At 40.0% G+C, this 288,358-nt stretch overlaps 3 protein-coding genes across 5 annotated transcripts; 2 read left to right on the forward strand and 1 right to left on the reverse strand.

Moving 5' to 3' along the window:
- The first annotated feature begins 697 nt into the window (after positions 1-697).
- Positions 698-154,219, forward strand: CPED1 (cadherin like and PC-esterase domain containing 1). 3 transcript variants are annotated; one of them, XM_057412195.1, is made up of 24 exons: positions 699-1,085; positions 1,560-2,020; positions 13,605-13,791; positions 37,191-37,297; positions 39,194-39,269; positions 50,167-50,290; positions 51,740-51,908; positions 65,374-65,516; positions 66,895-66,967; positions 68,503-68,670; positions 69,689-69,793; positions 70,646-70,815; positions 72,294-72,353; positions 76,996-77,063; positions 77,402-77,446; positions 79,346-79,532; positions 81,415-81,583; positions 124,443-124,560; positions 133,001-133,137; positions 142,260-142,480; positions 142,743-142,844; positions 143,047-143,134; positions 145,476-145,622; positions 151,439-154,219. In XM_057412195.1, the coding sequence occupies exons 2-24, from the start codon at positions 1,769-1,771 to the stop codon at positions 151,664-151,666; spliced, it is 3,144 nt and encodes a 1,047-aa protein (XP_057268178.1). In that variant the 5' UTR covers positions 699-1,085; positions 1,560-1,768; the 3' UTR covers positions 151,667-154,219. The 3 variants fall into 3 exon arrangements, with proteins under 3 accessions (XP_057268181.1, XP_057268178.1, XP_057268180.1); XM_057412197.1 differs by lacking the exon at positions 699-1,085 and adding an exon at positions 1,104-1,453 and having other exon boundaries at positions 39,194-39,271; positions 50,169-50,290; XM_057412198.1 differs by lacking the exon at positions 72,294-72,353 and having other exon boundaries at positions 698-1,085.
- A 16,365-nt stretch (positions 154,220-170,584) lies between these two features.
- On the forward strand, positions 170,585-183,661 carry WNT16 (Wnt family member 16). Its single transcript, XM_057412199.1, has 4 exons — positions 170,585-170,977; positions 171,066-171,316; positions 173,184-173,464; positions 180,335-183,661. Exons 1-4 carry the CDS (start codon positions 170,889-170,891, stop codon positions 180,797-180,799), a joined length of 1,086 nt encoding a protein of 361 aa, XP_057268182.1. The 5' UTR covers positions 170,585-170,888; the 3' UTR covers positions 180,800-183,661.
- An 8,458-nt stretch (positions 183,662-192,119) lies between these two features.
- FAM3C (FAM3 metabolism regulating signaling molecule C) lies at positions 192,120-220,944 on the reverse strand. The gene is made up of 10 exons (XM_057412200.1): positions 220,902-220,944; positions 207,046-207,106; positions 204,297-204,401; positions 203,159-203,188; positions 202,619-202,742; positions 198,379-198,437; positions 196,950-197,000; positions 196,396-196,480; positions 193,780-193,906; positions 192,120-192,711 (listed from the first exon to the last, which is right to left on the reverse strand). The coding sequence occupies exons 2-10, from the start codon at positions 207,056-207,058 to the stop codon at positions 192,622-192,624; spliced, it is 684 nt and encodes a 227-aa protein (XP_057268183.1). The 5' UTR covers positions 207,059-207,106; positions 220,902-220,944; the 3' UTR covers positions 192,120-192,621.
- Between the last annotated feature and the right edge of the window lie 67,414 nt (positions 220,945-288,358).

Below are 288,358 nucleotides of genomic sequence, written 5' to 3' on the forward strand. Positions count from 1 at the left end.
ACTAAAATGCAGTGCGTGAGACAGCTGAGGTTCTGTGCAAGGTGTTGGATCACTTCTGTGGCATTTTTCTGTATGTGTACAAATTAATGGGTTTAGATGGGGGAAAAAAAACCCAAAGGATCTGAATACTGAATAAACACTAACACTTCAAACAAATCTATAATTTTCATTGCTGTATATATGCCTCTAACTTGCTAATGCGGCTGCTGCTGTCAAATTTTGTAAATTGCCTCAAAGTTATCATAACAACACTCATTTCTTTCATATAAGGCAATGTAACAAGGACTCTTTCTTTACAAAAATAACTAAGGATGGAGGATAAAATAGACAACTTGTATACAGATATTTCTGGCTAAAGGAACTGGATTATATGAGAAATTTTGGTCTATAAAAATAACAGAGTTTGTCAACTGTTCCCATCCATCTCGTCCCTGTCCTGTGTCAGTAGGGGGAAGTAGTAACTAAGACCTTCTGTGGCTTAGATACTAAGTGCGTACGCTGGAGTATTTTTGCCTGCTCTCCTTTCTTTCCCTCTTTGACATCAGTAAGAAGTTTTATTTATACACTGCTACAAGATATTACATCTACTGTGGAAAATTACTGACAACTGCTTTGTCAGTGGCGCTTATGTCCAAGTAAATCTGCTTCCTTTTACAACATTTCTGATCATCTGGATAATAATATTGCAGGTGCTGCTCAGATTTCTGCTGGCTGCAAGATATTAATATTGTTTCAATTAGTCTGGTTGCTGTAACAGCAGATTTCTAAAAATTGCAGTGATGGTGGCTTGGAGGCATGCAGTGTGAGCAAGGACACCTCTTGTTCCCCATCCAGATCCCAGGCTGTGACTCCAAACCCTGTGCCTGCTTGGAGCAGAGCTAGTTTAGCCCCACCCTCTGAGCAGTCCAGCCTTTATTTATATGAAATCTGTGGTCCAACTGGCTTCAGATGGCGTGTGTATGTGCGTGTGCCTGCCTTCTGAGTGTGTGAGACGAGCTGGGATCATGAGCCAGGGTTGTTCCAAGTGGTTTTAATCAGCAGCCCATTAGAGGAGAACGGAAAACTTCCAACAGGATAAGAACCGAGTAAGTAAACGTAACTGTGAACTTGCAATCTGGACAGAGCAAATGCAAACTAAAATCTTCATAGTCTGTCAGTTTTCAGATAAATGATCACTTTTAGAGAGAAAGCGGTGTATGCTGACAGGAAGGAGGCAATTTAAAAGGACTGGAATGAAGGAAACTGTAAAAACAAAGTGGGAATTGAGAATGCAAGAGAGAAAAAAAAACAGCAAACGATTGTTCACAAAGTTGGTACACTCTCATACTCTTTTCAGCTGCGGACAGGATGTGTTTAGCTTTAACCTCTTGCTTTCTTGGATGCTATCGTGTGGCTGTGTAGTTCCTCCTGCAACGTGGGTGAAGATTCCTGCTCCTCACCTGTCTGCCAACAGGTCTGTTCTCCCGACAGCGTGGTGTGGAAGAGCTGGCTGTGGCTCCTTGCAGAACACCCCATGGCACGCTGCTCTTCGCTGCTGCTGACTTCTTGTTTTTTCACAGGTTGTTCCTGTACCCCCATGGGACAAAATTTCCTGAGCCTCTGCTCCTCTGGAACCTGTAACTTCATGCCAGGCACCACGAAAGCGCTCAGCAGCAGAAATGGGCAAGACTCTTGCTAGTTTTGGGTAAAGTCTGCCTTTGATAAGTCGCAGCTACTTGGATTGCATCTGCAATGTGGCAAAGGGCGAAGTGAGGACAGCGAAGAGGCCATGGTTTGCGGGCAAGTCCCCAGGTGCCGCAGGCTTTGTCGCCCTCGTCCCTTCCTTCTGGCCTTAGTGGTGGCCATCTGTCTGTTCTGCCAGACCCTGTCTCCTCTCATGACCAGCAGCATCCTTTCGACAGTTGTTAATGGGATCACACCCAACAAACTGACCAAATCCAAGCAGGGGAGATACAAGGAGGTCTCCCCAAGCAACATTTACTGCTTCCTCCCTAGCACTAACTCACAGACAGTGAAAAAGGTAAGTCAGCTGGAGCATAGCGCTGAGCAATAATTAGCAAAGCGATGGATAGCGAGTCTGGCAGGATCATCTGAGTCCATCATCTAAAATTAGCCTAAGCTTGGAAGTCTGAGATCTGTATACAAACAAATGGGTGATATAATGACAGCAGCATATGCGCAAGCACATCGCTATTACCAGCTCCTTGGTCTGGTGTCATTAACACAGGAATCTTGAAATCTTCTACTGAAATATGGCATTGCTCTGTGACTCCCAGGGGATTGCAGTTTGCTGCACAGACCATATTTTATTTTGGCTTTAGGTATTGGTTTAGAGGCTTTACAGTACAGGCATGTAAATCAGGAGTCAGTGGGGTTTCATGAGAGTGACTGGGGCTGTTAGCTAGCACCAGGACTGCAGCTGCCCTGTGTTAAAGTTATCTCCTGGTCTGTTTTGAACTTCACTGGGATTCTGCTGAGAAGCTGCACTTGAGAAGTAGAAAAGACACTTTTCACATTTTCAAATCTCACTATTTACTTTGGAATCTTTGTCCCACAAATTTAACTTCGTCCTTAGGTTACCTGACCTCATGTTTATTTTATACAGGGTTCCTAGAATGAGTGTTAAAAGCCAACAAATGCAGACACTGTTATTTTAGTTGGAAAATGTGGTTTGTTAAATGGTCCAGACTGAGGTAGTTATTTTTACTCTGGAATCTGTGATCAGCACTAGCACAAATGTTTCGGGTTTTCTTCAATCCTGTAAGGAGCTGCTAATAGTGCAGGAGATAGCACACTGTGAAATTATCATTATACTGTCATTTTATATACAACTGTATGAGGACTGTAAACATTAATCTGATAACTTCACAGGTTATGGACAGCATCCACACGAAGCAGTTAAAAATATATTAGAAGACTGCTTCTTTGATAAGACAGGGTTCACAGCCTGGAAAGTCAGTAATATTGATTTTAGGAGACCGGTTGTAAAGTGCATCTTCTGCAAAGTCAAAAAGAGATATGTGAAATAACTATGGCATGAACTTTTTAAGCTTAAATCTTAAAAAATGGATATTTTTTTCTAGCAAAGGTCAGAGAGATTTATCTTAGAGTTGCAGAAATCTACTCAATGCTGCATTTGTCATAATTTTACATTTTAATGACCTTTTAGTACACTAGGTACCAAGATTTGGATTTGTTCAACAATGTGACACGAAGAATTACAATTTAAAGGGCAGTAAGCACAGCTGACAGATGCAGGTCCTATTGTGTTACAGCTTTTGACACTTAGAGCCCATTTCTTTTTACTTGTTGCTATTGTAACAGCAAAGAACATTTCACATCTTTCCTTGGGCTACCTAAAGACTGTAAGAACTTGTGAAATAATAGCAAGTGTGCTGTTTGGCTGAAAGTATTTGTAATTTCTTCTTTCCCAATTTTCATGAGAAAAAATATGGATTAACACAGAACTTGGCATGCTCTCTATTTGAAATGAGAAGGAAACTCCTGTTTTTACAACATGCAGTACTTTCTGCCCTCCAGCATACATGGTTGGATGTGACTATCACACGCACATGCTGAACCTATATTACAGATGTCAATGCATATGTTAACCCTTTATAGGTGTGTTTTCCAGGGCTGTGCTGCTCTAACACATTCCTCTTCAAGTTCTGAAGACCACCCATAGCCGGCTCCTTGTTTGTCTTGAAAGTTTCCCCTAGAGCATGATGTACAAAATGTCTTGCACATGTTGGGATGTTACTCTAAGTTTCCAGAGGATACTCTGCTGGTTGTGTGGGCTGAATAGTAGTCTCAGGGGACAGAAAAGACAAGTATCGCCGACAATCTCCACCACTTTGCTTTGAAAGTGTGCTCTTGAGCTGTGTGTTTTCGCCCACTGCTCATTCAAATAGCTGAACTGTTGTTACCTTGCTTGATTGTATTCGGTACCTGATAACATCTAAGACAGATGTCATGGTCGAAACTTTACACTGTTTTATTTTACTGTCACGTGCCCAGCCACAGTAGCTAGTTTGGAAAACAAGTTTTCATTAAAGCTCTGGTTTAAATCTTTGTGTATGAACCTGGAAAAATACTTTTAAATATGGTCCAAATTATTCACATTTTTAAATAACTACTTACTCTGTAAATAGTCCAGCAAGCAAACTTGTTCTAACAGAAAAAAATCATTTGTGCAGTTAAACAGTGACTTAAAGCAAGCACGGCAGTGGGTCTTCTGAAATCAAAGTTCATGAATAATTTTAAGGAAAAGAAGACCCTGCTGGAGATAATATTCTTTAGATAACACTTAGTGTTTCTGGGTTCTGAGCCACAGTATCTGTCACACTGCAGAATGTCTTCTGACTGCGTAGGGGCAGGTTTAACTCTTACTTCCTTCAGAGAAACAGGCAGTATTGTGTTGAGCATGCTGCGAGGCTTTGGTTATGATATTGTTATTGCATGAGCAAAATCCCCTTCCAAAGTCTGATATTTTCTCTATAGCAGCTTTTATGAGCCATTGGGGAAGCAGAGAGAGAGATCTGAGGAAAAGTACAGCTTTGCCATTGCATCTCTGATCTCAAAATTCGTCTCATTTCGGTAAGGAAAGTTCCAGACAAATGTGGAAAAAGTATGGGGCTGGAAATTACCAGTTTGGTCTGTAAGTGTGTCTTTACATCCAAGATGCCCTGGGATGGAGCCATTGCAAGCTGTCTTTTTGAAATTGCAAAAATTGCAGATTTCATTCATAGCCTGGAAAACCTGACAGCTCATAGTACTTCTCTCAGGTACCACACATTACAGGAGTTTTAAAAGCTGCTGGAAAGCCAGTTTTGTAGCCTTGTTTTCATGTGAACAGAGGTCAACATTTTCTAGTATAAAATGAAATATTAACACCTGTAGCATGAAAAATGGAAGGCTTATTTTTGAATCTCCGACATTAATGGCATTAGAGGGTGATATCACATCCAGCAACAGGCTGTCTTCAGGTTCAGCCAGGCACGCTCACCTCCTGTATGATGAAATATTTGCAGACACATATAGTGAGCAGAAGAGCTGGTGCATCAAATTGAAATAGGTGTCAACAAAAAAGCTCCTTGAAAACCTTGTGTGTAGATTTGCCTAGCAGGGTATTGTGCCAAAAATACTTTTGGTACCAGCCAGATGTAAAAACATTCCATTCAAGTAATCTAGCTCTGCTTCTCAGCCAGCTCTGAGGAGTAAATTAGCTGGTTACACTGTGTTTCCACTCTCTGAATTAATTCAACCAGAGCCAGCTTAGCTGTCTCTTCCCAGCAGTGCATTTTGCCCAGGTAGAAGTAGGACCTCTGCTATGGGGAGAAAGAAGTAAGACAGTATTGCTCATGTGGTAGGCACTGTTTCAGCATACTAGCTTTCTAACCATAGGCAATGTATAAAAAAAAAATCAGATTTTTAAATTTTAAGATGGGTCCTGAGAGAGATTATGCCATGGATACTCACAAGGGCCTTGCTTCACATCCCCTGACTAAGGCCACTGAGAAAAGGAAAATAAACAGGACATGCAGCTGATTATATGAGAATTCAATGGGTGGGTGAGGCTGGCATCTTCATACATAAAATGTCACACGTATGGTGAAAGAAAGCAATCTTCACTTTCAAGACCCTCAAGCTGCCACTTATGTTTGGTATAAAAGATGTATCTCAAGAGGAGCTATAATGAGGTGAGCACACAGGAAAAATGAGAAAAGGTTTTTTATGGCTTCCTTCTGAACAAATAGGATAGGATACCATTTACTGGGAGTGGACAGTATGGAAGATGCAAGATAATGACAGCTTGATGTGGCCATATCTCAGATATACTATGTAGAAAAACGAAAAGAAGAAAAAGAGGGAGAAACATCATGCTTTAGTCCTAAACAAGACTTGGAGGAAGATGCAGCTGAACATCTTGCACAGGTTACAGGTCCAGGTACCTATATTTTGTAAATTGGGAGGGAAATTACTAAAAAGATGAGAAATTGTTACTAGGCAATTAGAACGCTGACCAGCCAGAGTGGAATTATCCTCTCTTTACTTGAGTGCTCCACTGTATCTTGTCAGACCCAGAAAGTTGGACTTCATAGTCAGTAGAAATAACCGCCTCTAATGCTAAATTCATCATGACTTGTATGCAGACATTTAAACCAAATGTGATTAACTTCACCCTCTAAACATATATGTCTGGAGTTTTTTTCTTTGATTTTTTTTTTTTTTTGATAAAATATGACTGTTTCAGTCAGTATAAGCAGGGAATGAAGGGGGCAAGAGAAGGCTGTCATGGAAGAAGGCACGGGGAAAGGAGGTGGTGTGGGAGGCAGAGTAGGGAACTATGACTGCAAGTAATCATAGAATCATAGAATAGTATCCTCAGAAGGCACAGAAGAGATTGTGCACAGAGGGGTCTGGACTTGTGCAGGGGAAGAGAAAGGGAGATGGGAATGGAAGTGGAAAGAAAAGAAGACAAAGCTAATGGGAACTTTTGAAATGTAAATATGTGAAAAAGGAGAAATGAAGCTGGATGATAGAATGACAAAGGGTGATTTTTGCTATTATGCAGAAATGCAGTGTGGTGAGAGTTCTGAATAGAAAAGAGTACTTCATGCATAATAAGGGCTGATACATTTTTGAAGTAAATTAAATCTTTAAAGATTATTTATTTTATAGAATACAGTAGGGGAATGAGAACTCTTTTCTTACAAGACAAAGAATTTTGATAGTATGAAACCTTTGCTAATAGAAAGCAATTGTCAGATGGTATATGGTATCAGCAACTAGTTTCCTTGGAATGAAACCCTACAAAAGCAAGAAATTTTTTTTCTTACTTTTCAATGTAAAATGCAAAAGGCTCTGAGGAAACAGCTATTTTTATGAAGCAGCTAAAGATGTTTTGGTGATAAAGGGCAGGGTTATTGTGATAGCAGTCAGGAAAGAGGGACAGGGTGGAGACTTTCTGCAGGAAGGGAACTTTGAGAAGGATGCTTCGGCAGCAAATGGGAAATGAAGGCAGAATCTCACTCATGCACTTCATTGGAGCCCTTTCCTCAGAAGTGCCTGTTTTGATAAGATGGTAGGATTGGCTCATTGTCTGTTCTCAAGGCAGTCGGTACCATCAACTGCATGCAGTCATAAAGCAAAGGCATTTTGATAAAATAGCTCTGTACTTCCAGCTCAGAGTGCTGGTGATGACTATGCAAATAGTCTAGTTTTGCTCTTGGATTTATGAAGACGTCAGAAACCAGCCATCAGAGTAGTGCCAATAATCTAGTTGCTTGCTCTGTATTTATTCAGCAAACAATTGGAAGCAAAATTACATTCCAACCATTTAATTCTACAACCCGGTTCTTTCTGATTAGGAAATCTAACAGAACATAAAGCCAACATACTTAAATATCCTCCTGAAAGTGAAACGGGAAATAAACTTCTCTGTTACTTCTTGATACATGAGCTATGTGCACTTCAAATATAACGGTAGTATGAACAACTTACTATTTCTATGAACTTTTATGCAAACATGAAAAAGAATTTAAAAGTCACATCTGGAATTAATAAAGGCCTGCACAGTCCTGCAGATGAATGACTTCAGGCATTAGAACCACATGCTAAGGTTTTATTTTTGATTTTATTAATGCTGTTTAATATCAGTGCAGTAGTTTCTAGGAGTCCCACTCATGGGTTTTCTGTAATGTTATGCTAGGTGGTATTTAGCAGTGAAGGTAGGTCCACACTTCCTCTGCTGGCTTAAATGGGAATTAGACGGTTCGCTGCCTGTGAACATTGCTGGTAGTGCCAAAGTTGTTTATATAAGGCTGGTTCTCTTTCATGGAATTGTTGTTTCACCCCCATTTCATGCAAAGGCCTTTTGGTTTGCACAGTGTCTCCTCCACCTGTTTTGCAGCAGCCCAGTACCTGCAGAAACCAGTGGGGTTAAAATAAACTGCAGTCAAGTTATTTGAAGCAGTTGGACAGACTCTGACAGTCTTGGATAGCTTGGAGTAAAAGAGTGGCTGCCTGTAATCAACACAGGGACTAATGCCACCAGAACTGGGTGGCTGAAAAGATGATTCATAGTTTTTGAGTTCTTTCCTGAGAGGAGCTTAGGCAGACAGGAGTTGGGCCATTATGTTAGGAAGAAGCATTTTGTTTCTGCAGTTGAAGTGATGGTCAATGAAATTCTATGGCAACAATTCAAATTGTATATTTGTTTCCTTGCCAGGCAGAGACAATGCATCAATATTTATGGAATTACGCAGTCTTCTTGGAATCTGAAAAAAAAAAAAAATTAAAAAAATCCAAGGAACTGTTTTTCTCTCCTCAACTTGAAATATCTTTGCTATTTTCTTCTTGGCCAAACCAGCAACAGTAATAATATATTATCAGATTCAGTTACTGACAAAATTTTGGATTTTTAACAACCCAGAAATTCTGTACAACAGAGGAAAGCTTCAAGACTAAAACAATCTATTAGGTCTTTATACATTCATGACTTCAATAAAATAAAATGAAGTTTCAAGGAAAATGTCAAAACATTTTCTCTTTAACAGGGAACTTTGCAGCTATGTGGAACTTGCAGGCAGACAGAACTAAGAATTGCAACTCAGATAACAGAAGTCTATTTTCAGTCAGACAAAGATGGTTACGTAATTCTTGAGCATTCATATTATGTAAACTGGACTGTTTATCTCATTTGTTAAGATCTCAGAGGAATAGAAGTTTAATACTTTTTTAATTCATAATAAATTTTATGGAGCTAAATTTGTTTTCTTTTGCGTTTTTCATGTTCTTTCATAAACTGAAAGCAAAATCATAGAATTCATTTTAATGCATTTTTAGCACTTTTCTGCCCACTGTGGTTTGTTTAGACCAGTTGTTAAGGCTGTGGGTCATCTGTAACAGCCTACTGCACTAAAATGAGGTCAGTGACTCAGAAACCTCAGCTAAGTGCAGTGGTTTTCAAGCTGTAAAAGCAGGTATGTCATGTCAAAACTGACACAGGCCTCATCCTAAATCACATGGTAAATCTTAGCTTTGCTGTAAAGCCTCATTAATGTCTGTGTAGACAGCCATACTATTGTCTAGGTAAGACATGGGCCACAGATGCTCTTTACTGATCCCTTTCACATAAGATGTATTGAATCTGTAATAAACTGACCTCCTAACAAATAGCCTGGAAAAACTGGGGAAGAGCTAAAAAATGGTTGGGATATGAAAACATTGGACCATTCAACAATTATTCTCTAATATCCAAAATTTTATGGAGTCAGTTTTTTGGTCTAAGCCTGCTGCCCATTAAAGTTGCAGGAATGCCAAAAAAGTCAGAACCATAAAACATGGAAATATGCGACCAGCTTATTTTCATCTACTGCACTCTGCTTCTTTTATACCAGCTCTCTGCCCAGACTGCATTTTTATGATTGAGAAACATTTTATAAAAACCAGAAGACTCTTTTTAAGTGTATAAACATGACTGCCATTGCTATAACATTGGAAATTCTGAAAAACATCCAGTAGTAACTAGATCAGCATGGCCAGTGATGTAAGGCATTTTATAGAGAGCTTTGGAAAAATATATGGAATCACTTGCTATAAGCATGCAGTTGGGCAGAATTATTTTAACTTCTATGTAGCTAATGGGTAGTTTAGAAGAAAAGAAGAAAATGTGAGGTGTTACAGTGCACTGGTTTGGCAAGAAAACAGAGGACACATTGCATCTTGTAACCTGGACTGCAAATAGCTCTGAAAGGGCAGAGGAAATAAATTTGGCAACACTACGCATGGATCTCAAGCAAACACCGTAAAAGGTGTTGAGCTACTTCATATTATTTAATAGTACCGGATTAGACATCAGGTCAAGCTGTTAAATTTAGGACCACAGTGTCCTAGAGATCTCTTCGTGGCTTTTGGGGAAGCTGTGGATAAAAGCATCTCAGGTCCAGCGCCTGGGTGGCGGGAGGGGAGGCTGGGGATGCAGGCCAGCATGTTCCCAGCCAGGCCTGCCCAGTCCCTCCCAGCCTTGAATCGGGATGCTTTGGGCACCAGCAGCCTGGGGGATTTTATGTGTCTCTGGACTGTGTGTTCTAAGCAGCTAGTCTGTGCTTGTCCTGCAAGGGCCACTGCAATCACCCATGAAAGGTGCCCGGAAGGAGCCAGCTGCTGTGTGGGCCACATGGAGCCGCCCGGGGCCTTTTGTGTTTTGTGGAAGTGACCCAGGTTACTGCTGCTGCTTGAACTGCTGTGGTTTTTATGCTGCTATCAATGCTCTCTTGAATATTTGCTATGACCAAACTCGAGTGCTGTAAACATCTCTGCTGGTCCCCGGGGAGCTGGTGGAAATGCATCAGTGCTCACATGGAGGCGGGAGGGAGCACTCTGCTCCCTGGCAGATCCTGCTGCAGACAGGCTGACCCCAGGGGTCCTTGGGATGCCCCAAGGCCGCCTGGCTTCTGTCCCCTGTGCCTTAGCAGCCAGGCAGAAGGAGCGACATGGGTGCTGCTCAGCGCCAAGCCTGGCCAGCACCCTGGGTCTTGGTGGCCAGGCTGGGGTGAGCCCTGCGAGAGCCGTCTTTGGAGTATTGCCCACACTGGAAAATAGTCATTCCTGGGTGCTTGAGACAGAAGCTCTTAACGTCAGTTGAAGCAAAGCACTTAAGGTGTAACACTGCAGGAGGCTTTGCTTTCACAAAGAAAGCTGTATTTTTGTAGCACGATACAAGTGTGATATCTGTTAGTGAGGAGGGGTGGAGGCAAAGCATTACCAAATCCAAGGCTGGACCCTCACAGCAGGCAGCAAAGCACCCCCAGCCACACCAGGAGGGATGGGAGCAGGATGAGCCACAACTGCATGTTAAAACCAAACAGCAATGTGTCCTGGGCTGCAGCCCCTCTGTGCTCCTCGCATGTCCTCAGTTCACCCCACAACGCTGCCCCTTGCAGCACGTGGGATGCAAAACTGGATATGCATGCAAAATAAAGTGAGAGGTGTCCCGATCCTCTGAGCTTCTTCCGCAAGGCAAGTGAATAGAAAGTGGGAAGTGGCTGGCCGGGCTGCCTGGAGGAGGAGCAAGAGGGAGCACAGGAGCGGGGCTGGGGCAAGGGCTGGATTTGGGAACAGGGACCGAGGACAGGAAATAGAGAGGAAAGGCTGCCAGCGGCTGCTGGCACTGCAGGAGAGCAGGAAAGAGAGAAGTTAAGAGGAGAGGAGGGAGGTGCAAAGGCAGAAGTGGAAAGAATGACAGGTGTTGTGGTCGAGAAGGGTGATCTGAGACACTTGCTGCCCAATTAATGTGTTTTAAAAACGCTGGTATGCCAGTGAGGACATCTGACAGAGTAACTAATGCAGTTCCTGTGACTTCACCCTGTGCTATTTGTGCTGCTTCCAGCCAGCATGTGATCAGCCTTGAATATCCCAGTGTCTAAAGTAGCTTGGGTTGCACATTTAGCAAATACTCGTGGAAGGCTCTGACAGTGTCATACTGAGATATTTTTCAGGGTCCCCTCAATGATGCTGACCCTTTCCAAAGGGCATATCAGCTCTGGAGCAACAGCAAATGTGGCGTCAGAGGCTCAGGGCTCTGAAATACTTCGTGCTCCTCACTGCCACAGAGGAGCTCACACATCAGCCAAACGTAACTTAAAACTGCATCTTGTACTTGGGGAACAGACTGCTGAGAGGAGTGAACTTATCACGAGATAAAATGTATTTATTTTACAGGCCTGGTCCTGTAAACAGCTGGACGCATCTTGAATGACATACATTCATATCAAAACATCTGTCTTGTCAGTGGGGTGTACTGGGCACAAACTAGTGGTGTGTTGTTTGTGTAGCACTTTGTATGTCCTGTGATAAGCTTACTAAAATTGGAAGTTATGGAATATCATAGTTTTTAAAGGACATATTGCTAACTACTGGTAGGTTGAAATTCATGAACTTGCCAAGAACTAATTTCATGTCCTGAAGTTAATCGCTTAAATGCTACTATGTTTCAATGCTAAATCAAAAAAAAAAAAAATTCACCGAAGGAAAATCTTGTCTGTTAATGGTGTTTTTATTGCAAAATAACAACTAGACTATTCCAGATATTAGTAACCTGGCTCCACATGGCACATCCTATTTTTATGCCTTATTTTGTTGGGTTTGCAAGGATTTGGTAGCAGGGAGGGGCTACAGTGGTGGCTTGTGCAAGAAGCTGCTAGAGGCTTCCCCTGCGTCCAACAGAGCCAGTGCTAGCTGGTTTCAGGATGGACCTGCTGGGCCAAGGCTGAGCCCATCAGTGATGGTGGTAGCGCCTCTGGGATAACACAGATAAGAAGGGGGGAAAAAACTCATGAGACTTCAGCTGGAGAGAGGAGTAAGAATATGTGAGGGAAACATTAGAAAATTTAGGAGGAAAGTTGAACCCGAGAAGAAGGGAGGGGTTAGGGGGAAAGTGTTTTAAGATTTGGAGATTTTTTTGTCATTACCCTACTCTGACTTGACTTGGAATAAATTAATCTCCCCAAGTTGAGTCTGTGTTGCCCATGACAGTAACTGATGAGTGATCTGTCCTTATCTTGACCCAAGAGCCTTTTGTTGTATTTTCTCTCCCCTGTCCACCTGAGGAGGAGAGTGATAGCGCAGCTTTGGTGGGCACCTGGTGTCCAGCCAGGGTCAACCTACCACATTTATGTAAGACACAAGTTATTCCCCTTTCCTAGGGACCTGATGACAGTGGCCCACTAATTTGCTCTTTTCAGAACTTAGTATCAAGCTCACACTATCTCTGTGTGTTTGGGGTGGCTCTTTTTCCACTTTTTCTTGTAAGAAGCTCATATTCCAGGCTATTATACAGAGTAAGGGTTTCCTCTAGATGCCATTGTTCTTAGGCACTATGTGGAAAGACAGTGAATGTGAGACAACCCAAGAGTTATTTGGGATTCATTTGAGACCTCTCCATTTGCACCTATATACCAGTCTCTCTGCCAGTCCTCCTGGAGGATGTATTGTTTTGGACTAATAAGGCAATAAGTTACTGACAAGGTTACTTTTATTTTTCCATAGGCACAGCAATCTACAGTACTGTTTAGGATTATCCTCTGCATGCTTTTACCTCAGTACTCATCTTAATCATGCTGCACAGCAGAACTCAGAACCATGCATTTAGCATCTGCATAGGACCCATGTTCCTTGGAACACTTTACATGGGACCCACCAAGTCTTCTTTGCTAGGTGACCCACAGATCAGCCTGAGGCCACAGTCAAAGTTGGCTGGCAAGTACTGTTACTAGCTTACCAGAGCCACCCAGATTTCAGCCAAAGGTTTTTCTGTGAAGGGAAGATTAGGGTTTGAAGATCTTCTGTTGTTACCCTGAGCTTTCAAGCCCTTGAAATATTGGTCTAAAATGAGGTAGAAAAAAAATGGAGAGGCATACAAAATGGAATTTGTGGTCAGAAGTCCCTGATATAAAGAGAATTCTTTATTACAGTAGAAATAGTTCCTGGATTGTCACAGTAAATTACTAGTTTCTTTTTGTGAAAAGTATAACAACTATGTATTATACTGCTGAGGAGTGTCCTGTCTTACAGCCACTGTCTTTGCATTGTATTTGCTGTAGATCGACACTGCCATTCTCCAGTACTTTGGAAGCCGTAGGAGAAGAGCAGTTCTGTATGCACCTCCTGCCCACCGTGAAACCGACCGTCAGCTCTGTCAGCGCATCCTGGCAAAACATGGATACACAGTCACAGTCCTTGAAAACAGGAGGCTGATGAGAGAACCCAGGCATGAGGGCCCTTATCACAGTAAGAATAATTTGACTTAGTTAATTCGTTAGTTACTAAATGTTGGCTATTGATCCAGCATTCTTCCATAGAAACTCTCAATGTGAGTCAACATAGAAGCCAAATTCTAGCCCTTCTCAGTTGTGCAGCTAATTTTCCACAATTAGATGGTTCTTCCATTAGATACATCCTTCTGAAAAAAAAAAAAAAAAAGAAATGCAGCAGAGTGATTCATCATAGTCTTGACAAACAAATCAGATCCGTTTGGTTCCTGATGACTTCTCACATCAACTTCATCAATGTAACTGAGAGATTTTCAATAGAGCATTTAATAACAAAACAAATACCTGCTACATTTGGTTCCTTCTCATTTTCTCTCTTAAAGAAAAGCTGTATGCATTGAAGTATGCTTTTTCCATTGGTATTGTTTTGATTGTTCTGTAAGCTTGTTAAAGAGCATGATACAGAAGAACATTTTGCACTTGCTGCAGAAGCTGGGTTAAATTACAGTTGGTTCTTTGTTCCTTTTAAAATCTGAACCACAGTTAAAGCAGGCTACTGAAGAAGTTTGATCTCTTGCACAGGGAACTGCAGCTTTGTTGTGTAGAGTTCCACTGTGATTGGTAGAGGAGCCTTGAGCATCAGTTGTATGTACACTGACCATGTTTAAATGCTCTTGATCACCTTAGGAGGTATGAAGTGAAACTCTGATCTCAGTTTGGTCTTCTATTGGAAGTCAATTTTGTAACTGGAAGGCTTTGAAAAAAATACGCAGGTCACCATTCTGTCAGTAGAAAAATGGTGTGGTTGATTATTTCTCAAGCTAAAGGGAGTGCTGTTTACATCATTCAGGCTTGTAATACATTCCTGAGGTTACTAGAGAGATCAGTTTTGCTTTGTGCTTTAACCAACCAGAGTAGTTTGACAGATAAAACCATAATTACTTAGCATGCTTGAGGCTGCTGAAAATTCCACCACTAATTTTAAGTTCCTTTAAGAAACTTTCTTGAAAATGAGGTTCATGTAGTTTTCTTGGCAGGCTGTACCAGGACATAGTAGATTATCTTCACCTCACTCTTTTATTTTAATCTGGTTTCACAGGCACCTTTCAGCCATTCCTTTCCATCTCAGTGACAAATACATCATGTCTGCAGGCTTTGCTAATGTCAGGTGGGCTGCAGAGGAAAGATGGCATCTCTGGGGACCATGTGCAACATGTCTGTGAAATACTTCTGTTTTCAATGGCCAAGGAAGTGGGTATGGCAAACTCAGCTGTGACCTGGAAAAAAATATAAATGACTGTGCTGGATATTGCTACAGTGATCTGTTCAGGATGAAGTTCTCCAGTACAGGTTTTTACACTCCAAATATTGCCTCTGCAGAAATCCACTTATCTGTGGGCATTTATATTTTGCAGGCTAGCACCAGTATTTCCTGTAGTACTTTTCCAGTAAAGGAAAAAAATAATATAAAGGTTTTTAAGTATTTTTCAGGAACATCCTGCAGCTTCCAGCAGATGCTGAAATACGTAAAAAAGACAAATGCTTGCCAATTGAATTTAAAGAGCAAGACTCTACTAATTCCGCTTCATGGCAACGTAAATCTGCCTTTAATTGTGCCATGTGTTATGTAACTGCCTTGCTTTAAACTTCTGTTTTAAAAACAAGTAAGTAAAAGAGCATGACTGCATACCAAACCAATGATCTTTTCTTAGAACTAAATGCTAGGCTCAAAGTAATTTTTCTTTGCCAGTAGATGATGGGGTTTACTGTTCTGGATGGGACAGTACTCTTTATTTTGGAGAAGGGTATTTTGAGCTATTCTGTGTCATAATATTTTTCTAATAGGATTATTAAAGAATATGTTCCTTGAAGCCTCTATTAAAAAGATATACATAATTGACTGAGAAGCATAGATCATGAGTGATATGAAAAACCTAAAACCAGTGTCATTCCTTCTTACTTGGTGTTATTTAGGAGCTCTATCCCGTGCTTTTATTTTTCTGCAGTCTGTCTTACTCACGTATCTTTCAAAGTTCACTCTAATTTTGAAAGGATTTTTTGTTTAGAATGGCTGAGAGCCAAGAGTCTAGCTGAAGTCATATATGGAAAAAAATTCACCACAAAACATTCCTAACTTTTTTGTTCTGGTCCGCAATCAATTCTGGGGCCAGTTCTGTCCCCATTTGAAATCCAAATGTGACAGCTCTGGACACCCACATTCCAAAGAGATCCTCCACACCTGGGCTGCAGCACTGTTTTTTTTTGCTGTCAGGGAGAAACATCAAGAGAATAGTTTTCTTCAGTGGAAATTTTTCAGCTCTTGCAGACCAGCCACAACAGTTTGGGTTTTGGTAAATGGAAAATAGTTGTCTAAAAAGGAAGGGCATACATTATATTTCTTTTTCATGGTGAAGAGACTGTGGTTTATGGGTTTCCTATGAAAAATCCATACAGATACATTCTGCAGTAAAACATAAATTATACAATCCCCTAAATTTTCACTGAAAAATAGCTTTGTCAGTAAATTCTTCAGCAGCTTTGCTTGAACAAAAAGTAGCTATGCTTTCACCATTCCTTAGCAATTAAACCCACATGGAGGTAAAAGCCCATGAACTGATGATATCTCTGCCTGCTCTGCTCTGAGCTCTTTAGTCTTCCTTCTAGTGGCAGCCCAGTATGAGCCAGGTTTGCTGTAAGGTTTAACACATCTCTTAGTCTGCTGCTGGGATGGAGGTAGAGTGGTGGAACTGTGTTAGTAGCAGAGGATGGCATAGTCATATTTTGCAGAGAGATGCCTCTTTGGACATGCAGCTGCTGCTGGTGTAGATCTGTTTCAGCATGGTCAGTATCTCCAGTATCTGTGATAAGTCCATCATGAAGCAAGCAGTTCAACTGAAGTTGTGTAACAGCTGATGAGAAAGATATCTAGTTGTACTGGCTAGCACATCTGTAACTGGTACACTTGTTTGTTTCCCAGCTAGGCAGAAGGTGTGCTTGGTGTGCTGTTCCTTCCTCCCTCTTCCTTTTTAAAAGTGTGAGACTCCATTCACAGAGGCATAGCCTCTGCGACAAGTTCTGCCTTTACTGCAGCTTTGGAGGGTGTTGAAAATGGTATCATAGCCCCATGGACAGTAAAAAAAAGCATCAGAAGAAGGAGTGAGAAAGCCCCACATCGCTAAGCTTTCTCCTGGAAGGTTTGCCATGCTGAGCCACACAAGTGTGCTTCCCTACCTCAGCCTGGCACAAAGCTGTGCTGCTCTGTCAGAGGTCAGTGGGATGAGCTGCCTGGCTTCAGAGCACCCTATGTCCTCCCAGAGTTGCAAACACCAGTGAAGGACTTGCCAAATATTTTCCAGAGTCTCCTGCTGCCTTCTCTGTCCTTCCAGTTGAGAAGCTCTTGTATGTGGGGCTACAGTAAAGTTTAACAGGATCTGTGGGTACCTATGGCTCTGTGACACCCTGCCAACATCTTTATAACATTTTTTAACAGGAATGTTTTATATCAGAAATTTGTTGCACTCAATGCACTTCTGCCCTCCAAAAATAATATTCTGTAGTTACTGTCTGCTTCCCGAACCTGTCATGAATTCCATACTTTTCCCAAGATGACATCTACTAAGACAGGGCCTTCCAGTACCTAAAGGATCTACAAGAAAGCTGGAGAGGGATTTTTTACAAGGGCATGCAGGGACAGGACAAGGAGGAATGGCTTTAAACTAAAAGAGGGTAGATTCAGATTAAACATTAATAGAAGTCCTTTACTGTGAGGGTGCTGAGGCCCTGGCACAGGTTGCCAGAGAAGCTGTGGCTGCCCCATCCCTGGCAGTGTTCAAGGCCAGGTTGGCTGGGGCTTTGAGCAACCTGGTCTAATTGAAGGTGTCCCTGCCTGTGGCAGGGGGTTGGAATTAGATGATCCTTAAGATCCCTTCCAACCCAAACATTTCTATGATAAATAAAACTACTTATTAAACGACTTATTTCTGGAGCTATCAGTTTTCCTGTCCTTTGCTCAATGTTCGTGTCTCATTAGCCAATGGTGACCCTCCCTTAGTAGGCATTTCCTTCATTTCTCAATTCTTCACCTTTACTAATAGTTACACAAATCTCAGAAAAATGCAGGCTATGAAAAACATATGCAGTTATATGCTACAAATCTGACCATTCTGCAATAGCATGCAAAATTCTGTTGTTACCACTAGCTTTTAGTATGGAAAATATTCTGCATAAGCTTAACGATAGCCAGTCATTTTAGCCATGGGAAAAAGCACATCAATTCAGGCTGCTGCCAAACTGTGTGCAGCATAACATTATATGCTCCCTGCTGCCTTAATTTTTGATAATTTGGTGGAAGTTCTTTGCAATTGCAGTGAGTGACTTAAAAAAAAAAAAAGGAATCATAAACCATTTTCATAATATTGATTTTACATGATCATTCCCTATTCTTAGAATACTACAGTTAGATACTTAAACTTTCCTATGGCTTCTGTTTGTGGTTTGAGTGACATCCACTGAAGGTGAAATTTTAGTCATGCCTTTAGAAAGATTGTTACAGCACATATATTGATTCGAGGTTGTTTTTTTTTGTGTGTGTGATTTATTGTTCCATAAGTACTGAACCCATCTTAGCTTTGGTTGATATTTACCTTTTGGCAATAAGTCTTTATATTTATTTCCCCTGAAATCCATGCTAGCTTCATGTCCTGTTCTCACCTGAGATTGTTAAGTGGAGATCATACACTATATATCTCCTTAAATTTACATATATTGAAAAGAATATTAGATCTGAGGTTATTTTCTCTTTGCTGACTTCATCCATATGCACGGAATTCTGTTCTCTTTTCTGCCATTTTAAGAGCATGCTGTGTTAAAGTACTTGGCTGTGTAAATTAAGCCCTGGTTCCAGCAACTGACTGTGTGGATGATACGGCCTTTTGCAGATGTGGGAGTGGTGCTTGGGTGGAGCTGCTCCAAGAACAGGAAGGGATGTGTAAGACAACAGACTGTGGGAGCAAATCCAGGCTAATCTTTGCCCTTCTTGTTACATGATGGCGTCGAGAGATCTGTATGGCATTTAAGATGGCATCTCATGGCATTACTTAGGCATTACAGCAAGGAGTGAATAAGCCCTCATTGCTAAAGCAACCTAAACAATATTCAGACAACTCCTTTTGTTGTAAAATGCTGATTTGAGAATTATTGTATTAATAGATATAGCCTCTGCTGCCTCCCTCCTTGGGTCTCTATCAAGTGCTCTATTGCTTCCTTGCACCCAGCAGTTCTACCTTATAAGAGCTGCTGCTTGGATAATGTCAGTGTGAACCTGTAGGAGCCAGCAGAAGTGTTCACAGATGTGGAGTGATGCTAGCTGCAGGTTTCTGTCTCTGGATGGTGCATGACTGAAGAAGCAGTTGGGGACAGATGAAAGGAAATTCTGCTGTGATTCTCCCAAAAAGCAATTTTCCAAATCAGTCATTGTCAGTTTTGCATTTTGGTTTGTTGGAGATCTTTTGGAAAACTTGCTTTTAAAAGAAAATCTACATTTTCCAATGGAAAAAAAATGTGTCTCTTCACTTTCATTCACAGTAGTAGTAGGGGCAGAGGAGTGTTGCCACACCAGAGTCTGAGATGGAGAAATTAGGATAAAAATTATATGAGTTACTGTCAGAACTAGGATGAAATGCATGCTTCTTGCTGAATCTCTTTATATTATTCTTTCAGTATATTTAGTATGTTGTATCACCTCTAGTATTCATCACTATTCGTGCTTTTGACCAGAGGCTAAATCAGCAAAGCAATCAGTTTAATTGCTGACATCTGAGCAGCAAGGTGGGAACTTGCAGAAGTGCTACTTCACAAGTGCAACCAGTAGTAGTTTCCCTGGGCCTGCTAATTAGTCTAGAGAATAAGCTACAACCATGGGTTTTGGAGGCCCCCCGGGCCATGTCTGGTGACTATCATTCGCTTTTCATTTTCCAAGACATACTATAGCAGCAAAAGTAGTGAGAATGAGAGTAAGTGGTAGAGACAGGAGGACACAGTGATGCTCATTCTTCAGTGAATGTGAATGGGGGAACAGAGGTACTTGTTAATGTCAATTATTAAAAAAGTCTGCTGCCAAGGAAAAAAAGAACAACTGTAGGCATGTTTTTCATGCCTACAGTGAGTAGCACATGAAGCACTCAACAACAACGTTCTGTTAGATATCAGGAAAGCTGTTTTAGGAGAAAGACTGTTGAAGTAATGGAATGGATACCCTGGAGCAGTGGAGCATTCAGTCTTAGATGTCCTGAAATACTAGGTAAAGGGATTTTGTTGGGTGTAGTGTGTCCCCTTGTGCAGTAACAAGATAGACTCACTGACTTCTTGAAGTATATGACTAGCCTTGAGAGAATAAGGCAGACAAACTGAAGAGGGAAAACAGTGATTTCTAAAGCAGATGGAGAGATTTCAGGTATGAATCAGCTGTGGTGTCTCAGGGTTCTAACTGAAGAAGGAGCAATATATAGTTTACAGCATCTTCTTAAAATGCAAAATATTCTCAAAAGCCAAATCTCTGAGAATATTTTCCTCACAGGAAAGGAACACAAAATCAGTGGTGCTTAGACTACAGCCAGCTGAAGTCTGAGGTGGTAGAAAGCAAATAACATACTTAGAAATAGGGATGGTTTTCATGGTATGGCATGCAACAATCAGTACTAAAAGAACCAAATCTCCTCCCTTTGTTAGATGTTTTCTATGGAGTTTGAAATACATTAACAGGAGTAGACTGCATTAGTTCTAACTTTTATTTCATTTTTTTAATTATTTTTAATTGTTCAGAGTACAGTTAGAAAACCCTGCTTGCTATTTGTTACAGCCTCAGACAAGTTTCCATGAAATCCAACTAACTTTAGCAAATAATTATGAAGACTAAAGCCCTCAAGGAAAATTGCTGGTGTGTTCTGTAAACATCTGGTTGCCATTTTCAATTACAAGGACCAACCCACTGAAGGAAGCAGTTTAGTTTTTTTGGAACAGAAATGGGACACTGGGGTTTTTGTTCTTTTTCATAGTGGAGAGTAAAGGAAATGTCAGGAATAGAGAGGTCACTAGATGCTCAGCTTTTATAAATACAAAAGTCTCTGAGAAAATTAAAGTAAATTGAAATCAGGTTCTGAAAGTGTAAACAACCCTGTGGAGATAAGGTTAAATAAGCAGGACTGGAGATCCTAGCATGCCAGCAAAAGCACAAGATCATTCTATCATAAGTAAGTCATTTAAAATATTGTGCAAAATAATAATAGTGAGGCTAGCCACAGAAATATCTTGTGGGTTGCCATACAAATACATGTATATCTTCAAACCCAGCAGATGTAACTTCTCTTCCAAAAGAAGTGGCACAAATGTATAGCTGCAGTATACAAAGCTGGTTGGTTTCCTAATACAAAATATGTGGTACGTGACTCCTGGGCACAATTTTGACAAGTAAAAAATGCGTTTCAGAAGCATTCTTTTTGTATGTTGTTAAGCAAGGAGCTTCCTAAACAAGCTAAATAGTTAGAAATGCAATCCTCAGAAGGTACTGATTTACAAGCATACTTAATGTTTAAGTTTGTTTTGCTTCCTCAAAATGGAAGTTCATATAGTTTCAGGAAGAAAATGCATACCAGAAATATATACACTATCTTGATCACTTTCTAAATTTGCTTTTAGCAATTAAGCCTGGCTGTTTGCCATCTAGCTGAAAGTGAATGCCTAATCTTGTGCCACAGACATCATCGGTTTCAGTACAAGACAGTTCAGTTTCAGACACAGCCAAATAAATACTGCTCTCTAATGTGATGATGTGGTTTCTTGTTAGAAAATCTAAATGCACCATATATTTTCCTGAACAATATGTATTCTCCCTCCTAATTATTAGCAGAACATATTCATGTTTTCTAGCTGAAGAGCACACATATTATCTCTTTTTATCACTAAAATAAACCCTCTGTAGAACTGTACTAAAACCCCTGTTTCAAATATACTCTTTTCCTTGAGAAAGGGAAATTTTTCCCTTTTTCATAAGAATCCTTATAGGGCATTTAACTGTGTCAAATTAAAACCAAAATATAGCATTTAGTCATAAAGTTACCAAACATGACTTTCTTTGAATGTTTTCAGTCATATGAACAGAACATAGAGTCAGTGGAGAATGTTATTTATTAGGCTCATTTAGAACTTACAATAATTAAAATATTACACACTTGATTGCACAGTGAGCTAAAATTAAATCTTTGCTGGAGTAAATTATGTCATTTTAATAGAATCTGAAAAACACCAGTGTTCAGGCAGATACACACATCAGCCTAAGGAATGCAACAATGTATGAGTCCTCTGAAATCAGATAAATACAAGGGATTAAGGTGTAAGTATACAAGCTTTATAATACATTAGTAACATGCAAATCCTGTAAAAGAGTTTGAGGCAATGTTTTGTAACTGTGGCCTATGGATAAGAATGTAACAGTGCATAAACTGTTTATTCAAGTATTTTTAAAATGCTCCCCTTTAAGAAATAAATCCCAGCTCTGACAGGGTTCAGAGACTCTGGTTTATAAGTAGGTATGTATGTTCCTAAGTGTCAGATGATTGTCTACTCATATAGGTACTGAGAGAATGACAGTAAGCCTAGCCAGAAGCCTGCAGCAGTCCTGCCAGAACACTCTCTCTAAGGGATTGTTGCATTACTGCTGCCCAGCATTCTGGCTGCTGGAAGCTGTGTACCCTTTTTGATGCACTCACTGGCCCTGAGCCCTGGTCAGCTGTGAGGAGTGTGTTGTCTTTCATCACTGTGCTCCCATTTTAGGTAGAGGCACTATATACCACTGAAACAAAAACTTATTTTCTTTTTGACTTTAGCTACCATGCCTTCTATTGGTTCTGATAGCAAAAAGCTTATACACTGTGTTGGGCATTCATTGTAATTTGCAGCCAGCCCACTCCATTCCTAGGTTCAGATTCCAACTTTCTCCAGCTGCAGCCACTTTCAGCTGACAGCTCTTTTGAATGGTACATCCCAAAAATGCCCCAGACATCAAAACTGCAGTAGCCACCCACGGGTTAGAATGTGTTGTTACACTGGCTGGTTTACACCAAATAGGAAACTTTCTTTCATGAGACGAATGGTTATTTTACCCTTCTGATGTTCATTGTTCTACCTCAAAGTTGACTTTTCAATGTAATATTGAATATTCTTTTATTTGTCTCCTGAGGTCTTCCATTTGGAGGTAATCCGAGTTTGCACAGATGCTGAAGAGAAAGGAAGCTTCTCTGACATACTCAGAAATCAAAACTATTCCTCAGTTTCAAGTTGGTCATGAGAGCTTTCAGATTTCTAAAAAAACCCCATATTTCTTACAGATAACTGTACTGAAAGTGACACCTACTCTTTGATTAGAAAAAAAAAACACCCCACATATAATCAATTTCTATCATTTTTTGGAAGATGTGTTTCCTTACAAAACAATGTCCATTTTTCACAACACAAGGGCAAAATACAGCAAGGATTTGTATTAAAAAGTAACAAAGGAATAGGATTTGAGCAACCTTAACTGGTAGCAAGATTAAAAAATACAGTTTTAACATATTTCCTCACTGGTGCCTCACGTAACTAAAATATATTCAGACTTCGATAGAGGGAAGGACAAAAGAGCTGAGTGGTATGCATTTTGGAAAGTTCGAAACAAATGATTCAAGGCGTAAAGTGTTCCTATAACAAGCTCATTGTTGCAATGACTTTGTTTGACATGTGGGGTAATGCTTTCCAAAATAAATATTTAGCTATAAAAAGGAGTTTAATTTTTAATTTGTAGCAACTGTTAAAAGTATGTATGTTCATAGAATGTACTGAGTTTTCTACACTGTGTAGATGGAAGATGAATCTGGCAGAACCACAGTTAATTTAGATCTGTCAGAATACAGCTCAGTTGATCAGTTTTGAAAAAGGACTTTTAGTGTGAAATGGTACATTGCTGTTTGCTGCAAGTTTGCTACAAGTTTGGGGTTTTTTTAAGAGATAAAATAGAAAACCTATCAGCATACCAGGCTGATAATCAAAATAAGAACAAGACCTAGCTAGTTTTGACCAAATCAAGAGATATTTATCTGTCCAAAAGTGAATTGGGTATTAAGTTTTTTTTCCCCATCTTGCTTCAGCAACTCTGTCAAAGTCCTCACTCCAGCTTTCACAGCCATCGTGAGGCTCAGTTTCACTGGAGTCTGCCTAGAAGTCAACCTTCAACAAAAAATAATTGAGGTAATGCTCTGTAAAGAGTAAGCTGAAGACAAGGACATTAAGTACAAAAAAATTCGCACATGCTCACCCTATATTCATTTTGAAATGAAGTGCTCTGGCTTTAGGAAAATGGTTAGAGGACCTTTGGAGAAAGCTCTAAGGATGGAAAGAAAGAAGTATTCCAGAAAGTATAAGCTCAGAAGGTACCTGTAGACTAGTTAGTTTGCCTTCTTAGTGACAGGATGATATGTTAGGTAGGAGAAAACAGCAGGTTTCTTTTCTGCCCATCTCCATGACACATCTCATTTGCATCCCAGATGTGGTACACACATTTTGCAAATCTAACCATATGGGTTGTCTGTTGACCTTCAAAAGTGAGAGGTCTGTCCCTGTGTTTCTTTAAAACATTTGAAGAGATAATTTTAACATATACTTCAGAGTCCATGTTCCATGGACTACTATACTATACATAGTAGTCATGATGTATCACCTGCTCTCACTATCCCATGGCATTACCAGGTGAGTAGAATTGAAAGGCAGCATAGGGTGATACACAGAAAACAGTATGTGGGGTACAGCTGGATATCTCCCTTACATTAGCCATGACTTAATTACTGCATCACTGTCTTCTGTGGGTTTTGTCTAACTCATAAATAAAATGGGTCAATTCCCTAGTCCTGAGGACAAGTGATGCAGTATGGCTCAAGTCCATGTATCTAAACTGACTGAGGGTGGCCTGCTCTTTGCTGAGTTTTAGGAACCGTCACTGGCTTGAGCTGACTCCTGGGGCATTGCATGGCCACCCACGGAGAAGAAAACAAACACAGTGGATGATTCCAGGCTAGTGGTTGAGCCTGTTTAGTTTAGCTATTGCCTCTATTCCCAAGCTTCTGTCTTTCAGTGTCCTGATTGTTTCCTGCCTCCTCAGTATTAAGGAATCTGACACATTAATTAGGGTTGGTGTGGGATAACCAAGTGCTGTAACTGCAGTGATCAAGGACTGCCATTTGGACTTAAAAAGATCTGTCTTTATTTCTTGAGGAGGTGATCAAACTCCATAATTTTAACATTTTAATTATTATCCTTATTCACTGTAATTAGAATGAGACAGGACATTAAGATAAACCCATCTGCTCTGTAGCTGCTCATCCTGAAGCTCCTATATCCATAGAAGGGAAGAAGCTGTTTTCTCAGCTCTAGCACAGTTTCTACCTTTAAAGTCAATGATGAATCCTCATTAGTGCCATCATTCAGAGGACTTCTCAGCTCATGTGCCTCATGTGCTGCTGCAGAGAGTGGGAGTGTTAGAAAGTCTGGGGTGAAGTGCAGGATGAAAAATATATTCAAGCTGTCAGTCTGGTTTCCTTGGCAGAACTCTTCCTCTACAGGTGCCACTTTCCCACTGAATCTTCTTTCCAGCCTCCAGCTCATTCCATTTGTTGCATATGCCTTTCTATAAACACCTAGACTCTTCCTTGTAAGAGTAGCAGGATCAGCAGGCTTTTTTATAGTCTGGTGGGGAAGATGCCTCAGTTCTTCTTGGTTTTATTGTAGCCCCTATGAACACCCTCATCCAAGTTAGAAATTGTCAAATCTGGCAGCCTCACAGAGGTGAGGCTGGTGCAGCTCTGTGCCCTGCCTTCCAGCCAGCAGTGAGGCTGGGTGTGGGCTCACAGCCAGCGCACACACCCCCCTGCTACAGCACATACACACATACACAAGGGTGGCTGCACAGATCAACACACTCAGCATTCACACAAACAGCACCCATGGTCTCATCCACTCACCATGTGCGTTTGTACACCTGCTTCAGCTGCTGCCCCATCATGGATGCACAGGTCTCTAAGCCCTGGTCCCCTTCCAGGGGCTGCACTTTGGGTCCCAGAAACACACATACACATCTACATGTGCAAGAGAGCCCTGCTGCCTGGAATGAGTTGGCAATGGAGTTTGATGAGAAGACAGGACAGACTGCCCTAACAGGACATGGCCACCCAAGAGTAGCAGCCAGCCCACTGCTTAGAGATAGCAAGCCCTTATTATGCCTTTATTCCTTCTTTTCCTATGCTTGTTCCTCTTCAAACCATCCTGATAACCTTCTTTTTCCCACTATTGGTTCCTCTGCAAAACAACCTATGTAAGTAAATTGGGAAATTCTTCAACTGTGCCCCATGTAATGGGTCCTAAACCCTTAGGCAATGGTCTTCCCCTCCTTCCCATGTCCACAGGGTGCTTTGGGGCCCTGGTTCACTCATCATGGTGGGCACTGGGGCTGAGTTTCCCCTGATCCAGCTCAGAGGGACCAGGGCAGGGGGTTTTGTCTTTCTGACAGGGTTACTGGACTTCCACCACCCAGTATCTTGCCTTTGTGCTCCTTTGTGTGTCTGTGTACACATGTGTAAGAGAAGAGTGTTTTGAGGGCAGATCCCTGTCCTTCTGTGTCCCTGGGACAAGCTGGAGGAGGGTGCTGTTTGGGTTCCTCCATCTGCTGCAATTCCTCTGGGCTCCCCTGGACATGTCTGTAGATGAGCTTTTTATCAGAGAACAAGTGATCACAGCATTCCTACTCTGCTTATTCAGTGACAAAGACATGGGTCTGAAAACTGTAACCCATGTTCTGTTTGGATTCTCACAGCAAAATACCAGAGCTTTAGGCCTAAATTCCTTTCCTTTTCTTTATCTTCCTCCTCCACACTCACTCCCCCTATTAAGAATAATTGGAATGTTAGTAAAAGTTTCTGTTATAGAATTTTTGAATTCTGGTGATTTTACATCAATTGACTATTGGGTTTTCATTTTACATCTGTGTCCAGCCAAGAGCAATTTTTCCTGTTCCCAGTGTGTTCTTCATTGTTGTGTGTGTTTCCCTTCCTTTACCATTGTGCTCTGTCAGTGACAGAGGAACCTACCTCACACGTTTAAACTGCTGCTTTTCTTTATGTTACCTGAAGTTTAAATAAAATAACTTTATAACAAGCAGTAGGAGATATTGAAGAACACTGTGAATATCAGACCAGAGCAGGCATATATGCACACAGGCAGCTCACGGTTAGGTACTCAGCTGTGACATGCATTCTTTTCAACTTTGATTTGGCTCACTCGCTGATGATAGAATCACAGAATAGTTAGGGTTAGAAAGGACCGTAAGGTCATCTAGTTCCAACCCCCCTGCCATGGGCAGGGATGCCTCACATTAGACCATACCATCCAATGCTCTGTCCAGCCTGGCCTTGAACACTGCCAGGGATGGAGCATTTGCCATTTCTTCGTGAAAACCATTCCAATGCCTCACCACCCTCAAATAATTTCTTCCTTATATCCAATCTAAACTTCCCCTGTTTAAGTTTGAACCCATTACCCCTTGTTCTATCACTGCAGTCCCTAATGAAGAGTCCTTACCCAGCATCCTTATAGGCCCCTTTCAGATACTGGAAGGCTGCTATGAGGTCTCCATGCAGCCTTCTCTTCTCCAGGCTGAACAGCCCCAACTTCCTCAGCCTAGCTTCATACGGGAGGTGCTCCAGTCCCCTGATCATCTTCGTGGCCCTCCTCTGGACTTGTTCCAACAGTTCCATGTCCTTTTTATGTTGAGGACACCGGAACTGCACACAATACTCCAGGTGAGGTCTCATGAGAGCAGAGTAGAGGGGCAGGATCACCTGCTTGGACCTGCTGGTCACACTCCTTTTGGTGCAGCCCAGGATATGGTTGGCTTTCTGGGCTGCAAGCACACACTGAAGCTGGCTCATGTTCATTTTCTCATTGGCCAACACCTCCAAGTCTTTCTCCACAGGGCTGCTCTGAATCTCTTCTGTACCCAATAGGTAGCTGTGCCTGGGATTGCCCCAATACATCCTTCTACTTCGTGACTGCACACTGCTTTTTCATGTGATTTTCCTCAGGGTTTACAGAACAGGGATGTAGTGTTTCTTCCTGTGTATATTCTCAAGTGAGGATTGTCCAAAGGCAATTGTGTCACAGAGTCTTCTTCCTTGGCACAGAGCAGGACAGAGCTATTCTTCTCATAATGTATTATCTACCTGAAAGGAGGATGGAGCGAGTGAGAAACATATCTAGCAGCTTTGATTATGGTGGCCTACCTTGTGTATAAAATGCAAATAAAGTAAAAATTCTGGCATTTCTTAGCAACTAGGGATGTAAACCTTTTGAGCTTGCATACAAGTAGAGCATACCTGTATTGGATTACTAGATGCTTTTGGTTTCACTGAGGTTAGCTATGCAGAAAGTGCCCCTGTGTGGAGAGCATACCAGTTTAATCTGAATATTCATCTGAAGCACAGTGTGTAAGCACAGAAATGGAATAACAGGCTTGAGTGTTTTAATTGCCCTGATGTGTTTGCCATTGAGTCAGAACTACATATTTTCATTTTGTTTGCTGTTGAACTCTACTGTAGCTCAGAATGTATTTTGACAACATATTTTCATAGCTTGAGTTGACAGATTATGCCATGATAAAAACTGTAGATTGTTAGAGTTGCAATCTATAATAAAATTCTGTGGAGAGCTATTCTTAGCCTGACACAGACTCTACCCAATAAAGTAAGAAACGTCTAACACACCTGTCTGTACTCTTTTCCCCATGTCAGACTAATATAGTTTTTGAATGTACTTTATTTACTTTTGTTTCCACTTTTCTGCTCATTCTTTGGTTGCACAGAAAAAACACATGGATATATTTAATAATACTGCAAATTTTGTGCACTGCCTTTGTTGCCTTACCAACAGTTATCTGCACATTGAAAAACACCACTTTAAACCATTTGCTGCAGGTCTGCAAATTCTTTTGTGGTTGCCTTTTATAGTACCGTAGTTTACTGATAGAAGAAAGGATTGTTAATCTATTGCATGACTCAATGTAATATATAAGGTGAAAGGATTGTCTCCTTCTTGTATTTAAGCCTGCAATAGATTTCTTTTGGGTTTTTTAGAGAAAGTAATCTGCCTTGAATTGTCAGTTACTCCATCAAGAAAGGTGGTAACTGGTTGACTTGGTAGGTAGTTCCAAGGCAGTTCTGGAGTCTAAGAACAGGTGGAAAAAGGAAAACATCTTGCCAAATTTTAGAAGAGCTCTGGGAGAAGCAGGTAGCTCTTGGCTTGTGACCCTCATTTATTTTTGTACACTTAAAATCCTGCTTTGGATTGACAAGAAAAGCAGGCTTGCAGCCTGGACCTTCCTAGTATAAAGAAATGGTAATAAAAGAGCCGTTTTTTTTCAGACAACAGTGGAAGCATAATGCCTCCTCATATGGAGTTAGACCTAACATCTCCCCACAGTATTTGCAGAATGGATGCAGAGCAGTCAAGCATTAGGTGAGGCACTGTGATAGGACTTCAAAAGGCTGCTTCAGTCCCCAAATCCCGAACTCAGATGTGACTTGGCATTAATTCTTGAGCACAGGGCAGTGTTTTGTGTTACGCTGTAGAGACAGATGAGCTGTTCTTGGAATTAGACTGGTTCCACTTGGTTCACACCAGCTTCTCCTCCACAGAGAATGCTTCTCTTGGCACTTCAGATCCTCTTAGTTAGGAGTTAGCTAAGCCAAATAAAATTCTGATCCTCCTCGAGGAGCATGAATAGTGACTGTCCTCAAGATTTCTGCAGCCTTTCCCTGGCAGCCATACAGCAACTGTACAAAGTATTTTATGAATGAATTGACTGCGTCCAGCAATGTCAGCCTCATACATAGGGTGGGGTTGGGTTTTTTTACACTTATAATGCTACACTGCAGTTAATGTGCCAAAAGATTTCAGTCTAATTTGTCTAGTTAAACAGGTGTGATTGGAGTGGACTGTGAATACAGTCAGTTTCAAGAAGTAGCATGGAGTTGTGTTAAACAGTGAAAGAGTTGAACGTGGGCAGATGAACAGTGGCTTTCCAGAGTAGTTCAGAAAATATCAGAAACCTTCCCATCTTTTCCTACACTATCTTCACTCAGTAGGGTGATCATTTCTTTGCTGTTGTCACGGTGAGTTCAAACTGGTGATAGCTCATGACTATCAAGAGCCATGCCAAATGAAAAATTTAAATCCTTCCAATTACTTCTTTAGGGGAAAATTCCTGCATACCAAGTTATGAGACATACCTTTAGGGAAAGCTCTACAAATGAAACAGTGATATCAAAAACTTGTAAAAGGCCGTATCATTAGCAAAGAGAAAGCATTCAGTCCAACAAGTGGCGTTCTGATCTCTGCACAAGTGAGACAACCGAGCTGCTGTAACCAGAAATAGTCTTCAAAGGATATTTTTCCCTGGGGTGTTATCAGTGAAGCTCAGATCTTCAGAGGTGTAGAATTCCCACATCCCCAGACCCCTTCACACAGCCTGCCTGATGCTGCAGCGCTCTGAGATGCTGAGGGACATAAAATCCAACCCAGAGTCCAGAGCCAGGCAGTGAGGAAGTAGTTCTGTCTTTCAGATATCTGGTAGTTCTTCCACTGTAAACTACTGACTTACAAACCATTGGCTCCTATAAACTGGCTACATTGCAGGAATGGAGCCTGCTCTGTAAAACATATTAATCTGTGTTGTTTAAAGTTGGATTTACTACTGGAAGGCTACTTCCATAACTACATGCCTCCTTATCAAACTTGGTTCAGTCTGTGCTCACTTCACTACCCTGCAGGAGCAGAGGATTTGGGTGTTTTTGTCCCTGTAGGCTATGATTCATGAAGCTAAAACTTATGTTCATTGTATTTATGTTTTTTTTACACATTGGGTTTACAACATGCTAAAAGTGTATTTGAATACAGTTTAATGTGTCAGTATCTAAATAATACCTTATTCTGAAAATCTCTTCACATCCATGCAGCTCAGAGGTGCCTGGAAATATATTTCAAACAGAGCTGAGGGGAATTTCTTTTAAAAAAGGTCATGTACAAATCTCAGGATCTCCTCTGCAGGAGTTCTATAGCTTCCTGAAAGTGATGTATTCCAGTAAGTCATCCTTATGATCAGAAAGTTTGTATAATCTTTGCTGTTTACTTCATATCCTGCCTCCGGTAATTAAAAAGGACAAATGATTTGGGATGGGTAAAAATTTGTTCTATGGTGTTGTGGTTTAACCCCAGGCAGTAGCTAAGTACCTCACTTGCTCACTTCCCCCAATGGGATGGGGGAGAGAATCAGAAGGATAAAAGTGAGAAAAGTTGTGGGTTGAGATAAAGACAGTTTAATAGGTAAACCAAAAGCTGCATGTGCAAGCAAAGCAAAACAAGGAATTCATTCACCACTTCTCATGGTTAGGCAGGTTTTCAGCTGTCTCCAAGGCAGTAGGGCTCCATCCCTGTTACTTGGGAAGAGAAATGCCATCACTCTGAACCTCTCCTCCTTTCTTCTTCTTCCCCAAGGTTTATATGCTGTGCATGACACCGTATGGTGTGGGATATCCTTTGAGTCAGTTGGGGTCAGCTGTCCTGGCTGTGTCCCCTCCCATACTATTGCCTACCCCAGCCTGCTCACTGCAGGCCACAGTGAGCCACAGAGGAGGTGTTGATGCTGTGGAAGCACTGCTCAGCAATAGCTAAAACATTATAAACACAGGTTAGGAAGAGGATTAACTCCATCCCAGTAAGACCCACCACAAGGCCTTCCAAAATCCACCTTCTTCTTGCAACCCTCTGTTGAAACTGTGTTTTCCAGAACTGGGAAATGGTGTTACTGATGCCGTATGACCAACACCAACTGCACCAGAAGGATTATCCCTGTTCTTTGTATGCAATGCTCACAAACAGGTTGGTTACAATTCTTAATGTCCACAGGTTGATGATTATAGTGAAATAGTCCCTGTTACTTAGAATTGTGCAGGGAATTGACATAGAATAATGTCAAACTGCAATTCTAAAGGGGAAGATTCCACTCTTTCAGCACAAATAAATCTTTGCCAACAACTCAAAAGTAATATAGATTTGTGTGTGTGTGTGTTTGTGTGTGTTAAGAGTATTATAATGTTATTTTTATGAATCTAGTCCTTTTCTGTAGTAGTGCTCTCTGGACAATTGTCATCTGATTTCTCCTGAATTATGGCACTTTTAACTTGTTCTGAATTTCCTCAGGTTGAATTTGGACCATTTATCAAAATTATTTTGAATTCTGCTTAGATCTTCTGAAGTGCTTATACTCCCCATCAACTTGGTATCATTTGCTATTTAGAAGTGCATTTAACTGTTCCATCATTAAATTTGTTACTGAAAATTTTGATTAAAACTCAGTATACAGTGGGGTATCCTCTGAGGTTCTGCTCCAAAAAACATCCACTTTGATCTTGTAGACTTCATTTTTTCAAATAGTTGTACACTCATCTTGTAAGTATGTTACGTGGAAAGTGTACAAAGACTTACCAAAGTAAAACTCTTTCATTGCTACTATTTCCTTTGTTCACTAAATCAGTTACTCTGTCAGAAGAAATTAGACTAGGTTTACAGATATGTTCTTGACAAATAAATGTTGGCTGTTTCTTGTCATCTTCTTATCCTCCAGTGCTTATAAATTAATTAATTCTAGTGTGATGGTGCAAGAAAGTGCAAAATTTCAAATCAATTGGAAATTAAAAAAAAATAAAGCTGACCAGCCTTTTTATTTCACAGAATGAATGAAGTACACAAAATGAGCATAAAAGATGAACACTGTATTTTATTTTCAAAGTTCTTTCAGGTCAAAATTCAGATTGGAAACCTTAACACTGTAAAATGAAATTTCAAGCTGTGTGTTCGAGATGAAGCTTACTCATTTGGTTAAATGAAATACTATTATTCTGTGTATACATGTAAGAACTTGAAACCTCCATGGGGTTGTACACATATAACAGTTTTCCTGCAAAATCCAACCTCCAATGCTCATGGGGAGGCCATAATAATTTCATAGGTTGGAATAAGATCACTTCATTTAAGAAAGCACCTTCAGGAATTCTTGAAGTTCATCTCTAAAATGTATGTGCTGCAAGCTTAAACCCCCACTAAATCCTACAGTTCTCATTTTGTTTCTGTTCACTTTGATCTATTATATCAGAATACAAAAACTCTCTGCAGAATATTTTTATTGAAAGAGTTAAATGTTTTTATTGGTCTCTGCTTTGCTATTTCCACTGCTGCTAAAAACATGTTTGTTTTTCTCCATCATTTATTATCTTCTAAGTGATTTTTCCACATCAACTGTTCTAATTATTCCAAGTGACAAGTCAGAGTCAAAGCAAATGAAAACAGTGGTATCTTGTTGAAAATTGAAAGTTGTATATTCTATCAGTTGTCTGTTAAAACATATTGCCCTCTGAATTGAACAGCATGTACTTTGACGCATTGAGAATAAGACTTATTAAAGGTAGTCACAACTGATTGGAATCGAAGTATGCTGAACTACTGATTCTTAGATTAGCAACTCAGGTTGATGTTCTTAGGTAAATCTAAGATATACATCTCCGGTACAGGAGTACTTTTTAAGATGGGACTGCAAAATGGATGAGAGGTGGGGGGAAAGAGCTGGCAAAAAATATAGATTAGTAAAAGCATCATGCTCCCAGCATAAGCTGTATTCATATTAAACTCACTTCACGTGCATAAAATATAATTTTACAGATGAATATTCCTTGTGTAGGCAAGGCCATAATTAACAGGCTGAGCTAAAAAATCTTGTTTTGAAAAGATGCTCAGAAGGGGGATGCGCATACAGTTGTAATTCTCATCTTAAGTTACCGCTCTTGTGCTTGTACAAATGCAAAGTAATACAAAGCAGTAGAGACTATCTCCATGAGGTGGGATTTCACATGACTTAAGTGGTTGTCTGCTCCCACATGCTGAGCTCCACTGGTTTGGTGAATAAAGCAAACAAGATTTCCTTAACTGTAAATAAAGCCCTTTACATGGAAAAAGCTTCATGTAAATTGCTAGTAGTTAAATTTTTCAGGTGTGAAATATCCATTTTAACCTTCCACTTCAAAAGTCCTGTTAAAGCCTGCTTCTGGTTTGAAGTCTGCAGTAAACAACAGTGTGTACACTGATGACAGACTAACATGGACATTCTTCTTTGAACATTCATCATTAAACACAGAATCACAGAATTGTTAGGGTTGGAAAGGACCTTAAGATCATCAAGTTCCACCCCCCCTGCCATGAGCAGGGACTCCTCACACTAAACCATCTCACCCAAGGCTCTGTCCACCCTGGCCTTGAACACCACCAGGGATGGAGCATTCACAACTTCCCTGGGCAGCCCATTCCAGTGCATCACCACTCTTACAGTAAAGAACTTCTTCCTCATATCCAATCTAAACTTCCCCTGTTTGAGTTTTAACCCATTACCCCTTGTCCTATTGCTACAGTCCCTAATGAATAGTCCATCCCCAGCATCCCTATAGCCCCCGTTCAGATGCTGGAACATCTCTAAAAACATTTTGAAACATGAGTTTTTCCATGCAGATGACTTGTGTTATTACTGTCAATTTTGTTCTTTTCTCTTTTATTCTGGAGTGTTTTAGCTCACATGTTGTATCTTGCTTTACTTTAGAAATAATTTCTGTAAAGGAGATCTTCTATGTTAAAATACAGCGCCCAAAAGCTTGGGATCCTTTTCCTGGGCCATTTGGTGTTACTGGAATACTGATAGCACCAGCACTTTTTCCGCTGAAATACAGTTTTGTAATCATTACATTTGCAGAAGCGGGACAGACTCATGGTCTCATGGTCATAGATGTTTATTTTCCACAAAAAGTTAAACTGTGAGAAGAATGAAACAGGCAGTTTCTAGGCTGTACCTATTCAAAGAGAAGTCTGTTCCAGAACTAAGTAACTGTTGTAACACATGCTTCTTCCATTTTTGTTTTCCAAGAACATTTTTTTTTTCAGGTGTAGTTGCTAAGGAATGTATTGAAACATTTAAACAAGTCATTCTGCTCTGACAGCCTGAATAGAAAAGACAGCACTAGGTGTACACTGGTTTTCTAATAGGAAGTTTCCTGTTTTCTATAAATAGGCATGTTTCAGTTCTGATTGTTCTGTTCTGAAATAATTGGCTAGATGTCTAATTACTCTAAATAGAAAACATAACTAATGGCAGGCATTCAACCCCTCCTGAAAATTATTGCTCCCAGCAGTTAACTGTTCTACTTCATTGGCACTGGCTGAGAAACATGCTGGGTCTGAGGGCCCTTTTTCCTTTTCTTCTCTTTGGTGCATACGTATCGATCACTCTGCTGTGTCCTAAAGGCAAATATATGATACACAGTGCAGCAGATATTTTGGAGTCAGAGATCAAATTCATCCCTGGCCAGGATGTTTAACAATAAACAGGGGAAGGAAATGAACTGCTTCTGAGAAATGGAGTTCCCTCCAATTTCCTTTTGGTTTGCTCACAGCTAGGTTTTGTGCTTTATATGTAATTATAATGATTTATTCAAATGTGCTTACTAGTCAAAGGCCCATCTTGCTTATCTGATAATTACATAGCTGGTGAGGCCATTGAGTAGGTAACACTGCCAGTCTTTTGCACTGAAAAGAAGTCTTTGCTTGTATGTTTCTTTAATGTTTCATTTATTTTCTATCTATCTGTGCCTTTTTTATCTACCTGCAGTTTGCTTGTTTGTTTTTTTTTTTCTTTTTCTTTCACAAAGGAACATGTAGTGAATCTATCTTGCTTAAATTTCACATGACTTAATTCTTTTTGTACTATAATACTGGTTCTCATAATGTAAAATGGAAGAATTCTTTATGGCAATGGATACAGCATAACTGAAAATTCATCTTTTCAGCTTTATCACACTGCTTATAAACTTGAAGGTGATAGTTTCATAGTCCTGGACCCATTCTGCACAATCAATTCATTACTGTACTTAAGGTAATTTGAGTGTGTTAAATCTCCTTAGGTGAAATCTTCATCCTGCTTGGCATTTGTGATTGTGATTGGATAGCAAAAAATTTTGGACAGGGAAATCAGCCAAAATAAATATCTCTGTGGGCCACCAGTGGGACCAAATTTAGAGGGTAATCTAATAGAATTAGGAAGCTATCACAGATGGATAGCACAAAATGGAATAAAATGCATGTAATCCTTCCAGCCCTGGGAAAAAGAAGCAACCAACCAGTCACTGAAACAGATGTCGTGCAGAGACCTTTGACCAAATGCTATACCCCACCTTGGATGCTGTACAGCTTCTCTCACTGCCCTTTCTGTTTGGAAGTTCTATATTTCTGTCATCTTGTCACTGAAATGGTTTACCCTTTACTGAACACATTCATGGTGTCCTCAACAGATAGAGTGATTCTGTTAATCTTTTGAGAGATGACACTACCTCTAACTAGTTCAGATTACGAAGGCCATATATACAGAAGAAAAAATTTAATCACTTGAGAGAGCTGACCAAGCTCCTTTGAAGCTACACTGGCATTTCTACACATCACATGCTGTGATATGGGCAGACTCCAAGGCCTATTTTTATCTTGTAATCCATAATGATAACTTAATTGGTGAAATTTAGTTTTGACTCTTTGTCAGCCAGCTGTCTCTGACTCCAGTGTTGCTTGTTTCCTGCTAATAGAACTCCATGGTCTCACAGGCTAGTTTTGCTCCAGAAAGGAAGCACCAAAACTAGCTCAGAAGCTAGCTGCTTGCTAAGTGTGACTTAATCCCCACTTGTACACCAGTTCCATATGTTGGAAAACTGTTGTCTAATATTTAAGAAGCCACTACAGAAAAATTCAGGCTAGAAAATCCTGCTGTTTGCAATAGCATGACTAGTATTGCTTCCTGTAAAATTTACTTCCCAATAACAAAAGACCTCAGAAGATCACACTGCAGTTAGTGGATGTGTGTTACAAGTATGCATGTTGAGGAGTTCATTAAAAAAAAAAAAAGAACAAATTAAAGCAGTGCCATGCTATTGAACTTTTTCATTTCTGAATGCTAAACAGGTCAAACACCAGGGAACTGGACATCAGTAGGCAGGTATAACAGGAGCTGCCGACTTTCAAATACCTAACACTGTTCCAAAAGCTTAAACTGTGGTAGTATGTCTTTTTTCCTTCTGCCACCTGTAGGTGTTCATGTACTCAGCATTGCAACGGTTGGCTGTTTCTCAGGATTTGGATCTAAGTATTTTTTGTTCAAATGGGAATTGATGATATTTACTTTCTCAATATGCTTCTTTTCTTTCCTGGTAGGTGGCATCAGCCCTTGGGATCTTTTGATTTGCTTATCTTCCAGAAAAAATGATGGTACTGACTGCTTTCAAATAGAAGACTTGCATCATCTAGAGCTATTCCAGAAGGTATGTGATTATCATGTTATTTTTTGTAGAAATGAGAGGCCAGGGCTAGCTCAGATTTTCAGCACTCACAAAAAGAGAAGCATCTAGTACTTGTTTTATATTGCAGCAGCATGACTTAACACCAATAGAAAAATTTTTTCAAGCTTTTTGTCTACTGAGGAATAGTTGTTAGATACCAACATTTCATTCTTCTTTATATCACACCCAGTGATCACAAACAACTTCTCACTCGGACATGGTATGTTACTTTGATTGTAAATGTTTCAGTGTAATACTGAAAATTGTTACAACGGAGCATCAAGTTTTTCTTTTCTTTGGCTTGAACCCTTTTTGTTGTTGGCCACTCTCAAGCAGCATGTCAGACAGAAAAAGCTTCTACAGAAGTCATGGGAAATTTAAGCAATTTACCCCACTGGAAAAGAGAATTTAGAAATGGGAAGAAACAGCTAGCAAATGCATGAAATATTTCAGAATAATGGCATAGGCAGAAGATAAAGCTAAATTAATTTAGGCTTCGCATCCTGTATCACTACTGAGTTTCAGCTAATGTAATTGCTCCTTTCTAAACATCATTTAGGCATTTCTCCAAATAATGACAGTGCTTCTAAGATTGATAATGTGTGAGCTGGACCACTGCCCTCCTCCAGGGCCTTCATGGCAGTTCCTTGCTCTGCCCTGCAATCTGCTTATTCACAGTCCAAAGCATCAGTGCCAATATTTCTTGCTATTTTCAGGATTGGTTTGTTGGTTTGTTTTGTTTTTGTTTTTTTATTTTTTACTTGAGCACGTTGTGGGCACAGTTTAGGTTACTTAGACATGCAGATGTCTAATTAAGTACCTGACTTGTTCGTAAAAAATATGAGATTTGAACTGAGGTCTTTGTTTGAAAAAATGTGACCAGACTATGGGTACAGTTTGGCTTATATTTCACATGCATACACAGATAATGGCAAGACCCAAAAGTATAAACTCTGTCTTGAGGGACTGAAGAGATAGAACTGCTTTTATAAGGTATCATCTAGTTCATGTATGAAGCTCATAAGGATATAAAAAAACACTTGTGTCCGCAGCAGACCTAGAATCATATACACTGGGGTTCCCTGGGACAGGATGCCTTATCTAAGTGCATCCAAAGGGAAATTTTCATCACGGTTCCAGTTTGCTAGGAATGTACATGTGTTAGATTCACATCCCAGATCATAAAACACCCCAGGCTTCTGAACACTGCTTCTTGCTCATTATACCTATAATAGCACATCTGAGCCTCTAATACTGTGCACTACAATAATCCTTACAGCACTCTCAAATGTCCAGAAGTTTCACACATGGATAACTGAGGCACAAGGTGATCAAAGGAATTATCCAAGTTCTCTCAGAAGTGTGCAGCACAGCAGGGACTTAATCCAGATGGCCCATATCACTGAATAACTTTAAATATTGGGCTTACTTGCTGCTGGCATGTCCATACCACAGTGCAACACAGTCCTTTGTTTCAGAGCCTGGATGTGGTTTAGCTGTGTTAGCTTACCACCATTTCCAAGCACAGCAATTCAAGTGGCATAGGCTATTTCCCTGCAGGGAGAGACAGTGATTGATAACTGGCAGAGAACAGAGAAGCTGCAGAAAGTGAAAAGGGGCCAGGAAGGGGTGAAAACTCAGCAGCCAGGAGGAGAGCCATACGTCTAAAATTTTGTTTTGTTATAGCCATGGAGGAAGAGCCCATCCTTGACTCCATTATCCTGTGTTGCATGGATGGCACTGTAATTCCCTTTTCACACTGACAGAAGTTTTGCGCATGAGGTGTCTCTGATAAATTAAATGCAAACCCATTGAAGGCTCCAGGCAAAAGAACACTTTTCTGAAAGGGATCATCAAAGCTTTTCTTTGTACTTATAGGTAAACCTGCTTCCAGAAATCCAGCATTTCCTTTGCAGAAAAGAGGGATTATGCCAGATAACAAAAGCCTTTTCAGGTAACCTTATTTCTTCAAATCTGCATATCTGATGATGCTCTTTTAATAGTTGTTACAGAAGTATCTGAAATAAAATTGTCAGGTTTACAATTCTTTTTATTTTTAGGCATAGGGAACTAAACGCATAGGGGGAAAAATGAAACAAGAATGATAATACATTTCAGATACCACTTAAATACAGATTACAGTTACTCAGTATTTTTTTTCAGGTGAAGGTATTGCATTATTTGGCTATTGCATGCTGCAGAAATAATTTGGCTATAAATGTGTTATTTTTGGACTGTTTTGTGTTACTGTAGCATATTGATGTTTACAATTCAAAGACCCAGGTTCAGTGTAACATATTTATTCAGCTTTACAAAAATGTTGTGGCATGGAGAAAGAGTAGGAGTCAGAGTTTGGTTCCAATCCAGACACAATTTACTGATAAAAAGCCTTTTTGTATTAAAATCATTAACTAGAAAAGTTTAAAGGTTATGGGCGAGTTGCCAGAGAATTCTAATTTACTGTGGGTGAAATTCAGCTTTGAATAGAAACTGGAAAAAAACGTTGTGCATCATATTTGGTCTATTTAAACTACAGAGGGACAAGTTATGACCTCAGTTATACTACTAAATATCCAGCATCAATGCTATTTTGGATTTATGATCTAACTTCACTACATAAATATTGCTGATAAGAAATTTAATCCTTTTTCTTTCTTAATCCGGTAACAATGAAGCCCACACCATTAGTATTTAGCCTTGTTTGCAGACAAATATACAAGATAGATCTGTCTTATCCTCCTTTCACCTTTTATATATAATTTATATTTAGCACTTAAGGAAAGGATTAATTACACCTCATTTAATCATTTAGAAGTTAAGTATCTTCTGCAGCAGTGTTCTAGTCTTCCCCTTAAATCAGTAGAGAGGGGCACCTACAAACACTACTTCATTTTGTCCTAAATTATGTGTTTATAACAGGTGTGTTGAGTTACCCCTGCAGGTACTTACTACCCACTTACCTCTCAGCACTGACTGTAAATGGAATCTATGCAAGTAGCTTAGATTAAATATTTGACATTAGGATGCTTGACTAAAGTCAGCTTAGGTGGTTCCTATCCTAAGCATACTATAGTTTCCATTTTAACTTTTGTACAGTTTCATTTAAAGGTTGATCAATACTTAAAACCTATGTGAAATGTTTCCCTTAACTGTATCTTAAGGGTCAGTTTAAATGAGCATTTCCATTTTCCAAGTGCAGTACATTGTCAAAACCTATCATAAGGAACATGCAGTATAACAAACATCTATCCAGGTCACAGAGTCACAGAATCAACAGAATGGTTTGGGTTGGAAAGGACCTTAAAGATCATTTAGTTCCAACTCCCTCCCATGGAACAACCTTCCAATAGATCAGGTTGCTCAAAGTCCTTTATCCTGAAGTCATATTACACCAGGTAAGTGATATATTTTGTTTTGGCTGAGTTTTAAGTATGTATTTAGTGATGCCTAGTGTGTTGGTTCCCTTGCACTGGAAAGTGGATTAGAAAGTATTCTGGTATAATGCCAGTTTAAGAAAAAAGGCTGAACAGGTTTCTGAAACTTTAAAGGGCTTCAGTAATTGGTACATCCTACTCATGTTGTAACAGGCTGCCTCTAAAAAACATTGGTTTGCCCCTCCTAATCTAATTTACTATGGATGAAATTCACCCACAGAAGCTGAAATTAGAATCAGAAGGGTAAATCATTTGAGTTCACGTTACGAGGACAAAAAGTTAAAGCAAGTTTCTAGAGCCAAGGTTTCAGACACTTTCCTCTCCTTTCGTTCATCTTATAAAAGCCAGCTTTTTCCACTTCTTTCTTTTGCTTGCACCCTCTGACAAACCTTTCCTTCCAACAACAGCAAAACTGACAATTGTTAGGATTTTTTGATCCTCCATTTCAAAATTATTCATGAACATTTTTCATCAGTATTTCCTTCACAGAAGAGTTTGTTTCCTTTCAAACTGATCATTTACTTTCACTCTGGTGTGTTTGATTCAACGGTGCTTCTCTGCAATTCCTGTTGAAGTGAATCAGTTGTTTTGTTATTACTGTGTTTGTCATTTCGTCAGACCCCTGAGCAATTTCCTGTAAAAGTGAAAACACAAAGTTGCTGCTTTAAGAATTATGTGATCTCATTAAAGACACACCAAGTCACAGAAAGAAGTATCAGGCAGCAAGGCTGAGAGGATGGGATTACTGGATTTAGTGTGGGTATGACAATACTGGTATTGATAAGAGGTGGGTAAGGGTAAAGGATATTAAAAAAAAAAAAAGTTATCATGATTCCTGTTGTGGAATTCTTAAGCTGCTAGGTTTTGTATTTAAGAGAGTGTGTCCCTTCCCATACCCCTTTTGTATCAATAGAGGAAAGAAAATGAGGTGTAGAAAATATCAGGTCAGTGCTTGTTTCTTTGCTTTGTCTTTTTAATGGAAAATCTTTCTGTCAGTCTGAACATTCATGTTGGTGTTACCTGTTTTGGGGGCTGGGAAATTATGCATATACCAGTGATGACTGCTTTTTAGGAGACAGGAGAGAAGCTGGAAAGAGAAAAAAGTTAGGAAAATAGGACTGGAAGAAGAGTTTAGAGCAGCAAAAACGTGAAAAATGTGTGATATGTGTGAATAAACTGGATTGAGTAAGAGGAGTTGCCAGAGGATGGCACATGTGGAAGTGGGTTTGTGAGGAATACTAATGGTAATGGATCTTAAATTTCAACATGGAAGACACTGGTAAGTGCTTACTGCTCAGTCTTAGAAGTTGGGTTTCACACCTGCTTTTGCAGGGCAGTTGGCCCAGTTTTTAATCAGATGTCTGATATCTGCTCACTATATGGGATTTGGGCCATGAGGAGGTTCTGGTATGACTATTGAAAGACTAAGGCAGGCTCCTGGCATTTATTGCTCAGTTCAGCAAAGGCTGCAGCTGTTGCAGTGACATGTAAATGAAATCCTGCAAACAACCCAGACATAGAAAGCTCTCTGAGACTGAAGAATGACTGTCAAAGGGATTTCAGGTGTTCATACTTGGTATGCCACTGCAGGTGAGGTGAGAACTGGGCTTGCCTGACTCCTAGGACTACTCTCAGCTGAGAGATGGAGAGGACTTAGGTCCATAATGTGATCAGAAATACCCAGTATCACTTCAGGGCACAGGAAAGGCATCCTGGTGTATGCAAAACAAATACTGCCTATGACAGGTTTTGTCTGGGAAAGTAGTGGAAATGCTTATAGCATTGCTTCCTTGATTTTCTTGTTGCGTGGGCAATCCCGATTAGTCTGTCTTTCCACATAAGTGTTTGTCTTGTTTCACCACTTCCAGGGCCCAGCCTGTGCCATGCATAGCTGTTTATCATACGGATCACCAATTTTTTTTAAAGTAATACTTCTGTTGTACACCTTCCTTTTGTGTTTCTTTTTATTAGTCACTAGTCCAAAGACTTTAAGAGTGTCTACCAGCCTTGCATGCTCACTGCAGGGCTGGCAAACATCACTAATCACACAGAAGGTCTTGGATAGGCATGACCCTAATAAATCTAGGTGGAAGAACCAAGATAGTCCACCTGTGGCTGTGCTCTCACTATGTGATATCTTTACTGTCTGGTACTAGCCCTGTGCCAGCTTTTCTCTCCCCAGCCTAACAATTTTGCTCTGTCTGTTCCCAGCATCCTTGCTTACTCTGCAGTCAGTGGGAAGGGTGATGAAGCAAAGGGAGGAAGCAAGGTCCAATGGAGCTACCTATGTAAGAAAGAAATTATAGTTTAAATTTATTTTCTGTTGTAATAACTCAACATCTCTGTGACAGGAATGTAGTTCTTTATAGAGGGATGCATTTCTTTTGCCATCTGGCTGTTACAAATGTCTGTGCACCACTGTGATCAGTTCTGAGCCTATTACCTTTTTAAGTTACTGACAGCCTCAAGGATGGCCAATAAAATCAGCATCTGATTCTTTTGAGTTATTTTGATTATAAACTATGTGGAGATTGACCTTTATTTTACCACAAGGTGAGATATTGGCTAGGACAAAACCGTACTTCTGTAATAGCAACAAATATGAGGAGGCTGAAAAGAGTTATAGCAGATTAAATTAATTACTGGGCCTATACTAGTCTATATTCTACCCTGTTACTAGTACAGAATTGTAGCTGTGGCTCTAATCATTTAACAGCCAACATTTTCACTGAGTTGCTTTATCCAGAGCTCCATAGCTTATCTGTAAATTTAAGTTCTAGTATGAACCTCTGTCTTTTGACTGTGAGGATGCTTTAGGAATGAAGAAGGAAACACTATATTTAATAAATACTTTTCCCATGTACCTGCTAAAATAGAGAAGCAAAAAAACATGCTAAGTGATTAATCTAAACTGAAGCTGTATTTGCTAATGTTTTTAAAGGGGAAAATAAACAACACATACGTTTTAAAATTACATGCTGTCATTTTGTCTTTTTAACTCTGAAACTACACAGGTGTTTTTTAGCATGATTTCACCCCACAGTATAAATTCCTTTCCCTCTAGATCCACTTTACTGTAATGTTTTAGTTTTTTTAATACTAAATATATTTTAAATAGTTTAAATTTCCAGAAATTACTAACAATTTGAAATTTCTCCATTCTAAATATGCAGAGTGGGTTGCTTTGAGATTAACTGTACTACAGAGGGAGGGGCTGCTGCATTTTTTGAATATGGAAACCTTTTAAGGACAGCTAGATCAATAGTCAGTAGTGGGTGGTGTAGTAAACCTGCAGCAATGTGCATGTTGCAAATGCAACTTATAACACATTAAAACCATCACAGGAATGTTAAGTATCAAGCAAGTACTCATATTCCTGTGAAATCAATGGAAATTTTTCAAGGACTTCACTGGGGGCCGGGATTGCCCTTGTCTTCCTAGCTTCCTTCAAATACACAGCATCTGCTTTGAGTTTCACAGCCACCCCTTTCTAAATGCATGGGCTATAAAACTGAGTGTTAAAGGTTCTCTCTCTTTCTTTAGCAACCTCAAGGCATAATGTGAAAGCCAGAGGAGAGTACTAGTCTTTGTTTCAGAGTCTTTTCTTCCAATAGGTCAAAGGATTACAGGAAGCAATTAATGGAATAGGTCTGCTTTCTGTGACAAGCCTCAAGGCATGTATGGCAATAGTTCATCTGAAATTATCCATCCTCTAAAATCAACACTGAAAAATGAAAACCATGCACTTTTAATGCAGCTGACAGAAGGTGGCTATAAATGACTGAGCAAAAGGTACTGGATAGTATGCTTTATTTTGATCAAAATTCCATAGGCCTGGAGACGCCTAAGAGCCTATGAAGGATTTTTAAGCATCTCCTGATGTAAAGCAATCTTTGCAGCTGCTTAACACACCTTTCCAACCTACAAATGCTGGAAAATTGCCCAGTTGTAAATACTAGAAAAGGACCAGGTTGTAGCAATGCAGCTTGCCAGGTCTGTATCAGAAATCAGCTCTTTGTGCTCCAGCAGCCCACACCGGTCAGGCAGATGGATGGTCTCAGCACAGGGCGCAATATGAAGTTCTTCAAACTCGCTGAGATGGCTTGTCAGAGAGCAAACTTGTAAGGCTGACACAGAGGACCTGTTTCAGTCCTTCTTGAACACTGTGCTGCAGAAACTGCTAAGAAATGACATGAAGTGATTATTATTCTCCTTCTTTCCTCTGTGGGAGAATTCAAGCTACTGCTAGAGAAAGACTACCACTATGAGAACCCAGGAAGAGGTTCAGATGGCTTCTGTGCAGATGAAAAGTCTCCTGTTTTTCAGGAGATTAATGTGCTAATTTCAGGGTTAATATACTTTCATGTTCTAAAGTAACGTTTTTCCCACTAAAAAGACAAGCGATTTGATGAAGACTGCAAGAACAAGTGTGCTAAGCTTACACTGTCCTATATAAAAGTAATGAACAATGTGCTGGGCTCAGAACAAAGCACAGCACCTTGGTTGCGTTTGATCCTGTCTCAAGCTTTGGGCTTCATTAAGTAACCAGGAGCTCCCAAGGTAATTCAATCACTCTTGAAACATTCCAACAGATCTGACAGTTGATGGGCAGTCTAGAAGCAAAATGACCTTTTTCTGGTAGACAATAGTTTTAACTGTTTCTTGCTCCATGTTTGAAGTCCGTAAAATATAGCCTATTTGATCTTGAACACAGTAAAATAAAATTAACAAATAAAATGTTATCATAACCCTCCTTGTAACATCAAAGGATACTATAAAGGGAAGAATAAAGAAGAGGACGCATTCTCATTCATATTCTGTTTCCTTTTCTTTCAGTTGAGTGTTACTAACTTAGTTTAACCAGTAGGGTCTTCTGCTGAATTCTTTACCTTTGCAATCACCAGATGTTCATGTTAACATAAGTGTTCCATTTACCAGCAGTCCACATGGCTGCAGCAGTGTCAACACTGACCTGGCTCTCCTCCAGGAAGTCTTAATTTGCCCAAATGTACTTCTAGCTGTTGGTAAGCCTTTTGCTCAGCCACATGTTGTAACTCTTAAATCGGCTATTCTTTATTGTGTATGTGTTTATTCTCATGTTACACTTCAGAACTCTGAGCCAAAGTCAAGTAAATAACTTGGGAGCTGGAGATGGGGGGAGAGGGAGCAAGAAGTCATAGCTGTGTAAAATACTTGAAAGGCCTCATTAGATGCCAGTGTAGCTGCTGCATTAGATATCAGTTTTCACTGTCAACTGATTGTTTGACTCTGTGGTACTTTGAGAGATCGCAGTTGACAGAACAATATCTACCACCAGTTCATGTGACAAAGACGTGCTTATTTTGTTTTTTGAACTAGAGGTGTTGACTTGCTTTGGTGGACCTTATACCTCCTTTTTTACACATGGCCCCCAGATGTTCCTATGTCTAAGATCTGTGTTTTACCCATTGCTGTGGTTAGAGGGCTAATGTGTGAATTCAGCTGAGAGCTTGTAGCGGCTTCCTTACCCATCAAAATGGTGTCATAGAGAACACCCTATGCAGAGGGAAAGTGGTGGTGTTTGTCGGTGTTTTCAATGGTATCATTTCAGATGTCAGCATAAGAAACCTTCAAGCCAGAATTCTGAGGAAGTGAAGCTTTTCTTCTTTTTTTTTACCTTAAGTGAAAGCAGGTATCCAGCCTTAGGTCTTTTGCTTTACTCTGGATTACCTCAAGTGACTGCAGCAGAATGTACTTGTGGCAAAGCCTGTAGCTTGTCCTCATAAAAAAACCAGCATTTCAATTACTGCACAGCCACTTTGAAAGAAAAATATTCTTTTCTAATTTATGTCTTCTTTCTCTTTTGATCTTTAGAGTCTGCAACAAAAATTACTGATGTTAGGATTTGGATTTTTGAAAGAGAGGATGTAATCTGGACATGCCAGTGGGATGCTGGGACTCTTTCTAACTTGATTTCCCAAGCTGCCTGACACATATCAACTGCTGAGCCTGCCTCACCTCTTCTGTTATAAAATGCTGATGTTATTTGTGTACTTCAAAAGGCTGGTTAATTAACAACAGCTTGTAGAGTGATTTCAAGATGGAAATACATGGCAATTACTGCAAACAGTGAAGGCAGTGCAGGCCTGTTTTTATTGATGATAACGTTGATTAACAAATTTACAGCTCTAATAAACACTGTTACTGCTTTTGAGTACAAGAGCAGGTGAAGAGTTGCCATGAGAACTGATGCAGCTGAGTGTGCTGCAGCTCAGCACTACTAACTTCTCTATTATAATGATAATTGCATTCATTGATTACTGGGTGTAGATTTACCAAAGTGAAGGACTGGCACTCCCTGTTAACTCTGTCTGATGGTGTACATGCTGTGTGTCATTTCAAAGGAGCAAGCACCTCATGACAGTCTCACTCACCCTCCACCTCCTTCCAGCCACCTTGCAATTCGCTCTCTCCAAAGTGGATGCTAATGCCAAATCAACAGAGCCGTGTAAGGCACCATGCAAACATGATGCTCTATATAGCATGAGGAATAATTTACCAGCATCGCCCCAATTTTAATTCTTCATGCTAATCACCAACACACTGAATTTGTTTAACCTTCTCTTCTTTAAGAGATTGCAGGTTCCCTTTTTTTCTTTAATATTGAGGCATTTTACAGTGACTTAGGCCAGTACTGAGGATCTTCTACCGAGTAGTTTCTGAATTTTATTACACTTCTGTTTTCATCTGCCCCTACCCATTTTTTTTTTAATTTGTTATATCCAGCTCCAGTAAATGGTCCACTTGGTAGTGACAAATGAATTAATGTCTAAGTAATCTTTCCTATTTCTCTAGAACAGCTAAACCTCTCATTTAAGAGGGATAAATATAGGTACAAATCTCACCTCATTCTTTTCAAATTCTGTCTTGTGACTTAATGCCATATTGGTTACTTGTTGCCTTAGCAACACCATTAAAACGATATTTTAAAAAGGAAAAGACAGTCTATTTTCTCTTAAGTAATGAGCTGAACAGCCCTTCTCTGCTGCCCTGTTCTTATTTTCAGTGAAACATTTGCTTTCTTTCAAATAAGAAAATTATGTTTTGCGCATTTCCCTTTTCTCAACAAAGCAACTGCTGAAGAATGTGCACCTTTGATGTAATTTGGCTTTCAGATGATCAGCTGAGAAGAACTGTCATTCTTGTCCTTTGCATGGTTCTGTTAATGTCATCATGTAGGTGTGGCCTGATGTAAAAGGTGCATATGTTACAGGGAGCGTGGTCTGGAAGCACAGTTCTACCTCCTCTCAGTTGTGTGCTGTGTGGTACAACCTGCCTCTCTCTCTCGTCTGCCCTCATAAGCAGCATTGGCAGGGCATAACTTGGAGTGCTTTCTTGGGCTTCACTGCGTTTTATGTGACTTTGATCCTACTCATGGTCAACAGATCAATATCTTGTGACTGAAGATCTAAGCCATGAAATTTGAAATCCAGAGTCTTGCAGTGCTGGGCTTTTCCCAGGATGTGCTGGGCACTGCAGGATATGCTACAGTACCAAGATACAGGGGAACAGGGCTTGGCTCCATAACATCATAGAGCTGAGCACTGTGTCTTGCCTTTTTACCAATGTGAGGATAAATCAGAAAAAGAGCTCTGAAGTCACCTTTGCACTGTGGAAGGCCTTTATGCGTTTAATAATTCCCTTTTTTTCTGAACACGAAAGCTGTGCGATTAAAATTTACACTCTGGAAATTATTTGCAGCTGCAACTAACTAACTTAGTTTTCTGGCACAGACAGTATAAAAACACCCTTTCAGAGAACAGTTCAGTTCAGTATTTCTCTTAGTGCTCCAAGAACTGGTCTCTCTCTCCATTGCCTAAACACAAAGCCTACGAATACTATTTTGCTAATATCAGCACTTCAGTTAGGAAACTGAAATGATGCTGTGGGATCATTGCAGATTGGTGTGGTGAAATGCTGTTGTCTCTTTACAGAGTGAAAATTGCCATAGTGGAAGGCTGTTGTGTGTCTTCATAAAGCAGATATGGGGAAAAAAAGCACTTGATTTATCAGATCTGCTCCCTGTGCATATTCAGAAGCAAGTCTGTTAAATAAAAGACTTAATGGGATTTTTGCTGGTTTATTCCTGTGATCACTGCACAGCCAAGTAGGCAGAAAGTAGCCTGTTCTGTCTCTGTACTAGCAACAAACAGCTAGTCACTTAAAGTCCGGATTGGCTATAATGCATAACTCAACACAAAGATGCCAGTGAGAGTATAATCTGAACATGAGGTGTTATATTAATGAGTGCCTGGTCTTTATTAGTAAAGCATTTAATCCTGCTAAATGGTGCATGTAAGGCAGAGGACCAGATTAATTTTAGATCCCAGTTGAGCTTGGAAGGCTGAACTGAGCTGGTCTGATGAACAGCTGATAAACATGGACAATCACAATGTCGTTTTAACAGGATCAGTATGAAAATGAATAGTTATTTTCCTTGAATGGCTGCTCACAGCTTATCATCAACAATACAACTTCAGTTTTATTTTTTGTTTTATGTACCACAGTCTAGAGTGCACGCTTTGAAAGAGAAGCTATACGAATAAATTCGTAACATTAGCACGATGCAGTATGTCATTAAAAAGATAAATAACAAGGTTTGGGAATAATGTGAACAGCTTGACTCTTCCCTGACTATTACTTAAGAACTTGAAATGTGAGGTGTGTTAGAGTTAATGAAAACCATGCTACCTGAAATAATGACATAAGGGCTCTTTTTATCAGCACAGTAAAAGCAGAAAATACATACCACCCATTGCCTGATCTCACATCACAATATTTTGATTACTATTACTAGTAACATGCCTTAGTAATCTTGAGGAATCTGGTACTTCATTCCTGCTCCCACTGCATTTGGTGGCAGAACTAAACCTTCCATAGATTTCAGCAGCTACAAAATGCAGCCTTTAAACAGTGAACTTGGAAACAAGGATGTGGTTATTTACTGAGCTGTCTGTGTGATCACAGTGGTAAAGCCCCTTGGTCCTTAGTCAAATTTCTTATCCCCATTATTGTAATTAGACCTACTTGAGAAACAAAGTTTTGGTATTTATATTCAGAAATTAAGAATTTCTGTGTGGAAGAAGGGGGAAGGGAACAGTTTTTGTATGCAGCACTCATGCACTCACATATAATGTGGGAGTTTCAGCTAAGCCTCTGGGCTAGCAGCTGGAAGGGTGTACTTGGTAGGTGTAAAGCTCTCTTCTAGCAGATCTAAAGGGATTATATTCTCAACATTTCTTATATTACAGTTTTGGCTGATGCTGGTACCTCCTCTCTACCTATTGTGTTCACACATTTTATCCTTCACAGTAGGAGTTGACTGCTGCTTTCAATGCTCTGCTGACTTTCTTTCTCGTCTCCTCCATGCTTTTTCAGACCTGCAGCTCCCAGTTGTCACCCCAGAGTGTTTCGGCCAGCCTGGGATGTCATGGGCCAGCACCGCAAGCAACGTGTCCCAGGGGAGCAAAAGCACTGACAAGATACATGGTTCTCATCCAAGGTACTAATAGAAGCAGAGCAGGGGGGCACAGCTATAAGCTAATGATACCCCACCTGCAGAAGCCATGAGTGCTGTGTCCTGCAGTTGTCTGGGAGTCAGGGAGTCAGGGACGCAGAATGTAGCAATAGAGGAGACCACAGCAGGTGGAGCACTTGGATGTATTGCATAGCCTATCCTTGCATAATGTTTGTTTCTGTACTAGCCAAGCTTGCACGTTTTGTGTGTGAACAGCTAAGTGTGAAGGGCATTGAAACACCTAGGCAGATAAATACAGACTCAGAGACACCCCTGAATGTTTAGGTCTCATGGTGGCTGAGCTGTTTCCCGCTCCCATTCTTGCCTTGCCCCCATGACAGACATACAAATGTAGTCCTTTGCACAGAGACCCTTCCAATGAAGTACCAAGATGTTACTGGTTGGAGAACTGGCTGTCCATGTGCGGTTTCCTATGTTACAGTATCTCTCAAATTTTATGCTCTGAGAACCTACCATTCTGCCGAGGGGAGAGAAAGGTCTCTTTAAGATGATTATTATTAAACTTCCTTAACAGGAGATTACACAGAAATGGGAAAGGAGACCTGTCTTTTACCAGGAATCAGTCTCAGAGATCCATAATTTCTATAGTCATCTCCTCATTGCATTTGCTTTGCATAGACTAATACTTGAAGATTTTAACAGTCAGAATAATAACCACATTTGTGAATAGGCCTAAATATAGCTCAGATTTCCTCCAGTAACAAGCATAGCTGATTCCTTTTGTGTGGACTATGGGAGCTTGTAGACCAGTATCTGGAGAGCCACGTCACTTCCAAGGCACAGTTAGCTTTCACAATTCTTTTATGATTAGCTGATTTATTATGGGGTTATTCCTTGGTGTCATAGTCTTTCATAATATTTGGAATCATAGTTTGTGGCTTTCATTAGGGAAAACATGTAGTACTGCATATTTCTGTCTCTTTGTTACATTGAAGATAGTGCTAACAATAGTGCAATCTTTCTGTAGTTTTCTTTCTTTTTCTTTTTTCTTTTTTTTTCTGAATTTGCTGTAAATCAGTTTTAAACCTGTTTTAAATGCACTTCTGTTGTTTAAGCTGCTTGGATTTCTTTAATGTTTTTACCTTCACTCTGAATGTCCCAGGTTGTCTTGCAACAATTCCAATACGCCCGCAATGCATTTATCCCTATATACTCTCAAATGTAACTCCCTCCTAACATAGTTATTTTCTATGTATGGAAAATAGGATTTAAAAATACTAAAACCACTAAAAAGACTTGATGTAATGATTTGTTTCAGCCTGCTTGGTTTTATCTGCTGTATTGCTTAACTTGGAGGAAAAAAGGTTAATTTCCTATTTCTGATAATTTCACTATTTCATCGAATTCTTATAGTTCATTTTCCTCATTTGCAAAAGCACTTCATTAATGCTGTGTATTTTTATTACTTTCCAGGAATCATGTGTCAGGTTCACCCTACCACAAGGACATCCTTAAAGCTCAAGACCTTTCTGTCATCATCAAAGCATATGTACTTGTGACATCTTTAACACCTCTGAGAGCATTCATTCATTCAACCACCACTGTCTGGCATCCACCCAAGAAGAAGCATTTTTCTGTAAAGGTAAAACATTTCATTTCCCATTTTTTCCATCTTTCAGGCAAATTACTGAGACAGAAAACCAGATAATACCTTTATTTTCTTTTACTCCCTCTTTATTTGCAGTCCACAGCTGATAGTGAATATTCTACTTGTATGCAGCTTTCATTTCTCAGAGTGAGCAGGGTTTGCTTCATGAAGAGCTGGGAAGGGCAGGGAAGAGTTTACTGGGCAGTGGGGGCATGGGATTTGTTTGCCTCAGACCCCATTTTTATTGGTGACATTTGACAGCAGTTGCAAGGCTGGAGTTTTCTCTAAAGCACAGCAGTGGGGGTCCTGTCATGCAGTAACATTTTTTTCCCGGATATTGACAGTGTTGTAAAAAAGGAAAATAAATATTTTAAGTAGTTTGTTTGGATTTTCTTTTTTAGGTGTAGTAAAACAGAATGAAGGAAGGTCAGGGTACTTCTAAATAAGGGGAAGGAAGTATTCAATGGAGAGGGTAGGCCTCCTGTGGTCTCAGTTTTATGAAGAAGGATGTTTCACATGGATTAACTCTGGACATCTTCACGTTCCTGGAGAGACACCCTCTCTCTCCACATCTAGTTTGCTCAGCAGTTCTATGGATTTCCAAGCATGCCTTCCCATTTCTTTGGTCCTTTAGCAAGAACTGTGCTTGCAACACAGCAATTCTTGAAGGAGCTATGGTTATGCAGCTGCTCCTTTCCTTTTGAAGGAATAAGGTCACAAAGCGGCAGTGATTTCCTGATGTTGCATAGATCAGCTCCTTCAGCAGCCACCTGAGGATGGGTGCACCTTGCCTGTGTAGCCCTCTTTGGGGTAGGAGCAGGTCTAGGCTTTGGATCAGTAGGAGTGTTGAGGTGTCACAGTCAGGACTCTCAATGGTGCCAGCCATTTGGTATGTTCTACAATTTTAGCTCTCTCAAAGTTAAGTGCCTAGTGTAAGCTCATTATCTACTGCTAGTTATTGGAGAAGAAGACATTCCTAGTGAGCAAATCATCCCACCCCATTTAGACACTAATTTTGGAATGAGATGAGTTTCCTGCTAAGAGTGACTGCTTCCTTTTGTGGGTTATGACATTCTTAGAGAACATACCAAATTCTAGATTGCCAAAATGAGGTGAGATGAACCTACTTCTTTTTCTTCCCCCCCTCAGAATCTATGGAAGCCCATGGAGATAGTAATTTATTTTCTTAAGATTAATGGTCACTCGCTTTCAAAACTTGGAGTTCAATTTTGTTTTATGTTTTATTAAAATGGCACAATGTCCAGCAGCTTCACCATTGCTGCTGAAGAAGGGACTACTTTAAAGGCTAGTAGTCATTAGTAACTGTGATATGACTCTGTGAAATAATCCCCACTGAGTGAAGTCTGCTGAATGGGGCACCAGCCACCATTTATAGAGCACTTTGGCAGCTGAAGCAGCAATAAAAGTGATAGATAGAAAGAGCAGCACATCTGCAGGAGTTCCAATCTGGTTACTGCTGCTGTGGTGCTATATCTTCCACAGCTTTACGCAGACTTGTCAAAATGGCAAGAAATAAACAAAAAGTAGGCACCACAGAAAGCACATTTGGAGTGATGTATAGATTGAAATGAAGATTAACAAAATGATGGAAAGTGGGGTGCATAAGGCTGTCTCTCAGCATGAACAGTGTGCCCTGTAAAGAACATGGGAGGAGTCAGTGAATCTTCTGGAGAAGTGGGACACTGAGAATTCATGGAGTGGCCAGGAAGCACTACTGGGGAAATCATAAAGAAGCCTCTGTGCTTGGTGCAGAGGCATCAGGCAGACCATCAGTCAGCAAACAGTACTTGAAAGAAGGCTTGATTTCAACCACTGATGTCCTTTGGGATGAGATTACATCAAGTTTCTCATCAACTTCATGTAGCTGTCACTTGTTGCCAGTGGCATTTACAGTGCCAGCAGAGTGATCTCCTCTCCCACAGTAGCCAGTGGAGATACGTACTTTTGTACCAGCTGAGGAACCTGGTCCTAAAAAACTGAAACTACTAAGAGCTTTCAGTTTCTGCCAGCTCTATTTTGCAGGAAGGAAAACTGTTTGTTATGTTGTCAAGCTCCAACCTGTCAATAGTCAGTAAAGACAGAAAGTGTCTCTAAAGACCTGTTCTTCCACCGACTGACAGAATACCCATTGATGTCACTGGGGACTGAACACGCCTATAAAGGAGACTTTGGTCTGGAAAGATTTGCTAGTGTTCAACATGTTTTTCCCCAAAAGCAGCTGACTGTATTCTTCTTTTTAAATGAACATATGAGAATAATTTTAATCTGCTGCATTGCAGTCATGGATGTGCTGCTTTCAGTAATGTTGCACAATAATTTGGGACCTCCTCAGTGTATATAGGTTTCTAGTCAGCAAATTTTCTTACCGGTATAATTAAACTATAAGAAACTCATCCCCAGTTGTGGTTAACTTGGTTATAACATGACTATCCCAAACTTATTATATTAAGTTTAAGTTTAATTTGATCCCATATGTACAACAATCCTTTAGAGTTGCTAGAAGTAACCAGAATGTGGTATATATGAAAGAGAAACTTTTAAGAAGACTGGAGATGGGGTACCAGATGATTTCAAATTATTAAGAGAAGCTGTGTAAAGAAAAAACAGGAGTTTAATGAATTAAATAACATTGCCTTCTCCGCTGCTTCCTTGTTAGTAAATTATTGTAAATGGTTTTTACAACTCGTATTTACTTGTCCTAATCATAGTGGCAAGGCTTCAGAATGACGCCTTCAACAAGCATTGGCCAAATGGCAGTTCAGGAAGAGTTCAAGTGTGTTTTGCTCACCAGCTGCCAGGTTTTCTCTGGATTATACATATTTTAGTATCTCAGTTCAGAAAGCAAAAAAAAAGGAATATTCTGAGCTGGCATGAGGATTTTGTGTGTAGTCAAGGGGTAGCAAAAATGCATCTCTAGATTTATGCCCTGGATGAAAAGATGCAGGAGGTACAGGGGAGAGAATGGATTTCTGCCACATGAATGTTTTGAAGTGAGACTTGCGTAATAGCCTTATTTCCTTGAGGAAATTTGGAAACCCTTTATTTAGACCATCTGTGCGTTGAGAAATTAATAATGAAATGGAAGCTTTCTATTTTGCATAAGGTACCATTAAAGGGTGGGTCTCTGTCAACATATGCAATAATTCCATTTGAATTAATCGGCATTATGCATGTCTATTGAGCAGAAGACTGACCCTGCAATAATTTTCTGTTTTATAGAAGCTGGTGTGCAAAACAGTCATTTATGATTAAGTATCTCAAGGTTTAACACACTGTGAAGTGCTCCTTTTGCCCTGCTATTAACCTTTCACAACCTGGTCCCAGTTCTTAATGAAGAGATGCACTTTTGTCACCTCGGAAGGTTCTGTGCTGTGGGCCACTACCCACAGCCCCTGCTCTGTTTCACTGTCCCCTTGCTCATCCAAAATAGTCAGGTACCTCCTGGATTTGAATTCTTTGACTGCTGCTCTTGCACGATCCTCGATATGCTCAGCTGAAACTGTGCTTTTAAGTGATTTTCCAGCTGTGCAGTGAAGTAAACTTAATTTATTAAAGCAGTTTGCTGTTAAGCTTGCTGTGATATAAGTCACTATAACTACCGCTGAAATTCTCTCTCTGTGTATTAAGCATTTGGAAACTTGAGTAAAGAGAAATATATTTTTTTACTTAACATATATGCAAATAAAACGGACCCTCACCTCTCCAGGCAATACGTCTTTTACTATGTTGTGCAGTTCTGGCTGAGAGCCGAACACTGTGACAATTCAGTTACAGTATTGCCCTCAAGTGGCCAGTTTTGATACTACTTCAAGTAATAACCACGGACATCAGGATGCAAACGTAGAATCATAGAATCAGCTAGGTTGAAAAAGACACGCCGATAAAGAGCAAAATGCTTAGAAACAGCAGAAAGGCTCAGGATTTTTTCCCTTTATTTTCTCTTTGAATTGCATATGCTTGCCCTGCTACTTAGCAGGAGCAAATAAAGAAAATTGGCATCAACTCTTAATCCATTAAATTACAAGGTTATTTAGGAATAAAATTAAATTTGTTCTTTAAATTCTGTAAGAACTTAGCATACACATTTCACTGTTGTTGCAAGTAGCAAGAATCAATACTACAATGCTCGTCTCCTGAGCATAACGAAAATACTATCTCTGCTTTCTGCCTTTACAGTGTCTAGAGCTCTATCATTTCTCGTTTCACTGACATAAGAACAAAAGTCTGTCTGGACTGGGGGAGATCAAAGACATGCTTAGTCTAGCATTCTGTTTCTGGCAAAAGCTGGGCAAGAAAGCATCATGAATCTGTGTAACAGGACAAGCATAAAGTGTGAGTCCCTAGGCAGACTAGAGATATTTCTGGTAACCCACAAGGTTAGGAAGACAAAACTGGAAGTAGAATATATATATTTATGTTTAATAAGCCACAGTGGACTTTTATGCCATGCAATTCTTTAGTAGAATTTTTAACCCGTTAATGCTTTTGTTATTCCCAATATCTTGCAGCAATGAGATGCCACAGACCATGTGTTGCTCAAGAAAGAATATTTGTTTTAAAATTTGACCTGATTACTTAATTTCATACCCTTAAATCTTTTCTTAAGAGAAAATAATGAATAATCCTTACTTCTTGACGTTTCCCATGTCCATGCCAATCTGTCATGCAGTGCCTAAATAAAGGTGAAATTCTTCCTATCATTCTTTTCTGGTCTTGTCACTACGAACATCCGAGTTTAGATAGTAAGAGCCCTAGGCTGATTATTTTTTTATAATGTGGATATGTCATAAGGAAGTCTTTACACTATTACTACCTAGGCCCTTAGCTCTCTGCTTTTCTCCTGGTCCATATATCCTCTTGCTCTGGCTGTACAATCCAGCCAGCTCTGTAAACACACCCATCTGTGGATCCCAGCTTTCTCAGACCCACCTCCCATTATCCTGATTCTTCTCATCTTTCCCTTTTTGCTTTCCAGCTTCCCTTAATGAAGCTAATACACTTTTGCTTCTCACAGAGAGCTGTGAAGTGCTGTTAGTAAATCACCTTTACTTTCCCACTAAGTCAATTCTGGGTTGGGAAACCATTCTTCAGCTGTAGTCAAAGGACCTAATTTAGTGGTTGCTGAAGCTTATTAGGTGACTTTTTGTCTTTAGGCTTAGTCTTACTAGCAAGGATCTTTAGAGAAAATCTTTCTCAGATGGCCTTTTTTCCTCCATGTAAGTTATAAGTGTTGAGGGATGAAGTTGTATTTTTTTTTTGTTCTGAACTATTAAATGACATATCTGTAAAAAATCTTTTGTAAAGGAAAAAAACATACATAAGTGGGAAAATTACTGTGTGAAATAGCTGAATAATACTGTGGTTTGTCCTTTCATCAAGTGCCATGATAGAGCTGCAGAGAAATGGCACATCGTAACAATAAGTCAGGGGTGGAATAAACAATTACCTAAAGCTAACACTATAAACTTGTGATAAAGTACTGCACTGTTTTCTCTGTAATGTATTCTAGAGTCATTGTTTTGATTATGGGTATGTTTTTCTCTCATTATATGACTTACAATTTTTTCTATATACTGTAATTGGTGGAGAGTTCTGCCTGTGCTAGCAGGCAATACGGGAAATGGCTTCATTGCAAAGTATGCTTTTTCCAACCTTCTATGTGGAATCATTCAGTATTCTTGCAGACATCCTTGTTATTTAGATAACTCTGTATGTAAAGTTAAAGAGATTCTTATTTGTGTGTTAAAGAGTATTTTTGCATCCATGGATCACTATTTATAACCAAAAGTATTTGGACTTCATGAAGAAAATTCATCAAATATAGATCCAGTAAGAAGAATTAATGTACAAAAATGAACTGAGAGTACAGAACCTATATTGAAAGTTAGCACAGATTGATTAAATTGATTCAAGTGAAAACATCCTCAGCTATTTTCAAGGAGAGGCAATTACCTTAGGTCTTTTGAGGCTCTGCTGACCCAGATTAAGAGAGCAACACCTCTGATGCATAGAGGAGAATCTGTAGAGGACATTCTTTGTTCCTTCAAAAAGCGTAATTTCTTTAAAGCAAAGGTTATGCTTTGGCTCCTCAGACATAAACCTTGCTTTCAGATATGATCCTGGTAACTTCATGTTCCTTGTAGTTTTGAAGGCTACAACTGGAAACCAGCAAAGTCCTTTGAAAATCTAGTCATACAAATCCTGTAAAGTCTGATGTATCAAAGCCCAAAATGTAAGCCTCAAAATTACACTGAATTACTTGTTAGCCCCAATTGTCTCTTATCTTCTGTCTCCTTGCCCCTTTGGTAAGTTCAAATCTCACCTACACCTCCAAAGGTGAGATACAGTTGCAGGTAAAATTGATGGATTTACAGTATTTAAGCAAAACCAGCATAGAAGTGGCTAATTAATGATATGCAATTAGCTGGCAATGAGAAATAATGATACACTTACTATCAATTTCAGTAGCAGAACAGGTAAACCACTATACCAGACACTTAAAAAGTGTTAATAAACATTCCAAATTTCTAAACATCTTTTATAAATACCCTCTGAAACACCCACCCGCTTACCTACATTTACCCAGACCCTCTCTCACAGGCAGCACAGGTTACAAACATCCCCAACTCTCCTGGATGCAGTTTCCATTCTTGCGTGTACCTCTCCTTGGATAAGCGGGAGTTCCAACTCTGTGTGTGCCATTTCATGTGTACCCACATAGGACCTGTGCCCATCCCTTACACTAGTATTCCCTGCAGCGTAGGCAGAAGCTGTGATACTACTGGGCTGACTTCTGGCAGTGCCTGATCAGGTTTTCACTGCTATTGTTTCCACTCCAAAGTCCCCCCTGCAAGTTTTCATGCTGCTTTTATATAATTTCTGAAGCTGACTCCTCTCTTGTTTCAAAAGTCACTTTATAAATTCCTGGTTACTGTTTAACCTTGCTGATGATCACCTTCCTCTTTGTCATGATAAGATTGGGTCAAACATCCTCCCTGTCATGGTTTAAACCCAGCCAGACAGCTCGTTCACTCACTTCCCCTCCTTCTTGCCCTCCCCCTACTCCCAGAGGGATGGAGAGGAGAATCTGAAAGAATGCAGCTCCCACGGGTTGAGATAAGAACAGTTTAGTAACTAAGGTATAACACAAATCACTACTGCTGCCACCAATAAGAATAATGATAAAGGAAATAACAAGGGAAGAGAATACAACACCTCACCACCAGCCAACCGATAACTCGCCCCCCCCCCCCCCCCCCCCCCCCCAGCCTGACCAAGCACCGACCAATACCTCCTCCAACCCTGCAGTCCTCCCCTTCTGGGTAACTCTCAGTTACATCCTGGGCATGACGTGCTGTGGTATGGAATACCTCTTTGGTCAGTTTGGGTCAGGTGTCCTGGCTTTGTTTCCTCCCAGCCTCCTCTTCTCCCTGACAGAGCAGGAAGCTCACAAAGTCCTTGGCCAAACCAAAACATCAGTGTTATCAGCTCTGTTCCCAGGCCGAAAGTCAAAACACAACGCTGCACCAGCTACCAAGAAGGAGAAAAATGACTGCTACTGCTGAACCCAGGATGCTCCCAGGCACACAGGTTTTGTTGTCCATGGGGAGGCTGTGTGAACACTCCTGCGGCATATTTCCTACCTGTCGTCAGTGTCTCATTTAGATTCCCTGTACAACCACTGGAGGAACAGAGCAGTTTTAAATTGCAATTAATGTCACCTTTTTGAGGTGTCTGCCTTAGGATGGCATAAATCATGCTCTTCAAGTGTCTGTGTTCTGCACAGAGGTATATAAAGAACCTAGACATTTAGCTCTCTGTCATGGTTTAAGCCCAGGCCGTAAATCAGAACCATGCAGCCCTCTTGCTCACTCCCCCCCTTTCTTCCCTTGCCCCCGCTCCCGGAGGGACGGGAAGGAGAAGGGAAAGAATGTAACTCCCACAGGTTGAAGTAAGAACAGCCCAGTAACTAAGGTATAACACAGACCACTGCTGCTACCACCAATAATAATGATAAGGGAAATAACAACGGAAGGGAATACAATACCACCTGTCGATACCCAGCCCGACCAAGCAGGGAACCAGCCCTTCTGGGTAACTCCCAGTTACATCCTGGGCATGAAGTGCTGTGGTATGGAATACCTCTTTGGCTAGTTTGGGTCAGGTGTCCTGTCTCTGCTTCCTCCCGGCTTCCCTTCCTCCATGGCAGACCATGAGACTCAGAAAGTCCTTGGTCAGAGCAAACATTACTGAGCAGTAACTAAAAACATTGGTGTTATCAGTGCTGTTCCCAGGCTGAAAGTCAAAAACACAGCGCTGCACCAGCTACTAAGAAGGAGAAAAATGACTGCTACAGCTGAACCCAGGGCATTCTCATATACGTATAAGCAATGTAGTCTTATGTGGTGGGATTCCTCCACGGATTTTGACACCTGGGTGAATTGTCTTCATGTGAGTTGTGCCTGCAACAGTGAACAGAAAGCTAATCAATGCAGTCAGTGAAGGTAGTTTTTTTTTAAAGTGCCTTTCCTAACGTTAGTTGAAGAAAATATTTCTTGTCTCATCAGGAGGCAAGAATATGCTAGGACTGAGATAGAAGGTAATCTCAGAAAGATCCCTACAGTTTGGTTTTATACTATTTCTCAGGGCAATCCCCAGTTTGCTGCTCCAGCATCTCTCCTAAGAAATTCATTTGCAGAAAAATTGCCAGAGGAAAATTCTCTCAAGGGAGTTACTACAGTCACTACAGCATTCAGCCCTGCAGGTGCCATGCTCTTCCACTCTTCTTGAGTCTTCATGACTCTGTGCATGAAGCTTTCAAATCAGAATTCTTTTTTCAATTAAATTGCATTTTTTTTCAGTGTGTCAGGCCTTACACTGGTGGTTCAGTGTATTTTTGAGGAGCCAAAGAGATCCATGTTTCTGAGATCATAAACCTTACTTTAATGACTGCAGACTGTAGAAGGTGGATGCCAAAGCAGGTAGAGAAAAAGCACTGTAAAATTAACATTGATTAGTGGCTTATCCTAAAGCAGAAGTAGTTATCAGTGAGCAAAAGGTCAGTGAGTTAAAATTAATCTCAAGAATATTCCTAGTTCAGTCTGCCTTTACAGAAAATGTGTGCTCGACCTATGTAACTTGGCTGCATTTACACGCTTCTTTCAGGAATTACATAAATACGTGGAATGTACCTCCAACTATATGCATTCAGCATGTGGATGAACATCTTTCAGCTCCTGAGAAGTCTTGCAATTCTGTATACAATGGTGTCATTGTACATAATATATGTGCATATCAACATTAAGTTTTACGGCCTACTAAAATTTAATCCCTCTGTTTAAAAATTTGCCAACCAGAGGTCAGCTTTCTCCCAGACTGAGAACAAAAAAACTGCCAACAGTTTTTCCAATTCTGTCTTCTTTCTACCATTCAATGCTGCTTTTAATCATGATCGATCAATGAGATTTATCCCATGAGATTGCATCTTGCTGGATAGGTAGTCTGTTTCTTCTGAAGGTGAGAGAACTAGTGTCAATAGTGATAATCTGAAGAAATCTTCAGTTCAGTGACTTTTGTATACTGCAGTTGAACATAGATATTTATATAACTTTGTTGGGCACACTCAGAAGAACCGGAGGTTGTTGCAGGCTTTCAGACTTTGTCACCCCTAATCCATATAGTTTACATTTTCCTCACCAGTTGCTGAGAATCCTGTTGGATCTGTAGCAGTCAAAACTAACTTGAACTTGTTTAAATAGCATTTTTTTTCATGAATTGGAATTTAACTTGAAGTATTCATCTCTTGTCTCCACTGGTCCTGAACCAGCCTGACTAAATATTTATTTTCAGTCATTAGCTTAGAATAAACATTGTCCTAAAACCTGATATCCCCTAATGAGAACCTGTTGAGCAATGTTTCTTTTCTAGTCTGGCTAAGGAGGGCTGTAGCTAAAAGACAGTTCCTTGGTGAAGCCAGTTTTATTTTAATGCCTGTTGTGTTGGAAACAGTTGGCTATTATGGCCAACAGCTCACTAGGGGTGCAAACAGGGCAAATCAGCTTGTCTAGTTCTTGCTAGAAAATATATGCATTGCCTATCCTTTTTGTTCAGGGGCTTAAGAATTTATTTACAGTGAGGAGAAAATGAATAATGGGGCTTTTTCTGTCCCTCTTGCCCTTCCTTCCAATAATCCCCATTTCTCCTTATAAAATTCTGTAACTTTTTGTGTTCCACATTTTTTCACTTAGCCCCTCAATGCCTACTGCACATCTAGGAAAACAGAGAAAAGGTGCAAGCCAGTTTAACAGGAATATGTATGGTATACAGGATCTGGCAGAGATGCTGAAAATAGTTGTTAAAGTCAGCTGAAGAACCACCATGTAGTTCCCCCTTGGTGAAATGAGTCTTCATTTTATTTTTTTAATGTCAAATGAGCAGTTTAATTAACTGGTTTTTGCCTGAAACAGGAACTGAAATGAGACAGTTTAACTTGGAGATTAATCTAAATCAGAAGTGATTTGGAAAGCATGTAGCTTTTTGTTCTTAATTGTTATACTGCTCTATGGGAGAAACACAGCTTTGATGATCTTAGACTTTGAGAAACACAGACCCCCTTTCAGCCTGTTGTGCCAGGCAAATGAAGCATGACCTGAGGATTTGGATAATCTCTTTATAAATAGCAGTTCCGGGGCACTTTTGCCCTAGAGACTCATGGAATAGCAGTACATGTGGAAAACTTTCTATGGTATAAAAATACAGTGTGATGTCATTCAAGATTTCCACATCATGTGAATATCCAAAGGGCAGAGTTGGGGCTACATGTGCAACCTTCACTTTGCATCTTCCTGGCAGTCCGAGGTTTAATTTTATGACTTTAGTCATGTATACTGTTGTAAATTTTTTCCTATTAGCATTTCAAATAGTTTTATCAGAAAGAGGGGAAAAAGTCCCAGGCACTGCAAACCTTCAGTCCAGGTATGTGCATGGGGGACTTTAATTCAGTAAAGCTTGGAAAGGGAACCACTTGTTAGGATGAAAACAGAGGTGATAAGAACAGGAAAACAGGCAGACCAACTTCCTACCGTCCAGTTATTTACCAGTACAACAGTATGAAGTTACTGGAACTGAAGAGAGCAGAAAGCAAAGGAGGATCACTGTTAGTGCATATTTGAGCATTTCCTGTGGCTGGCTGTAGGCAATAATACAGGATTTTTTGAAAAGGAAAAAGTACTTATTACATTTAACTGCAATACGCTGCTTGAAGAAACTGAAAACTGTTTATCCATGCCAGTGCAGACCAGTGTGCTTGGCAGTATTCGTGTTCACAAGGGGAGGCTCCAGCACTGTCTAGAAAATTCTGTGGACTAGACTGCACAGAAGTATAGTGTAAGATCTGGTATCAGCATAGCAAATACATCATAACACATCACCAGTAACTAGCTGTGTATCCCTGAGATCTCTACTGGGTCCATTCATGTTCAATCTATTTGTTAAATATTTGGATGATGGGGCAGAGTGTACCCTCTAATGACACAAAGCTAGGAGGAGTGGCTGGTACATCAGAGAGTCATGCTGCCATCCAGAGCGACCTCACCAGGCTGGAGAAATGGTCCAACAGGAACCTCATGAAGTTTAACAAGCGGGAGCGTAAAGTTCAGTACCTGAGAAGGAACAGCCCCAGGCACCGGTACCTGCTGGAGACCAATATTCTGGAGAGCAGCTATGTGGAAAAGGGCTTAGGGGTCCTGGTGGACACCAGGTTGACCAGCAGTCTGCCCCTGTGGCATACCTGGAGTACTGTGTCCAGTTCTGGACTCTCCAGTGCAAAAGCGATGTGCAGAGAGCCCAGAGGAGAGCCACTAAGATGATTAAGGTACTGGAACATTTCTTACATGAGGAAAGGTTGGAGAAGTTTCACAGGTGCTCAAGGAGGTCTCGCCAATATTTATGAAGGGAGGCCGTAAAGAAGGGCACAAACTAAAACAGATGAGATGCCTTCTGAACATCAGGAAATGCTTTTTCACTCTGAGAGTAACTGAGCACTGGCACAGGTTGCCCAGAGAGGTTGTGGAGTCTTCATCCTTGGACATATTCAAAAGATGTCTGGATGCAGTCCTGGGCAAAGTGCTGTAGATGACCCAGCTTAATCAGGGGGAAGGTCAAAATGACCTCCAGAGGGCCCTTCTGACCTCAATCCTTCGGCCCTTCTGACCTCAATCCTTCTGTGGTTCTGTAATTCTGTCATCATGCTTTAGAGCCAAAATACCACATTAAACCTTGTGGACTTGCTAAAGGCAAGGCTTGGTTAACTCATCTGCTGTGGCTTCTTGTTCATGACTGTAGTAGTCAAAGGCAGCTGGAGAGATGACAACTATATCAGACTCCAGTGGGGCGTCTACTGAAGCTGCATGCTTCCACCATGTTATCCCAGTGGAACATGTGTAAGTACGTGATAGAAAATATACAATGACATTTCTAAGTCCATTAAGTAGGGAAATTATTGGAAATAATCAGATATTTTTCTTTTCTGAATGTCAATACAGAACATATTCAATGTGTATTTTTTTGTGCTTTATCTTTGGAGATAGTACTTTTTACTATAAAAATGTATCTTTTTCATAATATAGTACCAACCAAATTATCTAATAGTTTTACATACTTGATACACTAATTGTGTTATGTGCTATGTAATAACTATAATGGAAATATGATTTAAAGGCAGCCCCTTTTTTAGCACAAAGGGCTCTGATGCAACAAAACCTGGCAGTGTCCCACTCTTCACTGGAGCTCTGTGTTGCTCCTGTCATTTTCTTAAGTCTTATCTGAAGTGGCGAGGTGGGTGAATTCACATAAGTGATGAAAACAGCTGAGGACAGTGTTGTGCAGGCCAGTGATTATGCCACTGGGAAGATTCACAAGTCCAGAAACCTCAGGATGTGCAAGAGTTCAGTCAAAACACAGGCTGCAGTGACTGGTTTTGTTCAACATCTTTCTTCTGTATTCTATTTAAAGCTTGTTAACCTGGAGTAAGGGTTTGTTGTCAAGGTCAAGTGGGATAGCCCTTGGCATGGTATGTTAACAGGAAAAAATGCTTTTGCTTTGAGTGTGCTATTACCTGCTGCTGAAGAAATGTCTGTGGTTTCCGTTGCCTAGAACCAGTGAGAGCAAAAGGTTTTATCAAAGTCAGCTTAGTCTGTGAGCAAAGTCTGAGTCTGTGAGTATTTTTTAAATCCATTAATACAGAGTTTCTTTGTGATCTGCTTATTTTTATACAAGGAGTCATTCTGTATTAGTATGCAGTGTGGAGCTTTTCATGCCACTCTACTCTTCAAATGAATAAGATCTGAAGCTGACATTCTGAAGCAATTTTTACTTCTACTAGCCTTTCAATGCATGATTTACTGTAAATGTTCAAAAATACATGTAATCTTTTTTATAGCTGCAAAAGTTTTTCGAGATATTCTTCAGAAGCAGTTCTCCCCAACAAGCCTTCAACAACATGAAGGAAGCTATAAGCAAACTTCTACTTATGACTGAGGTCTTCAGTGAATCGTCTGCCTCAGGACCAAATTCTTTCAATCAGTAAGTGACTTGCAGTGGTCATTGGTATGCTATTGTCAAAATATCTCCTTAGAACAGAATAAAAATTGTAAAGGACTCTTAAAATGAGATACTCACCTCTATTTCATACTTCCTTTTAAAGTGACAACATGCTGCATATAGGAGTAAAACTCTTCAACATCCACAGTGCTTATACTTTGTGAAAGGTTATGATGGATACTTAGGACCAGATACTGTGTCCTGATTAAGTGTTTCAGGCAGCACAAATGAACAGAAATCTCTCACAATTGGGCTAGTTCTAACAGATATAAAGCTGTATTTCCCTTCAATGAGCTTTTTGTCTTCTGTCAAATATTTAATGTTAGAGTAGTCCAGACGGTTCAGAGCTGGCTGTGGGCTGGCAAGCTGAACAAGAGACACTGTAGGATCTTTTATGAAATATACAGCTGTAAATATACCTAGTCAGCAACAGTCACATTTGTGTGAGTTTTAAATCATTGTAATAATTTCTATTAGAGTGTTAAAGTTCTTACACATAAATCAACTTTATGTAATATTTGTATTAAAATTAGTATTTGTTATATACATATATGTTATGTCACATTCCTGACATTTTAGCGATAAATGTGAAATAAGTCACTATTAATTAAATTTATATAGTTTATAAAGCTGTTTGAGAACCCAGGTGTTTTAGTAGCAATAATATAAAGCTCATTATTTGACTTATGCAAGTTGGAAATAAAGCTTACATTGTGAGTGGAGAGGGCAGCAAGGAGGGAAGCAGTGTAACAGGGATGGAGCTAGTTTGACAGTGGCCCAGTATTTTTTGACAATGGGATGGATATCTCTGGTTTGTGTAGACCAAGACTTGCTTAGAGCTCCTGTCCCATGCCTTCAAACAACCCCGTAGCTGCTGCCAGTTCTTTGGCTTCAGTGAGTCAGAGAGTTTCACCAGCTATTGCCCTCCAGATGTCTTCAGAACTTTTGCAGGAGCTGATTCTCATCAAAAGGCATTTTCTCCTCCCATGTATTTCACCTCCCTCACTGCTTTAAAAGTCAACCGCATGTAAATACACTTTAATATAGCACTGTTTTCATTGGCTCACAGTCTGACTCCATCTATCTTTAATACTGCTGTCTTTTCTTAGAAATTTTATTTAGTCTGTATTACATGCTGTCTCTTGACCTGTGTGTGTATGTTCTTGTGTGTGCTGTCTGGACCTGTGTGTGTTTGTCGTAGCATATATAGGGCCATGGTTTAGTGGTGGACTTGGCAGTGTTAAGTTACCATTTGAACTTGATGATCTGAAAGGTTTATTCCAGCTTAAATGATTATATGAGTCTCAATTTTATGAGTACCTATTTCAGTGAATCTGATTCCCATTATATTGTATTTCAGATGCAGCCAATGTTTTCAAATGCTAACCTTTGACATTGGATTTGGCACCTCCATATACCCAGTTGTTCTCAAGGTGAGAAAATTACACAAGTTATTTCTTGACCCAAAAAACTTACATCAAAAAGAACCAGCAGGGAACCCTCTTTGATAGGTACCCTCAAATTTCTGAGAAATGTACAAATACATCAATATTAATTTTGCCTAAAAGTGGGGTTCCTGTGATGAAGTTTGGCACACCACTAAAGCTTCCACTTTAGCTTTAAAAGACTATCACCCCAACTATCAGTGAAACAAAATCCACAGGAAGCATTGCATGAAGGTAGAGTCAAGTATAAACTGTGCCAGAACAGACACGAAGGGAGAAAGTTAAAATACCACAACTGGCTTTTAATAAAAATTGAAGTTCTCCATGAATTGAACTGTACTTCTCCAGCTCATGACCTGCTTTGACCTCCACCATGCTGCCTTCTTTCTGCATGGTCCTCAGGGCCCTCAAAACCAGAGAAATATGACCTGGGCACAAACTCCCTGTGCCCGTTTTGTACCACTCCTACCTCAGAACAGCTGGAGTGGAAACAATAGTTGTACTGCTTTCCAGCTGCTTCTCATTGCCCCTGTATATACACACAAATATGTATAGACCTAGGTGCATAAAATCTTTGTTCATATTTATGATACACAAAGAAAAAAAAACAGTCAATATCCTAGGAAATTACAAGAGAATATTTTAAAAATGTATCCTCAGTAAAAATCTGTTGAGGTTTCTAGTAACAAGAGTGCAGTCAGTCTCTCCATCCTTCACAAAAACAAAGATCCTTGAAACACAATGAAAAGATGCATATATGAAAGAAAATTTGCACAAGTTAAAAAAAAATCCATGAAGACAATATCCTTAATTAGTCTGACAAGACCTGTTTAGCTAGTATAAGAAACGTGACGTGTTATTAACTGTTTAACAGGCTGTAAAAAAAATTCTGCCAGGAGTTGCTTAAAAAACTAAACATAGCACATAATGTTTACCTGCCTGTATAGCAGTCTCAACCATCAATCAGTTGAACAGTTTCTTATGAAAACACAAATTACTCTAAAAAATCCCAGCTGATAATTACTATGATTTTTGACTTTGAATAATATCTTTTGGAAGCCATATTATGCACACAGCCCATGCAGCTTGAAGTTACATGGTTTTATGTTTTTATGTTAAAATACTAATTTATTTGTATTTTATGAACATGAGTTTATTCATTGTGTTTATGTATTGTTGTAAAACTTATACTTTCATCTTTCACAAGTCCTAAATACCAGAGTTGTGCAAGAGTTGTCAGTATAAACTGACATTTTTATTTTTAATTAAATTTCAAATCAAGCACATGAAAAAAACCTTTCACGTGAGTATGCAATATTACACTCTATCCACTGGAGGTCAGCAAACATTGTGGTGTTTAGTTCTGATGGAAAATGTGGTACAGAATTTTAGATTATAATCCTGTCTGTTTTATTAATATTATGACCTGCTTTTTAAATAAATAATTACAGTTTGGTATATGTGGTTATGAGAAGACTGGACTTGATGTTCAGACTGTAAATTCTTACCTTGTTTTCCAACAGGTGCATGAAAACTTTGACTTTCAAGATGAGGATGAATCAAAAATTCAGGACCAAACTTTGAAAGAATTGCTTTTTGAAGATACTTTTAATTTTCTCCTGTCTAACGAATCCTCGACAACCAGTTTCATAGAAGCTTTACAAAAAATATATGCATCAGCTGTGAGTAAGGTAGTTCATTCCACCTTTTGCTTATTATTAACTGTTTGAAAATATTTAATTCTAGATTGTATGCCTGTCTGAAATTTTGGTGCAAACTTATAGAATGAAGGATTTATTTAATCAAATGCAGGTTTTATTTAATCAAAACCTGTTACTGAATTTTGGGGAATAAAACAGTAATTATATTGAACAATCACATTTTGTTTTAATAAAAAATTGTCTCTCAAATTATATCATTCCCCAACGTACAGTATTTTAAGGATAGATTTTAACCTTTAACAAAGTAATTTCTCCACCATTTTTAGATGATCTTTTTAAATACACGTGTTTGTGTCGTTTCATAATCTGAGAAATAACTAACTCAGACAAGGAGATTCATGATCATCAGAATTCACTTATTTTCTACAACTCTGTGTCTTCCTCTGAATGAAAGTTCCAGTTACTTTTTTTTTTTTGCGTTTATAAGATCTGCATAAAGTTTACATTACGATTTCTAACAGGTGGGGATCTCCTGTAGTAGCATTTATTTCAGTCTGGTCACTTTTAAGGATGCATTTCTGAGGAACCACCTGCTTGCAAGACTTACAAGGACGAAATTAGCCATGCAACTTCTGCCTCTCAGACAGGTGTGGCTAAAACAGGATCATGGGTGCTAAATTAACGGCAGGATAAAGTAGGAAGCTGCAGACACGGGCACATATATGATATGATAACCTAAATCTACATTCCATAGGAGACCAGACCACATTTCAGTGTCTACTTCATTGTCTATACTTTATGCAGTCTCTTCTCATGGTAGTTTCTAAGGGTACTTTTCTACACAAAGCTAATGCACAGTCTGCTTTACTCCATACAAAGAAATGGGAAGAGCTATCAAAGAGCTGCCTTGACATGACTTTGGATGAGGTTAGGGCAAGTTGAGAGCTGCTATAGCCTGTTCCTTTGATCACCAAAAAGATTGGGGTCTAAAGAAAGCATGTTGCTTTCCATGTGATTTGACCAGAATATGCTGCCCTTTCCTTCATAGGATGGAACTTACCACAGAGAAGATGAGCAATGTTTGTCTTTAGAAGAGATAAATTCAATGATAACTTTCATAAAGGAGCTGAAGAGTCTTGGACAATTTGAGCTGGTAAAATGTCAGGGTTTTGTTGTATTGGATATGTATTTTTTTTGTAAATCTCTTAATATTTCTCTTTCATTGCCATTCTTTGCTGTCTCTGGCACATATATTAGGCTGGATGGATAGGAAAGGATATAGAAGTTATACTGATTTTATTTTGGAGGATTTTTGGAATTTAAATTAAAATAAATAAAACTGATAATTTGACTTCAGGATTCCTTGGAAAGGACAGCTAAAGCAGAAACAGAGACCAGAAAATAGAATGAAAGGAAAAGGATGAGCATTATGTAAATTACTAATGAGCTGGTAAGAAAATAGAATGGTAATGCAGCAAAGTGGTTGTGAGTGGAAGAACTGGAGACAATACAGCACTGAGATCGTGACCAGATAATAGATATAGATGAAAGAGTGACAAAAAAAAAAGTGTAATATATCATCTTCTTCACACTTCAAGAGAGTTTCATTTTGGTGAAGAATAGAGGTAGAGGAGTAACTGTCAGTGTCTCTGAATAGGTATGGCAGTTAATGGGGGAAATGAGTATTAGGGAAATAATAACCTGCAACTGGATCTATTGTTCAGAAAGTCTGCATAATATCAGGATTTCTTCTAGACCTCCTGGATGAGTATCAGGGTTGGAGACAGGTTGGACAGGCAAAGGAGTAAGACCTCCGTGTCAGTACTAGTAATCCTGATTTGCAAGGCTGAGCAAGACAATTACTTTCTACACATGTGGAGAGAGCATTAATGTATAATATATTAATATCTGCATACTCTATACACTGTCATCTGATGATTTCTCTCTTCTTTGCATTTTACAAATATTATAATATGTAGTCTCTAATCAGTGTCTCTCTTCTCAGCTTTTCCCTTCTGCTGCACCCCAGATTCAAACTTTACTGCGTGACCTCTATCACATGGTGGACCCAATGAGACAACTTGGTTCAGTCCTGACTGTGCATTGGTTGCTTTCCAGTTTACTTGAACAATTCCAGTCCATGACTAAAGAGGCACAAATGAATCCTTCAGAATGGTAAGATAGCTATAATATGAAATGTTGAGGGTAGTTTCTCAAATTATATTAACTGCAACAGATCCAGTGAGCATCATAAAACTTAATACTTCAGTAGATGTAGTGGATTTACAACACTTGAGATGAAGGTCCATCATCCCATTGTGGAGCAATGCCAGCCATTCTGGCATTAGAGATGTAGTTAGGTTTTTACATAGGACAGGTTTTTTTTCTTTGGTTCTGTTTCTAGTACATGTATGTCATACTTCTTTACTAACTACAATTGTATCTGATTTTGCAAACAACGGCTTGGGAGCAGAGGCTCATTAGACAATGTGTATGCTTCATTCCAGTAAGTCTAAAGTTAAATGTGTAAATGACATTATTTTGTATGTTTTGCTTGGAGAACACCATAGTGACTACATAAGGCATCTGTAAGATTTCTTAAATTTTGATTTTGTTCCTCATTAAATTGGGTGTGGCTTTTGGCAAGTCAGTAGTCAGCTGCATCTTTGTTTGCTTAGCTATAAAGTGGAGCTTATACATTACCACCATGCTGGGTAACTGTTTATTGGTGTTTTGAACATACATAGTTCCATGAATGTGCTAAGTATTATTGTTGCTACTGCCAACCACTCCATGAAAACTAACTCAAAGATGCAGCTGTTTGCATTCATGTGTAAGCCCTTGCCCTTTTGCCAAAATATTTAGGTTTGCATATCAAAGCATACCAGCCTTTAGCAGCTTTCTGTTCTAATCTAAGCAGTGCCACTCTCTCACTTTGAGCAAGGCCCTGGGCCTCTTTTGTTTTTCTTCAAGCTGAACATTATGGTGTATGTATAAATATGTAGAAGTACCATGACCTTTCCCCAGGGCATAGGCCAATCTGCTTCTTTGCACTGTATTTTTCTGCAATGGCTAAGCTAATAATGCCATTCTGTCCATTCAGTGTGTAAAAGAACATTTGTTTTGACATTGCAAAATCATAATCTTCCACTCCTATAGCTACATGCATGTGGTGGTGAAGCATATGTCAGATGTGCATGTAATTATACTTAATTACAAGAAAGAGCTTAGTAGAGTTTACTCCCCAAATAGTTCAGGTAAGCATTCTCTCCAAGCTTTGATGAATCTTTTTTTTGAGATTCCCAGATTTGATGAGTTTTTATATCAGAACAATTTTCCTGAATTTCTTCGGTTAGGGTCAGGTTGTTTTGTTGATGCATTTAACAGTTCCTATTTCTCTGATTATGCAAACTTGTTATTTCCATTTACAAAATTCAGTGATTTTTCACAGCTGACTGTCCAACCAGACAAGACACTTATGGGAAAAATAATGACTTCTGACTTTGGTCTTGTGCAGTTATTCTGTTCACTGATCATGAGTACACAGGGTGAAGAAAGAATTTAAAGGTCTAGTTTTCTTAACCCGTTTCATCTACATGACTAGTATTGAAACCTTAAATGGTATTAGCGATCTCTCTGAATTCCTTTCACAGGAGAAGCAAGAAGAACTCTAGAAACTCATCTCAAACTATAATGAAATGGTTACATCCTAGGTGAGAATGACCATCTCAGATGTATTGGTATAACATAAAAAGTTCTTTAAATATGAGGGAGTGGTACTACCCAAGGTGCACTATGATCAGTTTTCTGCATTGTTTGTGGACTGTTTTTCAACTCTGCACAGTTTCAACTTGTGATATGACTAAGATCATTACTGTCTTTTAGAATAGGGCCTATGAAGTATTGCAGCAAGTATGTTTGGACAGCAGGGTAGCATGGTAGGATCAGATTACTGAGAAAAGCTAACCCCTCTGTATTTGCAGAAGACAGAAGCCTAAGCACATCAATAAAGTTGCAAATGCTTCAATGAAATCAACTGATATATTTGGGAAAGTGCTACTAGCCTCTTGTGTGTGGGGCCAAAATAGAAGCAGCAGCCTGGAAATTGAATTTGGGTTGGAAATACTTTCTTGGAGTTTAACGACGTCATCACCTGGGCAGTTTGAGGAACAAACATGGTTTGGCCTGTGGGGCAGAGGAAAACAACAGCAAGGAAGTCTGGATAAGATCTGCAATGGGAGAAATGAGAGACAGAGAAGGAGGAAAGTTGGGATTAAGTGCAAGGAAATCAATCCCATTCTTCAGTCTGCTCTTTTGTATTTCTTTGGAAGATCAGCACAAGATACTTCATTTGGTGAACTGTATGCCTAATGGAAACTCTGTAACTGAGGCCATGCAAACACTACAAAACAGAGAGCTCACATTGCTGGTTAATCAAATTGAAAAAAATTGCTAGTGATCATGTCTCACAAAATTACCTCCTGTGGCTTCTCATTTTCAAGAGACCTAGAAAACATTATCTAAAGAAATAAAATTCATAACTCTGCTGAATACTGAAATATCAATTTTTTTCTTTATGACCTATTAAGAATTGCACCATCCACAAGTAACACATGCACTGGAGACCACAAAAGTGACTACATTTTTTCCTTTTTTATCTACCTTTTGAAAAATCCCTGTGTAGATTCACACGCATGTTGTCACCTAGGGTACCGAACATACAGTCATTAGTTTCATTAGCTCTAATAGGCAATGTGTATCTCTCTGCTTGATAGCTCCTCCAAGATAATAAATAAGAGGCCACTCATAAAGGTGAAGGTTCTTTCTCGGGTAACAGTGTATGAAGAAAAGGACTCTGCAGAGTCCAGGATCTCAGCCACTGCTTGCCTGAAGAAGAGCTTTTGTAACGGCATCGTCCCTCAGTCTGCTGACTACAAGGAGGTTGGACAAAGGAGTACTTGATGGTGATGATGATTAAAAAGCCCAGTTTTCAGCAGAGATAAATCATAGAACCATTTAGATTGGAAAAGACCTTTAAGATACTGAGTCCAGCAGTTAACCTAGCACTGCCAAGTCCACCACAAAACCATGGCCATAAGTGCCACATCTACTAATCTTTTAAATATCTCCAGGGATGGTGACTCAACCACTTCCCTGAGCAGCCTGTTCCAGTGCTTGACAACCCTTTTGGTGAATATTTTTTTCTTAATACCCAATCTAAACTTCCCCTGGTGCAACTTGAGACTGTTTCCTCTTGTACTATCACTTGTTACCTGGGAGAAGAGACCAGTACCCACCTTGATACAACTTCCCCTCAGATATCTGTAGAGAGTGATGTCTCCTCTGAGCCTCCTTTTCTCCAGGTTAAAAAACCCCAGTTCCCTCAGCTGCTTCTCATAAAACTTGCTCTCCAGACCCTTCACCAGCTTCACTGCTCTTCTTTGAACATGCTTCAGGGCCTCAATGTCTTTCTTGTAGTGAGAGTCACTGAGCACAGGGTTTGAGGTGTGGCCTTACCTGCAGGGGGACAAGTTTCCTAGTCTTGCTGGCCACACTGTAATGTAAGTGTCTTTCTGTAAATATAGAATTCTGAGTATCTAGCTGTAATAACACTTCTAAATATTACAGTTCAATACCCTGCTGTAATTAGATAGAGCAGTTATATGGCTCTTAATGTTGCCTGATAATAATTGCAATCTCCTTACAAGTTGATATGTACAGGTCATGCGATTTTCCCAATGACTGGAAAAAGCCTAATATAACCCCCATTTTCAAGAAGGTGAAAATGGATGACCCAGGGAATTACAGACCAGTTAGTCTGGCAAAATCTTGGAGCAGATTGTCCTGGAAGGCATGTTAAGGCACATGAAAATCAACAAGGTGCTTGGTGACAGCCAGCATGGCTTCACTAAGGGGAAATCCTGCCTGACCAATTTGGTGGCCTTCTATGATGGGGCTACAGAACTGATGGACAGGTGTAGAGCAGTTGATGTCATCTACCTGGACTTGTGCAAAGTGTTCAACACTGTCCCACACGACATCCTTGTCTCTAAATTGGAGAGACATCAATTTGATGGATGGACCACTCGGTGGATAAAGAACTGGCTGGATGGCCGCACACAAAGAGTTGTGGTCAATGGCTCAATGTCCAGCTGGAGACCAGTAATGAGTGGTGTCACTCAGGGATTGGTGTTGGGACCGGTCTTGTTTAACATCTTTGTTGGTGACATGGACAGTGGGATTGAGTGTGCCCTCAGCAAGTTTGCCAGTGACACCAAGCTGTGTGGTTCGGTTGATATGCCGGAGGGAAGGAATGCCATCCAGTGGGACCTTGACACGCTTGTGAGGTGGGCTGATGCCAACGTCATGAAGTTTAACCATGCCAAGTGCAAGGTCCTCCACCTGGGTTGGAGCAATCCCAGGCACAGCTACAGGTTGGGCAGAGAAGAGATTCAGAGCAGCCCTGCAGAGAAGGACTTGGGGGTGTTGGTTGATGGGAAAATGAACATGAGCCAGCTTCAGTGTATCCTGGGCTGCATCAAAAGAAGCGTGACCAGCAGGTCAAAGGAGGTGATCCTGCCCCTCTATTCTGCTCTCGTGAGACCTCACCTGGAGTACTGTGTGCAGTTCTGGTGTCCTTGACATAAAAAGGACATGGAACTGTTGGAACAAGTCCAGAAGAGGGCCACGAGGATGATCAGGGGACTGGAGCACCTCCCGTATGAAGACAGGCTGAGAAAGTTGGGGCTGTTCAGCTTGGAGAAGAGAAGGCTGCATGGAGACCTCATAGCAGCCTTCCAGTATCTGAAGGGAGCCTGTAGGGATGCTGGGGAGGGACTCTTTATTAGGGACTGTAGTGATAGGACAAGGGGTAATGCGTTAAAACTCAAAGAGGGGAAGTTTAGATTGGATATAAGGAAGAAGTTCTTTACTGTGAGTGGTGAGGCACTGGAACAGGTTGCCCAAACAGGTGTTAAACGCTCCACCCCTGGTGGTGTTCAAGGCCAGGTTGGACAGAGCCTTGGGTAGCATGGTTTAGTGTGAGGAGTCCCTGCCCATGGCAGGGGGGTTGGAACTAGATGGTCTTAAGGTCCTTTCTAACCCTAACTATTCTATGTTTCTATGATTGCTTTGGGATGCAGGACCTTCCAATGTGGTACGCACTGCTGCACTCCTGAGATGTCCTCTGCCTAAACCAAAGTCTGGCATTTCATAGAATTAAGACATCTTGTTTTCACCTTAAAAGAGGGTTTGGGACTGGGCAAGCAAAAAGGAACAGCAAGGAGAAAACATATTTGACAGGTTTTAGCCATTACCCCCTTGGCAAGCACAAAGAGGGGTGTAAAATGGCTTGTAACTTGGAAAAATACCCTCTTTAATAGCTTGTTAATTTTCTCCTTTGAAGTAGGTCATGAATGTGCATGAAATTAGGGTGGTGTCTAGATACTGTAAGTTCAAAATTACATTTTCATGCACACACAGAGACACAGAGACACAGCTGCTTCTTTCCTTATTGAGATAATGCAGAAATCTCTGTTTTATTATTGGACAGTTTACCTTTTACCATGGTTGACCTCACTGTTGCTTTCAGCAGCTCCTGTTGAAACATTAGTGATGGCTGATTACAGAACAATATTGCCATCTCATTCCTTGGCACAGTGACTTTCAAAATGCAAAATGTATGGGCAGTGGTATCCAGGAAGAAGCCGCTTTATGAGAACTTCTACACACTGAGAGGAAAACATGTGGAATCTTGAAGAAATACTAATGAACCTCTGAAAAGGTCTTATCAGCCAGAGGTCCAGTAGATGGATTGGAAAGAAGCCATTTTTTTTTCACTGAGGAATTATATTTATACACTGGATGCTGATCATGTGATTTGTTTTGAATTAGTAAACAAATTAAAACACATAGATGTTCAATTATATGAATTCATGCTAACATCACCTTGACACAGGCCTTCCCTTCTGTTTAGTTCTTTTTGAACAAAGTTGAACTTTAAACTCAGATATATAAAAACCACCCCCATTCCAAACATTATACAAACAGTTAAGAGATATGGCTTGAGTTATTTTATTCTTGGCTATGTCCACTCTTTCTTCCCCTAGAAATTTGTGTTTTGTAATTTATTTCTGGTTTTCTTTTTCATGTGATATGCTACCATTTATTACGGAATGTGTGTTTTCTATCATTTGGGTAATATAGCTAATGCTGAGAAATGACTCCAGGAGGTTCAACTTTCCATTGAGAATGTTAAAATATTATGGGACCTGGGATGCCATATAGAAATTTTTGAAAAATGTTCTATGGTTTATGTTAATTGCATTCATATAGAAGTATGTTTGCTATTGGCAGGAATTCTTCTCAAGAAAATGCAAGTCCTAAGCAGAATGTTCCTTCTGATTTCAGGAAGAATCATGATGGTAAGGGATCAGAGTAAGGTCTGTTATATATGGTATGTTCTTCCTATTTGTGCTACTTCTGATAATGTATTTGATTTAGATTACATTGTGTTGCATTTTAGATGAAAGTTCTTGGCTTACTACATATAGAAGACCAGTTTCTTCCTTACTGGTGTAAATTACTCTGCTGAGCCTATGAGCAATGTTCAAGTCTAAAATGGAGAAAAGAATAAAAGAAATAAAAAGCGTGAAAGTACACTGTATTTTTTGTTATTAACACAATGAGAGTGCCTTCTCCAATAGGATTTTGAATCAGGCTCAGAGCAGAAAATTATTAATTGTTTCTGCTTCTATTTCAGCATTGCATTATTCCAGTAAGACTAAAGAAAGACAATGCAGTTATGGTAAGTCAGGGTCTTTCTAGACCACTAAGGGGGAAGAAGAGTGATTACTTGAACAAACTTCTTGGGGGAGGGGTTTCTGCATGAAAGGGGTGAATGCAATGCCTGTGGGCTGTTATATATATATATATATATAAAAGAAAAAAAAGGATTCTTAAGTAGCAAGAATGTTTATGAAACACTCAATAATTGTACTATTATGTTAAATAAGCCTCAAGCATAAAATTAAACATTGCTATGTGTGCATGTTAATGTGAGTATTCCATCATTCATTGATCCCTTGCCTCACTTCAATAGACTTTTGCCCCCTTATTTCCAAGAATTTTAGCATACATTTTTTTGTTGTGGAATGATCTTTAAACTTGTATGGAGTTTAATATCAGCCTTGTATAAGGTCAGTTTTCAGCTCAGTGGTGGAGTTTTAAAGAGCTGCTTAAGAGATGAAGACTTTTTCTAAAATACCTGCTTGTAGGAATATTTAAAGGGTATTTAAGGATGCTTAAAGCTTAGAAGTGTATTTGTCTTTGGTGGGAGCAATGTGTTCTTCTGCCTTCCTCACTGACACATGATCTGAGCGGTTGCTTTATAAATGCAAAACAACTGCAGAAAGACTTTTCTACCCATTGAGCCCTATTTCACCTCTGTTGCTCATCTCATGGTGCCTCCAGGAATTCCTCAGTGTCAGTCAGAGGCCAGAAATGCTCCTGGACAGGCTGACTGTCCTCACCATTCCAATTCCATGATATTTTATTTTGAAAATGCCACAATTAGTTGTATTTAGAAAATTCCTCCTATTTTTTAAGCTAGTAGTGAGACAACCTTTCTAGGAAAGGCATAGAGGATCTGGAGAACTCTTTATACTCACCTATAGAATTTTTTAAAATACCTTTTGTGTCAATTTATGAACCTCCATTCCCCTACAAGTCTAACCTCAATTCTGCTTTTCCACTGGAATAGCTTCCTTTACATTTTAATCCCTGCAAGAGAGTGCTGAAATTGCCCTGTTGCACTTCTCAAGGCAGATATTTCAAGGTAGAAAAGGCCCTCATAGAACTGCTTGCACCATTTATGCCCCTTCTAAGCTGTATTTTAAACCACAAGATTTTTTGGATGTTAAAGAGTTTCTTGGCTGGAAAGTACTGGCTGAAGTACTCAGCTTTAAACCTGTACTAGAGAATATATGTGAAAAGCAACTTTTGAATGTGTAATTATGCTGTAAATTGGAATCCAATAGGTTGGATTAAAATATTTGTCATAAGTCGGTAGCTAGCAAATAATTATTCTCATGAGTCATTTGGCAAAGACTACAAAATAAAGGATACATTTGAGCAAATAGGATTTGATTGTGGAGGTTTCATACACAGGGAAGGAGCTGGAATTTGTTGATTTAGGAATTTTAATAAAACTTTCTTCCAGCTGTACTGCAAATGACCCCATGGGTCTAGATATCTCCATGTGACTTGTTCTCATGAGCATTAGGAATATGTCTAAGTTATTTTGATTATTATTGGCAATTGAACATGTACATAAACCCTGTACACAGGCTGGTACCTAAGTAGGTTATGAATTTTGGCCTGACTCTTCAAGTTTCAGTTAACCAACTGGAGCCAAGATCTCCCAGACTTAATCCTTGCATTTTCAAAGCTTACTAAGACTTTGAGTTTTGTGACTTTGGCTGGAGTCATTGGGCACTGAATGATTAAAATCCCTCCAAGCTCTAAAAGCTTCTATGAAATGCCAATAGAAAATCCATTAAGAACTTGCAGCAGGATTATCAGTATCAGAATGACCAGGCATTAAAAATCTTGTCACTGTATATGTTATCAATCTGCCAGAAGCTGCGTGTTACTTAAAAATGTTCATACATTTCACAGTTTTTTCTTTGATGCCTTCTTGGAACAGATAAAGATACCCTATCTCATATCAGGCAGATCTTCACCAGTCCACAGCTGGACCTGAATCCTCAATTTAACCCAAAGATCAAAGAATACTATGCAGAAGTCCCATTTGACATGGTGACGGTGAAGATAGGAGCAGAACCTTCTAACTGTCAATGCAAAGTACATCTTGACGAGAAGAAAGGGCCAAGGTATGAGTGACAAAATATGAGTGTAAATGATAAAAGTGTCCTTAACCTTGGAAATACATCAAAATATTACAGAATTGTTTTATGTTTCCTTCATGAGCTTCATTGCCCTTCTCTAGACACACTCCGGCACCTCAGTGTCTTTCTTGTAGTGAGTGGCCCAGAACTTAACACGCTATTCAAGACACAGCCTCACCAGTACTGAGTGCAGGGGGCAGTCACTTCCCTAGTCCTGTTGGCTACACTACTTCTGGTACAAGACAGGATGCTATTGGCCTTTTTGGCCAACTGGGCACAAGCTGGCTCACATTCAGCTGGCTATTGACCAACACCCCCTGTCTTTTTCCAGCAGGCAGCTTTCTAACCACTCTTCCCTAAGCCTATATCATTGCATGGGGTTGTTGTGACCCAAGTGCAGGTTCTGGAACTGAGCCTTTTTGAAATTCATACAGTTGGCCTTGTCCCGTTGATCCATCCTGTCCAGATCCCTCTCTAGGGCCTTTCTACCCTTAAGCAGATCAACACACCTGCCCAACTTGATGTCATCTACAAACTTACTGAGGGTGCACTCGACCCACTCATCCAAATCATTGGTAAAGATATTAAACAGAGCTGGCCCCAGTACTGAGCCCTGGGGAACACCACTTATGACTGGCATCAAGTGGATTTAACTCCATTCACCACCAGTTTTGGAGCCTGGCCATCCAGCCAGATTTTTACCCAACAAAGAGTACACCCATCTAATCCATGCACAGACAGTTTCTCCAGGAGAATGCTCTAGGAAAGAATCAAAGGCTTTACTAAAGTCCAGATAAACAACTTCAATAGCCTTTCCCTCTTCTACTAAGTGGGTCAGCTTGTCATCAGCAATAGTGCCAATTTATCTGATCTTTTAGAACAGTATAAAGCTAGAAGACAGGGTAGAGAGCAAAGTCATCACTAAACATCAGATTTGAGCACTGAAACACAATCATCCATGATGTTTAATTGCTACTCTGATCCCTGGCACAGTTTTGTCTTTCCCAACCATCTCTCTCACAGACAGCATGTGCCAAGGACAATCCCAATAGGTATTTTGGGCATGACTTGGTTTTGGATGTTGGGAGGGACAAAGAGGGTTTATTTATCTGGGTCAGGTAACTCAGAACTAGACAACTGTCCTATTTACATGCTAGCCATTAGTGAGTGGATGAAAGGGAGAGAAGGGACAATAATGCACTTGGGAGGAAGAATCCTTAACCATTACAGAGCTAGCTTTGCTTCATGGCATGAAGGGCTTATGCAATGCACTGTGTTTTGACTGACTATGAAGCAGATGCTTTGACCTAGAATGTCTGCTATTAACCAGACTGGATGGTTGTTACTGATCTAATGCCTAATATGCTTTCTGTATTTTCTAAAGGAAATGAGTCTTGATTTATCAATTCAAAAGAAGCTCCCATAAAATTCTTCCACCCAGCTTTAGTGTTTTAATGTTAACTGCCTTGGCAGTCAACATGGATACATGTGAAAAAAAACTTACTTCCTTGTAGAAGGAAAATAGAATAGCAATATGTCATTTACATTGAAAAGTAAATATGCAGGTTCTGTGTCTTTCAGCATTTCTTATTTTCCTTCATTCACAGATTCCATGTCAGAATTGTTGAAATTGACATTGTTACCACTAAGTTTCACTACTGGTGTTCAGTTTTCCTGAAAGAAATGTAAATTGTGACAAATCTTATTTTACACTGTTTTTTATTAAAAATCATATGTATTTTGAAAGAAAAAGAAAATGTTAGAAATAGAAACCTCAAGGAGCAAGTAAATTTTCTCTGCCATATAAAAAGCAGTGTAAATCTTTTGTATCTTTAGTGTTCCACTCCTTTCCTGTTTTGCCTTCCAGCATTGCTAACTACCCCCTTGGCCTTGGATTGAACAAAGTCATTGTTCTTGTAACAGATGATTCGCAGCCCAGCCCTCAGGTTGTGAGCAGCTACAAAATCACAATATATCGAGAGGACCGCCCTAGTCTGCCTTTGTTTGATGACTACATGATGTGTGGGTTTGTGCAGGTATTGTCTCTATATTTTTTTGCTGTGCAAATTAATAGTGAATTTAACTGGTTTCTGTTCATCCAGTGGGATACATTAACGTACATGGGCCAAAGTTGGTGTAGAGTAAGTTTCGGTGACATTAAAATCTGACTTCTAAATGCTATAAATTTATGAAATACAGCATTTACATAACATTCTGTATATAAAAAGTAAATCTGGCGTAAATACCTTTAACAGTTACTATGTATTTGAGAGCTCCAGATTAATTAATCCTTACTTTGGTCAGCAAACCTTACTCATCAGAGAGCTGTTGTTTGCTTGTGAGAAAACAGTCCCCCTGTACCGTGCAGTGGGCAGAGTGCAGTTTTCCTAACTATCTATCTATGGCATTGGAGCCATCGAAATCCTTTTACCAGGAAAGTTATTTATTATGACAGTGTATTTATCAGTGTTCAAGACAAATGCTGCTAGATAATTTATGAATGAAATGTGTTTATTCTAGAAGACCAAAAAACAGTGGAAAAAAAACATTGATGATTCCTTAGGAAGGGATGATTGTTGCTTACATCACATTTATCCAAATATAAGTTCGGGAATGCAAATAAATGACTCCTAACAAATAACAGTCCTTAGGAAACAGTGGGACTCTTGGATGAAAAAATGGGAGCCGAATCTGAATTAGACACAGAATTGGAAGAAAGATAATGACAGAAAGGAACAGTGAAGCTTTCTGTTCATGAAACTATGGTGTCATTTTTTGCAAGACAGAAAACCTGGGACACACTGAAGCAGTGCTGTTTAGATTACAGAGTTTGAGCACTAAACTTTGGTACTTGATATGGTGGGCAAAGATAAGCCAGTTGACTCAAAGAGGGAAGTGACATGGTAAATCATAATCAAAGGCTTTTGTCTATGGAATTTTAGGCAGATTAAAAGGTTTGGTGAATTAAAAGGCAGATTAAATGTGCTCCTATTATTAGAGCATCAGGATGAATATATTTCATCACAATTAATTCTGCAACCAGGAAGTGGATTTTTAAAACCATAGTGTTGAAACTGTCATTCATGTTCATGTCAAATGTCTAATTTACCTTCTTTGTGAGGATCTTTGTGTATCAATACATCCTTCTTGTAAACTTTATGTCCCTACTCTGTTTTCTTTCTGTATACTACAAAAGAGGTTGGGAGACCAGGGCGGGAGAAGGCAGAGCATTTTATGTGTTGGGACAGATCAAGAGGCATTTTTTTTCTTTAGGAGAAATAAGAACTGGGGCTTTAAAACAGGAGCCAAAGAGATTATAAATGTTGATAGGAAATTGTATGTTGACAATAATTATCTCAACCTGCAAATCAGAACTGTCAGATAAAATGCATGTAGTAGTCATGGCCTACTGACTGCTGATCCGCATATCTGATTATGGTGCTGTCTAGCTATTCTCTTATACTAATCTTACAAAAGGTCAAGGACTGTCTTCTTGCTCTTTGTACTGGTTCAGCACCAGATGTAGTAGTTGCTACAGTAAAACAAAAATAAACAAATTAATACCTAAGATTTCATTTCAGGTATTTCAATTAGTATGAAAAGGAGAGCAACAATAGGTTGAGCTGGAGCTACATTACTAGGAGAACACAGTGCCTGGAAAGATGTGAGGAAAGTTCCTCTTGTTGCCTCATTTGGAGCATGTGTCTGGGCGTAGGAACAGGAATTCAACCTCATACATATCCTCCCACACTAGAGTTTACACTGTTGTTAATGTTTTATGATAGTATTTATGAGACTGAGTATGAATCTTTTGAAGCACTGCAAAGGCAAGGAGATCTAGAATGATAAAAATGAAAAGTGTTTTAGAAGTTTCTTTTGGTTGAGCTTAGTTTTCTGCCCATATGTGAATAACTGCTCCCTACTTAATATAATTGTTCAGAGCAAGGGAGGACTTCGGGAGTTTAGAGTAAAAATGAGATGAAAAGCATTCTTGTGGTATCTAATGAGGGCTGTGAAGATACAGTATGAGATTCTAAAACTTTTTTTTTAGATATATAAAGGCAAACTTATCAGAGTGCATTTAAAAAACAAACAAAGGCTGGAGCTAGAGATAGCAATGGCATTCTAGCATATTCAAAAGCCTGCGTCCCCCCCCCCCCCCCCCCCCCCCCTTTTCCCTACTTGCTAGAACAGAATTTTGCTCATTATGATGTTTTTTATCAATACAAAACTCATGTCTTAAATACTTAAATAGCATCATTACATTCTGGTTTTCATACCAAAGAACATTATGGACTTTTGCAGGGTCAGTTAATACACCCTGATCAATAGCATGAAAGCTTATTCTCTTAACAACAAGACACCTGTTTTAGGAGCTAAAGGATAAATACAGCATGAACTGATTGAGTCTGCTTTGGGCACTTGACTAGGCACAACTGGGATCACACATGGGGAGAGAAAGGTCACTGACAGTGGTGTGGTCTTTCTCACAGAAGGCTTCAGTGAAAATTCTAATCGAGTGACTTTTTTCCTGACTTTCTTTCATGTTTAATCCCATTAGGATATTCAGGTTTCACTGCAAGATGATATTATAAGGAAGGTTACAATAAAAAGACAGAGTGTGGGATGTTGTTTCCAGTCTTCTAACAATTCTCATGCAGTTGAATAATCCTGGATTAATTTCAAGGCTATGGAGTTAAGTAGTGTGTCATTCCAAACCTTGCAGCTTCTAAAAGGGGAAAAAATATTGTCTTCTCAGCTTTTTGATATCAGTTATAATATCCTCGTTACAATCAAATTAGTAGGCATCACCTGTGTAGGCATCAAAAATTAGTAGGCATCAACTGTGGTGTAACCTTAGCACCTTCAGCAGCTTTGGCTGCTTTTTATTGTGTGTTCTGTATTTTGACAGTATTGCTTGGGCTGCAAATGGAGAGGTTGTTGGTTTGTGCTTTAACTTGATTTTGCACAGTTGTTGACAATATTCAAATTAAATGTCCTTGAAAGAAGTGCATTTCATTATCACCTGTGAAGCTGTGATACCAAGATAGGCAGAACACAAAGCAAGCAGAAAAAACAATGGGCTCTTAAGACTGGGGTATCAGGATTGCCATCACGTGAAAGATCCCAGACTATGTACACACTGTCATAAAGGAAAAAATATTTTATTCATTCTTGCACTGCCCATTATCTTAAAAATGCAAACATTTATCTATGTCTCACTTGAAATGTGTGGATGCTACCTCTTTGATTGTTAATCTTTGCAATCATGGAAAGCAACTGTGCTTAGAGAACCTTGTTTGGCACTATGAACTTTTGTACCCATACTGTCCTTGCTGCCACATGTTTTATGGTGTTTTTTTGTTGGAGTTTTGGTGTATTTTTTGTTGTTTTTTTTGTTTCTTTTTTGCTTTAGTAATACAGTCATTTATTTGCTTTTGCACTTGCAATATGAGTGATGAGCTAGTATGAGCTAATATTATACTTTATAGCCATATCATTATCTTTGTGCATTTGCACAAAATGTGAAAAGGCTCTTTCCAGAATAGTGCAGTGCAGTGGGCTGATGCTTTGGCTGTTCTACAGGTTTCTCGGCTCTGAGAGAACAGACTTACAGGAGAACAGCTTTAAAAACTTCCTTAAATTTTATAGGACACCTTATTCTTAAGTCCTATTCTTCCTTATGTTTTTATTAACTGTTTCATCGTATTCATTTCCTAGATAACATAAGAAGTCCAACAGAGCTGATAATGAGATATGATAATGAGATACTGGTATAGCATTGCTGACTGTGTAATGCAGCTGGCAACAAGATATCAGCAACAAGATGTTGATTTCTCTTTCTGTCTACTAAACTTCCATGGATGAAAAAACAAGATCTAGGCCTAATATCATAACTATATTTAACTTTATCTTAGTCTTTGAAAGGTAAAGATAAAAAGCCCTTTAGAAAGGAAGAATTTAAAAAAAAAAAAGTAATTTCTTTTGTTATGTAAGATATGAGAATACTTTTTTTTCAGCTCAAGTTATGAGTTTCCCAAGGAAAATAAAATGTTCTTACTTAATTTTAAACTGTTTACTGTTACAGTTACACCTTTCAGACCAGACAGTACAAGTAAAACTTCTGAATTAAAGAAACATGAATTCATACTTTGCCTAGTGCTTTCATGCAGAGATTGCGAAGAACCTTGCAATTATTAAATAATGTCCATAAAATAAAAGGAAATGAGAAAAGCTTAGGAGAGAAACAAAGAATTTTTCCTGTAGTAGGACAGGCTGGAAGCACATTAGTCTCTTCTGTATTTCCCACCCATCTCTTCTATCCTTAGGGCACTGCAGATGCCATGTACAGACTCTCAGGCTTTGCAGGGCTTGTTGTAGCAGCAGCTAATATTTTTGCTAGTTCTGGGTTTGACTTGCTTGAAAACACAGAGAAAGTGCATCTCTGGAACTGAATATACAGCCTAATTATATCAGCAACCAGACTGTATCTTATTTGCAAAGTTAGCTCATATCCCTGTCAAGGAATAAAAGAATATCCGTGTAGGAGCAATCATGCATTCTTTAGCCTTCTCAGATCTAGAATTGGCAAGAATTTTATTCAGTTGTTTTGAATTTTTCAGAAAGCAACAGAAAATGCCACAAACTCAAAGAAAAAAAATAAAAAGTAGGTTGAGTCAAATTGTTTGAGTTTTTATTTTTATTTTTTTAAGCTTTCTGATTATGGAAAAAAAAAGATAAGCATATGCTTTCTTCAAAAGAAGATGTTTTGACTCAAAGAGTGTTACTTGATGAACGAGATTAAAATTCTAAATTTATATTGGCACAGCTGTTAAGCTAAAGATTTTAGCTATTGTGCAGTGCAGAATACTAACTGTTTTCAAGGAGGGAGTGGCTGGGACAGGCAAAAAGCCCACTCATTGTTAGATCTGAAATACTCAACCCTCTACTCTAAATTTTCTTCAGAAATACTGGTGACAGCATAATATGACAGTCATGTTTTCCAGGACCAATGCCAACTTAAGCGTCCCTTTCCCTGCCCTCAGCTATGCATGAATTAGATGGAAAAACATTTTTTTTAAAGGGACTAGTTTCTAGGATAAAGTTCCTAGCTTCTCTGTGTGAGCACGAATGAAGGGGTAGGTGCAGGGGCAGGAGTGAGCAGCTGGGCACAGAATAGTGGCTGTGGGTGCTGCTTAAGGCAACTTTTGCTTTCTTCATAAAATAAATTCACATTGAGATTTAAAGCTCCTGAAAGTGAATATATATAGCTGTGCAGGAAGAAACAAGAGACCTGGTTTCAAATGAGGAGGAGCTTCATGCAGAAATTGTAGAAGTGAAAACACACAGAAGGTTAGAAGTACACTTGTACTAGAAGTACATGCATATTATTTAACAGATTAAATATTAAATAGATTAAATAAATTATTAAATAAAGTGTTAACTATTTGGGTTTGCAACCCACTCCCCAGGACAGAAAAAACAATGTTCACCTAACCTCGAGGAGCAATTACATAGCAAACTGAATACATTGTTAAATTGGAGGAATTTCAGATGAAAGCCACAAAACTATTAGAGAGCTAGTACAGCAAGACTGCCATTAAAAGGAAGGTGAGGGCTTATATATTCAATTGCTGTATGTCAGCACAGTTCAACTTATTTCAGGTGAGCAATTTCAAATTACACTGGTGGAGTACCTGTCCTGACAGAAACTTACAGCTAAATTCTCTTCCATTATATATGCTAGACAAAGGTAGTGAGTGAATTCACTTGCGTAAAACTTTTGGTATTGTTCATATTTTTCCTAAATATTCTTAGTCAAACAACAGCTCAGGAAAATCTAAAAACTATTTGAAAGGGTTTTAGAGTATTTAAAGATCAAGGGACCATGGGATAGTCCTAATTCACTGTGAGGATAAAATTAATGAGCACCTAAATGACAGTAAAACTTGGTGCTTCTAAAAAGTATAGGTATATGAAGATACAGAAATTAAAGGTGTAAATAATAAATGCATTGAGCTACTTTGCAAGTAGAAAGTCATGTTCTGTTTATATCTCAGAACAAAATATTTTGTAGAATCAGCATATTCTGTTTTGTCAACATCTATACCACTGGAGGAAAAAGGCTTGCCATGTTTTAATTATAACAAGACTTTCATGATGATTTAAAGCATTGCTTTGTAGATGAATCAGAGGAACAATTAATCATTGTGATGGATCTTCTTTACGTGTATGCTGTTCTGTGCTGAACTTCTTTTGGATCTCAGCATCAGAAATGTGGCTGTTAGGATGGATAATCATGATCAGCAGCCAGTATCTGCTACTTTAAGGAAAGGTCTCAAAAACTCAACAGAGCATAGATCTTTCCTTTGGGGTAATTGATGTAACACTGTTGGTTTTTTTCCTAGAAATCAAACACTGACTTCTTTCACCTACACTGTTGACCTCATACATAGTCTGCACTATGATCTGATAAACATGGATTCCCGTAATCACTGTTCAGTCAGATATCTGCCAAGCTCTACCAGGCAATGGAGACAAAATAGGCACAAGGTGGGAAGAACCAACAGAAGAATGAGTTTGGCTCTGCTTCTGCTTAGGTATCTCTTTCTCTAAGCATGGAATGCAAATTTGCTTTATAGTTTTGTCCTATATCTCCAGTAGGCTGTGCCTGATTAAGACTATCATCATACTCCAGCATTTTGGGGATGCCACATTCCAGAGCTCAAACTTTGAGTCTCAACTCCACATTGGGTCCAGCTGCTTGGACAAAAGCATGTAGTCTTCTGGCTTACTGCATTTTGCTTACACTCCTGATTTTATATCAATTGTGCTTAGTCTTCTTTATATAGCTAGGTTTCCTGTTTAACATGTGATGGAAGATTAATACCAGATACCCTCCAGGAAATGCCTCCAGTAGTATTAGGCAGAAACTGAAGAGAGAGGATGTTTCCATGCAGTGGCTACATTTGTCATTATTATGATGCTTTGTACACGGGAAATGGGGTGTGTTACAAAGATCACTGACAGATAACTTGCCACCAGTGCTTTGAGACAATCCATGTGCTGCTGATTCAGCAATTCAACAATTTTAAGCCAATAATGATTGAGGTTACACAAAAAAAAAACCAGTTTTGTTCATGATCTTTAGCCAGAGGAGGTATTAGTTTGCTATAATAATTAGACCCTGAAGAAAGAGAGAATGCTTTAGGCAGCTTTCTGGCTTAGCTTTTCCTCTGCTCCCTTTCCTTGGGCAGCACTCTTAGTTAACAAATTCTTAAACCAGGAATGATCTCTCTCTTCATCACCACTGGATTTACTGACACCAGCCAGTGTTGTCTGTAGCACCTCCTACCTCAGCAAAGGAAAATTTAGTATCTCCTCCTCTTCCTTTCCCTCTTTTGTGTGTTTGCAGCTTAGCACAGTCTTATTAGGAACATAACACCATCTTAGACTCAGTTAGTTGACTCCTGACGTGAATGGTTATTTTGCTATTATCCTGCCACACAAAAATGTCGTTAGTCTATCATTACATGAGGAGCAAAACCATAAAAAACCTCAGTGAACTGACAGAGTGATTCCATTCTTTTGTGTATTCAGGCTGTTCTCCCCCTTCATACAATTACTAATGTCATCCCATGAGTGTGCATGGCACATTAAGGACACAGAAGATAAAGATCAACCTGGAAACTAGCCAAGCAGGAACTCACAGTTGCATGACTGAAATATGACAGGGAGTCAAATTCTGACCCATATGTTTGCAACTAGTGAGCAAGATCCCACTAGTGGTGGTGGGGTGATATGACTGGACATTTCAGCCTGATAGATGCCTTGCTTCCTAGGATGGGGAGATGCTGAGACAGGTACAGTGCTGTGGATACAGATTCTGTAAAAACAGTGCTATCTCTGAGCCCATAAAGAACTGCTAGTACAGACTGGACCAGACCTATTTTTTTCTGGTTCCTTGCCTTTAACTACAGGATTGAAATGTGGTTTTAAACAATAGCAATGAACCATTGTGGGTGGCTGTGAAAGGAGAGAGACACCAGTAAATGTTGGGTAGACAATTCAGCTCTTGAGAGAACATTGTACTCTGGAAAAGCTTATCAGAGAAGCTGGTTTTATATAATTTTTGTAAGCTAGGGAGTTTTGTTTGTGCTAAGTTATCAGGCAATTATCCCATACAATTAGGATAGATTTTCACTTATGCTCCTTTTTTGCTCTTATTTTGAATGATTTCAGTATAATACAGGCCCAGTAACATCACTGGAATCAATTACGTTTTGCTAGAGAACTGGTAGCAGTAGTTTCTGCAGAAGATTCCAAGTAGCACAGATATTTTTGTGCTCATTCTTGTTTCCTATCCCTGCCCTCCATGATTCCTCCATGCACTTCTGCACAGCTTAGGCAGGAGGGGTACAGTTGGATGGACTGGTTGTAAGAACCCTTTAGGGAAAAGGGAGAGTACATGCTGGAATTGTCTCAGCCTGAGGCCAGCTGAGAGGCTGAGTGCTTGGGGCTGCGTGCTGCTGACCCAGCATGACAACCACAGAAAGGTTTCTTCCTTCTGACTGCCCCTGCCTGGGGGAGGGCACCACTGGAGCCAGAGCCTGGGCAGGCAGAGGCAGCTCCTACCATGCAGCCCTGAGTTGGGTGCTCTTGAGGCATACCCTGTGTACGGAATTATCACTTCATGAAGGCCCCTGAGATCTTTGGAGAGGAACAGGTAATGTACTTGGTCACCTTCCAGCAGCTGTTGTTTCTCAATCACCATGATGGGCCAAGCTTTTGCTTTCAGGCTTTGGTTGCCGACATTAACTGTGATCAATTAGGGAGGCAGGATGTAGCCAATTATTATTCCCTGCTTCCATTTCCAACTGTGCAATATCAGGATATAAGAATTAACCACCCAGCAAAGTGCAAAGCCTTATAAGTCTTTGGATGAGCCAAAGTATGAGAAGTGCAAAGTATGAGTTAATCTGTTCTCATTTATGAGCTCCAGGAAGTGCAATGACATGTTTAAAGGTGTAAAAATAGAAGGGGGTGGAGAGGAAGAAAAGTTCATCTGAAGTTTCTAAAGCCTTGCTGAAATATTTAGCTTATGTTGTATGTAAATAGCTGTCAGTGTTTGCATTCTGTCAGTGTACCTGATTCATGGCAAGAAAGCTCATTAATTAGAAATAAGTTGTACTGTATGACAGCAAATGAAGTGTTACAACCATGGTCAGCCTGCCAGTTTATAAGTCACTGACAAATCAGTACATGCATATGGGCAAAGTATTTGCCACAGATATGTTGCACATGAATCTGTTTTGGTTTATAAATGGCCATTGCAGTTTGTACTGGCGCAAAAGTTACTGTTCTAAGGTTAAACTTCAGTAGCTTTGTGTGACACACCAGGTCTCCGTGGTGCCCCAGTTGCATTTTTTTGTGAATGGTAGAGCTGGTTAAATTGCTGACAATGACAGTAGAGGGCTGTGGAGCTACTTGTGCCGACTGTGAGTGAGCTGGTGCAAAACAAACACAGGGAACAAAGTGCCATTGCTGCCTGGCACCCAGGGCAGTCCAGCTCCACGCTGACGTGGTGTGTCATGGTTTCTATTACCTGAGCTTACTCTGCCTGCAAGAGGTTTTGTCATTCTCACAGACACATCATGACGGGTGCATGGTAAAACTGTCTAGAGACAAGCTGAGGTCAAACAAAAGTTGTATGTTGCTTAGTTCACAGTTGTGCAAGTAAACCTCGGATCTTCAGTTCTGAGACTCTTCAATCAGACTGTCATTTGGATTTAGTCACAGCTTCTATCCCCATTTTGTCATGTGTAAAAGAAGAGAAAAATACCCTTAATTCAAGACCTTTGAACAGGGAAAAGACTCCGGCAGGGGGATTGGACTAGATGATCTTTCGAGGTCCCTTCCAATCTCTAACATACTGTGATACTGTGTGAAAAGACTCCCATTGGCTTCCATGTACTTTCCATCTGACCTAACGACTTATTTTGTTAACATGTATTGTCAAAAATGAGTATACAGAAAAGAAAGTATGCCTACTATCACATCTCCAGAAATAATAATAGCTGTGTTTTGAACATCTCAGCTTTTGATTCTAGTGGAAATTTTGGTGACATTTTGCCATTAGGAACCTGTATTGTGGAGTAGAAGGTATAGCTTGTTATGATGATACAAGGGGAAGACTAATGAGTCATAGTTATGACTCCCCAACTCTTCATGGTAATTTGTCTGGTCTTTTAATGATAATCTTATAATTCTGATTTGGTAAAATAAAAGCAGAAAGGGTAGTTCTGCAAGTCAACCATATGGTACAATAGAACAATGGAGATTGAAGTGATTTATTGCTGCATTGCATAAAGGCTATCACCTCTTCCAGCTATATGCTCACAATGCATATTTGAAATTCAAATCATTCTCCCTGTTCATTATGTTGGTAAAGAGGATGTGACATGACTGAAATCCTATTGTGGGTTTCATGATCTGGCATAGAGGTTTGACCATTTTTGTTTTATAGTGAAAGAGCCAAAGATGCTGTGGCACCAAGAGTGAGTAACTTACTCAGGCTGCTATACTGAATCTGGGAAATGGAATAATCCCATGCCTCTGAATATGTGAAACAAAATTGAGACCTGAAGGTGTTATGGCAAAGTCCTCACATTCTGGGCCTGTCCCAGATAAAGTGGAAAATTTGGTCACCCTTATTTATATGATTGAGAAATGGTGTGCTTCGTGGACTGGAAAATTACAGAAAATATAGAAGCTAATTCATGTCTCTCTCTAACATCAGTGAGAAGTAGTTGCACCTAGATGACAGAGCAATAGACATTTTGTAGTTTCATCTATGAAAACCTGGAGAAAGTCAGAAAACAACTTCCTTTCTCAAAGTTCAAAAGGCAAATAAGGAAATCAGTGTTCTTGATTATTTTACTTTGTTTCTCAGTAGTTTCTTCTGGTAGAATGCTCTTAATTGAGATCCAAACCAGAAAGTTGTCTAACTTCTTAGCTAGTTAGTCAGATTCTTTTCTGTATACAGATATAAATACATGAAATGGTTTTTACTGTTTTAAGGAGTGCTAATATTGGCTGATGTTGGCCTAAGTAAGACACTGAAAGCTTATTGCATGACTAATCACAGTTTAATTGTTCTGATTTTGTGTTTATTTAACAACTTGATAAAGAGCAGTAAAATGAATCATCGAGAAGTATTTCCTATGCAAGATGAGTCTAACACCTGAAAGCTGAAGGACAAGCTTCTGTCAAAGTCAGGAAGACAATCACCCACTGGTCTTGTTCCTTTTTGAATCAAGGTAGATATAAAACACAACCACCAATATAAAATAAAAAAGAGGCTCAGATTTTATGCACTTTGCTTTGCATCTTCACTAAGAAAAGTAGGTTCACAGTATATATCCATGGCTTTTTCTGTAGCTGTAAAACTGTCTGTATCCTACAGAGAACTGTTATTCTCTCTACAGTTTGTGTTTCATAGCTTAAATCCAGGGCATTTGCTATTGACATTTCAATTACTTTATTATTTTCAGTACCCCTCATACACTGCTCTCAAATTCATCAGAAAATGTGAAATAGCCTGTTGAATTTTCCCCTTGATGATACCACAATGGATGTGAAAGAAGAGCCTTCAGCCTGAGGCTTCCTAAGTGTTAACAGATCATGAAAATTGGCAACAACTGTTGTGCAGAGAATCATAATCTGTAAAAGGAGGGCCAGTAATTCCACACTGATGAGAAGAGAGTGCTTGGTGTTTGAGCTGTGGTCACATTTACCTTTCAAGTCGTTTGGGCCTCCATGACACACTTTGTGGGAGAAGAAAGCTAATGCAGCTGCCTTTGAAAATCAGTCAGTATGACCCAGCCCCTCAGGGAGGCAGGCAAAGGCAGATATGTACTGAGACACACAATCCTTGCTGATTAACAGTGAAAGCTGGTAAAGTTACTCTCTAAGCCTGTCTGGCCCATCAGCTCCAGAAATGTAATTTAGATGATTATCTGCATGCCCATTAAACCTTGTGACCCATCACTAGTCTGTTTGAAGTTTGCCTGCTTAAACTTGCTAATAGCAAGAATAGAAGGATTAACTCAGAGGTCATGAAATAAGAGAGCAGCAAAGAAGATGACAAAAGAGCAGAGGAAAACTTCCTACTGCATGTATTTGGTAAGGGGAAAGAACTACAGTACCATGATAATCTCAGCAGATACTGTTACTTTACCAAGCAAACATTCTGGAATTCAGGCCATTAAATACTTTATTTGTGTATGGGCTTTCAATATATTTTGTTTATCTTACAAATAAAATGTGCTACCCACATGATGAATGTTGTCAAGTTAAGTGTTTACAGAACACGATGCAACACATCGTAAAAGAGCATGGAACGACTGATGTGTAAGTGTTTCTGATTTTGCTCAGGGTTACTGTATGCAGATACAAACAAGGAAGCACTTAATTTAAATAAGTCACATCACAGTAGTCACAGTCAGGTCAGAATGAAGGCCAGCCTTGTTCCCTTTAGGGTAAGAACCTCCAGCCATTACAGGTGCTTGTGAATTTAAAGATTATCAATTAAAAGTTTACCCAGTGAATCTGGTTTTTTAGTTAGTCAAATTTAAACACATTTAAACATTTACAATGATCTTCATAAATTAGTCATAGGATATTGCAATAAAAATGGTGACTGGTTAAAACTAAGTTTGTAGAAAAAAGGTGGGATTCATTGCAGAAAACAGAATGGAACACCTGAGTACCTCAGTAAGGGTATCCCAGGCATCTGACTAGTTACTGGAAGAAAATGACCTTGAACTTTAAATTTCTTTACCTACTTTTGCATATAGTACCATCCTTGGAGTGAATCCTTGCCCTCTAGCTAGACACCATCAACCTATTTGCTGAAAAACATTGCTTGGGGGCATATTTCACTCCATTTCAAAGAAGGCAAAACCATTTCACTAGTGCTATGTCTGGATCCCAAGATTTTGCAGTATGAAATCTCTTTATAATGAATTATTGAGGTCTACCTTGCAATATTTTTAGTATATTTATTTATTTATGTGGTTTTCGTTGATATAATTAATAAATACAGTTCTGTTTCCCATTTTATTATGTTGATTCAAGCATATTTTCCAGCTGGAGTCTCTGTACATCTCAGACTCCTTTCATTTACATGCACAGCTCTGTATGAAAGAGACAACAATATGCTAATGGAGAAAAAAATAGAACAGTATTCAATACTGGGCCAGTTCATTTTAGAACATGAGACATTTAGGAGTTTTTTTCAGTGTTTTTAGTACTTTTTTTTTTTTTTAATGGCTAATACTGGAAACTCAGATGCTTGCTACTCTGAAACTTATGGCTGTATTTGTAACAAAATGCATCAATTTTAAAATTTCACTGTAAGCATTACACTGAAGTTGCCTTGCACCTTAGTTAAAAGTATTCAGCATTATTGTCACCCTTAGTTGGGATTTTCAGTCTGAAACTGTGAGCCTTCATGTGTTGAACCCACTGACAGCGGTTCTCACCTTGAAAAATAGATTTTTCCAGAAGTTTTAGGAAGGAAACAGACTTGTGTTGCTGATCCCGAGTCTTCCATTCAGTGGCATGTGCTCAGCTGGTTGCAACCAGACTACTTCAGAGGACAGAAGTTATTCATAAATCTCATTCCATCGGTGTTGTCTGAAAAATAAAGTAGATGCCAGTATCTGCTGGGAAGCCTTGTAGAAAACAGATCAAAGGCTTCTGGAGTTTATTTAAGAAAGACCAGTTGTGAGTGGCTTAATGTCTGAGCATGGCATGAAAAGTGAAACAGCCATGACAGTGAGCCACTGTACACACGAGTCCTCTGGGCTTCAGTAAAGAATGTGAGTAATATGTGGTACAGGTGGGCTGATGTGTCACCCTGTCATTATGTTATTCCTTTGCTGCTAAATGAGTGTTGCCCTCTCTGTCTAACCTTCTAAAAAAAGGGGAAAATTCTTCTCAAAGAGACTGCAGAATAGACCATTCTTTACTGCCTGCTGAAGATCTGCTGTCATTTGATTTGAAGAGTCTGTGAATCTATGTAATTCACTTAACCTGTGGCCAGTGTTTTGGCTACACATTTTTAGTTTTGAGAGTTTCTCAAAATTAATCACACCCTTCAGTGTATTCCTGTTCCAGATGTGAGAAATTGGCTTATTTTTCATTAGAATCATCTGTTCTGTATATGCCTACCCCTCCTATGTCCTGCAGGATGCTTTGATTTATAAAATGCTTGGAGACAGCTGCAACATCCCTCAAGTCTTACCAGTGATAGTTTGGAATACAAATAATGCCTATGTTTTCCTCTGGAGCCATGTGCTAGAGATTTCTTTTCTATTCATTTTTGTCCCGTTATTTTCTTCTTCCTTCAGACATTCCTCAGTGTTACTGTATTTTCAGCATGGATAGCAAGTATAAGAGAAAAAGAAGAACAACAAAGAAACAAACATTTAGAAAAAAACCCAAAGGTTTTAAAATTTTAAAGTGGCTATCCTGGTATCTTAAGGTGGGCTTACTTCTTAGCTCCCTGTTTGTTGACCTCAATGGGATACAAAGGCACAAGCTCTTTTCTGGCTGTACCATGCTGTGCTGGTAGAAGGGTCTAGGACTGCTTCCAATCACTTAGACCTCTTAGCCTGAGTTCTTCCAAGGAAAGGAAGTGCTTCAGTGGGAAAGATCCCAACTTTTGCTTCTTCAGCAATGAAAGCACTTTAGAAAAAAGATCAAGGAACCTACTAGGAGCTGCCATGTGAAAAAGATCTGAAAAGGAAGGGAACAGGGATCAATTGCCTCGATAAGCACTTCTTGTCTCATCAGAAACTCAGTATTGCGACTCGCCCCAAGCTGCTGATCTCGAAGAGACTAGGACTGTTCACGCTTGCCAGTTCTGTGTAAGTGCATACGCTGAATATAATTTTTACACCTTAATGCACCCAAGTGGCACCTAGATATTTATTTTTCAGTACCTGTACCAAATTGTGAATGTTTTTCACCTGATAGGTTAAGGTAATTCCCATGACCTGTTGTTGCTATATGATATCCTTCTGATATCTGTCTTCATTGAGCTATACCTTTTCTGGTCCAACAGCCTTATAGTCTAATATTTTTTATGGTATTAAGATGAGGAGGAAAATGAAAGAAAAAAAGGGATCGGAAAAAGAATTGCTTGAGGATTTTTCTCCTTTGAATTAAAATAAAAACATTCCTAAGTAAAATTATTATTCTGCACTTTGCCATACTAGCGCTATCAAGAGGTGCAGGGCTTGACAGAAAGGTTGCACAATTTTTGTGTGGTGGTCGCTGCTGATTTTTTTTTTTTTTTTTTTTTTGAGACAGGTGTTTGACACTTCAGAATTTTATTGTGAGTGAGAGGATGTATGTGAGGGAAATTGGTCATGGTGTTACCAAAAACCTCTAAGATCTGCCAAGTAAATTCTAGGCAAAAGGGAATGCTAATAGAATGCAGGAACTGAACAACAATATGGTGACCGCAAAAAGACCAGAGAATACTTGAGGAGAGCTCTAATCCCCATGGCTTAAGGAGGTTTCAGAGGGAGAACTTGAAGATTTAGTGTATTTTTCTGCTAAGAGCTTTGCGCGCTTAACTTCACACACTGTAGACATTTCCACTGAAATCAGTGGGATAACTTGTTCTGAATAATACCATATGTCTCCATCTTTGCAGGCCCAAAGTCTTAAGCAGAATTTATTAAGTCTGGGATGTGTATAATTGTATCCATGTTCACATTTGTCCTAAAACAGGACAGTCAGTACTTATTTATTCCTAAACCAAAACCATATTTGTAGTGCCTATCAAGGCTCGTGACTTTTTTCTTCTAATTCATTTTACTCTTTTTCATGATGACATGCTTTGATATTTTTGAAATGCACCCTATTCTTTAAATAGGAAAAAGTAAATGCTCTATTCAAATTTTATGTGAATTATTGCATTAGGAATTTGGAGAAGGAGGTTCTTTGATTACCCAGAGCCGTTGATAAATATCAGAGTTCCTTACATACGTATGGGGCCTGGATCCTCTCTTCTGAACTAGTTTTACACTGGCATTTCCTGGAGTCTTTACAGATTGATGGAACATAATCATCTGCTAGAATAATCAGAACTACAAAGAAAGAATATATAATATTTTGTTTTGTTTTGCTGTCTTTCTGTCTATATGTCCATCAGTAATATTTGGTTGCTTTGTTTGGCAAATATTTGTGAAAAATGCCTGTTAGGTCCACCGTTGATGTTCCTTTCACAATGAAAAATATTCTAATCTTCATTAGCTGGTAAAGTAATAAAGTTTGAGCAAATGTTTTGGGAGAAAACAGGTCAAAGACATGTCATTCAAGAAAGTACCTCTAGTGGATTTACAGTGTGTCTTTCCTCAATTCCATCAGCTCAGAGTCTTGGAACATAAAGACAAGTAGTCAATTTGTATGTTTTGCACTGGAGAGACTGAATTTTAACCTTGTAAGCACCATATCTGGGTTGAGACCTCCGCTGATGAATATCTTTTCCACTCATTAATGAGCAGAGTAACAAAATACTCAACTAGCTGTAGTTATCTTGTATGTACCTTTAAAACTCCTCCCTAAAAATATTTTACCAGCAGTAGTAAAATCAAATACTTTCGAGTATTCTGTAGCTGTTTCACTCAAGACAAAGTATAGTCAACGAAAGCTCTACCTGGCCAAATGATGTTTGAAGCAATTTTATTTGTAATAGTAAAATTATGTAAAATATTACATGGTGCATATTATGAATTTTGTCAAATATGATTTTATGTTCTTCCTTTTGTAAGTTAATCAAAACAGAGCTATCATTTAATAGAAATCTGAAGATACTCATTTTTGTTATCAAATCAACCACTCCTCTTACTGTTCTGCTTTGTTTGCAATTACTTTTTTTTTTCCCTATGCCAAACTTTTGCCCTCTTTGCACTGCGTAAGTTGCCAAGCCTAACTTAGGAGTAAACATAACACCTGGAATCCTCTAGCTGATTGTGCAATGAGAGTAAAGGCTAAACTGAGATCTTCATGAGGATCTGGAAACCCCACAATAGAATTTGAGAAAACATATGCAGCAAGAATTCTGTATTTGTAGTTGATCTTAGGAAAACATCAAAACAAGTGCAGATACATGATGCAGGACTGTCTTTTAATCTTTGCATTAAAATCTTAGGACATGAGTTTTCCATTCCTTAAAGGGTGTGGAACAATTTCGAGGAGGTGGGTTTTGTTTGTTGGTTTGTTTTTTTTTTTTGATGCTAAAATTCAAATCTTATGGCTGAAAACTTCAAATTTAAATGAAAGCTATAGGCAGGGCTGGCCATGGGCAGAGTCCCTGCCTACAGATGTACCAGGTAGGTCTCCGTAGTATACATACTATATACCACTAAACAAATGGCAGGAACATATGACGAAGAATTTATTTGTGTTTCAGTAACCTTAAGATCAAATACTGTAGATGGGTTATAGTGACTGAAGGAAAGTACTACAGTAGTCTCTACAAGTAGCAAATTCATTGAACAGAATAGCCAGGCGAGAAAGACATCTACAGCAGTAGATCTCAGTCCCTGGCAGGTGCACTTAACACTGGTATTTCTGTATTTTGTTTCTGCTATTCAAAGTTTCTTGCCTGTGATAATGCCTGCCACTTCTGCGCCCTATTCATTTGTGCACTCACTCTTCCACTGTTGTATTTTGACTGCCACAGCGGGTTGGAGAAATTAAAGCTCATGTTTAGAGCAAAACTAACAAAATACAATTAATAGCAGTACAAAATTATGGTACTTGGTTCCTTCTGCCTGGGACTTAAATTTCATGGTATGTAAGGACACGGTCTCTGAATCCTTGCCTGGACAGATACATTAGTTGTCCAGTTCACTAGACTGTACAGGAAGTACTCGAACAGAGGGAGCTGTTCTGCTTCCTCACACCTGAGCCCAGGAAGAGCTTCTTCACAGTTTGTTTGACAGGGTGCTAATAACATATTGCCCCAGGCCCACTCTCTCCTGATAACGATAGAGAAAACATACCATAAGGTTTTAGAAATAAGCAACTTCCAATATTGCTTCCTCTCACATACAGAGTGTTGTAACACCAACAAGGCAATGCTACCCACCAAAAGAATCTCTAAGAGGAAAATATAAAACATGTCCATATTGAAGGCATCAGCTAAACAGCAAACAGAGCATTGTAGATGACAGTGGGAGAAACTTACATTATGTATTGCTGTTAGCAATTTTTGCAGTAGGCAGGATAAAATGCCCCTTTTTGTTTGGAAAGAGTTTGTGCTGGGGGCTTAGAAGGCACTTGGCTCGCAAAACCGCAACCCTCTTCAGTTCTTTTGCAAAATGCACTTTTGCATGTATAGATTTCAATTCTGCGCTCAGCTTTGGCCACACATTTCAAGATGGTTTCAGCACATGACTAGGATGCATTTTCAAAACCATTAATAAGCATCAAGGAGTCTTTTGGAAATATGTGTGATGCTTAGCACATATTCCAAACAACAGGAAGGCAAATTCAGACTGTGCGACATGGGGCCCTGAAAATTCCAGCAGAGAAGTTGACACTAAACTTCATGAAATTCTTGCGTGTCAAAGAAGGGAAAGTGTTGGGAGGGTGGCAACGCAGGAGGGGCTTAGCACAATTCTTTTTTTTTATTTTACCTATAATCACACATTTCTTTTCAGATATATTGCGTGTTTAATGTTGACATTAAGAAGCAGCTTAGTGAGTAATAAACTTTATTTTTTTTCCTTAGGCTGTTTTATATTTTTTTTATATTTTATTGTTCAAATGAGGACTGACCTTGCATTCAGCTGTACCAGTCTGGCATAACCCTAGGGAAGTAACTGAAGCTATTGTAACTGAGTACAGACTGTAGTTTTGTGCATTTTGCAAAGCATCTGGAAACTTTGATGGATCAGAGCCAAAACCATAACTCATTGTTATTGCTCTGATTATGTGATGATTTTATGACATATAATATCCCATTTTCTTAACAGCAGTCTTTTAAATGCAAGCCTCTGGGAACTGATATATTTCTGTATCCAGCTTTCATTTGCTGCTAGCTTGGTCAAGGGTGTTAAGTTGAAGACCAGGTAAAATGTATTTGTTAGACTTGGGATTTAGTGTTTTAATATGACGAACTTTTAACACATTACATAAGCAGTCCAGGCATTCAAGTCAGCTTCCAAAACAGGACTGAAGCCATCATAACACACCTGACCTTAAATCAGAAAACGTCACAGAGGACCAAACCATTCATTCATGGCCTGAAAAGCAGAGATACTCACCTTAATAATTTGCCTAGGAACATCAGAATTCCCATTTGAAGTAGGCACATCAGAAAAATGCAATAAACCAAGCTGAATAACTTTTTTTTTATACCTTTGGATGTCTTTAGGAGTATAAAGAAACTTAATTTTCTGCTTTGAATGTTTCAGTGTTAACCCTCTGTCTGAGACAGGATCTTTGTTTTTATTTGATAGGTATTCTTTTGGTACTTGGATTTTCAGAAATAGTGCTCCAAATTTCTTAATTGAATTATTGTATGCAATGAAATAGTCTATTAAAATGAACAGGGACTAAAGCAACATAAGGGTTCAATGGAAGGCATAGAAGACTTTTATTACCACCTTGGCAAGCTCTACAATAAAAAATAAGTAATACCTTTGGAAATTAGTTGATGCATATGATAATTAAGTTCAGAAATACTGATTGTCAGTTCATGCTTTCAGTTTTTCTACCCCTACTTCAGCTTTCAGATGTCCAAAGAGACTTTTTTTTTGAAGGCTGGTTTAGCAGATTGGAAGTTGAGCAAATTGGTGTTTTTTTTAATTAAATAAACCTTCAACCCAAAATTTCCTTCTGCTTCCTCCAGTCTTACCCCCCCACCCAAAAAAAAGAATAGCAGCTCCCAGCTTTATCTTCTGCCTCCAACCCAGTGGTTTGCTATCTCTTTCATTTGAAATAACCTTCTTCAGAAGGAAAATTTTTCACAGTGAGAGCAACAAGCCACTGGAATAATCTCTCCAATACTGGACACTTTTAAAATTCAGCTTGACTCAATTCTGGGTCATCTTGTCTAGACCATGCTTTTGCCAGGAAAGGTTGGACCAGGTGATCACTGAGGTCCTTTCCAACCTGGTATTTCACAATTCTATGGTTCTATTATTATATGTAATTTATTGCATATGGAGGCTTCGAGAAAGAATGTCAGACAAAAATGGATTTCTGAGAAGATTCTGCAGCTTATTCATTCTGAAACAGGTTCAAACCTTTCACTAGGACACCTTTGATTAGAGGTGTGTTAACCAAACGGCGGGATCCACTAGCTCTCTGCTGTATCACTTTCAGTTTCTGCTGGTCAGGAGTTTGGCATTGACTCCTCAGCAGAGGTACAGTCACTTCTTATATGAATGCTTGTAGACTATTTTGAAACAAGATTGACCAGGTGTGCTAGACTGCAGTATCTGGAATTTAAAATACTTAGGACCCTCAAAAAGTGATTTATCACATCTCTGTCTGCTTTGAGGCTCCTGAAGTCTGTTCCAACCTAAGTTACTCCCTGAGTTTGTGGGTCTAGAGTCCATGAAACTTAGCTGAGTGCAGAGGCTGTTGAGAATACCTTAGCTACCTGCATCACTCCACAGTTGAGTGAAGGACACTGGGCACTTTTCAGCCAGAATCCATCCCGTAATGTATTTGTTTTTCTGTTACTCCTGTGAACTCAGCTTTTCTCACCTCCTTTTTATGTGTACCCCATGGAGCACAGCAGGGAGTTCTTCCACTTCATCTAGCAGCATTTCACCTGTCTTTGAAGGTCTGAGTTGACTGTAGCACTTCCACTTTAATAAATACCACAAATAATACTTTGTGCCTGCCAGCTGGCAATCAGATGTGCAAGTGGATATAACCAATTAGCAGGAACCCTAGTTCTAGCTGGGGGTTGGACTTGTATGTATCCTACACATGACTGCAGCTAGGTTTCAACTTTTAGACCTTTGGCACTGCCAGGCAGGAGCATTGTCTGCTGAGCCAGACTGCAACTCCCCATTCACCAAGCTAGGATATGTGCAAAGTTTGTCTTAATGTGAAGCTAAATATGAGACAAGATATATCCTAGTACACTCAGGCAGCAGAGGGAGAACATTGACTAATTTTTTTTCTGTTCTTATACTTTTTATTTCTTTAATATACTTATTTACAGTTTTGTAAACCACTGCTTATTTCCATCACATTCAAATAAAAAACTCATCTTGTTCTCTGTGATTGCTCTGACATTTTGAAGGAGAGAGTTCATTAAGGTCCAGAGGATACCATATACATCTTTATGTTACATTTAATCAAAAATTCTACTCAGAAGAATTTGACTCTCAGTCATATTCATGTAAAAGTAACTGGGATTAGTAATCAGTAACTTACATGAATTCATATTTTTAATTTTTTTAATTGAAATGAGCATAAATAATCTGGACTTTCTGTTATCATGTGTTCGGTTAAATGTCCTTTTTGGTTTACAATTCTGGATAAACTTTTTTTCTGAATCTTTCTTGTGCTTGAAGGAAATCTCATTCATGCCAGTGTCTCTCTTTTATTGCACTGTTTTCAATTAACTTTATAGTTGCAGATCTATAGAGAATTCCTTTTGCCCTGCAAATTAATTCCTTTCTAATAATAGTTAGTTATAGATCTGTCTATGAAACAAAGGAAGGTCCTATAAAGAACTAATAAATGGGAAACAGATATTTGGCAAAGAACTTTATTGCTCGTTCCTTTCACCCATCACTGTTTCTAAGCATTTCACATAGGTTATGTAGCTTCTCCCAGACATTTTAGCTACGTTTGCAGAATGCCCTTCACTGGAAGACTCTAAGTGAGATTAGTTAAGCTGCTGGTAAATTTGTATGGGAGGATGAACTACATGACCTCGTGTGTTTCTTTGCTCATGTTTTTCTTTCCTGCTTTGTGTGTCTAACACACCTCAAACACTTTGTCGTGGTGCATTTAGTTTAGCCTAAACTGAAAATAAAATAGGATCATTGATGGTTTGCTCTATCCCTGTTTCACATATCTGATCTTAAGGGCTTCTCTTCCTATTCAGTTTTAAAACAGTGAGACGAGAGAAGTATAATTTAGAGATGTCTTATTGACAGAAATTTTGCTCACAAATGCTTTGCTCTGTAAAGACAAAGGGTTTTAAACCAGGATGTTCCTTGCCAACTGGGCAATTTGGGGAGCAATTATTTGTAGTCAATAGGGGTTGGGATGGATGCCGTCATTAAAACAATGAGACGTTCCCCTTCTTTTTGATTAACATTCTGTTATGGAACTATGTAATCATACATATGGACATTAGGGAAATGAAGGCCAAATGAAGGGAAAAAGGAAGTCAACTGAAGACAAACTCATGATACAGATTTTAACTCAAAATGAAGCTGAGCTCAAGAATAAAGGCTTCATTTATGATTGCTGAAGAATTATGAGGTTGTTGGAGGTCAACAGAACGGTGGTGTTAAGATCTACATGAATAAAAACAAAGAAAGCAATTACTTTAATCCATTGTTCAAAGCAAGCTATTATGTCTACCTAGTTTAAATTAATGAATTGTGATGTAGTAGAGAACAAAGATATTTTCAGACAATATATTTTACTTGCTAGCAAAGTGATCTCCAACTATATATTGCTGCTCTAATACTTTTCCAGAAATTCAGACTAACTAATAATCATTACATTTTCCAGACACCTTTTTCTATATCGAGTTCATAATGCCAAATTGAGAAGATAGACAGAAGTATTTTGCTTGAAATGATCTTTTTTTATCTGAAGATAATTGCTATGCACAAGTAAGAGAAGCTATATATTGTCACAAGAGGCAAAGTTCTAATATAACTTCTTTTTTTATAGCATAGTCATAGGAAGTATTTAACACCTTTTCTGCATTTCTGGTCATTTGTGCACAATGGTAGCAAATTATTAATATATTTCCTGTTCAGATAAAATCTTTCCTCTGATATTGGCAGTAATTCCAAAGGAAGATACATTTGCTGAAAAAAACATGTTTTAGCCGCAAGGCTTCTCTAACAGTTCCATAGTTAGAGTCCCATGGAATGTCCAGCGTCCAAGGACACAAAAAGAGGGAAAACATCTGTTTCAAAGTAAATATGGAAAACTACATTGGGAAACATTTAAGTCTACTAACATCAGCTGTGTCACATATGTTAAACTTATACTAAGCTCTAGTGTGTCAAACAAAGCTAGAGTACATAAAGCTCTGTTCTTTTGAAACAACAGAACAGTAATAAGACAGAAGTGAAACAGTAAAAAGCAGCTGCAAAAAGAGGACTTGTGAGTGCAGGCAAATACTGAAATGGTGACTTTTTAAAATGTTAATGATGCTACATTCTTCATCTTGGAAACATATAGGTACCAGAAGAGCTGAAAGTATCTTATCAAGATGCTTGTTAATTTACTAAAAGCAGAATCTATCTGGTCATTTCTGAAAATAAAATTTGAACACTTGTGCATCATTAAGCAGGAGTATGTTAGGCTGCCTTTTTTCCTCTTGTAACACTTTGCTACAGGTTTTACCCACATACACTCCACTCTGCCATGCTGATGGTTTAATCCAGTAAAAGAAGGCTTAAGGCTTCCTTATTTGTAATAAGAAAAAGAAGAAACAGTCTCCATTATTGAGACTGTTTAGCCACCAAAAATATTGATTTTAATGATAAAAAATTATTGTGTATCCTATTTCAAGCCTAGATAAGACTTCAAGAATAACTACAGAAACCTAAAACTGTCAAGTCAGTTCTTTTGTGTGGGGAGATCCTACTGAGAAAAACGATGGAATGCCAAAACAGCAATAGGCTTTATTATGCAACTTTGATCCAGATAGATTAAGTGCAATAGCAATGTCCTTAGTCAAGGGGCGTCTTCAGAGATGTCTTTCAGGCAGAAACCCAGAAAAGCAGAGTCAATACATCACCCACACCTTCCCTAATAACTCTTCCCACCAGGGTTCAGGTTGGGAAAGAAACTGTTTATTCCCTGTTCAACAGTGTTTGAATGCCCGACAGGCTAAATTAAGGTGAGGCATTATAGACCAGGCTGTGTCTGAAAGGCTCATTAATAAAAACAGAGACCTCTGTGAGAAAGAGCAGTGTTTCAGAAAAAGAAAATGGAGTGTTGTAGTTGTTTTGTTCTACTTCAATAACTCTGTATTTTCTGGCTGTTTTCAGCAAAGAACAGATGGAAAACTGAGTCATGGATTAAAGGCATACCACGCTCAATAGGAATTTATTTCTTTTCTAGTTTACAATAAATTAAATTAATAATTGTCATCTTTAGACAGGAGCCCAGAAAAAGATGTAAATCCACTGAAAAAGAAATGCCAACAAATATCATCTCTTTAGAATGCATTTTGCTGTTCCCTTTGAAAGCAAGATATTGAAAGTAGTAGAGTTTTCTGTTTAGCCTCAAAGCTGTTTTTCATTATTTTGGCTTATTGCCTGCTATTAACTGTATCCAAAACCCATTCGAAGCTCATATGTTCTTTGACTGCTTCTGCTACAGATTGTGAAATAAATTGCTGTATGTTGTGGCCCATTAAGTTTTATATTTGGTTTGCTGTAGAAAAAAACATTAATAGCATCTTCTGCTGCCTACTCTTTTGACATCAGGAAAGATGAGGGCAGAAGTGTGGATTCCCTCTGTGCTTTGTAGAAGGTTTAAAAGAAATTTGTTTAACCATGAGTTGCCAGAGAGCTGACATAGCACCTGAAGAGCTACTGTGTGCATTTCTAAGGGGTGCTCTGGGAACTGGTGGCTTATGTTGACCCTCTGTACCATATATTTTGCTCAGTCTCTACTCTCTGCAAAAATGAAAATATGGCAAGTGGGTGGAAGGAAAAGCCTTCTGTGACCCAACTGGTTTTGTCACTGTGGTTGGGAGCCATCTTACCTGAATTCTGTTTTCAACAATGTAGAGCTCTACAGCTGGGCTTGTTCCTTTGGATGACTTTATAATCAGTTGGGAAAAATTGACAGGTTTAAGGCACAGTTCAGCTGATCTGTTTTGAATATCTATTTTAGTTGTCTGACTGGCTTACCTATAAAGATGTAGTGTCTGTGTTTCAGCTGTTAATATTTGATCAGGTGAATCTTATCCTGTGTAACTTGCATCCTGAGCAGTCCTGATAAAATGTGTATGACAACTCATGCATGCAAAATTACATAAGTCTTGTGTTCATGGGAGGTAGGGAATGTAATGCAAGCTGCTTTAGCAGAATGTCGGTTGAATCCACTAGCACATAAGATACATGGAGCTCAAACCTGCTGTCATAACTGTGGTTCCACTTTGTGACTACTGAGTATCTAAAGATGGATATGATGTTCAGAAGTTCAAGACTTGTGGAGTGCTGGATATTCTGTGGACATACATTTCAGGAGAATGAAAGCATATGCTCCAAACTGATTTGACCTGTGTCAGGTCTGACTCTTTACCCACTGAAAATTCCTAAAGCTTTTACCGGTAAAGGGTCAAGTCATTATAGAGGTAATGTGATTTTTGCATAAAGGCTTGTTTTGGAAAAGGAAGTGAAAGAAGAGAAAAGAGGGGGAAAAAAAAAAAAAGAAGACTGGTGATGAAGGAAATTGAACACTGAAACTACTTTTCCCATAATAATTTTATCTGGAAGTATAAATTTGTGGGTTTCTTCTATTTTTTCTTTATATGCCTTGAGGCTTTGCCCTTCATCCAGGGTTTTATCATCTGTTAGGAATGCACTTTATAATTTAAATAAACAATAGAGAAAAAAACCCACTAGTGATAAGCCTGAAGGCTCTGTCTTTAGTTTCTATGAAATAAAAATTCAAAGTGTTCACCCCTCATCTTATGAAGCTATAAAGCTCTGCTCCAGTCACATAGTTTTGTGACTTTTCCCTACCTTTAGGTGTGAAGCATATTATTACTTTTTTTTTTCAATAAAAAGCTGATCTGTAAATGCTATGTTTTGCTTTTATTATTTTGTGCTAGAATGATATGAACAGCATAGCAAATTAACACACAGTAGAGAGGCTCAAAAATGCAGGGTTATTTTTTTTCTTTTCCTTCTTTCTTGTTCTTAAGTCCAAGCATGACTGTCTAGGCTCTTTCAGAAGTGTTTCTTAACCTATAAATACCAAGCTTGAAAGGAGGTAAGAACCATCTGGAAAAGTCTTCTTCCTGGAGAGAAAAAAGAAATGGATGGTCTCTAAGTCTTAGGGGTAGGTGTCCATCAAGGTGGAAAGAGCATATAATGCACTTAATTTTGGATATGATTTTGACCCTCTCACTTGCTGAGCAAGTGCTGGACTTAAAGAAGCTTGGAAGCTTTGCAGTGATAAGGACGTGGATTAATTCCATTCCTCTTGGTAGGAGCATCGTCTTTGATTTAACTCTTTATGGGAGTACTAGGGGATACTTGCAGTAAGTCCCCTCTGTGGCGATTGATCACTGTTCCAGTGCCCCCAGAAGGCTATTAACTTTGGCATGATCCAAATAAATTTCTGGAACTGCTACTCTTCGTTCTTTGACTAAAAATGGCTTCAGCTGCTGGATACAGGGATATGGGACAGAGCACCAGTTTACATGCCAAGTTATGAATGATACGATACTTATGCGTCAATAGCTAGTCTCTGTCATAAAATGTTACAGTGAAAAAATTTAAGACAACTTTGTATTTTACAGTCACTCTCAGTATGTCCATATTTATCTCAGTTACCTATTTCCGTAGTGTGTTTGAAGGTCCCCTGAACAAGACAGAGAGAGGTGTTCATCCCTATCCATATCTGAGTATCTGTCTCAGATGTCTAAGCTAAAGTATTAGTCCCTCAGGATCCTCAGTTAAATGAATGAAGAAAGGCTTCAGGGACTGAGCTGGACAACCTAACCCATTAGAGAAAACAGCTCTTCTTGAAGCCAATAGCAGCCCTATTCTTCCCTGCTCAAGGATCAGAGATCACAGTGACTTTTAAAACCAGAAATATAATCTAGGTGATGATGAGCTTTTCTTGTCATCATCTCCACCTTTCAACAATTTTTGCAAACTGTCTTGCATGTTCAGAAAAGACCTGCAAGTTTCCTGGCTATTGCCTGTGAATAGGGTCTCTTCCAGTAAAGATAATACAGAAAGAAAGCTCTAACGCCAGCAATTGTGGGAATTGAAGAAGTTGTTCCTTTGCAATGATGATTATTTTTTTCTAAACTCAGCAAAGTCCCAATATGAGTGCTCAACCTTAAACATGCAAACCTAAAGCAGGAAGATGTGAAGTATGCATGTACTTAGAGTAAGATGTTACCTTGTGTGCTTGCTCCATCTCCTGCCACAGAACTGGCATTTTTTATCACATCTCATCTTCCATCCTGCTAAGGGAATCACATCTGCTAAACTATAGAAATACCGTTATTTAGTTTATCATCTTTCTAAGAAAGAGAATATTGCCTGGAACAAGCAGTTGTAGGGAGTAAAAAAACCCCAAAGATCCTACCCATCTGTTATCTGCACAGCTATCATACATAACTTTCCATACACATGCTGCTGATTATTTTACTGGACCATGTTATATGATGGAGAGAGATTTTTTTGTTGGTTGTAGAGACTGATTGCTAGGCCCTTTGCTGTAACTGCAGATATGTTTGCAATAGATTTTTTCTTAATTTGTGGTTTTGTAATGGTTCGTGCTATTGCTAGTCTCCAGTAAATTGCATTTTGTGTTGTACTAAACAACTCAGACAACTACTATGAAATATTTGTAAAGGTTGTTCTGCAAGTGGAGCTTCAATATCCATTCTGCTAATGAAGCAGGCAGAAGCTGCTGTAAATGAATACATATGCTGAGTTCTGTACTGGTAAAACTGTCTTGTCTTTATAGACTGACAGCTAGAGTTAATTGTAAACTCCAAGTTTACCACTAACTGAACTCCTATCAATCAGTACATGAAGGATTTGAATTTGCATCTCCTACAGCATTACTACTCATTAGGCTCTTAGAGATTAGGGCCTAATAGCTGTGTTTTCTACTGGGCTGTCTGGCATACACATTCCCAGAATATTTACTAATCAGCCTCCGCTGACAGAATTAGAGGAATACCTACTTCTAACTTGAATCTCAGCACTGTCAGGTCTCAGTTGGTTGTGTGCATGTCAAGCTACAACAGATGTGCCCTATGCCCTATAGTGCTCAGGGCACACTTGGCTTGCAGCACTTGCCTTCTGAGAAGAGGATGAAGGAGTTGGTCATTTTTAACCCAGAATGAAGAAGGTTTCAGGGAAAGTTAATAGCAGCCTTCCTAAGAGGAGGTTGCCAAGAAGAGGGAGCCAGGCTCTTCATGAAAGGTGCATGGCAGAACAAAAGTCAATGGTCATGAACTGAAACAGGACAGTTTCTGTCTAGGCACATGTAAGAGAACATTTCTCACTTTGAGGGCAGTGAAGTGATGCAGATTGCAGAAGGGGGTTGTGCAAGTTCCATCCTTTGAGGTTTTCAAGACCAGAATAGACAAAGCAACCTGAGCGACCTGGTCTGATCTCATAGCTGAGTCTGCATGGAACAAGAGGTTAGAGACCTCCTGAGGTTCTTTCCAATTGAAATGATTTTGTGACTCTGTGATTCTCTGAACTGTATGAAAGAACACTTTTTTGAGAGATATAAAATAAATCAGATGTGCTCTTTGACTGTGGCAAATCACTATGATGTGAACAATTCAAACCTACGTGTTAGTTTATATTAATAGTTTGAAGTGCCTTCCCATTTTGAAATTCTATCACTTGATGTCTGAACTAATATAATTTACAGGATATGAAGACTGTTACAACTGTAACATATAAACCACAAATGAACATACCACAGGCTCAAGGTAACCCATTTCTCGCTTTATAAACCAGAAATACTTGTGGGAGTATCCTAATGTTCCAGACAGACTGTGCAAACATATCTCTGGTCTTAGTTGACAGATGTGGAGCAAAAGTATGTGGTCAGACAACCCCTTAAACACTGCACATGTGGATATGGCAAACAGCAAGTTATTCTAGTTAAAATCACTATAAAGTTCTGATCAGCATCCTTCCACTCCATTTGTCAGTTTTCTGACAGTACATCATGATTTGACATTGTATTTTTTTTTATACCATTATTGACTGTGTGAGAAAAGCTTCAGCTTATACTTCAGAAAGGAAGGACAAGCAGATCTGAAGAGTTGCTCTGTTGGAAAAAAAACCTTATATATGTGGGCTGTATCTGGTAAGGTACAAAAATTAGTCTTTAGGAAACTTAAACCTTGCATTATCTCCTGGCATTATCTCCTGGCATCACTATCAAGCATTGTGAAAAGATGAAGACTGCTCTTGAAGCTCACAGTATTTGCTGATGAAAGGTACTCATTAGGCTTGTGGACCTTTGAGATAATTGCACTCAACAGCTGCCTCTGAGGTCAATCAGAAGACAGGAAAAAAATACCTTGGGAAGTGTCCAACTTCTTGTGAAAACTGGTCATGAACAGCACACTGCCAGTGGACCACCAGCACTCATAAATAACAATAGCACATCTTTCGTTTGGCTTTAATTCAGAGCTAACTTCACAACTCCAGTCAGTTACTGGAGGCTCAAAAATGCAGAAGAGGACTGAGACAGCTTTTTTTGCTTTACAAAAAATGCCTTACAGAACATCCAAGCCTCATTTACGTGAAGCTTTCCTCTTGCACTTTTGCACTTCTTTGGAGTCATCAAACATGAATACTTTTCTAGAAGTATCCTCCCCTGATTCAGTCAGGCAGAAGTGATGGAAAAAGGGTATTAGCAGCTGAAGGGTAAAGATTGGTATGGTGGAATCAACACAGCAAAATTACTCCAGTTCTGTGTATTTCTGTAAAAAAAAAAAAGAGTGTAAGGTTTATATATACTCTACTGTTATCAAATGATTAAAAGGCTGTAGAAAGGATATGGAAGGTGGGAATTAACAAGAAGTAAAAGCAAGATGACAGCATCCTTGCACTAACATGTAATTTAACCTTTGTTAAATTACTCTCCTGTGTCTAGTACAGATTACAGTATACAGTATATAATGGCATCTAATGTATGTTATATCATAATACACTGTAATCTAGTATTTTCTGGACTGGATCCTTTCCATTATCTCAGTTCTTCTATCTGTAGTACATCATTTAAGTCTGATTTGAATTGGAAATGTTTTAGTTTTCTGCAGCAGCTAAGTCTGTCTATGCTAGGATCTCAGAGTAAATTCTTGAAGCCTTTTGCCACATGGAAGAAACCTTATGCTGGAGGGAATATGGGCTCTGTGTTTGGTTCAAAATTTGTAGGGGGCTTTGCTGAGTTACTACTGGGCAAACAGTAAAATTCCTCTTGTAAGATATCCAGTGTCTTACTGAGTAAGAGTGGGAAGATGAAAAATAACTGGTTAACTACTAGGAGTATTGGCAGGCCAAGAGCAACCCATCAGCTAAACTGTTCTTCTGTCTGGAAAAAAATACTGAAACTATAAGATAATATTCAATCTATGGTTTTAGAGCTGCCCAGGGGGCACTGTCTGTAATCATATAATCCTATAAGTCAGAAAAACAATGTGAGTTATAACGTGGGAGAGTTTGCTGTGGGATGTGAATGTACCCATACCTACTTTGGAGAAGGAAAAACTCCGCATTTTCAGAAACCTGAATCTACAGCAATTCATTTTTCTAGTGGACACAAGAAAGTTAAACTGAAAACACCTCATAAGCTACCTCAAAATACGTACTAAAGGTGTAGGAGTCCTTAGGTCTGTACAGAGTTATTTCTTTGAAGTGATGAATCTTGGCAAGTGTAGGTTGGGTCACCACCTGGGCCTGGAACATTTCCCAGATCCAAATGTAGCCTCTGTCCTTGCAAGAAGAACTGTAGTTAGCATGTTTCTGACATTTGGAGGGGAACAATCTGAGTCACTTTGATTCAGTTATGTTTGTAGTGCTGCACTCGCTGCTTTATCTGCCTCCCCATTGCTCCTTAGACCTGAAGTGAATCACAGAAATCTTATAGAGGTTTGTCTACTAGGGAAAGTAAATCGCTGTATAAAACTATTTGTCTAGGTCAGAGGAACTTAGGTGATTAATAAGCTGTAATTAACTGTCTTAATACATTGTTGAGGGCCCCTAAATTTTGATTTTTAAGCTTTTTTTTTCTGCTCTCCTCCATCTCTGTGCTAATGTGATCTCAGTATTGACCAAAGCAAAGCATCAGCTCAGCATCGCTTATCATGCCTTGTGCAGTAGAATAAGCATTGTCACTAAGCACATTATTTAGTTTTCAGAAGCAATTAGCTGTTTTTTGTAAGGTGGGCCTTGTTCAACTAGTGGCTCCTTCATTACTTTAGCTGAATGAAAAGGACATGCAATAGTAAATTACTGTGAGCAGGCTGTTGGAGAAAGCAGGACGAATTCTAACTTCAATCTGCTTGTTTGGCACTAACTGCATGCAATCTGTTTCTGTCCATGTGTGAAAGCTGCCTGCATGCAGTCTGCTGTTCAGTAAGCCATCAAGCTGTAAGGAAGCTGCATTCTCAGTCTGCTATGCACCAGAAGGCAAACCTTTAATCACTATCTTTTGAAAAAGATCATGATTAATAAAAATCCGTGAAATTCACTTCTGTGTTTATAGCAGAAAGTGTGCTGCAAATTCATTAGGGTCAATTCTGACCCCATTATGGTTTAGAAAATAAATTACTACATGGCCAGATTTGTAGGTGTTCTAGGAAAACAAATTTGCCTGTCTTACTCCTGTCTCCCAGCTGTGTATATTAAATGAGTATCTGGGGATATGTAAAATTTAGTGCTGGACATAGCTATTAGATAGCAAGTAAAGTATTCTAACTCAAAGGCTCTTTTGAATGAAATATGTATTGATTTTCAAAGGCAAATCGGTCCTTCATTATTTCATTCTTTTCATGCTAAGCCACAGTATGGTAAAAGGGAAGTATAAATGATAACCAGATACTGTCTATAAATTCATTCATCTTTTCTGTTTTGATGCAGTCTTCATTTTCTGCATTGTCCAAGAAACTTGTCTTGAATGATTTTGATTGATTTCCTTTTAAGTATTGTATTTTTACTGAAGCTTTTAACTGAATGGGAAGAAAGGAGGAAAAAACCCCACCATTTCTTAAATCTTTACATTTCTCTCACTCACACATATAGAGTAAAAGTCATAGTTTTCCCTTCTGCACTACCATACGCTTACAAAGCGCCTTCTGAATGTAAGTAGCTCAGATTTGAGTTATGGGTGGTGTGGAATGGAGACCGATCCATGCACTTTCCTTGTGTCCTGAATATTTGCACAGGGACTTTCTCTAGTGTCATTTACACATTCTTAGTTTTAGACCTCACATTTCTTTGTGCATGCACCAAGGCTCTAACCTTTACATGAGTGATAGATTTTTAATAAAATATTTGCTGGTTACAGTTAGAACAATTTGTGTAAACACTTTCTTTCTAAAAATATACCCTCTCAAGATCTTTGAACCTGTCTCTTGACTAACTAAACAAATATCCTAATTTCTTAATAAGAGAAGGGTCTGATATTTGGCCTGAAAAAGCTTCAGAGATGGACTCTTAGCAGAGCAAGGACCTTCATCAAAGGCCACTTCAAAACCAGAGTCAAATACAGAAGGGTCAGGCTGCTGCTTGTGGGGCTGCCAGTTATGACTTGCCTTCCACTGAGCTGCTGGGAAAGCACAAGGTGTTGGAGATCATCCCTGCCCAGAATGGGGACCTTGCAAACAGCACATATCTATTTCACATGCCTCTTTTCTCCTTGGCACCTTTCAGATGAGGAGCAGTAGTTGCCTAGGTGGCCTTCCACAACACGGACATCCCCAGGCACAGCCTGGCCCAATGGCACACCCCTATGTCCCTCTGACCATCTATAGCTGGCTGATATTTTTCAGTTCAGACTGGGTATTGAGCGTACGAGCCACTTGTACCACTTTCACTGAAGAGAAAGCTTGCAGCTTTTTGAAGAGCATGGTCAGCTCTTGGCAGTTGACTTGAATGACTTGGGTGTTCAGCACAACTGCTGTCAGGATCTGGCCCTGTGTGTTCCCTGGGACACCATTAAAGACAGCCAACAACAAAGGACATGGCTGCATGGAGTTGGTCGTGTGTTTGGCCTCTTCAAACATGCGCATCAGTGCAGACTGTAAATATGCAAAGGGAAATACCTCCTGTTGTCCACCGGATATAAGCGTGCTTTCTATTTACAGTGGAGCCTTCACACATATGTAGGCTCTGTCCTTACATGAAAGGCAGGAACTTGCTGGGGTGTTTTGGCATTGTCTGGGAAAACTGTTTTAGAAGTCTTCTATTTAGTGTTTCTGAGCCTTTATTAGTGGCTTCCTCAATGTTCCCCAGACCATGCGTGGCTCTCATGTGTATTCCAAAGCCTAGTATGCCACTGTATAAAATAGCATGTGCACCAAGTCCTTAAACAAAACCCATCTGAATTCACTCTGCAGCCAACATAACAGAAATAAATTAATAAATTTTCAGGCTTTTTTTTTTAATTAATATATTTAGTCCATTTATTTATTATTAGCTTTGGTAACAAAGCTGTTGAAATCTTGTTGTCAGTCCACCCATAGCTTACGTACCTTTTCAATCCTTTGGGCCAATTTAAGCTCAATTTAGACAAAGAAAGGAAATCCCAACGTTCCAATTATTTATTTTAATTTTTTTTTAGAAAAATAAAAAAATCAAAATCAGTGCTCTTATTGAGCTGGACTTGTGGAACTTAGTTCATTTACATTTGGCTATCACCACCTTACTATTCATCATAATATTTTGCTGAAAAAAGAAAAGTATCACATTCCTTTTCTCATGTTCAGGGGATGTGCAGGCCAATCCAGGGAAATTGGTTGGGAAGAGAGATTTAAGCATCTTAAGGCCTATGGAAATACACCATGTCCAAGCAGTGTAACTAGTCTCCTTATGCATTGCATAGAGACTGTTAGTGAGGTAAATCTTGCAGAGAAAGTTTTAGGACTTTTTTTAAGTTGAACATCCGATACAACTTGGGGAAGAAAGCCCACACCAAATATCCTGTACAACCCTTTTTAAAATTCGAATTAGGAGAGTGCAGCTTGTAAAAATAAGATTCTACATGAATCAGCACAGTGATTAAGGAGCCAAATATATTGCCCTGCAAAAAAATCATATGGAAAGGAATGTGTCTTAAGTGTACCTTTCTCTGGGAGTTACCCATCCAGTCTTGGGTACAAGGGAGACTGTCCTCCACTTTGAACTGCCTCATGCTCTCTCAGGGAGCCAAATGCCCACTTCAGTTGGTCTTTCGCACACAGCAGTTAACAGTGAGCCTGATCGTGCTTCCTCTATCCAGTTTCACCCTCCATTCAGTTTCACACATCTAGCCTGTGGATGGGGCAGCTCCTAGTCTCTTTACAAGACAGTATTTGACTGTATGTACTAAGCAAATGCAAACAGCTTCTTTGGGAGAGGTCAAGAGAACACTGCCCAGAATAGCCTATAGCCCCCCCTATTGAAGGGAAGACACTGGGAGCTTGAACTGAAATCTTTCCTGCAAATCATTTAAAAGAAGGACTTTAAACTGTTTTATATCACAGGGAAATGTTCTACCAGGGAAATACCTTTGTGTATTGCATACTCCCAGTAGGATGTTCTGAGAACACTTATCAGATCAAGCACTGTTGGCAAAGGGATTTCTGAACAACTGTGAAAGTTACAAGGGCTGACTAACATAGCTCTACTGACCTATGGGTGATTTTGCCTACACTCACTAGACAAAACTTAGGCCCTTAGGAGAATGGTAGCAAGGGTTTTGAGATGGTATAGTATGGGTGTGAGTAGTGTTTGATGGAGCTCCCAAGTCATCTGCAAGCCAATACAGAAACTAAGAAGTCGAGATGTGAACTGGACCCAATCATCCTAAATCTCTCTTCGGAATCTTAATCCCAGTATGCCCCAAACCATAAGTATAGTTAATAGGTGTTCTGGCAAGGTCTACAGGATTTTGTGTTAAAAATGAGAAAGAAATACTTTTGCCACAGTACTCAAACACTGAGTTCAAGTCTACAAGCCTTACTTATTAGAATCATAGGATCATAGAATGGTTTGGGTTGGAAAGGACCTTAAGATCATCTAGTTCCAACTCCCCTGCCATGGGCAGGGCACCTCACACTAAACCATGTCACCCAAGGCTCTGTCCAGCCTGGCCTTGAACACCGCCAAGGGTGGAGCATTCACAACTTCCCTGGGAAACCCATTCCAGTGCCTCACTACCCTTACAGTAAAGAACTTGTTCCTTATATCCAATCTAAACTTCCCCTTTTACGTTTGAACCTGTTACCCCTCGTCCTGTCACTACAGTCTCTAATGAAGAGTCCATCCCCAGCATCCTTAAGGCCTCCTTCAGATACTGGAAGGCTGCTATGAGGTCTCCACACAGCCTTCTCTTCTCCAAGCTGAACAGCCCCAACTTTCTCAGCCTGTCTTCATACAGGAGGTGCTCCAGGCCCCTGATCATCCTCGTGGCCCTCCTCTGGACTTGTTCCAACAGTTCCATGTCCTTTTTATGTTGAGGACACCAGAACTGCACACAATACTCCAAGGGAGGTCTCAGAAGAGCAGAGTAGAGGGGCAGGATCACCTCTTTCGACCTGCTCGTCATGCTCCTGTGCTGCAAGCGCACACTGAAGCTGGCTCATGTCCATTTTCTCATTGACCAACACCCACAAGTCCTTCTCCGCAGGGCTGCTCTGAATCTCTTCTCTGTCCAACCTGTAGCTGTGCCTGGGATTGCTCCGACCCAGGTGTAGGACCTTGCACTTGGCATGGTTAAACTTCATGAGGTTATCATCAGCCCACCTCACAAGCGTGTCAAGGTCCCTCTGGATGGCATTCCTTCCCTCCAGCTTATCAACCGAAACACACAGCTTGGTGTTGTCAGCAAACTTGCTGAGAGCACACTCAATCCCACTGTCCATGTCACTGACAAAGATGTTGAACAAGACCAGTCCCAACACCGATCCCTGAGGGACACCACTCGTTACTGGTCTCCAGCTGGACATTGAGCCATTGACCACAGCTCTTTGCATGCGGCCATCCCGCCAGTTCTTTATTTACTGAGTGGTCCATCCATCAAATTGATGTCTCTCCAAGAAGCTTTTATTGTGAAAAGCAGCTTTAACAGTACCTTCAGCAGATGTATACCTGACTGGACTGCGTCCTTGGCTAACAGGTATTTTCAATGCATTGCATTCATAGTCAGAGTATTTCAATTTCAGAATTAATGAATGAACCGTAATGCTTTCCAATTCATTCTTTTGCTCTTACTTTTTAATACTTTTTGACTTTAGTGATAGTAGGAGGCTGAGAAGTTCTGCTATGTTCATCATGACTGTAATATAAAGGTTTTAATCAAAAATAAAAGAAACAAGGCTAGAGCTCAGTCATCTCTTGCACATAGGTAGAGCATAGATCTGTCTGACGTGTGAACTGTGAATGCCATATACCCTGAGCATGGGGCGGTAGAAGAGAGTACTCCTTAAAAATAGCCACAAGGCTGTGGGATTTCCCAGCTAATGTAGTACATTTATATACCCTATTACCAGGGAAAAGTCAGGGCCACATCAGCATCTTATGGAGATGGAACCGTAAATACCTAATAATTCCTTTGGTATATTTACTTCTTGCACTGTCAAAGTACTTGGTTTTCTCATGCTATTCCTTGTTTTCAGATAGTGAACTTGACAGAATTCAGGTCAATTCACATTCAGAGCTTGCACTGGGAAAAGATGGGGGGAAGGAGAAGGACTAAGTGGAAATCCAAAACTGATGCAGCTCTTAAAGTGTCCAGGTCAACATTATCACCTTACTTTTTTAAACCAAAAACCCACCAGTACCTAAAATAGCAAAATGCTTTTCTTTATCTGCTGTTCCTTTTTGCTGTTTTATCTTCGAGGGAGGAAGAAACACTAAATTCTTTTAATTCCTTTTTTTCTTGCATTGTGTTTTTATTTTATAAAGCACACAAGCTTGAAATCATCATTGTTCTTGCTTGGGAAAAAAATCATTAATTGTAAAGCATGTTTGCTAAGAAAGTGGTTGAAAAACCCATGTAGATGTTAGCTTCAAATATGGGGGGAGGGGGGGGTGGGGAGAAGAAGAAAGAAGCAAAAAAATAAACAAAACTAAAATTATCTCTAGGTACAGTTTGAAATATTGTCCAAAACTTATCTTTACAATATTTTATTTCTAATGAAGCTGGATTTCACATTCAACTACTTTGCTTCAAGTAATTCTGCCACATCTCTGAGCTGTTCAGAATCGTAATTCACAAGTCTCTGCTACAGTGAGTCAGGCTTTTTAGTCCTCATGAATATTTTTGTCTATGGTTCACAAATGCAGAATTTTGAACTATTGACTATTTAGGAACAGGAAGGCAAGTACAGAGTGAGTCCAAGGGACATTGTATTATTAAACATGGTGTGAAACACGATTGAATCCGAATCCTTCATAGATTGAAAAGAGCCTTTTATATTCTCCGCACACATAAATAGTGGTATGAAACTTGTAATAGTTTATAAGTAGTGCTTATTTCTCAAAACAGTTTCTTAGCTCTCTGTGAGGTTAGCATTCTCAGTGCAGGGGAAACCACTTTGCATCTCCTCTAGTATCAAGATGAAATTTATTTGTCTGTATAATCTGTATGTGCTTTGAGGTATTGTCTTTGTAGAGAGGCACCTCCTGGGATTTTCAAAAGCTCCTTAGCAGGCAATAAAGATATTGTGTAGATATGATGTTCCTCCATCAGTGGTTAAAATGTGACAAATTTTCTAGATAGAAGTTTGTGACTGAGAGAGAAAAATCCTGCAATTCACTGTATGCTTGTATTCTTAAAACAAAAGAATTATAGCAACAACATGAATAGTACTAGCAAGAACTTGAAAGCAACTTAGACTGATGGCTGTACTTTGTACACATTTCAAACTGTTCTCTGATGTCTTCCCCATGCCTTGACAATATGGCCAGTATCTTAGCTTTTCATATCATTCCCAGTCTCCTACTGATGTCTGTGCACTGTGTCTTCCAACACTGTGAGTGCTGAGACTCCTTTTCTAAAGTGTTTTTATGGCCCCTACCAGATCTGTGTGGAACTGAGCATTTCATAGTCTTTTAATGTGTTTTTTTTGTGACAGTGCTTTGGGGTCATTGGGGAAATATTATCCCATTTTGCAGATGGAACACATTAAGTTCCTTACAAAACACCGTGGTGGCAATTTCTTTCCTTTAAAACATAGATGCAACACACGGACACATTACTCCACCATTTCAACCCATTAATCCTATATTCTCTGTTTAATGGATTTGTGTGTCTTTTGATGTAAGGCAATGTCTTTGTCTATGTCTTAGTGCTCAATGAATAATAATAGTCATTGTTTCCTAGCCAAATGCAGGAGTGAACTAAAATTTCTTGGGAGACTGCCTTGCTCCTTGTTAGAGCTTTCTAAACCTATTTTGTAAACCCACAAGTTTCAGCTCAGTCTAGTTAATTTGGGTGCTGAACTGAACCAGCCTGAACCCCTGAATCTTTGGAGGTTCATCTATCACTGCAGCTGGACAGAGGGAGATGGTTGAATAGAATTCAATATGCCAACTGTTCCTTCATTTATTACTGCCATATTAATAAAGTTGATAGGGTGGAACTAATCCATCTGCTCATAATTTATTCCCTAGCAATAAGATACAATTTCACTATTTCATGAGCTCACTCTTTGACTAATTTTATTAGAATTCTTTCCATAGCATAATTTTTAATCACTTTTCATCCAGTTTTGGTAATATTTAAAATACTAGAAAAAGATGGACTTAAAGAGACATGAAAGGATTTAATGAGAAACTTGGGTCAGCTTAAATAGAACCAGATCAAATAAAGTTAAGCCTACAAAGGCCAACAGGAAAGCTTTCAAAATTACCTCTGTCACAGGAAAATTTGTTCTGTCATGTCTAAAATGTGAACAGTCAAAAGAAGTAAGGCAGTCCTGGCAGCAGCATAAGATGAGGCAGGGTTGTAGTGCCTTAAGGAAGGTGACTGAGTGACCTGCTGGTCTGATGCGCAACACTGGTTGAAGGACAGCAGGGGCACAGCTCAATGGATGAGGTCTCCTGCCTTCTTTGTTGAGAACTAGTGAGTGAGGTTTACCTCATCTACTAGTTCCCAGACACCTGGGGCTCTGGATGTTAAAACTATGCAGGATTTTGGCTATATGTTGGTTGTGTGTAATGCTAAAATGAATTTCTGTGAGTTTAGTTATGTTTCCCCTGCTGCTTAGTTTAAAAAATTCTGATATGTCGATCCTTTATTAGTCTGGTAGGGGTAGCCTTCAGTGATTTGGGCTGGGTGCTATTTCAGACATGAATAGCAAAGGAGAAATTACCTGGTTTTTGAACTGTTGAGCCACCATTCCCATTGATTGCTGGGGAATTTAATACAAAAAAAAAACCCAAAACAAACAGACTTTTACTGAGAAAGCTGAGTACAGATCTTTGATACAGGCCTCCTGGGTAGGAGTTTCCACAACATTCATTTCATTAACATAAATCTACATCCACTGAAGGTAATAGTTTTGGCATCAGCTTTGAGTAACAGACTTGAGTTCTGTAAAAATTCTGAAAACCCTACCTTCCTATTTTAAAGTGTCTTTTTGAGCTGACGGGTAGCAGCAGCCGTAGGTGATAAAAGTCTTTATTTTTGTTATGTCGCGCACTGTCATTGTTGCAGCACCAACCATTCAAACAAATGCAGACGGACAATTTGTCCCTATTCTATGTGACTTCTCCCAGGAAAGTCATGGACTTCTTATCTTCCCTCCTTTTAACTGCTTCCAGTTTGCTAGAAGCTTATGGGGTTGATCTGTTGGCAGTTACTGCAATTTCAGAGGGTGGAGGTGGTAAAAAGGTACAACAACAGTTAAAAATCCATTAATAGTTAAGTTAGATCTCTTAATCTAACGCATAACTGCGACTACAATGGTATTATCTGTATGACATTCAAGCCATGATAATAGCTGCATGAGTGTGGATCTTCTTTATAAACACATTGGTTATGTCTCTTACTCTATCACACATATCTATATGATCTTAAACCAGGCATTTTTCTGAAATATTTATATACACTTAATGAATCTATGTTTTTTATATGTATGCATATGCATAAGTACATAACTGACAGGAAATAAGTGCGGTTATGGAAAGCTGAGCTAAACAAACAAAATTCTCACTAAACTGGGTTCCTAAACTATAAATAAATTAAATAACATATGCATTAATACCTCCAAATTAATAATTTGAGAGAACTGTAAAGCAGCAGGCTCAGACATCTGTGGGATCTCTTAAAGCCTAAAATTTTATGAAGAATTAAGTTCACTATAGTGTGGTCCGAACAGAAACAATTTTTTTTCCACACAGCAGATGGAAATGTTCACTCTAACTGTCAGCTAATGCTGACTGAAAGCTCTCTAGATGTACAGAGCAAAGTTTTATTCCTCTTTTATTTGCTGGCGTCCAGAAAATCTTCCGCAAAGATAAAAGAAAGTTTACTAGTAAAATGCCAAACCAGTCTTAGAAATGTCAGTTCTAACTGTGCCCTGAAGTGCATAATGCAGGGGAATTTTTCTTTTGATTCTAGTCCAGACATCTCAAGGGGCTTTTTATGTCTGTCTTCTAAAAGTGAAGGTTCACAGGAAGAAGAGACAGAGAGCAAGAGCTATCATTTAAGTTTACATGTCTGGCTCTCATCTTTGCCATGAGTGATCCTTTGTAAACATACTTAAGATCACAAGATGTTTCATCTTTGGGCAAGGCAAAACCAATATCACTGCAGCACCTGAAGAAAACTCTAAAAAGATCTTCAGGCAGCTAGAAAAGCCCTTAATGTGCCGTGCATTGGTGGTGCTGCAGTAAATCTGTAGCTGCCATAGATTCATTTTGTGCATTATATTAAATATGTCAATAATGATGATAAAGTATTGGTCTCCTACAAAAGGAAAGATGAAGCAAATGAAGCTTGTTCAGTGATTCACAATCTCTCATGGCCATATAGTTTTAGATGTGAATTGCACATTAAACACATGCAGTGTCCTTTAAAATTCATGGTTTGCATACTGCAAAAACACAATGGAGTCAAAGGGAGTTGGTGATGTAGTTTGACCTGCATATTGATTTTGATTAGTAATAAACTAGACACATTAAACTGTTGTTAGTAATATCATTCAGGGAATCAATTAAAATCAATTTTTGTTTGTTTAAACACATACCCTGAGCAGAGGTATGAACAAGAAAATCCCTGTTTAGTTATTTTATGGCACTATGTTGAGAGTGGTGGCAGCACATTTGGGAATTTCAGGCTTTCTTGTGAAGTCCTGTGCAAATTGTTTTACTTTCTAATGTTAAGGTTAGTTGGAGTAATACTGTCAAATAGCTGTACAGTGTGTTCAGACCCAGAGGCTCCAAGACAGCATCACAGTTTAACACGAAAAGATACTGTGCTGTTCATTTTGTCATAATAGTCAAATATTCCCTAGTTATAGAGCATTAAGCAGAGAATGGGACAACTGTACCAAGGAACCCACACATATCTAACACGTATCTGACTTTTTATGCATAAAAGTGACCTTCACCCTTCAAAGTCAGTGGGAAGATTTTTATTTTTATTTTTTTCTCCCACCATGGAATTTAATGAGATCAGAATAATTGTGAGACAACTATTTCACTTTGGGCTTGATTGCATATTCAAGACTTATCCCTATTTACTGAATTTCAGGGTGGATTCGTATCTCCATCTGTGTAAGTGGTACATAGCCTACTAAACTAAGTTTCACCTTGATAATATTCCAACATTATTGTTAGTTACTCATTGGTCCAATTTAGTTTTAGCATCCTAGATGTAGCATAATTTCATGGAAACAGTGAATGATATCACATGGCGGTTGCCAAATTAATATATTTTTAGAAAATAATAATAGAAATCAGCACAATTTGGTGAAGAAAGTAAGTACCAAAGAAATACTTTTTTTTTTCTTTTTGGAGAAATGACATCTTCTTCTAGGTTTCAAGAATGCTTCTACTCGAAATGAAAACACTCCAGTCAAAGAGTGTTTCCGTTTGTGTAGTTAGTTTGTAAATAATTAGTAGTTCTAAGCATGTGCAGTTCTTTTAAAGGGAACTTTTGAATTATTGAACATTACTATGACTAATATTCCATTTGGCCAGAAAGGGCCGCAACTTCCATTTACAAAACATTTTACTAGCTCACATATTTTACCCTTGAAATTTTTTTTTCTTTCTCTTTTCCTTTATGCATCTCTATCTCCTGACACTCATGTGGAACATTTTACCACAGAAATGTATTCCATATGACTGCAAATATGTGTACAAAATTACTGAGGTCAAATAGGTAAAGCTTGTGCACTAACTATAGACAACATGACATTAGATGAATATTATATATGTTTGACTTAATAGATTTTCTTGTACCTTTAGCAAATGTAGTATCTTATACATTTACTGTAGATTGTGATAATTTATTACAAAACCATTGTCTGAATGGAAAAAAGATTCAAAATTTCATATTGAAAATATATCTGTAAAATCAAAGGATTAATGAAATATATATATTATAAATATAACTTCTTTTCTCTTTAAATGTACTTGAAGAGGATTTCAAAGTCATATGGCTGGGTGCAGTACTGTCATTTTCACATATTTCCTTTTAATTCAGGACTGTGGTTCTCGAATTCGTCCAGAGGAGTCCTGTGGCTTGCAGCCTCTGTCTCGTGAATACCTCTCAGCAATTTCACAGACAATGTTTAAGACATGTGAAGCTGGAGACACAAAAGGTTTGCAGTTAATCCTGTTTCTTCTGAAAATTAATTCTTGCACCTCATCAAAGTAAAACTAGAAGCAATGTTTCCTCTTTTCTGTGGACATGCACTAACCTACATACCGTAAATTTAGCTAATTACTTGTAACAGGTACAGATTTTAAAAATCAAGTTAATTAGTTTGTGACAATTTTTAGTTCACAATTAGGTAGATAACTAATCAGTTACCTACCACTGCTTGTGTTATTATCATGTAGCCTTTAAAATGCACTATGATGTCCAACAAAATCATTTAAAATAAAGATGCTTTATTCTAAATGGAAGGGATTATCTACTAAAAATAAAAATTAGCTTTACAAAAAGAATACAACATTGTGATCCATTTGAATTTTATATTTCCGCTTCTATACAGGAAACTCAAAAATAGTCAAAAGGTAAAATATGTGGTTTTGCACATATTGATACCTTAAAAACAAGATGGACAAAACAAACATTATATAGTACCCAATCCAATCAAGATATCTCATTGGTTTAGTGAGACCCCAGCTTACAATAGATTGTCATGTTTAGGTCACAGCTGCATGAACGTTTATGCAAGTGTACTTTAACAAATCTGAGTATTCCACAGGACTACTCAGGTATGCAGTTTTATAGCTTAAATTGTTGCTGGATTAGACAATAATAAATTGTATTTAATTCTTTGTTAGACAAATGAAAAACAGCCCCACACTCCTGAATGGTCTGCTAAACTCTATTTTTTATCTTGCCGTAGATAGGAACAGCTCCTCACAGCAATAAATTTGCACAATCTCACAGAATAAGCAATACAAAGTAAAAGGGATATGGGAACTGCCTGAATGCATCACTTCATGTGAAACAGATGCATATATTAATTTTGTGTTATATGAACAGAATGCACAAAGGAGAAATTGTTGTGTATTATAATCACAAAGCAAATTGTGAATAATAAGAAGCACAACCCATCTTATGCTACTATATCAGGACATAAAGTTTCTGACTAGAAGACCCAAACCAAATCCACAACGGAGTCCTTCTTGGGCAGATAAACTATTTCTCCTGATACATAACATGTTTCTTTTGAATAATGCGTCTAGCTAAGTAAAGCTGAATATAAAATATTCTTTTGCAGCCTTATTGTGAATAATATGGACAATTAAAATGGAAACAAACTTCAGGAGAAGTAGTCTCAAAGGGCAAGTATATTAAACAGGGAAGAATAATTTGTGCTTATAAAGCAAAGATTGCCAAGAGGTATCTAATGAGCCTAGAACTGGGGTTTGCAGTATCTGGCAACAAGTGGCTGTATAGTTTTAATGTACTTCACAACTTCCAACTGGAACTGGAAAGCATGGGGTTTTTGTGGAAAATCATTCCAAATTTGTAACAGCCAAGTGAGATCCCAATCCTGGCAGTGAGCATTTTCCTAACACATGTGGGAGCAATTGTAAATTCTCAGCTAAAGCAGCAACATCTCTTTTACTTAAATAAATGTTCAGAGAAGCCAAGCAATGTCATTTCCTCTCAGAAGAAAGCTCAAAACTTCTGCAGAAGTAAGGCAGTGTCATATACTGATCTTATGCCAGGGAACAGGTTAGTTGTATAGGGGTGCTGAGCTACTACCACTGCAAAATGTAGCTGTGCTGGCAAAAACTTGTATTTGTGCCCACAGAAGCTGAGGCACAGCAGCAGAGATAGAGATGAAACTCTGCTTCCTCTGACATTAATGGTAAGATTAATGGTAAGACAGCAGTCTGCTTTGCAGTTCAGTACAACCAGGATTTCAAGCCTCATTTCTAGTCCTTTGATGCAGCACATAGACAGTAGTTCAGGGAACTGGCTTCCTCCTGTCTTAGTCACCATGGCACTATTCTTTTCAGGAAGCTCAGTATCTTGTCAAATATGCACTTAATTTACACCATATCTCTATCTCTTTTTGACTATTCCACATGGGAAAGTTCTCTCCATCTTGTTCAGATGATGGAATGAAATTATGATTCTTGTAGCTATTAAAAACCTTTTTCCTTCAGAAAATTCCCTTTGATTCAATGGAACTTGAATCAGGTTATCACAGGAACATTAGCTCTCTGTTCAGTATTGCTGTATTATCAATAATATGTAAGTCAGCAAGCATCAACTGTGTGTTTGGCTCCTCAGAGAGAGATAATTGGTAGATACCACAAGAACCCCAAGCTGTACTAAACCCCTGCAGGTGAATCATGCTGCTGCACTCTGGAAATCTGTTTTGCAGGTAATTACAAAATATGGTAAGAGATCACAGATTCATTTTGCTGCTGTGACATGCGTGTTTTAGTTGTATCCCACTTTCCACACTTACTGCATATCCAGTTTAACATAATTCTGCGTGAGCTCTCTCTTTGTGTTCAACAGCTATCTGGGTTGGGGTCCAGCAGAGACATAAACTGATATTCAAGCGAGTGTCTCCTTTAGTTACAAGGAGTAAATTTCAATTTGAACATACGACTGTAGGCCTAAGGCCATTTACTCTGTAGCAACAAAATTGTGTCCTTTAAATGTGATTTCAGTTTTGTTTTTCATGAGGGCAGCTAAAAGCTAAAGAAAAAGAAATCTACAGCACATTCATGGAGAAAACATTTTTCAAAGTCTTAGTGTGCCAAATAGACATCAAATATAAAATTAAACTAGTCATAAATCATGAAACTATCTTTAGCATTAGTTTTGGTTGAGTATTTAAAATCTGAGTTGTCAGTTTAGAATATAATTTTTCCTTTTATATGAATAATTGTTTAGCACTATTGGAAAACTTTGATTTTGCTCTTGAAAGCATAAGATGTGTATTAGTGGCTATGTCAGTGGGAAAGGTTGAATAAAAACAAAAGAGGCTGAAAGGAGAAACAAAACTATCTTTATTGGTTAAAACTTTTAACTTTGGACTAATATATTTTAATACAAGGTAAACAGTCCAATAAATTATTTTAAGAGTATATTTCTTTTCATGCCTTTTTAAGAGAGCGTTTTTTGGAAGTACTGGCAATATTTAATCTCATATGTTGAGGAGAAGATTTATACATGAGATGATAAATTGCTCTGATGAGCCAAAAATCCAGTTTACTTTCACTCTTCCTGTGGAAAACTCACATTTACAGGTTTCCATAAAATTTTGCTTTTATCTGTGTTTAATTTGCGAATAAACTAACAGCAGCTCTCTCCTGCTCTCTTTCACTGAATAGTAAGTAAACTTTCCCTGGCCTGGTAGGGCCAATTACCAGAGCACCACAAAATTGATTGAAGTGGTTCTGAAAGCCACTTTGCATGCTGCTGCCTGATATAAATGGGGGAGAAGCAGGTTATAATTTCAATAGAAAATAAGCTTAATTTCCAAACTGATATTGTTTGCAATATTTCTTCTTCTTTTATATATGAGATTCATTTCATCTTTCAACACAATCTTATTTTTAAAGGTTAAGAATACATTGACTAAGTGTTGTGAAGTTACTATAGGAAATGTTCATAATGATTGGATAAAAAATGCATAAATTTACACACAATTAAAAAAAATTATATAAATATAAAACCTGCAACTATTCTGTTAGCAGTAAATGTCAGTGCTTCCTATAAACTTGAGTTTATCTCCATATATACTTGTTCTATATTTTTTTTTTTACATTTCCCACTAACCTTTAGTGTATGCCAAAAACTGGCACATTTTTTTCTTAGTGTACCTAGAGAGCTATTCAATATAAACCAAAGTATTTGAAAGTTGTTTTTCAAAAGGTACTTATCACTTTCAGTTGCCAAAGTTGAAACTTTTATTGTTCAAATGTTTCAGCTTCTCAATATTCATTTTATATAGTTGTACTTTTCTAGTCTATTACCTAAAACCAGATCAGCTCATAAATGTATGGGATGTTAAGAAAATTCAGTAAAATGAGGGATCTCAGATGTTGTAGACATTGCCAGAACTTTTATGTATTTGGCTTAAAAGAAAAATTACAATGTCAGGGAAAGAACTGCCCAGTTTTCATATAATTTTAAATATAAAACACTGCTGAAAACAACATTCAGCTCATTTATGAAGAACTTTACAGTAGTCTGAGTCCAGACCTTAAACCAACCAACTCTTCTGTCCGTGCTCTGATACTGAAAAGGCACAAAACAGTAAAAGATACTTGCATGACACCTATTACTGTTTGTCCTGAGGCCTTGCACTTTTCAGTCTCTTCATACGACTGCTATGGAGCTGGGAATGACCCTTTAGTCACGAGTTGCAAAGGAGGTGCAGAGGGAGCTAAGGGCAAGATCCACAAGTGGAGATAGAAATCTTACAGGATCAAAGCGTGCCTTATCCCAGTGGTGGCCAGGAGGCCACAACCTCTTCTCCCACAAAAAAATTGCTAGGTTACAGTGATGTTATTTTCCTGTCCTAATGAATTCTGAAGTTTGAAGTGGTCCTCATCTGGTAAGAACATTGGGGAACATTGTCCTTAAGGACAAACAACTAGGTGATTAGAACACAGGCAGTGCAAGTTTGACACTCCTCTGGGCAAGGAGCTCTGGGCAGCTCCATCTCCCTTACCTACCGTCATGGTCCTGAGAGTCCCTCCTTCCGCTTCTTCAATGTTGAACTGGGCTGTTTGCCTGGCAGCAGCCTTCAGGAAGCACGCACACCTGTGAGAACCAGGGGAGCTGGTTTATGTTCACTGCCACACAGGGTAGTGAAGTCAGTGTTTAGGTTCAGTCTGCCGTTATTTGCTCCATGTTGTCTGCATGTGTAGCTGAGAGTGGGGTGAGCACGTTCTGCATAGAACAAAAGCTACACAGCAGATAAGGCTGGTTATACTCCCATATAGAAGCATAGAATAGTTAGGGTTGGAAAGGACCTAAGATCATGTAGTTCCAACCCCCCTTCCATGAGCAGGGACACCTCACACTAAACCATCTCACCCAAGGCTCTGTTCAACCTGGTCTTGAACACCGCCAGGGATGGAGCATTCACAACTTCCCTGGGCAACCCATTCCAGTGCCTCACCACCCTTACAGTAAAGAATTTCTTCCTTATATCCAATCTAAACTTCCCCTGTTTAAGTTTGAACCCATTACCCCTTGTCCTATCACTACAGTCTCTACTGAAGAGTCCATCCCCAGCACCCTTTTAGGCCCCCTTCAGATATTAGAAGGCTGCTATGAGGTCTCCACGCAGCCTTCTCTTCTCCAGGCTGAGCAGCCCCAACTTTCTCAGCCTGTCTTCATACAGGAGGTGCTCCAGGCCCCTGATCATCCTCGTGGCCCTCCTCTGGACTTGTTCCAACAGTTCCATGTCCTTTTTATGTTGAGGACACCAGAACTGCACACAATACTCCAAGGGAGGTCTCAGAAGAGCAGAGTAGAGGGGCAGGATCACCTCCTTTGACCTGCTGGTCATGCTCCTTTTGATGCAGCCCAGGATATGGTTGGCTTTCTGGGCTGCAAGTGCACACTGAAGCCAGCTCATGTTCATTTTTTCATCAACCAACACCCCCAAGTCCTTTTCTGTAGGGCTGCTCTGAATCTCTTCTCTGCCCAACCTGTAGCTGTGCCTGGGATTTCTCCGACCCAGATGCAGGACCTTGCACTTGGCATGGTTAAACTTCATGAGGTTGGCATCAGGCCACCTCACAAGCGTGTCAAGGTCCCTCTGGATGGCATTCCTTCCCTCCAGCGTATCAACCAAACCACACAGCTTGGTGTCATCGGCAAACTTGCTGAGGGCACACTCAATCCTACTGTCCATGTCACCAGCAAAGATGTTAAACAAGATCAGTCCCAACACCGATCCCTGAGGGACACCACTCGTTACTGGTCTCCAGCCAGACATTGAGCCATTGACCACAACTCTTTGTGTGTATCCATCCAGCCAGTTCTTTATTTACTGAGTGGTCCATCCATCAAATTGATGCCTCTCCAATTTAGAGACAAGGATGTCGTGTGGGACAGTGTTGAACGCTTTGCACAAGTCCAGGTAGATGACATCAACTGCTCTACACCTGTCCATCAGTTCTGTAGCCCCATCATAGAAGGCCACGAAGCTGGTCAGGCAGGATTTCCCCTTAGTGAAGCCATGCTGGCTGTCACCAAGGACCTTGTTTTTCATGTGCCTTAGCATGCCTTCCAGGAGAATCTGCTCCAAGATTTTGCCAGGCAGAGTGGTGAGACTGACTGGTCTGTAATTCCCTAAGTCATCCATTTTCCCCCTCTTGAAAAAGGGGGGTTTTATTTCCCTTTTTCCAGTTGTTGTGAACTTCACCTGACTGCCATGATTTTTCAGATATGCTGGACAGTGGCTTAGCAACTTCATTTGCCAGCTCCTTCTGGACCCGTGGATGGATTTCATCAGGTCCCATGGACTTGTGCACAAATATCTGAAATATATATATGGAATATATATATATGGGTTATTTTCCCATAGCATTGTGGGATATATTTTGCCCTTAGATGTGCCAGTTCTTGATGTTTTTATTTAGATGGACTTCTTTATCTGCTGAGACAACTCACTCTACCACCTACCAAAACATACTCACATGGGGCTTGTGCTTGCCACAAACGCAGGCTGCCTCCCTGGAAGTTCCCTTGCTCCCAAATTAGCCGCTGTCTCCCCCAAGGCCACTGGGATCCGCAGGGTTGCTTCAATCTGCTTCCCACTCTGTCCCAGACTTGATAAGTGTTGATAGGCGCTTACAGCCTAGGTTTTTTGCTGTGGCTTCTTGTGTAGCAGCAATGTATCACACACAGCAAAGCTTACCCATTCGCCTGTGGAGCTGCTGTCTGGTAGCAGTGATGGTCACAAACTCTAAGGCCAGGACTACTCTGCAAGCGTTTGCTTTTAGAGCTGTTTGATGAGCTGCAGTGAGAAACCTGGCTGTGCTAGGGAGACCTAATAGCATTGACACAGGGACCTCAGGGCCTCTGCAGTCTTCCTTGTGTAATGCCTTTAATCAGAGTGAAAGCAGGTTTTGCTGACAGAGCTACATAGGCGCCTGGAGATATTGTTAGGAAGGTGCACTTGTATGTGCTAGAAAAATGTGTTCCTTGTGTTGATTTGAAAATAAAAGGCAACTCAAAAGTTTTCTGTCTTCCTTCAGAAGTTAAATCCCTCAGACTTCCAGTAGGATTTTGTAAATTAATAGCTTTAGAAAACTAACATAACAAAACCACTCAACCTTAGGCAAGAGATGCCTAAACCCCACTGACTTCTGGTAATTCCACTTTATGCTCTGTCCTGGGTTCAGCAGTAGCAGTCATTTCTCTCCTCCTTGGTAGCTGGTGCAGTGCTGTGTTTTGACTTTTGGCTCGGGAACAGAGCTGATAGCAATGTTTTGGTTTGGCCAAGGACTTTGTGAGCCTCATGCTCTGCCAGGGAGGAGGGGAAGCCAGGAGGAAGCAGAGACAGGACACCTGACCCAAACTGACCAAAGAGGTATTCCATACCACAGCACGTCATGCCCAGGAGGTAACTGGGAGTGAGCCGGAAGTGCTGGGAGACGGCAGGGTTGGAGGAGGTATCGGTCAGAGCTTGGTCGGGCTGGGGGAAGCAAGTTATCAGTCAGCTGGTGCTGAGGTGTTGTATTCTCTTCCCTTGTTATTTCCTTTATCATTATTATTATTGGTGGTTGCAGTAGTGATTTGTGTTATACCTTAGTTACTAAACTGTTCTTATCTCAACCCGTGGGAGTTGCATTCTTTTCGATTCTGCTCTCCGTCCCTCTGGGAGTAGGGGGAGGGCAAGAAGGAGGGGAGTGAGTGAACAAGTTGCCTGACTGGGTTTAAACCACGACATGCTCCTAATCTGAAAAGTGATTTTTGAAATTAGGAAAATCAGGCTCTAATAAATCACATAGTTTATTCACCTGACCTTACTTTCACCTTCTGAAATGTATATGTGTAGTCTGGGACAGTCCTCTGAATTCTCACAAATCAAAGAAATCAGTATTTTTGAGGGAAAGTCATTGTCTCTCTTGTTTCATTTTTCTCTCAAGGGGCTATCGAAGTCTAGCTTCAACCAACAACCCAACTTTTAGATGTTTAATTGTAGATGAGAATGAATCTTGTCTTTAGGGCCTTCTGAATATGGATATTTTCTTTTTGCCTTCAGTGTCCTCAACCCCTTTCCCTTTCTCGTACCCCTTCTGTGGAGAAAGGACAAGCTGCTACGAGAAAGGCAACATGAACTGAAGAAATGAACCCACGAGTAACTGTCAAATTTGAGCCTTCGCAGCTCTTTCAGGGAAAGGGAAACCTCCCACACTAGCTAAATGAACAGGGCATAACACAGAGGAAGGAAAGTCTCTTCAAAGGGTCGGGGGCATTTAATTTAGGGAAAACTCCCATGACAACATACTCAAAAATATCTTGCTTGCTGTATAATAAAGCCATTCACAAAAATGCAGAGGAGGTGTTGACATCCTGTTTCTGTTTTCCAGGGCAGTGGATTGTCCCTTGCCTCAGCTGCTCTGACAACAGAACCTGTGACTGGAGAGAAATAACGTGGCAGCCCCATGGTTGCCAATATGGTGTGCTAGCGAAGCCTGAGCTCCAGCGCTGCGTGGAGGGCAGAAGGGTATGTGACAGATTTTACATTTTAATTTGGTATTATTTAGTGTCCAGAAGCTTTAAAACCACTTTTATGATTGATGTGTAAGAAAATCCCTTTTTATTATAAATGGAAAAAGGTACTGATGGAAAATCCACAGGATCAAAAAACAACCATTATCTATAGTTAAGACTCTTATGCAGACACAGTTTTCTGCCGCCATTTCGCATAGGACCTTAGGTCACACCAGTGGAGCTTCAAGACCTAAGGTGTACACAGTTACCGGTTAGACGTGTAGTGAGTATGTAAGGACTGTAAATGGAGGATGGCTTTGCACTGTTGTCACAGTTTGTGTCACACTTGACGTGCAAGTTGGGTTTCTTCTGCTGCATACCTAATGCATGGCATTGCTTGTGCACACTAATCTTACCAAGTCTTCTTGCACATTCTTTTCTTGTAGTGAAGCTTCTAAGGTGATTGCTTGGAAATACAAGGTCTCCTTAATAAGCATGCTATGACTGTAAAACTGTTGAAACAGAACTCTGATCTGAGGCTCAGGTACCTTACTGAGGATACAAGTATCCACAAAGTAAGTAATTAATTATTATAAAGATTTTTATAACGTATTGTCTAGGTAAGAAAATGGTATCTAAAAGTGGCATTTTTATAAAATCTGAGAGCATGTCCATATAGACAAATGCAAAAATAAGTCTTCAATTAACATATCCTCCTTCTTTTCTGGTAAATTCTTTTCTTGCACAAAGTCCTGCATTGCCACTTGGTTTTATTTCTGACTGTGGTTTTCTCCATTACCATAGAGCTGTGGGCTTCTCCTAACATATTTTTCTAAAAAAAAACATAGGTTTATATGACAGAGGAGACGCTTGATCTGCTCCTTGTGTACAAAACAACCACTTATGGATTGACCACAGCAACAAATATAGAAGAATTTGATAGCTTTGTTTTGGTTTTAATTTTCCTAGATGTCAGGCTGCTTCAATAGGCAAACACCCTTTGGTCAGGAAATTGAAGGATAGCAGAAGAGCAATACACCACTGTAGAAGCAGATTGGCAGTGTGTTGCAGGGAGGATTTTGCTGACATTCCCACTTCCTGAGTCTGACCACTCACGCTCACCAGCGTGAAAACCAGAACAGTGTTTTTAAGGGTCCATTGAAACTAAGTATATTAAATGCATGTTTGTAAACTTAATTCCTTGATTCAGATTCCAATTTCTAAGGTCACTGATCTAGTCTAGTGTCAGATGAGATCCAGATCCTATGTGACCTATATTAACAGAAAAATCTCCTTAAAACTTATTGCACTTGTTTTCCTTTCTTCATCTTTTGCAAAATCTTCCATCATTTTCTGATGTTCTGGTTTTGGCTGGGATAGAGTTAAATTTTTTCCTAGAACTTTCTAACCTTCCTAAACTTTCTAAACTTCACTGCTCTGTAGAAATCTGATGAATTTCTCCGGTTACCTTTGCACAGATGTCCATTTAACTCAATTATTCTTTTAAAGTCATCGCTCTAAAGCATGTTTCTCTTTTGGTATATTTTCCCTATATCTTTCCCTCTGGTGTAATTTCAGTTATCGTTTTGCAGTGGTTTTAACTTTGTGTGGCAGTTTTCAATGGGATTTTTGCTTCTGTCACCAAATAAATGTAGAGCCTGGAGCAACAACCTCGTGTCAGTAGAGCTTAAGAACTAAGAGAGAATTTGTTTATGCCTAAGTCAGATGAGTAAAAATGGTCCTCTGCTTGGGTGATAAGGTCGTGATTCTGCCTGTGATTAAGGCAAACTTTAGAATTACTTTACACAGCCTAAGCTATGTAGTAGAGAAAGTATTTTCAGGTGCTCACTGAAAGACTTTTGCCTGTCAGTTGTATTGAATGTATGATATATGTTTAAGCAAACTGGTCTTTGATAAGGGAGCATTGAGTGGACATCAAGATATAATTCTTGTGAACAAATAAATTTTGATTACACAAGAGATTTTGTTAACCATCTAGAAATATTTATATTTCTTAATTTGTGATATTAGTTTTTAACCATTGTATACCTTGTCTTTAAGCCATACGGAGATCACTGATTTCTCAAACTAACAACATCACAGTTTCCATAATAAAACAAGCAGAAAGTTTCAATGTCAACAAATTGCAAAAAAAAACCCACTCACAAATTCTCAACTGAAGTGAAGAAAACTGAGATGATCTAGAATGAATGCCGCTTTATTTATATTGTCATTTGCTAAAGTTAGCTGAGAGCAACAGAACTCTCCCATGTGCCCACTTCCCAAAATGGGCTCAACTAACCTGTGAGCTTCTGTTTTCTGGGTTTTTTTAGTATGGCACCATATTTTGAATATTCAACTTGTGTAACTGGTCTCTGGAGTTCAAAATTCTTTACAAAGGAGTCATCTATATGATCTACATCTGAATTCTTGCTCAAAGTCTATTCTGAATGAAGACAGTAAAACCTCCACATAATTGCCAATCCTTCCTCAGAAAAGCAGAAACATATATGTCTGTAGTATCTTTGAGTCAAATGACATCATACTTTCCATCATAACACTAACAGCCTTCTATGAGGACTGAATTTTACTAGTGAGTACCTTCATAAAAAAAGTCAGGGTCCTGCAGGATTTCACCAGGAATCACAGGTAAAGCAAGTAGTGATATTTGAGATTCACTAGGCTGAAGTCTCTGTGGTTTTGTCCTGGAAAAAAAAAATAATTTAGCTTCAGGATTTTGGTCTTACAGTTAAAAACATCATGGTAAGATATTATAAGCAACATAAGTATCTGTGATTATTTTATTTTAAATAGCAGGTGTTAATCTGTATGTCACTGTCAAATTCCGACTATGATAACAGCAGGCAGCTTTCTTGTGCTCCCTTATTAGATTTTTATTAAAAAAGAAAAGGAAAGAAAAAAGAGACAAAAAGAAAAAAAAACCCAGCTTGCTTGAGCCTGCTTGTCTTTCTGCTTTCAAAGAAATGCAGTACATGTAGGATCAACTGTATCTTTAAGTTCAGTATTTCTGTTTTTCTCATGTTACGACAGTAAAATGTAGCATTCAAATATGTCTGTTGCTCATTAATTTCTTCTATGCATTTGTCAAAGTTTCTTAAATATGCTTATGGTTATAGAATCATAGAATCATAGAATAGTTAGGGTTGGAAAGGACCTTAAGATTATCTAGTTCCAACCCCACTGCCATGGGCAGGGACACCTCACACTAGACCATGCCACCCAAGGACACCCAACAGAGCACTTCTTTCCTATCTGCATCATAAATAAGCCCTCAAAAATGCTGTCTCCAGGCTGCTTTCAAGTCTAATATTAAAATTTATATGTTTTTCAGATTTCATTTCCAAAATTATCATCCTCTTTATAACAGAAATTCATTTTCCCTGGCTATGACTTCCAATTGATTTCACATCATCATTAACTGCTATTTTAGTTTGTATGCATATAAAACTGCGTTTGAGCTAAGTTGTTTCTGTGTGTTGTGGTTTAACCATCAGGCAGCCAAACACTATGCAGCCATTCACTCATTCCACCCCAGTGGGATGTGGGAGAGAATCAGAAAAATAATAAAATTCCTTTTTAAAATTGAGATAAAGAACTCAGCACTATGCCAGCTGCTAGGAAGTAAATTAATTCTGTCCCAGCTGAAACCAGGACACTATTTCATAAAAACATAAGACCACCTGTAGTGAAATAATAACACCCAGATTGGTGGAGACATGACAAAGGATATACATCCATGAAAACAGTTTATGCGGCCCTACTTTGCTTTATGATGTGTTGTCAAGACTAGTCAGTCATATGTTTGCATTTTAGACACAGCAAACAGGAAAATTTTCAAGTATTGAGGCTAAGGTGATTCTGGCTAAGTAGATTTTCATTTTCTACTGCTGGTATCTGGTCTTTTCCATTTTTAACTAAGGGTAATGAGATGCATGCTGTGTTGTTCTTAGGGAACTCCATGTGTATGTCCTAATTGAATTAAAGAAATTGGCAATCATAATAAAAATATCTGTATTATATTGTCTCAGCAAAATCCTCTGTAATTGTGGTTAATGAGTTTTTGCTGTAATATTTATGTAATTCTATTAAGATATAATAATTTTTTTATATAAGAACTTTAAAAATTGGGTCAAGAAAAAGGGGTTCTAGCAGGTAATTATTTATCTAATTAGCAGCGTACAGAAAGCTGGCTTCAATAGCAGGGAGAATATATATTTTGCTTATCACTGAGAAATACTACTCAGAGTTTAGTCTTATAATAAAGTACCATTGAGTCATGTGTAATTAAGAACAGGAAATATGAAAAGGCAATATTTGCTGAAGTACTTAAAATTCAGCTGTTAAAACAGGAATTTTAACTTATAATTTCTTAATAATATTTTAGGGTTAAGTAGTGTTTTGGACTTACAGGTGTTTAAATTTCCTAAGTGTGGTTAATTTATAATGATAGGTCTGGTTAAGAAGTGAATTCCACTATGCTTACACAATCTTTTAAAGCCTTTAAGCTATAATGGAATTTTTCACACAAAACATTTGCAACACTGAAAACGTCTGTCTGCGTGCAAGTGTTGTTCTTTGGTAAAATTATAACTTGATGTATGTCTGATGCTTTAGTCATCCTGCAGACAAATGCCCCATCAACCTGAACAGTACATGACTAAGCTTTGTGCCAGACGGTAAAGAGAATGAGATATGACATATTCAACACACCCGAGTCATTATTTTGCTCATTATTGTCACACAGCTAAATGCAGAATCTTCTCTAGAGCCCTTTGTTCAAATCATATTAAATACCACGTGGCACACACAGCTACAGAAGTTTATGCAACCATATAGAAATAAATGTGGCCATAGCTACCACACATTCAATTACACTGAATAATTATTCTAATTTATTGAAGCTCTTGGGTTAGTTGAAGGATCTAAGTTTTCTTCCTGGGGCTAATCACCACTTATTTTAGCCTTTGAGTCTTCCAAGCATTTGCTGAAAATGAAGCTGACTTGTAAAAGACGGACTTTGATAGATGCTTTGATAGATGCTTTCTTATGTCCTAAACAACAAAATGTGCTTGGTCAGTTCTACAGAAGGGCAGTTTGAAAAGCAGGGGGGATTACCTACAAATGTCCTCTTTTCCACCTCATTATTTTAGGGGGAAGAAAAAGAAGGATTTGTTTATTTTTCCAAGAATTGCATGTCTGTCTTACAGCATTTTTCAACAAATAGAAAGAAGCAGACTGCTGGATGTAGTCAAGATCTTAAGGAATGGATGATCTGAGTGTGCAGACTTGCTGGTGATGTACCATCTTGGGGTGCATTGGATTACAAGTAATGCACACCTACCTTTCTACCTTCTTTAGACCTGTGACAGAGAATTCCCTCAAAATCCCAGACTCCAGAATGTGATTGGTGATACTCTCCTATGACAACTGAAAACAGACTTCAGAACTCTCCATCAGAGCTAGAGGGCAGAGACCATAGGTTTCACATACTGCAGTCCTAGTTTTAATTTGACATATCTTTCAACAGTGCTGTTATTTCACTGTGAAAGGCATAGCTGGAATTAAATGGATTTGCTTGATTCCAGTGATACAGTCCCAGTACGGCTTAAACCTATTTGAACAAAGACTTACTGACTGAAATCTAACATGGCTGCAGCAATTGACTGACATCTTTGAGCGTGACCTACAATTTTGATATGGATTTCTGTGCAATCACAAGTCCACTTTGCCTCATTTCTCTCTTCCCCACTTACTTGTCTTGAGTATTCTCTTATCAGAGCTGTTCCTCTGTGTTCAGGTTAATTTCCCTAGTGAAACAATCTGTATTCCTCACCAATGTGATGTTGCCATCTATCACATTCCTGACTCATCCTGCCCAGCCGCACCTACTTCTAGGAATAAGTATACATTCTCAGATGGACACTCAGGCACTCAAATGATAATAGCTGTCTGATCTAGTTTCCTGACCTCCTGCTTTACCTCCTCATAACAAGCTCACTTTAAGAGTGAAAACGAAGATGTTCTGAGACTCAGAGCTTACTCCTTCAAAGATGGGCTGTGTGAGGTCTCATCAGTCTTGTGATAATACTTGAAGAAGGCCCTAACAGTTATCTGTTTCTTGCAGTTATACTGACTGCTCTAAAGGAATCTGCTCTGACTCCTTTCACCCCCTTCATGTTCTCAGAATATCAGGACAACAACAATAGTACTATTCTAAGCCCCACCTGATATTTTCATGATGCCCAGCACCATGGCACCTACAGTCTAGATCTGCCACTTTAGGATGTGATCATAGCTAAGTTGTCTCTCCTGGAACTGTTTTTCTAAATGGTTGCACATAGTGACTTCTCATCTGCAGACCTGGCCAGCTAGGTATCCCAGGGCAGACTTGAAAACTCATTCATAGATCCATTGCTTATGTGTGTGGGCTGTGCAGATGCAGAAATTATAAAGCCCTACAGCACCAAAGTATTTAATAGTGCAAATTGAGTGTGTGTTGAAAGAGGGTTGTTTTGCTCTAATTTAAACATAATGAGAAAAATGATAAAGAGACTGATGAGTCAATCTCAGTCTTTGGTGCTCTGCAATGTCTGAGACTTTGAAAATATTGAGTGTGATGTTTCATACTTAAATTGCTAGAGAATGCACAGTGTTGGCAAAACAAAACATCTGTGCATCATGTTCATTGGTCTTGGCCGTGATTCTTCTTTTTTCCCATGAAGGATATTCTGTTATTTGAAATCTGTAGTAGATGAGATTAGACCAAATACAGTTAGAAGGAGAAAAGTATCTATCAGAATCTTAGTCATGGTAGAATGAAGAGTGAGATAAAAATGCCACATCTGCCAAATCAGTGCAATTAATAGCTGAAATGCTCCTTTGCAAAATCCTTATGTGCAGTGATAACAAAATGGTATCATATGTTACTACAAGTAGAAGGGAAACAATTCAGCATGTTCTACCAACTGCTTTATGTGTATGAACTAGTAGAGCCTGTTTGTTATTCTGCTAATGCTGTGTTGTGTTATTACAGCAATGTTCTCACCCACATATTGCAAGTTAATGATATCCTTGCCTGCTAATATCTGAGAACTGCTTTTAAAATAGGTATACATTTAGATAATACAGTGATGGACTTACAAAATGGAGATTAAAAAGACATGGATATAGACAGACTGGAGAGATTAAGAGATTTTGCAAGTTAAAATAATTGTTTAAAACCTCAAGTTAACCTACTTTATAATTAGAACATATCATAACCGTGGACTATCTTCTTAATTGTAAATAATTGTGTGCATGTTCACATCTGTCAGAGAGGGAAAGAGTGAATATCCAACCAGTCCTTCCAAGGGTCCAAGGATCTCTGGCTTCTGTGAGTCATGTTGCGCTCAGTTTAAAAAGGTTTCATCTGAAATAACGGGAAAGATCTGGAAATCCCCTTGCGTGTAAGAGAAGTGCTTGTGCAACACAAGCATGAACAGCAGCTGTTTAAGAATTTACTTTGTGAAGCAGCTTTGATAGGTCCAGGACAGGGGGTAACAGAACCTCTATGTGCCCAGTGCTCATTTTAATTTGTTCGCTTTTCTGCAGCCCACAGTGAGCAAGGCTTGGGAAGTTCAAGCCATTGTCATGCCCATTCTTGACCCTGCCGCCAGATTGGAGTATGTTCATCTGAAACTGCTTCTGTTCTGTGGGAACCATCATTGATATACTGTAGTGGCTTATTTTTAATCAGAATAGGTTTATACTGGGAACTGGAATCAGTTCCTAAAACTGACATTCCTGAAGGTAATAGATAAATAGAGAGGTATTAGATAAGAGGAGTCCAAGATGCTTTCACCACATAAAATCTCTAAGAGAAGCTTTGGAAATGTACTCTTAAACATGTAATCTTGTGCAGTCTGAATTTTATTTGCATAACTAAATATTCAAGGTGGAAGTGGTAAAGCATCAAGTCCCAAATCAAATTAAAATACCAAACAATAAAACCCATCTTACAAGGTGCCAACTACTCTGAGTGCCAGAGGTAGGAGAAGTTGCATACTGCTGTGCAGAAAACAGGGCTGTTACTGTGTTATGGCTCTATGGGGTTTCTGACTCCCAGTTTTATATTTATGCTCCTCTGTGTGGATTTCTGGTTGAGGTGATAGTGGTAATAGCTGATTACACCACAGTTTCATTGGCAAACCACAGTGAACCTGGCTTCTCTTCCCCTTTGGATTCTTGACATTGCTTAAATATTCTCTTCAGCAGGAGGAAATGCTAGTTCTAGCCACTAAATATAGGAAAATTACATTAAAAAATCACATACGCTAAGTTCTGTGGTCTCCACATACAGAGATGTTTGATTTCTCAGGAGAGTCTACAGAATGAGTAGTAGCAAGCCCCAATCTGACTTGTTCATTCACTTGCAGGTTCAGAGCTGCCCAGTGAAAACTGCTATACTTGAAGTACTTCTGTCTTTTTGACAGCACTTCTAACTCCCTTCAGGCCACAATGCTTCCTGGTGGTCACATCATACATGCCAGGACTCTGTTCATGTCTTCCACCAAAATAACCCTCTTTCTCCACCCCCTCTGAAATTGCAGAAAGGCCATCTCTCTACAAAAAAGTCAACAGCTCTGTGTGTGTGTGTGTGTGTGTCTTTGTGTGTGTGTGTACGTGTTACTTTGGTGTAAATTCTGGTGAATCACATTTATGGAATACATTTTAATGAAGACATGCTGTGTAGGAACAAACCACATAAAAAACTGGATGAAAGAAAGCAGGAAGCTGCAAGCAGCCACAAGAGGCTCTATACTAGCAGCTGAAAGTGAACTTAAGCAATAGAAATTATCAAGTATGAAAAATGCAGGGCTGTGCAGCTATAGCCATCTATAACTTGTACTTTTCACCTTTTGAAATGTATCTTTTTGTTAATCAGATCACACAGTTTACTAAAGGGGAACTTTAATATTGAGATGTCATGGCTGAAGAGCTGGCAGCTCACAGTGATATTTCTTGAACCTTATGAGAAGGGTTTAAAAGACCTTCAGATTATCTGTGTTCTTTTCTTAGCTTTTGGGTTTTGGAGTGTATAACTTCTAAGTAAATCCTATCCTTTTCCATCCAAAGATTCTCTTTATAGGTGACTCAACTAACAGAGGGATGATGTACTATCTTATAGAAAGAGTGAATAAGACTCTTCAGGAATGGCAAAAGACTCATGATGTTAAATGTTATCATAATATCAACAAGGGGAAAACATTCATCAGTTACTCCTACTACCCTCAGTTTTGGATAAGCTCAAACCAGAGACCAACTTTTGAAAAAGCCCTAGAACAACTGCTGCAGAGGTACCGTACAAACTCTATTGCCAGCTCGCTTGTATTCTCATTCTAGTCACAAATGTGTTTAACAGATTTTACAATTAAAGTCAGTAAACAATTAAACATAACGTGTGCAGGCTGTATTGTGTGGTTGAAAAATAGTAGAAAATGACATCAGGCCTCTGATCCGGATGCCAGATACAGTTCATTGAAATGCAATGCAATGCAGTTAAAATGTTTGCCATCTGTTTTAAGGTAACATGTGTTGTTTTTCCTTTCTGGGTTTCAGATCACGTCCCCTGGAGAACACAGACCAGACTGTATTAGTTGTAGGTGGTGTTCAGTGGCTTAATTCCAATCATCTGCAAATTATCCAAAAGGTGTTGAGCAGGTAATGCTATGTACTTGGTATTATTCCGAGTCTTGATATAATAAATTACAAAAACCAACTTAACAAACCACTTCATTTGTTTTCTCATGTGTGTGCACTTAAATGACTTTGAAAAACTCAGTGAAAAAGACACTAAAATGCAGTGTCTTTTGATGTTTCTGTTAAGTAAAATCTGTGAACTTTTTTTTAATTTGCCAAACAGGGAAAATCTGTCAAATATCCTGGTAATTATCAAATCCATAGGGATGGGCTTTCACCTACCAGTGGATGGAATACATTCTCTATCACAGGTAAGCTACAGTACATTTAGAGTGCATTTTCGTGGAAGACTTGTCATTTCAGCAATAATTTTACTGTCTGGTCAAAATATGTTACAACCTCTGCTGAGCAAGCTTTAAATGGATCAAAGAGAGATTAATGTTTGTATTTTCGCATACTGCTTGCTAATATGGATTCAAACCAATTTGCCGTATTTCACGGATTCCACGCTGTTTGAACAGCTATGCTCAGTCAGCCATCCCAAGAACCAGAAGAAGCTCCAATATTATAAGATGCTGAAGATGAGGAATTGAGCCAGGAATAGGCAGATTTCTCCTCATACCACATTGAGAATGGGCCCTCCTCAGGCTTCCTTCGTTGTTACTACTGGATCAGATTCAGTGGTCTGGCTGCATTGCACAGCTATCCATAAATCCATTTTAACCAGCCTATGAAACCAGAACATTACAGAGCAGTTGGAATGTAGTGGTGAATCTAGTCTGTTATTTGTATGTCAGTGGGGTGTTACAGTCAGTTTAAATCATATCCAAGACTCTCAGAGTAACAGATGGGCCCATTTCAATGCGCTGTGTAACTCATTCAATTCAATATTTTTATTTACAATTTGAAGGGTGGCTCTCCATTGAACTGTCCATAGAAAATATGTGGATGACACAGGGATGGGAAGAGCTGGAGGGCAAAAAGAAGTAAATGGTGCCTACTAGAGCTGTGCATAATGTTCCAGCTATTCACAGGTGTTGAAAAGAGAAAATTATTTGCTCTCATAGTTTAAGTACAGCACTCCTATCACACTGGGGACTGGTGCCCACATCTTTTCTGCAGCCGTAACACACTGTTGTAGGACCTACTGCTACTCTCACCCTTCTTTTTGCTATGGAGACTGCCCTGTCATATTTTCCCCATTCTTTCTAAGTTAGTATTATCTGCCTTGTCTCTACTGAATGTCTTCTTATTGCTTCCAACATTTCCTTAATTTATCTGGATGATCAAATTAGGATGCATTAGGGAAATTGTTGGCATCAACATGAAGAAATGTCGTGGCTTCTCCCATGGCTTTCAGCAGAGTTCACTCCTAGGAAGAAGAAGCAGAACTTTGATCAAAGGAAGGTGAGGCAATGATAGGAGGAGTATTATGGTTTCCCAGGTTTACCTTTTTCTGTTTCTTATCCAGTAAATTTATGAAACTCCAGAAATCAACTACATTGACCAGCGTAACTTACGTTCTCTTGCCTTTCAATACCGGAATCACATGCCAAATTATCCATGTGGTTTTGGTGCTCTGGACTTCCGGATTACGCCAGCTACTCTCAAAGCCCTTCTGCCTGCAATGTCAAATCCACCACTTTGCCAAATTTATGGCTAACATTTTTGTATTCCTGGCCTTCCTGCATCATCTTTAGAAATAACAATCTGTTCTTCGGTGTAACCATTTCTAAGATGCCCATGGCTCTATACTCATTTTTAAGAAACAGTCTCAATGAGTTTGATTTGAAGATTAATTTTAATTTACAGGAACAATTTCACCATTCACTACAGACAACTTTATAAAAGGATTTTTTTTTTTTTTTACACCTCACATTAGCTAAGTACATATTAAAACCAGTTATGCAATAATTATGAACAGCAGTAAAATCTTCGTATGAAAGAAGCTTCACAACTGCTGAAAAGTAATTATAATTCCTGCAAAAATCTACAACAGCCTTGGAGTAATAGCTGTTTCAAGAGTGAATATATAGTAATTCATGTCTGGAGCATAACATAAAAAGGACATGGAGCTGTTGGAGCAAGTCTAGAGGAGGCCATGAGGATGATCAAGGGACTGGAGCACCTCCTGTATGAAGACAGGCTTTGAAAATTGAGTCTGTTCACCTGGGGGAAGAGAAGGCTGCGTGGAGACCACATAGCAGCCTTCCAGTATCTGAAGGGGGCCTACAAGGATGCTGGAGAGGGACTCTTCATCACTGTAGTGACAAGACAAGGGGTAATTGGTCTAAACTTATACAGGGGAGATTTTGGTTAGATATAAGAAAGAAGTTCTTTACTGTGAGAGTGGTGAGGCATTGGAACAGGCTGCCCAAGGACATTGCGAGTGTTCCATCCCTGGCAATGTTCAAGGCCAGGTTAGACAGAGCCTTGAGTGACCTGGTCTAATGTGAGGTGTCCCTGCCCATGGCAGGGGGGGTGGAACTTGATGACCTTAAGGTCCTTTCCAACCCTAACTATTCTATGATCCTATAATTCTATACTTGCTTTACTGAAAATGCAGTCTTGCTATTCACTTCCATGGCAGAATAAAGTAACTTTTAAACAGTCCTTCTGACAAGACGCTACAATATTTTGTCTGGAATGCAGGCACAAATACAAAACCTGTGGAATGAAAACTTGGTTATTCTGGATACAGCAAAAAATTTTGGCTATGAAGTTGTTGACACCTTCGTCATCACCATGGGACGTTACAAAGAATTCCTGCAAGGGAAGTGTGGCTGCCATTTCCATGAGGTAATAGTTTACACCTATATCATTCCCAGATATTTAAGAGAGATTTTAACTGCCAGGTGCTTAGAAACAAAACTGTACACAATGAGGTTTGCATCTATAACTCAAAGTTAGGCCTGAATTTAAACCTCAGGGATAGCAGTTTGTAGAGCAGCACTTGTCCCTTGCTGCTCAGAGTGCAACAACACCCAAGGACAGGCTGAACTGCTGTAGTGGTGATTCCTTGAAATAAAATCAGGCATGCTCTTCTGCAAAGGATGTTGCATGGTTTCCAGGTTGTTGTATTATTTGCTGTGTGTTTTGTATTGATACCGCTTGTGTACGGACCCAGTTTATCTTTTTGCCACACCTCTGTCACACAAGTTTTGTCTTAAGCCTTCCTCACTGAGCAGCTGAGCAGACTCCCATCAAACCATAGGTACATCTAAAATGGAGCTTAAAATTGAAAGACCAGTCTTACTGCTGTAGATCTGTTTTCATATGTCTGAGAAAGATTTATCTGGGATAGTTATAGTGGTTGACTATACAAATAGAAGTGTAAATGTCACTTGTTGTCTCTCAGACCCATAATTCTCCTTTCTTCTTTTTCTGAAATCTACAGAAATTCTGTCTTCTGTTTTATAATTACTCAGCTGGTGAAACAAAGACATCAAAAATATATGAGTAGGGCAATTGAGAATATATTATTTTGTTCATTTGAAGCTCTGGCAAGGAATGCTCACAATATATTACAAATGACAGGAGTCCATGGATTAAATCAAAAATGAATAAGCAAACACATTATTATATCTAGGCACAAAATCAGCCAAGAGGCTGCCAAACCAGTGGAAGTAAAGAGTTTGAAAACCAAGATATTTAAAGTTTTACTGGTTTCCTTTAAGATGTATTTTGAGTATGTGTTATGTCTTTTTATAGTGAATGCTCTTCCCCATCAGCAAAAGAAGGATCTGTTTCAGTTTGGAATTTCTTGTACCTTATGTATATATAGCAAATGAAGAAGTGCACCTCTGGCTTAGTGTAGGTGACCCTGAATTAAAACAGGTTATAAATGTTGAGTAGCAAGTGATCAGATACCCTCTACCATTAGGCTGATGACAGTAATTTTTCCATATGATAGTTGAACTACCATAAGAACTGCCACCGACACCACCAGATTTTCCTACAGCTTCTAACCAAGCTCTTCCTCATATCCATGACACCAGTTTGTTGGTGTAAATGGCCAGTTCCCAGTTTCCTGGTATGAGCGGTTAGTCTACTGAGAATCCAAACACATCATTGATTCCCCAGAAAAGATCCATGAATCTTACATTACGTCCTTTGGAAACCTGAAAAAGCTTTGAGGAATAAAGGAGGCTCATATCTTTCCAGGTACTTAACTCCTGATTCACAGTCAAAATATTTCTTCAGTGAAAACTGGAATCATGCACTCAGACATGGTCAGTAGTCTCCTGCCTCAATTCATTGATGGATATAAGGACAGAGAAGCCTTCTGCTAACTCTTTAGTTAAAGTCATGTTTCACAGAGTGGGAGATTGCCTGTGAAGCTACAAGGATCTTCATTTTTAGTAATCGAATATGGGTTGTCTTTTTTACAAAAGACTAGGAAACTACCACAATTTATTCTGCTAAAACCTGTCTAGGGCAATAAAACTTGAACTGTCGTATCTTTCAGGAAGATTGCATTTCCTCTGAGTGATCAAACTAGGCATGGCAGGTGCAAGTTCTTCCATAGAATGAAATATAGAATGAGAAGAAATTGTTACCAAAAAGCTTGAAAGGAAAAAAGGATACAACGAAGGATGCCTCTTTGACGTCAAGATTTAATGAATTTATGGTGTTCCACAGTCAGCTGGGGGCTTTGAGCCTGTAAGAAGCTACTACTTAGAAGAAATCTCAGGATTTTGGTTAATGACTAAAAATGACACAAGCAAGTTGATGTGTCGTTTAGAAGACAGAACTCCATAAGTTATGTCTTATGGAGAAAATTAGAGCTATCAAAATTGCATAAATATTAAAAAGACTATCACCAACACAAGTGAAAGGCTAGCATTTTTCCAGCATGAATTTAGAATTTGTTTTCCATCAAAACAAATTAATTCAAATAAGAGATACCACCAAATGTTTTCTTAATCTCTCAAGAGAAGGATAAAATCCTTTTGCTTATTTTGCCAAGTCATGCCTATTTTTGTGTAAGCCTCACTCTTGGCCAAGCCTGTTCCCAGGACCTGGACTTGGGCAGGGTTAGTACAGAAGCTCCATAGAGCTTCACAGATACAAAGGTGGGCCATGAGACCAAGACTGAAGTGGAAGCACCAATTTTTGCTGTGAAGAAAGGTCAGGACAGCTATGATATATTTTCCATAAAAAGCCAAAAAAAGCAAAAATCTAAAAAAAAGGTTTCCTTCATCAGGCACCCACAGTATACACTGGAAAACAAAATATACTGTGGCTAATTAAACTTAGGAGTATTTTAAACAAAACAAACTGAAATTCAGTGGTGATGATAGTAAAATTCAAGCATAGGCTCCAGTGTGTCCTTGTGGTGTCTGCTGGCCAAGGACTAGCATAACAATCCTGGCTATTTTCTCTCAGCCGCAGCAGTCACCTTTACATAAAGCAGAATAAAAAAAGTTAATAACTATAAGGCTTTGCTTTTTCTCCTTAAGTATCACAGAGAGATAATATCAGAAGCAAAATACCAGGTAACAATGTATTTCCAAAAGAGAGTGGGGAGACAGTGAGCTGCCATTGGTTGGGACTGTGCTCCAGTGTGAGGCTCACTGGGACTAAGCACAGTTGTGGGAGCATTATCAGACCCATCTGACCTTATGTGTTGTGTGTCAGCCTCACAGCTGGTTTCCACCTCAGGCTCCTCAGCAGCTCACATGTTTTCAGCCTATTGCCGTGGCCTCTGTCCTGCTTTGGGACCAAACACAGCAGGCATGGTTAGTTAACCAATCCTTTAATCTACACTGCTCAGTACATGAGAGAGGCACGAACACAGCTCAGTTCAAATGGAGCTGGAAAAGGGGAGCAAGTCACCGAGCAGATATTTATGCAATGGATAAATAGTCCTGTGGAGTAAATGCCTCCTTCCGTTTTACTCAGACAGCTATGTTGACCCTTTTTTGCCTAGAACCCAGATGTTGATGTCTTCATGGGTCACTGCTGGTGCTCCCCATTTCCACAGAGCTTTCAAGTGAAACAGGGAGCTTCAAAGTAAAATATTTCAGTTGCTTTGTATGGAACTGGGTGGAAAACAGCAGGGCGTGATCAGTCATCAGCATTTTTCATGCGCTCCTCCATCATTTAGTATGAGCTCATGTGCAGATTTGTCCTTGCTTCCCTGCCAGAGGAATCTCAACCGAGAGTATGTGTTTCTGGGGAGGATCAGGGGAGAATTTGGCTCCCAGAGCTGTTAATGAGGCTTGAGAGGTCGTTGTGCCTGAAAGAAGCATAGATGTGCTTGAGAGAATCCATCAGCCACCAAAAAACCAGAATTGATCCTTGAGGAAAGCAGAAAGAAAGTCCTTGAATGCTTTTGATACCTCATTAGTTTTAACAGTTTTGTCATCAGTTTATTTCTGCATCTTGGCAAGTCGAGTTTCATCAGGTGCTAAAGCAGTTTGCACTAGGAAAATGGAATTTTGCCTTCGAGGACAGAGCCAAGAACACTGTGTAAAACCAGCACTTTTCATGTTTTAGGAAACCAGATGAAATAGATTAACTCTACTGCTTTGTACTTTCACTTTCTTTCTCTTAAAAAAAATTATTCCTAAGCTCGCAGAATGCAGCACCCCTCTTTAAATGCCATCTGAGCCAAAGCACAGCCATGTGGGAATGGAGGGCTGGCCATTCTGTGCAGTCAGAAAACAGGAATTGAAATGCATTCAGCTGTTCTCATTTAATTCTCACTAGCTGGCCAAACAGAAAACTACTTCTCCCGATTGTCCTGAGAAATTATTGTGAGTTCCCACCAACCCACTTCAGAGGGCCTTGGGTCACCCTGATAGCATAGAAATACACAGCTCTGTAGACCCTACGATCTTCACTCAGATTACCAATGGATTATATCAACCTAGGACAAAAGATCTTTCATATGTCTGTCACTTTCTGCCCAAACATCCTTCTCGGTCTATGCACACATGCAAACCTGACTTTTTAATTACCTCGTTCTTCACAAATGCTTATGGAGAAGTACATTGGCCAGCAATTATAAAGACCTTTATGGAACCTATATTTCAATTCAAATTTATTTCCTAATTTAATGGCAATGAATTCACAGTCACAGTATAAAAACTAGCAACCTTGAGATTTGGTATCTCAATCACTGCCTGGCTGCTGGATGAATATTAGATTACATTCCTGGGAGATTATGCCTAACAGGAATGCAGTTTGGGTGACTGGTTCAAGGTGGCATCGTTCTGAAGTAGTTGTAAAATCTAAGGCACTAATTTAGAAAAATGAACCTGCAGTAATTGCATGAAAACAAATAACAGCGCTTGGCTTAGCTGTATCAAATTGATCAGAGGATATATTAATTTTCTATGTGGATAATATTTGGTCTTTTTTAGTTCAGCCAGCTCCCTCATAGCCTTTTTGCCCAGTCATTCAAGCCTTTGAACATGTTAATCCTTCACATTTAATTTTGTTCGAATTGTTTCATTAATTATGAGCTTCATTACATATGAACATTGGTTTCAATTGTTCAGTAACCCTAAATATACATGACCTTTTAAAAAAGTTAATATGCTTCTGCATAAAAATGTGCATTAATAAATGAAATCTGCTTTTTCAAATGTCTGCTGTGATTGATCAAGTCAGAAAATTGATGGGCATAAGAGCTACCAAGTCAACATGATATTTTGAAAATAGGTTAACCACTTGGCCCCTTTTCTGCTTTCTCTGCATTTGCCAATGCCAGGGTCAGGGTCCTTTGTCCTGCATCTGTGCTAGGTCCTGAAGTTTTGTCTCTCTTGACGTTGCTTCATTATTCATCAATGACTGTGTTTTCACTGAGATGAGACCTTCAGCATTTCACAGGAGATCACCCCCCCAGTCATTAGTCTACTGACAACCCTACCTTTCACTTTCTCTCTCATTAGTCCCACAGCTGTTTGTTTATACCATACAGATTGAACATGGTATACCCAAAAATATATGCATATTTGGGAGACAAGGAGGAGCATTCTTCTGTAGTAAGTCACTGAACCACATTGTGGTTATGTGAGGGTGATGCCCTGGGGAAAGGGATGTTAAACTGCACTGTAACTCCCTTCTTGGAGAAACATGACACGAGTGTTTTCATCTTAACATGGAGCTGGGCTGGGTTTGCAGCAAGATCTGAGAGTGAAACATTCTCACAGGAATCACAGCTGAAACACAGCATGTGTTCCTCAGGTGCTTGGGATCAGAGCAGGATTTAAACCTTCCTGCAAGTCAGGGATGTCTTAAGTTTATTTTTTTCCCATGGTAAATACACAGACAAGTTATTATCTCTGAATTTTGTTGTTCAGATAAATTGTCCCTAATGAAGAGAACGGTCTAGTATATAAAGGCATTACGGAATCAACCAACTGAGTATAATGGGCCTATACATAGATTTCAAGGCTCAAGTGAATAAAATTTTGCGCTTTAGTTAGTATGTAACATAAAAAGCTGGCTCACTAAAATACTGTTTGTGAGCAAATTGCAGCTCAAGGTAAGAGTGTCAGGATCTGCTTTGTGGAGAACTGTCTGAGCATTTCTGTGCACACAGCTGTGTATCTATCCTTCTAGGTGCAGGCAGAAAGCACTCACATATGTCACTTCTATTGCAGGTGGTGAAATCCAATCCCTCTGAAGAAAGTCCACACATAACAATGACGTTATCAAGGCACTACACACTGGGGAAATATTTCGGCAGTCAAAGCAAGCCATCACAACTGCAGGACTATGCAACAAATTCACAGTCCCCATATCATGTCCGAGGTCCAATAAATCAAGTTTATTCTGAAATCCTTCTCAGCAGGCTCTGTGCGAGTAGGAGGGAGATTGTCAGCACATAGCCTCTGCTGAATATAGTACTGGGACTCGAGATGTGCCACTATGTGAGTGATAGTAGTGAAAGACCATGGTGAATTTCTGACATGCTTCTTTGATTGGCTGTACAGACACCAACAGTTTGGGACACATGGCATTTTCCCTAAAACTTTATGAAATCAAGGTATGCCTGGCAACTCTGTGGTGTCAAAATGGAAGACGGAGGTTTGCAAAGGAGAGAAGAGGGGAAGTTACTTGAACTGTTGCCAAAGGCTAGAACAGCTGCAACTCAAGCAACTGTGTATTAATGACAGTAAAGAGAAAGAAATATATACACTTGAACTATTTGGAAAGGACTGCTTTAGCTTTTCAGCACTATCTAGTTTTCTATTTATAGAGACACTGTAATATTTGAATGTATTTGGAAACTGGCTACATTCCATTTTAAAGAGTTTTATTTTATGTGGATGAGTTCGCCTTCGATGTCAAAACTTTTCTGTTTAGACACTTGGTTTATACAATTTGAAAATGCCTATTAGCCTTTTACTGAGGATGACAAGTTTTGAACTCCAGTGTTTTTAGTGAAAACACACCCCTTCTTTGCATCTTAGGTGGAATAGATGTCTACTCTATTTTTTGCATGTTCTAAAGCTAATCTAGAGATAGATTACTTAGACTCGAGACTGATTACAATTGTCTTGATATAACATGTAAATATATCGAATATGTTAACATAACCCTTACTTATGGTGTCACTTTAGGAGAGTGGCCATATGCAGGAATACTGCTTAGATATGTGCTTCAGTGTCTACCTTGGCTAGTAAGCCAAGCAAGTATTCTCCCAGCATGGAAGTGCCATTTCTTTAATGATTTATTATAAAACACTGCCAATGTGTGAAGCCAGAACAACAAACGGAAGAAAAATACCCTTTGCAAGCACACATAAGAAGTTCAGGATATGGTTTTTAATCTGTCATGAGGAATGCGTGATATGATGGGAGCATGATGTACTGCCTTGTGTCTCATGCATAGCAGGGACAAGACCTTTTCTGAATGCCAGTTTCATGCTGTAGCCCAGCTACATCACTCATGTTTGCAGACCTACTCTGGGTGAAACCCCAAGGAAAGGTTTTACCACTGCAGGGGGGAGCTGTCTGCTGATCTGCCACAACATTGGCAGCACACTCATTCACAGTTGTGTTGCCCTGATGGGAAAACAAGTATGATCGAGGCTTAGCAGCTGGGTGATGAGTTAATGGCACCCATAAGACTGTTCTGCCTTCAAATTATCCAGTTAATATCCAGTATCTTTATGAATCCAGTCATGGAGCAGGGAATCAAGACACCTCTTTCTCCCATCATACACTAGAGAGGGGAGTCAGAACCAGGTAAGTACAAGTCTAATGAAGGATCCACCAAGCTCTGAGGCATGCTTCCTCCTTTACAATTTTACATATAATCCTCCACTAGCTTCTGCTGTCTTTGGGAAAGGAAGCTGCAAGCAATGTCAGTGAACAAACAAATAAGCACAGAACTAATCACCATTTTACAGGCCTTAGTAGCCCACAGTGTATAGTCCTGCTCCTATATAGAAGTAGGGCTAGAAATTCATGACACCATATTTGGGATTTGCCAAAGATCCTTACACTCACCACAGTTTGTATCCCTAGCTATAGTTTTGTACATTCTTGCTTCAGATAATATATGTGAAGATATAATGGGAAATTGTCATGCAATATGGAGTTTGGCTTCCCTAGATGATACAAAGATCCTCCAAAAGAGGATTTGACATATCTAACTTAGGAGACTTTCTGCTATACTGACAAAGCTCCTAATTCTACTTCTGTTAAGGTTTTTTGTGTAGCTCGTTTAAATCCACATGCTGTTATTGTTCTGTACACAGTTGTTTTTAAAGCATAAACTGGGGGTTTATGTTTTTGGGTTTTTTTATCAAAGCCTATTTCTGAAACATCAGCTATAATGATGAAAAGGAACAAGCTGACTTTGTTATACTGCAGCTGATATCAGCAAATGTGCAAATCATCACTTCTGCTTTCACCACAATATGGTTTATATGTGCTGTACACCCAGATGTCTTAATGTTTTCCAAATCTTAATGTTTTCCAATTGTATCAAGTGGATATTTCCTGTGTGTTTTCTATTTTTTACATGTCTATGTACATATATATGTCTGTAAAAAGCCATTGGCAAATTGATCTTTATTTAAAGGAGTTCTTTGAATGAGTTTTTCCAACACTATATATGATCCATGTAATATTAGGAATAAACAAAGGGAAAACTAAAACAGGCAGACTAAAACAGGTGCCAATGTACATTTTTCATTATTTAACTTGTTTAAAATACATCTAGCATTTGTAGGTATGCAAAAAAGGAGAGCTGAGATCGAAGTGGAAGCATTGCTTGCTAATACACATTAAAATTCACAGATTAAGACAATAAAAAAATTTACCATGTTTGAATTCCAGTGAATGTGTTGCTATCAATGGTTTACTCTATATTTATCACATCTGCTGTGACATTTTGCCTGAATAACCATTAAAGTGTTCCTGCTATTTTAAGACTGATTGATAATGCAGAATTTTTCCCTCCATATATTTACCTTAGTCCCATTACTTACCATAAAAATAGCAAAGGACCTAATTGTCAAGATGAGTTCCACCTCCTAATACAGGCATGAATGGCCCTGGAACTGGTACTAGGACTGAAATAATCAAGTTGGGGAAAAAGTACACCAGGAAGTGGTGTTCCCTGATCAATATCTGCCCAGTAGCACACAGAGTTTGGCCTGTAACCAGAGTATTCTTTCAGCTACAAGTAGAGAGACTGAAAGTGTGCTGGAAATACATAGATAGATAGATAGATAGATAGATAGATAGATAGATAGATAGATAGATAGATAGATAGATAGATAGATAGATAGATAGATGATAGATAGATAGATAGATAGATAATTCCAACATGCACAGCATCGATCTCAGCTATTATTATTGTTGCATTCCTTTAAACTTCAGCTGAAGCTACAGTATGATGTACCAGTGTCCAATGAGTTATAACTCCTTATCTCCACGTAACTGCATAGGTGTCGAACAGTGATTTGGGTTTGAGCCTTGCAGGACAGATGGCCCCCATGATCAAGTTCATCTCAGTGAGTGTCTTTGGAATAACTGGCTGTAATAAAACATATTTTCCTATTTGTAGGAAAATGCCTTGACAAGTCAGCTCTGTCATTGGAGACCATATATTTCAAATATAGCAAGGTGCTGAAAGAATGGACTACAAATACCAATTTACACTTAGTATTAATTTGAAAATGTTAATCTTTAGAATAATCACTTTCACACTGTTAAATATAAGGCCTTTGTTTTTCTGTTCTGTGACATATTAAAGAGACATCAAAGTCAATTTATTTGCTTGGTGGGTGGGGTAGTGGGGCATCCAATTACCTCAAGGTTGAAATAACCACTTGTAGTTGCTTCTGCTACTATGCTGAGCCAAAGAGAATGCTTTGAAGATGCAAATATGTGTGATATTAAGTTGACTGCAGTCCAGGGATCTTTCAGATTACTTTTTTAGAGTAAAGCAATTTTTTAGAGGTGCAGTGAGCTATTTGGCACAGAGTCAAACTGCTAAACAAGCCTCTGTAGGCTCACATCAAAAATATAATCTTACCTTTTTGTTTGTCTTCTAGCCTTGCAGCTGGCTTGTTTTACCTCACTGTTATGACTATCTGTACCTGCTGTACTCCACATCAGCCTTTCTTTCAGCTGACACAAGGAGTTTTAGTTTCATAGTTGAAGCAGCTCTTGAAAATCTGAGAGATGATGGTTGCAAGTTCAGGCTGACTCTTCAAAATACCAGTGCTATTATCTTGATGTTTTTGTCAGTTTAGCAGCAAAGATTTACCAAATGCTGCAAGGGTAGAGCAAGCCTCTTTTTCAGGGCAGTGATTTTCTCTGATGAATTTTAAACAGCTGTGGTAAGTGCTTAGTTTGCACCAGCACTTAGTTCTTCTTGTAGCTTGCCTTTGCCAAGTCAAAATCCATCTTTCAAGATCCACTGCCATCTTTACCTGTGTAAATCCTAAAAAAAAAATCCTCAGAACAGTCAATGTATAAGGCAGGCATACCAATGTATTGGTGCTGGTGCAGTATTTATTGGTACCTTCACGATACCCACTGAAGAGAAAAGCCCTAACTACGCAGTAAAAACATTTTAGCCTTGCCAGCCTGTGGTTTGGTGGTGCTAAACAACGTTACCTGTGTCAGTCTAGGCCAGTACCTAGAATCAAGTGTTCAGAAATCTATCCAAGTCTTTAACTTAAATGGGCAGGATGGACCCACAGGGTCACAACAAGGGCTTCTGCAGCACTGGTTTCTATTCAAATGGACTTGAACCTTTTCTAGGTTCATTCATCTGGCTACTTGGCCAGCTCCTTGGCAGCTGTGGGCAGCCCTTCTATGTTCAACAGCCTTGGCAAGGTACACTATTAAGTAGCCCTGAACTGAAGATAAAGAGTATGTTTAACTGAAATCTGAACTGAGGTCTTTGTGAAACACAGCACCTACTCAGCATCCCCTTGATTTCCTCTAGAACTGAGCTGCTGTAATGAGAAGCAGAATTCAGTCCCTTTCAGCTGACTCTCAGGTAATGAGGTCTTTTTTCTCCACTGCTTGCTTGCATGAAATAAAGGGAGGGATCTTCTCTGCATGCTCCTGCGAAACACAGTGAGATGAGTTGTGTTTTCATGCAGTCACTGCAGTAGGCACTCCCTCACACACCTCATTACAGGGACAAAATTCCCATGGCAGGTGGTGTTTTCAGTATTACATCTCAAGCTGGGTCAGGCAATGCAGTGTCTGCCTGCACCACCTGTCCTGGTGCTGCTCTCAGGATGATGGGGAGGTTCTGAGTGAATACTGCAGAACTAAAACCCTTAAGTAAGGAATCAAAATGCCTCAAACACATTTTGGTGAAGTCAGACCAGTTACAAACAGCTCACTGCAGATCAAGTGGGAGAAACTAAAGTCGGACTTTGAAATCAGTAAATGCCATGGGATGTTGCCAAGGTTTGGAGACCAGATCTGTGTTTGGCAGTTTCTCACTCGCCATGTTCTGAAAATGTTTTTTTATCTTTCTTTTTTTTTTTTTTTTCCCACTTACCATTATCAACTTCCATATTTCTGTTATGATTCTCTGGGATTAAGGAGCTGCCCTGCCTGATAATGACTGTGCAGCCTCCCCAGATGGTAGTCAAATTTTCTTATACATCAGAGGAGTTTTATTATTTCTGCAGGTTTTTTGTTTTTCCTTTACTTCCACATGCCAGCTCTAAAGATTTTGTATATTTACAGTTAATCATCAATGGCTTTAGTTATAATAGCTTTAATGCTTTAGTTACAATAGCTTTAATGACTCCAACATATTCAAAGAAACCTGATAATCCCTATTTAAACTAATAGAAAAACAATCCTTAAAAACTTGACCTTGTAAACAATTAGACAACGCAACACCCAGCATGATCTAGCCCACAACTGGCTTCCTTTAAAATAGAGAATCAGTCACATCTTCATGTGTAATAATGTGACGTCTCTTACTGAAGTTTTTACTAGAGTCATTACAATTTGAACATGATTGTGTGGACTGATAGGCAGGTTGGTTTTTAAATCTCAGGGCCTTTGTTGAGATCTCTTGACAACAAATGGTATCTATCAGCTACTGTAAAATCCTGTTTCAACATCCTTTTTGTATTGTGTCCTGCCCTGTTATTATAAAATACATACATAGAAGGGGACTTTCTGCTGGTGGTAAAAGGTTAAATCATAACAGGTCCTACTGCTCCACCAGTCGCTGGTCCTAAATTCCACATTGCGTCATTTCTTGTAGTAACAAGGAGTTAGGGTCTAGTAACCCTGTAATGTTGGCTGCCTGCACGGCTCCCCTGCCTCTAGAACATTTCAGTACTGAAGCCCTCTTGGAGCCATCAAAATAACACACCTTCAGCTATGAAATGCATAGAACAGAGCCTGCAGACTTAAAACATGCCTGCTGGGTTAAATTCAGCCTGGAAGTCAAGGATGACATCTTCTAGAGACTATTTTCAGGCACCAGAACCTGGATTCCTCCTTAACTCTAGATATTTAACTGAGGCATTTTAATTGTGAGTGCTGTCACGCTAGACTTCTTTGTACTCATCACAGAAAGACCAAGATCTAGAGGTGTCTATTACTTCTACAATATTGCTTACCATACAGGGAACATAAAGTAACTCTCAGAATTGTGAGATAGGTGCCTAAAGTTTTGAGACATGCATGTCAGCTCAAGAGAGGAGTGGCTGTGGGATTCACTGTGCAGGTAGAAGATGCTTTTGCATCTCCTCTTTGCTCATTTAAAGCTGGAACTTGGTCACAAGCCCATAGCCACCCCCACCAGAACATGCTCCCCAGCGTGGCCTAGGGTGGTGTATTCTCAGCATCTGCTCAATTGTACAACACTGCACTGAGTCAGAGGGAAGCCAGCCCTGTAGGTAACCTGGTGAGCAAAATGGTAATATGGGATATGCGGGTTCATGACCCTTCATTTGGAAAAATGAACAAATCTCTGTCTATTGCATTACAAGGGGACTAGGTAAATGTCTCTCTTACCATGAGAAAAGCCAAGTTGACAGGCATTTAACTCCAGAAGGTTCCTTTTCGGGTGTAGTGGTAGGTACCTGGTTGGTATCTGATTGCTCCAGCTTCTAGCACTTACACCTGTACTAGAATTGAATGGTAACCCTAAGTAATTTAGGAGATGGTGACTACTAAGAAGTAAAGCATCTTGTAGGTATTAAAAACCTGAGCCAAACACCTTGATCACATACATCATTTTGGCTCTGTGAAGGATTTATTGCACTGATCATCTCTTCACAGAAACACAAACACACCGCAGCACTACGGCCCTGTTACTTTGTGTTTTATAGCTGTTCATGTAATTGCTAACTCACTTCATTCAAAACAATACAGGCTAGAAGAGACCTCTGTGAATCAGAGTGTAAACTAAACTGAGCAGTTTCAGAGGGTTTGGTGTGGGCAGCTGTTAAATAGCAGCTATGCCAGGAGGTGAATGGTAGCATCCCTGAAGACATGAAGGAGGCAAATAGTGAGCTGGAGGCAGGATGGAGCTGACAATCTCTTCACAAGTTAGCTGCAGACAGAAACAGCATCCTTCCCCTCTGAAGTCCTGCTGATGGACTTGTGCTGCAGCTCCTGGGGTTTGAATGCCTGGCTTCAAAGCATTATTCTTTAATATGAATAAATACCCAATACAAATACAAGTCTGTAAATAAGACAAAAAGTTTCAAAATCAGGAAAATCTAAATGTTAGGTAACTATATCTAACTGTGCCTAGATAGTCCTGAGAGACTATAATGAGTCTATAAAACATATAAAACAAGTTAACACCTGTTCCTCACACTTTTGTTAATTAAGATTCAGTAGAGATGTAAGTCATTTCAATGAGTGATCTGCCACTCCACAGGAGCCAGTCTGGAGTGGAGGCTGTCTCAACAACGCCGCAGTTACCACACGTTGTATCTGGCTTACCATCTTCAGTGCTGCTCTAGCCCAGGCAGTTGGGTTTTTTCCTAGGGTCTGAGGGACAGACTGTCAACCCATTAGTTATTATTTGTCCCTCAGGCTAACAGTTTTTCTAGTTTGGACTGATACCCTACAGAAAACCCGTGTTTTGACTGTGGAAATGTCAATTCAGGTGTGCTGACCTACCTGTAAGGTATCAACACCAAAACAACAGTAACACCATTGCAACACTATGGAGTGCAGTCCTACCACTACTAGGAGAGAGTTGGTACAGTAACACAACCCAATCTTGCACAAGCAAAGTGACTGAGAGCTGTACACCAGCCAAGGGCAGCACTTGCACTTCTAGCAAGACTTTTCTTGCTCCCTGCCGTGGGCTTGCTTCAGTTTCTTCCATTTGGGAACATAAGACCTAGCCTTGCCCTCTGCACCATAACCAGGCATCTGCTTCCTGAGGCTTGGGGAAGCTGGGATGATCCTGCCCCTTACTATTGTCCCAGACACACATTTCCTGGGATGCTTGTAAGTGAAAATACCACACTGACTGTTGCCTGGTTCAAGGTTGTCCTTGACTTTGCTGGGCAAAGGCTTTCTACACAGAGTATAGAAGATCTGGGTAAGGAAAACTAATGGAGAGAAAAGTCCTTTGGAGCATTTTTTTGACAGTAATTCAGTGCAGACAAGTTGCTGAAGTGAAAAGCATGGCTAATGTCCAAGTGGCAGCACACTTCGATATAAAATGAAAGAAAAATCAAGGCTTGATTTACAAGGGCTCTGGTAAAACTTCTATGACACAACACTGGCAGTTTTCTCCTATTTGTGTCTTAAAATCTTTCACCAAGCACTATTGAGAACCTAGCCTTTTGGGGGGTTGTTTGTTTGTTTGTTTGTTTGTTTGTTTCAGATGGAATATTTGCAGGTTTTTTTCTCACCACACAATAATATTGATGGTAATGCAAGCTATGCTCAATAGGCAGAAATCTAAGATCCAGTTGTACCTTGTTCATGTATGATATCTTATTGCTTCTGAAGGAAAAGAAGATGCCCAGCATAAGTACTCAGTATCTTTCCAGGTTATTCTTCACAGATGTAGACAACTATGAAAGTGTCTAAGCAAATGGTCTTCACAGCCACACATTCAACTGCTATTAGTGGACCTGCTCCCTGGATCCAGAAATATTTTATGGCCTAGTCTAAGAATGCAGATCAATCTAGTCAAGAATGCAGATAATACTGTTTGATATTATTTTCTTGCACATAGTTCCAACATGTGGACCTGCTACCTGAGTCCTTCTCCTCATGTATAGACTCCTTCCTCCAACTGTTCACATTTTTATTTGAAAGAATCCCCCAAAAGGGCTTCCAGAGGGCCAGAAAATGACAAACCTCAGAAACCCAAAGTTCTTCAGATTTGCTCATGTTTTACTTGGATGCACACACTGTGCTGTGTGAGCATGACTGCATGCAACCAGTTCACGGGCTTTTATGGCCCACACTGACAAGTCCTGCAAACAAATAGTTCCCGTTCTATTACAGAAGCAGTCCCAGTTTCTTCTTCTCCTACCTTTCATTGAATATTCCTTTGTAAAATCTTTCAGACTTTTTTTCCACTTCCTTTCTTCTTGTGAGGTTGCACACTTTCCACCTCCTTATGCCCCTGTCTGTGAACAGTTGATTGACTTCATTTTGCAATCTCCACCCATCACCTTACCCTGCCAACTAGCATTCAGTTCTCAGCTGGTGAAACTTTGCTGTCCATCAGCTTTCTTTTGGTTGACAAGTGGTGAAGGCTTTGTGACCAGCTGGTGTGCTGTCATGCTATAGCCACATGCATAAGGATGACAGGCTACCTTGCCAGCAAAGCCAACAGACAAGTTGCATGGTTTGTTTCCTCAGAAGTTCAGAGACAGCTGTACAGCCAACTCATAACAACCTTCACATCTCAGCAAGCTGCTGGACCCAGCATGCCTTCCCTGAGCTAAGACTCCTTGTGTTGATAACTGGGGTTCACTGCGTGACTAAAATCTCTTCAAAATAAAATTTGTGAGAAGATGAAAATTAAAGTAAGGTGGGAATGAATTTCAGTTTTCCGTGTTCCCTTACAACAGCCACTTCCTCGTCTCCCTTGTTTTGTTTGCCTGTAAGTGAATTTCATCAAATCTCTGTTTTCATAGAAATATGTCCTACCTACCCTTTAATCTTCCATCACATGTGCCTGTTTAGGTGAAATTACACAGTGTATTTACACAGGCATCTCTTCCTTTTTAACTGGTCCTAATATAATGACAGTGTACTAAAGAAAGGAAAGTTTTGTCTTGTTGAGGTGAAGACCCCTGATTTAAATCGGTGGAGCTGTACTCCTGTAACATAGCAGATTCAGGACTTTGGTGAATAAAGTGCACCAACTCTCACACTCACACGTGTGTAAGTGGTCTCAGGAGTCATATTGTAAAGCAGTCTACCTTGTAACACATCACCTCAGCATACAGCTTTAAGTGTCTTAAAGCTTACTTCTATAAAAAAGTTGTTTCCATTGCTCCTGGCCACTTTCTGAAACTCACAGATTCTGAAGCTAGGGAGTAGTTTTACATCTGATTATTTTTTTAAAAAACAGTTTGCTTATTTTTGTAGGGCAGGTAAATTTAAAGTCAATATACAGCCCCTCTGCAGCCACAAATACCACAAAGAAACTTTGTCCTCTGATATTGCTGTAGGGATCTGATCCACTAGGCACTTACTGTTGAGTTTATATGACGTAAATTTCATCTGATATACTTTGATTCAGCAGACATTTATTTTTCTGCTTTACTTATACTGTACAGATAGTGCCATTTATTCCTTGAAAGTAGTCACAGATATAAAATAGAAACCATGCGGAATATTTGCAAGCTCTGTTTTTTTTATAACCAGATCTGAGAATATGCTCCTCTCCATTTTGAATACATATGATTCAGTTAATATTTTGTATTTAGGCTTCCCTGCTGCATCAGGCTTTGCCATTGACAGTTTTTATAACGGTACAAGTCATTTTTATTGGTAATTTACCCTCTGTCATTCAAATTCAGTTAATATTTTTGTTTTGACTTTGTCAGTATATTTTTACCTCTCTATTTCTACATTTACCAGAAGAAGGGCATTAATGGAGACATGATTTTTGGCATTGCCAACAACAGCATTTTCAACCTCAAATGTAAAAATAAAAACAATACATCAGTGTTTCAAAACCACGATAATATAACAGTTGTGACAGCTACAATAAAACAAAATACATTGAGCTCTTTCATATATTTTTGCACCTGAATCACACACTCAAACTTCCTCTACAATCATAAAAACTTTTAATGACATGTGTCTATGAAGTTGTACTTCAAAACATAAGCCAGGTATCACCAAGTGAATCTGCAAATCTTTCCAGTTGAATCCCCTATGTTATTGGCCAGCATACTGTGACGTCCTGGATAGCCTCAGGGCTAGAGAGACAGAGATACTGGAATTGCATGCTAGGCAGGTCACTTTTCTGATAATAAAAATAGAAATCCCTTATTGCCTTCCTCCCCTTTGCTCCAACAGATATTGAAGAGCTATAACAAGCGTTGGAAAACACAAGATGTGGTGCAGACAGCAGCAGTCATTTCCAGAAAACAGACCCACTTTCCTTTCTTTTTTTTATTTTGGACCAGGCCTGTAGTGTATCATTGTGGTGTTTGTCCAGGAATGAATGGACTCTCCTGGGACCCTTGCAGATAACACTCCGCAGGGTGCAGCTGAAGAGGGTGTATGTTCCATTCAAACACAGATAAGAGGAATTCCATTACCCAAACATATTTCTTAATCACTTCTGTAAAAATAGCCATAAAGAAAATCAGAAATGAAGCACCTGTTGGGCTCTCACACATGGAAGTACAAGCACAGCTGGGGCAGTGTGATGAGATGGAGTAAATTCTACTGCAGCTGCTGAGGATACTCAGGAAATAAAATAGATTAATATTTACACAAATGAGAAATTAAAGGACTTGATGGACCTGCCTGCTGTCCTTCACTGCCTGAAGGGCAGGAAAATTCTGAACCATAAGATAATTGAATTTTCTGAGCAATAACAAGGGTTGAAAGTGTTTGCTGTGACCATATTGAAACTGTATAAATGTGCCTAATTTCTAGGCAGAGAAATTAACCTGGTGTTAAGGTTGTAAATAAATTGTTCATTCAAGAGGGAAACTTAATACTGTGTATGCAATTAAAATGAGATATTTATGGCACCATGGCACTTAATTTTACAGCTGTGTTTGTGAGGTCCTTTGCACTTCATCTAGAGATTCTTTCACATTGTGAAAAGCTCCTCACAAAGTGCAGGAGCTGCAACCGGCAAGAGATTTCTGCCCTGTCTCTTCAGGATGGGCAAGGAAAGGCAGAGGGGGTGACAAATTGCCCAGATCCACTGTCGGGGTCAGGAATAACTGCTGCACTTCAAAGGGGATGAGACTCTTCCTTCAGAGGTGTTTATGGAGTCCTGACATCACCCAGACTCTACAAGGCAACACTGGACCACGTGCCTCCTTCTTGCCTCTCCTAGCAATGACTATCTGTAGTGCCTCCTGCACGGGGATGGTGTAGATGGTGCCTTGCCCTGCTCTCCAGGATGACACCCAAGGCACATTTACTATTGCCTTTGCCATGCTAAGGGATACTCCCCTCTGCTCACATGAGTAGGGAAATTGTAGAAGATCAGGCTGCACACTGACCCCATTTTCACTGGTGGCCACTGAAGATTCTCACAGCAGTTGAACCCCTCAAACATCTCAAAAGACAAGAGTTGAAGTAAGTTTTAAAATAAATAATTACCAAGGCAATAAGAAACTACCTGTGGGAAAGGCATAAAAAAAACCCCAAAACCACCCCCAAACAACCCAAACTATTCCCTTTTATACCCACAGGCCTTAACTTTCTCATTATTTCTGTCTTTGCTATTACAAGGTTGTTGAGATGTCAAACCCCAGCTACTTTGGTAACTGGCCAGTTTAGCAGAGTTCAATTAGTTGGGGACAGACTGAACCCTGTAGACTTTGGCATCTTGCCTGTGGCTACACACATTTTAAACCACAACCACCCTGCCTTATGCAACAGGGGATAAATATCACAGCTGCAGGGATATAGCACAGGTAAGATTTCCAAAGCTGAAAGACTGGAAAGACTGTCTGTGACGAGAGTGCTGAGAGGTTTAAGTGGGTTCAAATACATCAGTGCCAGGCCCAGCCAAAAAAAAAAAATACACATTAGAAGGAGAAGAGGGGATCACTAAGGAGAGGTAATAGAGGGTGGCTCAGGAAGCAGGTAACATGTAACACTGATTTAGCAAGATTAAGTAGGCTCAAGGAAGGATTTTATGTTTATCATCTAATCTAATCAAAATTTTGGAAGTCATGTAAAACCTTCTAGTTCAACGCAACCTGTAACCATTTGACATTAAAATGAATCTTTACAAAGGGACAGATTACATTCTTACTAGAGTTTCTTGCACCTTGATTTGGAAAATCTGCTGTGCTTATTATCCGTGAAGAGATTTAATTTTACATGGACCGGTTACATTCTGGCCCAGAATGTAACTGTATGATTTTTTAAATTTTATTTTATTTTTATTGATCAAAACGTGCTAAGTGGGAATGGTGAAAGATGTGTGGAGGGTCTAAAGGAAAAATGCTGAGACAGAAAAGATGAGGTTAATGTACTGAAATGGGTAAGATCATTGAAATTAGGAGAAAGAGTGGGTAATGAATGGAGTTTTGTGATTTTTTAAATGTTGTCGTATAACTTGAAAAATTAGGCCATTCATTCTTTCCTCTCACCACCACATTGCAGTAGAAAGTGACCGCATGCAACCTGTGATTCCAACACAATACCATTCACTCCCATTTCTTCCTAAGCTTTACCCTTTTGAAACTGGCCTTGTAGGTAAATTCCCACACAGATACAAGTAGTTTGATTACTTGACCAAATGCTTTATGGACTAGGCACACGTCTGTGCCTTGATGAGAATATAATAAAATGAGTGCCAGCATTGCATTACGACAGTTACAGTGTAGATTCTTTTGTTTCCATTATTATCCTCATTCAAAGGTTAAGTACCTCATTAGAAATGGAAAAACTAGGTCCTAATCATGGGTTTCATGGTCATGTGCCACCTGACACCAGCAAATGAAATCTGTCTCTCAAACCCAGTTCTCTCGTCACAGGATGGCAAGGATTCTGTACACATGAAACTATGTCACTATGATGAGATATAATGGAATTATTGTTATAAGAGATGTGTGTGAGGTGTTAAGGCAAATTAGCAGTTGGGGCAGGAATATGAACAGAGTTGCCCCTAGGGGAACAGCTCCCCCTCCTTCCTCTACCTGTTGTATACCTAAAGTACAGCAAACTCCTTGTGAGCATGCCGCTTCTGTGCACACAACCTATGTGCATGTATGCACATACGTGTTCACACAGAAAGAGTATCTCATCCTGCTTATCTCAGGAACTTCTGTATAAAGCTTCCACTTAGAGAAGCAAAATAGTAGTTTAAACCCTCACAGGAGTCTGATTTAAAATCTAAATTAGAAATACTTCTAGACTTCCCCTCTCCACTACGGTGACTTGGGTTTTTCCATACACGTGAGTTACTGTTTTCATCAAACTGCGTAATTACCTCCTAGAAGCTCTGCCACAACAGCCAGCAGCACCAACCCTCCTCTCATCTCATACACTTTATCTACAAAAGAAAAAAACTTAAAAGCTTAAATAATGCTGCTTTAAGTATAAAAAAGGAGCAAATTTTCTGTCAATGAAAGGTTTCATTTTGCATAATATCTCCTAGAGCATTTCTTGTCCTCCTCAAAACAACAAGGGAAATTAATTGGTGGCATAAAGGTGCACTGTTATCAAATACAATTTTACTACTCATTTTAATTTTTAGTAGTAATTACGATGTGGGTGAAATCAGAATTAAAATTTTTTGTTCCACATCCTTCACACCCCTCTTAGTTATGCTTTGAAGCCTTATCAGCATTCCCTTGAAACCTTTTATTTAATCCTGGTATGCCAAAATTGATATGTAAAAACTCCAGAGTAAGTCTAGAAAATACCTACTTTTATACTGTCCATATCAGAGAACAGAATTTGCCTGCAACATTTTAGAAGAAACCTGTATCTACCCCCAGGATCCCCCAAAACACAAGCAGATCTCAAGCACTCATAAATATTGCTTGATCCAGGACACTGTCTCCAAATTTGTGACCACACAGAACAACAGACTCCAAAATCAAACTGAGTTCCCTCTTCCTAAGCCCTAGCTTCCTGGCACCACATCACCAACAGACATAGACTGCCAGGAGATCTGCTCAGCAGTTGATTCAGCAACTGTCTGGAGTTACAGGCTTCAGAAAATTTATTTGGAGGCCACACTAGCTTTCTTCTGGATTTTTTGGTAAGGATGGAAGGAATTGTGAGAAGCTGCCTTTTCCTTGCCTTTCAGGTCCTACTTTGCCATTTTCTATATATCCATGCACATAACAAATGCAGTTCTGTATACTGTGTTGTGCAGCTATTATAAAGATAATATTAAGGGGTAGCTCTGGAATCACCACGTGTTTGTGAGGTCTGTTTGTGAGTTCTCCATCTGCCATCATGTCATTACTAGATGCACTTTAATTGCTGTCCCAGTCACTTGTGAACTCAGCATGCCAGATCTAAATTAGCAGCAGATGTGTGCATTTTCAGGCTATAAGTACCAAAATGCAAAATAGCACTGATAGCAAAAATAGTGTAAAACCTCTGGACAAAATGCAGAGGGACTCAAGGAACTATTTATGGGAGAGGGGGCATCTCTGTTTTCCTCCTAGCTTCCCTCTACTACTAGCCTGACCTTATTGAGGGCCTGAGACTTACCTGTTGAGACATCATCTTTTAGAAACGCTGCAATGTAAGGAGGCATTGTACCAAGAGTGTAAGGACCCCTGGCCTAAAGGTTGGGGTCTCACTGCACTGCTCTTCTCATATCCCTTCTTGCTAAGGGTACAGAGCTCTCACAGCCCTCATAGTGCAACAGCTCTGCTTGGATGCCACTATTTTGCTGATACTGTTCCAATTTCTTCACTGCAAAGACTCATTACATCCGTGATTCCCAGGGCTGCGGGATGACACTGTGCAGCCAGACACTGAAGTGAATTGAAAGCGCACTATAGAATTTGTGCTTGGTCACCAAACGTGATAGATTTCATAACTGAAGGGATAATCTGATTTAGAGAATATGGGAGATTTTCCTGTTTGGATGGCAGGTTTACTTCTGCTCAGTATTTTAAGATAATGGGATAATGCCCATGTTGGTTAGTAGTAGAGCCCATATGTATCAGTGGGATAATTAAGTCTGTAGTGTTGTTTTTATGCCTGTGCTGGGCATCAGAAGCTCCAGGAGAGCAAAGAAAATGTAAAGGAAGCTTTCAAAAGTGGCAACTTGTATAGGAGAATTTAACTTTGTATGTATTTGCACCTACTAAATAAGATGGCAGACCTTGGTTATGGTGAGAGCACTGGCCACTAACTTTTCAGAGATAATTGGTCTATCTGTGAAGCATACTATTTTTCAAGTGATCTGCTTGTTCCCACAGATTCTGTACAACAGAGCATTTTTCCTTATCTAACAGTAAATCATATGTGTGTGTATATATATATATATATATATGGAAATGATTCTGTCCAGACCATGTTAATCATCATTAAATAACTTACTGCTTACTTACCGCTAAATCAGTAAATTAGTAAATGCCCATTCAAGAAACACCACTAAGCTTAGACACATTTCCTTCCTTTTTTTTTTCTTTTAACAACAGTTTATTGTCTTCTTTTTAATGTAGAATATTATGGGCATTTTATTATGAATAGCCAGAGATAGCCCCACCTTGGCCAGAGAAAGTTATATAAGCAGTACATCTAATTTATCTTCCCTGATTTACAGTAAATTTTGATCTCTGTGGCTTGGCACTTGACCTTGGCTTGGATTCTGGTTCATTGTCTCTGCATCACACCTTGGTTCTGTCTTTCATGGACTGAATGGTCTTCCAGCACAGAGGGCTGTGAAGCATCAGTGAATTAGAATTACAGACTTTAAAAACATTTGGCAAATTTCAATCCATTTTAGTAGATCAGCAAGATATTTCTAAATTGTGCTCCTTTGTAGGCCTGCAAAGTGCAAAACTTGCAAAGTAATTTGTTTGCCCTTCCATTTCTGATAGCCAACCAACCTATATGCAGTCACATAGCTCTGGTCTAACAGGAATACTCCTGTATGTGCTGCTTCTGCCTGGAGAGAAGAGTATTGCTGGATGAAACAAAGAACAGAGGTGGTGTAAATGGCAGGCAGGAAGCTGAGAGGCAGGAGAAGGGCAAGGGCAACCAGGATCTGGTGGGCAACCAGGCTGCAACAGCCAGGGAGGAGATGCAGGGGCTGTGTGTAATGGGGAGTGGTTGTAAGAGAAAGAAGTGGGAAGAGACGCAGATGGGGGGCTAGGACACAGATATATAATAATTCAAACTTCTTTAAAGCAGATGGTCATGGGAAAATGTGGTTTGCTTCCAGTCACTGCTAACTATTGAATTGGATGACCTCAAGAAGTCCCTTACAGTTTATACTGGGATTTTTTTTTTAGTATCAGATCTCCAAATTGCAACTGTTTAACCTTATACAAGTGTATAGGATCAAAGAGTTTTCCTAAAAACTTAGTGATTTCTGTACCTAAAACGTGTAGACAAAATCAGATCACAGCATATGGAAACTCAACAGAGAAGTAATTTATTTATGGTATCATATATAAAATATGCTACAAATACGACCAGATTTTTTTAATTGATATTTTTCTAATTTAAATCTTACATTGCTATTACATATAAGATTCTGCAGGTTCTAGAAAAAAATAAATAACATAAGAATTTAGGACTGAAAGCTCCATATTAATTAAAATAAAATTTAATGACCAACAATACAAAAATCCTAAACAAGCAAACAAACAAACCCCCAAATCACAGTGACCCCTGTTAAATAAAAGAACTGGCAGGAGAACGAACCATTTCAGAGTGGTTGATAAATGCATATAGCAGATAAAGAAGCACATAAGAAATACACAGCTGCTAGACCAGGGCTTTGAATTAACTTTGGTAGGTGGAGCCAGGAAGCAGCAGTGAGGATAAAATGAACCATTTGTCCTGAAATAATTAGATAATTCTCTGACACAGCCCACACAGTTTTGGCTGGTCCAGGACTGTTTCACAGCCCGTTCCCTGTGTTCCTATGTCGTCCTCTATCCATTTCCCTCACTCTGAACTAAGTTCCTCTGCAACCACAAGCAGATGCTCTCCAGACTAAAATTCGAAACAGAGAAACCAAGCCATATCCAAAGGTTTAAGTAGTTCATGGGGTCATGTGGCATCTAGCCAGAACTGGCGATGCTTTTGGAGACCCTTTTAAGAGCAGGCAAATGAGCGCAGAGTAGGAAGGAGACATAATTTGCCTAAATGTACCACAGCCTGTTCTCTTAAAATATCTCAGTACATCCAAGGGGAAAAAGTGATGGGGAACATCACATTTATGTGGTTATTTCTCAATATGTTGTACTCTAAAAAATGTACATCTATTATTTGAAATGATTTGTTGTGCTCTTCACTTGGAGATGTTGTCAGTCAACAACAGCTATTTAGCTGATTTACAACTGTGTCAAATCAAAGTCTTTACAGTGCTGCCGTCTCATCCAGATTATGTTTAGTGCAGGTGTTTCACTTACACAGAAGGAAGCAGCAATGTAGCATGATCAAATTGGACTTTAAAGTCCAGAGTGCCACCACCAGCTCTTCACCAGGTGCTAGCTGACTCATTGGCTGTTAATGTGTAAAATGAGTAACTAACTATTATTGAGGCAGTAGCAGTAGCTGATAAGAGCGTCTCACTGAAGTTAACAGGAGTGGACAAATTTTGTCCTAATGGCTACCGATGCTGACTGTGGAGCCAGGCAGTTAATACTGCTAAAGCACTAGAAAATTTGAATTAAAAGTGTAGTGGATGTTATGATTAACATCAGCATTTTGTGCCTTCTCTTCCGCAGAAATGCGGTGAAATCACTGCAGACGTATCGGTTCCCCCTCCTGCAGCCCCGCTCTGTCTCGCCGGCCGTCCGCCAGCGCCCTTCGCAGCCTCTCGCAGCGTTTCCCCGAGGGGAGGGGCAGCCCGGCAGCGGGGCTGGCGAGCAGCGGCACCGGGCCTGGCGGGGCACAGCGGTGCGGTGCGGAGCCCCTGAGCTCCTCCGCGCCCCGCCCCGCCCCGGCCCGCCCCGGTCTCGGGCGGCCAATGCGCGTTTGGGGGAGGCAGAGCCGGGGAGAACATCGAACCCAACTTTCTCACCTTGAAGGGCATCACGAGCTCCCAATGCTTTCCCTCCAGCTGCCCTCCCCTCCAGCCCGTTCTCTCTGGCAGGGCCCTCCGACGGCCCGGGCTTCCCCCGACGGCTGCAGCCTGCCCCGCGTGGAGAAGTGCTCCGAGTAGGGGTACTCCACCGGCAACGGTCCTGCTCGGACCCTGCTGCCCGGGGAGCCGGCGGCGGGCAGCGGCAGCGCAGCGGGCCTCGATGCGGCGGTCATGGGGCGAGGGGCAGATATCGGAGCGCTGCTGCTCCTGGCAGCGATGCTGATCTCCCTCTGCCCTGCCGCCGCCGGCGGCACCTGGATGTGAGTAGCTGGGCGCGGGATGGGGTGGCTGCGCGGAGCCCGTCCGTCCCTTCGGGGCCCGAAGCTGACGAGGGGGCTGCTTCTGCAGGTGGCTGGGCATCGCCGCCGCCGGCGGGCAGGAGAAGCCGGGCTGCGCCAGCCCGCCGCTGAGCCTCCGGCAGCAGGAGCTGTGCAAGCAGAGGCCGGAGCTGGTGCCCGCCATCCGGGAGGGAGCGCGCCTGGGCCTCCAGGAGTGCCGCAGCCAGTTCCGACACGAGCGCTGGGACTGCCGTCCACCACCCAACGCCCGCCGAGGACCCGCCGCCACCGCTGCCGCCTTCGGGCACCAGCTCAGCAGCGGTGAGTGTCTGCCCTGCCGGGGCCGCGGGGCCGCAGGTGCCGGCGGGGACCGGGCTCCGGCGGGGCGGACGCAGGGACCGGGCGTGGTAGTGGGAGGTTACCGCATCCTCCCCGGGAACCTGACACAGGTACACGACGCGCAAGGAGCAGACACAGCCTACCATCGCATTTCCAAAATCGTTGTTCCTCATTGCAATTTTGCTTAATAGGTCCGAGGATGACAGCGCCTTTAACTAGATCTACTTAACTGTGTTGAAATGTTATTCTTAGACTGATGTCGGCTTTATCCCCTTATGTCATAATTACTCAATGAGTGGGGTAATGACACATAGTATTTCGAAAAAGTCACTTCATTGCAGGTAAAAATCTGCTCACAGCACTGTATGCAATGTGAATTACTTTAAAATGTGCTCAATTAGGTGGTATTGCTCGGCATAGCAAGACCAGAGCTGCTCGAAAGCGCTGGAGCTAATGATGGAATTGCTGAAACTTAGACTGAAATTGGGACACTTTGTATCAGGTGGCAGGTCTTGATCCTGCAAGTTTGTTTTGAGCACTCTGCTTGATGATTTTGGTGCAGGCATTGATGTGAACTGAACTATTTTACTACTTCATTTTGTATTTGTACAGTCTTCACTTTATGCTGCAACAGTGGAAAAAATCAAACATTAACTACAAAAATGTAAAATGTGCAATAAAAAATGATGCATACTCCAAAAAATAAGTAAATAAAAAAATAAACAAAACAACCAAAAAAAAAAGCAGGGAGCAGTTTACCCTACTGCATGTAGTCATACATGCTGTATGTCAGTCCTTATGTCCAGTGGGAAAGACTATTCCTGCAGACCCATAAATAAGCAGCACTACTAACCCACAAAGTGTCACTAGTATGTCCTGTTGAAGCATTTTATGAGGTTGCCAGCACCACTGATTAATATGAACAGGAGAAACAAAGAGGAACTTTTCTGCCTGTGAGCAGAAACTTGGGAGACCGGAAATAGCGCATTGTTTTTACAGCAGTGAAAATTAGTACAGTGAAATTTCAGTTACATTTAATGGCCAGTCATTGATTTTCAGGTTGCTTAGAGAGTATACATCTTGCTTAACACGTTTACAGAGCTGCGCTGCAGTATCTCAGAAGTCTCAGAGCTTAAGAGGCCCAGGCAGGTCCCTCCATGATTCTTCTGAGATATAGCCTAACAGTTAAAGGTTTTTTAAACTGCTGTCTTTCCCATGGGCAGCTTATTCTAGGAAAAGCACATGGCCTAATTATCCTTGTGCCATTCTGATTTCTGTCTTGTTTAAGGTTTTTAGTGCTGTTTGCAACCTTTATAAATGAGAACCTCGATATTTACTAAACTTAGCATGAGGTAAGTTCTGGCCCTATACCAAAGTAACCTGGGATTGTGACAGCTTCAAGCTCCTCCTCTGAGGTCTGAACTAACTTCTTCAAATGAATGTGAATATTGAAAAGCAGTTTGGAGAGTAATGGGGTTGGGGGTATGGTTCGTTTGGGGGTTGATATTTTTTTATTATCATTATTAAAAGCAAATTGGCTTGAAATTTTCTGTGGTGAATAAAGTTCCAAACCAGATTTAGAGAGGAGTTACCAAAAATTGCATGGTGCAAGCAGCCAGAAACAGCATCATTAATAGCACGGTCACGCTAAGAGGCCTTGAAGTCTTTTTTGGATGTGAATATCCACTGCTTTAAAGAAGTTAACTCTACAGACCAAGCTGTGATGGCTTTAAACTTGTAACTGTTCCCTTGTAATAACAGTCTGGCTTGTAAAATGGCTTTCTAGAGCTCTGCTATGGAGGTAATCAAAGGGAGCGATGAAGTAACATGCCCGCACGTTGGTTTGTAGGCACGAAGGAGACCGCGTTCATATCAGCAGTGACATCGGCGGGCCTCGTGCATTCGGTGACGCGGTCGTGCAGCGCAGGAAACGTGACTGAGTGTTCCTGTGACACGAGCCTGCGGCACGGCGGCTCGGCCATCGAGGGCTGGCACTGGGGCGGCTGCTCCGACGACATCCACTATGGAATGTCATTCAGCAGAAAGTTCCTGGACATGCCCATCAAAAACATAACGGGCAGGAGCGGGCTGGTGGCGATGAACCTGCACAACAACGAGGCTGGGAGGCAGGTATGTGTCACTGTTCAGAAAGGGCAGCAATTCCTTGTTCACCTTCATTGACAAAATGGCATCAATCAAAAAAAGCTTGTCCCTGACTGCAGGTACAAATGGGGCCAGTGGCAAGAACAGCACTAAAGTCACCAATGCAAACATGTACAAAGTTGGAATCAGAGCTGGTTTTAACCAGATAACTAAACTCCACAAGTAAAAATTAAATCCACAAAGTAAGGACCGCATCCAGAGTGCTAATCAGAGTTATCTTAAGTAGATATTTGATATTCTGTAACAAACTTGAAATGTTATCAGCGTAATACATTAGGAGCTTTGTCACTGATTATTCCATTATTATCATGGCCTGCATTTTTAATTCAGTATTTAATTTAATACTGAATGAGCAGGCAGACTGGACATGAGGCATCATTACCCATCCACAGTCTCGGGACTGTGCCTGAGATTAGAAGTCTAAAACCATTCAGAAGAAATCAAGAGTTAACCTTTTCTTTTAAAAGGTTGGATGGAAATGACATCTCTGTTTTAAAAAAGCCCATTGGTTAGGGCATTTATCAGAGAAGTGAGAGGAGACTGGCTTCAGATAGCTCTTCTTCAGCTCAAAGGACTTCAAAACCATGCTTCCAGAGGAAATGTGTGTGTATGTGTGTGACACTGGGTTCTTCTGTCCTGGTTTGCAAACAGCAATGAATGGGAGCAGAAACAGCCAGTATATGAGTCTGTAAACTGGTGCCTGGGGCTTACATCTGAAATAGCAGTGACTTGGATGCTGGTTCTTGCTTTAAAACCACTTTCTCTGCTTTACCTTGGAGTTTTTAACTTCATGTTTAATGGGTCTCTCTGGCCCCATTATACTTTAAATCTGTTCTGCTCAGTGACACAGCTGTAATGAAAGAAAAGACACCCTCTGGTTTTGACTACATATATTGATGGACTCCATTGTAACTCAGTAATTTCCTGTAGCCAAAAGCAGCATCAGTGGGTTTTACTGAAACTAACTGCTCTATCTGCCATAGATGGGGAAGAACCATGGTGATATTGTTGCAAAGTATTCTAATTTAAACTAATTTTTACAGTTTACAAGGTTATATATGTTATTTAATATAATTAAGTTGGAAAACCAGAAAATCTGTCAGGGACATAGGCCCTTTTTAAGACTGAAATACAAGAAGCAAACTTTGAACCTAAGTAAACTGAGAGCAGTTACTGTGAGTCTAATTTGATGTCAGTAAGCTAAATCATTTCCAAGGAAAGGTGGTTGGTATTGTGTTCTAGAGAATGTTGATAAGAGGCAGAAGATTAAGCGGTTATTCTTTAGGGAAAGAGCAAAGGGTAATTAATCACATTTGTAGAGAGAGTTAGGCTGTGTGGAGACCTCATAGAACTCTTCCAATATCTGAAGGGGGCCTACAGGGATACCGGAGAGGGACTTTTCATCAGGGACTGTAGCGATACGTCAAGGGGGAATGGGTTTAAACTTAAACAGGGGAAGTTCAGGTTAGATATAAGGAAGAAGTTCTTTACTGTGAGGGTGGTGAGGCACTGGAATGGGTTGTCCAAAGAAGTGGCAGTGTTCAAGACCAGGTTGGAGGGAGCCTTGGGCAGCACGGTCTAGTTTGAGGCATCCCTGCCCATGGCAGGGGTGTTGGAACTTGATGATCTCAAAGTCTTTTCCAACCATAACTATTTTATGATTCTATAGTTAACCCAGCACCTCCTGCAAGCCTGAAAGGCCAGAAGACACTTATTTCACTGATTTTGCTTCAATGGTGTATTTGTTGCTCGTTACCTTGGAAGAAAATACACAGAGTATTTAGTCAGCTTCCGTGCATAAGTATTTTGTAACTTAATGGCAAACTGTAGGATAAAGCAAATATTTTTGACTGCTGTCCAGAGTGAAAGAGAATGTTTATTGTTGGTACTTGGAATTTCTAACAGCAATATCAGCTGAAGTAAGTTTAGAGAACTCTTCTGTAGCTCCAAAATCCTTAACTAGGAGATATTGGAAAATGCTGACCTTCACGTTTGAGAGCTTACAAGAAGGATGTTTTGCAATATATTTTGGTATGTTATGACCTTTTGTAATAAATACTATCATGTTCCTGGTCCTGTGTCTTGCAAGAGCAGTCTTCCATGCAAAATACTTCCCTGTTTGTTTGGAGTTACTAATGGAACTAGTATGTGCAGAATTCTCTTGCTACTTTCCCATTTCTGTACAAAATGCTATTTCTACATCTCTTAGTTAAATCCAAAATATATACACTTTGAAACAGTAAAAATCCTTTTACTGAGTTATCCACTGTTTAGGATGCTAACCTGAACCTCAGAAGGTTCCAGTTTCAGTTGTTATTCTGCCACAAGATAAATGTTCATCTTTTAGCACTGCAATGTTCAGTGTACATTGATGTGCATATGTGAGTTGTGCAACCCTGCTCCTTACATAAAGGTATAAAGGCGAGTCAGGCACTACGGTTTGACTTTTATTGTAGTAGTATTTTTTTACTGATGGAAGAATTCTGCTTAGTTTTCCAGTTGTGGAAACCTATTTGATCTGCAGGGCTTGTGTTCTCACACTGACATAGATTGGTTCATCAGAGAGTTTTACTTGTGGGTTGGTAACAGACCTACCAGCGGTCTGCAACCATTTCTTAAGTGCTGTACCTCCAGCAGGACATGTGCTTGTCTTCATGAATAGTCCTATTAGTTCTGCCAGTGGGTTAAATTAGGCTGTTTGATTATAGGCATTGGCTCCCATTGCAAAACAAGTACTATCAATCAGCCCCTGTCTCACAGCTGAGTACACAGCCTACAAACAGAGAGCTTGGCTTGAAGATACTAAGCATTAATTGGCATTAAGTGGTATACAAATTGTAATCCTAGTGACCCTCCTTCACTGCAGACCACTCTCAGTTCCACACTGGTCATTTCTCACAAGCAGTCAGTTTCAGGATCCACCCGAGAGAACCGAAAACCTGTCCCATCTTGCACAGGACACATCTATCCACCACGTTTCTGTGAGTAACAGTACTTCTTTGAAATTCTCTATGAAATTCTATTCCTTAGGGAGAATCCTCTCACAATTTCATAAATAACTGAAAAGATTTATCATGTCAATCTAAAGGTGTGACACTGAGCACCGTTTGTGGAGTCAGTCTGGAAGTCACACTCCCAGTAATTCTGTGCATCCCAGTAACTGTGCATCGCTGTAACTGCACTGCTGAGACACAGGTGTGTGCTCAGCCATGTCCCACCAGAAGGCTGCCTTGACTCTGTAGGCACCATCTTAGGTTTGCTTGCAAGAAAACAGTAAGAGAAGATTCCTAGTACCTGAATTTTGCTAGATGTGCAACTATAGGGGTTTGTTCATTAAAGCTTTCATGGCAGCCTGAGATCCAGTGGCATGTTTTTTCATCAGTCAAAGCAAGATGTCAGCTCCCTGTGCTGGCAGTAGAGACAACCCAAAATATGTTGGAGTCCAATCAGAAAACTTGCCTATCCTAGCAGCTGGGAAGCAACAGGCTGGGGTCATGCACAATTCTGATGACACCACAAATCATTCTGAAACAGTGCATCAAAGCAGTCATCTGATCACCCATCACTGCTAATATATGCTGTGTTTTTAATGATATATTTTGATATCAACCTGAGACTCCAACATCCATTTCTGCTCCTGTTTATAAACTGCTGTACTACTTGCCCACATGGAAGTAACTCACCCTTAGCACCTTGCAGACATGTCCAGGGCTTCCCAGACAATTTCTGGATCGTTCTGCCTCATCCATATTTTACTATGCGTGATTCTATCAGACTTGGAATTACACTTCTTTTCTCAAACCAAACTGTATATTCTTCCCCTGTTGTTTCTTCCCTAATTAGAACCATCATACTGCAGTGAAAGCAAGGATTATAACTGTAATCTTATAAATCCTATAGTACAATGTGATTTCAGATGAAGAGATTCTAGTTAGTTGCCTTTGTCTAAATAACTAATTGTTAGAAATTGGAAAATACTATTAAATCCCTTCTGGTTTTAGATCATGTGTAAAATTTATGGTTTGATATCATGTTTGTCTTTTCCTTGACATTTTATTAGATTATCTGTGTTCTAACAAAGACTTTCTATCCTTGGATCTCAAATTCTTGTCTGCCTCAGTCACTGTCAGTCTTAGTGACATATTCTGACTACCCAGTGATTTCCTTATTGATAGATTTGTGAGATTATTGATAGATACTTGAGATACAAGCACAAGGTCAAGTCTGTCCATTAAACAGTAACTAACCTGGGAAAGAGAGAAGATAGGTATCTAAAAGAATTACAGCCAGTTGATTCGCCACTGAAAAAATCTGTGTGTGCTCTGAGGTGAGGGTCTGCTTTTTTTCAATGTTCTTATGTTTCTTCCAGGATAGGGAAAAATCTCCAATCCCAAAAGCAATTTACAGCATCTGGAAATATCATCTCCTGTACTGGTGTATCACTTCACCAGGCTGAGTTTGCAAAGGCTATGGCTGTTCTAGGTCAGGGCATACACCTGTTCTTTGTTGATAATGGTTCTTTGAGTACCTTGTTTGCCTTCTGTAGTAACCTCTACCAACAAATAGGTCCTATTCACTCACCAAAGAAAGATGTGACTGTAAGCACTTTGGTCATGTGCGGTTTTAATAACGTTTGTAGAGTTATATGCAAATACCAACTTGGGCTTGTGTCAATATCTTTGGGGCAGAACATGTCAGGAGGCCTTGACTACCACTGAAATCAATGGATTTGACCACACTGGACTCATCCCAAACTTCAGAGACCACATTCCCAATGATGAAAAGTGACAGTTTAACACACAAGGTAGAAACTGCTCATTTTATGTGCTCCATGCCCTGACTAGCTCTGAAACTTTTGCATTTGTGCTGCCTGAGCTACAAATAAGCAGCCTGGCTTGAGTTTATTTCTGGTCCTGAATAAGGTCAGTAGAACTCAGTAGGATTTCAGGGTTCTGATCTCACTGCAGAATCAAGACTTAGGAACAGGCAAATGAAACTACTTTCTCAGAGGAAAACAGAGGAAGGTCTTAGGTAGATTCGTCTTCCGCTCTTTTCCTTCCCTAAGACAGTTTGTCAAAGACAGAGATTGACCTCAGTTAATGTTTGTGGGGACTGTGGGGTAATGAAGGTTTAGGGTGAAGTTTAATAAACATCATGAAGTTGGAGGGGAAGGGGTGGTGTCTTCCCCATTTTCTGGGAAATACTTGCTCCTCCACAGAAGAATAATTTTAATCTGCATTGGCCTTTCTGCATGAAGAGTTTCAAGATAGAATTATTATAAGTTAATTTAAAATTCACACTTTCTATTACATTTCCCAATTGCCTCAATTGTGGAGATTAAATATGGGTTGGGGGGATGGGAAGAGTTGGAAATGTTAGTAAAATGGAAGATGATAACACAGGCTTTCCACACCGTTAACCAATGGCTCATATGAGTCTATAGGATGGCTCCAGAGAGTATGTTAATGGAAAGGTAAAACAAAGCGAAAATTATGATACCTTGTCCTTGTGCTGCATCTGAGCAAGCAACAGTTTTTCTGTGTTCTTTTACAGACTCTAATGTGAGATGTGTCACAGGCCTATATGAATAATGTTATGACTATTAGATATCCTATAAGGAAGTATACTGATTGTCTGCTGACTGTTTGAGTTGCAGTTCCAGATAAAGAAAGTTACTGCTTGTTTACAGATTCCAGTTCTTTGAGGCTGGGTCTTCTATAAACTGAGCCAAAATTCTTCTGTGTAGCAAAAGCTCAACACAAGCTGCAGATTCCCAGTTACTGTTCGGCCCAGTGCTTACTTTTGTTTGGGCATGGAAAAATAGCCCATGTCAGGATATTTTAATGTTGGTAATAACTGTGAATATCTTGCTAAAACACTGGAAGTTATGAAAGTAGTATGAATGAATAATAGTATTATGATACTATGATATTATGACTACTATTGTCTACTTATGATATTATGACTACTATTATGATAGTAGTATGAATATCAAATGGTGTTAAATAGAGCTATTATTCAACTGGAAACACTAGAAACCCATGGTAGTACTAGTATGTTTATATTACAAGATCAGGACTTCATCCTGTAAGTGAGAAGCATCTGAGATTTACTCCAGAATACCGAGTTCAGGACACCTCTGCTGCACTATAGTGGCTCCTTTGACACACTTCCTATGGAGCTCAGAGATGTGGGCATTCTCCTGCTATTCCAACACAGGTCTGCCCTGAGGAGCCTGCAGTCTGTATGCTGCACTGCTTTGGATGCTGAGCCACACTGGTTACACACTTGTGCAACCTCAAGACATTCCCCTGACCTTAGTTGCATACTGTGTTGTGAATGTTTAGTGATCTTGATTGTAGCTTCAAGGCACCCTTAAGAGATGGCATAGAAGTGCCCAGTAAATGTTTTCCAACATAGGAACAGTGCCGTTACCTGCCCTATCCCTGCTCTCCCTCCTACTATTCCCCGTAAGGGCTGTTTGCATTCCAGCAGTGGGAGGAGTGACACAGGATGTGTCGCTTCAGCTATTTCGGAGCCTCCAGAATGAAAAGCCAGCCAGAAATACAAGCTTTTCTTATTATGATTTGGTATTGCTATGTAATTGCCATTGCAAAGTGCAAATGTAGATCACTTCTGAAGACCAGGCTTCTCATAGTGGGGGTTTGGAGTTGGAAACCTGATTTCTAACATGTATTCTCCTGTGTTCTGGCTTCTCCACTACTGAAATGGCAATGGCAGCTGTAATACTTTGAGACCTCTGTGTTACTGATGTCAGGCAGTATTCCTAATGAACAAAGGACCACATCCAAATGTCGTTCTCTGCTTTGCTTTCAGGCTGTAGCGAAGCTGATGTCAGTGGATTGCCGTTGTCATGGTGTTTCTGGGTCCTGTGCTGTGAAAACTTGTTGGAAAACAATGTCCTCCTTTGAAAAGATTGGCCGTTTTTTAAAGGATAAGTATGAAAACAGCATACAAATATCAGACAGACTGAAAAAAAAGCTACGCAGGAAAGAGAAAAGCCAACGAAGAATACCAATTGGGAAAGAAGACCTGCTGTATGTGAACAAATCACCCAACTATTGTGTTGAAGACCAAAAACTGGGGATCCCTGGAACTCAGGGAAGGGAATGTAACCGCACCTCGGAGGGACCTGACGGCTGCAACCTCCTCTGCTGTGGGCGCGGGTACAACACCCATGTTGTCAGGCATGTGGAGAGGTGTGAGTGCAAGTTTGTGTGGTGCTGCTACGTGCGCTGCCGGAGATGCGAGACCATGACCGATGTACACACCTGCAAATAAGTACAGAGTACACACCAACCATCCTGCACTGCTTGGTACACACAGCTGCCACACGGGCAGTAATTACTCTTGCCATGTGGAATTGCAGGAGGATCAGCCTCAGGGGGAATGGGTATTACCAAACAACGGGTAGCCCAAGCATTTGGTGTATGCAGAGCAACAAAGTGAACAGCAGCCTGCACACAGGTACAGCTAAAACAACAAAAAAGGACTCCTGATGACACATTTGAACATGTAACTCCACAAACAGGGACAGACACTGAACTTTCCAAGTTTTTAATAGCCACAATGTCCTGAAGATCCATGTAGTCAGTAGGTACAGTGGAGAAAACTCAAGATCTCATTAGTCAGAAACTGAAGAGTAGGAGGGTGTGTAAGATACATGTGTACGTCAGATATGAACATTAGATATAATCCTTATGTCTGTATTTTTAAAACTGGGGCTAGATGGACCCACTAGATGGTTCATTTCTGCAGGCTTTAGAGAGAAAAAGCAAAGATAGGGCAAATGTTCTGCTGTTGACCATAAAACCTTTGCTTTGCAACTGTTCAGAAAGCTGTCTTCTGCATAATATGCAGGAAACCATCTGGCATTGGGAAACATGCATGACTGCCAAGAGCCAGGCACTGCCTGGGTAGAGGAGGAAGGTCCACCAGTGTGGAGCAAGCTGTGTCCAGAGTAGACGGGCTGGCGCAGAGCTTGAGGAACATTGATGGTGTGCCTTGGGATTTTTCATAGGTTGTCTTTCAAACGGACAAAGGACAGGTCTGAGGAGGGCCAGAAATGCAGTTTGGTATTTAAAGAAAATAAAATCCTTTGCAGGCATTTCCTCAGTATCTGAACACACCATTTGCAAGACAGTTGGTCGATGCCCGCTGTTGGACTATGCAACAACCTGCCATGTTCAACCATCTCACTGGTGGTTCGCCGTCATCTTCATAAATAACCATGTGAGATTCAGCCCAAAGAAATCTGCCATAAAGTGGAATGGTTTTCTAAGCATTACTTTCTGTTATAGGACTCAATGCTAGAGCTTCTTGTTAGTCTGCACCCTAAGTAAGTTCAATGCACAATGTATTTCACGGATTGCTTCACACCACTAAAATACTTAAACTGTCATTGATAACATTTTCTCCACTTCCATATTTTGTCTCAACTTCATTTTACAGCTGTGAAAGGTTGTTTATGTTTATACAGTGATTTAATGCCAGGTTTAAAAAGCACCATGTGAAAGGGTTTCTGTTGTTTAAATGTGCAAAGACCTATTTTTGATAAGACAAGAAAGTTTATATTTTGTAAATATTTAAATTATGCAAGTTATGTAAAAGGTTTCCAAAACTAATGTGATAAGACTACGGCCTTTGACATTTGTTGGTTAGATATTTGTTACTATTATAGTAGCCTTTAAGTGATTTTTAATTGCATGTGCAAGGGGGAGATTAGTCAGCAAATTATGAAAATGTTCTCTTTTCTTACCATCAGGGTGGTTATAATTATTGTAGTTAATGCACACTGATGAGAAACACTTACTATGACTTTCTAAATGATCAGTTACTACTCTGTATACTGTTTTTATTAATTTAAATCCATTTTACAAACAGTGAAATCCCAACTCTAGTAGTAAGTGCAGAACTCCCACTGACATCAGGGGGACTTGCAAGGGTCTACAGTCCCTGAGCTTTTTCTACACTAACAGTTCTTAGAAAGAAATCATCTCAGACGTCTTAGTTGAGGCTTTCAAAGTTGCTTTGGGGAATTAATTTCCTAATTGTCAATTATTTTCCTATGAAAGATGGTGACCAGATTCCCTTTCACTCTTTAATGGATGTGTAGGTCAGGAAGAAGCAAACAAAATCTTCAGCGTTGTGATAACTTCATTGCCTTATGTGGAGTGCCTTAGGAATATCAGGTCAGCAACCAAAAGTTCTTTATTTGCTCGTTCTCTTTGGACCTTTCCCCCGCCACATTTGGCCAGTCTGTCTCCATTGACCTAGCCCGATAGATAATTATGCTGAAGACACAAAACCTGCTCTCTGTGAGAAGGGTGCTCAGTGTGCCAGTTGTTGTCACAGGAAGATTTAACACCCTCCCTGTGAAAACTTAGATGGGGAGGACACACCCTGGCAGAAGACCTTGAAGAAATTTATGAGCAGAGGCTGTTCCCATCTCCCATCAATGAAAATAAACCCAGAGGCTGTGCCACAGCTCCTCTTGGCAGAATGGATGGGACATGTTCCTGGTCACTAGTGATATGGAGGTGTTGTAGAGACCACCTTTCACTCTTTCTGAATCTGCCTTACATCAAATTGCTGGCAGAGGTAAGTGCCTCCCTGCCCAATGTGAGACTGCTCCTAGAAGTACGTCCATTGCGTTCAGCGTGGAGGTCTCCACCATTTTGTTGTACGGAGCTCCAGCAGGAACCAGCCACTAGGAGTTAAGTGTGGAGACCAAGATCTTCTCTTGAACCTGCCTCAATGTGTATCTCAATACAACCTTAGCTTTTACCAGATCTAAAGGTTCTCCCATGCCTCACCTGTAAAGTAAGGAAAATTGCCAGTGTACTTCTTGGTATTCCTTAACTTCTGGCAGGGTAAGAAATGGGGAGAAAATGGTCCTGGACTCCTGGGCCTAAGGTCAGCTTCAGGGATTCGCCCAGAAGGAAAAACTCAGCAGGCTGTTTCTGTGGGTTTGAAGGGGAGACACGGGAGCTGTGAAGCAGCCAATGCAGTCAGGATGTCCCTTGCCTACTTGGCTATCCAGTTTTTTGGTGCTGCATTATTTTTGAGATGTCATCTACTTAAAAAAAGAAAATCTTTTCGTTCATGAATGTTGTAAATAAAAGACTTTTTTCCTGGTTTGTGGGGGGAAGAGTTTATTTTTTTAAAGGATGACAAAAGACAATGAAGAGAAGTGGCAACCCACCAAGTTTATGAAAGCTACTATGACTGAGGAACAAGGTAATGGGTTAGACCTTCACTGGCAGCAGCAGGAGGAGCTGAAGAAAGCTATTTCGTGGGAGGTGGCATTACCCTTTCTGCACTGAAGGCAGAGCACTGGTGAGAGCAAATGCATGTGGTGTGAGAGGGTGGTGGTAGCTCTTCTGCTGCACTAATGTCAAGGGTTTGCAAGGGGAAGAAGAAGCAAAGCTGAGTGCACTGCGGAGACTGGAGCATGAGCCCCCCTCTTTACCTGTCACAGCTGAAATTGATGCTTGCTCTAAGTCACATCCATACAAACTAGTTCTGGATAGGCAGCATCTGTAAAAGCAATTCTGGATGGGATCAGGATATGAACATATTTTTGTAGTAGCATCACAAGGATAAAGAAATTAGCTGATATCTATTGCAGTATTTATTCCACTCTGGAAAAGCTTTCCTTGGGTGAGAACGAGATGGAGAACCATCTGTAAGACAGCATGTGTCTGCTTTCAAAAAGGAGCCTACATATGACATACGTGGTTCAGCTACTTTCGTGGGCATATGGCACTAGGATGAATTTCAATCAGTTTAATAGGGTGGATCTTTTTTCACCCTTTTAAAACAGCCTTATAATACTCTTGTATAGCTTTGCAATAATACATCCTTTCTGTTTAAACATAGCCATGTGTGTGCTTATTTGAGCAAGTGAGACCAGAAAAAAATGGAAAGAAATCCACAGTTTGAGTGGGAGAGAGGTCTTGTCCCAGTCCCGTTCCCTCACACTGCCCTTTTATGCACAAAGCAGCAGTTTGTGAAAAGTAGCAAACCCATGAAAAATGCCACAAGTTTACTTTTTGAAGAAAGGATAATTGTAACCTCTTCTGAAAGTGAAAATGATGTATGCTATTTTGAAAACAGAAATATATGTGCACTGGCTGCATTTTTTAAGAGCAAAGCTGTGTTGTTGACCGAAGTGCTGACATACTGAGAGGAGTTACTGCAGAAATACAGCTGGTCAGTTTATCGACATGCCAGTTTATCTGTGCGTGCATCAGCCCCTGAAGAACACCATTTTGTCCCTGCCTGTTGGAGATCCCTTGTCAAAGGATGTGTACTAAACGGATGTGTAGCCTCCAGTACTCTCAAAATGCCTCGGTGCTGGGCAGCACTTTTTGATGAATGACAACTATGTGAAACGTATGTGTAAGGTAAACAGCAACAATTAGCACTGGTCACTCAGAGGAAATGATGTTAAAAGGATATCCCTGGCTGAGGTTTCTGACAGAGCTGAGGCGCCTGATTTCAGTGAAGGATGAGGTTTCACAAGACAAAAATTTTGACTTTAGGGCAGTTCCTCGTAGGTCAAAACCATCAAGGCTGAGTTACGTACAGTGCTGAACCTACGCCAACTCATGCTGCCCCAAAGTTATTAAAAACATATAAAAGGATCATCTCACCGTGGCAGTGTCATGCCAAATGAGGCACTGTTTGTCTCAGCCCTCTAACTTATGGTAGCTATCACACAGGGTGGAATATCAGCAAGTATTAAAATGGAAAAAATGTTATTATTTGTTCTAGATGGCCTGTCAAAAATGCTAATTGTGAATCCTCTCCTGACGGGATCCCATCTCTGCTGCCAGGTGACCTGGAATGCCCAGATCCAGCTGCAATAGTAATGGTGAATGAGGTATCATGTCTTTATTTTTCCTTTCATGCAAGCATTTGCAATAGCAGTTTTTAGGAATTTACGCACTTTCACAATTTTTACGGTTAGCGGATCAGCACAGGCACAGGCAGACAATAGCTAACAGTACCTCACTGAGAATCAGGGCTTCACACCCATACGTCCAATGAGCATTCCCAAGGAGGGCGGCAGTATTAGCGGTATTCTGACTCTAAATGGGAAGCTGGGAAGAAATGACTTGCTCAAAGGCACTTGCAAAAGCAGTGGCAGACCTAGGCTGAAATAAAATTATAACAGCCAGGTCTCCTGATGGTCAGCCTAGTGCTTTGGCTACCTGGTCACCTGCATTTGTTTCTCAGACCACATAGATTTGAAAACTGTGATTGACTAGTTAGGACAATCCAAGTCGTGACTACTGGGCAAGTCCTGCTGTGGAGCCCATCAGAGTTTTTCAAGGACAGGCAAAGACTAAAATAATCAGTTGACTACAGTTCAATTTCCTAAACATGGGCTCCTGTTGTCTCTATTTCTGGGAGTCAAACATGCTTTTTTTACCACACACACCAATGATACATTCATCCTGAAGGGTATATACTGCCTGTGAACTCCACATTAATGCTGCAGGTAATTACTGCTAAAATACCCGTGCCCGTCCCAGAGTCTGCTGTTACACTGAATTGACAATTGTGTAATTCCACAGGCAGGTCTGTTAAATAACTAATGGTTTACTCAGTGGAGAATCAATTGGGAATTAATCCTCTATGGCTGCTGTATCAACTCTGTACCAGCACTAAAAGTACAATGGCAGATAGGAACACGAGACCGCAACTTTTTTCCCAGCTAGCAAATAACACTGACTGGTGATCCCTCTGGCTGAGGCTGGAATCTGGATGACAGGGCTGACTGTAAATGGATGACCTTCAGTGGAGGTGAGCTATCACTTCGTTTGCACAGCAAAGAGATGTAACAAATAAAGTGTCTAGGAGAGTTAAGGCAGACACACACATGGAGTTCAGATGCACTAACTGAACTGAAGAAAGAGAGGGTCAGTACAACATAGGGCCACATGCCTTGTGAATCCTTCTGCTGAACCTGAGCCTGTGGGCGTGAGTACAGTTCATCACAGGCTAGAAGATGAGGGCCCATCTCAGGGTTTGGCCATTTCATTTTCCTCTCAGCCTGGCTCTGTTTATGACTAAACAGTGTAATTTTAAATGAGATGCTCTTTTTCCTTGCTACTTCAGGGAAATCCTGTTGTTTTTTTTTTCTTTTTTCTTTTGTTTTTTATCTTTATGTGTGCATCAGGCAGGATGAGCAATTAAAATGCTGAAATTTCTGATTGGGTAAGATTTCTACAGTCATTTTCCCCTAAGCCCTGACAATCTGTGTTTGTGGAACAGAGTGAAACCCATTTCACAAGCATTTCTGTTTTCTATAGGAAAAAGCTTGACACTCTACTAGAGGTTAAAACCAGACTGCAGTGTTACTTATGTGGATGATGATTTATTCCCTGTGCTGAAAGGTACATTGCGCCTCGTGTCATTAGCACAAAAGCAGCTAACAGCTGAAACAATGTCCCATTCTTTCGCATGGACCAATCTGCCCTATAATCTAAGAAATTAATTTGACACTCTATTGTGTCTCAGTATGTACTAAATAATATTTTGATGTTAAACATAATGAGGCTTTGGAGGACCTATATATCATTAGGAGAATCAGTGTGCAGAGGAACACAACAGCAAGACACTATTCAATTCCAGTTTCAGATGGGCTATTTGGGTTTTTAAATACAATTCTGGCTAGTCATTGATGATTATGCCACTGGGACAAACCCAGAAGTTACCTGAAACTTAGAGACATAAGTAAGTGCTTACGTTCTATACTTATTCTGGAGCTCTAGACAGCAGTGTCAGGCTGGTGGAGCGTGGGATGAGGCTCTCTACCCCCTGCCCTGAGAGCACAGGATTGACAGCAATCCTGACAGGACTGGTTTAACAACATGGTTCACAGACACACTCCTCAAACTAATAGATTTGGCTCAGTTTGGAGCAGCAAACTGGCAATGGCAATAAGAACTCAGGGAGGTGACCAGGGGTAGAAACTCTGAGCTGTTTGTGCTGCCAGGGCCATACTATTATCCAACTATGGTTTCACACTTCATGTGCATTGAAAACTCCAGGTTTTTAACATAAACCAACAAAACCAGAACCCAAGCAGCATGAATGGACACTGTTTGACAGAAGTTCTGCAAACAAAGCAGCTAGTGAAATAAACCCATTTTAGGGATTTCCATGCAAGAGAACCAGGCAGAACCCAACTTTTGGGATTATTCAATACTACAATCACCTCCTGTAGAAGTTTTATGATTCCTCAAAACGTGCTAACATAGGAGCCTTCTCAGGAAAATAAGCAGGCCACGTACAAAAGGAAGGATTGATATTGCAGGGCAGGCACATTTTCCATTGATCAGTGATTTTATGGCAGTACAACTGAAAGTAGTATCTTTAAAAAGCCCTCCTTGCTTCTGGTCACTGAGGACTAAACTGCAATAAGGAAAGATAGAACAGTATTCTGCTAACACTGTATTTGGGATAATACAAGTTTAAGCACTTCAGTAACCATGTTGGGTTATTTGGGTTCAGTGGGTTTTGTTTTGCTTTTTTATTTGCTGATTGTCCGATAATTGCAATACTAAGAAATCACTCTGAACCTCTTGCATTGTAGTGCAAGATCAACAAGAGGAACAGAATTAACCAGCTACTTTGGGCTCCTCCAGCGATCAGAAAATTCCCAGAGGATGGAGAGATTTCTGTGCATTTTACACAGCAGACAATGTAGCTGGACTATTACAGTGCTCTATACTGATCCCTACCTCTCTCCATATATATTCTAAAGCCCTGAAAGTTTTCATTTGTACGTACTTTAAAGGATAACAAACATACAATGTTCATTTTATCTACTAATACACTACAAAACGTAACACAAGGTGTAGTTATATACACTGTATGTTAGGGCTAAGATATAAAAGCCAGAGATCAAGATATTATCCACCAAGTTTTCCAATGGGAAGGATGATTCAGCTGCCAACATCTGGAAACATGAGGCTGTGCTGATAAAGACAATGCTGAAATATTTAAGGCTGAGAAAGATAATTAGTCAGAGAGGATTGCTGTGGGATTTGATAGGAAAAAACATTTGCAGACTACATTCCACAGAAGACAGCACTCCCTTCCACTGCCATCCATCAAGCTCAATGGGGAGACATGATTCTTTCTCATCTGGGAGTGCCTTTTTTCATGTCAGTGAGGTTGTAGCCATATCCTGCTACAGACACCACCCTAAGGAAGGAATAGAACTTTTTGAGGGAATGGGTGGTTACACATTATAGCTACTTAAAAGGGATATATGCAAGATTAAAGGCACTGTGTTGCATATTCGAGAAAGGAAAAGATAAGGGCAGAAAGAAGGCAAAAAACACCTGAGGAAAATCATCAATTTTTAACTTGAAAAAAAAAGTGATCCATCAGCAAAGATTTGGATGGTACATGAGGCAACCTATCTAGATGAGTAGTTAAGCACAGGAAGAGATATTTGAGGAACCTGGTTTAACCTGAGACTGTGAGGGACACACAGGTCTTGTTTGTAAGGCTGAAAGTGCTGACTACAGGAGCAGCAAGGAGGAACTGAAAGTGGGTTTAAGCTAATACTAAGATAATGAGAATGTAATGAAACATCTCAAGTAGAGCACATTCTCATTTGCTATAGTTCACTTTTTCCCCTCCAAGGAGGTAGCAGCAGGAGATGGCTGAGACAAGATGCTTGTGCTGTTTTGGCACATTGCTCAGAGGGCGAGAAGCTGAGTCCCTCATGTCCCTAGTTCAGCCTCAGGAACCCCTGACACCTCATAGTAGCACTGGAACAGGCTGAGAGCTGTTCATGTACCTTCCTACTTTGGCCTCAAAGTTCCCATCCAGCCTTCCAGGTTTCTTATTCAATTTTCTTAGCCAGGCCCCTTGTATTAAGCTACGGAATAGCCTTAGCCTGGCCTTACAGACATAATGCTAAGCTGGCTTTCATCAATAAAAAGTCCCATGCTTGGTAACCACCTTAGCTGTGACCCATCAGTTGAGGGAGGAAATAAAGCCCTTCCTACCCTTATACAGGTTAAGTCAGTCAACACTTAATGGTGGCAGTATTATTTTATTTCCCCTCCTGAAGCTATCCACCTGGCCTCTATTTATTAATACACTCATTCCTGAAAAACAGACTGCAGAAAATCCAAACAGTTTAGGAGACATTACATACACATCAAGCATTTAGTAGCCACGCCAATGTTAGAGGGAATTAAGTGCCACAGTAAGATACCTGGAAAGCAAAACATGCTGAGAAAAAAGGAAGCCTTTTGCAAACTAGCAGTTGGTAAACTAAAGCTGTAAAAGGCTCTGCTGTTTCCAGAGGAACAGAAAATACAAAGTTTGATCATGAAAGATACTAGAAAAGATGCAGAGGGTATGAGGTAGAGGCTTCCGTCACCTTCATTCTTAAAACTCCTTTTATCTATATAAAGCAACACTAGTGGAGCAATCGAGAGCTGTGGTTTACAATGAAATTGTTTTCAGGTGGCTTGCATCCCAGCTAGGTGCTCCTTGGTGAAAATGTGCCTTTCCCCCATTCTCACAACCACCTTTTTTGAGGTAAGCATCCCCCCGTCTTTATCTTTCATTCTCTCATTGCTCTGTTCTCAACAATCCTGCAGGATGCTGCAAATACTCTCGTCTTGCATGGGAAAATACACATCCTGGAACCTTGTCACACATGGGTACTTCCACATAAAGCTAACTACAAAATGCCTTCCATCTTTTCAACTGACTGCTTCCTAGGACCAGCTGTGGGAGAGATCAGGGAAGTCTGAAGAGTCAAATTAAATGCAGATAATCGGCAAGTCTCACTTCTGAAGAGTAAAGTTTACTTCAGCAGGGGGATATTGTGAGTAGCCTGCTCAAGGCATAAGAGAAGAGTTGGCATGACCGAATGCTGTGGCAAGTCAACAGACCATGATGATGAACTGGAGCAAGGAGAGCACATTGTCGCCCACTTCAGTGGAAGTTTTTTATTTTACTTGGAAAGTCTTATTAAATGTGACATGATAAAGCTGTGAGGACATGGGTTTGAGAATAAGAGGAAGATTTCCATCAAAAACAAAAAAAACCAAACAATCCACAAGAATCAAATTATCTAAGAAGTCATGAAAATAATCCTACCAATTTATTGCTTAAAAATCTGTGTAAGTTTTGTGACTGTATACCTGTCACCCTCCAAGGGGGTGACAGGCATAATATATTTATTTTACACTGGAGAAAAAAAAAAAAAGGCACAAATTTAAAAGCTACAAGGGCTAAAAGAGGTCTGCCTTTAGTCTTATTCCCTCTCCATTTAATTTTGCAGAGGAAATGCAAAACTTTTGATGAAAGATGAAATATTCACTGGCACACAAAACTGGAAGAATGAAGGCAAGAACAGTCCACAGAAACTGGCAATGCAGACAAATGTGGGTTTTTCTCCCTTAAGTCTCTGCCAAGTAACTTCAAAATCTTGATACTATTCTGGATAGCAGCATAACCAATACTGGCATATACACCAAGCAAAACTGTATTTCTGTGACAATTCCAGGACTTGCACTGTTTTCCATAATAGCCTAGCATTATGAAATAGAAGTTATTTTCCAATTGATAACAAGAGGGGTTTACTGACAAAAGCAGATACATTGTTTTGACATGTCCACCTACACAAAGAACAGCTGAGATTTAACAAAAGGAGTTTCACTGTATAAGGTGCAGTTTATTGCTGTTCTACAATAAATTTGAGGGAAAACCACATTATTTAACAAGCTAAACATACAGAACTCTGAATCCAGTATTATTCAGGTATAACAGGTCATTTACTTGACTCACAAGGTAATTCCCAATATTGCTTGAAATTTTTAGTGCACAGAATTGTCTTGGAAGACCATCAACAACAACAGTATTTTGAAAGTCACTGCTCAACTCACACTGTAGGTTCCTCAAAAAATCTTTTGTGCCTTTTGCCCCACAGTACTAGCTAGAAATTTGTGTAGATTAAACCAGAACTTACAACATAATGCTCCAAGAGAGTACACCCAATTCTCTGCCAGCCCCTATTTCGTAACCAACACCATCAGTTGCATCACACTAACTGAGTTTCACAAGCTGGCCCTACTTAAAACACAACTTTCCAAAGCAAGCAGTATTCCCTCACAGCTGTGGTACAAGCTAAAGAATAAGGCCACTTCAACTTGGTCCGTATTTTCCATTAAAGAAAAGAACAAAAAGGATGAAGGAAACATTGCCAGTTAAGTTGAAATGTCATACAACCCAAGACACAATGCTTTCTCAAACATCTCACTGTAAGAACAAATTGCCTCAGATCACATTAAGTGTAACATAGATGGTAAAGAGGCACATAATTGCATACCCTGAAACAACACCTACTAGAAGCAAACATTTTCAAGTAAAGTACAGATCCTTCCAAGCTGCTATCATGACCACTATTTACATATTTACTTCTGTTCTTCCCCTAATAAAAATATTTTAAATGTGCTTCTCAAGGCATATCTGTGTTACACTATCATGTATTCTTCCTTTGCTGATTATTCAGGTTTTGACAGGGGTCTATAAAATAAGTTTCTGGAGCGCTTGGTATTAGAATAACCAAACAGCTTTAATAGAAAGCGATGCTGCCATTAAAAAGGCAGAGGATAAAAAAAAAAAATAAAGCTCTTTATTAACTTATCACTAAAATCTACAATATTCCACAAAGCTTATATACTCACAGCAACATTGTTAAGAGGACAGTACAGCATTTGGCAGGATCTGTTTATTATCTGCATATGCCATTTTAGCCAGTTGATTTACAAGATATTATTTACCACAGGAAAACTAAATACTGTGCTTTTAAGAAACCTGCATAGAAATGATTTGATGTTTCTTTTATTTTGGACATATTTACAAAAAGGAGTTCTATGTGTGTTAGCAATAAATAATCCAAATAGTCAAAATGTCAGTGCTCATGCACACACCGACAAGATGGTTGCATGCTTTAAAAATATTATTTACAGTACAGTCTCCTTCATAGCCCTCTCCCTAATAGTAGCAGAAAGTGCATTTTCTTCCAGATTCTCTCCCCTTTCCTTTGTTTTCATTCAGTCTTGCTTCTGAGGGATACAGCCTTCCATCTCAACAACTTCTGGCCAGCCTTCATATTTATTTGTGTCCTTGTTGTTCTTTATATGCTATAAATAGAAAACATCAATCTACCATTAATGTAAACTCATTTATTCTTCTGCTTTAATTTACAGTTTTAAAAGACATTTTATTTACTTATTTTCAAGCCATGGACAAAAAGAAGACATCTCTATTAGACTCTTGCCCTTTGCATCAAATATAACAATCTCTCAGTATTCACCACTTCATGTAACTTGCTCAGCCAGGTGTATACTAAAAACAGTGAAGCCATACTGGGAAAACATGTCCTAGATTTATTATGAATGTTTATTTAGGAAGAGAAACAAGCAAGGAAAGGACCACCTGCATTGAAACATGAAACACTAGGGAAAAAATAAATACGGATATAAATGTACAAGGCATTCAAAAAAATAGTTTTTAAAGAACATTATCTAACTTTGAATGTTTGCCTTTTTTGAAAGTTAGGGGTTTATTTTTCCACCAAGCAACCATCTGCAGTCAGGTAACACACTGCTGCCTCCAAGAGTTTGCCACTGCTCCTGCACTAGTTCCCAACTCCCTTGTAAAGCTGGCAAGAAAACGTGCCTTCCTTACTCTCCCAGTGCAAAGTTATCTTACCAGTAATTAAAGAGAACAACGGCACATCTTCAGCTGTAACAGCTGAAGTGTGGAAACACATTCTATTTCATAAATTTCACTCTGGCAGCATTAATTTTTGACAGAAGAGCAAAGCAAACAGGTGCGAACACCAACACTTTAACTCCCACTTAATCTGTTGGAGGTCTACCATTGTTAGTGCATCTAAAACACAAGCATTAGGCAGTAAGTTTTGAATTCTTCAATTTAATTGGATTCATTAAAGAGACAAAATGATCTAGTTATTGGGATAATAAGACTGACTCTGTATAACATTTTTTTCTTATTTGTGAATCACCAAAGAATCTATGTACATTTAAAAGGAGGAGGCTAGTCAAAGAATAAATTTGAAAATAATCTAGTGTGTCACTACTGCAATATTAGACACCCATCCTGAAAAAATGCAGGGTATTTATAAAACATGCTACAACTTTATTAACATAAGCTGTTAAATTCTGGTAAGTTATAGAATCACAGACCTGTTCAAATGGACTTTTAGTCTTGATTCCTTTTCCACCACAGAAGACCCAGTTGTCTCTAAACCCAAGGTTAGCAATAGACGTGCTTCCTAATTCAGCAATCAGTTTCCGTGCTTCATCATTAAGCCTTGAACAGAATAGAGAAGTTCATTACGTGAATAAAATATATTCCCTTAGAGCTTTTGCTGTTCTATGGACCATTCAGCTTTAATCCGATTAAATATAGTTTAAATCAGTCAATATTGAGCAAGATTTATCTTTCAAAATCAGATAACTCTAGTTCTGAAATCACCTAATGAGCACTGCCCCTAATATTATAATCTCAAGGAAACAGCATACAAACCTACCAGTAACCAACATAAGCCAGGAACACTCTTGTGAGAAATTATACATACCTCTCAAGTCATGTTAGCAATTCTCCAAGCAACTAAAAAAAAAGTCAGCCTTTAAAGTAAACACTGTTTGCAGGCTCAAGCTGAAGTCTAGATAAAGTAAAAGTTATTTTAGATCAGAAGAATGACCTAAATATGTGAAAGAAGTTCTTGTCTGCTTGAGCCAATTAATTCAAAATTCAGCATGCCACCCCACAACACAGTTCAGTGCCTGTAGGTCTGGGCTGGATAATTTTAGTATGGAAGAGAAAATGATTCTGTAGGATTATAAATTATCATTCCAAAACCTCCAAACAAGTGCTCTTTATTTCTTCCTTTCAGTTACTATATTTGCCTGATTATTAAACAACACACACAACATCTGATTATTACTAGTGAGATAGTTGTATTAGTCAGCTAAAATTATGAAATTAAGTAATTTGGAGGTAATTTGCACAGCTCATATGCCAAGTTTCTAGAGCATGTGGACAGTTTATATATATACATCTAAAAAACACCCCAACCCCAAAACTTTTAAAAACGTTGGTTCTTCACAGTTTAAATTGTTTTCAAGAACTAGCATTTATGTTTACTATCAAAAGCCAGAAGCACAGTTTTGGCTAGTTATGTAACATCCCTACTACACAGTAGTTCCTGGATGTCAGCACAAATGGGACAAATTCACCTTCTTGCTTAGCTGATATTATGTCTACATGCAAGCTTTCAAAAACATCAGCTGTGATAGATTACTGAAACATACTAACTGTATTTATCAAAAAAAAGGAAAAAAAAATGTAACAAAACAAGTTAATGGAATGACAGACAGAAGATCCAGCCTTGGCATAAAGAAACATTACTTTCTTCTCCTTTTAGCAGTGAACATACAGACAACACTGCACCCTGCAGAGTCAGGACTTTGTCATCGGCAAGATGCTTCTATATAAAAATACAGATGAGTTGTGGATAACAAATTGAACCAAAAGATTAAAAAAAGAAAAAAGAAATACAGAACACATTAAAAAAAGGTTAAATATTATTAAAACAATGGAGGAGTAGTGGGGGAAAGAAAAAAGCCTTAATTTTTACTGTGAAAAGCAATTCTTTGGACAGGATGACTTAAGTGAGAAGTAGATTACAATAAAAATTCTACAGTAATTTTTATCATCTATTAAAACTGACCAAGGGAAGGTTGGAAGACAATGCTTAAAGAGAACCAAAACCTCTTAGGCTATGTCTACGTTAATAAATTAAACAGCTTTAGGGTGGAACAGTACAAACGCTGAGGCCAAAATGTATAAGGTACACACATAGTAACCTCTCAGACTTCAAAAGAAAGCATACAGGCAAGGACTATTGGGAATGGTTTCTGCACCCCTGTAACCACTGAGCTCAGTCTTGGGAGTCAATGTGATAGAAGTACTGGATGGAACAGACCAGTTTCCACCAGATTATGTCCTCAAAATCTTGTTTCTCTATCTCAACATATCTGAATTTACTAGCATGAGACAGGATATCACCAATAGAAGAGCCAGCACATACCCAAAAGACATACATACCCTTAGCAGCATACATTAAAAAAAAAAGAGGTGGAGACAAATTCTAGGAGATCAGCTAGAAACCTACAGGGTCTTCAGAAACCAGGGAGGATAAGGGAGTGATTTAAATGTACAGTGCCTAACATATTCTTCACAGCTATAAGTAAGCAGTCTGTTATTCTGACCGTATGCCCCACATTGTATTGTTGCATTAAGAACTTTTCTCAGAGGAGCAAAACACAGTTACATATACTGATATAGCGCTTGCTGACTATTAACCTCTGTCCTTTTGAGATTTTCAAATGCTTGTGGTATTTCCACTCAAGGGTCTGGTTTAGTATCTAATTTATTGTTTCCTCTGCTGTTGGGATCACAAAAGTATACACCTAACAGTCCTTTATGTAAATACTATTGCACCTGGTTAGTTTTTAATTTGATCCTTGTTGTCCCCAAATCACATCAGCATTATAAAACTAATAAACTGAAAGCATAGTTTCAAACCCATCATCCTGGAAGATGGTCTAGTGGGAGGTGCCCCCACCCATGGTTGGAGGGTTGGAACTAGATGATCTTAAGGTCCTTTCCAACCCTAACCATTCTATGATTCTAACAAAACTTTATCAAGTGATTATATGATAAAGAATACTTTTTCAGCATAAAATGGCATTTAAAAGTTTAAGTGATATTTACTCTATAAACCAGTGACATACTTGGTTGCACCATCATCATATGTTCCCATTAACACTATTGTTCCATCCTGGATAGACTTCAGAAATTCAATGAATGGAGCCACATCTGAAGAGAGAACACAAAACTGCTTAACAACAAGCAACCATTCCATATTTAAACACCTGCAATGTCTTCCTTAAAAGACTATTTTGAGAATATTCGTAAATGTACTTAGAAATTTGTAAGAGAGAAAGTGGGAGAAAGATAAAATGCATCAGAGAACTCCATTTTATACAAAGAGTTTCATCCATATTGTGTACAGACATAACAACTAGTGGGAACCACTTGGGAGAACAAGTGTGTTTGATTAACCATAACATTCCCTCTGACCTCAACTATTTGTGTTTCTTTAAAGTTTCACTCTCCTCACAATTACAAAGGTAGAGGTGAAGGACTCCATCAAGCTATCAACCTTAACCCACCACAGCAAATGGAGCCTGGGGGGAGTAGGAAGGAGAGAAGTTTAAAAAAAAAACAAAACAAACCCAGAAGAGACATTTGCCTCTCTCTAACCAGCTCAGGTAACTGCACTTACCTCCTCCCCACATGTCAAAGAATTTAGTGTCCAACGTTTCTCCTGTTTTACCTGGAGAAAAAGAAATAATGTCATTAAATATAGCTAAAATTATTTTAAAAGACAACATGCCAAACTCCTCTTAATGACTTGGAGAAACAGCTGCAGAAGGCACCATGTAACTCAATTATACAGAACCCTTTTATTAAGATTGCTCTTTAAAGAGCATAATAATCACTGAGAAGGTGCAGAAACACATAAGAGGAAACGAGAGAAGATGCAAACTTCTAATTTTGCTTCAAGTGGGACACAAAAAGCCCCCAGTCTCTAAAACCAATGAAGAGAATTCACTTCATACAGTGGCCTTTTTTCAAGTTTTTTTTTGGAAGTAGCATAACTACAGGTTGCCTTTAGTGCCACATAGAAAGTAAGAAAGATTAAAATTACACTGCATGTTTTGCCATAGGCTGGAAATTCCTAGTTGATTTAAACATCCAAAACAAAAGTGGACAATACTGTAATCTTACAGTAGTTTTTTTATTGTTTTTTTTTTTTTACTATGCTGTTCACAAAGGCAGTAATTGACAGAAGACAGTTTAATACATACACTCAAAGTTTGGAAGACTGAGAGAAAGACTGGCAGCTATGCAACATGAAGGTAGTTATTTTTATTTTGAACAGACTGAGACAATTCAGAAAGGCAAAATAGGATTAGGCAAATATTGTTCAAGTCATGCTTTAGATGATGTAAACCTGAGCACGATCCAGAAATAACATGAATTTATAGTGCAGTGAAATGTCAAAGTGCTATCTCAGTGCTGTAAGAAATTGCTTCCTACACAGGAAGGACAAAGCTGCCAGGACTGACGTTCAGCTCAGCTTTCAAGGTGGCACGCAGGTAAAGTTGTGTGGTTTTAATGAAAGATAAGAATCCTGAACACAATTATATAACATGATGTTACTGAAGAACAAGACCTACATGCATGGACTAATCAAATATACTGATTTCAAGCTAGGAAAAAAATGAGCTGGTCTCTCCAGTTAGTAACAGAATTGTTAAATCAGTTTCACTGCAAAGAAAGCAACAGAAGAATTTAGTCTACAGTTTTATTAGTGTTGGCAATACATAAAGTCAAAAGTAGCTGCATGCATGCATCTTGTGTCTTTTTCCCTTTTATAAGTGCATTAGGAATTTATCTGACGTACCGAGACAGCAAAAATAGTCACCACAGCACTCCACATTACTACACATTTTTACAAACAAAAATGTGCTGTTTTTCTAAAAAGAAAAAAGGTACAAGTGCCAAAACCTGACATTCTTTCAGTATGAATATGATGAATACTTCCTTTTCTCCTCCTGCTTGACCTTCACCATCCCTTAGTATTTCACCTCAAACTTCAGAAGCAATTTGAAAATGAAAACAATATGCTCACCTAAAACGTCACTTACCATTGACCAAGGCCACATTTATTCCTCTGCCAACATTATTTTTCACTCCACTCATTAAACTGAAACAAAAAAATTATTTTTAGTAGGACAATTTTGTGATGTGAAATACTTCCGATTTCTAAATTGGACCAATCAGACTGTAGGAGATGCGTAGTTGAAAAGCCACATGTTCACACAAATGAAGTCAAGTCTCCTTGAACTGTGTGCTCTCATGGCACCCCTGAATTGAAAACAACAGATCAGATATCCCCAGTTGTATCCATTTCATTTGATTGCTTAATCATCTTGGTTTCAAACTATGCGTGTATATTAAATGTGTCACAATAAATAAAGTGCTAATTATGTATTTTAAAAGCTTCCTTGCAGTTAAAGAGCCTGAAATAAATAATAACTTGAGCTTAGCACAGACACATAACCAACAATTTAAGCTTTTTTGTAAGCACATGATGAACAAGAATTAAGTTTCAAAGCTAACCTAACAGAGGCATTTAGAATCAATACTGCAGCGTTACAAAAAGAAACAATAAAGTCAAAGGAGTTAGCTGCTTATACCTGTAATAGGAAACCTAAATCCAAGAAAAATACTTAATACACCGATGGGACTTCAAGCTAAAGTTGAGTATCCTCTTGGAGTACAGTCACACATCCCCAAAAAACTGTCACAGTCTATAACAGCAGTTACTTGGCCAAACTGAGAGTGGCAAAGGAGCTGGAAAGAAAGAGATGCAGTTTGAAATGGAAGCTCTTCAAAGCTGCAAAGGGCTAATGGGAACATCAACACTGTTAGCTAGGATGTTGTACTGCCTTAGGCCATGGTGGGTATACCACTTCAGCGAAAGAAAGCTTCTAGACCCCCTCATCCCTTTCACTGGTACTGTGCAAAGATCTCCATTCTGCCTCCAGGCCAGAATTAATATTTTGAAACTAGGAGAAAGAGTAAATATAGGAGAGTTGAAGCAATTACATAAAATTAAGTCCTATGCCAAGATTCAAAAAAGCACCTCAGTGCAAGCACACAGGTGCACACCTAATTAATGACATGCACACACTTGAACTCCATCCTTATGAGGATTTCTTTAAACCTCCCTCTCTGGCTCTCAGAAGGAGCTGCAGATGTGTGCAACCCTGTTATGTCCAGAACATTTTTCACAGTTGCTCTGCAACCATACGATTTTCAGGCAATGTATGAACATCCATTCTAAGCAATGTTTCGGAAGGACCACATCCTTACACACAAAACTGCAACATCAGCCTTCTTATGCTAGCTTATTAGTGATAGGCTAGAAACAAGAAATGGTCTGTCACAGAAATATGACAAAAATCTTCATCTCTGACATTATCTTTTGCACCCACGATGAAGACTGAAGCCAAAAATGTAGAGGAATGTTAAATTCAATAGACAACTATCAGGAAAAGACTCAGTATTAGCTAGTTCAGATGCCATGAAAGACTACAGGTTAATGGTAACTCTTGGCACAGTGACTTAGGTTTTAAAGAACTAGTAATCAGAGATGAAAGAGTCCACAATTCTCCTTTTAGTCCTCAAAGTCATACTATCTGCCAAAAATTCTGATTAAAACTCTAATTTGTAACTTCTGAAACAAAAGACTTAATTTTCTGCTGAAACGCAGAATTCAGTTCTAGTTAGTAGGGAATTCCAGAAGTACTTTAGCCACTGGAGCATCATTTCTTCTCTGATCACATGATTTTCACATCGTATCTCAGTATCCATTCTGAACAATAAAGACATGGCAAATAAAGAATGAAAATATAAATGAAAAAAGGCAGTGAAGTCCTGAATGCATTCCTTTGCTTGTATAAAATTTAGTGGACATTTAACTTGCCAAAAAGAATTAAGAACTTCCTTTTAACTACAAAATTCTCTGTAAGTAAATACCAGTCAAAAAATACCCAGTACTGGGGTGACTAAATGCTGAAAATTTACACATATGTAACAAAAGTTGTAATGGATTTCAGACAACAAAAAAACTGCAAATATCAATACAAGTATTACAAGTTATTAAAGGAACGTAGTGCAAAATTGTCCCTGCTTCCTTGACATGGAATCATGAAGAATACAAAGTAATCAGGAGAAAAAAAAAAAAGGCATTTTTCAGGAGTGAGTTCACAAAATATCACTCAAAAAAGAGCTACTGAAGAGGAAGTAAGTTGTTTCAGAGCTCTGAGATGCTACCTTATACACATGAGATAGCTCGTGCATCAAGTCAAACACAGCAGGCTGTAATGTGACAGTTTTCTCACAGGGGGGCAGCCGTTCATCAGTTCTAGAATTCTTCCAACAATTTACAATCAGGTTATGGAAGGTTTTGAAAGACAAATTCATTGTCTTGCAAGCACAGTAATGAAATTAAATTAAATTTAATCAAATTTTCTGGTGAACATTTAAATAGACAAGTTCTATGAAGGAATTCAGAAAGATTTTTGCCAAGGGTTCCTGGATTTAAGACTCCTATAACTGTGGACTAAGGTGCACACTAGTATTAAAAGAATGGACTTCTTGCCAGCAACAACTTTCTTTTCATCACTTTCTCCAGTGGAACATCCAGTAGAGGTTTTTTTCTTTTTTTTTTTTTTGACAGGAACAACAAATCTCTTCTTAGTTAACCAGTGAGACACTTGGAAAAAACGACGACCAAACAACTTCCATCTGCATAGATATTAATCGCCCTAGCAACCAGAATGAGAAAGTAGCAACCTTTATAACACCAACAAGAATACCATGCAGCGAGACTGAATAAGGCTGTCCAAGGTTATGAAGAAAATCAATGATATGAATGGGAAGCAGAACCTAGCAGCTTTTAGCTAGCATGTGCAAAAAGTGAGCTCATGCTCACCTTATGTGTGCTCTCCAACTACACTGTGATGCTCCGTTGCAAACTTACTTCTACACCAAGCTTGAGCTATATCAGCTATATCAGCTTTACAGAGAATAGCCTGAAATCTGAAGGGTGCTCATGTTTCTACTAGTAACAAAGCAAAGTGAAACAGCTGCATGTGTGTAGTTGCAGGGAAAGTAGCTATTTCAACCTCACTACATCTTAACTGCTAGAGTCAGTGATACAAATAGTCTTCTCTAAGATCATGTAAGACTAATCTTACAGAATTACTTTACAGAGTAAAGTGATGGAAAATCTGAACCAATACTTTACATTCTTTTATAGATTAATTATGCTATTTACTCTATTACATGGGGTTATATTCACAGTGAAGTTGCCATTTGCTCTAGAATTCATTAGCACCAACTGCAGTATGTGCAATCTGAACCTCTCTGTATTAACATAGCAAAGTCCCAGAAACAGCTGAACTGGAGTAGTTTAAATGCAAATGCAAGGCAAAGGCTCCTAAGTGTGATTGATGGTAAAACAAAAAATCTCCTTCTGACAATGCTAACATCCCGTCTTTTCTGACATGTGCCATGCAAAATTGAGAGGATAGATTATGTTACCACAAAGCTACACACTCTGAGTGACAACAAGCAGGAACAACCTAAGTGCAAAGAAACAAAGCATCTAAAAATAAATATTAATATTCCTATTTTGGGGATTAATGAAAAGTATTCAGTTAAATTCTCTATGCACAGTATTATAATACTGTGTTAACAGTTATTAGAAATACACGATTTAAACTCAAAAATTAAACTGTGTTTCAAGCAGTTTCTTTCATTTCAAAATTAAGATTATTACTCTTTGTTACCATCACCACAACTAAGTAACTACTAATCATTAAAATATTATTTTTCCCTTTTGAAATGATTCTTTAAAACAAGGTGGAAAATATGTTCTAATATTGATACTATGATACTATGAAACAATACTGTTTAAAAGATGACTTGCAAAAGACAATGCCATAGCAGTTTTAGTTGACAACAGTTACAAATATCAAGAGTAACCCAATAAAAATATAATCACTCACTGAAATATTTTGAACAAGAGCCTGTTACCTGGAGGCAAGTTTGCATCTGACTCAAAGTCTAACTAATTCTTAAGTCTGTAAACCTGAAATAGTGTAAGCTACCTTGATTGTATTAAAGTAGCTTACATCTCTGCACTTACTGCAGAGTATTAAGCATGCTTCAGAAATTAATTTATAACACAATATAATTTTTTCATGTGGTCAAACTGTTGGCAACACAAAGAATCGTTTAAATTACTGATTTTGTGGGCAAAGTGATCCAAGACAGTATTTGAGATATCTAGAGACAATACGCAAAAATACTTACACATTATCTTCTACGCAAATTTTAGGTCCAACTACATTCGCTGCTCCACTTGCCATTTTGAATGCAAAATGTTTTTCAGGACAAGCTTTAGAGATCCCACATTTGTATCTTGGAGGTTTTGTAGCTTTGAAAATGAAATAAAACAGGGTTTTAGAGACAACATCACAGGTAGGCTAACGGAAAAATATCAGTGTTCTGAAGAAATTCAAGGAAAAGAGCAAAGAAGCTATATCTTATCTGCAGTTTCACAGAAGCTTAAAATAATATAGGCTCCTGCAGTACATCCTTACCCTGCTTCTTGTTCTCATAGTGCTACTTGCTCTGGCACGTAATTAAAAGCCATGAAACAAAACTACAAGTGAAATGCTGGCAAAAAAAAACCCAGACTTCAACAGAAATTTAGGAAAATCAGGGAAAGAGAAAAATTAGTTCTTGATTGCACTTAAAGTATAATTAAGACTTCCTTAACTATGAAAATTCAATCTTTCTGTTATTAGCAAAAGCAAGTCACAGCAGTAACACATGCATATGAATACTCACAACGTACAGCTGCATCCAATGCTGATCTAGCTAAAGTACAAAAAAAAAGTTACAAGATATTATTACTAAAATGTCATTTGCTATAAAATATCCTATAAATTAAAACCTTTTTGTAGCCCTATAAAAATAGGTTGGTTGACATGAAGTATAAAATACATCTGAACATTATGTTCCAATATAAAACATTAAGCTTTACATGGCAGAAACACAAAAGTGATCAGGAAACACATTTAGAAGCACTGCCTTAATTTATGGCTCTCCGATTAACACAAAGATCCATGGAGATGCAAAGCCAGCAGGGATTCCTGGAGGTGTGGGTACTAGAGTGAAATGAATTCCTTTCTTACAGCTTCACCAGGATAGGGTTCCTTTCACCTGACACTAGAAGCCTGCAGTTCAGGTCCCTCTGAACCCAACCATTCATGACTCCCCTTCCTGGGACAGAAAGGGTCGCAAGCAACCGCAACCGCATCATGGACTTACGTAAAATACATCTGTCATACTTAACGACACCTGTGTCTTTCCAACAATTATTCAAGATGCCTCCTGGGGACTGGTTCAGATGTGAGCTCACAGTGGGGTTAGATAACAAACACCTATATCATGTACCTGAAATTAGTGTTTTCTAATGAAAAACCCCTTAAAGCTGATTGAAAAAAGACTCTGAATTTTAAGGCACTTCAGCAGCTAATCCTTTTCTGTGTAGGACCTGGGCACATCTGAAATGTTCTGATTAGTGCACATGGCAAGCAAAAAAGCCCATGCAAAACAAATTGTGAATTGTCTGAGCAGCAGAAAGGCAGATTGGAAACTCAAGTTGCCTAGTTTACAACTCCAGATTAAGACTGTAAGTAGCAGTAAACAGAAAATGCAGACAAAATTATGCATACTTGGCCAGCAAAAGAATCAAACTGATTAAGAGTAGGTTAAATATTTCATACAGAAAGAAACTTAATATACACATTCTATATGTATAATACAGATATAAAAAACAACAAGTACACACAATAAGAACACATAACTTTTAACTGGAAGAGCCTAAAAGAAGCTTAAAGCAATCTGAATATGATATTCTTGATTTTGGCTCAACTGAATATTTATGAATGTTCAGAGAAAACGAAGTCATCACTTTACTTACCAAATATGTGTCCTAAGTTTGCATCCATTTTTATTTCAAACACTTGAGATATGACATAAAACGTCAGTAAAAATATTGCTACGACTACTACCAACTTTGCAGCACCTATTCAGAAGCAGAGAAAGTTTCAGAACATTATTTGCAAATGGTAACATTAAGTCTACCAAAATTAATGACATGAGAAATGTGTATGAGATTACACATAGGGGAACTCAGGAACAGGATGACCATTTGTGACTCATTAAACAGAAGTAATCTGTAAGAGAATGGACGTTGTAACATAGGAAGCAACTGAACCAGTCCATCAGGTTACTATACCAAATATATACACCCTTCCCTCAGCTTCCTCCAGCTTCATGCTTGTTTGACACTACAGTATGCCACCTCAGCCCAGCAGCCAGGAGAAACCACGGATCTTTCTGTGGATATCCAGCTTGACAGGATGAACTAAGCCGATTTAACTGTCTACTGTTCAAAGGGGAAATTTCCATCTCCCTCCCGTTTCACTGCCCTGTTCTTAACTATGTGTACCTGTTTCCTCCCTGTTCACAACGACTCCTCTTTTTTCTGCCTCCCCTCAAACCGAGCTTCCTCTATTTTAACGCATGGCCAAGATTGAGTGATTCATGCACTGCAGCTTGGGTGCTTTGGTAGTCAGGCCTGAGCACTACATTAAAAAAGCCAAACCACACCCCCCCCAACAACCAAACATACACCAAAATAGCCTCCTCACCTCCTTTTCATCAAATTAAAATTACTGACCTTCAAAAAAAGAGCTTGAAGACTTGAAAGAAGTATTTTCAAAAGTAATAAAAAGCCCTCCCCTTCCCTCTTTAATATGTTGAAGCTTCAGGTAGGTTGAAGTTACATGCCTAATTTTCACCAGTGCTGAGTGGTCAAACTGCCTCCTAGGTGAAGAGCTGGAATCACACAACCACAGTAATTTATATCTGAAACTTGGGTCTATGTGGTACTGCCATGAGGACCACCATTTTTTAGCATAATTTAATAGAATTTTTTCAGAATCTACTCTCAGTTTATTGTAAAATACTGACTGAGAGTAGAAATTAGGTAAGGAGGCATCTGATCGACATCTTGCCTCCCTGCCTCACCCCAGTATGTCCAGCTGCTTTGGAAGAAGCAATTCTAAATCATACTTCTGTTTCTCAGATTGCCAGCTAAATAAATCCTTCAGAAAAAACTTCTGAACTCCAGCAGATCTCAGATGGCTGATGTGATGGGCTGCTCAGAAAACCTTGAAATAGACCAATTACTCAGCCTTCAGAAGGATAAGAGATGTTAATCCTTCTAAAAGCCTAAATAAAGATATGGGGATGAAAAAGAAAAGCAACATGAAGAGATACAATTTTTTTTCTTTGTTTGTAGTTTGACCTTCGTCTCCCACTTTCCCTTTTCATGCGTGCAAGCACATACATACTAAGAAAGCACAGGTGCAAACTCAACTGAAAAATGTCAAGCTGGAACTTCAGAGATTATTGCAATTGAAGGGAAGTGAACCACATGTAAGCACTAGAGAAAACGTATGATCTGAACATACGTTAAGTGAACAAAAGGTTTTCAAAGCAACACTGCTGAAAAAGATGGTACCAGACTTTGGAATGTGTCACATAGCAAGTGGCACTTGGAAAGCATGGTATTTCAGTAGACAGTAGGCGACATGAAAAGAACTCAATCTGAGCACTAACCATCTCCTCCCCTCTATATCCTGAGCCTTTCAACTGAACTGCAAGCCCTCCCTCCTAAGAGAGAGGTAAGAAATCTCCCAGAAAATTCTTTTAGCACTTGAACCAAACCCAGCCTGCCTGCCACAGGTTAAACATTCTCTAGAAACTGCTGTTATCTTTATTGTCTGTGGGTTTTAGCAAAAAACTGAGAGAGAAGAAAAAAGGAGGCTTGGAAAAGTAATTTTCCAGGTGATTTAGCTATCTTCTAAAAATCGATGCATTTTCCAGTTCTTTATCAGATCTACTTTAGCAGGTTGCTCCCAGTTATACATACTGTAGTGACAAAAATCAGGACTAATTTCATGCATTAAGAAGGTTAATGTGCAGCTCTCTTGGAAAAGAACGTATCATTCTCTCCTAGAAGTGCCAACAGTTGCTTCTTCTGCAACATAACACTACAATTCCTGATAAAAATGCAATGCATTAGAAACTCAAAACTGTTCAATTGCCACACAAGCTATTCTACTGCAAGGAAATGTCTAAAATAGTACTTTCTTGTAGTGTGATATCGGAAAAGATCTTATTTTTACAACCACTACACCTTCTGTCAAGTTCAATCTGTTTTGCTACCCTGTACTACAGTAAACTACCTGTATGAAAAGGCTTTTATAGCTTTCAGTCTCCCAGTAATCATTTAGGAAGTTTCAGACACTATAACAGTGCATAGCATTTTTGGTTGGGGTGAGGCAGTTGAGAAATTGCTTAAGACATCAACTGGCCATTTCCTTATTCTTTTAACACCTTACAGCATTAGCAGGCAGGCATATCAAGTTATGGCACCTTAAACAGTCCCTACAGATCAGCTGAAGTATTTTAACCATATGCTTCCGCTTAGACCATCCCAAATGCCAAAATGAACTTCATTAAACATCAGGTAAATTGAACAGCAATGCCTGTATGCCAGTTAAAATTATTTTAAACCCCTATTGTTACTACTTGTTAATGCTGTATATAGAGACTTATTTCATAAATGGCAGAAGTCTGCTTTTACCAAGCGTGCTTACCTGCTATTCTCATGTTTAGTCTTCAGCCAGCTAATGACACTATTGCATTAAAAACAGCCACCTAGGGGGAAAAGCACATCACTGTAATGACAGCTAAATGAGTACTTTCATGATGAGTTACCAGTAAAAAAAAAACCATCCTACAGATTTCCTAGCCAATAACCCTAATTGTCCCGAATACCTAATTCTTAATGCTTACAGTAAAGGGAAGAAGATTTAAGATGGATTTCTGATGTATTACTTTCATGTGTTATTCCACTAAACATACGTCCCGAAAAAACATTAATTTAATTTCATCAAACCTACTACAAATTCTGTTGAGCTTTCAACCTTCAGTCTGTGAAACAAGTGTTTGTCAGTGCTGTATCTAAGCAGTCTTTGATTTCCTAAAGTTATGTGGTAAAAGTCAACAACTATCTGCATTGCTTCAAAGTCCTAGCAACTTTCAGATGCAAGTTGTTATTTGGCAACCTAACAAAGCAAACTGTGCTTTGAAGAGAAAGATTTAAGCATTTTAGCCTTTAGGATAGTGTATAAATTGCATTTAGTGGAACTGAAAAAAGGTTATACTAATACTTTAATCTATGCACTACAGAAACATAGTAACACACTTGTTACTCACAGCAGCATTCAGAAGATTTATGTTGGTCAGTAGTGACAGAGGTAGCAACCCTAGAACTATTTCAGAATAAACTGAAAATCATTGCCTATGAGCAAATATCACGTAACATCCAAAAGTTTCCTCTTGATAAGTTTACCACCATGTAAAGTCAGAAGGGGCCACAACCTACACAGGCTCTGCTCAAAGGCAACCACCTTCTCTTCAAGCCTCCCCTTGTCCCTGGCCTGCACCAAATCCCTTAATCTCTGCCTGCAGGGACACAGCAGATGCTGGCTCTGCACCCTGGTCATGTTCAGCCACAGTGGACCCATGCTGCAGTGAGCCTGGACATATCCAGGCTAAAGCTTCCCCTCACTCCCGATTCAAGAAGCACAAGAGCAGACGGCCATGTACAGCAACATAGAACTCACAGCATTGACATGGTATCTATGCAGATCAGGACCCTTCTTCTGAATTAAAAAAAAAAAAAAGATAAAAAATAAAAATAAAAAGGAATTCTGAATTAGCATTTTGCTGCATAACTACTTACGTCTAATATGGCAAAAGAAAAAAAATTACTGGCATTCAGGGATCTTGCTGGATCATCTATATGAAGGCCAAATTTGAAAACATGTAATAAACTACCATCCTAACTCAAGTAGCCATCCCACACCCCCACCACAAAAGGTACAGCATCCCTAACACACTGCAGTCCTATGCCATGGTTTCAAAAACTGTCAAAAATATTATCTTGAGAAATTATTTTAAAACTACTGTTACCACAAGACCAGAAATGCAAATCATTTAGAGAAGATAACTGAACACCCCACAAGGTACTCATAGCCTATTCTAGGGAGGAAAAATTGGTACTACACAACCTTTTGCCCTCACTTAACTCAGTATTTTCAAGTTCGGTGATTTGCATCCAGATCCTTTTTGCCAGACACTGTGCTCTGCTGCTACAGTTTCCAAGAAAATGGTTAGTAGAGAAATAAACAGGAAAAAACAAATATAAGTATAGAAATACTTCTACTTGCTAAGAATTTGAAAATAAGTATCAAAGCATTGATTGTATTTGAAAAGCAAACCTGTGTTTTTGAATGCCAAGACTGTACTACAAGGGAAATCTCATAGCACAGTATGGAAATAATATATCCATTATATTTATAGCCACATATAATATATCCATACATAATACCTTCTTTCAGTGAGCAACTAGTATTTTTCTGTCTTGTAAAAAGGCAGAAAGATTCTGGCAGGGCAGATAAAGCCATTTTATTTCAAAGTCTGTGAAGAGAATTATTCTAAGCTCCTTTCTCTCCTCTCCCTACCCCCAGAAATACATCAACATTAAAATAAACACTGTCTTAGTCTGAACAACCATGAGCTTGTTTTAAAGCAGCACTAAAAAGAGTTTCTTTTTTGTTTTACTATAAAAAAACCCACATATTTCAAAGCATCAAATGAAGGATATGTAGCAAAACAAAAAGCATAAAGTGAAACTATCACATGATTCAGCCTTGACTGCAAGAATGCTTTTATCCCAACACTCACCATCAGTGGGCTCAGCGATTATTTGTTGCAACTAACAAATACACAAGATGCATTATTAAGTGTTAAATATTTTTGATTTAGAAAAAGTAAAAATGAGTATGTTATGCCTCAACTTGAAGGAATTTTAAAAGCAATTTAGAGATTCTTTTCCTAAATTACAACATACCAAGAAATTGTGCGTTTTGATCCACAGCATAAAAACAGTACAGAAACTTTGAAGAGTATTATCTAACTGCAGGAGAATAATTCATGAACAGCAAGTCCTTCTCTAATACTGCATTATTTTATAATTTTTTTTTTTGGGGGGGGGGGGAGTGTTGTTTTTTTTTATTCAAGACATAACAGGAACAAAAAAGGACAGTCCATGAACCCTTATGACTGCTTATAGACCATTACTCCATGTCCTTAGTATTAAACCTCATAAGTAGAGCTACAGAAGTGATATAAAAATGGATTTAGAATTTCTAATAGTGTGTATTTTAGGATCATTTAAAAACAAAGTTCACAATGGCCCCCAAATGAGCTTACTCAGATACACAAAACTAGTAGCAACAACATTCCTTTGACTGCTGTGAAATACCAAATAGTAGAAAACAAAGAATACTAGAACAGTTTAGGCTGGAAGGGACCTTAATATCATCCACTTCCAACCCCCCCTGCCACAGGCAGGGACCCCTTCCACTAAACCAGGATGCCGAAAGCCTTGTCTAACCTGGCCTTGAACACTGCTAGGGATAGGACAACCATAGCTTCTTTGGGCAACCTGTGCCAGTACATCTCCACCCTCACAGCGAAGAACTTCCTCCTAATATCAAATCTAAATCCACTCTATTTCAGTTTAAGGCCATTCCCCCTCATCTCACGCCTACATGACGTCTTGTAAAATGTCCCTCTCCACATTTCTTGTGGACCTCCTTTAGGTATGGAAAGCTGCTCGAAGGTCTTCCTGGAGCCTTCTCCAGGCCGAACAACCCCAGGTCTCACAGCCTGTCTTTGTAAAAAAGAAGGGAAATTGATGTAGCAAGTTCTCTCTGAATCAGCAGAACATGATGGACTGAACGACAGAGGTAAAAGCAAACCAGCAGTCAGGCAGGAAGCTGGTGCTGCCATACTGGCAAGTTCTTTTTCAGCCCAGCGCATGGGGTGCTCAATCCTTCAACAGTAGGAGTGAAAAGGTAGACAGTTCTCTGAACCAGAGAAGACAAGATGTTACAGGTTATAAATAATTTCTGAATGCTGGCATGTCACTGTTCAGTTCCCTGCATGGAACTGCACATCTATCCATGCAGAAAAAAGAATTATTTATTCTGGATGCGAACAACTAAGGAGGGGATATGTGGAAAGACGGTTGGGAGCTGTGGTTACTGGTTGTTTTTGTTCTACTCCACCCATCCTTGTGCACTGTACTTTGTCCCAAGGCCAGGGCAATTTCCAGATGCTGCAAATTTCCATTGCCAAAGCCATTCCAAGCAACCCCCATGAGAGCCCAAAATGCTATACACAGGGCAACATAAAAGTAGAAGAAAAACAGAAAACAGCAGTTTACAATAAAAAAAAAAAAAGGGAAGAGAGTAAACAGCTTCCCCCCATCTCTGCTCAACTTCCTAACTTGTGTGGGGATAACAAACTCAACACAAATCTGAGGAATTTAGTATACAAGTCCACACAGCTACTGCATATTTAACCAGTAAAGCAGCAGATGCTTTTAAAAGTGACCTGTCTCACAAGAGAACCCTGTCAGGTACTTCACACAGGGACCTTATAACTTCATTTAGAAAAAATATGAGCCTATAATTCTGCCAAGCAAATCATCATCATGTTTTATTAGATGATATAATGTTTCCAGCACACCAAGATTGAGTTCTTTCCAAGTCTGTGTATAAGATGTGATGGGTCATCAAGCAACTTCTCCCATAATCAAGGTGCAAGACAAAATTGTATTGAGGTGAGTAATCAACAAAATACACACAAACAGTTCTTACTAGTGTTGCCATACTGACAACCCTGAATGAAGTCAGATTTCATGATTTTGGGCATGTATCCCTTGCGCACAGCCTCAGCCCTACTTACTGAGCACGAAAGCTTTGGCCGCTTGAAATCTATTTCTGTTCGTAAGGCTTTTGCAAATATGAATGTAATGCTTTTATGGATAATGATGAAACATGCAGATCAGTTTACTTAATTTCCAGGACAATGGTGTTTCCATGAGCAATTTGATAATGTGTGTAGGTTATATTTATGAAATGGGCACACAAAAACAAGCATAGATGAGAGGCAACAACTTAGAAGGTTGTGATATTTTTGAATTCTGACTATAGCCGATTAGAAAAAGGTCCCAAAATGAACAATGTTTAATAAACCAGAAAGTAATACACTTCAGAATGGACATCAAGTGCAGCAAAACAGGCAGCAAGAATGAAAAAAATAGGATCCAAGAGATTAGAGCAACTCTCTAATATTGGGGTCAACATTGAGGTGCTGCTGCAAAAGTGTAACTGCTTGCTGTGAACTGTACCAACAGCACTGCAGTGTGTGAAACAAAAAGCTATTATTCTGCTCTGCCTAAACAAACAAAAAATACTCTATGGGCTATCTAGACTTTTGACAGAGACCCATATGTAGTGTTTTCTAAATCTATTTTTAGAGCATAATCCCCAAATGGAAGAATCTAGATAACAATTACATGACCTAAATAAAACAACTAAGGGCTAAAAGAATTTGGTTTGCTTTGCAAAGAACTGTAAAAGCAAAAAGAGGAGTAAGGAATGGACACCTTTGCCTCTTACCTCCAAGGTGTAATTAAAACATATTTTTATGCTGAGATGGACTGGATGCTGCTTATCTACTTGTAGCTATAATGTTAAAGAACAATTTTCCAGCTACAAGGACAAACAAGGAACGCAAAAGGTGGCTGTATATCATCATAAAAGTAAAAAAAAATACAAGAAATGTTTTTTTTAACCTAGGTAGTCTACAGGATAAGCATGTCACCTTCAGTATTAACCCCATATTTTTACACTACTATATGCACATCTGTACCCAGATTTGTCACGCTACATCTGTATCAGCCTGAGATGCCGTGAATTAAATTTGGAGGGAAATTTTTCCTCCTAAACAGGATTTAAAAGTTTGTATACTTTCAAAAATGGTCAAATAATGTTATACCTAGTTTTATCTACATGTATGGTTAATATGAATAGCATACAAAGTACACTATACTAGAATCAGATAAGCATTCAAAATTAGTACAAAAGAAGAGAAAAAAAATGCTTGAGCTTTTATTTTTATTTCTGAGTCATGAGTAGATTAGGACAGTGTTCATTTTTTGCAGCACAAACTGCCTTCCTCAATGATTAGCAAAAGCTTTTTCCTGGGAAGAAAAACAAAAGACACTTCACCTTTTCATACCTGTTAAACCACATGCAGTGAAACAATACGCTATTTGAACCAGACCTGCTAATAGATATTCCAGTCTGTTTTCAAGCAGTTCAGAGGAGTGGTGGTCTTCTCAAAAATTACACAATGAATTAGATGCGCGAGAGACAGCATTAGCTATTCTGATGCAAGCTCTAGTTTTAAACCAGCGGTTGTGCCAATCTCAATTATATGGCATTGTCTCAGCTGTTTGGTCTATCAAAAATCTTTTCAAGTCTAAATCTGAGTAAGAATCTAGGCTTCTAATATGATCATTTTATTCAAATACAAGATGCATTTCCTTACCAAGATGATTACTTACCCTTCTGCTAGACTACACAGTTTTTCCACCACGTTTACAAAATCTATTTTATTTGAAACTGGTGAAGGGCACATATAAAAAAGAATAATATCTTCAGAAAAGTAACTGCTGTAGTTCAATTGTACTGTATAGTCATGCACCACTGGTGTCTTCTGATAACACAGACGGCCACCCAATACAGGCACTTCTACATTCATGTGAATTCCTTGTGGTTATGGCTGAACTCCACACAAGCTAAAGGTCTGTGCACACAGAACACCTTAGAGAATCCCGGATGTGTATTTTTTCCACCTTTGAGGCAAATAGTACCATGAATTATAACGATTAACTTCTTACAAAAATGGTACCACCTGAATTGTATTCTTCCGTATATTGTGCAAGACTCAGCTTGGTATTCTGACAACACTGAACTAGACCCAAAGTGTTTGCTTGTTCAAATGAGACATTATTCTACTTCTATTAACTGCAAATGAAACCCACATAAATTTAGCAAATGAAACCAAAATTAAAACCAGGTTAATTCAGCTACCACTGCATGTCCTATGTTGCAAATGCGCTGTGTAGTTTCACTCCTATGAAAGGAAACCTACACAAGAAGCATCATTATGGCTGAGTGTTTTGATACCTGCTGTGCATAATAAACTTTCCCAAGTCACCTGTCAGATCACTGACCATGCAGGCTTTTGCTGGTGGCATCAATCCAGTACTTTCACCTTAGGCAACACACAAAGTAGTCAGCCTCAACCACAGAAAAATTTTCCTGAATCCTGGGAAGCCTGAAATAGAAGCACTAAGGCATTCTTCCCACTGAGAATGAAACCCAATCCACATTTCTTTTTCAATTGAAAAAGAAAAAAACCCACACACCAAATGAAGTACCTAATCCATACTTTGAAGACTCTTCCCAAATATTATTACATAAAATTTACTGGTCCATATATTTAAAAACAGGATTTTACTGTCCCTACAATCCACTCAATGTGATGAAGTAAACTGTACCACTGGTGCTGACATACCTATTGAAGAGAATATTTAACCCTGTATTTTACAGGGTTGGATAAAATCACGTAGAGAAATTCAGTTTGTAAAATCCTCAAGGACAACCTGCTGAACTTCATTCACCTACCTCTTTTACAACATCATCACAGGGAAGTACATAAACCTCACAACGGGTTTAAGACAGTGAAATTTAACATTTTCTTCTGTCAAATGATGAACAAGCTATCACGGAATTGAAGCACCAATGCAATTTCTACCTGTTCAAAAGTTCAAGCTGATTTGTTTTGTCTTGTTTTTTTTTTTTTTTTTTAAGAAAAAAATTACCACCTTGACTTCCTAGGACAGCAAAGTCTGTTCAGTCTTTCCACAACAGGGAGGAGTACATAAAGCTTTGCAATGTGTTTATCTGCAAGATCACCAGGTCTCACCTGAAACAAGGTATTGTGAAAATCCAGTAAACATTGCAAATGTGCAACAGCCCTCACATCTTTGTATCAATACAGAAATACCAAGCTTGTTATCACAATAATGCACCACTACCATGGATTGTATCCTGCCCCATACAGTAATTCTCAATAGAACTACCATAAAAAGAGGTTATGGGTCTGAAAAACAAGTAACATACAAGTAATTACTATGAGTTGATATAAACACACACGACCACCGCAGAAATTTACCTGAGGCTATGGTTACAGTGCTGCAGTTCACACTGGGGCCCATTTTAAATAATGTTATCAAGTAAGCAGAACAGGAAAGAAGCACTATAAATACTTTGCCTATAGGTCCAAGTTTACTGCAGGAATACCAATCTGCTTCTCTGCACTATTCACCCCAAGCACAGCCAGACTCTACATAGCAGCTGTAAGATGTCAGAAATAAGATCATCACCCTATGAATGAGATTCATTTTTTGCATAGACCCCCACATGGACCTCATTAGAGCTGCACACCGAGACCACAGACACACCGAGGCACAGAACTCCTGTACGCTTTGCAAAGCAGAAAGGATCAAGGGTACTGATAATAGCAAGGGACACCACCACACACTGCTGCCAAAAAAATGCTATGATACTACCAAGCATTTAAGCTTCTTCAACAGAAGTTCAGCATGGTCTGAGGCTGCATGTTGAGGAGGTGTTTTAACCTTTGCTCAGGAGCAGCTGATCTTGGGAAGCTGAGGTGTACCTCTGGGGAAAGTACTGTGGTGACAGCTCAGAGTACTGTTGGTATCTCTTCCTCCTCCTCTTGGTCCATGGGAGACACAAACTCCTGCTCCATCACAGAGCCTCTTCTCATCCATTCAATCTCCTTTGTGAGTCAGTACAGGACAGAAAGAGTGTGCCACCAGCTGAGCGGAGCACCCATGAGAGACATCATCGTGCATCAGCTCTGGGGAGAACTGGTAGCAGCAGCCCAACACACAGAGGGGCCATGCTATGCCTACTGGACACTGCAGAGTGGGATCAGGTTGCAGAGACGAGAGTGATGTTGATGACTAATAACCTCCGCCCTTCATGATGCACTCAGAACCGCAGTGCTACTGTGGTACAGCCAAGTCATAGCTACTGGTCCACATTAGCACTGTACAGGACATCATCTGAAAGCAACAAGGACGAAGATGCTCAAAAGTGGAAAGGAAATCAGTCAGTCACATGATCCTTAACAGCTCTAGAGTGATTCACTTCTTTCTACTGAAGACATAGAGACAGCAACAAAAATTGCAGTCTCTGCATTGGCTTCTGAACGTGAAGGGATTAGAATAAAAATCTGTAACCTAACTCTGGCTGTGTTCAGTCTTCCAGAAGCCAGTACCAAACACATAAGCCATATGTGAGAAAATTAATTTCACATAAAAATAAAATCACGGGGCAGTGTATTTTTTATGTGTATATACTTAGTATACTTGAATGTTTAGTTAACAATTGGTACACAACCCACTAACTAAAATCCAACACAGCCCTCTGCTATCCTTTGAGATTTTAATTATCATAGGTGGAAAAAAATACGTGGGACAGCAAGTTACTGGATGTCAACACCGATGGATAAATTTGCCACATTAAGTACACAAACTAATTTGAGGAACAGCATCCCTCAGTAACAGAAGGGTGCTTACCACAGTGAGCTTACTACTGAGACACAGCTGACATGAAGACACTGATGTGCAATCACTGTGTATCATAACTCCTGATACCATGCCTCTCTGGATCATGCTGTTTTAAGAGAAATCCGCTAATTATTACAGACGTTCCAGTAATAAACTTCTGCCTGAACCAACTCAAGTGCAGTTTCAAAATCACTGAGGTGTCACTGATGTCCAGCTGATCAGCAAGCAAACAAACAGCCATGGCAATTCCCTCAATCACCTCCCCACATACTTTCAAGAATATCTGGGCTTATCCAAAAGCAGAAATAAGTGTCTGGGAGCAAGTCAGCAGCTTTCTACCCTATACCAGCTTAATTTTTTGTGAAATGATAACTAACTGGTGATAGCAAAACAGATCAAGAAAATAAGTCTTTGCTACTAGGAGATAGTTACTTTTTCCTCAGATAAAACTGGAGAGGGTGGGAGAAGGGAAGTCAGCCAGTCACAAGAAGAAAGCAAGTCTTGCAAATAGAGGGGAGACTAAGTGCGATATATTTTGATGTTAATTAAGACTTTAACTGGACACTCATGAGAACTACCATGCTTTTGTACATATGAAGACATTGCACCATTTTCTGCCATTAAAACTGGCTCAACAGCAAAGTAGGGCTTACTCCATCAGCTCCCTCTGTCCTTATAAGTCTATCAGAGCTTCCCCCTCAACCACAAAGTTTCTTCCATATCCTCTTGGCATATATATAAAAAAATAATAAGTTGCAGCTCTGCCTGAAAGTGAAGATACAAACTATTTTTGTATCACAGAAATATGGTAATGTATATGGGGAGCAAAAATAACTGAAGAATTGCAGAAGAGTAACTTTTAAGAAAAGAAAAAGAAAAATCCTAAAGTCCTCTTGTGACACATATAGCATTAAGAAAAGCATGAGGAGGTTGTGCTTGGCATCTATTCATAGGTTACAGATGTGTTAACATAGAATCATAGAATCATTAGGGTTGGAAAGGACCTTAAGATCATCTAGTTCCAACCCCCTGCCGTGGGCAGGGACACCTTATGCTAAATCATATCACCCAAGGCCTCATCCAACCTGGCCTTGAACACTGCCAGGGATGGAGCATTCACAACCTCCCTGGGCAATATGAATTGAAAATTCTGGTGCTAAATGAGGTTTCAAGCAGCAATACCAGTTTAAAGTTATTCCTCATCACCGCTCTTCTCTGTTCTCAAGTCACTGGGCCTCAGGCCTGGCCAGTTCTAGGAAGCATGGAAATTTATGAGATAGGTGAGCTCACGTGCCAGGCTGCTCCAGCCCACTCACCATTTCTTCAGCCCAGGCCACATGATTTTGCTCACCAAAGAAAGTTAATCCAGTACAAGAGAATTAATATAATTTCTGCCAGATTAGCAGACAACTTTAAGGAGCATTGGGAGGCAAAGCACAGCAGCACCATGCTGTTAAGATTTGTTCAGTCATCTCATGAAATCCCACTGTAGGACACTTAAGACTTCTTACACTACTGCAGATTGCATTTTTCCTAAACCAGTCCTGAGAATTTATGAACAGGGTTTTAGATCAATGTGAGAATTCCCAGAGGGATCCTTCTAAACTGTAAAACAATTACAATAACTCCATGCAGTTGACAGCAAAATGACTGTCACAGGGTAGTGCAGCTGGCCACTGGCAGAGAAAACATGCAGGTTTACTATAATTATGCCTTACGTCCTAGACTTTCTCATCAGATTTTAGTGAATAAAATCAAAACTGAACATATGCATCACTTACATTAGGGCTCACAGCGACTCCGATCGCCTATATAAGTGGTAAGACTTGCAGCCCTTACACTCACATGTTAACCCTCCAACTTTGCTTGGACTCCAGGTTTTAAAACCAGAGCCTAAATTCTATTTGAATACCAACTTCTCCCTGAACAATTTAAATCTTAAGGAACAAGTTCTTTGTGCTGCAGATTCATCTTATGGACATCTAATGTTTAAGCTACAAACCAATCAGGTAAGTAAACTGGTATTTTCATAGATTACATAGTACTGATCTACCTTATTATCTTACAGGAAAAAAAACACGAAAACCCAAAAAACAACACCTTCTTTCGTGCATAGTGTTCTAACATTCCAAACAAAACTGGAAACTAAATATTCAGGAGTTCACTTTTAAATGTTAGCTTGCCAAAGTGCCACTAAAGTTTCAAGCTCTGTATTATCATTTTTTTTTTAGAACACTAAGAATTCTCAATAAATGTGGATGATCACACTCAAAGAATTGTTATAAATAAGTCGATGTCCAAGTGGAGATCAGTGATGAGTAGCGTTCCTCAGCGGCTGGTACTAACATCTCTTTAACATCTTTGTAAGCAACATGGACAGTGGGATGGAGTGCACCCTCAGCAAGGCTGCCTACCACACCAGGCTGTGCAGTATGCTTAACATGCTGGACGGAAAGGATGCCATCCAGAGGGACCTGGCCAGGCCTGAGATGTGGGTCAAAGCCAACTTCATTAAGTTCAACAAGGCCAAGCACAAGGTCCTGCACCTGGGTCAGGGCAATCCTAAGCACAAACACAGGCAGACTGAGAGCAGCCCTGAGGAGAAGGGCTTGGGGGTGTTGTTTAATGAGAAGCTCAAGATGAGCCAGCAGTGTGCGCCTGCAGCCCAGAAACCAAATGTATGCTGGGCTGCATCAAAAAGAGTGTAACCAGAAGGTCAAAGGAGGTTACTCTCCCGAGAACCCACCTGCAGTACTGCATTCAGCTGTGGCACCCCCAACAGAAGAGGGACGTGGGCCTGCTTGAGCAAGTTCATAGGAGGCCACAAAGGTGCTCAGGGAGCTGGCCAGACAGAGAGTTGGGCTTGTTCAGCCTTAGAGAAGCCTTTCAGTACATAAAGGGAGACTACAAGAAAGTTGAAGGACTTGTTACAAGGACATGTAGCACAAGGTTGGAATGGCTTTAAACTGAGAAAGGGTAGATTTGGATTAGACATAAGGAAAAAATTATTTAGTGTAAGGGTGGTGAGGCACTGGCACAGACTGCTCAGAGAAGCTGTGGCTGCCCCATCCCTGGCAGTGGGCACGGTTAGTTTGGACGGAGCTTGGAGCAACTTGGTCTAGTGGAAGGAAGGTGTCCCTGCAGGTTAGAACTAGATGATGATTAAGGTCCCTTCCAACCCAAACCATTCCATGATTTTATGTAGAGCCCATGTGCCCTGAAGCACTCAGGCTGCACCTGGAGAGCTAGGCAGCAGCTTGAGGGTACCCTGAGTTGACTTGTAACTATTTGCACTCTTACAGGGTGAAATGGTCAGGACTGCTGGAAAGAGGAAGCAATGGCCTGCTCCATCCCGAAATGATTAGATATTATTAGAGAACAATGCCAAGTTATTAGCTTGTGAAGAGCCTACCTGAAGGCTTAAAGCAAGTTACAAAACCTGTTCTGCCACACAGACAACTATGCAAACCAATAGACAAATAGATTTCTTCATAGTTAAAAGAATCCCCGGGGGGGGGGGGGGGGGGGGATATGTGCTAATGAAGACATTCATACCTTGACTACCTTTTCAGTCTTAACCCCCACTCCCAAAAAAGTTCAACAAACAAGGGAGCACACAGACACAGAACTGGTTTAGACAGTCCTAAGCCAGCCATTTCTAAATTGGATTTGTTTGTTGTTCATTTCCCCCCCCCCCCTTCCCTAAGTAACTCTCCTGTTAGCATTAACTAAATACTTTTAAAAAAGAGGACCAGTTAGCTGCCTTCACCAGCAAAGAATCACCGTGGCATCTAAGCCTGTGAGCATTACGGGACACACAGAATACTACAAAGCATACCTGGTACAGGCAGAAATCTTTACAGAAGTCTGGAGTTATGCTATTACATTACCATTTAACTTCTTTTAAAAGTGAAAAAATGGAAGAATAAATTGACTAAGTTATACAGCTCTTCAGCAGCTCATACAAAAACATTAGATACAGTATCACTTACCTACAAAAGAAAAAATATAGAATTATTATATTTTTCCCCTTCAGGAACTCAGAAGCTAGAAACTAAAGGGACACAGACTGCTTCGAAAAGTATACCCCTGCAAACCTGGATGCACAGCACATTTCTCCTTCCTGCTCAGTTCACGACCGCTCTCTGTAACGGTGTTATTTCGGGTTTTTAAGTCGAGGCTTATAACCCGCGACCCGGCACCCAACGGACTAAGCGAAGAGACCAAACCCACTTAAGAGCAGCACGATGCATTCTGCAGAGCTAAGGCTTTGACTCGGCACCCAGTGGCTGCCCACACTTCACTCACTCAACCGGACCGAGGCGTTCAGCTCCGCCGAACCGGAACCACACGATGCCCCCCCTCCGCCGCCTCCAGGGCACCGGCAGCACCGGGACTGGAACGGGAACAGCTGCTGGCACCGTATCTCCGCCTGGCCGTGAGCCCCGCCGACGGAGAGGAGGAAAGGAACGGAGAGGAGGAAAGGAACGGAGAGGAGGAAAGGAACGGAGAGGAGGAAAGGAACGGAGAGGAGGAAAGGAACGGAGAGGAGGGGATGTGAAGGAAGACCCCCTCCGGGCTGCCTGCCCCGAGGAGTGCCGGAGGACAGGGGTGCTCCGGCCCACCTCACCCCTCATGGCGGCGGCTCCAGGCGGGAAGGGCCGGGGGAAGGGTGAGACTGCCCGCAGAAGCTGCGGGGCCGGCAGCGGAGGCAAAGGCGTGGGGCCGGAGCCAGCGCCAGCCTGGCCGGGGCTGCCCCGTGGAGGGGAGCAACGCGCGCCCGCGTGGCAGGAACCCCGACAGGAAGGGCCGGTGTCGCGCTCCCCCTTCCCCCCCCAACCCGCGAAGGATGCGAGCCCCTACCTGGGCTCTACGGCCGTGCCGTGCCGTGCCGTGCCGCGCCGCGCAGGCTGCCCGGGCCGCCCGCCGGCCACAGAGCAGGAAGCGGAGCTGAGCCGGCTCACAAGCAGAGGAAGGTGCGGAGGCGGCACACCCGCCCCCTACCGGTGGCGGACCGGGGTGACTCCACCCCGCAGCTCTGAGAGCGTGCGTGGGTAACGTCCGGGGGGCGGATGCTGCAACAGCCCCGCACGTGTGCGCATCGCCGGCCGGCATCGCCGAGTGCGCTGCTGGGGGTGCCGTATGTGCCCTAAAGTGAGCCTGGTGCCCCGGGGCGGTGGGTTGTGTGAAATGTTCACGCTTGATTTCGTTCATATTTTATACAAATCTCCCCAACACACCAGGAGTTACCTGTTACCCAAAGGAAAAGGTATTTTCTGCTTAAGAAAACAACCAACCAACCAACCAAAAAAAAAAACAACCCCAAAACCCCACCAACAAAAAAAAACCCAAACAAAACCCCTTAAACCTCCCCATCTTTTTGATGAGTAGGACACAACTGATGTGTGTTATCATGTAAGAAGAAAAGGTAATCTCTTCTTTATCCTTGGCTGTGCTCTGCCACTGCTTTGTCTTTTCCCCTTTTTTTCTCCATTTTTTAATTATTTGATTATTTATTAAGTTATTTATGTTTATTGGCACTGGTATGCCTCTAGCCCCACAAGAAGCTGGCTTAGGTAGGGAGACAGGCTGGAAGGACACCGTTTTTTTTGTAAGTTCTCTGCTGGTGGTACTCCCTTGGCTGAGCTATTGCTGGGGTGAGAATGGGAAGTGCTGGGACAGCAGATTCAGTCCATTCCACTATTGTCACACCACAAAGAGCATTCTCCCCAAAACAGCGTGGCACTTCTGTTAGCAGAGAACAAAGCCACAGATAAAATACAGGACATATTGCACATCATCAAAGTCAGGTAGACAAAGGGAAGTTTCCATGTCTTATTTTTACCACATCTGGTCAACAGATCTTTCTTTTAATGGGTTTAAAATAGTATACTTTAATGCCAGCTGTTCCTTGGTATCGGATAGTTATTTGAACATTAGTCAAGTAATTTCTTTAGTAAATTCTCACAACACATTGATGTTTCAGACATACTGTAATCTCAAAATGAACAAAGAAATAACCAGTAGCATTGCTCAAGAAAAGAATGGCTCTGTAGCTTTTCATTCTAAGTGGTAATAGAGCTTAGTTTGACAATAATTTCAGTGCTTAATATACGAAATTTCACCATGTTCCCCTGATTACTTATTAGGTGATACTGTCTACATAACAAACTAATAAGGTCAGTATGCTAAAGGAGGCTGGCTCCTTTGATAAACAACTGTTTTCAATAGAAATATTTTGAAGATATTACAGAAATAGCAGTATCAAAAAAGAAATATTATCTGCACAATAGCCAGCACTTCAGAATACATCTGTATCAGTCAAAAAAATAACTAAGACCTGAGAATGGCTGTGATTAAATCCTTTGATTATTTACCTTTCTGAAAGGGTGCCACAATACGTGCCAGGTGGAGAGTTACAGTTCTCTGCAAATGAGGCATCTGGCAGGAGCCCAAAAAAAGAGGGAGTATGCCACCATCCCCAGTGTCTCAGGGAGCCTCCAAGTTCTTCTTTTCCCTTTTTTTCCTAATTTTCCTTATAATTTTCCCTTTCTCAAATTTCCTGTTTTTTGTAATTTGCCTTATAATGCCATGGCTATGGCCACTACGTAGAAGTCTTCCATAAGAAGTACAAATTATACCTACAGGAGTTTATTTTGCTTCTTATTATTGTCTGTGGTGAACTGACCATTTTTCCTTCTGTAGATTAAGAAATTCGGTATGAAACAGAAGGTGTTTCATAAGCACATACACTCTAAATGTTTTATCATGACATAATGTTTTCTAAATTTACAATAGAAAAATCTAAAATGCTTATATTTATTAAATCAATAAAACAATGAATTACCTTGAGTTTATCATTAAACTGTTAAACTCTAAGAAAAACACATACTGTTAATTCTTTATATTTCAAACATCAGAAACGAAAGTATCTTAATAATTCGGGTATATTGGGCCTGAACAAAGATGACCTTGTTGGCCTCACATCTTTGACAAGTTTCTGAACTTTCTTATCTTTCTTATAGCTACTAATTTTTACTAAATGAAATTATAGTACTGCACTACGTTTTTTTGTTGGGTTCTTTTTTGTTTTTGTTTTTGTTTTTTTATTGATAATGAAAACATCTCCTTCATGTAATTACTGGAAAACTAAATGTAATGCATACCTTATTTAGCATCCTAAGGCTGATGGGGATAAATGAGAACAAAGTAAAATACAAAAGCAAACCTTTTCAGGTGATTTATCTTTAGGCTGTTGATTATTACCTTTGGCAATGGATGTTCTACTAATAGTCATCAGTCTTGATTATCAGTTCTGGCATCAAAGCAATTCCTGATGTCTTTTAAAAGGACTTTTTTTCCTGTATGCCTAAATTTCATGTTTGTGTACTATAAACTAATACTTCTGCCCTAGCAGGTCTTTCCATGGTGTTGTGAATGAGCCAGCCTCAGACTGGTGGCAGAGACCCAGCTCTCCAACAGCTGGAGTATCTGTGGCATACAAGGTTTTCTTCTCAACACAGAAGCACAATCATAGGAAACAGTTCTCGTCTTTGCATTTGGTAGGACTCTGATTACAGTGCTGTGTTAAGTAAGATGCCAACCCTAGACCATCTTTTAATTATTGTACAGAAAAAAATGGAAAGAAGAGAGGAAAGTTACTTAGAGAATGCTGCAGGCAGTTTGCCTTGGAGCAATTGGAAAATGTGATTTTCACCAAATTGTGAGTCGTGTAACTATAAATAGAATCGAACATGTACAAGCACAACATGAAGCCCACTCCTCTCTCCTCTCCTTCCTCTTACAAACACATGAGAACATGCATGAAAGAATCTTCCTCAAATGACATTTTATTAGCTTTCTGGCTGGTGTTATCAAGTTTTATGTCGTCAGTATGGATGCATGCCTGAAACAGAATGTATCATTTAGTGTTTGCCTTATGATGTGGTAGATATATATACTAGATACCTTCTCATTTTGGTGACTTCACCTGTTGCTATCAGAAGTTTATTTGCAAGCAGCCAAAATATCAGGTCGCTGATATAAGAAGTCTGAGTAACAATATACAGAAAGGATGGGTAGGAAGTGATTAAAAAAATCCAAGTCCAGGGGATGGATTTGAGCACCTCCAGACCTTTCTTGTCACTGATGCACTGAATCTGATCAATGTTTCACAGATATCTCTTTTTTTCTTTAATATCAAAATAAACTCATTTTTCTTCCTTTCTTTTGGCTTATTTTTATTTCAAGGTAAGTGCATATGATTATAAAAGGAAATCTGTATGTAAGTGAGCAAAATTCCACTGGAGTCATTATAATTGCAATTGCTAAAATAATGTCACATTTTGAGCACAAGGTTTCTTGTTTCATTTTCTTCACTGTGAGTGCATCTAGTACTGTTTAACTCATAGACTGGCAGTACTAGTGATCAGAGTCTTCTGTAAAGTATGTATGCAGGATATGTTAGAGGAAGCTTTCTTATCTTCTTTGGTAAAGTTCCTTAAATGCTACAAGGGCTGTTCCTTGTATATGATGTTTTATTAATTTCCCTATGATTATTTTTTCTTTAATAAAATCAGGCAATTTGATGCCAATGAGGGGAGGATATTCTGTCATTTAGACAGAATTGGAAGGTGATAGTTTTGCCATATGGGACTCATAAATATTTGTCTTAGCATCTGGTACATAGATATTAATGCAGATGCAGTGAAATGTTGGAAATATTGCTGGCTAGAGTTCTTATAAGCAATGTGTAATGAGCTAGAGACCCACACTAAATCTGCTCACCATGATGAAGATCAAAATGTCAGTTTTTTTGCAAAACCTCTAATCTGTGGATGTGGATATCTTAGAGTAATAATTTATGATGGTACTGAATCTAAGCAGTCTCCCAAATTGCTTTAGAAGTCCTAAAAATCATTGTTCCAGTTTTAGATGAGGAGGATCTGAGAAACACTTGCAGCTGAGATTCAGGTCAAGAACAAGCATCACCAACTGGAAACTGTAGATGCCCTGAGACAGACACGCTACAGATAGTATTGTTCATGAGTTGCAGCTGCATGAGAGCTCTTCTCTTTCGCACGATGAAGCTCCTCCAACTACAGCTCTTCCTCACAGGAAGCATATAGAGCTTGCTTCCAAGTTTATTAATGTTTCATTTCAACAAGATATAGTTCCTGACCCATAAACTCGCAACTAGCTCACACCTTTCCCAAGGCAGAGCTCCATGCATCCCTGCTGCTCTTTCACAAAAAGGACAATTCCTCCCCTCCCTTATAACCTGGCCTTGCTAAATTGCCCATATCCATCCATTAAACAGCCCCCTTGTGTGAGCTATCCCCTGAACTCACTGTGATCCCAATGAGATACTATAGCCCTGTAATGAATGCTCTGTAGAGCATCAGACCCTCTAATTTCTCCTGTTGGTTCTCCATCCTATGGACATTAATGTACAGGCACTTCAGATGGGCAGGCACCCAGCTGTACTTATTTCTCAGAACATGTATGAGAACTATCCCCTTAATAATAAACTGGCATATATGTCATATTTAGTGCCATGGTGACATTTCCTTATTGATGTTCATTTGCTTAAGTTGACCTCTTTCACCTGTTCTGCTGATTACACATCAACCTGCACCACTCCCTTACTAGATTGTAGGTCCTTATCTCCCTTCTTTGTCATTTCTAGTTTAGAGGTCTCCTTACCAGACTGGCCAGCCATTTGATAAAGTTGCTTTTGCCCTACTTTTTCAGGTGGATCCTGTTTCTTCTGAGCAGCTGTTGACCCCTAAATAGGGTCCTATAAACATAAAACTCAAATACTTGCCATTGATGCCAGCTGCATGATGCCAGCTGGTGATCTGCAGTATCTGTCCACTTCTCTGCAAGCCCTTTCTTTCCTTTCTCTGGCAGGATCAAGCAGAAAGCCCTTATGCCATTATATATGGACCCTTATGTCCTTGACACTCCCCACCAGAGCCACATAGTTGTGCCTAATATGCTCACAGCTTCCCCTGGCAATATCATTGCTGATTTTACGGAAAAGCATCAGAGGACAATAGTCTAAGACCTCACAAGTCAACAGTCTTCCTTCAGTATCTGAGAGACAAGTCCCAGCAAGAAGGAAATGCCCTTTGCCAACAGGTGAGATAAGCTGACAGGGGCCTCCTTCACAACAGCAGGGAGTCTGCTCCTGCCATCCCCCTAGTGCCAAACTCCCCTGGTGCCACTGCTTTGCTGGATTGAGCTCCTGACCTCTCAGCCGCTACTGGAGCACTTGGTCTATTTTGTAGGTGCAGATCTGCAAATAGGAGCAGGAGCCTTCCTCCTGTTGCTAGAAGTCACAAGCCTCCAGCTTTCATTTTTGTTTCTTTCCTCCCACTTGTGTAACTGCATGAGCCATGTGCTCTGTTTTTTATAACACTAACTCAAATGAGGGAGGAAGTGATGGACAGTCTCTCCCTGCCCACCCATACCTTAGTGCTTAATCAAGATAATAACTCTTCCTGTCTTACCAACATATAAACCATTGTCAATAGTGGTCATGTCTGGGCTTTTCTAGTGGAAAGGAAAGAATCCCATCTTGTGAGGAAACTCTCAGGTGATGGGGCAAAAAGCCAGGGCAGCTCAGCAAATATCTAGTGGGTAGAGCCTGTACTCAGTTATATGATAAAAAAACATTAAATCCTATATACACAGAAATAGAAAGCAGTCTGTAATATTAAGGATTCTGACAGCTCACACAGTTTTCACCAGCATGGAATGACCAGACTCCATCCTTTAAAGCCTCAGTGATGAGTAAGATAAAAAGTGGAGAGACATTGGTGATCACCCCATCCTTACTGCCATGCTTGGCTAGACCACAGAAAATAAATCGCATCCTTAGCTGTAAATTGATAGGCACAACCCTGAGGAGGGTATTCTAGTTCTAACCACAGTGTTACAGAACTGGTAGCTGAGGCATCTGACTGACTTTGAAAGTGAAAAAGAGAACTTGGACACCAAACACACTTTGTGTGAAGCAAATCCAAATACAGCTGGTTTTAGGCCAAAGGGATTTAGCTAGAGACCAGACTAAGCTACATCATTGCTCTGCTAGCACAAGCAGCTCAGCTCTAACGAAAGGATCCCTGGCAAATGTGGAAACTCCAGGAGCAGACACCTGGTGATAAAGCAGAGTTTATGGCTCACCAGCCATAAGATCACAGTGTAAAAATGATCTCTTCTGAGATTAAAATAATGAAGCTGTGGCAGTTCACATACTGAGGTTATGAGGTTACTTCGCAGCTGTGGGGAAAAGAACCAGAACTGTGAGAACTTCTGGAATGGTTTGGAAGGTGTTAGCTCCTCAGTTAATCTGTGTGCCCTCTGATACTGTCCAGTTGCCATCTTCACACTGGTATTATGCCTCTGTGGGTCTCACTGCTATTGCTGAGAGTCTCAAGTAGCACAGTAATATTCACAGTGAAATGCAAGCAGACTCTTGGTTTTGCCTGCAGCTGACCAATTGCTCTCTCAAAAGCTCTTCACACTCTAGCTTGGACAGAGGTTCAGCCTTGCTGAGTGATAAAAACAAGTGCAGTGAGGAATTTCTGTTCATCTGGTCACAGGCATGGTGGCTTTCTGAGTTTGGCAGTTTAGGAGGAAGAAAATATTTCTCATTGATTGCTTCCTCCTACCACAGAGTTGACAAGGTCACTGAAACTCAGATGTCTCTGAAAGAGGCTTGTCCAAGTAGTATATGAGAAGCAGTTGATTTTAACAGTAGTCTCATTAAGCAAGACGCCTTGTCAGAACTGACACCTCCTGTTTGCAGCAAGACACTCATTGCTTATACATCAGCACTTTTACCACTTTCTCGTGCTGTTGGGTTCAATAGCATAGAAGCCTAATCACACAGATTTTCTGACAAAAGAACAATATGGCTTACAGTGGATTTTAAAAACATAGATTCCTATATGATACAACTGCAGACAGATTTTAATTCGAATAATGACCCTGGGAGAATACTTGCTCTGTTTCATGGTAATGTGCTGTACAAATAGCGTAGGAAAGAAAGAGCTCTTGAGATACAGGAAGATGCAGTTTGTAAGTAATTCAAGTCAGGCACCCTGTGGTGCTGGAGTGTTTCCTACTCTGCTTTTGCAGTTTGTTAGGCTTGTGTTTAAATCTCAGCTTGTGGAATTTCCAGACAGCACAATCTCCTAGATTCTACCCGCTGCCCCTAAAAATGCAGAGGGGCTCACCTTCCCAAGGAAAGTCAGCTTCTTCAAGAGAGCATGGACTTCCTTCTTCTCCAGGTCCACAGAGCTGGCCATGCACTGTCTTTCGAACCTATATCTCTGTAGGAAATTTTGCTAGTTCTAAAGGATGTGAGACTGTACATGTGCCTGTCTGAGGAAGTGCACAGAATGGTTTGCACTTCTTAAATAAAGTAATAACAGCCCTTTCTAGCAACAATCCCCAAACATAAAACAGCAATTTTGGTTTTTACCATTTGCCTTTCCTGAATGTGTTTATTTTTCTTTTTCAGTTGTTTGGGGTTTATTTGTAGGTTTTGTTGGGTTGGTTTGTTTGCTTTTCCTTTTTTGTCTTTTTTAATTTGAACAATATAACTTGTCAGAAAGAAAATCTAACACTTGTTCAGAATATAATCTAGGCAAGGCTTGAATTCTCAACTTTTATTACTTGCAACCAGTCTTTTATCTTGCAAATGGAAACAGCATGAAATGAAAGGAAAATACTGGAGGAGTGAGAGTCTGTTATGCTGTTGCACAGTTAGTTTCTAGACAGGACATATTGAAGCTAAAGTCACTTGATTTACACTAGACAGAAGTGTTACTGTAACAGATTTGTGTTACAAAGCATCCTTTCAATGTACTTTCCTACTTGAAGTACTGTATTTGTGTTAGAAATTCACTGAAGATGTTTCTCCCAGTATACTGGTTTAAATTATTCCTAAATCATTTCCTTTTACAGTATGCCAAAACTGTTACTGGTTGATCAGCTAAGTCACACATAGTTGTCATAGAATATTAAGAAGAAAATGAAAAGGACCTTTAGTGGTCACCTAATCCATCTATTTCCCATCAGAAACGTGAACCTTTTGTTTCAACTGTTGCTATATATTTATGTTATCTCCATCTGGTGATGGAGAATGTAGTTTCCATTAGGGATCCAATCCGTACTATTACCTACTTATGTTATGATCCTAATGTCTAACGTAAACCTCCCTTGCTGTAGTGCAAGTTCATTTCTTCCTTTCATCTACAGTGAAGACAGAGAACCATGTATCTTCTTTGCCTCTGATATTAGCCTTTTATGTGTTTAAAGACTATGTTTTTTCTTGTATTTTTTTTCAGCCTTCCATAAACAAGATAGTCACACTTCCTCTAATCCTTGCTCATGGATCATGTTTTCCAGGCTTTCAGTCTCCTCTGGATTACAGTTTATTTGAGACATGGTGGCCAAACCTCAACAAAACTCTCCTGTTTAGGTATTACCAACACAAAATCATCTATGGCACACAGTACTCTAGATCTTTTTTTTTTGCATTTTTGTCACAGCAGTCGTGTTGACTGATATTCATGTTTGTCTATAATCCCTTCATCTTATTCTGTGGAACTGCTACCCTGCTGAGGGTTTCCAGTTCTGTATTTACACAGCTGTTTTTTTTTACTCTAAATTGTAGCCTGTCTTTTTACACCATTTCTGCTATGTGTTCAGTTCTTCTTGAAGCTAATCATATTCTCTAAAGTCCTGTCCTTGGTTCACCTGTAACAGTCATTTTTCTCTTTCTTTAGTAGCTGGTGCAGTGCTCTGTTTTGGCTTTAGTGTGAGAACAATGCTGATAACACTGATGTTTTCAGTTGTTGCCTGATAGCACTTGCCCTGATCAAGGGCTTTTCAGTCTCATGCTCTGCCATTGAGGAGCACAAGAAACTGGGAGGAAGCAGAGAGAGGACACCTGACCCAAACTAGCCAAAGAGGTATCCCATACCACAGCACATCATGCCCAGTATATAAACTGGGGGGAGTTACACAGAAGGCCCAGACTGCTGCTGGGATTGGGCTGGCTATTGGTTGGCATGTGGTGAGTATTATTGTGCATCACTTGTGTTTATTGTTTTCTTTTATTCCTTTCCCTTTTTAGTTTTATATTCTCTCCCCTTGTTATTTCCTTTATCATTATTATTACTGATGGTAGCAGTAGTTTTGTATTATGCTTTTGTTATTGGACTGTTCTTATTTCAACCATGGGGTTTACATTCTTGTGTTTCCCATCCCCATCCCTGGAGAAGGGGGCGGTGAGCAGTTGGCTGTGTGGGTCTGAGTTACTGGCTGGGCTTAAACCATGACAAGTCCTCACAGGCTTCTGCAAATTGGAAGTATCTGGTTATTTAAAAATTAAATACTCCATTATCTGGAATGTTAATGTACTAGAACCAACACAGACCCCACTGGGGGTAGCACAGCGCAAAGGGATTTTGGCATTATCCAGCTTGAGTGCAGGGTTTTTCTGTCAGTGTTACACCCATATTGTAGCAGGTTTTCTCTAAAGCCTGCATGCCAAGATTGCTCCTGAAAATCTCATGAAAGGCAGAGCCCACAGCCCCACTCCTATCAATGTATATGACATGCACTGCATTTCTCCTATCCAGGTGGCCTGTTACCTTGGTTAAGGCTTTAGCGTGATAGGGCCTCTGATGATTACCTGAGGAAAGATCTTTGGTCTTTATGGTGTTTGAAGTAACATTTCTTCTTCATTAATAGAATTTTCGTTGCTTTCCCAGCAATTAGGCAGTATTTGCCCACCTAACCACAAAACATATTTATAGTCACAAAATGATTGTCATTTACATACGACTGTTTTTAAATTGAAACAATCAGAAAATCCTACACTTTTTGAAGCTGCTTTTGGGGGATTAGCTTTTATTTCTTGTAGCACTATTACAAACTGTCTAAATAAACAGAAACTGCTTACAGAAACGTATACCAGGATTTTCATAGGGAATCTTCCCTTCCTTTGTTTAAGATTAATCTGATATTAATGTGTATCTTTTATCAGAGGCAGGGCTCTAGTTAAATTAATTGCAAGGGCTGCTCTGAACTTAAGAGCACTTACAGGCATACAAGAAATGTAGCAGTAGAGAGCAATTGATTATCTTCTGGTATCAGTGTGCTTCACTCAATAAAATTTCTCCAGCTGAGGCCTGAATGATAGAGCTGGAACTTAGATTTCAGCCAGAGGGAGGGGTTCCTGGAGTAAAACCTCAGAACCAAATGCCATTGAATGTTCAGAGTGCTTTTCTCATTAATCTTATCCTATCAAAACATGTGGGAGTTGGGGGGGGGCGGGGAATCCATAAAGTAGCTTTATCTACCTCCAACAGAGAACAATCTGGCTAGAAAAATTCTGATGAAACATTTTCTCATCAGGATATGCTGTTCATTGAAATCAAAATGTTCCGCAAGAGAATTTCCATTTTTGACCAATTTCCAATGGAATCCAGGCAGGTTTCCAAGACAACTGAGCCTGACAGCTTCCCTGTCTGCCTTCTCAACAGCTCTTCTGGCTGGTTCTAGGGGATCTTGGGCTTACAGACTCCTTTGCTTGGGGGGCTGACAGGACACTGAGAGCTGGGAAGGAAGGACCCTCCAGTTTGTGGCTTCTTGGCAATCCTGATTCCCCAGACATACAGGGGTGAGGCTGACAGGCTTCCCCAGAGCTGAGGCACCATGCCATGAAAAGACTCAACACTCCTTGGTTTCATTCCAAAGTCTGAAATATTAAAATCTTCTACTGGAAAAAAAAGCCTGAATTTCTTCATGCTGGTGCAATGAGTCTGTATTCCTGATCAGAGCCTAATACTGCAGGAGAGTGCATATCTAGTTTTACAAGGCATTGTAGAAAATTGCACAGATACTAATGGGGCTCTGGCAGGCTGAGTGCACACAGGCATATGAACATAAGGCAGTACTACTGCCCATGGTGATGTGGTTACATACTACTGTTATTACTAACACTTTTCTTCACAGTACTTAACAACTGATTAGCTCTTCCAATATATCCTTGAAGTACTAATAAGTAATATTCCATTCTAGGGGCAAAAAAAAAAAATTACATAGAAATGTTAATGGCTTGCTCAGAACCACAAAACATATCAAAATAATCTGGTTTACTATTGGACAGTCCTGCATATTCTGTTATGAGTCTTAGTTAACATAAAATGTGCCTTAGGTGATCATCCAGTTCTGCCCTCAACCAATGAAAACAACACCTGCCTGTTCTTTTCATGTTTCACTTTTCACTTTTCATATGCTAGTATCACAATCAAGGGACTTACATCCCTTACAGATCAGTTTACAGAGGGAGTGTGTGACTGTTTCTTACCCACTTCCATGTGATGGCATTGCCTCTCTCAGACTTAGCCTAACATGGCAGTACATGACCTATGTACTGATTTGCTGTTGGCTTGGGTATCTACAGGAAAAGGACTGTAGAAAACAGCTAAGGAAATAGTAATGACTTAAAAGCCACACCCTGATTTTTCCAAAATGGCTACTTACCATTCATATTATTCAGGGTTGGTTGTCATTCCCTCACTATTATGTTTTGGGAAAAGCTCCAATATCCTTTTCATGAGGCATAATGCCAAATATAGAAAAATATATGATTAGATTTACTACATGTAATGAAAACTACTGACAATCAACTAAACTGCAGTAATGCATGACCTGCCAAATAATAGAGCCTCAGTACAGAAAGAGGTTTGAAAACTTGATGACTGGCTCAACAGAAACCTCATAAAGTTGTAAGAGGGGAGGTTCAAAGTTCTGCACCTGAAGCAGGATAACCCCATGTACAGAGAATTAACTGGCTGAGTAGCAGCACTGATGAAAAGGGCTAGTGGCGGGTTTCACAGTGGCTGCTAAGTTGAATATGAGCCACTAACACTATGATGGGGTAGGACAATGTACTATACAAAGCCTGAGGGATTTTGTTCAGCCTTAAGAGAAGGTCAAGAGGGCAATTCAATTGCTGTTTGAAGCAGTCTAATGAGGGAGGGTTTGAAGATAGCAGAGATATTCTCCTCAGAATTGCACAGCAAGTGAGAAAGAGTCCACGTTCAAAACCTGCAGCAAGGAAGATTTCAACCAGATGGACAAACACAAAGTCTACAGTGGGAGAGATTAAGCACAGTGGGAAAGATTGACAACTTCCTGTTATGGCTGTGGAATCTCCATCCTTAGAAATACTAAAAGCCTGGTTAGAGAAGGCCCTGAGGATCTTAATCTGTGTATCCACAGAAGGAGTGAATCTGCTCACTTTGAAGTCAGTGAGAGTAAAAGTGGGGCCCCAGTATTTTGGAAAGAAAATCAAGAAATAAGATCATCCTTAATGCTTTGCACATTAGGTTGAAACAGGTGATCTAGAGCAGACCTTTCCAATCTAAATTATTCTGTGCTTCTATAACTGTGTTGTCAGGGTGAATAGGGCAAACTGCATACTGAGCTCTATCAGGAGGACACTGGTCAGTAGGTCAGTGGGAGATCTTATTCTCCTTATTCAGCACTGGTGAGCCTGTCTCTGGGATGCTTTGTGCAGTTTAAGGGTTACCAATTGATGAAGGATGTCAAGAACTGGATAGGACTCACAACACAATCAAGGGCTTGAGATGCTTGACTCATAAACCATAGTTTATCAGCTAGCTGGCTAGGCTTAATTTATCCTGTAAGTTGGAGCTTATGGGATTTAAGCTTGCTCACTCCAGATAAGAGGAATCTCAGGGGTGATCTGATAGCAGCCTACAACTGCTTGAAGAAGTGTTACAAAGACAATGGATCTGAACTCTTCTTAGTAGTGACAGATAGCTTGAGAAGGAGTGACAGCCACAAAATGCCAGTTGGGAGGTTCTATTTGGGTGTTAGGAATAACTTTATTTCTAGGAAAATGGCTCAGCAGACAAACTGGTCACCCAGAGAGACACTGAAGTCCCTGTCCTTGCAGGTTTGGCAGTCCTGAGTAGCAAAAATCTAGCTGGCCTGGTCTAATGTTGGCTATAGTCCTGCTTTGAGTGGGAGGATGGACCAGTCCACCTCCGTAAGTCCCTTCTAGTCAACATTTGTATGATTCTATTAAAATTATATTTTCTAAAATTCTATTTGCTTAACATTAAACACAATTGTCTAGCTTAAAACAAGACCTCTGGAAGTTTCTTTGTTGCAAATAAATAGGATATTGGGCCACACTATGAACAAACCCTATTATGTTGTACTCATGATTTTTCCTAACCCTTTTTCCCCAAAATATATAGTATTAGCTACTGTTAAATACAGAGCTAAACGGACTGTTACACTGACATATCTATTAAGGAAAATACCAGTTCCAATTTCCTAAAGGAAAGTATAATGGCTCTTTCCACATTTGTAGAATGTAAACCTTTGCTGAAGGTAATAAAAACTCTGTCTTGCAGTCAAGAGGTAGCTGGTAGTCACAGCATGTTCAGATACTGCTTCAGAGAGAGCATGAAATCCGGGAGTTAAGCAACATCCATGGAATTTTACCTATTGATTTCAGTGGAGCCAGATTTCAAGCAGATTGTCTTAATCTGCCCACTTATGAGACAGTGGTAATTTACCAGTCATTGGCCTGAAATTGAGAAGTATGTGTATTTTAGAAAGTAATGTAAGCAAAAAGGTGTGCCTTGTATAAGGATTAATATGTGTTGGCAAAGATTAGGCATTGGATGGGTTCACCTTTGACTACTTACTTATTTGATTACTCTTTGCATGTAATAAATGAGTTTTTAAATATCCTTAATTTTGCTATCATGCCCAATATACTGCCATGTGATCAATATGGGGAAAATCCTGGCTCCTTTGAAGTCATGGCAAACTTCCCACTGCCTTTATTGGCCAACACCTTGTGTGGACAACACTATGTGAGGCACATGAAATTATGTGAAATGAAATAAAAATTTTAATTAAATTAATGAAATAAAATTTTAACAAATGTGAGCAAGAGTTTCTGGCAGAGTTATATTGAGGACCAAATTATCTGTTATGTAGTGATTAAACTTTATCTCCCAGTTAGTCAAACACTCAGTCATGTTATAGGATAAGAGCTACTATGCCATAGATGGAAAACACAGAGCAACTGGGCAGCAGATAAAAGGCTAGTGTCTGAGCCTATCTCAAAGCTCAGGCTCTTCATTCTATCTGTTGTAGCATTCTTATGTTAACCCACACTCAAGTTTTATGCTTTAAGGATGATCTTATTCCTTGATTTTCTTTCCAAAATACTGGGGCCCCACTTTTACTGACTTCAAAGTGAGCAGATTCACTCCCTCTGTGAGTACACTTTCATCTACTGTATTGCAATATTTTGCATTTAATGGGCTATTTTTAAACGAAATCCCATATTTTTAGTTATACAAAACCTCTGGTTGGTTTTGACTCAATCTGATATTTATGTATCTTTGGGCTCCTGCTACTATTTGTCTTGGCTTGCTTTGGCAGTTCTCATTTCTCTGTATGTTGCAGTGCTTGGGAACTCCATTGCTCTTGGATAGGATTTTTAAGTATAGTCTAACACTTTCCCAGGAGACAAAAAAGAAATATTGGATTCAAGAGTGAGAGGAACAGTTAATTTCCTCAAGTCTTTGCTTTGATCCAATAAGTAATCAGCCAGTCAGAAAAACACAACTGAAAAGGCATTTCATAGCTGTAAAGTTGAGTTCAGTCTGGCACAGGGTGAAGAGCCCCACCCAGAGAAGTTAGAGGTACCAGAATAATATTAGATACATGTATGCTTATTATTTCTGACATGGGTTGTCAGTCCAGTATATTCACTCAGACTTTTTAATCACAGTTTAGCTTATCATAGAATCACAGAATGGTTTGGGTTGGAAGAGACCTTAAAGATCATCTAGTTCCAATTCCCCTGCCATGGGCTGGGACACCTTCCACTAGACCAGGTTGCTCAAAGCCCTGTCCAATCTGGCCTTAAACACTTTCCAAATAGTTTTAAAGCTCTCTGAAATAATCTAAGAACCTAAATCAGTTTATTTGTAATGTACATGGTCATCACCCCCCAGTTACACTGTGGTGTGGCATTATGACTGAACTTGCATGATGGCCACACTGGAAAACTAACCTGCAGCACTGCTCTGCCAGGCGTGCAACTCTTACTTTACCCATTTTAGTGGTAGGCTGCTGCTTTTGCAAATCACCTTCTGAACTACTGTTTTTTTGCCACTTGTCAAGGATTCCTGTGTCTGAGTGTCTTCACGTCCACAAATCCATGACATACAGCCACCTCTTATGTGCTTACTTGTGCTATAGGATATATGAACAACATGACAGGTTTATAGCATATGAGTCCCACTGTGCAACTGATTTGTACACGCACTGGAAGTTAGACATATTTTGAAAACTGATTTTGCAGCAGATGCGTTGAAGTTTAATCTGCATGTGCACCATAGGTCTGATGCATCTGGGACATGAGGCTGCATGCACATGCAAATATGTATGAGCTGTGTTAGTCTGAAGAAAGTTTACAGGGATAGATTAGGCATAATTGAAAAGATGACAGTCTTTGAGTTCATTGGAGGCACTGGCAGAATGAGATTCTGTACAACACATGCTTGTAGCATCACTGCTTTCAGACAACACAAATCCTTTCACAGAATCCCAAGGGTTGGAAGGGACCTCAAAAGATCATCTAGTCCAACCCTCCTGCAAGAGCAGGGTAACCTAGAGTACATCATACATGAACTTGTCCAGGCGGGCCTTGAATATCTCCAATGTAGGAGACTCTACAACCCCCCTGGGCAACCTGTCCAGTGATCCGTCACTCTCACAGTAAAGAAATTTTTCCTGATGTTCACATGGAACCTCCTATGCTCCAGTTTACACCCATTGCCCCTTGTCCTATCACTAGACATCACTGAAAAAAACCTAGCTCCATCATCCTGACACTCACCCTTTACATATTTGTAAGCATTGATGAGGTCACCCCTCAATCTCCTCTTCTCCAAGCTAAAGAGTCCCAGCTCCCTCAGTCTTTCCTCATAAGGGAGATGTTCCACTCCCTTCATCATCTTTGTGGCTCTGCGCTGGACTCTCTCCAGCAGGTCCCTGTCCTTCTTGAACTGAGGGGCCCAGAACTGGACACAATATTCCAGATGCGGCCTCACCAAGGCAGAGTAGAGGGGGAGGAGAACTCTCTTGACCTACTAACCACACCCTTTCTAATGCACCCTAGGATGCCATTGGCCTTCTTGGCCACAAGGGCACATTGCTGGCTCATGGTCATCCTCCTATCCACCAGGACCCCCAGGTCCCTTTCCCCTTCACTACTGTCCAGCAGGTCAGCCCCCAACCTGTACTGGTACATGGGGTTGTTCTTCCCCAGATGCAGGACTCTACACTTGCCCTTGTTGAATTTCATCAAGTTTCTCCCTGCCCAATTCTCCAACCTGTCCAGGTCTCGCTGAATGGCAACACAGCCCTCTGGTGTGTCAGCCACTCCTCCCAGTTCAGTATCATCAGCAAACTTGCTGAGGGTACATTCAGTTCCCTCATCCAGGTCATTGATGAAAATATTAAACAGCACTGGTCCCAGCACCGACCCCTGAGGGACTCCACTAGTCACAGACCTCCAGCTAGATTCTGCCCCATTAACCACAACTCTCTGCCTTCTTCCTTTCAACCAGTTCTTGATCCACCTCACTACCTGATCATCAAGCCCACACTTCCTTAGCTTATCTATGAGGATGCTGTGGGAGACAGTATCAAATGCCTTACTGAAATCAAGAAAAAATACATCTACCGCTCTACCATCATCCAGCCACCTAGTTATTTCCTCATAGAAGGCTATAAGTTTGGTCAAACCTGACTTCCTCTTGGTAAAACTATGTTGGCTGTTCTTAATGACCCCCTCATCCTTGATATGTCTAGAGATGGTGTCAAGAATAAGTTGTTCTATCACCTTTCCAGGGATGGAGGTAAGGCTGACCGCTCTATAATTACCCGGGTCCTCCTTCTTGCCCTTCTTATAGACCGGCGTGACATTTGCCATCCTCCAATCCTCAGGCACCTCTCCTGTTTCCCACAACTTAGCAGGGCAAATTTTGGCCTTTTCAAGCAATTGCTAGGGGAAATCCCGTGGGCAAGGCTGCTTGAAGGTAAAGGGGCCCAAGATAGCTGGTTGACATTCAAGGATTGCTTTTTCCGTGCTCAAGATCGGAGCATCCTGACATGTAGGAAGTCAAGGAAGAGGGCCAGGAGACCTGCGTGGCTAAATAGGGAATTGCTGGGTATGCTCAAGTGGAAGAGGAGAGTTTACAGGTCATGGAAGGAGGGGCTGGCCACTTGGGAGGATTATAAGGCTGCTGCTAGAGGATGTAGGAAGGCAGCTAGGATGACTAAGGCATCCTTAGAATTAAACCTGGCGAGAAGGGTCAAGGACAGGAGAAAGAGCAGTCCTGAAGAGCCCTCTACCCCTGAGACCTCAGATGAAGTCAGGTCAACGGAGCCGTTTGCCTTAGTCGATGAGGAATGGGTTAGAGACCAGTTGAGCAATCTGGACATCCATAAATCCATGGGTCCAGATGGGATGCACCCGCGGGTGCTGAGGGAACTGGCGGAAGTCATTGCTAGACCATTCTCCATCATCTTTACCAAGTCTTGGGAAACGGGAGAGGTGCCTGAGGACTGGAAGAAAGCAAATGTCACTCCAGTCTTCAAAAAGGGCAAGAAGGAGGACCCGGGTAACTATAGACCGGTCAGCTTCACCTCCATCCCTGGGAAAGTGATGGAACACCTTATCCTTGGTGCCATCTTAAGGCATATCAAGGATAAGAGGGTTATGAGGGGCAGTCAACATGGCTTTACCAGGGGGAAATCATGTTTGACCAATCTCTTAGCCTTTTATGAGGAAATAACACGGTGGATGGATGATGGCAGAGTGGTGGATGTGGTCTACCTTGACTTCAGCAAAGCATTTGACACAGTCTCCCACAGCATCCTCACAGCTAAATTGAGGAAGTGTGGACTGGATGATCAGGTAGTGAGGTGGACTGCGAACTGGCTGAAGGAGAGAAGCCAGAGAGTTGTAGTCTATGGGGCTGAGTCTAGTTGGAGGCCTGTAACTAGTGGAGTGCCTCAAGGGTCAGTACTGGGACCGGTATTATTTAATATATTCATCAACGATTTAGATGAGGGAATTGAGTGTACTATCAGCAAGTTTGCTGATGACACTAAGCTGGGAGGAGTGGCTGACACGCCAGAAGGCTGTGCTGCCATCCAGTGAGACCTGGACAGGCTGGAGAGTTGGGCAGGGAGTAACTTGATGAAATATAACAAGGGAAAGTGTAGAGTCCTGCATCTGGGCAGGAACAACCCCAGGTTCCAGTATAGGTTGGGGAACGACCTGTTAGAGAGCAGTGTAGGGGAGAGGAACCTGGGGGTCCTAGTGGACGACAGGATGACCATGAGCCAACACTGTGCCCTTGTGGCCAAGAAGGCCAATGGCATCCTGGGGTGCATTAGAAGGGGGTGGTTAGTAGGTCGAGAGAGGTCCTCCTTCCCCTCTACTCTGCCCTGGTGAGACCGCATCTGGAATATTGTGTCCAGTTCTGGGCCCCTCAGTTCAAGAAGGACTGGGACCTGCTGGAGAGAGTCCAGCGCAGGGCAACGAAGATGATTAAGGGAGTGGAGCATCTCCCTTATGAGGAAAGACTGAGGGAGCTGGGTCTCTATAGTTTGGAGAAGAGGAGACTGAGGGGTGACCTTATAAGTGTCTATAAATATATAAAGGGGGAGTGTCACGAGGATGGAGCCAGGCTCTACTCAGTGGCAAACAATGACAGGACAAGGGGTAATGGGTACAAACTGGAACACAAGAGGTTCCACTTAAACTTGAGAAGAAACTTCTTCTCAGTGAGGGTGACGGAACACTGGAACAGGCTGCCCAGGGAGGTTGTGGAGTCTCCTTCCCTGGAGACATTCAAAACCCGCCTGGACACATTCCTGTGTAACCTTATCTAGGTGTTCCTGCTCCGGCAGGGGGATTGGACTAGATGATCTTTCGAGGTCCCTTCCAATCTCTAGCATACTGTGATACTGTGATATTTATAGATGTCCAGATTGCTTAACTGATCCCTAACCCAATCCTCATCCACCAAAGCAAACTCCTCTTTTATCCTGACTCCTTCTGGGGCTATAGGAATCTGGGTCCCTTGGGGAGAGTCTGCAGGAGTAAAGACAGAGGCAAAGAAGGCGTTCAGCACCTCTGCCTTCTTTATATCCTCTGTCTCCAGGGCATCCATCTCTTTCAGCAGTGGGCCTATATTGCCTCTTGTGTTAGTTTTATCCGCTATGTATTTGAAGAAGCCCTTTCTATTGTCCTTAACCCGACTTGCAAGATTAACTTAAGACAAGGAGGCCTTAGCTGTCCTAATTGCCTCCCTACATTCTCTAACAACTGTCCTATATTCCTCCCAAGTGGCCAGCCCCTCCTTCCATAATCCATAGATTCTCTTTTTCCGCATGAGTTTGCCCAGCAGTTCCTTGTTTAACCATGCTGGTCTCCTGGCTCCCCTACTTGACTTCCTACCCATTGGGATACTCTGAACCTGAGCTTGGAAGAAGTGGTCCTTGAATGCTGACCAACTATCTTGAGCCCCTTTACCACCTAGTACCCTTTGCCATGATACTTCCCTTAGCAATTGATTAAAGAGGCCAAAGTTGGCCCTTCGGAAATCCAGAATTGTGGCCTTGCTAGGTATTCTATTCCTCCCACACAGGCTCCTAAACCCCACCATCTCACGGTCACTGCAGCCAAGGCTGCCATCGACCATCACTGCTTCAACCAGACCCTCCTTGTTGGTGAGTACCAGATCCAGCAGCTCTCCTCTCCTAGTTGGTTTGTCCACCATTTGCATTAAGAAGTTATCATCAATGCACTGGAGGAACCTCCTAGACTGTGAATGACTGGCTGTGTAAGTCTTCCAGCAAATATCAGGGTAGTTAAAATCCCCCATAAGGACCAAGGCATGTGGTCGTGAGGCTGCTTTCAATTGCCTGTAGAAAGCCTCATCAACTCCCACAACTGTGCCACTCATACCAGCCTGTCCCTTAATTCGTACCCACAGACTTTCCACTTGCTCCTCATTTGCCCCTGGACAGAACTCAATACATTGTAGTCTCTCTCACATAAAGAGCAACTCCACCACCTCACTTTGCTGACCTATCTTTCCTAAAAAGGACATAGCCATCCATAACCACATTCCAGTCATGTGAGCTGTCCCACCGTGTCTGTAATTGCCACCAGATCATAACCTTTAGACCACACACAGACTTCTAACTGCTCCTGTTTATTCCCCATGCTGTGTGCATTGGTATACAGGCATTTCAGGGAGCGAACAGAGCACACTAGTGGCACCCTTGGGAGGCGGGAGGCCTTCTGGTCTTCATTAATACTAGAACAATGCCCCACTAGTGCAAACCCAGCTACAACCCCATCACACTTTGAATCTAACCTAAAGCTTTGTGAGTGAGCCCTGGTACCTTTTTTCCCCTTTGTTTAGACAGGGTCAAAAAAACTATCCTTTCCCTCAAATGAAACAATAGATTGAGAGTCCTCCCTAGTCCACCATCCTTCAAGCCCTAGCATGTTTCTCTTGGGCTTGTCCCTATCTCCCCTTCCCCCTTCATATCTAGTTTAAAGCCCTGTCAATAAGCCCTGCTAACTCCTGCCCCAAAAACCTTTTCCCCCTCTGGGAAACCAGGCATCTCATATAGCAGCCCCTGACTGAAAAACCTAAACCCCTGCCTTTGGCACCAGTCCTGTAGCCATACATTAATCTGCAGACTCTTCCTATTTATCTCTTCACCCTTGCTTGTAACAGGTATGGAGGCAAACACCATCTGCGCTCCAGACCCTCTAACCAGCTCTCCCAGGGCCCTGAAGTCTCTCTTCATTGCCCTTGCCTTCCTTGTAATAATTTCATCCTGCCAATCTGAAAAACCAGCAGCGGATAGTAGTCAGAGGGCTGCACCAGATCAGAGTTTCCTTTTAACATCTCTAATCTGAGCCCCAGGTAGGCAGCAGACTTCCCTGTGGGATGGATCTGGTTGACAAATGGGCTCTTCTGTTCCCCTCAGAAGGGAGTCACCCACCACAATTACTCTTCTTTTCTTCTTAGTTGAGAAAGTTCTAAGGCATGGGGGTGAGTGACAAGCCCTAGGTGACTCACTAGATAGATCTACCCCTCCATCTCCATTTACCTGGCCCTGTAGTTCCAAGACCTTGTAGCTGTTATTCAAGGGCAACTGGGAGGGAGAAAGGGATTGTGAGGGTTTTTGCTTACCTCTCCAAGGAGGGACCTCCCTCCATACCTCCTTGTCCCTTAAGTTCACTCCTTCTATCTGATGGTAGGAGGGAAGGGGATCTATCACTTGTTCAACCACTTCCCTCCGCCCTTGCCTTAGGGTGTGGCTCCACCAATCTATTTCACTTTCACACTCTCTGATGGCTCTCAACCTTTCTACCTCCTCCCTCAGTTCAGCCACCTGCCTGAGCAGATCATTTATTCGCTCACACCGCACACAAGTGGTGTCACTGGCTCTCTCCAGTACAAGTGCCAGGCTCAGGCATTTACTGCAGCCAGAGACCTGCATGGTTGCATGTCTGCAGGAAGGCTCGGTCTGGGTACCCATGTTATTCCCAACTACAGGTTTTGATCGAGTGGTGACCATGATCTGTCTGGTCGATCGGTCCGTCTACCTCTCTCTGCACAAGCAAGCATTCCTTCCTCCTCCTGCGCTCCAGGCAAGTCCTCTCGAACAGGTGGTCACCCCGCGCAAACTGCCTCGCCACGCTCCCTGGGCAGGTTTTTGGCTCTCCTCGCGTGAGCTGAGCTGCTGGCTCCTGGGCAAGTCCTGTCGAGGACTTGAGGCTCCCTCCTTGTGGCTCTTGTCGCTCTGAGGTGAGGCTCCTGGACGCTGATCTCGCCTCACTCCGCTCCGGTGCTGCAGGCGTCCTCTCTCAAGCTACTCACCCCAGGAATTTCCCCAAGGCTGCTAGGTAGTTTGAAATCAGAGGGCCAGGGTGCTTACAGCTAAGGAAGAAAACAAGAAGTATTCTCATCTCAGCCTCGTACCTTGGTAAAGCCTATGTAAAACTTCATGATTATTGATTTGGAATTAATGGGTGTGCATAAATTATTACTTCCATTAAGGCCTGTGGTGGTACACCATGACCTCAGCTGGCTGGCCAAGATGGACATCTGCCAGGTGACCAGAATTGAAAAGGTGTGGTGCATGAGCAGGCACCACTGTGTCTGTCTGCCTTACGTACTTGATGGTAAGCGTGTAGGAAACTTTCTTGGAAGTAGAACTGTGTTTCCTGTTAGGACATGGTGCTATCCTTTTATCCTAATGCTTTGAGAACTCTCTCATGCAATACACAGCAAGGAGCAAAAGGTAAAAATATCAGGTACCAACTCAAGAAACAAAACCCCCCAAATCAGGCTTCATTGCTGAAAGAAGACAGCTATTGCTGCAATAGTTGCTAAAAACTAGAAGTAATATTGCTTTCTCCATATACCAGAAAACCACCAAACTTACCCAAAGAGCTTCCTGAGGCTGAGCAGGCGGCACATACACATACATGGTACAGTACATTTCCACTGTAGTCCCTTCCATTGTGTATAGGCTCTAGTTCTGAATAAGCTGAGTAATAGTAGAAAGTCTTATCACAAACTAATATAGTCACTGCTTCTTACTTCTCCCTTTTTACTGCCACAGAACTGTGAGTTCAGTAGGAGCACTCACAACCACAGCTATACTCAAGAGATCACTCTCTCTTGCGAAACATAGCTATTGCAACATCCATAAACAGGATATTGGTTTTCCTATTAGCTCATAAAGCAAACTATGCAGCAAAATCAAATCAATTTGACTCTAACACAGCGGCTCAAGGTATGAGTCTGTACAGGTTTTTCCTCATTGTTTTGCCAAAGTATGTCAGCCGTGTTGTACAGCTTGTAAGCTGTTCTGATCCCAAGTCCAGGCTGAACTGAAACTCAGCTCTGGTGAATTTTGTGATGTAAATGCAGACATTGTGTGAGGTAACTGCATCCATTTTCGTTTTAAAAATACAGATTAAAAAATAAGTTCAAATGTTACAGTAGCTTCTCAGGCTAAGGCCTCGAGAAAAGAAAGATCTAACTATTCTTTTTTAATTATTTCTTGAAGAATTGAATATTAATATGGTGGTAACAGGTTATAGCATTTAACACTGTAGCCTTGACATTTCTTATTAATGTTGAACTGCTGGTACTTGTGTATTTCACAAGTAACTCTGAAAATGAAAACTGGCTTTGAGAACACAGGTTGGATACTCATATATGAGGAAATGGGTTAAAAGAAATATTATGAAGTTGTCACATGTTTTTGTTTTATTTTAGTTCCAGAACAAGATCTGAGACTTTTCTGATATTTACTTGAATCCATAAAATTTTTCCTATGTGGACAAAGGCCTGTAAAGTCACTGGAAGAAGTGCATTTAATTCACAAACTGGTGTCTGTGGTGGTTTGTTGGATTTTTTTTTTTTTTCAGGATTGTATTTAAAACAATCCTTGTAAAGTACGCTATCTTTAAAACAGAGTGGTCAAAATCAAGCAAACAGGTGACAAGGTAGAGAACTTCACAAAGGTAACAGCACTGTGCACCTTTGTACCCAACCTCAGTATAACTTCTTTTGCAATGATACGTTTACAGTGGGAAATATCTGAGTCATTTTGCTTTTGAGAGAGAAAAGTTGGTGTTGATTTCAGTCTATGCAGGAATTTTACCTGGACAAGTAGATGAAATGTAGCAAATTAAAAATTATTTCTTTGATTCTTATGTTAAAGTATTGTGGGTTTGTTTTTTTTTTCACATGAAATAAGAAATTTAATAAATCTAGTAAGTTGACTAAGCACCTGCAGAGCTTTTTTATTGTGTATTTATTTTGTATTTTATTGTGTATTCACAATGCACTTCTTTATCCATATTTTGCTCCATCACATGGGAGCGTCTAAATTTTTATTGTAAGTAAGTCCTAGTAAAACTTCATTTGAACAAGGAATACTCCGAGTATTGGCAAAGACTGCTTCTCAGAGACACACTACACAAGTCCATCTCTAGTTATTGAAGACAGAAGCTTATCTTCTCTGCAGCATATTCAATCACTTGAATTTTCACAGTAAGGGCAGAAATACCAATTTAATGACTGAGTAAACTGGCTGTCATCATCTTGAATGAAAACTCAAAAGAATAAAAAATAGTTGAACAAAATACCAATCACAAATAATGATAGAATTGCATACTTGGTATCGTCATATTTAAGCAACAGAAGAGGGTTCCTAGGTTCTAGGTCTACATACCTAGATTATACTAAGCAATTTAAGTTCTGTCTAATTCTTTCTTAAAAAATAATACACGCAAAATATCAAACCTTTAAAATATGTCACATCAACAGGCCAGAGTTGAAGACCTCTTCTCACCCCAGGTCAACTATTCCTGAAACAAGCCTCAAGAAACTAGCTTTGTGCCTGTTGACTGTGGTTTGAGTAACTTTTCTATGTGCTGGTAAGTCATTTAGCATGTTCACCTCAGTTCTTTTTCCATTTGAAAGAAAAAGGGAAGGAAACTTTGGTGTTTCGCAGAACATTTCACACACGTACAGAGCTCAAGTAATTTAGTGATGAAAGCTGTATAAGAACAGATATGTGGCCATAAGTTAGACTTAGGGGAGAGCTTCAGTCTCTCAAGCAGTACACACAGACATTCACTGCTTTCTGCTCCTGTGAGTGTGTCTCAGGCCTGTCCCAAACGACAATCTGTAAAAAGCAGTAAATATTTCATTCTTTTGTCCTCTGGCAGTGCTTTCAGTTCTTCTGTTGAAAATGCCAGCACAGGTGCCAGTTAGTGCCAGTAGCAGTGATGATTTTGAGATGCGTCTTGGGAGCTGGATGAAATCCATCGAACTTATTTTGCAGCACTTACTTCAGCAGACTGTATTACAATGTCTTTCAGTCACCATAAGCCTTACTCAATTCAGATGAGCAACAGATTCAGAAAACGAAGAGGAGTTTATCTGCACTTTTGAAATAGCATTACCATGTCTATTCCCGTTTCTATATGTAGTCATATTTTCTTAGCACTGTTTCTGAGCCATAGTGACTTTTGACAGCTTGTTGCTTAATTTGATTCTCCAAGAAGAGACACAAAACTGGATGGCAGATGAGATGCTTTTATTAGATACACTTATGCCCATCAATGTGCAGGGACTGACTGGGCACTCATTTCTGCTTTGCCTTTGCCCTTCCAGCGTGTTCACTGATAAAGGCTACAGCCATAGAGCAGCCCTCTGTGAGTCACTGCTTAGTTTGCCCATCTCCCCATTGCTCTTTGAATGAGCCTGTGTGTTCCTCCATATGCAGACACCACAGAATGGTTTAGCTTGGAAGATGGAATCCTTATGAAGCAAATAGAATTTAACCTTCTTGTACAAGTGTTGGAAGATCATCAGAGAAGAGAAGAGAAGAGGAGAGGAGAGGAGAGGAGAGGAGAGGAGAGGAGAGGAGAGAGAAGAGAAGAGAAGAGAAGAGAAGAGAAGAGAAGAGAAGAGAAGAGAAGAGAAGAGAAGAGAAGAGAAGAGAAGAGAAGAGAAGAGAAGAGAAGAGAAGAGAAGAGGTGGCATTTTTTCCCAAGATTATTTCAGGACCAAGAATAGGTTGTCCTATATCCTTGGAAAAGGATCATTATGCAAAATAACAACAAACAGAGGTGTGGTATGATTATCTGTGGGATGCCTGTACTTACAAGGTACTCTTCCATGTGTAGGATATGAGGTTTAATCAGCCCCATGACACCTCTCGAAATCATAAGTGTGTTCCAAAACCTTCTCTAATCAATGTATGGAGAGAGGCACTTACACTTGGCTTGGTTAAATCACTCTTTAAAGAAATTTCTTACCATTTGCTGTTAAAAATTGGGCACTTCAATTAGGAGCCTAAAATAACTGAGATGAACTGTGCAAATGGCTACCCAAATTTTGCAACATCCAAGAAAAATATTTGCACTGTTATATTTGAAAAGAACAATTTTTCTTTCTATTCTGTATCCTGTAGTTGCAGAAGGGGTACTACAAGGGGTGCTCCATTCTGCACTGCTGGAACAGAGCTGACCACTTCCCCAAGAGATTACAAATACTGGGACTGTATTTCACAGGCAGAGCATAAGGGGATGTCTTCTAACACCATTTGACTTTCTTGAATATCTACAGAAAAAATAAAACCCTGATCTTGATCTTTATTACTGCTCCTTAATTGATTTCAAAACCAAACAGCATTTCAGGCAGAGCATTTCTAAATGTTAATTCCATTTCATTAGCAATAAGTTATTTAGCATGCAGCATCAGGGCTTACAACATTCACTACCTGATGGGTGCTAATAATTACTCAGAAATAGATTTGTTTATTTGTTTGAGAAAAGCCTTTACTGTTGAAGTTGTCTTGATAGGAATGTCAACAAAAGCCACAGGCTTCCAAAGGGTGGACTGAATATTTGCTTGGGGATTTTTGTATATCAGCATCAAGAAGTTCTGCATAATTCAATTTCTAATTAAATCACTTATCTCTGTTATAGCTGCTTGGCTAATTACTCTGGAAAATTAATTTTATTTACTTGACTGGCTTTTAAAAATGATTACTTCTATGTTGCTGCAATTTAAGGTTAATTAGTTATTGGGAAGCTGAGGTGTCTTTGTGATCTAATGACTATGAGAAAAGAGAAATTTTCATGCTAGCAAAGTTTATTTTTATTGCCTTGATTTCTACATTTACCATGAGATAAATGCAAGCTTGGCACACCAGACTTTGAAACTTTTTAGGTAACTTACGTTAGTTTATGTGGTGTGCCAGATTCATCTCTGTCAACTCTCAGTCAAAACCAGGATGTCTGTCATTGGTTTTAGTTATCACAATGCAAAATTTTGACTACATAGAGCATAAGGGTTTCATCTAGGTGCTATTAATAGAAGACAGATTGGTGGAGCTGAGGTCATTCAGGAGAAGCAGGAGGAGTATGTCACTGTCAACAGTGAAGCTGACAGAGGCCTAAGTTTCACCCTAGCTCTAGGCCATGACCTCAGCTAGAGACAAATGAATGGGCTTTTAAGGGTGTGTTGTAGACTGAAGAAAAACTCAAAATAAATGAATAATCTATTTTCCTTTCTTTCCTCTTCCTCAAAACAAAGATATGGAGCTTGGCACATGTTTGAAAATAAAGAGAGCATTAACAAAGAAACACACTGCCAACCACTTTTGGTTCTAGATAGAGTAGCCAACAACTCCACCATTTTTGGCTCACTGCTGAGGATGAAGGGAACAGCAGAATTATATAAAAATACTACTTTGCCAAGAATATTTTGAGACCCGTTATGTTAGAACATTATGGTTTCATGAGTTACCAGTCCCAAAGGAAATCCAAAGCAAAGGTTGGTTGTGCAAAATTTCACTGTCTCCTACAGAATGAAGCCTTTTAGTGTGACACAACCGGTGGGAAGAGAGATGCAAGCATATCAGCAGAACAATAATTGTGCAGGTGCACGTAGATATTATCCCTTTCAGCACATTGTGGGGACAGAAGCTTAGCAAGACCCTGCGTCCTTCACTACCACATCCTTACAGGAAGAGCTCCTTCAGCCTCTTGTGCTGTCCCTCCTGAATCATGCATGGCTGCTAGTATTAGCAGTTAAGATTATACAGCATTTTTAATGGTAATTTTTTTTTTTTCAGTATCTTACTGTTTAAATTTTAGATGCTCAGAGCCAGAGTTGAATTTGTTGAGAAACATGGCTAAATGAGAGAAGAATCAGACAAAGAAGTTCATTAGAGTTGGGAAGCACCATTTGCAATGCTTGCCAAGGCTTGACTGTGTTTAGTATCTCCAAATATTCTCAGCTTTGAAAGCGAAGCATGACTTTTTCTGTAATGCTGTAAAATAGAACAGTGTTGAGTGTAAATTCATTGTGCGCATTTGGAAGCTAGGAAGGAATTAGAAGTTTATTAGTCTGAAAGGCAGAAAAGCAGCAGACAAAAGAAATTGGAAGGAAAGAGGCTGTAGTAACTAGCATATGTATCTTATTATCAGAAAACAACCTCCAAACTTACAACTCTTCTCTTCCTACCATAACATGGTCTGCTTTTCCAGAAGTTCAAGTGATTAAGTGGGCACTGTGAAAGTTAAATGCTAAAATTTAGGTTCAAAATTGGTGCATTAAAACAGATAAAAGATTTTAAATTCAGATGTTTAGAACCTAAAGAATGACAGAACTGAGGATCTCTGTGTAATTTTAATTTGCTCCTTCAATGCACAGACATTGTGATTGTCTTTAATAATGAGAAAATGTACCGACATTTTTCAGTAGCTTCTCATCTCATCTGGTGATTTGGATTAAAAGGAAATCTCATTTTCTTTACAGAGATTTCAGGAGTTCTGTTAATAGAATAAGTTAAGTGGTTCAAAACCATTATTATATTTTCACAATGTGACTGTTACATTAGATGGTATCATTATTCTCATTCTATAGGCAGAAACAGAGAAATGAAAGACAAACTTATCAATACAAAATATATGCTAATTTCTGCTGTTAAAAAAAAAGAAAATAAAATCATGGTCTTAAATTCTTAAAGAATGAGGCTCACTTATTGTCCAAGGCAGCAGGTTAAACATGAAAAAAGACTGTCAAGGATCACAGAAGCAGTTTGTAGCTGAAGGAAGGTTAGGATTCAGTCTCTTGAAAGCACTCGGCTATCTAGTCTTAAGATCATCATTTGCCACCCTGTTTTTCCCTGGCTTACCCACTGCATGTCTGCTTATGTCTTTAAAGAAAGCTTTTACCCTTACAAGCTCAAAATTTTTCCCAGTGCAATAACCATTCCCTTTGTGAAGCTGGAATGTCTTTTCATTAACTTACAATTAAATATGACATCATAACACTTGCACAGATGGAAGAACAAACTACACTTACATGAAGAGTTCAAACTGGGACATATTACAGGCTTGTGAATGCTCGGCTTTACTATCTTTATTTTTTCAATGTTTGTCTTAGGAAGGAGGAAGCTAATTTCAAACATGTTTCTGGGAGGACATGATGTCAGCATCGTCAGAATGCTGACGTACTGAAGTTCAGTGTTAGCAATAAAGCAATCAGCCATCCAAATAATCTTACAGTAGCTATTGTGTACTCAGCTGCTCTAATGAGTAGTAAGAGAAGGGATAATTACAAATTTCAAAGCATAGTGTGTTTTTTATAAAAAATGTTTCAGGACGATATACTGTAAATTCATTCTTTTGCACTGTGTGTTAATTACCTGTCATCTTTGAGATGGCTGAGTCTGATCCAGCTTATACTGAAAACTGTAAGAATCTTTCCACTGACTTCAGCAAGCACAGCAGCATCTCTGTCTGGCTCTAAGGTCTGTTGGCGTTTTGACTTAAACTATGCAGATTAGCTCCTGCAGTTTTGTGTTACTGTTATTAGCTCTTTTCTCCTAATCACAGTGGTTTCACAGAGCTTAATCATTCTTTCATTTGTCTATTTGGAATGATGCTTTGTGGTCATTGTACCATCATGTATTTTTAAATATATGTCATGAAGTATCTGAATGTGAGAAAAAAATGCAGAATTGTGAAGAGAATATCACTACATCACTGCAGCTTTTCAAGAAGATTGTTTGTGTTCTGGTTACAGCTGTACAAAGAGAAAGCCAGAAAGAGAGCAAAATGGAAGACTTGTAACTACCAAGCCCCTAACATACCCAGAGTACAATGAAAATAGAACTACAACAACAACACCTCCTGCTGGAAAAATGCCAAGAGTGAGTTGGACCAAGTCCAAGGTTTCTGGAAAATATGTGAAAATAAAGTTATCACTTAGATAAACAATTCTGTAAGGCCCCCAGACCCACCTGTTTCTAACACATTTCTACTGCATGGTATCAGGGCCATTTCAGCTGTGTTTGGTATGCTCTCCTCTGAACACATGCAGAGGAAGCCTTGCATGAATGTGCAGTGACATGGGTATAATGCATCCTAGGGCTCCCACGTGTAAGCAGGGCACTCAGATCCCTACAAACTTGTACACTCTTCATGTGCATGACTGGGGATGACACTTCACATCACCTTCTCTTGTAAATCCTACGTTTTCCTGTTGATTGTTTGTTGTAAAATGGCGAACTCTATCAGTTACTGCAATAATTTGGTGTGCTTTTCAATGCTTTTTATACCATCACTGCGTTTTTGCCAGGATTGCGAGATTTCTAACAATGTGACTGAATGCTACTGCTCTGACTGAGGTTCCCAGACACTGGGCAGCACTGAGAAATGAGTACTTTGTATTTCTACTTTGCACATGCAGTGAGTCGGTTGCAGTTAAGATAGTCCATGTTTGACAGAATATGGTGGTTGGCCAATAGACACCAACCCAGCTGCTCTCTTACTTGCATCCTCATCAAGACAGGAGAAAATAAGGTGCAAAAGCTCATGAGTAAAGATAAAGATGGGGAGATCATCTGCCAGTCATCATCACAGGCATAACAGGCTTCACTTGGAGAAGAGTAATTTAAATTTTTGCCAATAAGAGAAAAAAACCCCTAAGAGTAGGAGAGTGAGATACAAAGACAAAACTAAACCACCTTCTCCCCCACCCCAGACCTTCTTCCCAGGTTCAGTTTCAGTCCTTTGTTACCAACTCTCTACCTCTTCTGCCTCCTTTTCCCTTGGTGGCACAGGGAGATGGAGAATGAGGGGTTGTGGTCAGTTCATAACAGCTCCTCTCTGCCTCTTCCTCGTCACACTTTCCTCCAGCTCCAACAAGGGCCTTTCCCACTGGGTACAGTCCTTCAGGAACAGACTTCTCTATTGTGAGTCCCTCATGGGCCACAGCTTCTACCAAGAAACCTGCATCTGCATGGGCTCTGCATGAGCTGCAAGTTCCCTCAGGATACAGCCTACTGCGGTGTGGGGTTTCCCCATGGGCTGCAGGTGGATATCTGCTCCACCATGATGTCCCATGGGCTGCAGGGGAACGGCCTGCTTTTATCCATGGGCTGCAGGGGGATCTCTGCTCTGGCACCTGGAACACCTCCTTCCTTTCTTCCTTCTCTGATTTTGATGTCTCCAGGGTGTTTTTTCTCACATCTCATTCCTCTCTCTCACAGCTGCTATGCAGGTCTTTAAGCTTTGCTTAAATAGGTTTTCACAGCGGTGCCACCAACTTGGCTGGCAGGGTCAGCTGTGTCCAGTGGTGGGTCTATTTTGCATCTGGCTGGAGCTGTCTCTGTCAAACACAGGGGCAGACCCTGGTGTCTTTTCACAGGGGCTATCCTTACAGCCCCTCCACTGCCAACAGCAGGGCATTGACACCCAGTACAGCTGCTCTGTAAGTGTGCAGTTATTGAAACTTGTTCAGGCTGCACCAAGTTGCAACACACATACAGCTCAATGCTGCAATTGATCTGCAGCTGCATTTGCCCCACCCATAGTGAGTCAGTGTGCAGAATAGGTGTAGCCTAGCCATCCTCATGGATCGTTGCTTCCCAAAAGACTGGTCCTGCCCTTTCTTCCTATGTTTGCAGCCACATAGCTCTCTCACTCTAGCACACCTTACACCACAAGTTTGTTGATTCACTTTGTTAATCCAAAGAAAAACTGCTCCCTTTTCATTCACAGAGTTAGTTTTCCGACAAGCTTGTTTCCTGATAGATGGTAAGCATCTAAGTTCAGCTGTAAGGTTTAACTGTGTGTGAACAGCCGTGATGGGCACTCTTCATAGTGTGCATGCACGTTTTTATTCCCAGAAATCCCAGATGAAAATACGTGCCTTTTGAATGTAGAGTGGGATGGGGATACGTGATTTGAGAGTTGCAAATCCCCACGCCAGAGTCTGTTACTAACTTGGAAGAAAATGAACAAGTTTGCAGGATGCCCTATTTTGTACATTATACTCCAGACACAAAGCAACTAAAACCAGGCAAAGGACTTTATAGTAGGTAAGGAAACCAAAAATGTCCAGCTGAAGGTCCGGAGAAGGATGAGAATGAACAAATGTATGGAACAGAAGGGAAATAATTTGCTTAATAGACAAGGCTATTCAGTCAGGACTGTTCCCCTGGGATACGATATGATAGATGCCTATAAAATCATGAGTGTCATAGTGAATATGAATAGGGAATAACTTCACTGTTTTGTTGAACCACATATTGTTAGCAACTAGGGGACTATGCCTTGTTGCTATGCTTTTATATCAGTGTCAGCATACTAGGCTGGACGGACACTTAATCTGAAGCAGTACAAACACATTCTTAATGACAGCCTATAGTTTTAAGTTAAGCACGATAAACAGTATTCTTTATTGAACATTGGACAAATGATCATTAGTTAATATGCTGTGACCTTTTTCATTGCTCATTTCCTCATCAAGCACTGCACGTAAACACGGACATTAGCTTTGACCCCAGCCAAGGTGATAATACCAATATATTCCACAAGTTGAACATTTACAGGGGAGGAGAGAGCACCCCAGATAATGCTGCATGTTTCTTACTCATGGGGGTCCAGCAGCTTTATCCAGACAAGCAGGAAGCCTGGACTTTAAATGGAGGTACTGCCTGAGGACTGGAAGTGAGGAGCAATTGGGGACAAAAAGCTACAGAAGAAAAATCTCAGTAGATTCTTTGCATCAGTCTTGGGAAAACTCCCATTACCTGTGCGTCCATCACAGCACAGAGGTCAGATGAGGTAGAAGGGTTTGAAATAGGCTTACCAAAAGTATTTAGACTAACTAGAAGATCGGAATCTTAGTACGTCACCAGGATCAGATAATATTCACCCAAGAGTTTGGAAGGAAATGAGACATAAAATTGCAAAACTGTTGGTCATCTACAGCAAGTGTTAGAGAAGGGAACCTGGGAGCTGCTGAGCAGTGAGTCTGCTTCATGGGAAAATGGTAAGAAAGGTCTATAATAAAGAAAGGGATCACTGAATACATGAATAAACAGTCTATTGAAAAAGTGTCAGCATGGCTGGGGTGAAGGGTGTCCTGTCTCCCTGGCCTGCTGATGTTCTGTAACACGGACAAAAGGGATAGTACATTTGAATTTCCAAAAGCCTTTGAACAGATTATATGTCAAAAATTACAAAAAAATCCCCAAACCAAACCAAAACCAAAAACCAAAATAAAATCAAATCAAAACAAAACCAAAGCCCATAAAATCCCCAAAACTGAAAAAACCTCCAAACCCAAACTACAAACTTACACTGCCACAGGGTTGTGGGAAATAACCTTTTATTGACTGGAGGATAGATAAAAGATGGGAAATAAAGATTAGTGCTTCCAGGGTGGAGAAACATCAGCAGTGGAGTTCTGCAGGGGCTGGTGTTGGGACCAGATGTACTCAGCATCCTCACCAGTAATCTGGAAAGGGATACATAGTGAAATCCTGAAGTTTTAAGGTGATACCAAGCTCTTGAAATAGTCAGTGATGAACTCCAGAAGTTTACAAAACTGGTGGACAAAAAAGGCATCAAATTAATGAATGAAAAACAGTGCTTCTAGAGAAAAATCTGAAGTGTGCCTACATGCAGAATTCAGAATTGGCAGTTTCAGCTCAGGAAAGTGATCTTGGAAACATCACAGTGGGTTTACTAAAATCATTGGCCTTGTGTTCAGCAGCAGTATACAAAAAAACCCAGCAAGATACAGATTGTCTTCAGGAAAGGTGCTGAGAAAAAGACAGGGAACATAATTTTGCCACTATGTAAAACCTTAATCTTGTGAACTTAAAATTTCTGGGTCCTCAAGAAAAGCACATTGGAGTTGGACAAGGTACAGAGAAAGGCAACTAAAATTACTGAGGGGATGTCATGGCAGCTTTATTAGGAAAGATTAAAAAAACTGAAGCTGTTCCATAGGGAAAAGTCAAGTAAAAATAATATGTAAAGAAAAACTTGTCATAGTGAACATATACAAAAGCCACTGCTTTATTTTCTTCAACCCCTTTCAAAAAAAAAAAAAAAAGGAGGAAAAATAATTAATTTTCTTGCACTAATTTCTTACTCCCTCTCATAAAAATGTCCTACTTCCATTCCTTTCCTTACAATCAGCTTATTAAGCATTAACCACAATACGAGTTGTGCAATAGACTGCTATTGAAAACGAATACAAAAATACAGAAGTACAATAAACACAAGGGCATGGCAATGTTAATAAATACTACATTTGTCTCTGTAAACCCCTCAGCCAATGAAATGGATTATTTTTATTTTATTCTGTGCTCTGCACACTAGTGATCAAATAATATGAGGCTAAATTTCAACTTTCACAGTTCTCTTCATCTTGGAAACCTACAAAAGGTTTTACTGTCCTCCCACTCTGCTCTCCGATCCTCCAACTGAATGCAAATAAAATCTGCTCTCCTCCATCACCAGCTCCCTTCCTCCTACCAGAACATATAAAGAACAAAGCAAGAGTTGCTTTCTTGACTTCTCACTCTGTTGATAAGCATGCTTGAAACCTACCATCTCACTCCCCTCTCCCATTCACAAACATAGAGAAAAGAAAGGAATAATGCATTATTTCTTTCTGGTACTCATAAGCCAAAGCAAGTCAAAGCTTTTCTTCTCACACTCTCTTCACCCACTTATCCTGGTTTGCCTGCTGTCTTCTTCTTAATCCCAACAGGATGGCATGGTTATCTTTAGTTGCTTTGTTACCTTTAGGTGTCTCTATGTTTTCTTATCCTCCTGTAATCTTCATCTATTCAGGGCTCATTCATCCGCTTACCTTAGTTGTGGACTCCCACACGTATCTGCCACCTACACCTAAAGTCCTGGTTGTTCTGTTCACTTTGACTTCCTCTTGAAGCTGTGATACTGCCTACTGTTGCCTGTTACCCACATCACCTATCCTGAGTGGGGATGCAGCAATATATTCCACAAGCACAGCTCAGGAGTATCCATCCCTTGCTGCTCAGGCAAACATAGTGCTAGTAAAATGGTAAACTGAATAGTGAATATTCAGTGTCATCCATATTGAGTGAACCGAGTAAGAACAAGTGACTGGAAAATCAAAAGGTCCCACAGTCCCTGGGCTCAGAAGCTTTAGAGCACTTCTCTGGATTATGTTTCTTCAGTTGTCCAGAAGCAGAAAAGCACTGATCTCAGACCATTCTCAGCTCAGAGAAATACCCTAACCAAAGGTATCTGTCAAGTGGAACTGAAGCTACAGCTAGCCTTGATTTCCTGGGAGTGTAACTTCTTATATAAGACATTTCATTTGCCCTAAAACTAATTATTCCATTTGAATGGGAAAAAAAAAATATATATAAGACAGTATTCCAGGTTAGCTAAACTGGTATTTTTGAAAAGTTTACATTCTGCCACTGAGTGGGATAAGCAGTTAGTCATAGAGCTTTCACCTAACAGATAGCTCTCTTAGCTTAAACAGCTAAGAGAGTCATAATAATGAATGTTGTGAAACTTAGGCTTTCTCCTATAATAATGCAAGAACTAGCCCAGGTGTCCTAGGTTGTGTCTTGAGCAGTGTACTAAAAGGATACAATGGTTTATGTATGCAATTAGGAAACTGAACTCCTACAGGAGCAGAAATGCAGATGATGTGTAGTGGCATTCTCAGGAAATTGCAATGCTGTAGCAGAAGGCTGTAAATGTACTGCATGGTAGTATTTTAAAGACAAGATGCTTACAAAAATACCACCAGAGTTAAAAACTTTGCTGAAGTTTTGATTGGGTATACTTTTTGACAAGTATTTGTCATTTATGCCGGACGCAAAATGTCAGAAGGACAAGAAAAGACATGAAGGAGGGCAATAACAACTAAAATCAAGTGACTGAGTCCTGGGTGCTGTCATGACAGTCACAAAACTGCATCTCAGATAATTCATGCTTCTTCATGGCTATCCAGTGCATCAGAATGTGGAAAAGCAACTGCAAATACAGGAGTACAGAGAATTACTGATCAAAACAAAAATAAAACTTCTAGTTTTAGACAAGCCATAGAAATGTTGAGTTAGATAAAGAATTTAGAGTGTGAGATTTTGGTCTAACATTTTATTATATGACATACAGTTACTATATGATGGCTTGACTTCACAAGCAAAGATTTGGGAAAGGCTTTACCCACGCTTACTACAAGCGCGCTGATGACTAAGAAGGACAATGTGAGATAGGCAAATCTGGCTGCAAAAAGCACAGCAAAAGGTCTCCTTGGGTGGTATAGGCGGGGCACGATACTTTCTACACTGTCTTTTCTCCTCGAGACTAATTCTGCGTGTGTTCTCAAAGGAGACAACAGCGTTATGTATGGTGTGTCTCCAAGTCTCCCGATTGGAGGCCAAGGTGGACCACTGATGGTAGTCAAAATGGCCAAGGCTGAGATATTGTTTCAGGGAGTCGCTTTCTTATACAGGGTGATGATTGCGTCACGAAAACCTGATGGTAATTTGCCTTGTTCCCAACAGTGCACAACTAGCTCGTGAAATTCAGCATGAAGTGCTTGGCCTCCGTGCTTCCAGATTTCCGGTGGGAATCCATCTACCCCAGCTGCCTTGCCAGTTTTCACCTGCTGTATAGCCTTAAGAGTCTCTCCCATGGTAGGGGCCAAATCCAATACATTTTTCACCAGATGTTGTAAAATGGGCTGTATTCCTTCACCTTGGACTACACAGTTAGCACTAAAGAGTGTTTGAAAATGTTCAGACCAACAATCCAGGATGGAGATTTTATCTGTAAGAAGCGTTTGGCCATCTGCAGTAAGTAAGAGGCTTTGAACCTGAAATGTGGGTCCATACACTGCCTTCAGAGCCTCATAGAATATCTCTGTGGTCATCCAGATCTGCACATAATTGCTAGGTTGAGCTACCACTTGTTCTGGATGTTTCGAAGTTTCTGTTGGAGTTTGCTACATGCAAGACGAAAGGCTGCTTTTCTTACATGGCAAAGTGGCTGAGCGAGGTGTGCTTGATGGGCAGATCTCTTCTTTGTCAGCAATTGCTGAACCTTCTGATTGTTATCATCAAACCAGTCTTTGTTTTCCTTTAAGGAGAGCCCAAAGGATTCTACGGAGGACTGCAGGATGCTATTTTTAATATGTTCCTAAAGCACTTCAGGAGAAGAGTCTGTAAGATGGTCTTCAAGATGGTCTTCAACCATATACACACTTACATTATGTTACATTGATACATATTTATATATGAATTTTATATGAATTAGGAAGATGATTAAAAACTCAGATGTCATCTCTAGAAGTCTGACAACGCTCACAGTTCTCTGTTAGAGGATAGCCTGATATCCTCAGAGTACAGAGGAAGTCTGGATAGCCAAGAGTGAAACACAAATATTAGATAGATAAATATAAAGTGATTTCTCACTCTGAGACAGAATTTATAATGGATGCATCAAAGTCTATTAAGGAGCTGGAGAAGCGTTGGGTTATAGCAGAGGCCTCTAGTTCTTACAAGGAGCTTGGCAGCTTGAACTGGTGTTTACCCCCTCCAGGTGTGAAGCAAGCTGTTCAACACCTTGAAGTCTGAGGTTTTACTTAGAGTTGCAAATAAAGCTTCAATTAATGTGCATTAGATTCACAAGCTTGATAAAGAAACAGGGTAATTATCATCTGCCTGCTTAGATACTGCTGACTTCTTACAGTGCTGAAGAGCTCCTATTTTCTGAAAGAGAAAATTTGTTGGTTTAAGTTAAACACATTTAATGTATGGTTTATAATTCATAAAATCTAGAGGGAATACAGAATTTGCCTATAAATTAGCTTTTAAATAAAAACTGAAGCAACATAGCAAACCAATTTTTCATTTAATAAGAATGATCTCCATAGAGGAAAAGATGTTTTGGCAGGTGTGCAAGGAATTAAACAGATTATGGAAAGACACTGGCAAAGCTAAGGACAAAGTATAATCAGGTTACAAAATCCATTCTATTTTCTTTATCTGTTCCCCAAAGCCATAGTATTATATCCATTACCATTCAAATGTGTCCAAGGCCTACTTTTTTCAGACTACCTCTTTTTAAACTCATTTTTGCACCAGCTTTACAAATCTGAGAGATCCCTACACAGTCAAAAAAAAAAGGGAGGTGCATTCCTCATGCCTCTGCGAATCCATTTCTGGGAAGCATCTGCAGTCATTTTATTATAAAAGAGGGTCTTTTTCAGAACTGTTGCTAACTGATGCAAGATGTATGAGACAGTCAAGAATAAAGCCTGCTTGTTGGCACTCTTAATTTTAAGAGAGCCTTACCTTGGAAGTCTGTAAAGGACCTGTGTGTCCTGGAATATAGACCACAGTCTTTAAGGTTCTGGTAAATTTTATATTGGCAACTTGTGTCTAAATTAAGAATCAAACTCTAATCAGTCTCTTCCTAAGATTTATTTCATAATATACATATCTAGTTGAGAGAGAGCATGTGGAGTTTTTATAGACTCTGTTTCATTTAACTTGTTAACAGAAGTGTCTGTTACATCTCAGGTTCTCTCTTTTGGGTTGGATTCAACACCACTGTGCACTATGCCCTGGTGATTTTTCTCATGTCTGAAATGAATATAAATTGAATTGCTTAGCGGCTAACTGCATTGGTATGAATAACTGCCATTGCTCAGAAAAAGGGCAATTTAAATATACTGCATGCACCTGGGTAGATATGATAGGGCTGCCTTCCTTTTGGTCTTGTCAGAGGATCTCTTTGGCAGTCTGTCGCACTGGGCTGCAGAAAGCTGTTTCATTCATTCCAGCCCCAGCAAGCGAGGTAGGCTCAGTGACCTCAGCAAAGTAGGCAAATGCATTATTCTTCCCAATAGTTGAAGAAGATTAAATATGTTATTTCATCCTCATACTGGGTCATAAACCAATCAATTTCATGGCAGCAGCAAATCTGCTTACTAAAGTGTCATCTTCCATAACCTGTTTGGAACTCTGAGGCTGAGCATCCCCTCTTTTCAACAGGGATCTCCCATGGATCTGCTACCTCCACATGCCTGGATCCAGTAAGTGCCTGCTCTTCTTTTCCCTCCTGTCTCATGTGCTCATCCCAGCTCAGGCAATACCATGGCACTCACCCGGAAAAAGGTGAGACAGTGCAGTGCTGCCCACCACTCTTTGCTCTCCCTCAGTGCTTGGGAAGCCTCCTGCTACTGTGGCTGCCCTCCCCATGACATGCAAAAGCAGAGACATGGGACATGGGTAGGGTGGAGGAAGCAGCAGTACTGCTGCAGTACCTGTGTACTGCAGGGGCTGTGGAGCTTCCTTGATCTCTACACTATGAACCAATCAGAGCAAATGGGGCCATGTAAGGGCCACTTTGTCACTGTTGCTTCAACAGCATAGTTTGTTCTGCAATTATCTACTTCCCTCTTCTCAAAGCCAGTCCTGCCCATGAAAAACCTGATGTTTACTTAGGTCCTTGTTATCAAAACATGAGCTGTGTGTATTGATCATCTTCCTGGGACATCAGTGGATTTTTTTAATCTGTCCTCAGTGAGAGTATGTTCCAGATATGAGAGTAAAAAAAGAAGCTGAGTTATGTGTCCACTGAAATCAAAAGTAACATTTGGAACATTTCTAAGGCTTCAAATTTCTTTTTTTTTCCTTCCCATATTTTTTATCCTAAGTAGGCTGTGTGAAAGAATTCTTCACTAGACCATCTTGATTGATGTGATTGCTGGAGCAGGAACTGACAGTGGACAGAGCTCTTGGTGTCAGTAATGAAAGTACCTTGCTGAGAACTGTAAATATTATTGAAGTTAGAATATAGTGTACTTAGATTCTGTGTTATCTTTTGTAATCCTATAGAAAGTTGATCTGTTAATATTCAGCAGAGGTACTTTATTACAAGCAATAGACATCCCGTTACAAGTCAATACTAACTCCACAGGGAGATGCAGATGTATCACACACATACAGATAGGCTAGTTTCTTGTATGTCAGTGGTGTCAAGCCAACTCTTGAGAATTTAGCTATAGTGTATTAATAAAAATAGAGGGTACTTTTGTGTAGTAACTGCTTTTTCCCTATCTAAAGTGCTCCATAAGTCAATTTCATGAGCTAATGGATGGTAATGGATCAATAGCAATAGCGTGAGAAAATGCCCCTGTAGCACACAGAAGCCATCAGATAAGCTGATTAATGCTCCATCAGTCATCTGGTACAAAAGAAATAGTCATTCTGAAAGAACACCAATACATGATCTCTTTGGAAAATAAACACTCAAAGATAACTTTTTTTTTTATTTTTCCACAAATGCTGGAATGTTCCCTAAAAGCATTTATGAAGCAGACAGATGCATTGTCCACACATAATGCTAGAAAAAGCAGCTCTCCAGCCATAGCTGTTCTTCAGCCATAATCCTGAGAAACACAGAAAGTATTTCATGTTTTCCATGTCTCTCTGGTGTAATAAGTGAAACACCCTTACTGGAGTTACCTAGAGGGTAATAAGTTTGCTTATTGTTTGGGAGTGTATGAACAGGGCCATTCTGTCCTTTGCTTTAGGAGGCACTGACTACACTGATGAACTAAAACCAGGAGTTTAGAGAAGAGCACAAAGAAAGATATGAGCAACGTTTTTGCCAGTAAATGTCGTTATCTCATGCTATTCTGAAGCAGCTTTAGACTTCCAGACCCAGAAATGAGGGCAGGATTCAAAGCCTCACTAAGCTTATAAATCAAAACTAAGCCAAGTTTCACCCTGAAATCTGAGAAAGCCAAATGCCTCCCTAACCAGTTTTAATGGAAAGTGCATTATCACTGGTGATCACTGAATGCTTTGAGGAAAACCTTTATTACCTGAGGAAAGCTTAGGAAGAGTTGAACAGTTAGCATATGTGAATAGTGAATTACACAGTCCTACTAGTGTGGGTTCCTTCCATTCCTGATTTGTTTTTCCTTTTGCCCTCAGCTGGCTGTCAGTGGTTAGTGAAGTTTCTGGGTCCAAGGCTATTTTCAGGCAGACCTATTTCCGGCTGCCTTGAGGATGCTCATGGCTTGGTGCTGTCACCCTGTAGCTGCAGTATTGCTGGCAGCATCATGGTGTTTCTGCCTTATCGCTTAGCTGTCCACGGCACACTGCCTCTCTGCTCAGTCTCCTAAGTATAAAGACTCTTTTATCTACCCCAGTAGCTCTAGTGGCAGTGCTCTCCCCATTTCTGCTGTCAAAAAAACCTTGCCTCTCCAAGCAATTACTCCACCTGTGTAAGGCAGGATGGTGGTCCACAGCTAAGATGCTTTCTGTTCTGCAGAGTCCAGACAAAGGAGAGAATGAGTCCTCAGACCAAAGCCTGGGTTTCAGCCCTGTGAGACCATTTGAGAAACGTTTGAGCACCGGGGATATCTTTCTGCTTGAGAAGACATTTCAAATCTTGCCCTGGCCTGCATCCCTGCATAAGGTGGTGTGTTCACTTGGGTCTTTTGAAGACTTGCCATTTTTTGTCATCCTTCTCTTCTTTTTCCGCTCTTACCTCCTGGATGCTGTTGCAACCTCAACTTCTTGCCATCAAGAGCAGTATCAGCTGCAGTCCACGTCTGTCTCTGGGAGATCCACTGTTGCTGTATGCGGTGAGGGGGAAGTGAGAGAAGGCAGCTATGGCTGGAATCTCTGTCTCCCACCCATGTCTGCCAGAGGCAGCAGCAGCAGTGCAGTGGCAGCTCATTTGTAGCCTCTGGAGGAGGCACTTGTCTCTTCGAGTGTCATTCATACTTGAATAACGCTCCCATTTTCTCTAAGGAAGAGACCAGATACAGGTGTTCCATATACCACATTTGACTACAGCTTGACAGTTAGACTGCCCTGGGTCAGACAAGAGGACTCACTAGCTTTACACCCAAAATTCAAAGGATTTCTGGTCAAACCCCATGTCACTTGGCCTGGCCTGAAATCACGCAGAAGCTGTCTGCTCAATTCATTCTCTCCTGGGTGTCCTTTGTAGATGAGAGTTCTCTCCATCTGTGAGTTTAGCCTTCAGGGCTAATGACTTTTTTTTTGTCATTTTCAGTCTTGGGTAATTCTCATGAGTGGCACTTTTACAATTATCACAAATCTGCTCTTTTCTGCAGTGGAATCAGTTGATTCACAGAGCAATAAACAGCATGGAACTGGTCATCAGGATACTCCTACAGATGCTGCAATGGAGACCTATGTCATGAGGCCCATTATCTCCCATGGAACACCAGAGTTAATCACACATTTTATGCCTACAAAAATACGAAGTATAAGAAGATGCTGTGAACTAATTAAGTCTTGAGCATGATGCAAAATTATGCTCACAGAATAAAAAAATTACCAGAAATTGATGTTAGTGTGCCTTTGGGTGTTCTCACTGCAGAAGATTGCAAGGAATTAGTATTTTACTAACTTTTTTGGCTTTATAAAAGTTCTGTCCCATTAAAAAAATCCCTCAAGGGCATGGCCTACTAAACCACATTATCTCATGCAGGCTGAAGTATTATCTGTACAATAACAATCCTGTCATTGGAATGCAAGACACCACATTATTTTTAGCAGATTAGCATCTAAAATCATTCGACCACAAGCCAAGGATCCCTTCCGAGAAAATCATGAGCTTGATTGTGCATTTATTACCTGCTAAAATGTTCTCATTTGCCTTCCCTTTGCAAAATTTGGCTCTCAGTACTCAAAGAGATTCAATTTCAGAAAAGATATTTTCACAGTAATAAATCTCTGAATTGCGTCAAAGGGCACAAGTTGGAGGGGAATACAGGGCTGTATCCAGACAAAACTGTCTCTAGGACAGACAGACAGACAGGACCTATTACATATTTGATCTTGGGGGAGTTGTGGAAAAGTCAGCATGAAATGGACCCACTGCTGTAATGTATTGCAAACTCATTTAAGCAGCTAGTACAGACCGGATGCTCCAGTCAGTCCTTCCTGGGCAGAAAGCAAAGGGGGCTGTATGGAGCGCACAGCTGGAAACACCTGAAGCTCTGAGCAGCTGCCCGCTCAGTGCATGTATGTGAATGGGTATGCAAACGCAAGGATGCATCTTTCTAAATACATATTTCTGAGATGGAAATAAATAATAGTCTCTGCCATGAGACTAGTGGTGGCGAAACTGTGAGCTAATCTATCTGGCTTCTTAGGGTGACACGTTCCAGACAAAGCACCTCTGTGTCTTGTAGGCAGAGACCTGGGAATGTGGCTGCCTTGCAGGGAGGAAGCGATGAGCATAGCTTCACCTTTTTTGTTTCTTCCCAGGGAAGAGCACTGGCTCATGCATTTTCCAGAAGGATCAGACTGGCTGCTCCAAACACTACCCAGGGCAAAGCCATGTCTAATGCTGCAAATCAGGCCAGATTGGTTTTGGAAACCTGCTTTTCCAGAGTGGTCTGGCTGACATACTAATTATTCCCTATTCTTGGCAACTGCTTGCTCTGACTGAATGTCCTTTTGAAAACTGTTGACAAGATCTACACACCAACCAGAAGAGCCTGGCCTGCAGGCAGCCTGATCTACATACACAAAGTTCTTTGCTGAAGTTCAGTGTGGACGAAAACCTAGCAAATATTACAAGGAATAATTGAGATCGACAGCACTGCAGCTACCAGTTCATATCACAGATCATCCACAGAGAGGCAAACCCCACAAAATCCACAGATATTTTAATTGATTATTGTCAAGAGGTTGATCCCTGGATTTGTTTAAATCAAATGCTGTAGTACTTCATGGCTGGTCTTTCCCTTTCATTAGCAAATGTTCTTAGGCTGTCACTTTTTTGCAGTCCCCAGTCTGAATTAAAAATAACTCCTTATGGAAGGAAAAGCAGGCACAGCTGTACTGCCATTATATTCAGCGGCAATGCAGGAATCCTGGGAGAAGAATAGGTTTTGAAATGGAAGGCACAGGACTGTTCTTTCCTTGTTTCTGTGGCTGATTTTCTGCTTATTTCCACAAATGAGACAATTCTTTGGGTTATTTTCCTTTTAGCAAATTGTCCACACAGTATTAGCCATGAATAGATTTTATTTTTAAAGTGTCTCTTTAAATTCAGAGTGTGTTTCAGTGTCTCATCTGCTTCTTTGTGCTCGTATTTCAAGGATGCTTCTGAAATCCATTACAGGACGTTCACCTTCTTGCATTTTGCTTGTGAGTGCTAATGATATACCTTCTCAGTACTATATTAGTCAGCAGGGAAGAAGAAAAAGATGAATGATTATTGAACTTTGCAGTAACACTCTACTTAAAAAATCACTACTACAGGGCAAAACATCACCTCCAGTGGTTACAAATTGCACCAAAGGAGAAAACTGTAGGCTGAACAAGGTTTTGCAAAGCGCTTGTAATGGATTTGTTGGGCCCCCACCTACTGTTGGGTAGCATAATTCTCTGAGGATCACCCTAGGATGCAAACTGTTTGCCCTTTCCTCTCTAACACCCATCCTGCTAGCATGGAAAGCAAAAGGGTGGTGCTATGCAGCATAAGGCTACTTCAAGATTGGCTTTCAATTGTAAGGCTGCAATTCCTCAACATATGCTGCTTCCACAAAGCTGCCTGATACCTCCTGCTTCCACAGAACAATTTCTGTGTATATATATATATATATATATATATATATATATAGGCAAAAGAACATGAAATGGAGACATTATTTCTTCTTAGTTGTAGTGTTTCCCTTTGCCTTCTGGTTCCAAAATAAAGTTTCTTTCACTTTCTAGAAATTAAAGCCAAATGCTGGGGAAGCTGGAGTCCTCTTTCATCCTGATAAGTAGTTCAGCGTGGGAACGTTTGTGAACCAGGATAACTGAGAAGAAAGATCTGTGCCTGGAGAATCACGGACATTTGACTTGGGCTCCTCTGCAGTGCGAATAAGCTGAATTTTGCCATCCCAGAGTGAATTGACCATTTCTTCTACAAACAAGGTGCACAAGGTCAGAGGGTGGGATGGGATAGATGAGGGAAGAGTCCAAGGAAGCTGGGCTTGCAGTCCCTACAACACCTGGGAGGTAGGGAGGGACAGAGGGGTGATTACAGTGGGTGTCAGAGCCACTTGTTCTGCAACCACAACCAGCTCACAACCCCTGCCCTCCCACTGATGGCACCAAGAGCAGTAGGTGACCTGGCTTTCCTCAGCTCTTGCCCAGGGCAGGTGGCTCCCAGGCTGTGACACTCCTTTGTTCTCCCCTTACTCCCCAGCAGTCCTGCCCCATATCCAACTGCCTGTTCACCCCTGCCTCGAAGCAGTCTCAAAATAGGGTGGAACAGAGGTGACCAACCCAATACCAGTGCTTATTTTCTGAGGACAAATGTAATTACAAAATAAAAGCGATGTAAGTTTTTGTAATATTTGATAGGAGGTGCAGCTTAGTGTAGAAAAAAAGACATAAAAATGCACACTAAAAATAAACCCTTTTAGTATGTAACAAGCTTTTATTCAGCACTGACAGGATAATCTCCAATCCTAGAAGCAAAACTTTGCACACACTTTTCTGTTTCCAGGAGCACTATCATTACTATTATTCCTTCATCTATAAAGTGAACTCATGACTCTGCATAATCAGTCTCCCTCCTGTATGAAGCAGGATCAAACCTGAATTGCACATACCATTACTCCTGAAGGGCAGTTTCCAGAGCTACATTTTGATTAGGGTGACATGTTTTGTCTTTAATGGTTCAAGCACACTAGTGAGTTTCTGAACCGTAATAACTTACTGCATGTCAGCCGAGGCAGGTGATTGCCACAGTGCTTGCTCCTTCCCTGGCATTTGCCAGGGAAAACATTTTTTCTCTTATTAGCCTATCCTGAAGCCTGAGCTGAGACATTTTATATCACATCTGCAGTGAGGACCTCCAGTCAATTACCAGTAGCTTGTTAAACTGCAGGCGAAATAATCTTGTCTCTCAGTGTGGAGTGCTCACAGCACAGCTGTGACATTGCCCATCATATCATCCTCAAGAGAGCCCGGTTAATGGGAAAGGGGAAAGTTCATCTTCCTTGCCTTCTGTTTCTTAAAAATGCATGGTAAATGAACCTCAAGTTAATTACATAGGTTTGCTGTCTGTAGGAGGAAAGATAGTTCTGTATGTTAATGATGAATTCACAGGTCATTTTGTATGTATGTTTTGACTATAAAATAGCATTGGGATTTTCTGATTCTGGCTCTTTCTTCCAGTGGTGCAGATACTGCAGTAATTTGGAATTGCAGCTTTCCTGTGTCATTTAACCTTGCTCCAGCTTGTTTATTTATACAGAAAACGGAGAAAGTAATGTTTGTCTTTACCAGAAGGCTGTGAGGAAGCTTTTATTAAATAATGGCTACAAAAAGCTCTGGGAACTTTGGCTAGAAGAAATAACATAAACTGTTCGTGTGCTCACATTATCTGAGGGTTTGTTTTTTAATGTTAGCATATTGGAGTAGAAATTCTAGGATCATGCAGTCTTTCCAAAGAGACAACCAGTTATTTTTCTTTTGATAACAAGTATTGATTTGCTATCCAAAATAAAGTTTATTTTCTTCACATTTTCATTAATCCCACAAGCCAAAAAAGCACCACATCTGTAAATTAACAAGGTAGGAAAAGATTGACATATATCTTTTTCCCCTAAGGAATTTATACAATTTAGAGTGGGCTATTACACAAGTTTGAAAAGATCAAGAAGAAAAGGTGGGAGTGTTACAGTCGGAAGTGTTGAATATATTCCTCTTGTAGTAAACCAAAATATATTTCAACTTTCTTATGCTGAAATTCTACAAACACAGGTGATGTCTCTGTTCAGGTGGTGATTCACTGTATGACTCACTGTCTGAAGATGTGGTTGTCTCTTGGAAGGGATGTGGGGTGCGTATGCTTTTATATGTGCTCTTTGGAGATGTGTGTGCACACATGCTGCACCGGGGTGTGAAAGCTCTCACGCCTGGCAGCTCAGAGCAGGGCATTTCTGCATGTGCTTGGGAGCTTATCTCCCAAGTCTAAAGACTGAAAAGATAAGGTCCAGAGAACCCATTAGAATTACAAGGTAGACACACAATAAGTGTAGATGCCAGATAAGCTTTACAAGTACAGAATAGTAGGTGGTCTCAGTCACTTTATACCAAATTTCATTGTAGGCAGACACCTAAAATCCAGTTCTTAACCAATTGCCATCTAATCCTCAAGATGCTTTAAGTAAACAGGTATTAATGCTTCCAATGTAAAGTATTGCCCAGGTATTTGAAGTTTTTTCTTTGTAAGCTTTGGCATCTACAAAAGCTCAGCAAGCATTCCACATTAAGCCACACAATGATTTATAAAGTGGTATTTCTCAGCTGGGGACTCGGCCCTGCAGGCATTTATATTGTAATAAGTAGATCTCTCCCAGTACATGGCTGGAAAGCATGGTGGCAGTGCTGCTTTTCTTCTTTTTTGTGCAGATGTTCAAGGATTAACATTCAAGAGGAAAGAACTTGCATTCTGCCTCTTCTGCTGAAGGAGGTTGGAAGCTGTAAGCCTAAACTCTCAGAAAAGCACCCGAAGTTGCTGTGTGTACACTGGCACATGTTGTACTAGAGATTGTGGGTTCATCAAAGCAGTGGGCACAACAGATGGGTATTGTGGGAATGAGTCAGTGATGTGATGATTCAGGCACGTGGATGGAGACCTGACCTTTGGTTTGTGCTCTAACTTGTACACAAAACATTAATGAGAGCAGAGACTGTCCTGCTTAACTGTAAAGGTCTGATGGCACCACAAGATCTAGGCCCAGGCTCTTTTATTAGGTGGACATTTTATCTGGCATCACACCCTGCCAGAAATCCCAGGTTGTTCTTGTGTGACAATAAGACTCACCCAAGAATCATAGAATCATAGAATAGGTAGGGTTGGAAAGGACCTTAAGATCATCTAGTTCCAACCCCCCTGCCATGGGCAGGGACACTTCACACTAAACCATGTCACCCTAGAGCAAGACCATTGACTGATACTCATTTTAGACTAGTGAGAAACAATTTCTGTGCAAAGCGGGACTTTTAGGTTACATGATTTAAGGCTAATCGCCATAAATGTGAGTAGGGGATCAACATCAGGCAGAGAAGCCCAGTTACCTAATCATTGCCAGCCAAGCACACCTACTCACTGGGTTACAACAGAGAGTAATCAGCCCCTGCCTGGGAGGCTCTCCCTGGATTGACTGGGGGTATGTCCTGCCTCCAAGGATATGAGATCCATTGTAGTATGCTGGGAAGAACATTTTGGCCATGCAAGAGATTTATTATGGGAGGTTTGGGGGAGGAACCAAAGGTCAGACAAGGGGAGGCATCAAGATGGTTTGAGGAGCAACAGATGTGGAGAAATAGTTCGGAAAGTGGATAAAATGTGTAAACAGGTGGCAGTGTTTAACAATGGCCTGCAACTGATCCCCACGGCAGGTGTGTGTTCTGGGAGGTGTGTGCGTGCACATGTGTGTGTAGGTCAGAGTACCAGCAGCTGGACTGGGGCAGTGTCCCAGTGCCAGAAGCAGGGGAGACTGGGATCTAGGAGCAGCTACTAGTCATGTGCATATATATTCACATATTTTCCAGCAATGGACTTTCATCCTGATGAGCCAGAGATGGGAATAGGATCAGGCCTTTTGTGCTATGCTCACTGAAGTACTGTGTTTCCTGTCTGTGTGGCCAGCCATGTAGATGTGTCTAGGCATATATGCATATGTGTGTGCATGCGTGTGTGGCTACTGGGTGTACCTGCTCAGATTCACTACTGGCTGGATGTGGGGTCATGAAGCTGTGGCAGCCTCACCTCAAGTGGGCTGCTGGCTTTGGCAGATTACAGCAGGTACAGTCCAAACTATGATCTGTGAATCTGAAGACCCACGAGAGAGTATGAATCCCTTCACAGAGAAGAGTAATGAAGACACCAACATCTCCTTTCCAGTCATAACTCTAGAAGAAGGCTATAGAAGCTAGGACAGGTTAAAACTCTTCAGTGGTGCCCTGATTAAGGTATTTACATTTCAGAAGGAAATTTAGGATATTTTGTAAGGATTAGCTCGGATGGCTACTTGTTCACTGAGCTCATTTGTCCAGATGATAGACTGCTCCCTTGCATTGAAGAAATTGATTCAGCCTGAAGGAAGGCCTTACTGCTTTGCTCACATAGTAATAGGGAGTGTTATGATATTCTTTCTACATGCTTCTTTTTATCATGAGAAGTTCAGACTTGTTTAGTTGTGCAAAAACAGGAAAGGAAGAGAGGGAGTCATATCCTGCTCATTTTTTTGAGTGGGAGAACTGGATGTTGCAGAAGTAGAAACTACTCGTTCTCAGGACTATAAAGAGCATTCCAGCTGATACAAATGTCAAAATACAAAGGTATGAGCAGATAAAAAATAAGGAGAAAACTGAGTGTCAACAAATAAAAGAAAAAGATACCTGTATTTATTGGCTGCTGTTATCTATGATAGTCTGGTCCTGGGGAAAAACCTACTATATATGAAGCAAACAAACGTGTGCTAATGTTCTGTCCTCAAAAAAATCACATGGAATTTTATCACTTCAGTGAAACAATTCACCAAAAGTTCTGTTAAAATGTGCAGGGAAACAAATTGTACTGGATAGTATCTTTGGCTAAAGGTAGTGGGAAATGTTCCACCAAATTCTACCAGAGAAGAACTTCTTAATGAACAAAGCAAACCTTTGTTATAGAAAAGTACAGGTAAAATACTACTGGGAGTAGCTGCCAATCCTTAACATGGCATTCATTGTGCTGTATTGGGTTCAGTAAATAAATGTAGTACAGTTAAAACAACACAGGGCTCCTAAGGATTAGCTGAATTGTATATGGAGTCTTAGAGCAGGGATCCATGGAGGAGACATTTCCTAAAGTTTTGTTAGCTGACCTCTGGCTGGACTGCTACAGTCCGCCAAAATACACTGGTCAGACTTTGCTTGCGTGTGCAGTATCTGAGGCTTGTAAAAAAAATGCAAGATTCAAGTAAGCATTTGCTAATCTTTTCCTGATAAAAGTGGGAGTCTCCGAGGGTAGGAGTGGAATCTCAACTTTCTAGCAAAAGCTATGGGAAGGATTTAAGAATTATACTAGGAGGAGAGCAACACAAATGGTAGCTTGCAGTATCTAGAGAAATCTTTTTGTTTCACGTCTGGTTTATGTCTGTAGTTCTTTTTGGTTATTAATATAAACTCACTAATAGAAGTAGCTTTGAATGTTTGCACAAAAGTTTCATTATGGGAGAGAAAGGTTGACAGGGAAAAGCTTTCTCAAAACAAACCTTAAGATTTGTGATTTTCATATGATTTCACATACCATTTTCTTTTAATTCATACAGTTTTTATGGCTTCAGTAACGTAATTTAACTAGAGATACGTGCTGCAAGTCCAGTTCAAGAATTGCATAATGCATGTTCCAAGCTGATTACATTCACTTGTATCTTTTCAAATTGCACCCACTTTAGGTGATAAAATCTAAATACAATGAAAAGCAATATTTCCCCTCAGAGACTGCAATCACTGGTGATTTTGTCTATTCATATGGAGTAGCAGGCTCAGCAAGTGCTGTCCTGAAACCTGCTGAGCACTTCAGAATGCCAAATTGACTCAGCTGCTGCCAAAGCCAGCATTGTGGAGCTGGCAGGTGTTTGGCATGTTACAGGACAAGTAGTGAAGTCACATTTTAGGACTTTTCCGTGTAATTACTTTGCCTCATGGGAACTCTGAATTTTCTTTATTATTTTTCCTTTCACAGTTGATACAGTCATGTGAGGGTTACACATAAATGGGTCGTTCTCATTTTATGAATACTTATCACCAATAATGTGGTACTTGCAATAATATACATCTGTATATATGGTACATATTGTAGCTGTAATTATCATGAACTGAATTTAAATTTAAAGGTCTTCTCTGTAATTCCTTCTGCAGGATGTATAGAGAAAGAGCTGATTATTTCATCCTCTAAGGCTAGAGGGAAATGTCATTTATTCAAAGTGCTGAGATTTCTTTTGTACTCCACACTCCAACATGTACCCTTCATGATTTAAAGAGACTAAAAACTTCATAGACATGCTCATATTCTCAGCTTAGTGTGAGATTTGCTGAAGTAGGTCTATAATATTCAGCAGCATCTTCCATCGCAAAATCACTATATCACTCCAGTAATACTAGTTATATTCATAGAATAAACATGAATAATTTTATATAGCTTCTACTAGATGCCTGTCAGGAGGTTTGGATTAAGTAAACTACTCCATCAAAAACTCTACTTTGAAATCAGGGTTTTTTCCATAGGTAACAGTTTTCTTGAATTGTATATGTTGAGATGATTGTATATAATAATATGAGATATATTAATAATATATCTCATCCTCTTACCTCTGCTTACAACCCTTTCTGTCCCCTCAGGAGCCTGTTACTGAGGTTTCTGAGGCTGCTTGGCAGCTGTGATGCAATGAGTCCAATTTTGCCTGTGTGGAAGAAAACTCTGAACTCAGTTACACCACTGGAGCATCAACATGATGTGCTCTTTCACATTCACACCCACTGGGAATAAAGCTGAGATTTATAAAAGAACTACAAAGATGGTACTTTTTAAATAAAGTAACTTCTGTTCAAAATAAGAGATCCTACGTTATGAATTTTATATCCCTCTCCTCATCACTGTCAAGATGTTCTGGTGATCTTTGTGTCATATTTTAGTCATCTCAGTTTGGGAGATGTGGGGATAGTATGCTTATAGCAAAAGAGAGTTTTATGTAACCTATGAGGGAGAAATTATGATTATTATCAACAACAGCTCCTAGTGTTGCAGTATAATAATTTTATATTTTTATCTACAGTGACTGAAAGTAGGAGCAGAGGCTTAAAAAGGAATCTTCAAAGCTTGTGCCTTGAAATTGCAGGTGATCATTCAGAAATGACAGAAATCCTAAAGGTCCCTAAACAATCACAGTAGATTCAGAAAGGTCAGAGAAACCAGGCCAACGCACCTGCAGTGTACCAGAACCTGCACAACACCTCCTACAACAAGCACATTTCAAATATTTGCATATAATAAGCCAGAGGCATAAAAATTGCACAGGAACACTGCAGGAGAGACCAACACCATGAGAACACCAGGAAGTTTGTTAGGATCTTAGGAAAGGCTTCACGTTTCTGTCATGTACAGGAACAAACATTCCTCATACAATCTGGTTTAAGGGAATACTTTTTTCCTGGTCTGAAGTCCATGACTGTTTAAATTGAAGAAAAGAATATTCCCCAGACCCAGCTATTAGTTACTTACAAGTTTCTCTGCAAACTAGTCAATCTTACAAAAAATAATTTAAAACAGAATTGACAAATGTCTGCCATCACCCTTTTATTTACGCTGCCCCCTTGCTGTTTTGTGAAACTTTCCCCAGATTATCAGTGTTTCTTTCTATTTAACAGACAAAAAGCATGAATTGCCTAGATCAAGTCAACAAAGTTCTGAGGGGTCATTTGCTAGAGATGAATGAAAAAATGAGTGAACTTCTGGCTTGGGAAAATCCAAAGACGATAAAAAGGAACCTATATCTTCATTTCAGCTTATCTGAATTCTGCAGCAATGGAGACATTCAGATAAAAGCTTCCAAGGTCACCTGCTTTGGTGACTGCATGTGGAGATATAAATGCAGGACTTGGATTCTGATTAGAGTCCTCTCACTGGGCCTTTGGCAGCTGGCACGCTGAATTCAGGGATAGATTTGAAAGATATCGTTTAGGTCTGCGCTCAGCATTTCCTTTGCGTCTATTTAAGTTTGATCCCATCTCTGTTAAACCATTATTCTATTAATCAAACTACCATATTACTACATAGCACAGTTATAAAATAAGCTTATAATCTAAGGATCCAAGGCGTGTATGTGAAAACTACAGCCAGCTTTCAATAAATGCAGGGATGATGCATATCCTTTCAACATATGAATTATTCATTTACTATAGTGATGTTTGAGAAAGTTAGAAATCAGTACCCATCAGAAGTGCACATATGACATGCTATGATGAACGGGTGTTCAAAACTGCTTTGCTTTCAGTAAAAGATTCTTATAAATCTTCATGAAACACTGACAAGATGATGCCTAAAGCGTTTAGTTTAATAACTGCAGCCTGTGACCGAGAATTGCTGGTGCCATCTAGTGATGTTTGGGTGGAATTGAATTGTAGCTATCTTCACAGTATTACATACATGTTATGGATATATCCTATTAAAAAAAAAACCCTCCTAGACTAGCAATAATTTGAATATTTTTTCATGACAATAACTCTGAATTCTGTTGTGCATGGATAATATGTCAGAAATCACATATATATCAGTCATTTACTTCTAGACTGCAGTGTATTCAACTCTGAAGTGCAGACACTGCTGATGGGAAAACAAGGCAGTAATTCCAGCAACCTTTCTAAAAGACAAAAACAATGCTAAATCCAATTTAAAGGAAATGAAAAACATATTTAAAATTAGTGAACCTGCCACATTTGAACTATCTAAAATGCAAGCTAGTGATATAGATGCTTGATGATCTGATAAAGCAGGAGACAGCAGGCACTTGCAACTTTGAGTCTTGCAGCTCTGGCCCTGCATCTTTTCTGGGTCAGTGATTTTCCCCCACCTCCTTTTCTATCTTTTCAATGTTCTGCTTTGTCTTCATAGACACCTTGAGAAAGGTTTGTTGCTTAAAAAAAATTAACTGAAGAAAAGTCATCACAGAAACTTTCAAGGTCCAAACCATGGATGAAGAATTTACCTTCCACATTCAACCCCATAATAACCCTGAGGTTACAGCCTTGACTGGTGACATTCACATGTGGTGTTCACGGCCTATCTTATAAACATAAAATGGCTTGTTCTGCTATGTACTTATCTCTCTTTCTCTGGATTTTCTAGTGAATTGCTGAAAATCTTAGATATTGAGAAAAAATCTTTTCTTCCCCCCTCTCCCCCAGGTTATGAAAGCTCTTTATTGACCATTTTGGACTGTAGTGTTATCGTGTCTGAATTTAAACCAGGTCATTTCTGAAATATTTATAGTATTACAGTCTTATCTTCAGGCCTTAGTTAGATATCAATATTCCTTTATTGACTGAGAATAAAGCACATACAAAGCGTGAATTCCTGTCTCAGCAGTGCACGCAGTCCAAGTCCAGAGTACAACTGCACTTAAGTGGGTGTACTAAGCGAATGGAAAAACTGGTTTTTGGAAGGCTGATAAAAAAACGCTAAAAGTGGGTCTATCTGGATGGTGGGTGCAGATTTACAGTGCCCCTGCTCAGAACTGATGGAGTTCTTGCCTGAATGCCTGGGAGCTGAGCTGAGCTAACATGCCTTTTGCAGGACAGGAGAGGCATCTGGTGGTGTCTGAACGTTTTGTATAACACCCTCTATAAAATCTGTGCCAACTGAACAGTTTTGTGTCTTGGAGAAAGAAAAGAAATATACAAACAAGAGCTTATTTCCACTTTGTATTTAAACTGTATTTTAGACCAATCTGCTTAAATGTGGCAGGGAGGAAGAACTCATTTCATAAATATTGCATGGGAGAGGGGACTGCTTAATATAGAAAACTTACTAGAAAGACCACTGATATCCCCTGGATCACCTAAACCTCACTGATGGGCCAGGGTCCCAGCACTGAAGAAGGCAAACTGTGAGAGAAAGAGGAATTTTACACGTTTATACATCTTTCATCTGCCAGATGAACTCATGAGAGAAGTGGAGCCACAGACTGCATCAATGCTCAATATTAACACAAAGCAAGTTGTATTCAGGTTTTTTTGTTTGTTTGGTCGGTTGGTTGTTTTTTTTTTGTAAGACTTGGCACAACAACATCACCTCCTGTTCTGCCTTTGGAGCTATCTTTGACAGGGATGTGTTTTGTGATTTAGAGTAATTAATCATGTGTCAACCTAACTTTCATCTGCAACATCGCACACTGAGATTAGCTGAGTATTAGATAAATTTGGGCTTGGAGTCCCAAAATATGTAGGAGAAACATTTCATTACAGTTGCACACAACCTTCTCCTAGAGAAACAGATACGTTATGGTCTAGACAAGTGGCCTGTGTGGTGGGTGGGGAACTGGCTGTACTGACAGGGGGTGGGAAATAGCTCCGTTTCAAACTGGTGACCCATCACTAGTGGGGTCCCCCAGGGATCAATATTGAGCTGAATGCTGTTTAACTTCTGAAGTTATCTGGGTGATAGATCAAGTGTACCCTAAAAAGGTTTGACAACATTACCAAACTGAGTGGACACTTTGGAATGAAGACATAACCTCCAGGACAGGCTGGAAGAGAGGGCTAACAAGAACCTGATGAAGTTCAGCAAGCAAAAGTGTAAGGTCTTGCACCTGGGAAAACATAATCCAGGTACACAGGCTGGGATCTACCTATCCAGGGAGCTGTCTGTAGAGAGGGACCTGGGGGTCCTGGTGGACAGCAAGCTCAATACGAGCAAACAGTGTGATGCTGCAGCAAAGAAAGCCAGCAGGATGCTGGGTTACATCAGCAAGGGCATCACCAGCAGTCTCTGCACAGTGCTTGTCAGGCCACACCTGGAATACTGTGTTCAGGTTTGGTCCCAGCTCTACAAAAAGGATGCGGACAGGCTGGAGAGGGTCCAGAGAAGGCCCACAGAGATGATCCAAGGGCTGGGAAGTCTGCCATATGGGGAAAGGCTGAGAGCTGGGTTTGTTCAGCCTAGAGAACAGAAGGCTCAGGAAAGACTTTATTACCATGTTCCAGTATTTAAAAGATGTCTAGAAGGAAGCCAGAGATCCTTTTTACAAAGAGTCACATGGAAAAGATGAGGGGTAATGGGTACAAATTATTCCCTGGGAGATTCCAGTCTGACACAGGAGGAAAACTTCCCAATGAGAGCAATCAGCCTTTGGAATAATATCCTCATGGAAGTGGTGGATTCCCCAACATTGTACACTTTTAAGGTTTGGCTGGACAGAGTGCTGGGACACCTTGACTAGTGCTCTTGCCAAGAAAGATGATCTTTGAGGTCCCTTCCAACCTGGTATTCTGTGATTCAGATCATTTGGGAAATCTCCTCTATGACAACAGGAGAAAAAAAACACCAAACTGATGACATTCTAGCATCCCAGACAACCATGACCAAAGAGCTTCTTTTACCTCTGATGTGAAGGGATTGTATTTCTTCCTCTCATATGTGGTCCTTCTCTTTCCAACGTGTGCAAAAGTATTGCATTTTCCAGCTGATCTTGGAGACCAAGTGGAAATTAAAATGAATTTAATGCCCGAATTGCACAGCCTTGAGGCAGTGCAGCCCGGTAGCAGTATGGATATCAGATGGCTCCAGTCCTATATCATTGTCAAAGGGCCTGCCTTGACCTTTAAAGCTAGCAAAAATCTAGGTCAAGTTTTTGGAAAGGCTGACTGTTCTTTCGTGAGCTTTGAAGTAAGTGAAATATCTCTGATTCACAAGGAGGGGGAAGGAGTGAGGAAGGAGACCATTTCAGGTTCTTTCCTGACAAAGTGACAAAATATACCTGCAGTTGTAAAAGGCAGTATCATCGGGCTCTGTCACAGCACATATTACCAAAGAGGATTATGCTTACTGCCGAGTACAACAGAACTGTTAATATTTCTGAAGAAAGGATCCAACGGGATCTTTGGCAGCTGTGGATGGAGAGACCTGGTAACCTCCCTGCTGCTGCAAGCTCCCTCTGGGGAACTTAATCTCCTTATGCAGAGGAAGGCATTGGGACTGCTTCTCCTCCAGCCTTCTGTAGTAAGGGAGGCTCTCCTCTCTCCTTACCCTTCTGCGACCCAAGGTGCTCTGCACTCAACTCATCCATGTCAACTCCGCATTTCCCTTCTGGACAGAGAAAACTGCTGAGAGGGGCAGAACAGACTGTGGAAAACATGGCACGAGGCTGGTTATGGAGACTGTGATACTACGGTGTCTTCAGTGCTCAGGTTCCCTGGTGTTGTCTGGGGGTGGTTTAGCATTGTCTAAACCACCACAGCAGTACCTCTGTGTTTTGTCTGAGTGACATGGTACTAGACTTGGTTTATGCATCAGTATTTCATCAGGATTAACATCTGGCAGAACTCAGAAATTTATCAAATCCAGCTAAGCTTTCAAATTAACTTTGAAGCTGTCACAGCCACTAAGATAAGCCTCCTATCTCTTTCATGATGTAGATTTTTTTTCAATGGTTCATGAAGAAGTTAGCATTTCAAAAGGGTTTTCAGAAGGCAACTCATTAAACTCAACTATACCAAGTTCAACTGCTTTCTGGAATGACCAGCATGTCAACTAAGCAAAACTTTTATGAGTCCATTGTTTGTGATTAATTAGATTTCATTAGCCTGCTTCTTGCTTGTTTTCTGAAACCCATGGTAAACATCCATGACTTTCATATTCAGAAAATGACAGTGGCTCTGTTGGACCAGACTAAAAGTTCCTGTAAATCCAGTATTCTGTCTCTGATATGGGCCAAAAGTGGGTGCCTCATATAAAAGCAGGAGGAGCTGTGCAATATATTCCTTAGCAATCTCTGATCTCTAACCAGACCCTGATACCTTCTAAGCTATATTCACTATATTCTTTGTAACACAGATTATTTGTTCTTCAGAAACCTATCAAGCCTTCCCTTGAATCAATACAAATTTTAATGCCCACAACCTTAAGCAAGGAGTTTTACAGCTTAAATACCCCATGTGAGAAAAAAACCCTTTTTGTTTGTTTTGAGCTTGCCCTTGCCTCCTTACGGTTTCCTTGATATCACCTAACTGCTATACTGGAAGAGAGAGTGAACAATCAAACCCTAGTCATCTTCTCATGCAATTCATCACTGAACACCTAACTATGATCAAAACCTGTACTCTCTATATCCATCACCTCTGAGTCTTGTCTACATTCACTCCCTGCTCTTAGCAGCAGTCTTCCCATGTCTTCTTCTCTCTGTCTTGGAAACCCCTCCGGTACCTCTTTGCTCCCTTTCCTAACATGGATTTCTCACTTATGGACCTCCTTTGACTTTAAGGCACAAAAAGAGATCCTCCTACAGCTGTCACGCTGCATCTGTCAGTCTGCTGTTTATGCTTTCCCTCTTAATGGCTAGTGTGTGTTACACATGATACATGCAGCAGTACTGAATGACTGGTTTTCAGTGTTCACAAGGCCCACTAGTAAAGCATGAGGCACTTTCCACCCTGCAGTATCTGAAGTCAAGATGAAAAGATATAAGGACAGAAATGATTGTTCTGATTAGAGCAAATTTTTTCAATGATGCAAAGTTCTGGATAATGTAATAAAAAATTCCTGAGAAAGAAAACCACTCCATGCCGTTTTTCTTTTGCAGCAGGAAATCCAGCAGGCAGAGCACCTAATAGGATCCTCATCTAAAATTCCTAGTAGTTGAATAATAAGAAACCCTGATTACAGCCACATATTGAGTCATACATGGAATATGTAATGGATTCTTTCTGACAGCTTTGAAGGTGGTTGCCATTTCTGTATGCAAAATTTCATGCAGCACAGGATTCCTGCAGGTGGTCCCAAGTTAAAAAAGAGAAAAAGTCAGATGTCTTTGAAAAGCAGATGTCTCTATAAATCCCTGCTGAGTAGCTGAGGGCACTGTGGGCCAAAAGTCACAGGAGAAGGTAAGGCAGGTGTTCTGACAAACCTTGCTATTAATCAGAGCAGAAATAAGGCAACCACTAGTACTGTGCTTCAGCCAAACCTGTGTCTCCTGCTTTTGATTTAATAACTTTTTTGCCTGGCAAGGTGCCTGCTGTGCAGTGATTCACTTCATATTTTAATAAAAAATAACTCAAGATAGAAAATGGAATATTGGATGGTAATGCAATGTAGGGAGTTTTGATGACCTGCTAATGCCCTGAATTCAACTTAAGTGGTTTGTGAACGACAACAAACCCCTCATATTAAATTACAGTAGAGCATATATTTTCCATCATGCATTCTTTACTGTAATTTATAGCAAGAAAATAAAATCTATACCACAAACAGTACAGTAAGGCATAGATTCCTCTGCACAAGGACAAAACAGATAGTTTGGGATGTAATAACAGTACTTACCTCTGGTTCATTAAAACGTAAATAAACACATTAACACCTTGATCTGTTTTGCTTGGAGCTACTCCAGCTGATAGATAAGCAACATGGGCTGCAGAGTTAACCTGTGCCACAGCTGAAGGGAGGTCTTTGTATGTTAGAAATGGAGTGGGTGGGGGAAGGAAGTTGTATCCTAGCAGCAGCAGCAGCTGCAGCTGTGTTTTGGTATCTGATGTAGAAGTAGGATTATATATAATAGAGTGAAAGAAGGATTACAGTGCATCTGACAGTAGAGGGGGCTTGCAGGAAATTTGTTTGCTATGGATTATGGGGACATGATCTTTAATGTCCTCAGTAAATGTTGATTTTGGAGAAAAGATAGATAAAGTGCATATTAATCTTTAAGGGGAAAGGGATTGTGTATGTAGGTTTCCATAACAACCAAGTATGATTTTGATTTGTTTATTATTGAGGGGGACGATTCCATATCATGATGTTTGTTACACATAGAGCATGGCAAATGTTTAAATATCACCGCTGTAAATAACAGACTTGGAAACGATCAAGAATGCTACATTCCTGTATCTAATATATTATTGATGTAGACTTCCTACCAGGAAGCCATGTTTTGAAATCATTCCATAATTCCTGTGAAGAAAAAAAGAAAAACAAAGGTCATGCTGACCCTTTTTTTCTTCTTTTTAAATTCATAACTTGCTATCATCAGATAAGTGAAAAACTTGATGAATATGTGAATAATCTGGTAGTGTTTCGTATTTTTTTATTTAAAGAAAATTGAGCAGAAGTACATTTAAATAACCAGTATTATTACTCCACTTCTGGGAACTCATCCTCTAAAACTTGTGTGAACAAGCTTTTACTGCAGGGATATGAAGTATTAAATATCAAATCCAGTATAAGAAGATGCAAATCCCATTGAAAATCCTGCAGTTTCAATCTTGCCCCTTCCTCAAGTTTTCTTCCGTAAGCATCCACTGACAAAGAGTACTGGCATCTCTGATGTGCACGTCTGAGTACATACTGGATTGACGGGTATCCCTTGGGTCTCACACCTGAATAGCAAACCTTGGCTTACCTGCAGCTATTACTTGATGCTGGTGAAGGTAGAAAGCAGTATACATACTGAGATGTTAAACGCATAGCCAAACTTGGGCCAGAAGGTCAGGGCTCAGGCTGGTTTAATTTGTCTTTCTGACAATAAAGGCAATTGACCTAATTTTTGTGGTTGAAATCTGTGGGACCAGGATTTTGCTTTGGAATTATCCATTAGTATGTAATTATACACAAGAGGATTGTAGAAAAAGTGTTTGAGGCTTAACTAGGAACTTTAGAATAAATAAATAAATAGAGAACAAAGCACTCAATAAAACCATGTCACCTACCACAGGAATTTAATTAACGCCCCCCAGGCACAATCTACTTATTTGTATTTGGGTACTCAGAAAATGTGGGAATCACATCTGTTACCCCATAGCCTGACTTCCTTCTCAACAGAAAAAAATCTTTCTCATGAGGATCAGAACAAATAGCAATGAGCAACTCTCTCAGTGAGAGAGTTGGGGTTGTTTGGCCTGGAGACGACAAGGCTCAGGGGGACCTTGGGGTTAGAGCAGTCTTTCAGTACCTAAAGGGGGCACAAAAGAAGTCTGGAGAGAGACATTTTACAAGGGTGTGTAGGGATGGGAGAGAAGGTAATGGCTTTAAACTGAAAGAGGATCTATTTAGATTATATATAAGGAAGAGGTTCTTTACTGTGAGGATGGTGAGACACTGGAACTGGTTACTCAGAGAAGCCACGGCTGCCCCATCCCTGGCAAGTGTTCAAGGCCAGGCTGCACAGAGCCTGGGTGACATGGTCTAGTGTGAGGCATCCCAGCCCATGGCAGAGGGGTTGAAACTAGATGATCTTAAGGTCCTTTCCAACCCTAGCTATTCTGTGATTTTATGATAGTTGCAATGCTCTGTGAGGTCCCACTAAAGGCTGTCCATGTCTGAGCTGCAGTACTTCTACTGTTCAAACACAACACTTTAAATAGTGAGCAAAAAATGGCCTCTGTGGAATAGTGCAGGACCATCTAAATCCTTAGAGACCAAACTGGATGAATTGTTATGTAATTCCTGCAAGACAGATACACTGTATTGTTATACCCCATCCAGGGATTTTATTTACTTGACAGAAGTTGAGGACAGTGAGTCTTCAAGCATCAGACCTCACATCTATGGCTGAAGCTCCAAGCAAATCCTGCTCTCCCCAGGTTCTTGCTTATTGCTGCTGGAACCAACAGCAAACCTCACAATGACTTGCATATGAAAGGAATTAGGCTCTTACCCCCTTTTGCAGACTATGGATGCATCTAATGTTAGTTTTGAGTAGTGAATGTCATTTGCAAAAGCAGCTGAAATGCACGTGGCTGATTGTCAATGCTAGTACTAAGTTTTCCTCTGAAATATATTGCTTCTCATCTTCCAGCCTATTTCTGCACCTAATTAATCTACAAAACCTAAAAAATCTTCATGTATCTACATATTCTGCTTGATTACTCTTCTACGGGTATGCAAAATTTATAAGAAAAGATTCTTCTGATTACACATGATTGAGGCAACGTTTCTCTTTTCAGGGAATTTTTACTACAGCAGCTAGACAATAACTAAAAATCATTGGCAGTGTTAAGTGGATTCCACTTAAACAATCACAACATAAGTGATGTTGATTGTCACAGGATTTTATACAGCAGCATGAGTATGACTAAATTTAATATGTGAAACAGAGCATTGATTCATTTCTCCTCTGGCAAAAAAAAAAATATCTTCATGCTTTTGCATAAGAGGTCATGGTAGTCTGCATCTTAAGCAAATGTGATCTTCAGAACAGAAAACATTAAGTTAAATATAATAAAATATGTAGACTCAGAAACCCTCTCTGCTTTCACTGGCCGCCTTGCATTTCCGGCATGTAAAGAACCTCCTGTATGCTCAATAGGAACTAACTGTTCCTGTGTACCTGGAAAATTGCCCATAGAAAGTAAATTCTCCAGGCAGTTAAATATTTTGTTAACTCTAGTTAACTGCTGTATTTGGTTAACATGCTAGATGAGGGGTAAAGTGGTATAGGTACATACCACAGCTTCAGATTAGTCTGCGATAAAATTTCTAGTGAATTTTATTTTCTTAAATAAGATAGCAGTTCTGGTAGTCCTGTTGTGCTAAGAAATTAACTTTTATAATTATTCTAGAAGCAACTGATTGCAAACCACATTATCTTGGTTTGTGAACCTGTCATGGGCACATCAAAACTATACAAACATCTGCCATCAGCGGCGCCCTGCTGTTTCATCAAGGCATATTCACGTTACCTGAAATGCTGTTGTACAGACTTTCTTGATATTGATGCAAGAAAATTACAGTCAGTCCACTAGCTGATTTACATGTAGCTTGGTGTTAAGGAATACATACTGTGAAGAATTTCAATAGACATTACGGGTTTTATTTTTCCTTCTATAATTGCCTTTGTGTATGGATTTTAACTCATGGTGTTGGATGATAAACAGTCCAAAGGATCATGGCCAGCAGGTCAAGGCAGGTGATTCTGCCCCCCTGCTCTGGTGAGACCACACCTTGAGTACTGAGTCCTCAGTGCAGGAATGACATGGACCTATTGGAGAGGGTCCACATGAGGAAGCAGAAATGATCAGAGGGATGGAGCACTTCTGTGAGGAAAGTCTGAGAGAGTAAAGGTTGATCAGCCTAGAGAAGAGAAACTCTGAAAGACTTTATTTGCAGTCTTTCAGTTCTTAAAAGGGGCCTATATGAAAGATGGGGAAAGACTTTTTAGCAGGGCCTGTTGCGGTAGGATGTGGGGTGATGGTTTTAGATTAAAGGAGGGGAGATACAAGATGGATGTGAAGAAAAAATTCTTTACCATAAGGGTGGTAAAACACTGGAACAGGTTGCCAGAGAGTTAGTAGACACGCTATCCCTGGGGATGTTCAAGACCAGGCTGGATGTGGCTCTGAGCAACCTGATCTAGTCAAAGATGTCCCTGCTTATTGCAGTGTGATTGGACTAGATGAGCTTTGAAGGTCCCTTCCAACCCAAACTATTCTGTGATTCTACAAAACCATGCTGTTCTGGATAGGGCTTCAGGAATCATTTGTATTTTTTTCTATTCCTAGGGATAAGAGGCTAAGTAAGAGAAACCCTAAGAACAGGCAGGGCAGTGCCATGAACACTGATGATGTTGGTCAGGATCCTGAAGCAATGGGAAAGGTTGGATTTGTCTGCTTCAGCAGGACAGGAGAAAGCCTGGTTGCCACACTGTCACCTTGCAATAGTGGCTTCAGCAGTGTTTGGTCTCAAAAGTGATTGTGATTGGGTTTGGCAGCAAAACCCAAATGCCCACTGCCTTTGTTAGCAACAGAAAAGCAAAAATAGAATCATAGAATAGAATCATAGAATAGTTAGGGTTGGAAAGGACCTTAAGATCATCTAGTTCCACCACCCCCCCCTGCCGTGGGCAGGGACACCTTACGCTAAATCATATCACCCAAGGCCTCGTCCAACCTGGCCTTGAACACTGCCAGGGATGGAGCATTCACAACTTCCCTGGGCAACCCATTCCGGGGCCTCACCACCCTAACAGGAAAGAATTTCCTCCTTATATCCAATCTAAACTTCCCCTGTTTAAGTTTGAACCTGTTACCCCTTGTCCTGTCACTACAGTCCCTAATGAAGAGTCCCTCTCCAGCATCCCTATAGGCCCCCTTCAGATACTGGAAGGCTGCTATGAGGTCTCCACGCAGCCTTCTCTTCTCCAGGCTGAACAGCCCCAACTTCCTCAGCCTGTCTTCATACAGGAGGTGCTCCAGTCCCCTGATCATCCTCGTGGCCCTCCTCTGGACTTGTTCCAACAGTTCCATGTTCTTTTTATGTTGAGGACACCAGAACTGCACACAATACTCCAGGTGAGGTCTCACAAGAGCAGAGTAGAGGAGCAGGATCACCTCCTTCGACCTGCTGGTCATGCTCCTTTTGATGCAGCCCAGGATACGGGGACAGGTTTGATGTCTGCAGGGAGTCCTGGTTTTGTGCATTTCTTCTGACACACTGTAGCATGTCCCCAGGTCAAGAGACAAGTCAGGTCTTGGTCACTTCATTGTCATTGTAAGTGTGGGAGCCAAGCAAAGTGGTCAGTGAGAAAGGGCACTTCTGGAGATCTACAGCAGCAGCAGGGACACCTTGACCCCTTGTTTCAATGCACCAGGGTCTCTTGTGAGAGAAGTTCAGCTGTGAAGGTATTTTCCATGACTTTCACAGGTTTTTGGCTTCACACCATATCTACAGCTGAGCGTAGGCTCCCAAGCAGCTGGCTAAATCTGAGCACACACACACACACAGAGAAAATGACATAAGAATAAGCCTAAAGCAATGGGGTCTGAAATAAGAGGTGCCTTAAAACATGATGTAGAACAGTATGTAAAGAGCAAAAAAGCCAGGCATTTAAAGATAGAAAAATCACAGAATAGATGAAATGAACCCGTAGGATTACACTTGCATATTGAGCTGTAGGCAAAAGCAAGATTAACTGTATTGAGGTCAATAAATAAACCTCTCCTTCAGAAACAAATTACTTAATTTAGCTCTGTGGTGAGACAGAGCCATCTGCAATGCCCACCCATCGCCAGAGGTTCTATAAATAACTACTACTGTTGCACTAAAGCAAAAGAGGATTAAAGCTCTCATTTAGATCCCTTGCAGAGACAAAATACAAGTTTTTTACTGTATGTGAGAAGTGTAAGTGGTTGCTCCATGCCAGTGAATGATGGCCACCACAAAAACCTTCCCAGGGCACAGTGTGATGCACTCATCTTCCCATTTGGAGCTAGTATTTCCAAATCAGGGACTGAAGAGAAAACCTTCCCAGAAAAGAATTTATAGGCATTAAAATGCAAAATGTAATTAAAAATCAAATCATTGGATAAGTTGAAACCTGGGTTACAAAGACAGTTTGGGACACAGAAAATAACTAAAGGCTTTTTATGTCCCTTCATTTTAATTCAACACATATTTTGATTATATAGGTGCCCTATCAAATGTCATAGAATCATGGAATGGTTTAAGTTGGAAGGGACCTTAAAGACCATCTAGTTCCAAACCCCCTGCCAAGGACCAGGTTGCTGAAAACACTGTCCAGCCTGACCTTGAACAATGCCAGGGGTAGGGCATCCACAACTTCTATGGACAACAAATGCCAGTGCTTCACCACCTTCACAGTAAAGAACTACTTCTTTATATCTAATCTAAATCTACTCTCTTTCAGTTTAAAGCCACACCCCCTTGACCTATCGCTACATGCCCTTGTTGAAAGTCCCTCTCCAGCTTTCTTGTAGGGTCCCCTTTAGTACTGTAAAGGTGACTTCTCCAGGCTGAACAACCCCAGCTCTCTCAGTCCATCTTCACAGGAGAGGTGCTCCAGCCCTCTGAGCATCTTTATGGCCTCCCCTGGACCTGCTTGAGTAGGTTCACAGCCATCTTGTGAGGAGGAGAATCACCAATAACCTGTTGGTCATGCTTCTTTTGATGTAGCCCAGGACGCAGTTTGGCTTTCTTGGCTGCAAGCACACACTGCTGGCTCATGTTGAGCTTCTTGTCAACCAAGACCCCAAGTCCTTCTCCTCAGGGCTGGTCTCAGTCCATTCTCTGCCCAGCCTATATGCACCCTCATGGCCTGTGCCATCCTCTGGGGAACGTAGCTAACACAGATCAAAACTTTTCCTGGGAGCTTGGTAGTGACTGGATGGCATGGGCGCGCAGATGTCACTGCTGGCGGCCCTGACCTTACACTCTTTGCTTTACTAGTAAAGCTGTAGCCCCGAAGACTGAAAGTGTCCAGAGAAATAGTGTGGGGATTTTAATCTATCAATTAGCTGGCACTTTCTTGGTAAGTGGGAAAATCACTCCAAATATTTTCATACCAAAATGTGTGCAGGACTCTTCTTTTGTATGTCTTTACAGCAGGATTTAAGGAGCTCTAAGGAGGAATTTTCAGCAGATCACGGTAGAAAATAGTAATGAAAAGACAAAGAAGAGGCAATGTAATGAAATCAGAGAAGACCACAGGCCCTTGTCTTTTTTAAATATTTATATATTCCTCTCCACACCTTTGACAATGCAGAATTCCTTTTCTTCATCCTCTTCTGTGTCTCCATCTCCATCTCCTTTTCCTTATTCTTTTTCTCCCATTCTCATCATTAAAAATGTTTCCATTTCTTTTTTAATCCCCTTACTACAACGATTCCTCCTGCCTATTGCTCTCTGGCTGTTCAACCTACGGTTCCCCCCTCTATTAAAGAATATTTCTGGCAGTCGCATGTTATGAGTAATCGACAGAAAACATTTCTATGCAAGAATAATAATTTGTCAGAATAGGAGACTGAGATTTTATTTTTTTACTTCAACATTATTGTCACGAAGCACTGAGGTATGCTATAAGAGATTTCAACAGGTTAAGGGGTCAAGATAGCCTCTAGCAAGGAGTCTATTCCAGAAATGGATCATTATGAGAAAATATATTAAATGTTAAAAGTGGGAGAACCAACTGAAATTCAGGGAGCAATAAAGAGGAGATGGAGAACAGAGCATGAACATAAATGAGAAGGAGCCTCTGACCATAACACAGTGGAAAATCAGAAGGAATAGAGGGGTTTTATAATTTGATTTTAAAAAGTCAGAAGTCAGCTCTGCACAATACAGAGAGACTAGAAAAAGCCTGCATAAGTTTACATTATTCCCATGCTTTTTATCAAATAAAATTTTGGTTAACTTAGTAGGTTTAAATCTGCTTACCTTTGGCTGAATTTGGCCCATGTAATTTAGACAATGGCTACTCAGATACTTCGTTTGATTTCTAATATAACTGATGTAATTAGTATAGTTAGTTTGCTTGTATACACATTTCAGTGTTTACACCACTCACGGGCATAGAGTTGAGTGTAAAGTTACTATTATGCACTTCAAATGGATTGCCACAGTTCATAAAATTACAGAATCATTAAAAAAATTATTTGGAAGGGATGTCTCAATATCATTTCATCTAATCCCCTGCTCAAAGCAGGTTCAGTTAGGTCACAGTGCTCAGAGCTTT

The sequence above is a fragment of the Pezoporus wallicus genome, unplaced genomic scaffold, assembly GCF_028554395.1.
Source record: "Pezoporus wallicus isolate ANWC-B61680 ecotype Strahan unplaced genomic scaffold, APGP_CSIRO_Pwel_v1 contig_3858, whole genome shotgun sequence".
Taxonomy (NCBI): Eukaryota; Metazoa; Chordata; class Aves; order Psittaciformes; family Psittacidae; genus Pezoporus; species Pezoporus wallicus.

Bases quoted from the DNA above. Each gene is read 5' to 3' on its own strand.
- FAM3C (XM_057412200.1), bottom strand. The intron at 198,438-202,618 runs GTAAGTATTTTT...TTTTTGTTTCAG, and splicing joins ATTTGCGTAGAAGATAATGT to TTTAATGAGTGGAGTGAAAA. The intron at 193,907-196,395 runs GTATGTCACTGG...ATTCTGTTCAAG, and splicing joins TATGATGATGGTGCAACCAA to GCTTAATGATGAAGCACGGA.
- WNT16 (XM_057412199.1), top strand. From the start codon at position 170,889: ATGGGGCGAGGGGCAGATATCGGAGCGCTGCTGCTCCTGGCAGCGATG. The intron at 170,978-171,065 runs GTGAGTAGCTGG...CTGCTTCTGCAG, and splicing joins GCCGCCGGCGGCACCTGGAT to GTGGCTGGGCATCGCCGCCG. The intron at 173,465-180,334 runs GTATGTGTCACT...CTTTGCTTTCAG, and splicing joins ACAACGAGGCTGGGAGGCAG to GCTGTAGCGAAGCTGATGTC.
- CPED1 (XM_057412195.1), top strand. From the start codon at position 1,769: ATGGTTTGCGGGCAAGTCCCCAGGTGCCGCAGGCTTTGTCGCCCTCGT. The intron at 72,354-76,995 runs GTGAGAATGACC...TGCTATTGGCAG, and splicing joins ATGAAATGGTTACATCCTAG to GAATTCTTCTCAAGAAAATG. The intron at 145,623-151,438 runs GTAATAGTTTAC...CTTCTATTGCAG, and splicing joins GTGGCTGCCATTTCCATGAG to GTGGTGAAATCCAATCCCTC.